Here is a 284,815-nt window from a genome sequence, read left to right as displayed (position 1 = left end):
TAGTTGCTCGCCGGCGGTTACCCAATCTCTTGTTATGACGGTGCGTGATGAAACTGGTCGACTGGATGTTTCACCTTCTTCAAGCAAGTCAACACAATCTGCCATGATTCCCGTAAGCTCCTCATCATCGGAGTCGTCTTTAAACAAACCGGCTCTTGTAAACGAGTTCAAAGATGAAGGAACCGAGAATGACATTATGATTTGAATAAGTAAAATGTTTATCTGCAAGACTATGTGAATATGGGAGATGGATATGTGAAATATAGTGAAATGGTAGTATATATAAGGTTTAGAAAGGTTTATAGCCGTTAGGGACCAAAACTGTCAAAACTGGAAACTTGTATTCAAAAAGGCTAGCCGTTGGAGGGACTAAAGTTGCCAAAACTCAAACTTATTTTTATTACCGTTGGAAAAAAAGAAAACAAAAAAAAAAAACAGAACAAACACTTAAATGGTTCGTGCGTGGGGGGACGAAAGCAGCCGGGACGAACGAGGGGCGAGTCCAACACCAACACCGTGGTGTTGGCTCGTCCCTGAGAGGAGGACGAACGGGAGACGAGGGTATAAGGCAGCTTCTTATAAACAAAGTAAACAAATTAAACCAAATAGGTACTTGATAGATGTATCATCGTGATCACATTGTTATCAACTATTATTCGAATCGAATAATCAATTTCTAACTCTTTCTATTTTGATCTCATGAAATAACAACCTAACCCGATTAAACCGCCCATGAAGATGCCACCCAGCAGGCCTGTTTGAGCATCTGAAGTAAAAAATCACCAAAAAGATAAAGCAAAACTAAAAAAGCGAAACAACAGATTCATTTGTTTAACATAGTTCTTAATAGATAATGTTTATAAAACATAAGACTCTGTAATAAAGATAACACAAAAAAGTAGTAATAAAGTGATCTAAACTTTAAATAATGAAACTCTGGAGTTCTTTCACAAAGTGAAAATGATTATCTCTTGCTGAAGGAACAGTCATTGCAGTAATTTTCGATTTCCTGTGTTGTCTTTCAGGGGTGACAAACGCGATTGCAGTGCTTTTCGATTTCCTTTGTGTTGTCTTTCAGGGGTGACAAACGCGTCCAACTTGGTTCAATCCATGCGTGAGCAGAAAGATGTGTAGTTATGGTGAAGATATCCCCCGGTTTTTCTTGGATGCATTTTCCATTGAACGTATGAAACCTGCAAGTGTCGAGCGAATAGAATACTATCTTCTTGCTTTTAGAACATAACTGTGGAAGGTAGATCTTATTCTCCATTTCAGGCACTTTGGCTTCGACGCAAACACATCTTGTGTCACATATATAAATCATGTGCTTTCCTATGTCATTTATCTTCTCCCATTCTTGGGTACAATCACTCAGCTGAAGTACCTCGACAGGATCTCCCAACCCGCCCATTGCAACTAGTAAAATATGTTTATCACATTTTACCAAATAATAATGTGTAGAAGACATAGAACAACTTCTTGGGGGTTTGTCTATTACATATTTCCAAGAGAAATTCTCTCCACCCAAATCTTTGAATACAATAAGCTCTCCATCTTCACACAACGCATAAAGGTCTTGGCCATAGAATGTTGGAAAGCGAATAAAATGAGGATGTGGATCACCTAGATTTAAGTTTTTCCAGGTTGCTTCCCCGGATACAAAATGGACGTGAATACTACAGGATGAAAATCCAACGACCATACAATCAGTGGAAGTAGGTGGTGCCGAGAAACATACCAACTTAAAACCTAGCATCCGCTTCTGGAAGACTGAGGAAATCATTTGTGAATGGGTTAAAGAACACTGGGCAAAACGGACAGGTCTTAAACAACAACCAACCAAACCTAGAACAATATGTCTCATCACAAATGTTTACCTCCAGATTTTTCATGAAGTAGTTGTCACCCAACATCGGATTCGTGAAAGTGATACTGCCTCCATATTTTCCAGTAACCATCAGCCAAGGTGAAATTAATGAGTAATTCTGTAATTCTGTTTTGTTGCGCCATTGTATCAGAGGTGCTGCTTGATAACAACGTTTGCAAGTAGCACGAAAGTTCATATATTCCACACCAACACAAAATTTCATAATCATTTGCAAAACATCAAACGAAATATCAAGCAAGCGAGATTTACTAAATTCAACCACATGATCCGTAATCAGTGTTACTGCCATCTCATCCTCTTCGTGTTTAGAATCAACTGTGAACTTGGATTCTATATGGTCATCTTCTGACCTGCACAAATGATGTTTTTAAGAAACAACTTTTGCAATAAAACTCATATGATAAATTAATAAATATATATACACATATATATAAAACCATACCAGCATTCCCACAATGACAATTGGCTTGTTAGCAGCACTGGATAAGGTATAGCAGATAGAACAATGGTTTGATAGTTGATGTGGTATGAATAAATAATTTTGTCCAAATTGTCATGAATGTGTATATAACCCCCTATCTCTGAGGCAATTGTAGAGTTGTAAAATATGGACTTATCACGAGCAAGATCCACAAAAAAGATGGCATTTTTAAGGGCCTCCATTTCTTCCCACATTACTCAAGTAATTTCTAAGTCTTTGTAGTCTTCTGGTCCTAGTTGTTGCAGTTCATTGAAATCTATACCATTCTTGTCCCAGTCTTTGAGGCTTTCCAATTCTTCCCAGTTTATATTAGTTGTGTCTAATTTAAACAAACGCACAGTGCTAGGTACTTTCGATGTTTTCTCATGAAATCCAACTATAATGTAAAATAATTCCGTACATGTTCCTTTCAGAAAACAAGTCGAGCAGCCTGAACGAGAGGAAGGTTCACAAGGGCAACTGCCAAACGGCAGTAGTTTTATCACAACTTCTTTGTCCTTGACAACAATTTCAACCTGTATGACAAAACGACCAAGATAACTGTGACTATGTAAGGCATATATTTTACCATTGCAACAGGTCAGGCTATGTACTAAATCACCATTCCAGGTTATTCTCCTGAATTGGTGTAAGTATGACATCTCAATCCATCTAAGCTTCTTTCTTAGCTTTTTTCTTTCACAAGATAGCCGATAAAAGACAAAGGTAGGCTTATTGGTTCTTGTTAACAGGAGAACTGAATTGGGATCATCAGGAGGAGCCGACAAACAACATTGTCCGAGAGATTGATAGTCTTTGTCTTCCAAAACCAATGGCGGGAGAGAGATAACATCAGAATTAGATGATGGGTTCCAAAGAGACCAAATGTCGTTGCGTGGATGACTGGAAAGAACCAACCACCCATGGAAATACCCCCGGATATGCTTCCCAACCAATTCAGGGATTTGACATCGATAATGTAACTGTGGGTCGTGTAGTTTGTAGAAATAATGGTCTCCTATGCCGTCTTCTACTTCTTCGCCTTCCAAGCTCTGAGCAACCAGCCACGGATATTTAGAAGACAAAGGAGGCAATCGGCCTCTCCATACAAAACTATCGCTAGAAATCTGATTCTTCTGCTCCATCATTTAATCTGTGACAGTAGATATAATTCAATTAAATAGTGCGGCAGCAAGCAATATTTGACAAATCAAAACTATGCAGTAATTATGTATCAAGCCATTTTCATTATCCATACTTGACCCGTCTGACTGTCAGAGACTTAAGCTAAATCACCTCTATTTTTATAGACTCTTTTTAACTAAAATGCCCATAGAAAAAATTTGATTTTTAACTAAATCAGCTATTAAAGAAAAGACTTGAGTTTTACCTAAATCATCCACACAGCTTCAATTTTACCTAAATAATCTTTAACTTGACTTTTACCTAAACTATCTACAAAAAGACAACCATCAACTACGCAAGACTAGTGGTACCATGTTCTCGCAAGAGGTCTCAGATTCGAATTAACCAGGTAAACATCTTGCAGGTGGTCAGATAATAAGTTTGGAAATAGTAGGTCAGTATATTTGAGTCATAAATCATAAGTGGCTGTCAACAATACCCAAATTCCACCATGAGCATGTCCAAAAAGGTGAGATGTAGACGGTCTTACCGTCCTTAGACTATCTTCAATGGAAGTGCTTTTGGGTGTCCCTAGTTGTCCATGGATATACCGTGCCATTGAAGCTTGTCTAAAACTAAGGATTTTTTGATGTATATGTCCTTACTTAAAAGGCATGCCCTTAGGCTACCTTCAATACTATTTTTTTGTTTATATATAAATGTAAGTATATGTAAGGATGTTTGTATGATTGGTGGTAAAACTAAAGGATTTTAAGAATGTGTAAGGATTTTAAGTATTTGTAATGATATGATGTGACAGCTGTTTCTAGAACGTCGCAACTCAACTATAAGGATGACTTGAACGTGGAAAATCTCACTTGAAGTTTATTAACAAATCAATAAATAATCAGCTAACTTGGAAGTATAAGATTGTTTATATTTTATTTTTATTTTGCTAAGTCATCTACATTCAAGTTTTATCAAGTCGGAAATCAGTAATAACTTAGAAAAAGGTAACAAATGATATATCAAAATATCGAATTTCTATAAGATAGACATGGATTTCGTACCGCAAAACCTTTACCGAAGTTACTGCCTTGTTTCTTTGTCTTCTCTTCGAAAGGTATGTATGTATAATTAGGGATTCGAAAGACTCCGTGTACTAATTTATATTAGGGTTTTACGGTCGGTTTTTTTATTTGTCGGGGATCATTGAAAAATAAAACATTAATTTTCAAAAAAAAAAAAAAAAAAAACAATTATAATAGGGTTAATGGATAAAAAGTAACAACCAAAATTCTATTTAGGTTTTAATAATTAAAAGAACTTCACTTTCATTAAAAAGAAACTTTAAAGCGATAAATTTTAAGGGTTTTCTTAAACAAAGTTCTCAAAGCTTTCGTTATGGTACATTAATTAGTTGTACACTTAGCATAAAATTCAGATGTATGTTTTTAATATGAAAATGTACAATCTTTTTATGCACGTTAAGTGAAGCCCTAATGGATTTGTTTAATATTTTCAAAATTTTAATCTAGTTCAAGTTTCCCATGAAAAATCCTTATCACTTAAAAGATAAAAATTAAATAGATATAATCATTCTAAATATACCTATAACAAAACTTGAACTTTGAAACATGTTTGGAGGTGTCTTTATGTCTGGACTTATCCTCAAGAGAACTGGTCCTAATTAGCATCACATCAGTAAAAAATCATTCAAGCAATAATCTCCTTAAAACCAACTTTATACCCAGGAATAGTTTTGGACCCACAATTTATTTTATTATACACTCACAAATCAAAAAAAAGAAAAAAAACTTTAAACAACTCGTCACGCGCCCATGGGGGGATGAGTCCAAAGACGAATCCAACCTTATAGTGTTCAACGAAGGATGAGTCTAGAACAAATGCATAAGGCACCTCCTTAGCGGACAAAAATGTCTTCTTACCATATTTGGTCATACTAAAGGTTCAACGTATAAATTTTAGTTTACACTGTGTTATTGGAAAAACATTAACTAACTCTAACCTAAAAAGAAAAAGTCATTAAGGTTATATGATAAACAAATATAAATAAATGTACATATACTATATTACATTGTACATATTATTATTTACATATTTTAGACCGTGATTTTTTAGTTACTCATTTTGATTATCAAAGTTTTTACTTTTTTTTTTTTTTTTTTGCCATCAAATCTACTACAGTCTACTTTTTGACTTTCTTACTTTTACCACCAACTTTCTACTTCACTTATTTTTGCCTCCATATTTACTAAAGTATAGCTTCTTAAATATAAAACACAAGTTCAAGACTTTCAACACATTGGATAGTATTATACTACCTCGTCAAACACATCTATACACATTTTTACCCAATTACCCCTGTATATTCTTTACAATTTCTTAAATGTACATACACAATATATACTATCATGATCATTAAACATCTGCTTGCTTTAAAAAAAAAAGAAAAAAAAGAATTAAAGGTTGATGAAATGTTTTGGTTGTTAATTAACCAAAATTCTTTTTTTATAGGAAGGGCAGAGAAATAATGTTTATGTATCTTCAATTCTTCAAACCTCAGGCACCTCGAATTCTAACATTTCCTTTTCCTCTTTGTTATGATTATTACATTTACTAAATAAAGACCAAAAAAAAATTAAAATGAGAGAGATTAAAGAAAAAAATGACTATGGATAAATAACATTTTTTTTAATGTCCCGATAGGCGATAGCTTAGATTTTTATCTATTCATGTACTACGATCATGATTTTTCGCTCAAACTGTTATTATTTTTTAATTGTAATATAGTCAGACGACACAACCGACATGTATGGTTACTAAACTTTTTACCCTCTCAATTTTTTGCCTCTTTTTGGCCGGAGATCCTTCTGAAAGCAGTCTCTCTACCTTCGTGTAGGTGTAAGGTTGTCTACATTCCTAACTTCCCCAAACATGACTTTTGCCGGATTGGTTACCCGACTTTTGCCGGATTGGGTACCGTTGTTGTTGTATGTAATTTGTTGTCGATACATTATAATTTTTGATATGGAGATAACAATATATTTGTAAAGATGAACATTAATATATAAAATCGATTAGGTGCTAAAAAAAAAGTAAAACTAACTACCACAAATCAATGGTAGATATATAATTAAAAATAAAGAGCTAAAATACGATCGCTCATTTTTTTATATTAATAAGGTTACAAAATTAATATGTAACAAAAGAGATAACCTAAGGCCTAATATGAAAAATAGTATTTTGAAAATAAAGAAAAAATAATTATGACATCATAAAATTGTAGAAAATAGCTTAAGAGAATTAGCTACTTAACGTCATATGAATGTCTCATTGATGAAATAAAATCCTAATCACTTTCTTATAAGAGTGTCAATCGATCCATCGAAACAAACCATCTATCTAAACCAAGTTTAATGGATTGGTTTGGTCCGTCTGAAAAAGTGTTTGGTTAACGGTTAATAGACCAAAGACAAGGACACAAGGTTATAATAATTACACTTTCTAATATATTACTGTAATACTGTATGTAGATTGTAGTATATGAGGATTGCCTATGTATATTATTTTGTATTTTTTAATTCATGATTTTCTATATTTAATTTTGTGTTTATTTATTCTTTTTATTTGTAATTAATAGATAAAATGACATGATAATAAATGAAATGAAATGAAATGATGTATATACTTGAGAAAATCTTTTGTCATAAGATCTTCTGAAAAAGTCTATAAATGGTTTCCAATGAAGTCATAAGATCTTTTGTGTTTTTGATCATTTTATGAATACTTGTCTTTTCAATTTCTAATAGTTTTGAAAATGTTAATACAAATCATAATAAAAACATGTATTATAAATGTTTGTTAAGTATCAATCGTAGTTCCGTTTCATAAAATAGACTCCAAACAAACATAACTCGTTCAAACCGAGTAATCAACCCAAATTGAACCAGTTAAATGTTGGTTTATCTAACAATGCTATAGATGGTTTGGTTTTGTCTTTTTATAAAATAAATTAAGGTTCTTGAATGAAAACTATATTCGTATCAAAATTTTTGATAAATTTGTCAAATTGTACAAGATTAATACTATACAAGTATCTAATGCAATAAATTTATAATAAAGATCTTAGTTTATCTCTCGTTATTCTGTGAACAACATCCACACACAAAACTCACTCTTCTTATTAAATCATTGCACCACTTAAAAGCACGTTGACTTTGTGTACTAAGAGAAAATAACATGAGTACCCAATTTTTTAAAAAAATATACCAATTTAACCACCTTTTTTTTTAATTTCCACAAAATACCCAACAAAATCGCAATAAAAAGTAAAAATCGCAACAAAATTTTGAAAATCGCTATGAGATTTTGAAAATCGCAATGAGATTTTACAAAATCGCATAGAGATTTTGTAAAATCGCATAGAGATTTTCAAAATCTCTATGAGATTTTGACTTTTTTTTTTAACTTTGACTTTTTATTAAGATTTTGAATTTTGAATAGTGTATTTTCAATATAAAAAAAAGTCAAAATCTCAAAAAAATAAAGAGTCACAAAACGTAACGCGGAAGTCAAAATTTCAAAAAAAGTCAAAATAAAAAAAAATCAAAATCTCATAAAGATTTTGAAAAATTCTATGCGATTTTCAAAATCTCTATGCGATTTTGCAAAATCTCTATGCGATTTTCAAAATCTCATTGCGATTTTCACTTGTTATTGCGATTTTGTTGGGTATTTTGTGAAAATCTAAAAAAAGTTGGTTAAATTGATATACTTTTATAAAAATTTGGGTACTCATGTTATTTTCTCGTGTACTAATCATGACTAATATTTTTTTTCTCTCTAAGTTATATACATACATGATCTTATAGTATATTCTTAAATTACTAATTCTCACTAGATTATCATATTAGCTATACATGTACCAACCGAGATAAAATGGTTGAAATCACTACCTCTCAAAGAAAAGTCAAGAGTTTGATCTTTATGCTCGCCAAACCGGATATCTTTTTTATTACATTCAGTAAAACCTGTAAGGCTGCCAATGACTTCTCTGACTTAGGTAGGGATAAAGTTGTCTATGTCTCAACCTCACTAATACATCGTCAAAGACGGTATCAAAACACATAAGCCTTGAAGTACATACTTACGTTAGCTATATATCCATAGCTAGAGCTCAAAATATATTGACTCAACTTGTTAAATAACTATTTTAAGATCGTACAATCTTGATCTGTCAACCAAACAAGTCGAACAAAATTTAGTTTGAGTTGGGTTTTAATTTGTAAACTTTAAAGTGGTTCGTAAATGGTTTTCGGTACAACTATATGATGTTTTGGTATTCAATCTCGTTATTTTATAATCTTAAGTATTGCTTGCTATTTTTTAAGTTTTAATTATTGAGAAATCAAATCATAATACATTTGACCTTAAAAAACTTAAACTGAAAGTGGATAATGATAAATCAACTTAATTTGTATGCCTAATAATCGACCTAACTATAGGATGGTGATATGTGAAAAAATCAGGGGGCAAGATTAGGAAAGAGAATTAGTGGAATCCACATGTTAATTTCTTAAGGTCCTAGGTTGATTTTTAAGCATATGAGTTAGATTGATTAATATTTTTCAAATAAATAATGATAAATCAACCTAATTGGTATAACTAAAGATATGTCTAATCGTAAGATGATGACATATAATAATAGTCAGTCACAAAACTATTCACAAGTTTTTAAGTTTTAAAAAGAGTTCTTTCAAAAAATATTGAAATTTTAAAATTTAAAACTTAAAATAATAATCCTTTTTTAAAATATATTTTTTTTAAATTTATACGAGTACGTGTAATATAATAATCTGCATCATCTCCTTTCCCGGGCCCTGTCCAGAGCCCAACACTACCTTCCCAAGCTGTTAAAATGCAAAAACTTTCCAAAAATGGAAACTTGAGAAAGCTGATTATTGACAGTGAAACAGAAGATGGACCACCTTTATTTGTATTTATTGTTACATAAAAACAAAACCCATTTCTTTGTTTGTATCCGATAATCAGATAAATCCTAAAAGGTAAAAACTTGTTACAAAAAAAAGGGTTAGTTTTTCAAGATTTTCAGGTGAGTTTAGGGAAAAATTTTAACATAAAAATGGGTATGAAATATAACCCAAGAACAGAGTATAAAAAAAAACATGAAATGATGGAATGTAATGTTATGTGGTTTTTATGTTGATTTTAGATGGGATTGGGGAATCTTGTTGTTTAGAAGGGTTTAGGGTTTTTTGATTTTTTTTTTCTTTATTGAAATAGTAAGTGGTCTAAAAAGAGTTTGTGATTTATATGAGTTTATACATGTATAGATAAAATATAGATATAAAATCATATATTATAAAGTCATATAGTCCAAAAATATGTATGTATGCATGTATTGTATTTGTGGCATTGGGGAGGGGGGGATTGAGAAATACAGTAACTCACCCATTAAATGATTTGCCTTAAATCATGTTTTTTGAATTTTGAAATCCTTGATACTAACCTGACAGAATCATAGCTCACTGTAAATATCTCCATGATATCCTCCTATAATTTATGTCATATATATTCTTGTATATGTATATATGTATATATATGTAACGGTTGAAACATACAATTAATAGTCAATACTTGTCCCCCTCTCCTGTCAATCTCTTCTCTGTACTTTGTTGGTTGTGTGCTTTATTATGATTTTCTCAACTATTAAGTATTAACCCACCTTATTGTTGAAGCAGAGTAGTAGATTCGAATACCGATAAAATGTCTTCGGGAATCTCTGTGTCGGAAAAAAGGGAAAAATTTACGGTCTCTTTGCTGATTAGGCTCAAGACAAAGAAGAGGCCGAGATCGAGGAGGAGGAAGAATGAGGGATCATCGGAGGTCGAAAAGGAGGTGAATCCTACAAATGGAAAGATTATTAAAAAGAAAAGACTAACTGCAAAAATGTACAAAAAGTCTTTCCAAAATTCTAAACATAAAACGTTGTTAAATGAAACTGATGATGTCCCCAATGAATCTGGTTCGGGTTCTAAACATAAAAAACAAAGGTATAATCTTGAATCTTGGTAGCTCTCATTCTTGCAGTACTTAGATTTTAATATCATGTATTTTATAGTTCGATTTTTAAGACTAATATAAGTTGTAAGTAGTTTGACTTCTTACTTAGAGGTACCCCATGATTCAATCTGGTTCATTTTCAGGGTTGCTTTAAAAGGAGGAGTTTCACATGGCAATCGAGAAGCTGATCGCAATTCGTCTCATATCTCTGCAGAGGTCTTTTCTTTAGATCTAGTTCAATGTTCATGTAACTTACCATTATTTCTTCTGCTTCGGGTTTGTTTTGGTCCCTGTTGTACTTTAACTAGCACCTTTAATTGGTCATTAATAGAATGTACATTGAAACAAGTTCAATTCTTTATAAACGGGTCAAGTCGCAAGAAGTTCAGTCGGGTTGAAGCAAGTTGGAAGTCTCAAATTTCCCATGTTGTCTAGTGAAGAAAATTAGCTTAAAAGGGAAATGGGTCAAACTTCTTAAATAGGTCAAACAAGTTAATAGGAACCAAAAAGTTTACATTTAATGGCATACACCAATCTCTTTAGTCATCTCATTCAAAGATTTAGATTAGAAATAACATTGTTTATGTTATCAGTACTCTTAGATACATCTTTGAAATGGACAAAAAAATGGCGTGTCAAGCCAACCTCACCTGACCCATTTCTATCTATTTATACGTTTTTTTAATAAACAGTATCCATTTCCACTTGTTAACGTATTAGTTCCCCTATTGTCACCTCTTACAGAGTAACAGTCTGATCATGAGTGTAGAATCGAATCAGCGTGGTAACTTGTGATATTTTTTGTTTTTTACATATAGGATGGTGTGAGTTGCGAGATTGTGCTCAATTCAGATGAAGCTGTTGACGTTGAGCGTAATTTGAGAGGTTTTTGTGCAATATGCATGGCTGATGGAGATCTTTTGTACAATTCTATTACCTATTTTCACCTTGTTCATGATGCATAAAGTCGTAAAGTTGCTTGATTTTTTGGATTATGGATTTGTAGATTATGTTCTAGACAAGGATGCGGAAAGAAGTATCATCGCTCCTGTATAGATCCTTCTTCACCTCTTGTGTCTCTTGAAGCATGGGTTTGTGGCTCTTGTACAAAGAACCAGATAGAATTTGGTGGGCATTATGCTACTTTTGCTTCCAAGTTTGTAGATTAAGTTTGTTTGATTGCTAGTTTCTATATGATTCTTTTTCCTTGACAAAATGAATAAGTACTATCTGCCTAGTTATGTATTTGCTGACACCAGTTAGTGATGCATGCTACAGGGAGTGTTGATCTATCTGCATTTCAATTTAAGGCATCAACCAAAGTACCCAATCATGTACTTCCGTACGTTAATAAACTTCGTGATTATTGGCACCGCGGTCGAAATGCTGTTTGCTTTGATACCCAGGTGAATTCTTAGTTTCTCTATTAGTCAAAATGTATAGTTCTATACCCTATTGTTAGAGATGACAAATTGGCCGGGCAAATAATGGGTCAAACTGGGCTGGGTTGAAATAGACTAGTTTGGGTCAGGCTGGCGCTGGTCCGCTTTTCTTACAAATAGTTAAGGTTTTGATTATGAGTTTATGATTTCAGATTCAATATTATGACAGTAACATTCTGTACCTTTGATAAAAAGTTGTGAATGGCTAAAAATTGTAGTAGTATTATCACCCCCCTTGAATAAAAATGATGTAGGAGGTTGTATCAATAAAAGCAAAACTTGGGCGACTGACAATTCACCATAGTGTATTTCTATTTGACCCGTCTGACCTGTTCAGGATATAGCATAACCCAAATCAAACAATTCATAATTTAATGGGTCATGTCGTCATGATTAACGCCTCTAGTTTAAACTGCAAATTTCTTCTTTTTGAACAAGTGATTACAGAATACAGATCACTGTATTGACTGGACTTTGCAGGACCGACTACTTAAGGTGGTCTTTTTTGTAATATCCTTGCTGGATAACATGAAGAAGCCTATTTTAATCATAGCTGCTTCAAATGCCATTTCCTTGTGGGAAGCCAAATTTTCAAAATGGTCTAAGCTCACTAATGTCGTAACATATAAAGGGAGCGAACATGTGCGGGCAACCATTAGAACATCGAAGTTTTATCATGAAAATGAGTCTATGAAGTTTCAAGTGCTTTTATCTACTCCAGATGTCATTGTTGAGGTACACAATCGTAATCATGTGAATCTAATTTGTATACCTCGGTTGAAGAATATTTACCGTGCATCAATAACATAACTATATAAAAGCAACTGCGGCTAACTTACTCATATATGGGTTGACTCAGGTTATGTTTTATGTGCAAAAACAACCATAAATTAAACGGGTCTAAAGTGACGAAAGTCGTCCAAAGTGTAGTTTTAAAGCACAAAACCCAAGTTATTGTTCAAAACTTTTGGATAACTTTTGAATTATATATCTTTTGTAATCATATATGACTCCTAATAACCTGCAAAAATCTAACTTTTTGGACAGAAAGTGTTTTCGGTTAAGCTGACCCTTTCCGCAGTATTACAGATGTGACTGTTTTGACCCGTTACCCAGTGCGCCCGAACCCCACATTTTTCAACCTGAAATAAATGTTCTTGATGTTGTATTCCAGGACCTGGAAGCGCTTGGTCATATTAAATGGCAATTGATTGTGATAGACCAGTGCCAGCGCCCCTCAATTTCAACACAATGTATGAAAATTAAGAGGCTTGTTTCTGATATGAAGCTACTAACAATTACTGGTGATATAGTGGTAACTTTCTTTATTCACCTCATTTTTCTTTTACTAACTTTCTTTATTCACCTCATTTTTCTTTTACTTTTTCATTAGCTAATTTCAATGATGGTTTCAGGACTACCAAAATATTATTTCATTGCTTGATTCTAAATATGACGAGATACATACAAATGCCGCCAAGAAAACTAGTGAGGACGCTGATGCATTAAAAACTATATTGTCGCCTTTTATCGCATTTGAGTGCAAAGACAACACTTGTGAGCTTGTAGAGTATTGGGTCCCGGCTCATCTTTCTCATATGCAAATTCAACAATATTGCTCATTATTAAATTCCAAGTTGGGGGCACTCTCTTCATCTCGAATACATAACTCATCACTTCATGACATTATCACCCAAACACAAAAGGTCTCTTTCGTTAGCTTTCACTATTATTAATCAAGTGTTTTGCATTCTATATGGGTAACTGTTTTTTAACTAGATTAATTTCTCTAATTTAACAGTGTTGTGACCACCCGTATCTGGTGGATCCTACTTTGCGTAACTCTTCTAAAAGAGATTCTTCAGGTGATACATTGAGTGCTGACATCAATGTTAGCGGCAAACTACAACTTCTTGACAGATTTCTGTTAAAGATTAAACAGAGTGGGTTAAGAGTGCTTGTTCTTTACCAGGTAACAGAATTTCTAAATTTACACTGAAGTTCGAGGGGTATTGTGTCATTCTTTATATAAGGATTATCTTGTGAATGTTAAAGTGGCAAAATGGAAGCATCGGTGAGTCGAGTAGCGGGTCAAGTAAATGATCAAAATGGATTATCTTTTGTAGCAGTCAGGTTCACCCAAAACACATTTTGTCCAGACGTTCATGTTCACCATAAGTAGTTAACATGTCAATATGATTACTACAACTTTATTGATAATCTAGCGTATTTTTATGATGAAAATACATTTGAAGGTTTGTTTCTAGCCAATATTTGTTTTAGCCCATTTACCCTTTAGGGATCAAACATAACCTAAATCATCCAATCCATCAGAGAGTGTAGTCGAATGACTAGTAACGCTTTTTAACATTGCAGTCAGTGGTTAGCTCAGAAAAGATATCCATTGGAGATATTTTGGATGATCTTGTTTATCGAAGATTCGGCCAAGATTTTTATGTACGGGTCCCAGAGAAAGTTATTTTCAGTTCTGCCCGATATAAGAAAAAGGAAGCATTGGAAATGTTCAATCATTTAGAGAGTACAAAGTTTATATGCTTACTTGAATATCGCTCTTGTCATTCAAGCATTACACTTTCACGTGTAGATGTGGTGATACTGTTCAACAGCAATTTGAACCCCTCAAATGATATAAGATCCTTGCAGAAGATTACCTACGAATCACTTCGTCATCCTTTGATTGTTTTCCGCTTATATTCATCATTCACCATCGAAGAAAAGGCACTAATTCTTTCCAAGCAAGGCACCACTCTTGACATCAATGTTAACAATATTAGTTGGATCATTTGCCAACAACTTCTATCCTGGGGTGCCTCCCACTTATGCAGTAAGATCGAAAGGTCCAAAAGCTTTCGAGCTTCATCATCAGAAAGATTCTTCATGGATAAGTTGGTTCGGGAGTTGTCATCTCTGTTGCGGAACAAGAGTGGCAATATAAATCCCTCAAACTACTCAATCATATCGCCTGTAAATCTGGAAGATGGAGCTTATACAAGTAGTATCTTATTGTTAGGTGAGACAGAAGCCCACACATTGGAAAGAGGATTAATTGAGCAAGACTTGATTGCAAGTGGACATATCAATTTTTGGACTAATTTGCTATTACTGAGTCATCAAAGACAGAATAATTTGTGTAGCAGAATATCTCGGAGGGTAAAAAAGTCAACCAAATACAGTCGTGGCGGGTTTCAAAGGTTTGAAGATTCTGCAATTACTATCCCTTCTTTCAAGACAAAGCCTAGAAGTAAGAAAAAGGGACATCATAAAGCCAAGCAAAGTAAACTGCCAGGTATTGTAAAATTTATATATTATTAAATAGGATTCTTACAAAGTTTCCCACTTATTGAAGTAATTGATCATAGTGCCATATGTTTGATCTTTTTGTGTCGTTATTTGCGGTGACGATGCGGGCATTGTACATACAGGGAGCTGTGCACAGGTTGACGTTCATCAATCATCTGAAATGTTACCAGCCCCAGTCCAGGTACTTATGAAAACCACTATTCTTTTAACTGGCTTTAAGGCTGTTTTTACTCATTATATGTATGATAAAATGTTTGTGTTACTTACTCTTTAGTCTTAGAAACTGAATGGGAGGTTGCAGAAGATTTATAGAAAACTAACCCATGTCTTTTATATAAAGGGTGAAATTCAACGAGAATTACCAGAGTGCAATCTGACCAAGTTATCTAGTTGTTCACTTTCACAACCAGATGCACAAGTACCAGTAATACCATCAACAAGTATTTCTGATTCAGCTGCTTTAAATCCGAGAATAAATATTTTTCAACACAATCAATCTACGAATACTTTTAGCTCCACGACGCCTCTTGAAACAGAATTAAAAAGAGTTCAGAAGGAGCTAGAGCAAGTCACCAAGTTACAACAGGAAAAGGTTTTTCCAATGTTACACAACTTTTTCTTTTAGTTATCTTAATCTCTTGAATACATCATGGTAAAGATCTTGTTCATATGTAGAGATTGGTGCTCCTTTCTGAATGTGAAAGAGAGATATTAGAGATACGCAAGAAATATGATGCTTTAGTCGAAGAATCTACAATGAGTTTAATGAATCAAATGAAGAATATTGAGGAATATTACAAGCTTCTATATGCCAATAATCAATTGGCTGAGCTTTGGGCACATGCTTGTGACAATAATCCCGATGGAACTTTTTTGAAGGAAGCAAATAAAGGTATGTACTCATAACTCATTAGCAACACTGGCAAGAGTTGCAGGGCGATGGATAACGGATCAAAACGGGTCTGTGTCGAGTCATTGTCCAAAGTACTATTGGTCCAAAGCTATATATATATATATCTTTTGTACTTAAAAGTTTACATGCATCTCTAATATGTTTTATAGGGTATTTTGTCTAAACAGTGATCTGTTTCTTTTTGATAAAAAGATTCTGGAGGTTCAATGCATTATAGATACATTTTAGGTGACTTTGAGCCTGTTTGTCCCATATCATTGAGTTTAACGTTTGACCCCTTGAAGATAATGCATAACTTTGACCCATCCAGTGAATGGGTCCAATTGGCCAACCGTATTTATTAGGATGTAGGTTCATAACCAAATTTTATGTAGACGTTAACCTTCTTTCGTAAAAAACTTTCACAAGCCTGGACTTCTCTGCTAATTTCTTCATCTTTCACAAGTCCTTGAATAACATTACTTTCTAATTGTTTCTGTTTTTTTTTAAAACTTATTTACAGAAATAAGCTCAGCCAGAGTTCCCGCAACCCCTGCATCTGCACTTGTACGTCCAGCAAACCCATGTTCAACCAGCGGTGCCAACACTTCTTTCTCTGGGCCTAGTCGAGGCAGACTAGAATTACGTCGCGCAGCCCCTCATCTAAGTTCAAACCCATCATTATTTGTATCGCCTCACAGCCTACCGTCGATACCAGAACCTTCTTTTCTTGATCCATTGCCCACTTTATCAACTCCCCAAACGCTGCCATGTATTCAAATAGATTCGAAGAATGGGATTTATCAAGTAGATGCAGGTCTGCCCAAGCTTCCATTGAGTTGAACAGATTTGATGATATTGGTAGTACTAATTTCCCATTCTTGGGCTAAAATTACGCCATTTCTTGAATATGTTAGTAGTATGCACCTGCAGTTTAAAGGAGCTCAGAGTAGCATTTTTGTATAGTGTAGGACTCTATGGATCAAAATATGAAGATAGCTAGACATATATATATATAAGTATTGACTGAATCTATTTCAGACGGACTCACGGACATCAACTTTTGTCGATCTTACATGGTTACATATACATATTAATTATTTAGACACTAATGTATGGTACACTATTATGCTTCGGCATCATTTGCTTTATATGCGAGTCTTGTAGTCCTTCTATTGTTTGTATCTTAGCATATCATCATCATATATCATAAATTGAGATTCATAATAAAAAACTTTACCAACTGGCTTTTGGCTAAGCAGTACCAAGGTATACTTATGGTAAGCCGTAGACAGAATGGTTGCAGGTCAAAGTCTCCAGTCTTAGAGGTAACAAAGTTCAGTAGGAAAAAGACATGAATTCAGACTTTAGAGTAATGTTTGTGTTTAGGTCATACATTCTATTTGTTCAACTTCTTGCTTAGGATGTTTGTGCACATTGACCAAGCACACTTAAAACGGGCAACTTGGCAAGGAATTCGGTCAATTATGTCAATGTTGATTTTTATCTAGCGGTGAGCATGAATCAGTTTTCTACTGTGTTGCATAAAACCAAAACCGACCCAAAAAAATTTCAGATTTTAGCATGTTAAACTTGATTGGGTTTTATTTATTTATACGATTCAATATGTATGTTTTTAAGTTTCTTTTTTCGTTTTCGGGACTAGGCATAAGCCAAACAAGTTCCGAAATAACAAAACATTAACCATGAATTTAAGCTTAAAAATTCACTCATTTATCAAAGTATACTTATTCAAACAAATAAAGTTTGGTTATGGGTTTTGCACTTGGTGCATGAGTTTTGTATAACTGCATTTGGCATTCTACCAAGTTGATTTTCTCATATATATATATATATAAGGGAAGTGAGTATGGGGTTGTTCTTCATTTAAGCTTAGACGGAGAACCCCTCACATTTGGTTTTTATAATCATAAAAATCATGGGGGGCCATGTATTTATTTAAATTTCAAACAAATATTAAAATATTTGTATGTGAGGGGTTCCATATCTAATCTTAGATGGAGAACAACTCCATACTCACTTTTCCCATATATCTAATACTATCTTATAAAGTATTTTGCCCCCCTCCCCCCTTAAAGATAATTTGAACTACCCAGAATACCATTATTCCTTTGTAACACCCCGAGCTAGGGCTCGAAATATTACGGAAATCATATAACACAAGGAGGGATTATCGTAGGCAACTAAATGACATTAATGAATTCGGTGAATCCACAACAAGTCAAATATTCAAACAATGCACAAGGAGCAAATGACCATCAAAGTTTACAAAAGAGAATTCTAGAGATGGCTATCGATCCTAAGCATTAATCCAAAAGTGGGCGTATGAATCCTTGATCCATAAAGTCCATGCCCGAAACCAAAAGCTACACCAGATCATGCATCACATCCTTGAACCACCTGATTACCTGAAAAGTGTTCTACAAGTCAACACGAGGTTGGTGAGTTCGTAGTGGTGGCCCAAGATGAACCACCGACCATAACCACATGTCATGAAAACAAGAACAATTATCACATACAAGTAGTCTTACACGTCATCCAACCAATGCATCACTATATAACAAACGTATAAGAACAATCAATGCAATGTCAATGCCATGATGTGAATGATATGCATGCCAAACCAAAATACATATAATATGTAGGGCCATTATGCCATCTATGCAACGATACTCACAGGTCATCACCATGACCATTGTGGCATCTCAAAAACGTCGGCGAATATACGTCTATAACCCGGATGACCAACACCAGTGTATACGTCTATACCTGGATAAACACATTTGTCTCAACAGACAACCAAATCATCTCAAAGCAACCAACACAATGCAAGCCCAACAATCCATCAATCCAACATCCAATAACCAACAATATGATCAAACTATACATACATACACTTGAGAGGGCTTGCTTTCAAAGAGTCCTCGATGTTTGTATACAGGGTGTACCAGCGGCTAACCCTCCACATCTCAAACCTTTTGAACGCGAAGTCGACTTCCATGTATGTACATCTAATCTAAATATAACCTTTCTCAATACCAACATACACAAAACATTTCAATGATTCATCCATCAATCATCATTCAATCAACAAACAATTAATTCAAACAAATAAACACACAATGTACACTTTTCAGCCCGAATCTCAATAGAGTAGGGAGATACGAACTCACCTTGATTGGCAAAAGAGGCTAATATCGAATTAAGATGAGATTATAGGTGATTATAGTGCTCCACGCGTCCACAACCTAGTAATGTTTACAAGACATGCATTATTCACCAAAGACGATTCTCTAACTAGGTTTTAGCTTTAGTTTATGGCTTTGAAAGACTTTCGGGACCCAACATGGTCGTTAGGGAGGTCATGTAATAGTTTGTAACCAAAATGAAGTCGCCCCAAGGTCGCCTCATTCTCAAACATAAGTTATATGTTTATTTAGTTTATGTTAATGTCTTGAATTAGGTTCCAAAGAGGACACCCAACTTTAAACGACTCGTTTGTCATGTGTAGGGCACCAATAAGGTCATAAGAGTACATTCCGGAAAGGTCGGGACGATCCTAGGATGTTAGAACTAAAGCTAGGAAAAAGTTAAGTGATTTAAGCCCCCAACTGCGCCGCAACTTATCGCTGCGCCGCAGCTGAAAAACAGACTCGTGAAGCTGCGCAGCAGCTTAACTAGCTGCGCAGCAGCTGAAAACAGAATTGTGAAGCTGCGCAGCAGCTTAACTAGCTGCGCAGCAGCTCACCCAGTTCAGCATCAGCAACCCATTTCGACCTAAACACACCAAAACTAACCCATAACTCATTTTTGACACCCAAAATCGATTTGTGAAGCATCAAAACTCAATATGAAGCATAATTAAGCATGTTTACACATGAATAACCCAAACCCACTTCAAAATCTTTCTTCAAAACACCAAACTCAAGTTCAAATTCGGTTTAACCCATTACTAACCCTAGACAAACCCTAATTCGACTTTTGACCCGATTTGTGACCCGAAAATGTTTTGGCACAACTATAGGTACATTTACTAACATGAAGTGAAGGTCATAGAGTAGAATTTACTTACCAAAAGCTTCACAAATCCTCAAACCCGAATTTTGATTCAAATGAGGTCATTTCTTACACTTTGGAACCCAAGTTTTTGATATGAAGTTAAAATGGTGATAAGATTTATTATTCTTGCATTAACTAAGCTTGAATTTCCATGAACTATGAATTAAATTAGAGAGAGAGAGTGAAAGGAGAGTGTGTTCTTGGGAGTAAAGAAGAGAGAGATAAGAAGAATAAGGGAAGGAAAGGATAAGGTGGGTGGGGGTTGGGTTGACTAAGGTGGGTCATGGGTCAAGACTTTGATCCATGGGTTGACCCGTCAACATAACTAATTAGTTCAAAACCCACGACATTACATCTAGCACACCGTCAACCGGCTCATTGAGTATACAATTAGTCATTTAACCACAAGATGGATTTAAAGATATCATTAACTACTATAATTCATAACATGATACTTAAAGTCAACGGGTCAAAATTCATGGATGTTACATCCTTATTCACTAATTTAAACATCTCTACCTAAATCATTTTATTCCTCTAATTCATTTAAAATCTTTTATCTCAAAAACCGTATATTAATAAATTATATAATTTGTATGAGTGTTCTTAAAATTTCATGTTCTTTCATTAGAGATGTCATTTGATATACTTTCGACGAATTTTTAAATCCGATGGCGGAACCCGTACGGCTAAAGCATTTGGCTATCACACTCTATGACTTATCATCTCATATGACCTATCACCCTACCATCTTACCACTGTAACGCACGGACACTATCTGTTATACATAAACAAGGGGTGTCCTTTTTACCCAAACAAAGAAGTTTGGTTTTTATTTTTTTTATTTGAGTTTTAACTTGCACATAATGGCAAAAAAAAAATACTCGTAGTGTTCTTATAATAAAAAAAAAGGTATATGCGAATTAACAATTTTTCTTTCAACCAACAGTCGCTTGATGACTTTAGGTCATTACAACCAAGAGAGCTGGTTCTACACCTTGCCATTGTTAGAAATAATCTTTTTTCATTAGGTTTTTTTTTTTTTTTTTTCTCACTTTTAAAGCAATCTTGGACTATAGAATAATTTCAAAAACTTGACTAAAAGACTTAAACTATTAAAGGAGAAGGGTATGATTCTCAAAGAATCAATTTTTATAAGACAATCACCAATCAAATGATGACACCTAATTTGGTCAGAAACCTAGAATAAACCAAATTTAACCAAAAAGTAGTGGGTGGTGAGGACTGAGGAGCCACAAACCAAATGAACCAACAAACCACTAGTTTTTTTTTAAAGGTGGAAAACTTCGTGTCGCGATTGGACAACAAGAGGTATAGCATACGTTGTCTTAACCGTATCCGTGCTAGAGAGCTCCCTCAAAGTAGAAATACTTATTTCAAATACCTGATGGGGGGAAAACCCCCTACGTATCCGCGCTAGAGAGCTCCCTCGAAGTAAAAAACCTATTGACGAGCAAATTTTTTTGTTTTTGAAAGGTGCAAATCGAAAATCACAATGGATGGTCTAGACTATATTGGATCAACTAATTCCATGCTAGAAAACCCCTCACCCATTTAGTTAAACTTCTTGAGAGGAAAACTGTGACATCCGTCACCAAAACCAGTCATTTATTTTAGTCTGTAACTTACATTCTTAATTTCTTGACTAGTCAATGTGCCTACATAGTATAACAAACGTAGAGATGTGTGATCATTCTAATATGTGACTACTATTATTTTATTTTCCAATAATATGTCATATTCATTTCGAGAAATTCATAAATCTCTATACATTATTTAATGGTGAGTCAAAATTTATAATCATCAAGGTTAATTATAATATAGTAATAATAATAATAATGGTTATATTATACAATTAAATTAGAAGTTAAATAAATAAAACAAATTAAAATTTTCAAATGCAATTTGACTAGTTTATTTTAAATAACAAAACATATCCATCCAACCTTATGAATTGGAATTTACAGCTGAGGAGTCACAATCCCATCCCATTTAAATTATTCTTAATAATAATATAGCCTAATTATATCCAAACTCAAACACTTATCTCTATAACAAATATAAATGAAATATCCTAAATAAAAACTAAAACCCTTTGTTTTTTTTTCTTCTACCATCGAACAACACAAAATAAAATGGAGCACCATCATCAAAATCTTAATTACTCTTTGTCATAGCAATTTTGGTATCTTAAGGAATGATCATCAATCTTGGGGTAAATTACTTATCTTTTCTTTTTTATATATATAACTATATTTTTTATTTATTAATCTTTATTTATGAGTAACCTATTTGATGAATATATATTATGGCATATTTATAATAATGAATGAAATGGTTTTTTTTAGGGTTAAATCAAAAGCTTGAAGTATAAATCATATTAATGTTAAAAGTTTATGTATTTATTGTATCATAATAATTAATGTAATTAGAGAAATTCAATTATGAGGGCATGAAAATCATAATAACAGATGTAAATAGGTGTTGGAAAGATTTGAAAGTTTATATATGAATATTAGTTGTAGTAGTTTTTAAAACAGTAAGTTTGGGTTATTTCGGAATCTGGACAGATTCGGTTTGTTAACTTTTGAAAGGTCGTATCTTGGTCATGGAAGATGGTTAAGTCACGTTTTTGGTGTCTAAAATTAAGTTCAGAAAGTCTACTTTCTGGTGGAAGTAGTTTCGTGTCAAAATATGAAGTTTAAGTTTATCAAACGAATTTTATAAGAAAACTGCGCAAATCTGAGTTTTCCGAACAGATTTGAGTCGATTTCAAATAGTCATATCTTGGTCAATTTTATGAACTGGAAGTTTATTTTTTTCCAGAAACATTTTTAAGATGTTAAGAGTGTACAGTAAAAATTTAGATTTTTTTTGAAGCTTCGAAGGAACTTAACATTTATAAAACTTTTCTGCGCGCAAACAGTGAATTTTCTGACTAATCTGTGATTATGGAATTTTTTAAAAATAGTTAACGTGCGAAATAAATTAAGTAAAAATTCATGTAAGTTTATAACACTCTAAGGTTACAGTAGTTAAGATTTGAAAACTTGAATTATTCGTCTCATCCTAATAAAAAATAAATAAAGTTACCAAAAATTTCAGTGAATAAGAGCTTGTAGAATTAAATCATAAATCATTAAAACAAATACTCTATATTAAGTTATGTGACTTGTAACTTAATAATATATGACAAATCAGTTGGGAATATTTTCAAAGTAGCCATATATATATATATATATATATATCATCAAATACGGGTTACAATGGACGGTTCTTGACCATGTCCATAATTGTAACTTGTTCATATATATGTTGTGTAGATTCTAGCGACCTTGTCCCTTTTCTATGCTGAAGTAATTCAAATAACTATGATAACATGTTTATATTTACACTATTGTCCAAACTTATTTGAATTACTTTAAACCTACGAACTCACCAACATTATGTTGACATTTTCGAGCATTCATTTTCAGGTAATAACAATGCTTAAGGAGACTGAGTATAATGACTTTAGGAAGACTAATAAAGAGATCTTTCATGGACTCCTAGTTGCATTTGAACATTGAATTCTATTTGCTACATCATTTGCTATTCGTTGGGCGTGTTGCCTAGTCTTATCCCGCTTTTGGGAATTACATTTATGTATTTCATTTAGTATAACTCTATTATAAATTCTATGTGCTATGTTATGTCTTTTCGTCATATACTACAATTCCGCCTAAGGTGGGGTGTGACAAAAACCCATCGTTGGCTTAATTAATTACTTGGAAACTATTGTAATAAAAATTATTGACGAGCAAAATTGTTATACACTTATACTCACCATTTATTAGTGTACGTACAAAATTCCTTTTATGGAAAAGATAGTGACATACCTCCATTATTTATTTCTGTTGTATAGATGCCAAAGTCAGTCTTCTCAATCATACAAGAATTATATTCAAAAATGTATCAAAACTAAAAGATCAAATTAATGATATATCGGCACATGTATATTCTTTGTATGTACAATATATATATGTATTTAGATGCTCTATAAGAACCTTAGATGACAATATATATGTTGACTTGGGGAAGTCTAGACTTTGAACATTATGGACGCTCAGTTTCAACAAAAATCAAGTCTAAGATGTAAAACTTCAGCATAGAAAAGGGAATTGAAACTAACTCGATCCGGGTCAGATGCATGCAAAACATCAAGTCTTAGATGTTAGACTTTGAACATCCTGGACGCTCATTATAAATTAAAGTCCTGGACGCTCATTATAAAACTCTGGGTCAGATACATTTTTTAGTATGATGTCTACCCAAAATTTCCATCTGTTTTCATCATAAGCACTCATTCCGGGTCTAAACTGACGTCGCTTGGATCATAACATTTGCACACTTTTCATGGTTGAGAAGGTCTTGTATTCTAGTATGTCAATGGCAGAGAAAAGGGAAAGGCTTATGGTCTTGGTGTTGAGGAGGAGAAACAAGAAGAAGATGAGACCGGAACCATTAAAGTTCAAAAGAGAGGAGAAGAGTAATGCACCAAATGAAATCACGAAAAAGAATAAGTTAAATGCGCAGGCCTACAAAGAGTTGCTGGTTTAAAGATGAAGGTGTCAAATGAAGTTGATGATATATGGTGGCTAATAACTCATTTTTGGGTTCTAAACATAAAAAACGAAGGTAGAGTTGTGTAATGTTGTTTAGCAGAAATGCATACAATTCTTTGATTTGATTCTGTATATATATATTTCCTAATGATGAAGCCGTATCCCTTTTATGCATATGAATTATGAAACATATGTTATGCAATGGCAATGGCAACGGAAGCCAATTTGGCAACAACCGGTTTTGGGGGAGGTATGATGTAAACAGTTTTACCATACACGAATGTAGAGAGACTTCTTCCAGAAGGACCTCCAGTCTATGGCATTACCCTTGAAAAAGTAATCTTGACGGCAAGGTGAAAACTAAGCTCAAAGAGAAAAAATTGGGTCTCAATCTCAAATCTAGATCAGGAGAGAAGAGATGAAAAACACACACTCTCTCTCTAGACTAGAGAGAGAGACCAATAGTAATTGTTTATTTAATATGAAATATATGCTATCTAAATGGCAAATCATTTTTTTATATATGATATGATTTTTTTAAAATCAACAAGATAATATATTATGCAACAAGATGATAGCTACTTCACTTGGTGGTAGTCAAACTGTTAATGCCTTTTCACTTTCGCCATTGTTAACCTTTCTCAGAAAATACACAGCAATAAACATTGCCTTCTTTTTTTTTTCAGGGTCTCCATAGATTTGGATGGAGTGTGCTTCGTCAATCAAAGATCTGCAAGGGTCCAAAAGTCACCCTAAAACTGTTTAGAGGATTTGGAAATGATAAAGGTCCAACTTTCATCTCTTCAATAAAAACAAAGCCTAGAAATAAACGAAAAGTACATGATAAAGCCAAGCGAAGCAAATGGTCAAAGACTACTAACAAGTAACAACTGATACAAGATTTAGGATGGTAGATTATTACCATATGATTGATACCTTTTTGTCACTATTCGAACGACCTTGCAGACATTTCTCTTACAGGGGTGCCTGCACATGCTGGTGGTCATCAATCATCTGAGTCATCACCTATCCCAAACCAGGTACTCATAGAAAATATGATCGGCAATCAACTTCCTTTAAATTTATTTATAATTTTCATGCCAATTCTTTGTATTATTTCTTATCATTTACTCTTAAAGATCGAGTACTACAAAGCTGTGAACTATTTATAGGTGGAATAGGGGTGGACCAAGTGGGTGGGTTGGGCAATAAAAGCAAAATATGTCATTCTAGGCATGGGTTAATTATGACCAAAAAACTTTTGTCCAAAGTGCTTCCAAGTAAATAGTGTGTCAAATGTGATACAATAGCTAATAGTATAACTTTAGTTTGAATTTTACATACTCATTAGAGCCGTTAGAGATAGAACATAAACCATACGACTCGTTCATTAGTAGTGGATCGTAATGCCAAGTCTAAAAATATCCATATCCCTTATACTGCAATATGACTAGCTAGGCCATCCAGTCGTTCTAGTACACAACCGACCGCAAAGATACCAATAGCATCACTAACAAGTGATCCTGTCTTAAATTTAGAAAGAATTCAGAAGGTGAAAGAGCAAGTTACCAAGTTACATCAAGAAAAGGTTTAAGTTTTCAAACATCGTTTTTTCTATTATCTTAATTGTTGCATTGCATCTTGATAATGATCTTGCCTATATGTAGAAATCGATGCTTCTTTCTAAGTGTGAGCAAGAGATATCAAAGATACGCAAGAAGTATGATGCTTTAATTGAGGAAAATGAGATGAGTTTAACGAATCAGATGAAGATTATTCAACATTATTACAACCTTGTGTGTGAAATTAAACATAAAGGTGAGCTCCTTATAAAGAATTGTGACAAGTTTGATTTATTCTTAAACTTTCTCTGTCTTTTAAAACGCCTATTTAACAAATTATCTATACGAGTGTTTCTTCTTAGTTACTGAAACTAGTTCGTTGAGAATTCTTGAAGTCTCTGGATCTGAACGTAGACGACAAATGAACAACTGTTCAACAAGCAGTGCTACTAATTTTTCTGGCCATCATTTAGGTGAGTCGAGACTACAACGTGCCCCAGCACCTCATCTAAGATCGAACCCATCATTGTTTGCATCATTTCGTGACGTCCCAATTCCCTCTATATATGCAAACCGATGAGGGCAAATCAATAAGGAAAGAGCTCAGTCCGATCCCTAACTGAAGGAAATCATGCAACATTTTAAGATATTTGATTGTTAAAGTTTTACAATTATGTCCTTAATATATACTCGTAATTATTAGAGATAATTTACACATTTCTTACCTTAGAGATGGAAGACACCGATGCCAAAAATTTATTATAGTATTAATCGATTTCATATTTGAGGTCATGTAAAAGAAAATTCAATTAAATTTATAGTAATCGATTAGGCCAAACAAGTTCATCCTAATTATCTTTTGAACCCGGTAATATGTTTTTAACTTTGACATCAATTTTTGTGTTGCGATTCTCCTAGCGAGTTAGCTAGTGTACTGGCTAATTATATTATCTTTTCCGAAAAAACATATAAATCGATCAGACATTTTCGTTTTGTCTTCCTCCAAACTTACCCAGCTATTCAAATAATTGAAATACGTGCTTTCAGTGACCCAAGTTATGTTGTGGATATCAGTAACAAAACTGAAGTAGATATTATGTTCAAGTATTCTATATACTGGAATGCAACTTCAAGCGAGTACAAGAACAGAATGAACAAGTATCCATTGTTGCCTACACAACGACATATGCATTGGTTTTCTTTCATTAATAGTGTGGTCATCATCGTGCTTCTAATAGGGCTGCTTATAATGCTGTTTATGTGTCATCTGAAGAATGATTTGAAAAAGTAATATCTTAGGTCCACTGCTTCCTAATAGTAAAATCAAACTTTGTAAACCCATTTACATCTAAGATATATCTAAGATATATATCTAAGATACCTTCTCTCTTCTTTACAGCATTTGCTTGTTATTTGTTTTGGCATCTTTTGGGGTCATTTATCCTAACAGCCGTGGAACTATATCTACTTCTATAGTTTTGTTTTTTATTCTTACTGCCCCGGTGGCTGGATACAGTGCTGCTTCATTTTTCGGTCAGTTTCCCAAGACTGGATGGGTAATTTCTTTTTCTACTGCAAAAAGTATCTGAGTTTATGGTCCTTGCTGCATGTTTTGTTTTATGGTAAAGTGGGCAAACGTTTAACTTCCATAATAGAGATGAAAGCATTTCAAATACTGTCATGGTCATCAATTCTCATTAATAAGTTATTTTATATAATCAACAACCCACTCACATTCTTTCAAACAGATACAGATTGTTACTTTGCAACGGACTTGAATGCTAATGGAACATTCAGAAGTGTGTGTTTTGGGCTGACGGTAGGTCACAATCGTCTTTTAATTAGTTTGGTGACATTATTGTTTTTGACGTGACAAATAAATTAAGCATACCATTTGCTCCATTTGTTGGAGTTAACCACCACAACCAAACTATTCTATTTGGACTTTTGGAGGCGCGTTGTTGAAAAATAAGATCGAGTCAACATTCACATCGTTGTTTGAACATATTTTAACATGTATGCATGATTCCCTGCCCCTTTCAATAATTATCGACCAAGATTTAGCCATGGGAAAAGCAATTGCAAAGATATTTCCCAAAACAAGGCATCGTTATTATGCTTGGCACATTCAAAAAGATGTTTTGGAACATCTTCAACCATTACAACTCAATATGATGATTTTAGGGATACTTATAATACGTGGGTTAAAATCGAAAATATTGAAGATTTTGAAAAAAAGGTGGGAGGAGTTAAAAGGAGAAATATCACATAGATGATAAGAGTTGGTTAGGAAACATATTTAAGTTGCGTCACTTTTGGGTAAAGGCTTATCTAAAAGACACATTTTTTTGACGGCATGACAACTAGTGGAAGAAGTGAGAGCGTTCATTTCATTTTTTGATGGGTATGTAAACTCTAATAAGACCATGTTAAATGATTTTGTTTTACAATATGACAAGGATGTGAGTTCGCAAAGAAATGCCGAAGAGGATGAGGATTTCAGAACTTCAAATACAAAACCTACATTGGACGGTGATCATCCAATTGAAGCAATGGCAGCAACGTGTTATACTCGAAATATTTATGATATTTTCAAGAAAGAATGAAAGGCTACTAGTGATTGTGGTCATGAAAAGTTATGCAAAGATGGTGAAATATCGTTTAGGATTATTGAAAAGCAACAAGGAAAGCTGGAAGACGATTGAATACAGATCTGCTACTTGTTCATGTGCAAGATTCGAGACTTTGTAGGAATTTTTTGCAAGCATATACTTTATATAATGAAGAGAAAACTCATAACCTCTATTCCTGATTACTACATAATACCAAGATGGACAATGAAAACTTATAACGTAGAAAGCACTCGAAGCAGATGGATGGGTTTTTCATGAAAAAGTACAAACTTTTTCATAACCTTTGCATTTTTTCATGAAAAAGTACAAAACTTGTCATTAACAAAATACAAAACACTTTTCATGAAAGGGTGACAAATAGCCAGCATGCATGCATCAGGCCTCCACGGCTCTCCTTTTACTTCCCCAAGCAGCACTTGATTCTTCTACTCCACCTTTCCTTTTAACAGTAACATTCTGTTCCTTGGACTTCAGTTCAAATAAACTGGACACGGCATCAGGAATAGAACCCAATCCAGCTTTTACAATGTGGCTGTTGCGATTGTCATTACCATTGCACCAGTCAACTTAGGCCTCAAGCTCCGTTTTTGGATACGGGGAGTCAGGATAAAGATATCGGGGTGTTACACCTGAATAGAAGTCGATAACATCAATAGCTACACCCCTGGCTCTGAATCGCGTTGCAGCTTGCTTCACACAATGCATAGACAGATATGTAAGCCTGGCAACCAACAAACACATTATTTAATTGGCATATATATAAGATATCAAAACTAGCGAGAAGCTATAGAATACAAGAGAGTGAATAAAACAGCTTTACAAGGGATGATAATTGAAGTTAAATCAAGTCCATTGACCACACTAAATACAGGGCTTAGAATGGTACCAAAACTACTAGACCATTTTAGTATCTAACTTGCACACTAGTCTCCGTTCCAATTGGTAACTTAATTTTAATTTGTACAAAAGTCAAGTACTACTAAACCATCCCAAAACTATAACACATTATTTAATTACACAATAAAGGTACATATGTAAGTAGCTCATCATATTTTTTCTACATATAGTTTTTGTTTTTCTCTTTCAAATGTCGTGATACTATCTTGACAGAAATTTTATAAAAGAATTTGTAGTCCGGTATATCAACACCGCTAAGAAGTGTAATCAAACCTCTAGTATCCAAATCGGTCTAGAAAATAAAAGAACAAGGGATTAAGGGATGTTTGGTTCGTAAATCTCCAGAGGGAAAAAGAAGAAAGCGTATGAAATGGTCACAAAACGGGGCTAAACGAATTGGGCAAAATTCTGGACTGATGTAAGTTTGTGCCGCATTGGAGTTACAGTTCTGGTCTTATGCGCCAAACAAGGTTATTAATGCGCCGCATAGGAGCTAAACTCTAGTCTTAAAATAATAATAATAAAAAGAATTACATACCCTCCAGTGAAAATAACCGCCCTCTTTTGCCTAATTTTATTTTGACTGAAGAACATAGAGTGTCGACTCAAGGGCATAAAGCCAGATGAGAACATGCCTTCAAGGTCCACGTAACCACTGCCGGGATTTATATCTGTGAAACAAGCATGGTCCAGTTTAGTGGTTGAATAATTTAAAACAATCCTACATATATAGCTAACTACTAATTAAACATGAAACCTACATGGGAACTTAGCAATTATTTTGTCAATAGATCCGGTGGGATGAAGGAAATGTTCAGAATCAGTGGAACTCATTTTGTACAAGCCCACAAGAGTTTTTGGATTTTCCTGTAAAAAGAACATAACAAATAAATATAATACTGGTATATGAATTCATATTCATTCCTGTTAGTAAAAGTACCGAGGCAATCATCAGTTGTTATTTATTTAAAAAAAAAAAAAAGTTTCAAGTATAATCAACAAAGGGCGACGCACCTCAAATTTGGCTCTGCAATAGGTTTCAATAGCGTCGCATAGATTCTGCAATATATCAGAGCCCAGGGGCACCGAACGACAATTGTCGACACCGATGACTATAAACTGAAATATATATGTGTATTCATCGAATTAGAGAGTTTGAAATCGATAGCAAAAGAAAGGAGATGAACACCACTCAGATAGAAAGATGGATACCTCTCCAGCATCCTCCTCCATGAAGATGATGATTCTTAAAGGTTAGGTATTAATGGTTCTGCAGATCACCAATAATGATTATCACAATGAGAATGATCTAACACACATAGGGTATGTTTGGCGCAAAAGCTTCGAGCTGTGGCTGTGGTAGGGGCTGGGGATTCTATTTCAACCCTTCTTACGCAAGCTTTTATTTTAAAGACCTCTCGGGGCTTTTAGGAGCTTTTCGGGGCTGGGGCTTTGATTTCATGTACATAACCAAACAGGGCTACTATTTTAATGGGGGTTTATATTTAAAAGCTCGGGGCTTTTAAGCTCCTAAAAGCCCTCACAAGCCCCTTACCAAACAGACTAATAATCAATAATAATGACAATCTAAAAAGAAAAAGATAAATAACTTACAAAAAACATATTAGAATAAGCGATTCAAAAAATCAACGAATTGTTAGATCAGGAAATGTTTGATTTGAATAAACAGTAAGTAGGCCCAGAAATTTATACGAATTTTACCAAAAAATTTTTAACAAATTATACGAAATTACAGAAAACATCAAAGGGATTGAAACCCTAGAAACATATTAATATTATGTACACATATAAAGATTATAGATATAAACATACAGTTACTCAAACCTATATATACATATCAAGAAATCAACAATAATAAAAATATACGAACAATAAATTATAAAACTTGAAATCATAATTGATCTAGACAACAATCAATAAAAGAAACCGTCGCTTGAAACTTACTTACACATGTGTAAGTTACTTACACATGTGTAACTTACACATGTGTACACATGTGTAACTTACACATGTGTAAGTGTATAACTTACACATGATTTTTCTGTGGGCCCTTCGCTTGAAAGTCTTAGTGTTTTTACAAAAAAGTCTTGTATATCATAGTAGATCATGATGGTGGTGTGTAACTTACGAAAATCAATGGTCTTTTTTTGGACTTTTTTTAGTTGGTCTCAAATTATCTTTCCCATATATATATATATATATAGAGAGAGAGAGAGGAGCTTTTACCGAAAATAGCCGACGAACGTTTATGTGTTTTGAGAAAATAAATTTTAGGGTTAGGGGGGAGGGATTATATAGGAAAGGGGGACGGGTGAAAAGTTTTCCGTGGTTGTGACTATGCGGGTTTTCGGGTCGGGTTATACGAGTGGCCAACTAAGCTCAACTATAATGTCGCTATCACAAAGTAAATGCAACTATAATATTCTTCTTTTTGTCGCTATCTTAATCTTAATTCTTAATATATACTACACGACAGTTGAACTAATGACTTATAAACCAATCAAATTGCTCAATTTTATTAAATTGACTTTCGCTTATGTCATCATTTAAATTAACTATAAATTAAAAATCCTAATAATCATTATCCAAACACGTTATTATATTTACACTTTATATAAATTTGTAGAAAAAGTCTCATATATTTACACTTTTTTGTTTTCCATCAATAATTTACACTTTTAACCCTAAATACTTAGATTAGATTTGTTTTTAACCGTCTTTAAAAAAAAAAAATTTAAGTTACAAAAGTATTTATATTTAATTTTTTAAAGTTACAATTGTCATTCAAATCAAGAGTCATAATTGTTATTAAAGAATATAAAAACAATCTTAATTGTTATCTAATTATCATAGGGCAGATGATTGAAATAACCCTATTCGTGTTATGGGCATAATGACCAGGTACATATACTTGAATGTCAAGTACAGGATCACAAGTATATTTATTAATTATCTTTCATAATAATATTACACGAGAGTAAGTACTTGCACGTTGCGGCTGTGAGATGGTGGGGATGATAGCTAGATCATAGAGTTCATAGAGTATGATAGTCAAATGCCTTAGCCGTACGGGCTCCGCCCTCGGATTTAAAAATTCGTCGAAAGTATATCGAATGACATCTCTAATGAAAGAGCATAAAATTTTAAGAACACCCATATAATTTTTATAATTTATCGATGTACGGTTTTTGAGATAAAAGATTTTGAATGAATTGGAAGAAAAAATGATTTATAGAGGAGAAAAAAAAAATGATTGGTTGAGATTTGAGGAGAAAGAAAGGGTATTATAGTTATTTTAGATAAATATAGAATAGATAGAGAGACATTTTTTGAAAGTAAATGTTGAAACTTAAAATGTTAGACATGGACTTTTTGCTTTATAATATAGTATAGATTATGAATATAATTCGTTTCAAAAAACTATATAATAGAGAAATTATTGTAGCATGTTTCTTGTGGAATGACTATGACAAACAATTCCATCAATATGTCTCATCTAATAATCATAATGACGACCTATGATTATTATACTACAACTTGTAAAGTATAACAACTAAAATCGTATATCTCAAAATTATAAGATTGTATGAAGTAAATGTATGAAGATCTAATATTGATAATATCGTAAATCTCGTGTCCAGTGTTGGACACGGGTCTAAAATCTAATATCAAATTAAAAATCACACTCTTTGTGATTATTAGCAATGCGGTTGTCATGGAGGCGACGGTCGATGGTGGAAGAGGCATCGAGTTGTATAAATAATTAATGTAAATGGTTAATTAATATATTTTAAAAGATAAAGAATTGATAGTATAATTTAGTGTATACTAGATTTTAGACCCGTGTCCAACACTGGACACGAGATTTACGATATTATCAATATTAGATCTTCATACTTTTAAGTCATGAAAGCTTATAATTTTGAAGGAATACGGTTCTAAGTGTTATATTTGTAGTACAATAATCATATGTTTGTCACTGTAATGATTAGCCTAGACATATTGATGAAATTGTTTGTCGTAGTCATTCCACAAGCCACATGCTATATATAATAATTTCTTCATTATAGAATATTTTGAAACCAGTTATACTCATATGTAATGTGATATTATTATGAAAGATAATTAAGAGTTAAAATATAAACATATCTGTGATCCTGTACTTGACATTCAAGTATATGTATTTAATCATGATGCACGTCCATAACACGCATAGGTTTATTTTCAATCACTTGTTCTATGATAATATGATAACAATTAGGATTGATTTTATATTCTTTGATAACAATTAGAACTCCTGATTTGAGTGACAACTATAACATTAAACATTAATATGTAAAACTAATATATAAAAAGGAGAAAATTATGTACCTTTTATTTATTTAGAGATAAAATGAATCTTGAATGTAGTTTATATTGATTTGGATTTAGGATTCAAGTAACCCTTTGTTGTAAATCGTGTTTGGGATATGAATCTAGAGTTCACATTGTATTTATATCAAATATTATACTAAATATTAATATTTATAATTATAAAAATCTAATATATTATTTGTTAATAAGTCGTTAGGTTTTAAAATAATTTTTTGTAGAAAATATTTCATATGTTAAAAAAAAAATTTATTTAATTAAATGATTATAAATTTTAAAAAATTCTCTCAAGTTGATAGTGTAATTTAGTGTATATGAAAGTATTTTAAGGGGTGCTAATTTACACTCTAAATCTTTATTTTAACAATTAACATTTTAAGTCATTATTTTTTTCTAAAAATTTCCACTATCACAATTAAATCAACCTACACCACTTGACAACGCCACCCACGAATATTACCATCACCGACAACACTATATCGCCTTCCCAACCATTTCCGCCGCATTGCGCCGGTACCATGCTCGTCAAATTAAAAATCACACTTGACAAGATGTGATTATTAGCAATGCGGGGGCCTAAGTTATTGGTTTAATCCGTATTTCTTATACTAACGTGATTGTCATGAACATACATATAACCACGTGACTAAAAGTCATTTTGACATGAGTACAGAGATTACTATATCTCTACATGTGGTTATAAATATTTATTCAAAAGTAATAACATAACCATACAATTTAAGATATCGTTGCTTAAGGTGAATTAACACTACTCGATAACACAATCTCACAAAATCATTTCAAGGATTTTTCTAAAATGATTAATACAGTTTTCTATTTATGTGATGCATCAAATATATCAAAAACAAAGACAAAAACTAATAATTATATTTAGTTCCATTTCATATATTTTTTTAGTAAACTACATATGTTAAGAAAATACACTAATAGATAGAAAAATTTGGAATTAAAACTATGATGACAGATAGGAATCTCATAAATGAATAAAAAAGCAAAATGAAAGGCTTTTATGATGGGTCATAACCCATAATAGTCTATCTTCCTAATAAAGCAAGGTTCCATAACTCAAAATCTTTTTAAAAAATTGCCAAGTGGTAGCCTTCCCCTTTCTTTTTTCAAAAGTTTTTTTCCGGTCGTCCCTTCAAAAATCATTATTTTACCAAAATACAGTAAACCTTTCTTTTTAAAAAAAACAGAAAAAAAAACTAAACCTATCTATACAACAATATGTTTAGAGTTATATGCTTTATTTTGGTTTTGCATACTTTATTTTACTATCATTTAGAGTTATTATTTTGGTTAAATAGGTTTTTATGTTGCTATTTACGATTAGACTTTTTTCTACTTTATCTTTGAGAAAAGTCACTTGATATACATGAGTAAATAATTAATTTGAGTTTCCAATAATCACTCACACATATTTAAGTTAATTATATGCTTTATTTTGGTTCTGCATACTTTATTTTACTATTGTTTAGAGTTATTATACATATGAAGAAACTATGAATCTATTATTAAGTGACTTTGATTCAATTCTAACGAGCTTTTTAATTGCATTTAGTAGCTTCTATTGGGTGAGAGGTGATGATATGATTTTTCATGTTTAAGAAGTCATGTTTTTAATAGAATAGATTTGATTACATATGATCAACGAATACTTGCTAATAAATATGATGAATAATAAAAAGCACAAGGAATCTCTTGTCAAACTAGTGATAGTAGCAAAATGCACTTCACGTAAAGTTCCTTGATGTACACAAAATGTAACACCCATCATTTAAAAGTATGGATTTTCAAAAAATTTCACCTAACAGTGTCAATGAAAGCGGAACAAACATTTAAAAGTCCAAACCAATAAATTCAATTTGGTTTATTCATTAAAGGGTGTTACTTGCCATATCACTGAAACAAGTCTAAAGGAAAATCCATCGGTTGCCCAACATTAAACAACCGATAACAAAGTCTTTACAAGTCTTAAATAGCAAAAGATAATTCAAATGTTTAAAAGGAGCAGCCACTATGGGTAACCATAGTCATCTTCAAATGTTATCTACCCATGTCTCGCTCTTTATTCATCAACGATCATAAGCTTGCTAAACCTGAGGGAGCAACATATACCAAGAAAACAAGTGTTAGCTAACGAATTAGCTAAGTAAGAATACAAAAGGTTTAGAAAGCATTTGTCCAATTAAAACATTATATAAAAGTCGTATTACATCATTAAGGCACATATCATCACATAACGTCACATCTTTGCATATATCATCTTTCATATAGGATAGATCATCCTAAAGGTGCCTAATCATATTTAGCATCTTCACATATCACATCTAAACATCTTTTAAGTGTGACATAAGTCACACCCGACTAGATGGATTAACCTTACGATTGTCCATCAATGTCGTTAAGGACTGGCAAGCCAATCCAAGAGTAATCCGTATGTTCAATGACAAATGGGGCAGGTCAGACCTCTCGTATTACTCTTCACATCTTTGTATAAACAAAATCTACTATATCATCATTCTAGTTCTGAAAATGGATTTGTATTCATTGAAACTCGAATAAGGAGGTAATTAGCATGATCATATTAATCGACAGTTAGTATGAGTCTCCCTGGTGGTGGCTACTGTCAATATATGATAAGTAGTATGTTTCAAAACCTATTACTCGTATTATTATTATCACGAGCCATGTGAGCCAATTGTGGAAACCTATCTTGATTATCTTTTCAAAAGTGCAAAACATCAATCTTTTGTTTTCTATTAATATCGGGTTCCTCCAAATATACTTTTAAGTGTGACTTGTGACTTGTGTCATTTTTTTCATATTGACTTTGAAATGACTCGAATCCATCAAGTTCATCCCCATTCAAAGAATCACTTGTACAAACATTTGAACTCTCAGCCATGGAAGAATTTCTTACCTTGCTCGAAAGAATCGCATACTCATCATATAACTTATATAGTGCATCAACAATCTCTTCCACTTTTGCTACACGGACATCCATGTCAAGTTTGGAAAAACAATATTCAACAAGCTTGACCTTATACCGAGGATCCATAATAACAGCACAAGACAACACCATACAATAATTTTCCCAACACTTATCAAACTTTGTCTTCGTGTCTTTTGCCACTTTGTTAATCACTTGATCTGAGTTTCTAATCCCATTTCTAATATTACATTGAATTTTTCACACTTGGTGGAAATACAAGTTAGAAGTGTGAGAAGAACTCCCAGAAAACAAAGTTGTGATTTCATAGAAAGGTTTCAAGAATTTTGTGATTACTTTGATCCTTTCCCATTCTTCCATAGATAGACATGTGGGATAATATGGATCCACTAACTCAAAGCATCATAAGCACTCCTGTAAGCTATCGCACAATCAAGCATGAGATATGTAGAGCTCCACCTTGTTGGAACATCTTGATAAATTTGTCTTTCACATTGCAAGTTAAGTTGTTGGATGGTTTCTGCGAAGTTGAACTTTCTTGCACCGATTCCTCTAACATACTTCACCAATTCACGAACCTTCTCGGTGGCTCCTTCAATTGCTTTTAATCCCGCTTGCACGATAAGATTCATTATATGTGCACCACAACGAATGTGAGTGAAATCTTCATCACAAACTAACATTTAAACGTAAATGTCCTTTTAAAGAATCTACCAAATCATCATTATACTTTGCATTATCTAAAATGATGGTGAAAATCTTTTTCTCAATTCCCCAATCTCCTAAAAAGCTAATCAAGCACCCTGCTAATAATAAACCACTATGAGGTAGCGGTATAAATCTGAAGTTTAACACTTTTTTTCTTTACACCCAATTTTCATCAACAGAATGAGCAGTTAATGCCATGTATCCATCTGTTGTAATAGAAGTCCACAAATCTGAAGTCAAACAAATCCGACCACTTAGTTTTTCCAACTGCCCTTTAAGAATTATTTTTTCTCTCTCGTATATTTTTATGACAGTTGGTTTTGCAGTGTTCCTTGTTATTGGCTTTGCATCACGATACAAAAAAGTGTGCACGTCCCTTGTTGCCTCATGCTCAACATAGATAAACGGATAATTATGTTTGATTCTTGAAATCGCTAATTTCTCTTAATACATTTCTTGATCTAAGGGCACACGCTTCTGTGGTGTCCATTCTCATCAACAATAAAACATTTAGGTATATGTCGCTTCATATTTGATGTTCTAGAATTTGGGTTGGCACAATAGGTTTTTCCACAAATAGTGCAACTCACCTTTCGATTACCCGATGGTCCAAATTTTTCAAAGCAGCTCCATACTATAGATCTTTCTTTGTTTGATTTCAATGAAGATACCTCATCTTCAATCTCATCTCTAGTACTTTATTGGTCCGACATGAGATCTATTTTAAACAAGACCCCAATTAAGCAATTTGATCATTACTTACATCATATCTATCTATATCTAATAAATTGAAATTCAACATGACCCATCTATCTAGATCTAATAAATTGAGATTCAACATGACCCATCAATTATATATATATATATATATGTTTTAGCAATAATTAACAATATATATATAACCTTTTAGAAAAATAATTATATATAATAACTATTAAGGGAAAGAATGAAAACCTCAAAAATAGGTTAAACTTAATAAACCGATAGATACATGATATATAAATATAGATACACAAATCAAATCAAGTCAAAAATAAATAGCTTAGGGAAACAAAATTATCAATGTTACAGGACAGAATCAGAGAAGGCAGAAGTGTTACCGGACGTCAGCGGCGGAGGAGGAACCACGGGCGGCGGTGACCGGCTGAAGAGCGTGACGTGTGACCGGAGAGTGAGAGTGAGAGAAAGAGGAGGAGATGGCATGATTGGAGAGTTGGAAACTGGAGTGGGGAATGGAGATGGCGTGATTGAAGTTTTACCCGTTGTATTTGTTGAGCCGCCCAATATGACCCCGTAGAAAGATGAAACAATTTGTTTAGGATCCAATATGACCCGCGTGATAAATATTAATCATCCAATATGGTCCATGTTTTTTTTTTAAAGGCCCAAATTGACCCAAACTTATTCAACTGGGCTAATTTTGCCACCTGTAGCTTTAATGCAGGAGATATGGTTTATTATGTTTTTATGTTGTGTAATATGTTCAACTGGGTTTTTATTTTGTATGTCTTGTTGGATTTGCGCTTAAGTATGCTAGGTGGCATGTGTATTATTATTCTCTACACTTGGATGACAGACTATTTTTTACTCTTTTGGCTGGAGGTCCTTATGGAAGGAGTCTTTTTATCCTGGGTAGAGGCAAGACTGCCTAGGTCTCACCTCCCCCTGTTGGTAGGGATTGGGTTTTGTTGTTGTTGTATTATTCTCCAACATTGTAAGTATAGTATAGTCGATGATAAGTCAATGAAGCAGTAACAGAACTTCACTGGCAAGTGCCAAAAGTTGGAAACATATACTGTAAATGTAGTAGACCATAATGTTATCCATGTCACACAAGCCCATCACAACCATGCTCCTCCAAAGTAGAGTGCGAAATAAGATATCAAAACAAGCTCACTAGCTTATTATTAGCTGATTTTAGATTCACCATCTTCAAGTCATTTCATTAACTAGTAATCAAACCATAAGAATGAACCAAGATGCAAAAAACTACTCAAATTAAGGCTATATTTCATTAGTTAATTGATTGTCAGCTATATTTCGCAGCTAGTCGATTCTAAGAAATCAACTCACTAGCTCGTTCCTGTCCCAAAAATCATCCTCAGCATCATCACCTCTCGTCGAAACATATATCCTTAATATTCAATTCAACCAACTCATCAGATCTGTAGTGCGGATCACTAATCGATTCAACTCGATCGAATCTGTGGTACCACTACTTGAGGTTTAAGATTAACAAACGTCGTGGAGGGACGTCTCAATTTCGACCGATCTGGAAAGTGGTGAAATTCAGCCATTTCTTTTATTCCGTGAACAACATTCTTATCATGATACAGATCCGGAACAGTGATGCGCACACCGTCAAACGAAACCGGCAACCCGACCCAATTGATAGACCTTGCGACGACGGACAAGCGTTGGAAACGAATTCGGACCGTACGGAAGCTTCCGGAGGTCAGAAGCTGTCAACCGATCATTCGGAACGATATGATACCTGACCGTATTTATATAGTCACAAGGAAACGGAGACGCATCAATCGGAACGAAAACCGTCAAGTTTCGGCCGGAAAGTATATCGGAGTGGATTCCTGTGGTGGAGATAGCGTCCGCGAAGAAGTCGTAGTTACGGGAACGGAGAGCAGAGAGTAAGGAGTTGTATTCCGGAAGCGGAATGGCGGTGGTTAGGATTGCGGTGGTTACAAGGAGGAAGAAAACGGTTGAGATTCGTGAAGGTGCCATTTGTGTTGAATTTTCTGATGTGAGACTAGGGATTTAGATTATATAGAGCCTCAAAATATATGCATATACCGACTCTATATATGTATCGATCATATACAATTTTTATCTCTAAGTGACATAACTACGACCAATCATAAAATAATCATTAATATTTCTATTATTATTTGTAAAAAAATCTCATTTATTTATATACTCTATATTTTTTTCATTTAACATCAATATTTTACACTTTTTAACATCAATAAACACTTAATGTATATTTTGTAGTCATCAACTTAACAAGTTTTTTTTTTTAATTTTTCATCATTAACTTAATTTTAAAAAAAAATAACTCAACAAGTTATTTATAACGTTTTTCTTTCATAAAAACATTAGAACTATCTGTCAAATTATATTTTCAACATGTATGTAAATCAACAATATTAAATATGTATATAAAAATATTTCTAAATATTTTAATATAATTATTTTAACCTATCATATGTATATACGATATTAAAATTTCATAAATAAGTTACATAAATAATGATATGTCAAAGTTTACAATTTTTTCATATATAACAATTTAACATGTAATAAGACTTATGTAATCCATGTGAATTCTATGACAAAATATTAATTTTAACTAATATCGATTTTTATTTAATTGTATCTCAAACTCTATCATTTAATTGAATTTCAAATATTGCTTTTTAATCAATATATGTAGTTTTTTAAATTTTGAGCTTTCAGAATTCATTTGTATCCCAACAAATGATAGATTATTTCAAATAAGAAATAAAATGAACAATGTACATGTATATTGTTATGAACTAATTTTTTTATATCAAAAGTTGGTTTGTAGTTTCATTGTCCATATTTAACTACAAACAATATCGCAAGTTACATCGAAAAGTATCTTAGGTTGAAGATAAACAATGCATGTTAGATAAAAAAAAATATATATAAACAAATATTGTCTGCAAAAAAATATTACAAAAAGTGAAATACAATATATATTTGTTTAATGTTTTACAAGTATATTTTTTTAATCGGATTTTACTTATTTTTTTTGTCTATTTGAATTTACATATATAACAATCTATCTTATTTTGAAAATATCGCAAGTTGTGTATTTGATACGGACATAAATCTAGTATACAATTATAATTTTTCAGACATTGAAGTTATTATGCGGTTCAAGACTTGTTTTAAAAGTAACAATTCAAAAGAAGTTAACGAAAATGGTAACTTGCAAATATGACAAGGTATAGACCAACTTTTTTTGTTGTAAAGACATTAAGTCATGTTAAAAGAAAAAATTGTTAATTCTCAAATACAGTATGTTTTTATTTTATTTTTAATTATAACAAAACAATTTATTTTGCATTAAATTCAGGGTTAAAGATGTCATATGAAAATTTTCCAAAAGAAAAAATCAGGGTTTTTGATTCATTTTGGTCAAATAGTCAAAACCCTTTATCCAATAAAAAAAACAAAAAACAGACATCACACCACCCTCACAAACAAAACACACATAGCGAAATGGCGACGGCAGCAGCCGCAGCTCGATCTGTTTTCCGATCAACCTCCATCCGGAACGCGGCGGCGAGGATGGCTTCTCAATCCAAATCTGCTCCTCGCTCACCTTTTTCCATCCCGTCCCGAAACTCTTTATCTCGCCGCTTTTTCCGGTATTTTACTTATATGTATCTATTATATATACACAAACTCTATGACTATTATGCTACATTTTAGGCTCAATTTGATCTGGGTTTTCTTCATTGCTACTAAAGTTTCCAACTTTTTTGAATTTTCATTGGAAAAAAAATTGAATTTTTAATTTTTTTTTTTGCAACTAAATTAAGTATTATCTTAAATGTGTTATAGAAAGTACTAATATGGAATTGGGAACAGTGTGTATCTCTGCAAGTTATTACATAGGAAATATATGTATGAGATTATTACCTATGGATGTAACTCTGACCAAATATCTATGTTATGTAAAAATCTTGTAAAATGTCTATATAATGTAATAAACTTTCAAATCCCAATTATTGGATGTACCTCACCAATCAAAAACTTACATGTAGCAACTTATATGGTTGCCACGTATACCAGGGTACATCCAATAACCAGAATTTGAAAGTTCATTACATTACATAGACATTTTACGAGATCTTATAAAATAGACATTTTTTAATTACATCTACAGGTAATAATCTCTGTATATATATTGTATCACATTTTCGATTACGCTATTGTATGTACCAAGTGACCAGTGGCTCAATCATCTAGTAACCGTTAAATCACTACATAATCATAAACCAGTGTCAGTTTACAAGTTTAAGAGGTTACATAAAATGGCAATAATCGAAAGTTAATATCATAGATTGTTTGTAAGAATTAATAGTTACAATAGGTTGTATGTATGTTTGACACATTTGAAATCATTTAACCGTTGTATATATGGATAATTCGGAATTGTAATTATGGATGTTGTAATGCAGACGTCCGGTGGAAATGAGTGCTTGTTTGGAGTCACTGCAACCCTTTCACACCGTTACGGCTTCGGCTTTAATGACATCAATGCTGACTCTTTCTCAAAATGGTTATGGTTGGCTCCCTGAAGGTAATAATTCACTTCCCGTTTCTTTTTGTGATTGTTTGATGTCCAGTTTATTGAGAATTTAATATCGGTGTTTTTTTTTGCATCTATTTCTGTTATTCATTGATCGGTGCTGCATTGAGGTTTTTTTATGTACGTGGTTTACTACATTAAAATCATTCGTATGCATTTTGTGTGGCTGTAGTTCTTATTGACATGGAAGGCAGCTACATTACATAGAACTTTAATATATGAATGAAACTTGGTAAACATTTATGTTCAGTTGGTAGCTGGTCATTAAGTGTATTATAATGTATTTTTTTAAATGGGATTATAGTGATATGGATTGTTAGATGGTTAAATGTGATTTGTTAGTTTAGTTATCATAGACCTTAATCTGCAATTGACCAATGTGAATGTCATGTCCAAATTCTTGCTAATATACTAGTACCTCTGTACTTTTTTAAAGGGTCCTATTTTTTCCGTCAATACAGTCCATTGACTGGGCTTGTTGCTTTCTGAAAGTCGTAATGTGTACAAATCACATGTTTTTAGCATGTCTCTGTCATGTTTTCCAGAGCCAATTTATGTTAGGAATTAGTCGCACCTCTTGAAAGTTGAAACTTATCCGTTTGATTGTTGAGCTGTAGTAAATACTCTTTTTATCTTTTGTGATTAGGTATTCTTAGCCATGCCAAGTTCTTGCTTTTCCTTCCCTTTGACCTTTATGGCATTGGATCTGCGTTCATTTGGAGCTAGCAATTCATTAGCTTCTCCAAGGTCGTTTTCTAATTGAGTTTCTTTTTATTGATTAGATATCTAACGAAGCGTCATAGGTCCCTCTTTGATGTTCTTTTCTTCATGAGTTTCGGGTAAGTTGGTCTTTTTTTGGATAGTACTCTATATTATGAAAATTCTAGGCTTGAATATACTCTAGGAAACAACATTTTTATGTTTGTATTCTTTTTTTTGGTTTCCCGATATATCTCTTCTTGTCATTTCTTCTACTATTGTAGATGTTCCTTATCATTAACCCGTTCTACACCGCTGTAAAATATGTGTCTTCATAATACAAATTCATTTCTTCTCTTTCTTTTTCTGCTCCTTTCGTTGATAAAGTGGTATGTGCTTCATTTGTAGGCGTTGACAAGACTAGATGAAGATCGTGAATCAAAGATGGAATGACTTGGATTTGTCTATGTTGTGAAGCTTATTATAAATAGGGAATATTTAGGTCCATCTACTATAAATCTTAGTCAATGATGAGATATGAACTTTTGAAATGAGCTTCATGGTCAATGGCCATAATAAAAACACAGTTTTTTTTTTGTGGAATTTCATGATATTGGTTTTGGGTACTCTGTTCCGTGATTGGTTATCCAAGATTCATATCCACTTTTCATTCAAATATAACATTATGGCATGATTTGATCATCCACTTATCAATTGTATCCTTGTTTAATCAGCTTGCAATGATGATGTGTGATGATTGTTGAGAAGTTTGAAGCATTAAAACATCTAGAATTCCTACGATTCATTCCATAGTGCTTGCTTGGTGTTCGGTTAGATGTTTATGTTGTCAAGGAGTTGCTGAAGCCGCCAAATGATCTTTTTTGGTTTATCTGAACTACTAATTGTGTATTCATGGTCCTAATAAACATCTTGGCCTTTTATGATATGTTTTAGTGAAGCAGATCATCAATTGTTTTCTAACTACAAGCTTGAACAAACTGCTAGATTATGATTGTTTAGTTTTGCTGAATGTATCCACTTCTTATGTGTTGCTGAATCACAGATTGTAGTCAATAATATACAATGCATGGTTTCTTTTGGCTCAAAGTTTCTTTCCCAAGTATTGATGAATGAGTTAGATTATGTAAACCCTACACTAATTTGTTACATGTTGACCAGCTTGCAACAATGATGCATGATTCCTGTCTGGTCTGGAGAACTTGTGAAGGTTTTAAACTGAAGTTTGTGTTCCTGAATAGTCCAACCTCAGTAAAGTTTCAAACTTGGATAACCTTGGTTTTTTTATTCTCAATGTGTACAATATAAGTACTATTGATCTAAATATAGCTGCAGTGTACACAGTTACATAGTTGGTTATGCAAATTGTCTATCTTTTGTCTTCGAGACCTTTCAATCATTGATCATGTCTTGATAAATTTTATTCAAGTTGGATTTTCTTCTTATCTAGTTTGGTTTAGTCTTGACAGCTTTCAAGTAGAAACATTTTAGTCATGCCGTTTTGTTTGAAAGGAGGGATTTTTAGTAACCGACAAAGTAATGTTTTTTCATTCCTGTTGACATACATATCCACACACACTTGTATGTCACTTGCATTTTGCTACATACTTTTTGCCGGATGTAGCAGTATCTTTACCCTTTGATAAAGTATAACTGACTACATTTCACGTCCTTCATACCTAGGATATGGGTATCTTGTCTCGTGTGGTTTTCATGAAAGATTTACATATGAAATGTGCAACAAATTCAGTTCATTCATATCTTCCTGTGGAGCTAAAAGCCACATGCTCTCATATAAATATGTTGAGAAACATTGGGATTTTCTTCATTTCGATATAATGGCTATTGTGAGATTCTCAATTTCCTCATGGGGCGAGCTCTATCTTTATCACCCTCATACCAAAAATTCATTAAATGAATTCAAGCCAATCACACCGAGTGGCTCATTGAACAAAATCATCTCCAAAATTCTCCGCAATCTCCTCAACTTGGTTATCAATTCATTCATATCTGAAACACAATCCGGCTTATTATCTAGTGGAAACATAGTGGATGGCCCTCTTATGATTCATGAAATCATCTCAAGATCAAAGAAAAAGAGATCAAAGCTGATGCTTTTCAAGATATATGTCGAGAAATTTTGACAGTATTATGGTGTCAATGGACTTTAAGTATCTTATTAGCATCAAGATCTTCAGTGCTTGTTAATGGCTTTCCAACTTATGAGTTTAGATGTCAAAAAGGTACCAGGCAGGGAGACCCATTATCCCCGTTTCTCTCTATCATTTGGATGGAAGTGCTTTCTTGTACGATTCAAAAAACATGTGACCAAGTTTGTTTCATGGTTTTACAGCTCCAAACCACGGTCCAATAATTTCCCACCTTGTTTGATTCAAAAAACATGTGTTGAAGTTTGTTTCATTGTTTCAAAGCTCCAAACCACAGGCCAAAAAGTTCCCACCTTGTTTACGCGGATGACGCTATCATTATAAGGGACTTGAAATATTAGAATATCACACTCATAAAGCATCTCCTTGGGTATTTTCACATTATCTCCGGTACGAAAATCAAATTTTCAAAATTATTTCTTTATGGAGTCAATGTTTGTGATTGTATTGGAGAAGCAATTCAGAAACAACAAAGTTTTCTTGGGTCACTTGCGAGCAAATAACCAGACCCTAAAATCTGGGTGAGTTTTAGGGATTTTTAACATTGCGTTATTATCTAAATGGTGGTGGAGATACAAGACAAAAGAAAATCGATTATGGAAAAGGTTGATTCACTCGATCCACAATTCGAACAAAAGATGACCAGTTCTCGGCAGGTCTTGAGAACTACTGGTACTTGGCAATAAATCTATGTATCTAATTAAAGGGAAACTTGGTATGGGTAACTCTGAGATTTTGGATTGATACTTGGGCTACATAAAAACCGTTCAAAGAACAACTTCCTGATGTTTACTACCTCGAGCCATGTAAGTCCATTCTTGTTTGTGATTGTTTTTATATGCATGATGAGTTAGTTAAATGGAATTGGAGACGGAAACAGCCAAATTATATCTCTTGAAGAGCAACTTTAATTCAATGAATGCAAATTGTTGTTATCAGACTTTAGGCCTTCACCTAGTGAAACTGTTGGTTGTGGACAGAATCAAGCAAAAGGTTTTTCCGTGAGTTTAATGAGAAGTGAAGACCGTGTTACAAAAATTGGCACTAGCTAACCAAGAATCCACATTCAAATGGGGCAATTGGATCCCAATCAAATAAAATATCTTTGGATGGGGCGATGAAAGAGAGGATTCCTACAAGAAAAGCGTCCACAAGGAGAGGTGTTTATCTTCAATCAAGTTACTGGCCATTATTTCACATCTATGAAGAAGACACAAATCATAATTTCAGTGACTGCGAAATTGCACATCAGATTTGAGCCCAAGTTGCTTCATGGTGTAAAATTGTATATTACAGCCAATATTTGCATTTAGCGCGGAAAACTAGTTGAAAAATCACGAAACAAGTCAAACATTAAGAAGATTAAGAAAGGTGATCAATGCTATTATCCTAACATCTATTTGGAGCTTATTTAAGACAAGAAACGAACTGATTTTCGAATGCAAGCACGTCTCTTTGGTATCATATTTATGGATAAGAACTCGTTATATAAATAGGAATATTTCATGGAATGATTGGGGTAATTTCTCGTTTTTGACTTGTTAGCTTGTATGTCTTATAGCTTCTGGCTAGTTGTGTTTTTTATTTGAAATGAAATTTGCAGTTCAAATATATAAAAAGAAAAAAACTATGTTGAGAAACATGAATGTCCCCAAACATGTATCGAAAGTTCTTAAATTCAACGAATATCAGACTAAACAAAGAAAGACGAGTTTATAACTTCTTTATCAGACTATACAAAAAAAAAAAAAAAAAAAAAAAAAAGACAACTTGGTGTCTTGTCCATTAGTTAACACCTAAATGTATACTCTATGCAATTTGAACAAAAAATGCTTTTAAGTTTTAATCATTCGTAGCAATTCGTTAATATTGACCAAGTTTTTAGACCTCCACTGACCATAAAACAGATGAATATCATCAGATAATATTGTTACAATAAAACGCCTGAATTTTCATCAAGTTATGAGAAAAAGCACATACTCCCTCTTTGGGGTCAATGCCATCATAAAATTTTCAACCTAATATGAACCATCGAATCAAACAACAAATTAAATAATACGAGTAACTACTCGACCATTACTAAAGACTTAAAATTATTTAATCAAAATGGTTTTCGTAGATTAATAATATAAGAAAACACCACTACTACCATAACCAAGCAAAAAAAAAAAGGGAGCAGCAGGAGGAAAAAGGAACTATTTATTTCCAACATTTTTTTTCTGAACTAAATACCAAGTTATCATCAAAAGCTTTTCTGAAATAAGTTAGAAAGAAAAAGATGAGGACGACCTCAAACTCAAAGTGATGATGTTTATTCATAAATTACAAGTAATACCAACCAATAGAAGCATGCCAGCTGCACAAGCTCTCTTTTAAGAAGTATCTTCTCATGGCCCAACTGAAATCACAAAAAAATTCTTGTTGCGGGTCTAATTTCCCCTCTCCCACAACTCCAAATAGTACATGAATGCAAAATTAGTGTTGCGTAAGATAAAAAAAAATCGAATTTTATATGCAATTGCAGCACTTGGTACTCAAAGATTGCCTATAATAGCTTTTGTGAATTCAGTGGTTGTTGAAGAACCACCAAGGTCACCAGTTCGGTATTTGCCTTCTGCAATTGTCTTCAGTACAGCTTCCTGAATCATATCGGCTTTCTCAGTAAGATCCAAATGGTGAAGCATTGACACTGCACTCAGTAGCAACGCAGTTGGGTTTGCCAAATTCTACATGAAGTAACAATATGGTAATCATTAGTGCACGATATTTGTTTAGTTATAGATTGGTTGACATTTGAGGAGAGAGAAAGGGTGTTTGGTAATATAGAATTAGTAAAAGGGGCATTTTGGGAAGTAAATGTTGAAACTTAAAAATGTTAGACAGGGGGAATCTGCTTTATAATATAGTATAGATAATTTATCATAACTTTTCAACTTATTTAACGCTGTTATTATACATTTAATATGACAACATATTTTAAAGCTACCCGAGTATCATTCGGTTTATTTGCAAAACGTCTATCAGTTAACCCGGGTTGAACCCGGGTTGATTAACTAGTAGAATAGTAGAACAGAATTCTTTTAGCTAATGAACAGACAAAACAATCAAGGTAAGTGAATACTTTTATAGACCAACATAATTGATTTTCAGAAGTTAAACCAGCTGAACAATGTTTTCCTACTGATTTTTCATAAAAGTTTGACTCGTTACCCTCTTTTCTTTTCTTTTTTAAAGCAAAGAATTACATATACTACCACCTAATTAAACCAAGTTTTTTACGTGAGAGACTTCAACCCATACCAAATAACGCTAGACCAAAGGCCCTTTGGTCCCTTTTTCCTACTAACTGCCAGGCAATCTCGAGAAGTTAAAAATTTAACATTACACGTGTGGGTATGTTAGTGGTGTTGGACATGAAAAAAAAAGCTACATGGGTGGATTGGGTAAATGATTCAAAAAGGTCAACTTTCGGCATGGCTAAGGTCCCCAGTTGAGGTGACAAGGTACACACCTTGTCCAAACAAACAGATTACCTTTTCAATAGCGCATTAGTGGATAAAATAAGATTAAAAAAAGTTAAATTATTTCCACAAGTGGTGCAAGAACATAATTCGGGTGACTTTCAACCCATTATCTTCTAAACTATTGTTCTTAATTTACCATTTCACCAGCTAAAGAGACTATAATCCGCTCCAACTGTTTCATGTAGTCATGTAGATGCCAACAAGTTGACCTCTAATACAATGTATAGCAATTCTGGTGTGAGGTATTAGCCTTTTAAATCTAGAAACTTAATAAACTACAAAAAGGTTGACCCTAAGCTACATGCCTTTGTTCTTTCAGTTATTTAGCAATGTGGTGGCAGATATATCGTCATATCAATTGGGACCAAACAGAATTCCATGTACACTCTTATAATACTTCATTAATAAAATGTGTCTAATGCTAACCTTTCCAGCAATATCAGGAGCGGAACCATGAACAGCCTCGGCAAGAGCAATACCACCCTCCCCAATGTTTAAGCTGGAGATCATATTGAGTCATATGAGTAAATGGATTTGAAACTCAAAAGGAGAGGGAAAATACAAAAGAAAATACAGATATCCAAAAATAAAAACAATACCTGGGTGTTAAACCCAATCCTCCAATTAGCCCGGCACAAAGATCACTTATGATGTCACCATAAAGGTTAGGCATTACTAAAACATCAAATAGTAATGGGTTCTTCACAAGCTACATATCCATAAGAAAATTAACAAGTCATTTTCTCATTTCAAGTTAAATCTCAACGTGACAAATGGCTGCATTATGCTTTTTAGAGGTAGCAAGATAGGCGGTTCAGGTAGGTTGCGCGACAGATTCAACTTTAAAAACATCATTTTCTAAAACTCGTCAAAACAGACAAATCCTAGTTGGATTTGGCACAAACACTTATTTTTCCACTTTAAAAGAACTCTTTTAATGTATTATCTATTATTACAAAACAAAACTATTAGTCTATTACAACAGTTATCTGAACCTTTGAACAAGTCAAGAGGTTACAGGTAGTAAAAATAGTTTCCAGGAAACTTAGTTCATTTGACCCCTGTTCCACTTTTAGCTTTTTTTATTGTACCTATTTTACCCGTTAAAATGTACAACTGAACAACACACCTCTAAAGATATTGTTGCAGCCATGATGCATTGTAACACTAGTCACAACTCGTATCACGTTTTGAAATTCATAAAGTTCAACACACATAATGCAACTAAAGAAATAAGAGCCCCTACCATCATGCAGCAATTGTCAATGACAACCTCCTCGTACTTTATCTCAGGGTACTTCTCAGCAACTTCACGACAACACTATAAGTGAAAGAAAATATCAGCATAATACATCATAAAAAGAGCTACTTAGATATATAATATTTTCTAAGTAACACCTGCAGAAATAGACCATCAGACATCTGCATGATGTTAGCTTTGTGCACAGCAGATACTCTGTCTCTTCCATGGGTCTTAGCATAATAAAAAGCATATTCCGCCACCCTCAGACTTGCCTGACGGGTAATGATTTTGAGACTTTCAACTACTCCCCGCACCACCTGACGTCAAAAACAGTTATTACACCATTCAACTTATTACTTTATTGTGATATGATCAACCATGCTTACCTGATGTTCAAGACCACTGTATTCTCCCTCCGTGTTTTCACGGATTGTAACTAGATTAACATCGTCGTATCGAGTCTTATAACCAGGTAAACTGTAGCAAGGTCTAACATTTGCATACAGATTCAGCTCTTTCCTTAAGGTAAGGTTCAAAGAACGATGACCTTTTCCAATGGGTGTAGCCATTGGTCCTTTCAGGCCCACCTTATTTCTTCTTACTGATTCTAGACTTTCCCATGTCAGAAAACTTTGAGTTCTAGGATCAACTTCGGTCCCCACAAAATGTTCTTCCCATTCAATTGGAACCTCTGCAGCATTAAATACCTACAAATATCGAAAGAAAAACTAAAATTACTTGAGAGTTGCATTTGAATATTCATACTGTTATGACAAGCAAGATGGAAAAAAAGTAAAATTAACATTACTTACAAGGCAAATCTAAAAATACATATTGGTGTGACTAAGGAAGATAGAAAGAGAAAAAACCAAAGTGAATTCGGTTTAATCTCAAAGATTTACACAAGTCATTTTTATGGTGATGATATCTTATCATACTACGTGTCATCATTCAAAACAATTACACATAAACAATAAATAACCAAGCTTGGGATGAAACTGAAGGTTGCCTCTGAATTATTGTAGAACAGCTAAAGGCAAATGCAACAATTCTGTCATATATCATAACTTTAACCCTATTCCTCACTATCATGTGAACTCATCTTCACCTTTTAACTCATATTATTGGTTTCTATAGGTGTATAATTCTGCCATATGATTCACAGCATGCCCCAACTCATCCAATAAAACTAGCATATATTTAGTGAAACACTACAACTTCTTTTTGCAAGAGTGAAACATTACCACTACGCCCACACACCTGTAGCACAATGCTATTCCCCTATTCCTATTCCATCGACGATATTGCCATATAACTTAAGGGACTTTATTTCTAAAGAGCCCGTAACATCCTCTATCTTATCATCCTAGACTTTCAGTACACAGATACTAATAAAAAATGAACATTTTTATCTCAACCCTTATTCCCATAGTTTCACTGTGTGGCTCATAAGCTTGATAGCCCAATGATCCATAGTTCCATACAACATGAAAAATCCATAGTTCCACATTTCCACTAAGAAAGCAAACACTCTGAATGATAGCTCACATTTTAAAAGAGAACTCCACATTTCATATTTAATCTAAATACTAGCCAGCAGTTGAACAATTCATTAAACAAATTCAATCAAAATACGATAGAAATTTAATCAAACTCATTCCCAGTTTTCGACAAACGAATACGATTCGACATTTATTCGTTTTTCTGGCAAAAATCTACACACATACAAGCCAACAGTTTCATCATATAATTCAACACTAACAATAACTAACATCTCAATTAATTATCACACAATATTTATATATCATTTTTTAAAAAGTCAAAAAAAATTTTATAATAATAACAATAGCTACATACATACATACATACACATATATAAATTAAAAATGATGATACAAATATATATACACAAAATTAATTGAAAACCTAAAAAAAAGTCAAAAACTGAGAAAACAAAAATTAGGAAAAGGTACCTGTTTGACGGATTCAGCGATTTCAGGACCGATACCGTCGCCGGGGAAAAGAGTTGCACGGATCAGGCCCGGTGAGCTGGAAAAGCTCCGGCGGCTGCTAAACAATTCATTGGTGATTGCTGTACGGTTGCGAAGGATTCGTCTAGCGATTTGCGTAGCCATTGATTATTATTAAATTAAAATTATTATAATTATGAAATTTAGGTTTTACAAAATTGATTTGATTGATTATTATGAATTTATGATGATATGAGAAAAAAAGAAGGAATATTATTTACGGAGTATATTTTAATTTTTTATTATTATTAGGCTTTTGCATTATTGAAAAAATGGGAAGTTTGATATATGCGGTTTGTGTGATTGGGTGGGTCCACTAATAGAATTTTCAAAAAGAAATTCCAAAGAAAATTAGAGTGGTTAGGGTCAAAACATATTTTAGTAAGTCAATAAATCAAAAGGCTGTATATTGTTACCAAAGGTTTTTAATCAAATGGTTAATACTAGAATGAAGAGACAAAAATGATATCAGACTTCCTGAAACATTATATTATGAGAATGTTAAATGTAAACAATCATATTTTTTTACAATCTTACCTAAAGTTAAAAGACTAAATTTAAAAAGGATGATTGATGAGTGATACCCACTAAACAAAAATACAAGAAATATAGTATGTTAGTTGTAAACAATCATATTTTTACTAAAATGCTTATTTTGTATAGAACGATTGATGAGTGATAACAACTTAACTAAAATAACAAGAAATGATACAACTTGTTAGGCTATCCGGAGTGAGGCTACTTTTCGAGTAGGCGACTTCCGTCATGTGTTGTCATGTAAGCAAGAAGATTTTTTTAGGAAAATGGGGGAATGGGGCTACTCATGTTGGGTAAGGGAACTTCTAACAAATGACATTAGGTTATTGGTTGATGGTGATAAAGTGTGTGTGTGAGAGAGACAGAGAGTTGGTAGAGAAGCAAGCAACGGATATAAGTCGCCAAAATCGATTTTTTTGGTGGGTTGCCATCTCGGTTTGGTGTTTGGGGCGATGACATAGGCGTTTTTTTTTTTGGTGGGTTGCCCCATTCCAGAAAGCCTTAATTTGTTCAAATTCTCGTGTAAATACACTGCGTCAGGAATAGAACCTGGATGGGAGGCTCATTAATCCAAGGAATTATTACCTGTAAATGTAACTAACTATGATAAAATGTATATGTTATGTAAAGTTCTTGTAAAATGTCTATGTAATGTAACGAATTTTCAAATCCTAGTTATTGAATGTAACCGGGTATACGTGGCAACCATATAAGCTGCCACATATAACTTTTTTATTGGTCAGGTACATCCAATAATCGAGATTTGAAAGTTGATTAAATAACATAGACGTTTTACAAATTTTTATATAACATAGACATTTTATCATAGTTAGTTACATTTACAGATAATAATTAATAATCCTTTAATTCAATTAGTCCCTGATCCAGCTTTTCACCGGTCCCCACCTTTCCTCCCTAATCCCTCCCCCCAAACCCTCAAATTTATTTTCTCAAAATACATAAACGTTCGTCGGCGATCTATATTTTCTAGTAAGTTATTTATTTATTTATTTTATAAATTGTCATTATTATTGATGTGTGTTAGATATGTGATAATGATTATTGGTGATCTGCAGAATCATTAATACCTATTGACGAAAACTCTTGTGGGCTTATACAAAATGAGTTCCGTTGATTTTGAACATTTGGGTAATCCCACCGGATCTATTGACGAAATAGTTGCTAAGTTTCCATGTAGGTTTCATGTTTAATTAGTAGTTAGGATTGTTTTAATTATTCAACCACTAAACTTGGACCATGCTTGTTTCACATATATAAATCCCGGCAGTGGTGACGTGGACCTTGAAGGCATGTTCACATTTGGCTGTATGCCCTTGAGTCGACACTCTATCTTCTTCGGTCAAAATAAAATTAGGAAAAAGAGGGTGGTTATTTTCACTTGGAGGGTATGTAATTCTTGTTATTATTTTTTTAGTGTGTACGTATATCTTTCTCGTTGCAAAGAACTTTTAAGAACGTTTTCTTAGTTAGTAAACGAAGGTTAAAAAAGTCCGTTGTCAACCAATCCCCTCTTCCACGAGGTATATGGGAGAGGTAAGGATCGAACCTCGACCTTTGTTTCACAAGTCAAATCCATCCCTGCTTGTAATAAACAAAGGATAGTTTTATACAATGGCGAATTCTTAGGAAAAGATTATGTTTTAATTTTTCCCCTAAAACATAACATTTAAACATTCCATACATACATATACAAACACATGTGTATGCAAAATGTACCGAGACTCTCCTTTGTGACCGACTCCAACTGTCTATCGTCCTGAAAACAAGGACTTTGCGACGTATTCATTACCCCATGCAGCATATAAGACTAGAGCTTAGCTCCTATGCGGCGCATTCATAACCTTGTATGGCGCATAAGACCAGAACTGTAACTCCAATGCGGCACAAACTTACATCAGTCCAGAATTTTGCCCAATTCGTTTAGCCCCCTTTTGTGACCATTTCATACATTTTCTTCTTTTTCCTTCTGGAGATTTACGAACCAAACACCCCTTAATCCCCTGTTCTTTTATTTTCTAGACGGGTTTGGAGACTAGAGGTTTGATTACACTTCTTAGCGGTGATGATATACCGCACGACATTTGAAAGAGAAAAACAAAAACTATATATGTAGAAAAAATATGATGAGCTACTTACATATGTACCTTTATTGTGTAATTAAATAATATGTTATAGTTTTGGGATGGTTTAGTAGTACTTGACTTTTGTACAAATTAAAACTTAAGTTACCACTTGGAACGGAGACTAGTGTGCAAGTTAGATACTAAAATGGTTTGGTAGTTTTGGTGCCATTTTAAGCCCGGCCTGTATTTAGAGTGGTCAAGGACTTGATTTAATTTCAATTATCATCCCTTGTAAAGCTGTTTTATTCACTCTCTCTTGTATCCTATAGCTTCTCGCTAGTTTTGATATCTTATATATATATGCCAATTAAATAATGTGTTTGTTGGTTGCCAGGCTTACATATCTGTCTATGCAATGTGTAAAGCAAGCTGCAATGGGATTCAGAGCCAGGGGTGTAGCTATTGATGTTATCGACTTCTAAACAGGTGTAACACCCCGATATCCTTTTCCTGACTCCTCATGTCCAAAAACGGAGCTTGAGGCCTTAGTTCACTGATGCAATGGTAATGACAATCGCAACAGCCACATTGTAAAAGCTGGATCAGGTTCCATTCGTGATGCGATGTCCAGTTTATTTGAACTGAAATCCGAGGAACAGACAAACATAAACAACACATCTCTTTTTAGAAAGATGTGTCATTAGTCATTTACTTTCACTCAAAAATGTAGCATGTCCATAACCTACTCGATCAGTCTAAGTTAGTAAGATATCTTGGTTGCTTTTAAAACTTATAATTCTGAAAAGTTCACAACAAAAAGAAATGATAAAAACATCCTGAGATTTACGCCTAACAATCATCCTAGTTCTATGAAAATGACACCTGTTGATTTTTTCTCTCAAAACTAAAATTCAAGCTAATTTATTATTTGTAACTTTTATGATGACTTATCTCTTTCATATCTAAGTAAGAAGAGAAAACATAGATAAGTTAAGATGAAACACACATATGTGATATGTCTAGATTCAACATCGGATAGTCGACTAATTCAAGTGGGTAGAGTGTGTAACAATGGCTCCCATCAACTAAAAGTAAAAGTTGTGAATTTTGACTTCAAACCTTAGTTATTTATTTAAAGAAAGAAAACAAAAATATATATATGTCACGTATAACAATATAACAATTGTATTGTAGAATCTAGAGGGCAATTTTATTACTAGCACAATCAAGTTAGTACATTATTTATGTCAATTTACATGACACAAAAAACATGTCATTATTTTCTTAAGAATATAGGAGCCTTCCTCCAAACATGCTTGATATCCCAAGCCGCAAGAAACTTCATTTTAGAAAAAAACTATTATCTAAGGGCTAGGAGTTATCGATTGAGAAGACTCATCAGCCTTTGGACAAGGCGATGGAGTTGGGGATTGAGTTGGCTATGGAGTGTTTGGACTGCTCGGTGTGGGCGACTCTGGTGGTGGAATTGGCATTGGAGGGCTAGGAGACGGCAAACCAAAATTTGGGATTGGGAAGCTGGGTATAGGGTCATCGGCAAAAACTCTATTGGTGCTAGAAAGTGAGAGTGCAAGCAAGAAAGCCAAGAAGAAGAGCTTGAGTGGTGCCATTTTTGTTATGGTCCAATCTTGTAATCTAATCTTAAAGTGTATGCATGAGTTTGTGTTTGCCTTGTATTGAGAAGGCTTCCATAAGTGTAGCCTATATATAGAAGTGGGTTGGTCTTCATTTTTAATTATTAAGCATACTCTATACTTAATTTATCGTTAATCGTGTTTTTTAATATATATAAATGTGTGTAGTCTAATTAAAACCGTTTTTTGGTCAACACCAAGGTTGAACCTAACGAAATTCTTATATGAGAGTTTTGTAAAGATCTCATGATGTTCGTGTTGAAAAATAATCAAATATGAAGTAGAGTCTTTCATGAAAAGGAAAACGTTTACAAAAATGAAGGCGAAATTGGGTTGGGTGTTTTCTAGCGAATGTGCCAAATTTGTTTGTGGAAAAATACACACGAACTTCAAAGGTAGCTCTTTGTTATTTCTTTCCTTCTATTTCTTTATAAAATAATTATTGACATTTGGTAGTAATTAAAAGTTATTTATACAAACAATCAATCAAACACGTTTCTCTCATTTTTAGGCATTTAGCTTTGAAAATACTTATTTCCAAAACAAACCAAACGCCCCATTACTAATGAGTAATAACAATAATTATCAAGAATTAGAATTAGTTCTAGGATAACAAATATTATGTATAGGCATGTCACTGCGACTACTTGTGTAGAAATGTTGTCATGTTTGAGTTAGTTTAGAATAAGGGGGTTTGAATCAGAAGAAGGTAAAAATTACAATACGGTAACTCGGTAAGAAAACGTTTTAACATATTGTTTCCAGCAAAAAATCAATGCTGCCGAAATGCCTCGAGTGAATGAACGACTTTGCACATGTTTCTAAGAGCAGTTGGTATAGATGAACTCTCACGCTGTGCACAGGCACACATGTGAGTAAGCGATCCAACCCCCATAATGTGAGTGATGGTCACATCACATGTAATGGAGGACAAGTGAAAATGGTAACTTTACAAGAAATCAAGTTATGGAAGAAAAAAACAGCGGTTACGAAGTGAAAAGGTATCAGCTTTTCCATAATGTTGCAGTGATGTTACAGTGCAAGTGCAAGAACCTTGCCATACCTGGGTGCTCTAAGTAAGCAGTTCATCGATCTCAAATGAACTCGCTTATATACTGAATCAGTCCAGTTGAGCATTTTACTCGATATTCCTTGGTTCGACATTCCAAGATGTCAAACCATGAAGTTTCAACCAACTTTTTTTTTTTAAATTCCAACACATTTCTATTGAAATCAGCCATAAAACAACGTATATGCATGCTAAAGATATTATTAATAAAGATTACAAGGAAACATTTTGATTCAGTTTATACTTGTTTCTATGTGGGAAAAAAAAACAACCAACCAAACAAACACGAAAGACCCATCTCATTTCCATAGTAGACCCTCGTGTCGCTAGCATAAAAATATTTACACTACATAACGACCTTGATCCAGATCTACTCAAAAAAAAAGGAGAAAAACATTCTATTATTCTACGCCAAGCATGTCAGTGTGACCACAATCATCGCCGTTCATTCTTCAGTGCATACAGAAGAGCCTGCAACATACCCGATGTACACGTACACAAAACCTAAAACCTCGAAACCAAGAAAGGGTGAAATATCGAGTTGTTCGTGAATTATAAAACAACCCAATGAAGATTTCATTTAAATAGACCAAAGAAGCTTGAGACCTATGGGCTCCGGCTAAGCCCCTCTGCAGTCACTGCTAGCAACCGACGTTTGTACCGTTTAAGCACTGACGCTAGGTTCTTTTTTCCTTCTGGAAATGCCACATCACCAGCTGCAGTACCAGGTCGACCTTTTCTACACGAGATAGCCGTCTCGACATCCTTGACTATGTCCAAGAGACTGGCAGCAGTGGTGGATTTCCCTCTGTTCTGTTTTGCCGGAGGGGGCAAACTACTTAAGGATTTGGGCGGTGATGATCTCTGTTGGTACGAGTCTGGAAGTTGAAGGCAGAAACATGGGCTTGTCGGCACACGGGGTTTTGAAAATGCCGGCTCTATTATTCCCTAAACAGTGAAACAACAATCAATTTATTAATATGAGAACATTATTAAGACCAACATACTAGAGTGGCAAACAAGGCAGTTTGAGTAACGGGTCAGGTCACTTTTTGTTGCAGATGGGATTGATTTGGGTTAACTCAAAAACGCTTTTTTATAAACAGAATTATACATATATAGCGTGTCACATGGGTTGAACATGCCGGCTGTCGTTAAAGTGTAACGGGTCAAAAGGTGCAAATTTTGGTGCAGCTCATGTGGCTTGACACAACATTTTTTATGAGAAAATTTGATCATTAAGTAGCGCATAAGATAACTAGAAATATATTGACATTTCAAAAAAAAATCTAGATAAAACGAGGTTCTATGCATTGAAGATACACTACATAGGCTTTCAACCTTTGTTAACTGTTTCCATTTAGGCCTTTTATTTCTGTTTTAAGTTTTTAACCCAACACGAATCGGCAGATTGAAATACCCCGTGTCAACATGCAAACATAAGTTGAAAATAAAATCTACCTGCAGACGATTAAGAACATATGTATACTTTCCCCAAAGCTCGGGCCTGCTTTCCATGAGTGAAAGTTCGAGAATCCGACGTATACACCATACGCCGAAGCTTTTTATCAACTCGATTCTCCAAACACAACCCTCACCACAATTTGGAACCGAGGTCACTAGATACTTATTGTACTCTGCTTCATCAACCTTAGCTCCACCATGGCCCACACGAGTCACCTCATTGCTCTCAATTTCATAAAGAAATCTCTCACGTGCAGCCACACGGTCAACAAGATCCTCATCTAGACCCCCATTCTGTTTAAACAGCCATTCAGAACCTTCAAGCTTCAAGAGTTTAACAATGCAAAGTCTAAAAGACTTGAGAAGATTTGCTTCAGAATCTACTGCAGGTATGGCTTCTTGGGTGCTCGAATGTGATCGAGGGTTTACCTTTCCGGCTACACCAAATTGTTCAGATGGTTGTTTGGACCACATGGACCATGTATCTGACCCTAAACCAGGGCCATAGCTGGAAACGGGCTGGTAAGCAGCAGCATCCCTGGATAAATTTGAATACAACAACCCACCATAACTGGAAATAGTCCCAGACCGGTACGAAGGGCCAGAATAAACTGATTGCCCGAGAGTCCCGTATCTTGCAGTACCATCCCGTTCAGGTAAAATTTTAGAATCACGATTAGGAAGGAGACCGGAGATATCAGGCATACTGTAATACTTCTTCTCGTGAATATTCTCAACTGGGGCTACTGGCTGAATATTGTAATGAGTTCGCTCAGGTTGCATTGAGTTGTTCCTAGATACAACAGGATCCGGAAAACCTGGTGGCTTTGCCGGCCGTAGCCCGTTTTGTTGGGTTTTTGTCAAGGAAACCGGAGCTTTGTAGTTCGATGAAATGAATGATGGTGATTTCGGAGACACTGGTTCCATGTATTCCGAACTTCTTTGTTTAGTTTGATTGATATAGGACTTGATTTGATACCCGTGAACAGTAGCCGGCTGGTCAACAAATGCACCAGTTACTTGCGGCAAGCGGAGGCTATGGTAACGTTTCTCGGAATCCAGCACACTGAGATTCGGGTTTTGTGCATAAACATCTAGTAATTGTTGATAGCTCGCCAACAAAGAAGACGACCCCCGTTGTACCCCATAAATCGAATCAGATACTCCACTAGATAATCCGCTAGACACAGACGTGTTGTAGCCATTAAACTCGATTTCTGGATTTGCCATTTTGGATATAATTGGGCTGGCCTTCATGGTTACTTTAGAGTCTATCCCGAGCAATTTGTCAAGTTTGTTAGTTTTGGCATCTTGTGTCATCTCCCCATGCAAATCAAAAAGAAGTTTCCAGAAATCATCTAACGTAGTAGCCAATTGGCGTCTGGCAGCCCGACCTAATCCTGCTAGCTTTGAAAGACTTCCAGGCCCACTCCCGAGGTCATCAGTTTTCCCACTAAGACTCCTGAATGACCCGGGACCGTTGAAAATTGGAGATTGATTCGTTGCCGACACCATTTTTGGTGGTTCTTCGGGTTCCCATATGTCTCGTTCATGGTCCTTCACAATACGGGAATTTCCATCTATTACCAATGTCTTTTCAACCAAATCATCATCTTCCTTCTTCAAGACGGTTACTGGGCTCGAGATACTTTCCACTGTTGTCACTGATTCAGCTTGCTGTGACGTAACAACAAGATCAGAAGAACTTTCTTCTATGGGAGTCAAATGAGACCCATTATCGAAGTCTAGTAGTTCATCAGGCAAATTTAAATCACGTGAAGTATCAGATTCACACTCTAACGACTTCTCATGAGATGTTATCGTTTCTTGAATTTCTCTCGGGTCTTCAGTTCTTTCTTTAAACGATGATTCAGGGACAATATCTTGAATATCCCACTTCTGAACATCGAGTCGGGAACTTGCCGATTTCAAAGGAGTTACAACGAGACAAAGCATAAATGAGATGGAAAAAACTGCAGTAACAAGAACTACAATATACGGGGCTGACATGCCAGTCCCCATGGTCCACCTCAAGTTACTCGCCCAATCACTGTTTCCAAACACCATCTCGACCACGAACACTATCTCTAAACCGACCATGCCAATATAAATTGTCCAAACAAGATATTCAACAAACTGAGAGATTCTGTTCACGCCCATAATCGATCTCGATGAAGCTACACGAAAAAGTGGGATCACAGATGATGGGAGCAAAAGCGCCACCACAATCTGGGTAAATGCCATCAGTTGATATGTACCCTCAGCTCCCGAATGCCACGCACATAAAAGAGCTGGAATTAAAGCCATGAATCTGATTGTTGAGTGATGACACCAACCAGGGATGTCGATTTTGAGAAAATTATGAAGAACGGACTGTCCACTGAATTTCCATGTCAACGCTGTTGTATGATATGAAAGAACCAGAAGAAGAACTAGAGCGAATGGTGCCATAAGGCTCCTGAATACCTGCATTAATTAAAAACTAAATTATTCTACAAAACATTCATAAAAATCACGGCTTATTTACAAGGAAGTAAGATATGTTTATAACCTGGTCCATTAGAGACAATGCATCTTGGAAAGTAAGCAAATCAAGGCCGGTAGTATAAAACACATTTGCAGCTGAGTTCATCAGAACGTAATTTACGAGGAAAACACCACTGAAGATACATGCAATGGCGAAAAGATGGTCTTGACATAAAGCTCCCTTAGAAACTTGTGTCAGTCCCTGATTTTGCTGTAGAATACGCACAGATGAATTTCATCAAGAAAGAGAAGGTGCTAAGTCAAAGAAAAAATGTGCCACCAATAACTCATGATAGCTGCTCGAAAAGTCGAATAAAATTTAATAAGCCTTCTGTTTTAAGTTACCAAAATTTATAAGTTCGATTCTTTTATTTTGTCATTGTTGACAATTTATTAGACACACTTACAAGTCAAATGCTTGTATCAATTAGGTGTGTCGAGCTTTAATACTGGATGTGGTTCTACAGAATTCTATTGATTGCCAAATGGAGATCTTCGTTGGATTAAAATTGAATCATACCAAAACCGATAATAGAAAATAAAGTACTGAAAAAACAGACCTACCAGAATCAGTGGGGTTCTAAACCTGGACATAAAGCAGATACAACTTGGTGTCTTTATGTCAAATCCAAAAACCTAAACGATGTCTTTCTAAGTTTAAGTATTCCAGTTCTGAACTGAGACAAACAGAGAACCAATTTCTAAACGAGAACTAGAACTGATGATTAAACCAAATAAAGTTAATTTTGGCCTCTTCCCATTCGGTTCTTTGGCTTTATAAGTTCATACTGAATTTGCCCACTTCTATCATCAAAAACAAAGACTTGCAGTCTCCTATTGACTTTTAACACTCAATGTATAAATTATGGATGGAAATATTTCTTATATTGATCATGTCATTGTCTTACAGATGTGTTGCATGCCCATATACATAAATGCATTTCTACGAGTCCCAATAAGGAAATAACCAAATATCATGCACCCATATCCTTAAACTTATACCCTTTTATTGAATATTTAAATCATAAAGATCAGCAATTATGTTCAAGTAAAGCAATATTGTACATACCTGCACTATAGATGAATGGAGATATATATTATGAGGCATGATGCTTGCACCGAGTAGACTCATTAAAGCAAACACACTTTCCCCGCTTAAATAGGGAAGCATCCCACCTATGGAAAGTGATGTATCCCGTTGACTCGTAAGCACTCCAAAGAAGTAAGAACATAAAGCAACGGTCGCCAACCACATGCATATAAACCTCGCTTTTCCATTCTCCTGAACAATATTACACATCGAATATCGTCGTATCAATCCACATTTGTAGAGAAAAAAGGGTGATAGTAAACAGTCCAGAAAGATACATGATCTAGCTTACCAGATAACTCGAGACAACCGGAAATAAAAAAGCGTCGAGAGAAGTCAAAAGGACACAAGTGAACAGACTGATGCCAAATGTAAGATTAAGTGCATGGGCAGTTCCCAAAATCTTTCAAAATAAGAAAGTTAATACATTAGTAAACAGATTAAGAAAGGGATAAAAGGGTACAACTAAGAGAAACAAAAGCTACCATTGAAAGGTCTAATATGATCATAGAGAGTCCCGCTTGAACTCCCAAGAAAACACATGTGACTGTCCCATACTCCAATCTGCAGATCTGCATCATCATCAAAAAAAATACATTGAAAGCAATTTGGTTTAAAAAAAATAATCTATATCCATCTATAGACCTACAATGACTGTGTGGTTGGATTTGCGTTTTGAAACTGGAATTACCATGACTTTAAGTCACGATGACTTGTTTTGCATGGTTTGCATAAATATGTTTTGCTTATGATTATATAAATATTTTCACAAAATCAGATTGGAATAAGCATTTTCAAATTTCAAAACCAGCTTCAACAATTCGAAAAAGTTCCATTCGGGCCATTCCAGCTACAACAATAATCTAAAGATAAAATTTAGTTATCTCTCTCCTTTTTCACAAATATGTCCTTTTTGGTTATCTTATTATAACAACTTCGTAAAGCAGAAGCCCATCTAAACACTATTTTCGGTAGATTGTTTTATACTTATATTAAATCTAACTATCTCATTCAAAACGCTTAGCACCCCAAAACCGTAAAAAAGTACTGATCATTAAGAAGCACCACCATAAGCAACCAAGTACCTGGGCAAGATTTCTTCCGGTGACCACCGCAATAGAAGCCGAGAGGTACTGACACAGAACAGCAGCCAAACTAAATACAAACATAATAACAATGAGATCATTACCAAAACGTGCTCCTCCTTCAATAGCTGCAACCCATTTTCCAGGATCTACATATGTGAGTGCAATAAATATCACAGGTAAAACAGCCGGAAGCAGCCTGTGTTTCATTCTTGGTTCAGGTTTTGTCATCAAATCCTTGGTCTCCATTTCAAAATTAGTGTAATGATGCTAATATCGAAACAAAATTCCAGTCATACAACTGACCAATCTGCGGCTATGTAAATCTTCAAAGCTGTCTAATTGCTGATATTTGCTCCAGCTGTTTCAATCACATGACAATTGTAGGCATAACAAAACTTTGACACTTGTCGTGGTCACAATCATAACCACCTTCATATCAGTTTGAACTATATATATCCAAACTTGACATGAACATCCCGTACAAAACAAACCGAACGACTGAAAACAAAAACCTGATCCACAAAAACAAAACATAAACAAACAAATGTAACGCAAAACTAAAAAATCACAGGAATACAGTTCAAAAGTATTTATGCAATTTATTGACAAGCATTATTTCCAAACTAAGTTGCACACATACATGGATACAGATATGGATACGTGGATGCTACACCATAAAAAGAAAATTCTTAAACATTTACAATTTAACTATTTAAGGATACATGTATAGCGTGTGTGTTTGTGTACAGGAGATAAGGCATTCGTTATGCACGAGATACTCATAATTCAGCTAACGAAGAGTTGAAAATTACATTCCATAGTAGCCTTCATATAACAATCGAAGGATACCAGGTAAGAGCCAAAGATCAAAGCCACATTAGATTATCACTTCATTCCTAGCTTGTGATTTCAACTCTATTTAGAAATAGCTATTTCATCAACTTGTTAAATCATTACAAAAGAAAATCACCCGAAAACAAATATTAATGTTCCCAATTGCCATTCTTTATTTAAAAACTTTTGAAAAAAGTTAGTTAAGTTGTTGACTTGTTGCTAATCATGTGCAAAATTGTCCAAAAACTGTCTTTTAAATTGCAAAACACTATATTTCCAACAAATATGGAACATAACTTTATATAGCCAAATTTAACCTTTCTCTAATTATTAACTTTTATATAGCCTAATTTGATTATCAGACATCATTAGTACATTCATAAGCAGGTATATCATATTGTCCGCCGATGATAGCTTAGTGGCGAGACATACAACATAAAAGCAGAAGTCAAAAGTTCATATCTCGGACCATGTCCCTTTAAACATAGTGTTACGTTATCCGATATACCTTTTCTCTTGGACTAATATGAGCAATATTAATGGTTCGGTTATCCATTTTTACATCAAATACATATAAAATCAAATTTATTTATGAAAAACAAAAGTTATTTCTATAAAACAAATTACAAATTCATTAAGGCCATGAACTCAATAAGCAACTCAGATCTTCAATCAAAAACCCCAAAACCCCAAATTTAGTCAAACCCCTAAAAATAAGCTAAAGTTTAAACCTTTAAGTACTGGGATCTAACAAGATTCATACATCTATATTCATAATCAAAAACCCAGAAAAATAAAGCAGAAATCTTGAAGGAAAAAAAAAAGGTCAAACTTTGACTTTTTATAGATACTAAGGTTTTGTTGAAAAAAGTGTTACCTTTATTGATTATTGGTGTTCTTGGGGATGTTTTGGTATGTGGGTTTTGATGGAAAGACGAAGAAGATGAAAGATATGTACTTTTTTTCAGAGTTGGATCAGATGGGTGTGTAAAGAAAATGGGAGAGAGAGAGGAGAAATGATAGATACAGAAAGTGTGTGTATATATTGATGAATGAGTAAATAAATAGTGTGTAATAACTAATTATTGTAGCACTGGCTGTGAGAGAAGCTATCTTGGAGTCAGAAAAAGCTAAATGAGATACTACTCAAATCCACTAAAAAAGTTACAGTGGTAAAAGAAAACAAAAAAAAAGGGTTTCTTTTATGTTTCCAGGAGTTGGAGAAAATCAATTTCAGTAAAAAGATTAAAGTTTTCCCTTGCAGAAAAATCAAAGATACTAGTATTATTCAAAAGAAGGTTCGCTAAATATATCTTTTAGACCCGAACCACTTGCACTAAAAATTTCGTTTGGACACTAGAGTCATTTGTACATTTTTAGTTAGTTACATACTCGTATTTACTATATGCAGAATTATAACGTTTTTACAATTTTCAATTAGCTAACAAGGATGTCGTTTTTTTAAAATATACTAATATCACATATATTAAATACTCATTAGATTGATGACAATGAGACACGACATGGGCTAGGTATGCACCATGTCCGGCAACACAATCACCAAGGGTTAGGCATAGGGGAGATATGCGGGAGTTAGACAAATATTGCCGTGGAGGCATGAAAGAGAGAGAAAGAGTGAGATAATAATTGGGGAGGGGAATTGGATAAGAGATAAGAGAGAGTTTGTATGATTGGAAGAAAATAGTGAGACATGTTGAGGAATGAGAGTGACATGGTTGTCATTGGTTAGACGTGATATAGTATGAGAGAGACATGAAATGATATGGCATGATATTATTAGTGAATGATTAGTCATGAGTTGGACATATAGACATGATTATCATTTAAATTACCTATTTGCGAAATCATAATGTTCTTACACTTTTAGTTGTTTTCTAATTTGGAGGTTGGTAAAAACCTTGTCTCTTAAACCGCAGAACGTCTCCCCTCCGTCCGCCGCACTTCCGACGCAGCCACCCTCCCAGACACTACTAGCACGACCTGCGTCCGGGCTCGCGTCGGGGGCTTTCTTCTAATTTCAAACGCATGTTTTGGGGCTTGTGGTGGGTCCCTTTTCCGATTAAAAGCCATTTAAATTAAAAAAAACATTTTTAATCATTGAAAGATATATATATATATATATGATGTTTGTGGAAAGATATATGTATATATGTATATATATGTATCATATATATATGTGCTAAAAAAGAAGACTACAGGAAAGAGACAAAAGTAAATTTAGATTTCAGTTTAGCCCTCCAACTTTTATCAATTTACGATATAATAATTATAGTTTGTTATTTCATAATTATAGTTTAGCCCTCCAACTTTTTTTATTTATGCCTTTTAGTTTAACGTTTAATTTTAAAATAAATGTAATGTGTTTTATGGTTTTTTTTAAGTATTGTAATGTGTTTTTTAATAATAAAATGTGTTTTAATTATAATAAAATGTGTTTGTTTAGTTTTGTGAAAAATAAAAATGAAATAATATAATAATGGATGATAGTGTTAGAAGTGTGTTAAAAGTGGAGGTTATAAGGAGGGGTGTGTCTTGGTGTGTCTAGAAGTGATGAATAGTGTTAGAAACGGGTAGAAGTAGTTCCTTATAAGGAGAGGTCTTAGTATGAAAGTTTAGATTCAAACTTACACATAAATAATATAGTAGAATATTTGTTATACAGTAGATTTGTTTTGTTGTAACAAGAATTTAAAATCTTTACTTATGATTTGTTAGTTAATATATACTTAAGACTAATCATCCCATGAATGTATTAGATGCAACAACTTAAATAATCAAAGAGGGAATTGTGTATATTTATAAGCTAAAAAGTTTAAGGGTAGAGATCCTCTCAAGTTATCCCAATTTGAGGGGTAAAATTTGGAGGATCTTGACCCTTAAATTAAAATCAAGGATTAAAATTCAAAAATAATTATCAAATCTGGACCCTTGATTTTAATTCAAGGGTTGAGATCATCATAACTTGACCCCTCAAGTTGATGACAACTTGAGGGAATCCTCACCCAAAGTTTAATGTGTAATTTTTATCCTAAGGATAATGATCGCGATTGCATATTTCATTTTCCATATATATACTTATATAGTAGTAGTAGTAATAATAATAATAATAATAATAATAATAATAATAGTAATGTCATCTTTATAGAAAGTTAAAAGTAAATTAATTGTATATTAGCATGTGTGGGGCGATTTATAAACAATTCAAGTTTTATGCATATGAAATGCATTTTACCCTTCAAAGTAAGAACTATTTTTAGGAATTGGCTCATACTCGCAAGATAGCAACCCTTTGTGAATTGTGACTATCATTATAGCGAGACTTCTAATGATAACAAAAACTGGTTCAATTCAATAACATAATATACGTTATGTGTCGTTTCCAAATAATCAAGTACACTTGACACTTATAGGCTATATTTTGATGTTCATTTATGATGGTACTTTGTTTTGGTATGGTAAGATATTGATTAAAAATAGTAAGCTATCTAAATTATTATATCGTATAAGACTAGTTGTATACTCGTATACCCACACGATGCGGCATGTGGTGTTGATAGCTACGACGGGTGATGGTGGCAACGATAGGTGGTGTGTGTGTGGGGGGGGGGGGGGTGATGACGTACAGTAGCAGTTTAGTTATTAATATAAAAGTATATGTAAAAAAAGATAATATAGTTATTTTAAGCAATGAAGAGATGCATGTTGTAAATGATTTTATTAAATATATTATTGGTATATTAAGTGAAATTATTCAAATTAGTAAATAAATGTATGAGTAGTTTGGATAGATAAAAAAAAATTTAAAAATAAGGAAGTGTCAAATGCTTTATAATGTAATTAAAAAATATAAATAGATATAGATATAAATACTATTTTTAGATATAAATAATACGAGAGTTCCTGAAAAATATGCCAAATTCGAAGAATGTCAATATAGTACAAAGCAGACATGATATGACTATTCAAATACAGTAAATGATTTTTATATATTGTGTTTAGTCTTTATGTTTAATTTTTAACAATAAATCAAGAATGATAGGCTTATTTTGGTGAAACATGACGTATAATGTGGTTTTTTAATTTGAAAAACAAAAATTTTTAATATTTCTTCTTTTATGCACTATTATATCATCAGTAGTATAACTTTGGATTTTCTGAATCATGTATCAAGTTAGATTTTCACAACTCACGTCTTTGGACGTCTTTTATCCAATGTTTTAAATACCGGTATTTTGGTCGTACCGGTTGCGTGCCCGGTACTGGTATACCGGTCGGTACGTACCGACACGGTAATTTAATTTTTGTATTTTTATTTTATAGAAATCTTACAAAACTTGTTACAATTTAACGAAAATAGTCAAAATACAATCCACTCAAAAATAATACCAAATAAGTATTTCATAACAAAATATAAGTTATAAAGTTTATAAATAACAAAACATAACATTATCAAAAAATAATTTTAAAAAAAATTCAAAAAAAATAATCAAAATACCGGTATTACCATTTCGGTAATACCAGAAAATACCATAAATACCAAAAATACCGGCCGGTATTAAATAGTAAAAATATCGGACAAAATACCGGGATAGCTATACCGGGGTACCACCCGGTATCCAGTATTCCGGGTAATACCGGCCAGTACGTACCGGTATTTAAAACACTGCTTTTATCTTAATAATTCAAAATACCAACTTCTATCAAAACATAATCATAGGGCCGATACATACCGGTATTTAAAACACTTCTTTTATTTTAATAATTCAAAATACCAACTTCTATCAAAACATAATCATAAGTCCTATATTTTTCCTTAATTTTATCTCACTTACGTGGGTCATGACTGAAAGCGAATTAATGCTATATTTTATACTAGTAGTATCATACAAGGAGTCCACTCCAGTAGTCTGGACATTGATGGTATTAATGACTGATGAGGCTTAAGGATCATTTTGTTATAGATTCAAGTTTTTATGAAGAAAGTATTCCTATTTAAGTGGGTTTTTTTCAATTAAACTGGATATGAGCAAAAATTGTTTGTCAGTGTAAAGATAGGAGTGTTTCCAAAATTTAAGTTGGATATATAAAAAGATCGACTACTAAACCCAAATTTATCGTTCAATTAAAAAATAATAATTTTTTAGTCATCAAAAACTTTAACTTCTTAGATTTTTATTTGTTGTATAATATTTTTTGAAAAACTCAATTAGGTCTATTTAATTAAAAAACATAATTAAATATAGAAAAATTATATAAAATTTAGGGTTAGGTAAAAACAAGTTTTCTCCTTAGCCAATGGCATTAGTGGTGAATCAATAAGATCCTTCTAATTAGTGATGGTGATGGTTTATTGAAAAGTAAGATCTAACAAGAAGGTATGATTCCTTTTATAAGAACCTCTTTTTTTCGTTCGATATCAATATGTCATATTATACATTTTTTAAAATTTATTATTTTAAAATGTGTGAATTTCACGTAAATATCGAAAGATCTAACAATCTAGCATAGTATGCTATAAATATATTTTCCTTTTTGAAAAGTGAACTATAAATATTTTTAAAAGTTTTGGATATTAAAAACATATTTCTTAAACTGAAAAAAAACCTGTCATATAATAAATTTATTAACATTTTTACCCATTCAAAATCATGAATTTATTTTTCGGTTGATATATATATATTGGTGAAAATCTCAATTATATTCATGACAATTTTCTCGAAAAATTTATCATATTTAACTTACTTTACCATCCGTATACTTTGATAACTTAAAAAAATTATACGTTAATGATCATCACCCGTTATCATTGTTGGTGGCACCGTCGACGCCACCGCCTCCACACCGCCGTTGTCATTGCCACCACCATTACACCGACATTGATGCCATTATTGCATATTGTATCATACGCAGTGTTATATATATATAATAATATATATAATAAACTTGGTCTCACATAAAATATTGAACTAATTGCATTTTTGGTCCCTGTGCTATCACACTTTTTGCAGGTTTGGTCCAAACTTTTCATTTGTTGCATTTTTGGTCCCAAAAGTATGTATTTTTCGCAAGAATGGTCCAATCTAACGATTCCGTCAAGTATCAACCGTTAATTTGATTATGTGCACCTCATGTGAGGGGCAAATCGTCTTTTTATACAAATAGGACCAATCTTGCAGTTTATATATATATATATATATGTATGTATATATATGTACACACATATACATTACAGTATTGGCCACCACCAATCCAAATCAATCATCACACCCGCCCACCTCCAGTCACCTCCGGCCACCACCAACCCAAATCAATCATCACATTCGGCCACCACCAACATAATTTATAGACAAACAGAGATCCTCTACTGGGCCATGGTCAAGACCATAAGGCTCGGTTAATCACATTCTAACTACATGTATTTATTTCATCAACTAGACATGAGTTTCTCTCTTGATAGAAATCAAGGATACAGAGGTACGAGCCTATGGAACAGATCTTGTTCAAGTAAGGTCGTAACACACTGAGATCTGTAAACACACATACCCACGGATTCACTACCTTCGGCTCACATCAAATTTCCATATATACACGGATCCATAAACACACACGCCCACAGATCTATAAACACAGACACACTCAAATTTCCATATTTTTTTTCTTATTTTTTAGATCTACATCTATTATACATATTTTATAAAAGAAAAGATGGACCGGATGAAAGTGAATGTTTCCAAGGTTGTTGTACAGATAAATTCAGAAAAAGTGGTGGTGGTGGGTGGTTTTTCCTCTTGCTATAAACCTAACAATTCGACTCCTCTTCTTTTTTCTCTTGCCAGAAATCCAATAGTCCGATATGGTGGCGGCTAGGGTTCCAAGTGGTGGTGGTTATGTGCTCTTGGTGGTGTAGGGGAGGACTATCGGTGGTAAGCATGGGGGGCCAAACATTTATAGATATATTAAAAAATTAGTATGTGAGGAGTCCTACACTCAAGCTTGGATGTCTAACAGCCACATACTCCATTTTCTCATATATATATATATACACACACACATTAAATAGAAACAAAAAAGATGATACTGCCCTTCACATGAGGTGCACATGATCAAATTAACGGTTGATAACTAACGGAATCGTTAAATTTGACCATTCTTGCGAAAAATGCATACTTTTGGGACCAAAAATGCAACAAATGAAAAGTTTGGACCAAACCTGCAAAAAGTGTGATAACACAGGGACCAAAAATGCAATTAGTTCTAAAATAATAGGATCCGGTTCACTACTTTTAACATGGAAAAACCTAATTAATATTACTTGAAATATACCAGCATCTTTATTGCGAATATTAATAATTAATCCGCAGTACTTTCTCAATGAACGTGTTTAATAAAAGTGATTATTTCACGTATCATTACAAGATTAAGAAGTTTGATAATGATACCAAAGTTACCAACCACATACTTTTTCATGCATTTTTTTTTCGAATATATGCATTATATCTTACATTTTTATCACGTTTATAGTTTTTTTCATAACTTAACCAAACTATTTAAGATGTTGCCATGATAAACAGTGACATCCACAAAAATTTCACATGGTTGCAAACTACAATTAATAATAATGTTTCACAAACATGTTATATATGAACCCTTTTAAAAGAAAATGCCTTTAAATCGATTGTACAGCTACCTCTCACATGCGATGTACCAAACTACTAACCCCATGTTTTACTAACAAGTGTGTGGCTAGCTAGTGATGGACAACAAGACTTGCGCCAAATTAAGTGTCTACAACTTTATACTCGACTATTCAACATTTCAACTCATGTATATCAGTGACCAGGGTATTTGTTAGCAGTAACAAAGTCAGAAAATAAAAAATATACTGTCGGGGCAATTTTAAAATCGTATGTTATATTTAGGCGGTTGGTCTTGATTTTTTTTTATCTCTAGAATAGGTCACTCGAAAATGCCTCTACTAAATTTTGTAAAACTAGAAGCTCAGTTTCACTTTGTTTCAAAAAATAATAATAATAATAATAATAAAATTAATCTTAAAAAAATTAAGTTAGTAAAATATAAGATGATATTTTAAAAGTCAGTTTTTATTAAAACAATTAACCACAAATTCCCTCATTGATTGGTCTAAATGCGTGGATGATATTACCATGATTATTATTTCATAAAAAGTATTATACAATTAGATTTTTAAGATTTATTCAATAACTAGTTCATACAATGTGAATATCTATAAGAAATTTTTTGACAAATAATGTTTGTTTCGATTAACAATCTTAAAATTATATATTTTATTCCAGAAAATAAAAAAAGTTTAAAGTTTTGTAGTAGTGTTATTACTTTATGAGTATTATTTTTCCTTAAATAAAAAAGCCTACATATAAAATTTATGGGCTAAAAAAATTATCTATAATTTAAAAGGGTAAATATAATCACTTTAATAAAGTTTGAGGATTTTAAAAGAGAAAAAAACTAAAAAGAAGGTTCCTTTTGCAAATGTATTGTCTTCTTCCTTTGACTCCCGTAACAATCAAATATGCCAACCACCATTAAACTAGAAAATCGATTTTTCCATTCTTTTATCCCATTCCTACTTCAAAAATAAGCTTTTAACTATTTAAAACATACTTTCATTATCAATAATTTAGTTTTTCTATTTTTTTTTTGGGCAAAATTAAGTATAATTTAAAATTAAAAAAATTAATTTACATTGTATTAAAAATGGAGTAGGGGCAATTGCCCACACTGCCCCCAAGCTTAATTTGTCCCTAGGGGTTAGTATACGTTTAATGAATTCAAACTTTTTTTAAAATATAAAAATATGCATTAATAATTCATATAAGAAATGATATTTATTAGATTAAGTTAGTGATCATTAAATGTAATCTTTCATAGAAATATGTGTGGTTCAAGTTCCGCATACTTTCCAATTAAATGTCACCGTGGTGTCTCGAATGCTAACTACTAAGTACTAACTCGTTGTTAAAAATTTTTTTTATGAAAGATTGAGTCCATTAAATGCATATTATGAACTTCGGACACTAGTTAACATATCCCTATATATATATATATATATATATATATATATATATTCTTAAGGGGATTGGCTGAACTCTCTATAATTAATCGTACACTAAACATAGTAAGTTAAGTTACGTGTTCATTAAATGATTATATTTCATATAAACATAGTAAAACTCAAAATGAATGTATGGTTGTTTGCGACCAACAAGGTATAATGCTATAACTTACGCATACATCTCTATAACCTGAGAAACTGTAATATATGTTGTAGGTAGAAATGAATACTTGATCAGTAAATATACAGTACACAAATACTAGTACCATAGTATGTAACAAAAAAAACATACGAGTAATAATAATGTATCATAAGATAAAGGCATGATATAAAAAAAAAAAAATTAAACATGAAAAGTTAATACATACACTGATACCCATGATGTAAAAGAGTCGTGAAACTGAAACAGTGAAAACTACACCTTTTTGACCATTTAAAAGCAGGGGGGCAAGCCACAATGTTTCTTTTTTTTTCCCTTAAGTTTAGGTGATAGTGTGATACCGTGATAATCGGTCAATGAAACACTATATGTCATTTTGAATATACGTAGGATGTTAGGGTCCGTTTTGTGTAGAGGCACATCCGCACATGTGCATCACACATATTTAGAAGCCTTGATGATACAACTAACAAATTAGGCTGTACATTAATTCACCCAATTTTTTCTTTCCCAAACACAAAAATTTACATATAGTTAAAAAAAAGGGTGTTTTTGATAGTTCGAAGTCCACCCATCGGCTGTCAATCATTGTTTGTCCATACGTAAGAAATAGTTTAGACAGGTAATTTTTTTTTTTTTTTGCTAGATATAAGAAAATCATGTGATATTGATATGAGACGTTCTAAATCAACCCGATTTTCTAAAAAAATTAGGCTACAATGCTACATAGTGAACACTAAATTATCAAATTGATTAAAATTGGTTAATTAGTCGAGAACCCATCCATGTAAACACATTGTTATGCTTGAAAGAGATGACTGATAATTTAGAATTACCGGTGATGAAATAATGATTCTATCTGGATCTATATCTACATCCACATATATAACGTGAAATATTATTTTCCATTTCGTCTTTAGCTCTAGACTAAAGAAGTAAAGAGAAATCATAGTGATGTCCCTGTATATATTTATTTCTGTTTCGTTTTATATAATGAATGCATGAATTATTCGGAGTAATTCCAATCCGTACATTTTTGGACGCATACATAATACGTAAGAATAATACTAAGGCCAAATCGCAAAAGGCCGAAATAAGGAAATGGCCAAATACTTTTGTTGTGAAAAATACTTTTGTTTCACATTATAGCTAAACTTTATATTTTCCTTAAAATTTTATTTTCATCTTATCCTTCTTTGTTCCATTTTTCTTTAAATTACTGACGGACCATTGGAGTATCATCGTGCCGTTATAGTACCACCCGATCATATTCCCACTAGGTAATAATACCACTACACTAATAAATAATAACAATAAAATAAAAAATTCAAGATGTAAATCCCTTGTGGGAGTCAAACCCGGCCATAACCTTATGGTATCTAGGTTTATCCCACCACTAAGATGCCACTAGGCTATTAAATCATTGGCTTGTTTGTTCTACTTAATTGCTAGATTAGTCTTTCAAGATAAACATCTATAAAAAGTGCATACATTTTATAAGTGATTCGTATATGAAATCTCAAATAATTACACTTTGTTACTAGCATATAAAATTCAGCAGATTGGCAGAGGGTCGTCAAACATTTCTTCGAAATAACACACTTGCTACTTGGTGGTTCACTTGTTGGCCGCTCACGTTTTAATAGTCGATAATACTACAGTAATTACTAAGTTATGTTTTTACTAGGGTGTTTAATGTTGTCGCTTTTTTATTTCATTCCACCTCCTCTTTGCTCGTAACACTAATACCCGATTGAGTTTTCGGTACCATAAAAAAAGAGGAGAAAATAATTTGGAAACACGAACAACACATGGTATTTATTAGTAGTTCTTAATTCGAGCATTTGATGATGAAACAATACATATGTAAAATCCTAAAATTAAAGAGTTTACATAGTTGTGAGCGCATTTAGCCATTCAAGTAAGTTGGGACGAACAATTCTAAATACAATAAGTCATTTTCGTTGCACTTGTTGAAACGAGTGAAAATAAGCATCTCATTTGTAATAAAAATTCAACAACTATTTAATTTACATGTTTGGATTGCAGTTTGGGATAGTGTACGTATATATATATAATTATATATCCTATATATGATATATGATATGATTTAGATTCTAGCAAACAGAATTCATGTGTATTATTGTTAAAAAAATGATAAATTAACTTAACTCATTACCTTATAAGCTTAAAAATCAACCTAAAATCTTGATACATGAATTACACTAAATCTTTTTCATTATCTTATGACCTTATCCGTGATTCTTCCAAATGTAATTATGCTATGTTTGATTTATCATTATCATTATCCTTAACTTTTATATATATCATTATCCATAATCCATAATTTTTATATATATAAAAAAGTTAGCCACTTAGCTAGGTTACAGTTCCATTTCTAATGAACTACAACGTGAAATATCCAAAGCCCAAATAATAGTAGTGGCCAACAAGTCCATTATTAAAGCACTACAAATCCAGTCCATAGTCAAACGAAGAAACACAAGTACACAACACAATATCGACACAACACAAATTAAAAATAGTAAAACACACACTTACACTCTTGATAAGCTATCACTACCAAAAGTTCTAGAAACTTAAAAGAAGCATTATGTTAAATTAAAGTTAAGTTTAACAAATGGTTTTCCTAAATCATGATAAGTACCAAAAAATTTATATCACGATTGGATATGCTGAAATAGATAGGAGTAATAAGGTAAGATTTTTATAAGTGCGACCAATACTGTTTATGGATTATCAAATAATGCTACAAGTGAATATATATTACAATAAGGGGGTTTGGTATTGCAATAACAAAACAATTTTTGCGTTTTCAAAATATATCATGTGTTATATCATGTGTTTTCAAAACTGTGCATGCATGTACATGCTTCTAGGGGCGGTACCACCTAGGGGGAAGGGGGTCTCCTTCGAAATTTAGATTTTGTCATGTAATTTTAAATTTAATTTTTTTTTTTATTTATGGAATTTTAAAAAAAAATTATACTTTTTTAACACTTTGCCCTCTTAAATCTATTATTCATGAAATTTTTAATTTTGACCCTTTGGAGATAGTTTTCAGGTACCGTCTCTACATGCTTTTTCAAAAATGTGTTTTCATAGCAGTTAATCACTTTTTTATACAAACATTTTTTTGAATTATTTGCATTTTACAAATATAATAACCTGATATTCACTTCAAAACGTAATACTACGTGACGTGTAAATTACTTAAAATAGCAAACAATTTTTTCTTTGATGGCCGAGATCTCTATGCCTTACATGAAGATAAACTTCATGTTTTCAAAGATTTGGGCGTAGATGATTACTCTTGGGAGAAAGATGTAGCTGAAGCCCCAAAAAGCTGTTGCACGTCCCCGGCTAAACAGTTCCTTACAAAACAGGATCAGCATCTTTTACTAGTTATCTTGTCTGAAAATTCCGTCGAGGTATTCAAGCTCAATGATAGTACTAAAACATGGGGGAAAGTAGATGGTATAGGACACCACATGATCTATATCTCTGATGAAACATGCCTCTGTGTAGAAGCCAAAACACCAGAAATGGGAAACAAGATCTATTTTCCAGAACTGCATTCCAGGAATGGGAGGATAGTGTTTTATTCACTTGAAACACGCACATATGGTACCTTGGATTGAACCAAGTTGGTCTTAACTGGTTAGACCTGGTTAGTACTTTGATGTATGCCTTAGTGTCTTTACCACATTCATGCATAATAAATATATTATGAGTTTGTTTAGTATTTTTGGTGACTATTTTATGTTTAGTAATTAATATATCTACATGTCCCACGTTTAGCTAGTATGAAGTTAGTTAGTTTTTCAAATTAGTAGCAGTTACTTTCTAAGGCCATATATAGCCGTATTATATGTTTTGTATCATTAGGAATGGAATGAGTTAAGTAAAGTTTTTCTCTATATTTCTTCTTGGTTTCTTGTCTATTTTCTTAGGCCAACAAGTTAAATTGTTGGAACCACATCATGCTTGGAAAGTTATTTTGCTAGTCAGATGTTCATGTGGTGTGTGTATGATTTTAGTTTGTTTTTGTCAAGTATTTCTTGTATTGATTTGTTTCACTGTTCTTGATTGCTTTGTTTTTCGACAAGTAATAATCAAGTTATTTATTCAGACTTATCTTAGTCAATGGCTATTGTATCAATTTGCTCCCTGTTCTTAATAATCCAATTATTTATCTCCTGTATCTTGTATGAGTGTGTCCAGTTGATCAATGCTTATGCGTCAGTCATAGTATAGTATTTAGAATAATGAGGACATGGTTGATGGCTGTTTATTTCATTTTTTATATCAATGTTATTTGTTCTTTAAGCACTGTAACTGGTTATCACTTGCAAATGCATGTTCATAATGCATGCTCCAGCCGCTATGGATGGTTTCTAACAGTATACATGATCATAATACTGTTTATTTTTGTTCGAGTCATTTTCATGTTTTGTAACAACTTAAGAGTAGCAGTGTACTGGTTTTGTAATATGTAATATCTGTGTTGGTACCTATGTAGTTTGTCATGTAAGCACTTATCTTGTGCACTTTGCATGCTTCCTAATATTAACTTATTCCATCTACATACCTGCTCTTTAAAATTATTGACAGCCGGCCGGTTGGTTCAGCCATTTTTCATCTAATTCCGTCTAGCATAGCTTGTATCTTTCTGTCAGGTCTTGCTGCTCGCTGGTCGTTAGATAACTTATGCTTGGCTGCTCCTTGTACTTATAGCTATCACTACCAGATCTGTGTTAGCAGTTGAATACACTGTATACTTTTCTCAAATGTTGTAATACCATATAATATCTTAACTCCTTTACTTTTGGGAAAACATATATTTATGAGATTTTAGCCCTTTAGAATTTTGATTTAAAAAATGGAATTCTTATCAGTAAACATCATTGTTATGCCATAAGTTTTAAGGTCAAAGTTATTTTAACAGAGTAAGATTGTATGAACCAAAAGTTTTAAGGTCAAAGTTATTTTAAGAGAGTAAGATTGTATGAACAAAAAAATTTAGAAGCATAAAAGGAGCATTATGTTAAAGTTAAGTTTAACAAATGGTTTTTTAAATCATGATAAGTGATACTAGTAGAAAAGAAAAACTATATCAAGATTGGATATTGTGAAATAAACAGGAGTATCAGGGTAAGATTTTCATTAGTCACGACCAAAGATATTTATGGATAATTAAATAATACAACTCTACAAGTGAATAAATTACATTTAGAAGTTGGTGCGAATTGGGTTAAAATAGGTAACAATCGATCGGTTAAAAGAAAAAGGGGAATAGGCGTAAAGTTGGGCTTACAAGTCCAATTATAAAACTAAAAATATTAAAAGCCCTCTTTGTTAAAAGCCCAAATACACTTCCTTCAAACATTGAAAAAAGAAAAAACCGAAAAAGAGAAACCACTCAAATGGTCTTTTGGCTCCAAATCGAGTAAACCTCTTCCGTTTGCTCAAGTCCACCATACGCTACCGAATTAGATATTTAGTTGGTGTGTTTAGATAACTTAACCCATTTATATATGTGTCCAAAAGTTGAGCCCAAACCATATTTGCTAAAACGATATGTTAGTTATTTTGACCCGTTTATAACTAATCTTAAATCTAAAAATAAATTATAAGTTGAGAGTGTCATATTTTTAGATCCACATCATATGTATTATGACGTTAAGTATAACTTAAGATAGATATTTTGAAGTAAAACGTTATATATGTCGAGGAAGAAATAAAAGATAGCATAAAAATATATAGATTTTCGGAAGTAAACAAAAGAATTTGTAGTGTACGTGAACAAAATGTTCAGACAACTTTTATGGTGTAGATGATGTTCAATTCCAAGAGTACCACGCTCTGTGTTTGAGATCAGTAGCTATCCGTAATTTGTTCATTGTAAAAGCTGCTTAGATGATGATGATATATACATCAATCCTAATTTGTTTCCCAGTTTGTCGGGGTTAGTAGAGAATTAGGTAATACTTCAAGATACATCCAAAGATGCATTCACTTTTTGTCTATCTAATGAAGAAAGTAAGTTAGAAAGAAAAAAAAGCACATATTTTTTGTTCACATGTCTATGTCTTAAAATGGGCCCTTTTGCAGTTTGCATAATAACCCTTAAAATGGGCCTCTCCAAATATGTTCCATATGAAACAGTCTTCAAAGTTCAAACCATATGGTCCCTTTTGCTTCTATAACTGAGTATTTTGTGCTACTACAATACACACGTGTCGCGACATATATAAAGGAGATCATGAAAGCTTGTTCGAGGATAACAATGTATCGCGGATCCATCGTGGTGAATTCATGGGCCAGTCCCGCGCGCTTTGAGATAATGTACTTATCTTTGAGGCTTTTGTAATCATTGTTGAACTAGTGGACTACTTTTGATATGAGTTATGCCAGCTTCACTTCATGTAGTGGTCTGAGTCATTCGACATATAGATCACTTTGCTATGATTTTTTTGCAGAACATGAAGTGAAATGCGCTCTATACAATGTACTTCCACATGACACAATATGACATTGCACCAGCAAATATAAGTTTGGATAAGAACATAAACAAGGTAAATAGCAAAGTCACTTAATCAAAAGGTAAATAAAACTTTATATTGTCAAATTACACTTTGAAAGTTTGAATCAGTGTTTCAAATTATTAAAAATTTCTGTCATTAGACAATGATTAAGTTGGGAAGCCATGCTTATTAATAACATGGATTTTGGGTAGATGTTAAATGATTTCTAACTGCTTTTTGCAAGTAGTTTGAATTATGGCAATAGACAAAAGTTTTGTGGTCTAAATGATTCTTTTAACCTTTGTTAACTTTGACTTGAAGCCAAAGGGTGGTTATATTATAGTTATTTCATATGTCATGCATTATGCCATGCAGGTCAGACAGAATTGAGTAATAGAGACTTAATCATGGTGCTTGAGTTGAAAAATTCAATCCAATTCCTACTTTTAGTACATGAAAGGAAATTGGTTAAAAACTTAAACTAATCTAAAGAATATTCTTTCTATGCATAGTTTAAAGATCCAATGGTAAGGTGCTTCTTTTTTCCAATTCTTTTAGTTTGACCGTGATAAATGGGTCCCACGGTGTCTTTATTCGTCATCAACAAGCTTTTAGGATTGATTAATCCATGTTACTCTTAGCATTTTCGAAAGATTAGCACGCATTTTTAGGCATTGGTGACTAAAATCATGCTAGATTTGTCTTCCACAATCATTGTTAATGTTCAAAATAACTAACAAAGTAAAAGAGTGTGAAAGAATCAACAAGTACCCCATCTTGAAGGAAGTAGCATAAAAGCCACAATTTTAGTATATGTTCTGTTCTTTAAAGTTTGAACCGTTTTCCCTCCTTCCCTATGACTACTCTATCTCTATATTCTCGTCTCCGCTATAATCACTAGGACCCACGAAATGATACGAAACCATAATATATGCATCTACATATCACAACAAAATTTGACACAAAAATGATTTGCAATCCTACATGACATGAAATCACTTAACAAAATGGTATGTGATTGCTTGTCCTTCCATATTGTAGCAAAATTAGTGGTTTGATGACAGACTTTCCATGGAGAAAATCCAAATTGGACATACTCATGCTTTATTGGTATCCTTTTTCACACTTTTATTCAACAATTCCATCACTTGACATCATAAGCCATCACACTATCACAATATATATGCTAGATTAGTATTTTATTTTTGTGTTCTCAAATTGGAAAAAACAGAACACACTGAATCTTGCATATAAAAGATAAGTTGGACCATGTACTAAAATTTGGAATCCTTTTGTTAATTCAATTGAATTTACAAAATTGCTAGAGATATATCTACTTTGGATTTAAAAATCAGATATAATACAATTAAGTTTGGTTGGTTTGTTGTCTCAAATAGTCAAAAAAGATATACATGGTAGTAGACAGAATATGAGAGGTGAGACATGAAGTAGCTTCTTAAAGAGGGACAAGATCAATAAAAGTGTAGACTTTTTTGGGCCCCAATAGGCTAGTCAGAAAGCACCATATTTCTTTGCAATTGCATCACACCCTCCCAACTTTTGTGTTTGTAAACGTAACTTCTTTGAGTGCTTATCTTGACAATTACTTTTATTGACAGTTTAATCAGAACGTAACTTCTTTTGTGTTTGTTTATCTTGCTAGCCTATGATCCAGCCCAATTGTATCTTGTTTATTTCATCTTGACCAAGTCCAAAACAGTCAAAGAAATCTCAAAGGTACATATATGTATGTAAATATGTATAGCGAGGGATATTATCGAACATTAAGCTATTTGTAACACTAGGAAAAAAAATAAACTTTCGGTGGTGGTGAAGTTTGTAAGTTAGCAAAAGAAGAACCCCACATTGACTACGTTCAAAGACCAAAAATGGCTAAATCTAGAGTAACTTTCAACCAGGGGCGGATCCATAAAATTACGATATGGACGGCAAAACCTCTTGGGTTACGTACAAACATAAGGTATAATGAATCAAAAACATGATAATATACATAGATAAGATATCTTCACACTAAAAGTTTTTCTACCAACGGGGCCGTTGCCCCCCATATGTCTACACTATATCCGCCTATGCTTACGGAAATTTCATTGAGACAACTCAATAATTGCAAGGAGTCCAAGTTTTAATTGAATAAAACACTAACCACAATAAATTAATATTCTGGCCATAATAATCGTACCTGTTAGAAGTTTTGTTTAGGGGTGAGCAAAACCAAATCATAAACCACAAAAAACCAAACCACAAACCGCACCATAATAAAAAACCGAATTTAGTCTTTGTATTTAGAAAAAACCAAATTAATGGTTTGGATTATGGTTACATATAAAAAACCAAACCAAAAAAAACAAACCGAACTGCATTATATATTATCAATAAAATTAAATTAAAAATTTAATATTAGTTTAACTAATATATATTTTTTCAAGATACTGTACCCTAGCCTTTCATACGTATATAATCAACGATTCAAGAGACCATTTGTTTGAAGTTGAACTTGATTTTTTATTATTATTTAAGCATTTGAATTTTGTTATGGATCATTGAAGTAGACTTTGAGTTTTTTACTATCAATATTTGCATGAATAAACCATATAGTTGAATATTTTGTTTTTTAGTTTTTAGTTGATCCGGTGTTTAACAAAACCCAAACCCCACCCATTTGAAACAAAAAAACCAAAAACCAATCCGAAAAACCAAACCGTTATAAACCATTTACAAATGGTTTGAAATCTTAAAAACCCATAATAATGGTTTGGTTTTAACTAACAACCGCACCATACTCACCCCTAGTTTTGTTAAATACGGAGTAACTTGTAATCTCGAAAAAGATATTTTTATATCATTTAAACTCTGAAAGTCTTAGCATGGGCAAATTAGCATACTTTACTCCTGTCGACAATAGTAAAAAGGTAATTTTTATTTTATTTTATTTAAAAAAAAGGTAATCTTTGATATAAAATAATACATCACGTTTCAAGTTGTTTGATGTTAACCTCTTTGTAGTACGAGTTTATAGTATCTTAATTTCTCTTATATTTGAATGCGTTCCCAATACTTCCAGTTAGAGGGTCTCAAATCACTTTGTTATTCACTATTGTGTTACTTTGGGGATTTTTTGGGGGGAATTTTTCTATATGGTTATACGGTAGATACTACTAGACTAGTGATGGGTTTATTATGTATTTGGATTACGGATGTTATAAGGACAAGTAATTGAATAGGTTGTTTTTCATATGTATTGCTGACAGAGACTAGTTATGAGTTAATAATTGGTAATGAAGGGAGCGGATTAGTTATTACTTATGAATCACACAAGATCTTGGTATCGAATTGAAACAACCCCCGAAGTCATCACCGTCGGGTGACTCAGATATGGCTCATATTATAAATAGCCGGCAATTGAGGGTTGGTTTGGGTTGTTAGTTATTGCTATAAAATATTAAGTCAAAGATTTGACTACCGGCCATGCTGCAAGAAAAAAAGTACTTGAACATTGATTTGTTTATTTATTTTGATATTAAGATCACCGAAGAATGAAAAGCATACCCCTTGAAAGTAGGGATAATATTGTATCATGGGATTGCTCCCCAAATAGCTAAAAGCAATTTTGTTCTTTTGTTACGTTTCTTCAACAAAAAGTAAGTTTATAAACATCGGGACAACAATACATAAACATCTATCTATATCAAATAACACCAATCAAATCAAAATATCAAATAAAACGCGTAAGATAACAATGTATAAAATACTTGTACGCTAAACTCTCTAGCTACAATTGGACCCGCCAAAGAAGTCTACCTCTTTGTTTTATTATACAAGTGATTGTTAAGGATGCAATTTAAAGCCACATGTTTAAAGACTGTTATGGTTTTGAACAATTATACTTCCTAGCTCGGGCCCTATGAAGGCGTCTTTGTGAACACGAAAGCTGTAGATCTTTCGATAAACACAATTGATCGAACCGGTCTAAACCAGCCTATGTCATTTTCACCTAATGCAAGAACATGGGTGTAGTTTGAAGGCAACATTGATTCTTTGCACCTTTTGGAAGAAGAAAAAAATTAAAGAATATGCCTTTATTCTACCATTAGAATTCATCTCTACTTTTTGATTATTTAATTTGAGCTTTTCTTTAACATAGAATTGTTTAAAGATATATATTTAGATACATACGTTTATAATAATGTAATATACTTGTGTAGCGGGTTTATATAATTAAGTGCTTTATGCTAAAAGCTATACATGACCGAGACTCTCCATTGTCTCAAATTTTGCGATTTTGTAAGAAGATATCAAAATGTTGGTGAGTTTCACAACATGAGCCATGAGAGGGATATGCTTATTGCAACACTTTCTTGAGATTTATAAAAAAAAACTATTTCTTTTTTTCTTTAAGGAGGGGAAAAAAGCAATCTTTATTATTGTATATATAAACTTAACAATGAGAAAATGATTCGTTAATTAGTTTTTCGGATTTTTGTATCTTAAAGTTTATTAAATATAAATGTAAGATAATGTCACGAAGATAGTTTCCCCATAAACAATATAGAAAATGTTGTACAAACAATCATTACCTTCAAGTTTATTGCTAATTAAGAACAAGATCGATTTAAATAATATATAACAACTAGCAAAATATCTCTGCTATGGTTCTATGTAAGGTACGTATGCAGTGAAATGGTGATGGACTGATGGTACACATTAACATGTCATTTTCGTACGTGAACACTCAGAATATGCTGTCTCGGTTTTTATGTTTTGTATGCGGTTTTTATATATATATATATATATATATATAGGAAATAATTACTAAATAGCATAAATATTCTCCTAATCACGGGATGATGACATGTGAAAAAATCAAGAGGAAAGATTAGGAAAAAGAATTAGTGGATAACACATGTCGCATTCTTATAATTTAAGGAGTATTTTTATGCTATTCTTTAAAATGATTTATCGTTTTTCTATATATATGATTATAAAGTGTGTTTAGTTATAATGATCCCTTCTTGTGTTGGAAATGTATAGAAATTAGGCGCGGTGTGAATGTGGCACCACACATTAACACCGCCACCAACACATATTTTTGTGTCATAGAGTGGACATGAAGGGAAGTTCCTCATGCTCAGATATGGAACCAAATTTTTTTTTGCGATGGGGCAATATTAATAGTTGGTTGTCATACTTATAAGAGTCGTATCCGAGATTGTAAATAAAAATTGGACCCTAGCTCGGGGTTAAAAAAATGGACCCTCAAAATAATTTTGTTCCCCATACCGGGTGTAACACTCATATTTAAAAGGTACCAATTATTTTTAATAAATAAATAGCACGCATGTCGGGCAAGGTCTTATTAATTGAAAGTTTATTCAATCATAATGCAGGAAACCCGAAAGTTTTTATGAAGTAAATAGCTTGTATATATATATATATCTTGGTTTTAGGTAAAATAAAACAAGTATTAAAGTAAAACAAATAAAACAATAGGTTTTTTCAATGAAAATCATCGTGCATCATGAAAATCATCGTGTATCAGTTGCTTCGTGAATCTTCGTGCATCAATTTAACCATGATTCAAGGGTCAAGATCTTATCCTATTTGTTTTATTTTAATACTTGTTTTACAATACCCACCCTCTAAATATCTTTCCTACATACTCTAAGTATTATGATTATTAAAAATTTAAACAAATCAAGTTTTTTATTCTACCAATGGGGTGAGGATGAGCGTGAAACCGAATGTGGCTATGAACCAGTTGTTTGGAGACGACCCAATCAGTAAACCACCGGGTCGTAATGTTAGCCGAAAATGGCGTTGAGCAAGCTTGGTCAAATGATCCTGCTGCAACAAGAGCAGATGAAAAAAATTGATAACGATAGGATGAGAGTAGAAGAGGAGCGGAAGAAAAGAGAGGATGATCGCTTCCGAAAACAAGTCAGGGCGGCGTTTAAGCTTCTGCAGCAGCCAATTCCCACCGGTATAGATGAAGACGAGTTGGAGCAGATCAGGACTATGCGTAAAAACCTTATGGATAAGTACATGCCATATTTTAAGGATATCTAGGTTTAGTTTATATTCTAGTTTAATGTGTTTTAATTTTTAGGTTTAATTTGTAGGTTAATGTGTTTTTGGATTTAATGTTTTATTTCCATGTATTGTAATGTTTGTATTTAATAATAAATTGTGTTTGAAAAAAAAAGGTAATAGAGGGAACCCTAGCTCGGGTACCCATCTACTCACCCCGTATGAGCCATATGATACCGGTACAATACCTTCATCCTAATCCCACATGATTTGGGCACCCCGAAGGATCGAACCCATGTATTTAAGCTTCACATATAGGTCTAGGCTTCATTGGTAATGGGTACTTTAAAGGAATAATTTTTTGCTCCAATTGGGGATCGAACCTGAAACCTTAAGGTCACCAAGTGTTTGTCTTACCACTAGGGTAATTTCTTGTTGGTTAAAATGTGTTTGTTTTAATAATAAAATGTGTTTGTTTTATTTTGTAAAAAAGAAAAAGAAAAAAATATTAAAATGATAGATGAATAGTAAAAGAAGTGGTAGTATAAAGAGAGTGGTGTTTTTGGGGTGTTTTAGAAGAGAGAAAGCTAATGAATAATGTAAGAAGTGAGGAAGAAGTATATAGTATAAAGAGAGTTCTACTTACATTTTATTTTATTTTTTTGTAATAGATAGAAAATAGAAAGTAGCTGGAGTGCCACTAAAAGAAAGAAAGTTTAGTGGTTATCCATCCAAATATAAAATAAGTGAAGAAAATGGAATGACTGGTTGGTGTCAAGAAACTGTAGACGGTTAAAAGTGTGGGGTCGCCGTCATCTTGGACCACCGCAGTCGGCAGAATAATGACCGGACACTGCACCCATAAGGACAACCGAATATACTCATTTAATACTTAAAGTTTACTATTATTTTTAACTATATCACATGAAACAATGACATATTTTATGTTGTATGTATATGTTTACAACTATTTGTGTCTATTTCTACATATATGTGTAAAGGTTCGATGGATGATATTTATATAATTTAAGGTTTTAGGTAACATAAATTAAACAGGTATTAAAGTAAAACAATAAGTTTTTTTGTGCATTATGAAGAACATCATGCATCAAATATATATTTGTACTTCGTGAATTTTTGTGCATTAATTTATCATGATCTAAGAGCTAAAATCTTATCTTATTTGTTTTACTTTAATTACTGTAATATTTATTTTTATTTTTAATTTGTAATTAACGTTTCGGTAACATATTTTTACATGTATGTATCGGTTGGGGCCAATCAGAAGAGAATATCTTTAAAATGAGAACACGATGAGAACACTTAAAAATTTCAATTTGATGCATTAAAAATACATAAAACTGACATGGTGTATAACTAATTATCATTATTCAAGTGTTTAACAACACATTGATATGTCAAAATCGAAAAAATCATGTTTTTGATTTTGTGCATCCATCTTTGATGCATATTCATCAAAATGAACGACAAAACAAAAAAACATGATTTTTTCGATTTTGACAGATCAATGTTGTTAAACACTTGAATAATGATAATTAGTTATACACTATATTAGTTTTATGAACTTTTAATAGATCATAATGATGCATTTAAATATATTCTCACCGTGTTCTCAATTTAAACGATGAAAACAACAACACTCAATTTTTCTTAAAAAGGCTCGAAAACAGATTACTACTAGAGTTAGTGTACAGTCCAGGGCTATAGTTTGCACGTTACTAAAATTTCTATTCTTTTCTCTTATTTTGCTAAATTGTTGTTTTCTCCGTTCTTATGCATGTGATTATGTCAATAATGGGCCTCTTTAATTTTTGTAAGTGTAGGGTCATAAACTAGTTAATCCAAATTTGAAAAGAAGGAAGGAAAAGAGAAAGTAGATGGACTTTTTTTTTTTTTTTTTTTCTCTATATCCTCTGTATTCATGTTTTACTTGTTTGTTATCTCCTTGTTTATTTATACTATCTAATAAAACAAACTATTCAATTTTTTCTTTAAACTTTTTACCTTTGAAAAACCAAAAATACTCTTATCCTTTATTTACTAATTTAAACATTTCCATCTAATATACTTATAATACCCTTAATGAAATAATTTACAGTATAGATCCCTTAATACTTAAAATAACTACAATACCACCTTTAACATAAATTATTTTTACATTCATCCCCATCACGGTCCGGCGGTCCCCATTGCTGCCGCCACCACCGTCACCACCACCACCACCTCCGCCATCACTACCCCACCGCCACCGCATTATGCGAGCATAAATCTAGTGGATACATAATGCACACTAATTTACATATCAGCTTCAACTAGTATTAATACTCGTAGGTTTTTATTTGATGGGTCATCATGATTATATTGGGTTTTTTTAAAGCGACAATGGTCGATTAGGTACTGTCCTCCACCATCCAAAGGTGAGTGTTTTGTTCAGATTAAGGTAATTGGTTGTCTTAACTAAACTACCTATATCCTGGATGAAAGGGGAGGGAGTTGACTGAATATCTTAACATTGACGCCGACAGAAAATTTGGGCACATCCTATCCCCAATTCTTGTTCACCCCGGAATCCCAGATGATCAAGGAAACCCCATCACATAAAGGCCCCCATTGGTTTAATAACGGGTTATTTCGTCACCACTTGCACTAGTATGGATTATTGACACATTATTGATATATAGGTCAGGATTAGTTCAATATCTAACTTGTTATTTAATTAATTCTCTGTTGATTGTTGCTTAGAGGACAAGCTACCTATATTTTAGGCTTCAATTTCTATAGTCGTCGAGCGAAACTTTTGGCATATATATAGTCTTGTTGCTTTTAATTTAATGCGAGCTGAGGGTCAGGTTTGTAAGATTATCTTTCCATTTTTCATCACTTCTTATACTTATCTTATACTCATATTAATTGGATGTGCTGAGATAAATTTTTCAAAGAAACACTAACGCACACCTTCTATAAATGACTCCCAGTCAACTGAGTTTGCTATAGGAAGTTCGAGTTGAAGCTTGATTATAACTAATCAAAATAAACATCTGCTTAATTATAAACCTTAATCGGTATTTGCTTTAGAGGTTTCAATTTTCAAAACGACCAAGATAAATTATCCTAAATCTTGTATTTTGGAACTTAAGATATACGTTTTGGATCGATCATCAGTAACAATCGACAAATGGCATTCCGTATATACTATATATAGATGGAATCTTTCAACTATAATGAAATTATGATATAATCTTGCATCATTTGAACGATGGTCAAGAAGTTGTTTGATGACAATTATTTAAGTTGCCTAATTTCAAAATACCGTAAAGCTAGAAATAATTGTATTGTAACTGAACATTTCTTGCATAAACATTTCTGATTTTCTTCTAAAATGAACCAACTTCACTACTATACTATGTATCAGAAATCTGTAAAAGAGTTATGTCCCGTAAAGTTGGCAAAATTTTGCATTTTACTTTAAGAATAGAAACTAAAAAAAGAACGAAAAATGTAATTCATTCTAGATTATATATTGTAGTCATGTTGCTCACATTTAAGTTAAGATTTAATTAATGTAGCTAGATTAAATTAAGAAAACAAATCCATTATTGGTGTCATCTAGAAGTGTGAATGAATGAAAATAAACATTTAGAGGTATATATTTCAGATACAAACTACCTCTAACGTGACAAAATTAATGGTAAACGTGTTAAACTTTTTTACGAGAAGTAGTATCAAGTTTGAATCTTGCTGGATATAATCTTTGGAGGTGATGGTTAGGACAAAATTCAGAACCTAGCTTCGTAATTAATATATTATGGATAGTCCGCATACATTTGACTCAAAATTAAAATCCGTCTTCCGGCCCTCAAACTAGAATATGACAAACTCTACGAGTTCATCGGTTTATATTTCAAGATACAATGACATGTTATGTACTTATGTGCCTCTAATTACTACAATATATTTGTTAAGTTGTTCAAATTTATTGGTATAATAGTATAAAAATGTGTATGATCCAAGAGTCTTGGTTTTAATGGGATGTATAATGACATGTCATATTTGTGAATATATAATTAACTTGTCTTCTAAAAAAATAATTTAAGACTTTAAAAATAACGACGTAGGTGTACATGATGTAAGAAAGAGGTTTATCAAACATGATCCTTGATGTACGGCTTAATTAATACTTAATGTTAGTTTTTTTACTTATTATGGTATGATATATGTTTTCTTGATCAAAATCATTTCCAAAAATTAAGCGCAAGAAAAAACATACTTAAAAATGAGTTAATCTGAGTCGCTTTCATGCAAATTACATTATTATACTATAGAATAAAACAAAAGTTAGTTTGACTTGTTATAACTGTTTTCAAACATCCTGATTCCAAATAATAACCATAACTTTTGTCGCCATCTCTATGTTTTATTGAATATTAACATATAAAACCATAACTTTTTCTTTTTTTGTTTTGTTATGTCAACTAACATTATAAAATACTTATATATTCGATCTGTTGAGCCATTTATTCTATTTAATAATTTGTTGATAGAAAAATCACAAGATCTCTTCTCGAAAAGCCGAATCCTGAGCCTTCCATCATGACAATATATAGGGGCTAGTCACTAGTCAGGTTCGTAGTAAATAGTTATAGCAGAAAAGTCGCATGCGTATACAAATATACAATCATATTTTATTACAAATACAATGTCCCAATTTATTATGGTCCTAAAGAATATACAATAGCATATTATTAGCCTTTAACCTATTCTCCGAAATACTATTCATACATGATCGTAACATGTTAGGCACATGATCAATTTTTACGATCCATTAGACACCGTTAGTCGTAGGTAGGATCGGCGTGCATATTTGACAACTTTGGATATGATTTGCGTAATTAAATTCTTTTAAATATATTCAGTGAAATTTTGATACCAATTGAGTTATCATTTTTGTAATTTACCTTTAGAGATATAGATTTTATAGAAACAAACACCACACGTCAAAAAACACAATTTCCCCTGATCAATCTTCCTTTAATGGTCCAATCCCATTGATTTAGGCTTTGGAATCTTATTATTGGTGCCCACATTGTACAACATTGCCCCCCTTGACAACGTGGCACATCATTCAAAATTTAGGAGTAAGCAATAAAGTTGCATATAGTATCTTAAAAAAGCTAACATGTATATACGCTTCTATGTCGAAATAATATAATGTGTGAAGTTGTTATAGTATATATATAAATCTACAACTCTAACACTTGTAAGTCATATTCTCATGCGTTGTTCCATATATCAAATCTTGTAAGAGTATTTGGTGTCGTTGGCGGATGTAGTATAGAAAGATCTGGGGCAACCGCTCCGGACGACCCAAAATTTTCTAGTGTATATATATCGTAATTACGTATGTTATCATGTTTTTGTTTCATAATGACCTTAATTTTTCACGTTAAGTTCTTTTTGCCCCGATGATTCAATTTTCTGGATCCGCCTCTCTCGTACACATTATCCTGATAGACTATAATTATATGTCACATTAACGTCACAGTCATTTTTTATTCTAACCATTCATGATATATTACTCATCTTTACCGTAAACTTCCTTCACAAAATACGATACATATAATATGATGCGTGTTGAAAGTTAAAAGAAAAAGATTATAGTCTTCACGTCGAATGGCATGTTAAAACCAGGGAAAATGCACGCACCGTGCGGTAGACATCAGATGACGCCGATCAACAAGGCCAAACTATGTGCCCCAACAATACAAAGCTAGCATATATGTTCTAACAAATGATACTTCTATGTATTTGGTAACTTTACAATTAATCAAACATATATTATTGAATATCAAACTAAATCCAAGTAATAACTAAAATGTGATATTAGTTAGCATCTAAGCATAGTGATTATGAAATAAGAACGTACAACTATTAAAAATATGTCACAAATAAATAAGACAAAATAAACGTAGAAGGTAGTGTTTGTAAATTCATTGCATCTTCTACGATCCGATTCTTAATTTATTCGTTACCGACTTAAAAAGTAAAATCCCATGTCATGTGTGGGGCTAACGTTTCTTTTAATAAGAAAATTAAATAGAGTGCGCTACGTAAATGCATCACATCCATCGTCTATATAGAAACCTTTTGCTAGATCCTGATAAAAGTGCATTTAGCATAAAAATCATACTAGTATAGTAAAAAGATTTGGGAAATGCAAAATACAGTCCTAAGGGCTGTATTTAATGTGCATAAAAAAACTAGTATCTTCCATATTAAAAGCCTGTTCCCTGATTTTCATGATAATGTACAAACAATTTATGCACCTTAAATACAGCCCTAAGAGATGTATTTAGCAAACCCCAAAAGATTTAGTTAGAATTAAATAAACACAAGTAACTATTACATGAGAACCATTTTTCGAAAGGTTTTTTAATTCAACAAGCAATTTTTGGCCTTAGTGTAGCGATCTAGCTTCACTTTACCCGTTACGGATTATAGCTATCCCCTGGCCACCCCAACTTATATCTAGGATACATATTCGAAGCAAAAAGCCTTTTTTTAAAGAAACGAAACTCTTTGTCACTAAATTAACTTTGTGATGATCGATTACTTAAAAAGGAATAAACTTTGTGCCAATTGGCTAAATAAAGGTATACGTGTCATTAACTTCTCTTTTCAAGTAAATATATGGTAATTGCAATTGCCAACGACTGGTTTTGAATTGTTTATTAAAAGTATATGTTATTGTTGGTATAGATAAAGATGAAATAATTATGTCAAATAATTATATAAATGTTCAGTTAACAGAGTACGTGACTCGAGATTCAATCCTTATTGTGTACACTATTTATTTGTTATGTGACACTATGAGCTGACGAGTTTTTACCTCGGCGGGGCTTCCGGAAAAAAAATATACTATGAATTAAAGTATTTAGTGTTACAAAATTATTTTTACACTTTTAGATATGAGCAATTTTCAAATCACCCCTAACTCACTATACACGTTTAAGATAGTCAACATTGTCTTAACTAGACATACAAGACCATATAATGGTTCTCGAATGAAAAACTCATAACATATCACTTTAAGGTTTGAACTCACGGATATATATAATACTCGTATGTATTTATCGATTGATTTGACTTCATTTTTTTTACTTAAATTAATCAACAATATGAACAGTGAAAACGTATCGAGCATATATAGGAGGTGGGGTTGTAAGGGGGGCAAGAGATGACAAGTATCATATAGTAAATCTTTTCTCAAAAAGCTACTAAGATAGGCTTGTATAAGAAGGTGCAGTGGCCAGTGAAGTGTATCTTTCTCATTCGCAACCATATATATATAAAAGTTTTTTTTTTCTAACTATAACACCGAACATTATGATTTAGGTTTTTATTCTCAGCAATCAATCATTAACATTAACTAATTAAGCATTAGCGTTTTTATAATAGTCGTTAACTTCTATGTTATGATGATATGTAAATTTGTTATAAATTGAAAGGTTAAGTGTGCCGAAATGTACTATGTGGGCCCCGGAGGTGAACTTTTCTAAGGTCTTAGGTCCATGAGAAGGGTATTGGAGATCCAGCAAATCGCTAGTTAAAATTATCCCCAGCACGTTTGAATTGAAAATAACTTTACAAAAAAAAAATACTATGATCAAATGTCTATAGTGGGAACCAACTATCAGATTGGATATTGTGTGTTAAGAACTTAGTAAAAATGTTCAAATAATGAGCCGACCAATCAAAAACTTACACGTGACGGCTCATATGGGTTGCCACGTATATCATGTTACATACTTTGGAAAATTTATCTAGTTGTTAACATACAATGTCCAAAACCTTAGTTCGTTCATACTGTAGACATTTGGTTATAATTAGTTACATTTTAAGGTACTAGTTAACCTAAATTAAAGTAAAAAATTAATACTTTATCAAAGAAATGTAACCACTAATATACCAACATAACTTCATATATGTAGAAAAACAAGAAAGAAATGCAATTTGAAATCAATTACCACCACCAAATGCGGCTATATTATTAAAATCTTTTAGTTTTTTTTTTAAAATTTAGTTTCAAACTTTTGGTAAAAAATCATTTTCGAATTTTGCCATGTTATTGGAGGTGGTCAGACTCCAGGGAATGGAGTGAACCCATGCTTGGGTCGCCTGATGCTTCGCCTCCCACACCATCCCGTGCGCCAATCCATCATTTTTGGAGGAGAAAGCGATTGTTTTTTATCGCCAAAAATCACTTTGACCAAAGCATGGGATTCCGGGCAAACGACTACATTTCAGTTTTTTTTTTCTTTCTTCTTTCTATATATATATATATATATAATACACAACACACATTTTAAACAAACATCCATTTTACACATATATATAAACCCAAAACACTTTCATATATAAATCACACACTTCATATATTATGCACTATGATGGAAGCCGCAAGGGAAGAGGAAGAAGAAGAGGGGGACGAACCAGTGGAGCGTGTTCCGGTTTTTAGGAGGAGGGTCGTCTTACATCGTAGGCGGCATGAAACAAACGAACGCTTGATGCGTTTTTACTTTGTTGACGACCCGGTATATCTACCTAGAGAGTTTAGGAGACGTTATTGTATGAGTAAATGTTTATTTTTGCAAATAGCAAGTGATTTGGAGGAGGGGTATACGTATTTCCATCAAAGATATGATTGTCGAGGGAAGTTGGGTTTCACGCCGATTCAAAAGTGTAGGGCCGCGCTTCGTCAATTAGCCTACGGCTCTACCGTCGACTCATTTGACGAAAACTTCGAGATGTCGGCGAGGGTTTTACGGGAGTCACTAGCCAAGTTTTGCAAAGGTACCAATCTAAAACCTTTTTACATTTTATAATTGTATATTATTTACATTTAGTTGTATATTATTTACATTTTATAATTACACTTAGTTATATTGTAGTTACAAAATTTAGTATTATTTGCATTTTATAATTACATTTAGTTATATTGTAGCTACAAAATTTAGTTTACATTTACTTGTATATTGTTTGCATTTTATACTTATATATAATTTACATTTAGTTGTATATTGTTTGCATTTTATAACTTTAGGTGTAATAGACATATATGGGCCGACATTTCTACGTAGACCTACTTCTAGCGATATACAACGACTATATGATGTGTATGAGTAGTTGCATGGTTTCCCGGGGATGATAGGTAGTATTGATTGCATGCATTGAACGTGAGAGATGTGTCCTACCGCTTGGTGCGGTACGCACACGCGAGGGGACATTGGGCGGCCGTCAATGATATTGCAAGCGGTCGCATAAACTGATTTGTTGATTTGGAACACATATTTTGGCCAGCAAGGTTCCAACAATGACATTAACGTCTTTGAGTCGTCACCATCCTTGAAGAAATTATATCCGGTTTGGCGCCTACAGGGTTGTAATACAAATATTGGCAATTCTTATGTTATAAAGTTCAACATTTTAATTATTGTATATTAGCTAACGTGTTAACTTTATTTTTTATGCAAATTATAGCTCCTTTTTATGCAAACGAGAACTACTATAAACCCGGATATTATTTGAGCGATGGGATCTATCCGGAGTATGCTACCTTGGTGAAGACATTTACCGACCCAATTGATGACAAAAGAAAATACTTCAAGAAAAAACAGGAGTCGGCACGAAAGGATATTGAGCGAGCTTTCGGCATGTTGAAAAAGTGTTGGAAAGTTATTAGTTCCCCTTCACGTTTTTTGACCAAGGAGAGGATGCATGACGTGATATATTCTTGTATTATTTTACATAACATGATTTTGCAGGATGAAGACAAAGCTTATTGTCAAGACTTCAACGCGAAGACCCGACTTTAGACGAGGAATATTTGTAACATCCGTGAATTTTGATCCGTTGACTTTAAGTGTAACTTAATGGATTATTGAAATTAATGATATCTTTAGGTCTATCTTGTCATTAAATGACTAACTTTATACTCGTTGGGTCGATTGACGGTGTGCTAGATGATATGTTACGGGTTATGAATTAACTAGTTTTATGTTGATGGGTCAATCCATGGGTAAAAACTAAGACCCAAGACTAAGCAAGTCAACCCATTTTCCCCCACCCACCTTATCACTTTCCCTTTCCCTCATTTTTCTTATCTCTCTCTCTCTACTTTACTCACAAGAACACCCACACACTCTTTTTCCTCTCTCTCTCTAGATTAATTCTTAGTTTATGGTAATTCAAGCTTGGAAATTGCAAGAATAATAAACCTTATCATCATAATAACACCATATCAAAGATTTGGGCTCCAAGGTGCAAGAAAACATCCCATACGGGTCAAGATTCGGGTTTGAGTGCTAGGTGAAGATTTGGTAAGCTAAACTTGTTCCATAACCTTTATTTTATCTTGGTTTACTTGTTTCTAGTTGATGTCGAGTGGATTCGGGTCTTGAATCGAGTCGAAAAGCTTGCAAGTGTCATTTAGGGTTTTAGGAAGTTAATTCAAGAATTTGAGTTTGATTTGAGTTATGGAATGGATTTGTAAGGTGGGTTATGTTTATTTATGTTAAGGTATGTTTAATTATGCTTCAAAATGAGTCTCGAAGCCTCCTAAATCGATTTCTAGGTCAAAAGTTGAGTTTGGGTCGAGTTTGGTTCTTGTTTGGATGATCTGGAACTGAACTGGGCATAGGTGCGTCGCAGCACCTTTTTGGTGCGTCGCACCAGGGTCTGAGTGAGTTTTCTGAACAAAAAATGTGTCGCACCACCCTTCTGGTGCGCTGCACCTGACCCTGAACATCGCAAACTCACTTGTTTCTTAAAATAGTCGTATCTCTCAAACCGTAAGTCCAATCGAGACGTGTGACCTATCGTTGGATTCGTAAAAGAGTCTAGTTTCTTTTAATAACCCTCATTTGGGATGAAACCTCCCGCATTTCTAAAAAGGTCGAGTCTTTTGTGTCTAAGTCCTTACACGGGAGAAGTTACTAACGCTTTGGTACGTGGTAGCCGACTTAAACTTGGTTTAGACCTCACCTAGACTTTCTAACAACTTTATCAAGTTCTGGGAGTCACTTAGAATTGTAATCCTTCTTGATAACCTAGCTAGGATTGTTTTCGTTATGTGTTAGGACGTGAATGAATCGTGTTGATAATCAAATATGATACTAATGATAGGTGGTGGACGTGAAATAAACGCAAGACAACTTTAGTTGGTTTTAATTCGTATTAACCTCTCTTAGCCAATCAAGGTGAGTTCGTATCTCCCTACTCTATTGAGATTCGGGCTGAAAAGTGTACATTGTGTGTTTATTTGTTTGAATTAGTTGTTTGTTGATTGAATGATGATTGATGGATGAATTGAATTGTTTTGTGTATGTTGGTATTGAGAAAGGTTATATTTAGGTTAGATGTACATACATGGAAGTCGACTTCGCTTTCAAAAGGCTTGAAATGTGGAGGGTTAGCCGTTGGTACACCTTGTATACAAACATCGATGACTCTTTGAAAGCAAGCCTTCTCAAGTGTATGTATGTATAGTTTGATCATATTGTTGGTTATTGGATGTTGGATTGATGGATTGTTGGGCTTGCATTGTGTTGGTTGCTTTGAGATGATTTGGTTGTCTGTTGAGACAAATGTGTTTATCCAGGTATAGACGTATACACTGGTGTTGGTCATCCGGGTTTATAGACGTATATTCGCCGATGTTTTTGATATGCCACATTGGTCATGGTGATGACCTGTGAGTATCGTTGCATAGATGGCATGATGGCCACACTTATCACTCGCATTTCGGTTTGGCGTACATATAATTTGCATCATGACATTGACATTGACATTGGCATTGACATTGCATTGGTTATTTTTATACGCTCATTATATTGTGATACATTGATTGGATGACGTGTAAGTCTACTAGTATGCGATGACTGCTCTTGCTTTTATGATATGTGGTTATTGTCGGTGGCTCCTCTAGGACCACCACTACGAACTCACCAACCTCGTGTTGACTTGTAGAACACTTTTCAGGTAATCAGGTGGTTCAAGGATGTGATGCATGATCTGGTGTAGCTTTTGGATTCGGGCATGGACTTTATGGATCAAGGATTCATTCGCCCACTTTTGACTAATGCTTAGGATCGATAGCCATCTCTAGAATTCTCTTTTGTAAACTTTGATGGTCATTTGCTCCTTGTGCATTGTATGAATATTTGACTTGTTGTGGATTCACCGAATTCATTATTTTCATTTAGTTGCCTACGATAATCCCTCCTTGTGCTATATGATTTCCGTAATATTTCGAGCCCTAGCCGGGGTGTTACAATATTGGAAGCAAGAAACACCAATGGAGCAGCGGATTGAAACTCAAATGCGCTTAGGAGCAGAGAAACACATAACACGTTGTTGGCGGATATGGTGGATCATCTATGGGTGAACCACGCAGCGAGAGCAAATGAGGAAGAATACGTGTCGCCTACCGTTGAGTCTTACTTTAGTGACGACGATTAGTTTATGTTGTATTTTATATTTTTATTTGTAGTATGGTATGTAATGAACTTTACTTATGGTGTGTACTAGATTTTTATGTATTCGTATTTTATTCTAATGTGTAATGGATTTTTATGGTGATGTATTTTTATTTATAGAATGATAGTTTTTTTTAAATAAATAGAGTTGAAAAAAATAAAAATAAAAATAAAAACAATCATTGGGGTGTGACACATGTCATAAGTCCCCCCACTCCATGGATAGCCCACTCCCCCATTTTCCTACCAATTTTCTCTTGTTTACATAACGTTACATGGCCGAAGATGCCCCTTTTTTAGATATCCCCACTCCTTTTAGCCTCAGCGACAAAAAAGGTTTAAAATGAACATCCCCTTGTAAAACACATATACCTCATCCAATTATTCCTTTTTTTCTTGATATCCCGTATATAGGAGACCCGTTTCAATAGTAATATTGAATTAACAAATCCAAAGGCGTCGTTTCCAATTTCCATAATAAGTAATGTTGCTTTAAATATTTGGGTTTGACAATTAGCAGCCGGTTCACATAAATTAATCATTTGATCCTTTGAATGATTACTATTAAGAACGGTTTACGACCTTAAACAAAAGCAGGAACAATAAAACAGTTTATCAAAGTCAAACGATTTGACCTAGCTTGTACTGATCGATCACATGCAAAAGACAAAATTGTCGACTATATATCAAGGAAACACTAAGGCATGTTAGAAAATTAAGATTGTCGTTTGAAAGGAAATTGGTAAAATATTTAACTTAAATGTATGTTTTATAATCGTGTAGAATATAGGAGAGTAAAGTTAAAGTGCTTGCTATATTTTTTTGAAAGATGTGAATCATTTGTTTGTAACAGGGGAACTAGCTTACATTGTCTTAACCGGCTCCGCGTTAGAGAACCCCTCACCCTCAGTAGGAGGAGAAACTCTCAACTAAACCATCCGAATGCACAACATTTAATTGGGATAAAACTCTGTCCAACATAGAATGAAAATACTGAAAAAAAGTACTTTTTAAAAAAAATAGATATGTCGTTTGGTACAAAAAATGTAAAAAAATATAAAATTTTAATTAATAACTTTTTTATTATTCTCAACAATTTGTAAAAAGTGAAAATAATGAAAATCATTCTCACTTCTCCCTGATCAATCTCTGATGTAACCAAACAAAAGAAGTCTTTACTATTTTTTTTCTTCCCCTCCATTCCATATTACAAAACACCCTCTTTTAGGTTATTTTGTATAAGATTGTTATCAAAATCTGGTTAAATTTGTGATGTGTTGATCAAGTAATGAAAATGTCAAAACAAAATTGTACGATGTAATTTTTAATAGGTATTTGATAAGTCATAATTAACAAACTTAAAATCAGATGGTAATGTCTTTTCGAGATGCGGTTTGCATACTTGTCTTTTGGTGAGAAATCAGAGTTAAATCTCTCACACTCTACCGGTTTTTATTGAAATATAGATTTTCAAACAAAATGGAAATGTTAAAATAAAAGTTATTCGGAGTTGCTCCAAAAGTAAAATTTCAACACTTTAATGAATATGCGTAATATGAGTAGAAATTAGTAGTAATAATGATGTTACAAGACACTATCGAGCATTATATTCAATGAGATAAACTGTTTGACAATATTGTAGTTAATTTTTCTTTTTAAAACTTTATTATATCTTTTCAGGTTAAATAACGTGTTGTAGTTAATTTAAAAATAAAAATTTTTGTGATGCTATTTGTTAGAAAATTAAAGAATAGATTTGGTTCCAAACGGATTTGAAATAATTGAATATCAGAACTTCTTTAGAAAAATGAATGATACGTACAAATAATTGTTTCAAGTCAAATAAGGCTTGTTATTTAACATGTGTAAAATGTGCCTTTAATGGATTCTAATGTAAGGCTATAAAGCCGCAATCTTAATATGGGTTTTAATTTGTTCATAGAATTTATTTATTTATATTTTTTTTTGAAAGTGAACAAAATAAACATTTATTTTTAGCCAAACGTACAAGGCTTACGAGTTGATCGGTGTAAAAAGATACCAAATAAATTCGAAAAAGTCGCCTATGTGTCTTTCACTTCTTTTTATAAAAAAAAAACAAAAATAGCAGTAGACAATTTTGTAGTAACGTGTTTCGTTCGAAATTCGTCTTTTTCACCAACGGCGTCGACTTTTAAAAATGAACTCTTGTCATGTGCATGTCAATATGTCATATTGTCATGTGAGAATGTTTTAGTCATATCAATATTTATTTTCAGCATTATTTTTCATATATATATTACTCTGCACATAACAATTTTTTAGTTACAATTAATCCATCCATTTCTAGATCAGAACATATCTATACAAATATCAACAATACATAACAAATACAAATTAGGTTATTGTATATTCTTACAACGACGTAAAACATACCATTATTAATTAAGTATATGGTTAAAGTGTGTAAATAGCAGTATCGTAGGTTATACAAATTAAACTGTACCAATAGCTAAAATTAGTATGTAGCAAAGAGTTTCTAAAAATCACATCTTTATTTAATTCATATTCATATTATTTCCAAAGTTTGGCTCGTTTTTTCCATTGTATATATATAATTATATATATACTCACAAGTCCAACTAGTGATAAATAATAATTAATATAGTTGAGCACCAATAGCTAGTCTCATTGTGTGGCACAGTGTACCTTATCTTAATATTGAAATCATATCGAACACACATTTGCTTCAATGTACCACATTCTTTCATTTCATTTTTTGGACAATATTCCGCGTCACAATAGATATTTTGCTTATTACAATAAATGGATTGAATCCTTTCGACCAATTAGTGCTTCCACCACATCTGGACAAGTCGTTTTAGAGTACCTTAATTGTCTTCTATCCTACTACTACATATGCCACTATAAATATTTCTTCCTATATATATCTATCGGATATATATACTTCGAGAAAAGTTGCACGAGCTTACATTCCATACCACGTGGAATAGTAAAAAATAGTGAATTAGATCTAGCTTACGACTTTCCAAAACATTACTGAAATAAGATTATCTATATATGTACGTTTTAATTTTATCCACGACTTTAATCTCTAAAAGGTAAGGGTATCAAAAATGGTTGAATCATCTTACATTCGTAACAAAATTAAACAACTTAAATACAAGAGAAAATTGCATTACATCACCCTGTGGTTTGTCATATTATCAAGTTTCGCCCCAGTGTTTTTTTTTTATCATTACATCACCCTATGGTAACTTTTTGTTAGGGGTGTTCGTGGTTCGGTTTGGACCGGTTTTGACTAAATCTCAAACCAAACCGGCATTTTCGGTTTCAACATATATTAAACAACCAAACCAAGTATGTTGTTTAACCAGACCAAACCAAACCATGTAAACCGGTCCGGTTTATCCGGTTCTACAATTTCAAGATATTTTTTTTATCTCCAAATAAATTATGCATTTTTCTTATTAATAATTTTTTTCATTTTTTTTACACACATATAAAAGTCAGTAACTCTATAATCTTAATAATAATAGAAACATTAATAAAATTACAAATACCTTGTGTTTTATACTTACAAAATATGAAATATTAAAGGTGATGGGGGGACTCAAGGCTTAATATTTTGATCTTTGAGTGAAAACATAATGGAATTGAAGCTGAAAAAATAAAAGGATAAAGTGAAAATAAGAAAGTATGAAAGTAAAAGTAAGCTTATATGACTAAATTAGTGTATATATATACATATATATTTTTGGCCTGGTCCGGTTTTTGACGGTTAACTCTTTGCTCAAATCGTTACTGGACCAAGGAACTCGGTTTTTCAAAACTTAAACTGTCGTACCAGACTTTAACAACTCAATCCAACCAAATCAATCCAAATAACCCGGTTTGGTCCGGTTTTCACGGTTTGATAGTTTCATTAGACACGTCTCCGTCTGTACGTCGTTTGTATCTTTCCGTTAGCCCACTAATATGCATACAACTTGAGGGTATTTAGGTCTCAAAATATCCTTTTAACATCCATTTTACCCATCATTTTCTTCCAAACAGATCAAATCTCTTCCTCATCCATAATATTCTTCTTTCTTTAATATCTATCAAATATCACCTTCATCATCAAAAACCCAGATTTAAATTTTAAAAAAATTAAAAAACTTTAACAATATTGCTTTTTATATCCTTTTCATTCATTTGTATTATTATTAAATTATTTATTGATATAAATCTTCAAACACTGTTTCTTCTTTTCTCATATACGATACACAACACCACACTCTACAATCTATAAACACAAACTCGGTGGCAGCAGGGAACAAAGAAAAAAAAGGCACCATCAGTATCCAACAACTCCATCGATTAATAGAAAAACAAAGAAAGTTGAATCTCCACCGGCATCCTCTTGGATCTTACAAGCAAACAAGTTTTTTGGTAGGATCTCTTCAACCGCGGGTAATGGTGGTGGGTTACTTATTGGGGCCACCGTCGGTTGTTGCCATAGTTCGTAGATTACGGCCATGTTTGAAATATGTGATTCCATATTTAGTTATGGAATGGAAGTTGGTTATAACTCGGTATTACTGAGTATTATTATTATTATTATTAAGAAATGAAAAGGAAAAAGGAAAGAGAGAATAATGGTTTGCAGAGATGTGATGATGATGGGTTGTAGGGGCGTTGAAAATAACCAAACCCTTTTACCCTACCCAATCCTAATGGGTTTGGGTTATATGGGTTGGGTTATTCGGGTTTTGGGTTAGTTATTTGGTTAACTATACCCATATAAACTTAATCGGTTTAGGTTGTGGGTGATAAAACTTTATTTTGGGTTAACCCGAATAAATTGTTCTTATATTTTGTAGAATTGTTATAGTAATAATTATGGCATGGTTACTAGAATACTAACACAAGTTGACAGTTATAATTTTGTTTCTCCATTATATCTTTCAATATATATAAACTTTGTCTAATATTATGTTATTTGTTATTAAAAAATTGGAAACAAAAACCTTTTGTACTTCAAATTTGGAGTGACTGATCCCTATAATATGATATATAAGAATTTAGAGTGACTGTCCACTGTAACAAGATATATAAAAATTTAGAGTGACTGTTCACTGTAACAAGATATATAAGAATTTGATTCGGAAATATAAGAAGAAATATTCTTTTTGACTATAACGCATGTACTATCTTCTAATGATGTACTTCAATACTCATATGTTGGAATTGTTATGTAGCTAAAATACCGTATTGTACGTGTAAATCGCCAACTAACCCTATTTTTCACACTTGAAGTTTTTGTAGTTATTTCAAAACCTTTTCAATCAGTTAATTTGGGTTTAACCCAAAACCCAAATCTTTATTCGGTTCGGTTTATGGGTCACATTTTGTATGGTTCAAACCCGAATAACCCGACCTATATAATCCGAAACCTAAATAACTCGACCCATCAACACTCCTAATGGGTTGGGTGAATCCATAAAAGTAATAAACATATATTTTAATGCAAGTTTTCATTTGAGTAGTTAGATATATAGGATAATATAGAGATCAAGATATTGAATATTTTGGTGTTTTAATTGGGAAAAGAAAAGAAAAAGAAGAAGAGAGTGTTTATCGGTAAAAAGACTATCATATCCTCATGTGCAATGCATATGAGAGACTTAACTGAGACACGTTAATGTCTGTTAAAAAGAGAGGTATCTAATAATATAAAAAGTCATCATAAGGTGATGTAATGATAAAAAAAACATAGGGGCGAAACTTGATAATATAACAAACCACAAAGTAATATAATGTAATTTTCTCTAAATACAAATATACAATAAATTAATAAACTATGTATGCATAGTTAAGACTTGATTTGGAGTCCAACAAAATAAGATAGATATAAAAAAGAAAAAAATATCACTCAACATCAAAAGCTAACCGTAAAGGGCTACAATTGGGGGTGAGTTAATGTTATCCTCTTTCATTATAGAGGTCACTTAATATACATCTCACGAGTTTTTAATTGTTGAGTGTATTTGCACATCAACAAACATACGACTTGCACGTGTTAGAAAAATCGAGTGGCATAAGACCTAGCAAAGAAGGAAGAGAGTCATGTGGTTGAAATTTTTAACCCTCCTAATTCCTATCAATCATCCTCCAAATCATTTTTTCTTTTCAACCATCTCAACTATTTGTTATGACATTCATCATTTTTTTAACTCTTCCAAAAATCTCTCACTTTTCCCACAAAAAGAGGGCCCCACATTCCACACAACACCTTCCACTTTCTAAGAGCTCCTAACCTCAACCCTCTAGGATGGCGACGATGTGCGTTGAAGGGCTAGGCCAACCCGCATGCCAACCCTCCACCCCTCCTTTCTGCATGTTGGTAGTGCCTTTTGAGTGATATAACACTAACCTCAATTAGTCAAACACAGTACACTTACAAAGGTTTATTAACATATATAGTGTACGCACATTATGTGTCGTAGGAGGGATTGTTGTCATACACCCATTCAACTATACTTGAATGACAATTGACATTCTAATAAAAATGATTATCTTCAATTTATCATTATCAAAGATTGACATGAAAGCGATACAAATCAACAAAGTTTTTTTTCTTTCTTGTTTTTCTTCCTTTCCTTTTGAATTTATTTGGTGTTGCATCAATTATATATAAACATTGTTATTTAAACAAAATAATTTTCTTATTAAAATTTACATAACTTTGATGCCATAGTTAGTAAAAGTTAACACTCAAATCTATATCATGTTTTTATGTATACAACGTAATTAAAAAAGGAAATTCTTAATAAGCCATGAAAATATAAATGGAGACGTACACCTTATTCTATTCGTATACGGAGTAAATGAATATTGAATATAAGTTTTACATTGTATAATATATATATAATATTAATTATTAATTAATTTCATTAAAGGTGAGCCTAATGAATAGTGTTCAATTGGTCCACCTACACCTGCGTTGATATTTGGATTTTGTCATATCAGATCTCATTTGGGGATTTTTTCTTTCGGTTTTTCTTGGTTTCTTGCACAAATCTTTTGCTTTCGTGTCACCGTCACGTGGCACTGTTCTATTGGTCCACCTACACCTGCGTTCCTATTCCGATTTTGCCATATCAGATCTCCTTCGAGTTTTTTTTTTTCTTTCGGTTTTTTTTGGTATCTTGCATTATTTTTTCCCTTTCGTATTCTATTTTGTTGGTTCATCTTATACCCCGCCTATTTTATTGGTCCACTTAAACCCGCGTTCGTACTCGGATTGTCATATCAGATTCCGTCCAGAATCTTTTTATTTCCGGATTTTCTTGGTATTTGGTGCTCTCTTTTATTTGTCCATCTTATACCTCGTACCACTATTTAAATTTTTTCAAATCGTATCTCATTTAGAATTTTTTCTTTCAGTTTTTTTCATAATTTTTTAGGTTTTGTGTTCTCAACTAATATATTAAAAACTTTTATTCAACATTTTGTTTTCCTTTGATTTTGATTTTTGATTTTATTGCATAAATTAAATGTATGTATTAGATATTGCAAACTTTTTTATGTTGTTTTCTTTAGATTTATGGCACAACCATTTTTTGTTTTCATCAAGTTATTTCTTGATTTTTTTCACACTTTTTTTTCTTTTGGATTATACTAAGTAGGTTCAACGTAAGTAGATTAGAAAAACGAAACCGTATCAACATGACAATAGGAGCCTCGCAAAAGCGGGACCAAATTCCTTAATAGTTTATATAAAGTAGTAGTAGTTGCAAACATGTCACTAGCAGATTGACCTGTGTTTCTCTGAAAATTGAAAACGCGTCAAAGGTTATAACTAATTACTAAACAGAATAAATAAGTTTGGTGACAAAGTATATGTATATCTTGTCTTTTCTGTTTATATATATGGATATGAGTAGAAGTTCGATAAAATAATCTACCAATAAACTAAAACAGAATAGACATGTTCTTGACATGACACATGGTGTAATCCTTGATTGACACGTGTCTTTTTAATTTATTTGTTTTGTTAAATTAGCTTTTTTTTAGTTGTATATAAATTCAATTTCCTTATTAGACATATAACTAAACTTTAAATCTTGGCTTGTTAATACAAAAGATATTAAAATCTTATTTGATTGATCGTTTTCCCATTAATAAATTATCTCTTATTCTTTCTCAATTGACATGTTCTTGACACGACACGTAGCGTAATTATTGATTGACACGTGTCCTTTTAAGTTATTTATTTTGTTAAATTAGCTTTTTTAGTTGTATATAAATTCAATTTCCTTATTAGACTTAGAACTAAACTCTAAAACTTGGCTTAGTAATACAAAAGATATTATAAACTTATTTGATTAATCGTTTCCCATTAATAAATTGTCTCTTTTTTCTTTTCAATTCTTCAACTTTTATTACTTATATTAATTATAATAAGTTATTAACATGAAAACTTCAAATATTTGAGTTTATGATCCGAAATTACTAGACTATTTGGTTCTAAAAAGTTAAGGTTATCCAAAATTTTAACTAAACATATATTATATTTATCATTTCTGTTTATTATATTTAGCTTCGCTGATCGATTTACTTTAACGACAATTTATTTCATACTTACGTATCATGTATGGGGCATATTGTTTTTTATGATACAATCTATATAGCTACCGTACATCGTACGGACATTAGGATTAGTTATTCTAATAAAAACTTATCGTAGAACCCTTTGTGTTGTTCATAAAACCAATACACTGTCTTTCGAATCGTTTTTTAACTTAATCAACTTAGTTAATTCACTCTTTTTGTCCAAATTTAAATATTTTATTTTAAAATTTAAAAGTCATTCTTTACAAATTTTGATCGTAAATATTTTTATTTACGTTCAAACTTGGTGAATATTATATCAATAAAAAATACATTTAAAACTAAATTCATTCATATATTATCTATCAAGTTTTATATAATACAAAAAAATATTTATGATCAATGTTATAAAAAAAAACCTGAAAAATCAAATTTGAACATTTAATTGTGACACATTGAGTAATAAAAATACTTAACTCATTATGTTAATAAATATGTTTGTTTACTTGACTTAATAAACAAAAAATAACTGTATTGATTTCATCAAAACATACATTTTTATCATTCAGTCACTTTATTTACTCAACATTTAATGGTTATAAAACCAAACAGGCCGTATGTCAATCAAACTTGTCTCGATTTGTTATTATGCTGATTAGCTTTAAAATTTATATTGTGTAGTGAATTTTTATTATTTCATAAATAATTTATTTAATTTGTAACCTCTTATTTTTTTTAGAATAGATAAACTATTATTGAAAAGGAAGACAAACTAGCAAGATACTAGGGGTTAAAATACAAGTATATGTTAGAATATGATCACGTAAAATGAACGTATGTCCGGAAAGTATTTAAGCGTACGGAGTCACACCTCAACGTGAATGTAATTATAATTAATTAATATATTAAATGTAATTTATTAATTAATTAGATCACGAAATAATTAATAAACAATTGTTTAAATATGTTTATTAATTAAAAGAGAAGGACTTAATTGTAAATTAGGAATTAGAGTTGGGCTCTAATTAATCCTAAAAGGGGGGCCGAAAATTCCAAGTCGGTTTTAGGCCTTGACTAAACTTGTCCATCAAGTTTAGAAACCCTAACTAATTGTCCTATATATAGAGGTCATGGGTTAAGAGTTTTGTATGACAATTAGATTTGTAAAAACCCTAAACAATTCTCTTTCTTTCGGTCGAACAAAAACCAAACCAACAAAATTGGTTTTGTTTCATTAGTTCCATTCATGGAACATATAATACACAATATCAATAGATTTGCTTAGATTGTGGGGTTATTTGTTTGACGACAACAAAGCCTTCGTACACAACGGTTTGTGAGTTCGTGATCAAGTACTAGTATACGTACGTTCCAACGTTGTGTGTGCAATCGTAGAGAGGTTAATTTAAACCTTGTTCTTGTTTTAATCTCTCCAATATAAGGTACATATTCTATACTTTGGTTAATTAATTAAACTACATAGTTGTCTTTCATTGCGTGCTTTGTGATTTGTTTGATAATAGTTTTTAAACCAACAGTATACATGTCTAGTATACACTAATTACACAACAAGACACCATGCATCCGTATCTATAACTATTGCTAAGTCCACAAAATAGTTGCAAAAAGAACTTGCGGCAATTATAGTTAACCGAGACACGATAAAGAAACCACTTCAAAAGCCGAACCATCGGTTCTCACCTCAAAAGTTTTTTGGTGCAAACCCATATAAGTTACGGGAACAGTATATCCTCTAGAAAGAATAAAAAAACATTCCATAGTAACAAAGCCTCCATGCGAACACAATCAAGCAGCTGCCATGGTCAACAAGCACTCCAAGATGTTCGTTGGATAGGCTGCTCAATCCAAGCGTCCCATGACAAATTAACCTGCTTATTCCTATTATTAATCCACAAGAAGCCACAACAACTATCGCGTTAAAAATTTCCAAGCAATAACCCACACCATCATCGATCCGTCACCCACATTACTCGTCGTCAGCACCAACATCCGTCACCCACACCACCACTAGCACGGACGTATGACTAGTAGTATATAAACAACATCAAATAGTCTAAATCATAAACAAATAAATTGTCAATTATGTTTTTGATCGATCGAGGAGGATTCATTTTGAACTTTGAAGTCTATATATTATCATATAGCATTATGTTTATATATGATTTTTGATTCAAAAAAAGAAAAACTAAACCGGTCAATTTTCTTTTGTAATAACTACAATATTAATTATTAATTCTTGTTATTTGTTTTGGATCGGTCTGTAAATTCTCTTGTATCAACTAGTCTCTTACTAACAATTTTTTTTTGAAAGGTGAATTTTACAGAAAAATTCAACAGCGAGAGGTATAGCATATGTTGTCTTAACCGGATCTCGAGAGCTCCCTCGAACTATCAATTTTTTTTAATTAATTGAATCTTAATGTTTTTTAAAAAAAATTTAATGATATTGACACCAAAAATGTAATACGCGAGCTTTTTCTACCGGTTAACTTGTGGAAATTGGTAGCTTCGAGCCTTCGAGTAGCAAATGGGGGTGGGGTTAGTCACGTGCCATGAAACCTTATAAATACAAGCATGGCTAGACAAGAGGTACTACCAAAAGCAAAGTGGCCAAGCCATAAAAAAAAGGACTAAACAAAAACACACAAATCTCTTTTTTTCTCTTTCTTTCTTTCCACCTCCCTTTTTGATTTGACACAAATCCATTGGTAGTATTAATATTAATAGTACTATATACACTACTACTATTACATCAAATCCTATATTCCCTTTTGGGCTTTGTGTGTCTAGTGACTAAAATTGTGTATTTCTAACCAAAGAGCAAGTTTTTTGCCCAAGTTTGTTATTACCAAAAGTGGATACAAAAGTTAGTTTTTAAAGTAAGAAAAAATGGAGCTTAATGGTGAAATGAAAGTGTCAAAGTTTAAGAGAATTTGTGTTTTTTGTGGGAGTAGTCAAGGCAAGAAAAGCAGCTATCAAGATGCTGCAATTGAGCTTGGCAAAGAATTGGTATTAACTTTTTAATTTTTTCCCTTTCTTTTTTAAGATTTTGAATCATGGGGTTTGTTTATATTATGTATATTAGCAATGTTCATAATGGGGTTTTATTTTAGAATGTCAAAATCAAGAAAACTTGTGATTTTCCAAGATTTTTGTGGGTTTTGTATTTTCATTTCAAGTTTCAATCTTTAGCCTTGCATGTGTATATTTGGTTGTTAAAATAGATAATAGAGTGAAAACCCATTTCAAATCTGTTCATATAAAAGGATGGTAATCATGACTGAGTTGACTCAGTATTGTGCTTATTAGAAAGTTTTCAAGATTTGTGTGGTTTTGTTTTTTTCATTTCAAGTTTCACTTTTTAACCTTGCATGTACAGAGTATAAACCCAGCTCAAATATGTCCTTAGTCCGTAGTAAAAGCTTTGCTAAAAGGGTGGGTTGAAGGGGGTGTTTGGCTTAGCTTATTTGGTCTTACTTTTTATAGGTCTATTGTTTTGTAGCTTTTTAGTCTTATGAGCTTATTTTGTCATTTTTAAGTCATGATTATCCATATAAGCCAAACCAAAAAAGTGATTTCGGACCGATTAGTAGGGTTTTTTCCCATCGGGTATTTGAAACCCGGTTTAAACAACGTATGCGAATCACTAACATGAAGTTTCCACCAATATTCACCTTAAAAAAAGCCAATAAGCATTTTTTTTTATTAAGGACTGAGTTGACTCAGTAATGATATTTTTTGCAGGTTTCAAGAAACATTGATTTGGTGTATGGAGGAGGTAGCATAGGTTTAATGGGATTGGTTTCACAAGCTGTTCATGATGGTGGTCGCCATGTTATCGGGTAATATACATATATAGACAAAGTGTGTTGTGTGTGTGCGTGTGTGTGTGTGTGTGTATGTGCAAAATCATGGTCTAGAAGTCTTCAAAACAATAAAATTATTGATAAATATGGGATGATTATGGAACAAAATCAGTATGTTTTTTTGGGAATTCTCTTTGATTAAAACTAATACTTTTGTCATGTTATTGTCTTATATTTCTATTGCAGGGTCATTCCCAAGACACTCATGCCTAGAGAGGTATGTCTGCCATTTTTACACATAAAGTTTATAAACTTTTACTTGTATAAAAATAACAAAAGTATAATACAACAAATAGTATATGTTTAATATCCGGGATTTGTGCAACTCACATACCTAAATAATCTTTAAAAAGTGCAAAATATAAATCTTGTAATGTTTGGGAAGTTTCTTGAATATGTTAAAATGCTAAACTAAGAATCTTGCATATTTGGGAAGCTTCTTTGGCTTTAAAGTTGTTCAGATTCTTAGGATTATTTGGGTCTCTTTGTTTTGAACTTGATGAGTAAAGAATGACTTAACTGAAATAGTCTCTTATTATGCTGTTTATTTTTATCTATTGAGTGCTGGCAATTAATGTATTTATTTTTTTACAAAATGACACAGTATTATTCAAGGATAATGGTTTATTTTATGAATGTGATTGGTGATCTTTTATGGGTGAGAGATAAAAATAAAATTGTTCTTGAACTTTGTTTCTTTCTTGGTCCATGTAAACTGTAGCCTTATCCAGATAACATGTTGGGTGGCTTGTCTGCTATATGTTTTTTGTTTCAATATGGCTATTTTGAAACTTTCCTATTCTGATTCAGAAACTGCCAAATTTTCCTATAATGCATGCTATACAAGTAGTCATATAGCACATATGTGTTATGGACCGCAAGCTCTGAATCTGAAAAGTGAAAACTGCAAAAGCTTCCTGAATTAAAGTCCAACATTTCTGTAACACTATCATAACTTGTGTGTCCAAAATTAGTGTGAAAAGAAATTAGGCTTGTTTTAGATAACTTTGGTTTTGTTTTGTGCAGTTAACTGGTGAGACAGTAGGAGAAGTGAAAGCAGTGGCTGATATGCATCAGAGGAAAGCAGAGATGGCTAAGCATTCTGATGCTTTTATTGCTTTGCCAGGTTTGTAATCAGTATAATCCTGCATCATTATTCATTCACATTCTTTCACAAAAATTCATTATGCAAGTTCATCATTACATGAAAGCAGCTCTGGTAGTTAAATTAAAACAAATAATTATAATAACCATTAATCTGAGTTTTGTTACACATTCATCATTATTAGAAAATTCTCATTTTTAACTTTGTTCTGGTCATGCAACATAAAATCGGAGGTCGTGGTTCAAAGTCCGGCCACATGTCCTTTAATCATGGTGTTATGCAATTTATCTCTCTTTATGTTGACCACAAGACTGGTCGGCGGGCCGGGGACGGATTATGGATTGGTTATACATTTATATATATAGAAAGAATATTCCATGTTAGTTAGGATAGTTCTTTTTGTATTCATGTTCCAATTGTCATATACTCGTATATAAAAGCCTTCATTATTGCAAAATTTACATTTTCATAAATAATATGGGTAGCTAACAAAAATATGTTAGTTCTTAAAGTTGAAGATGGTCTACTTATGTGGTTAATAAGTCTTTATGCGAATGAGTGAAATGACTTTGCACCAACACTAATACATATTTATAAAAGGTTAGCTTTCCGTGTCATCATACTTTTAACTTAGTTTGCAAACGAAGTATGTTTTATCCGAAAGAGTGACAATTTTTACAAAGCATGCTTTTGTCTTTTTCGATACACATATATACTTGTAACGTATGGAAAATTTCTGTATATTTATGAAAACTATGATTTGTTTGCAAACTGAAACATAGAAACACAAGTATGATGATGGGAAAAGTTAATGATTTAGTGGTGTAAAGTGGCTCTTACTAGACTTATCATCAAGAAATTGCATGAGAAAGTTGTTTTCCTTATGATGCAAAGTACAAAGTGCTCTTACTAGACTTATCATCAACAAAAGTATTTAAGGGTCATTAAGAGAATGATTATTTCACAAATTACAATAAAGAATCCTTTTTAGGTTCTGTGTCTTACTAATAAAGTACAACTGACAAATGCACAAAGCACAAGTCTTGAAAGCTACATTTGATTTGGCAGAACAGAAGCTAATTGTGCTGTGTTTTTACTTTATGATTACCAATTGAGTATTGATCAAAGTTTGATATCTGTAGTGCCTTGAAAGCAACTTATACCAGAAGCTTTATGGTCAAAGAAAGCTCTGAACTTTTTAACAACCCACATCCCAAGATTCATGATTAAAACATCATGCTTTTAAAGCCTTGACCAATCTGTCAACATCTTAAAATTTGTACTTCTTTTATGAGAAAAAAGAACCTTTTCTTTTAGGATTTAGCTAATCAAGGGTTATGGTTCACACCGAGTAAAATGTTGTACATTAATGACATGTCCCTAAAAATTATTATCAACCGCTATGCACATTATTTTACTTTAACAATTTAGGCTATGGTCAGCAAAGTCCCTTTTATGGGTTAATAAGGAATCTCATGCTTATTTGTGTAATAACATGGAGATTTTGTGTTTCGTATCATATTTAGTTAAATAATTTGAGTAACTACCACTGAAAGATTTATTGGTGGGAATTATCTTATCCAACATGTTCTCGAGTTTTCTTATAATCACCTTATCTTGTATGAGATTTTATTTAGAGGAAAGAAACACTATGTAGGTTGACAATGCTTTGATGATTTAACACAAGTATTAGCTAACCTTGTTTACCTCTTTGAGCATCTAGGTTAGAAAAGTTTATAGCATATATTCTAAATTCTTATGTAACAGGTGGGTATGGCACTCTTGAAGAGCTGCTAGAAGTGATAACCTGGGCTCAACTTGGGATTCATGAGAAGCCGGTAAAATCACTAAATAATCCAATTTCGATTTTTAATTTTTAAGACCATTGGAATTCATAGCATTTGAGATACTGAAAAATATTGCAGGTTGGTTTGCTGAACGTGGATGGATACTACAATTCATTATTGTCATTTATCGACAAAGCAGTGGAAGAAGGTTTTGTTAGCCCAAGTGCACGCCACATCATCGTGTCAGCTCCAACTGCTAAGGTTTTGGTCCGCAAGTTGGAGGTAAGCCACTTTGAATTTTCAGGTCAAACTAATGAATTAACAAACTCAAAACATGATATGAATTTGACAAAATCTGATTATCATTACTTATGATTGTATCATCTGCTATAAATAACCTTGGACATCAAACAATTTTTTAAATAAGTTAAGAGAATTCTTGTGTTTGTAATTTCAAAGTTTAGTGAGTTTGACTGATTGAGATAACCTTTTTAATTGATGAATGACAGGAGTATGTTCCATGCCATGAAGGAGCTGCTCTGAGGTTGAACTGGGAAATGGAGCAACAACTCGAATTCACCGACTATGATATCTCTAGATGATCAAAGCGAAAAATGGGAGATTTTGTTTCAGACAAGTGTTTTATCGTTAAAGAAGTATCAGTGGCAGTCAAAAAAAGGAGCTAACTTTAAAAGGGCTTTTGTTCTAATTAGATTTTTTATGTGAAGGGTATTAATCTTTTCTGATTTTGTAAATTGTTGATGATGGAAATGACCTCAAGAACATGTAGGAAATCTTTCTTTTGTAACCCCCTTCACTTGCAACTCTGGTTTATTACACAGGTTGTAAACATACCATATATATGCATCTTGATGCCACTTATTTAGTTTTTTCCAACCTTTTCACGGTGAAGCAATACTGTTATCGTGACGTTTCTCTTTGTTAAATTTCGACTTTACTTAAAGGCAGATCTTTATGAACTAAGCATGACTTAATAAATTTTGTATAACTTAAAAGTAGAAATAAAATTTTATTATGCTTTAAGTGGAACCCATCCTTTTTATCACATGGAGAGTGAGTGCAGAAACATATATGCTGGAGACATGTTAGAAACAAACAGATATGGGCATATGACATATTATGTTTGTTGTAGGGTTTAAATTGCAGACCAAACAACCATTGATGTAACCTACAAGGGTCTAACTAAAGTTGAGGTAACAAGTAAAGGCTCGAGATTGGTCTAGGGCCACCATCCCCACGATGCCCGGTTAAGATTGGCCCGATCATGAAACCTGTTGGACCCATTAGCTAGTTAGCATATTCCAGTAATACTGATTCAAATTCAGTTAAATTAGTCACTCATTTTGTTTACATTCTTGGTTAAAAAAAAACATAAACTGCTTAACCAAATAAAATTAAGTATACTCAGGAGTCAGGAGGAAACATTCTCATGGTCATACTGAGAAAATTAGTCTTTTCTGGAAACATGAAAAAAGTATGAAGTGACAAGCTATGACAAACAAAACATACTCAAATTCTCTTGATTTTTCGCTTGCAAAAGATGTTCCAACTTCTCTTGAGTTTGACCACTTTCCGTATCTCATACTTCATGCTTTCACACTCTTTCTCGAGCCCAATAACACGTTCCCTCATATCACCCATTCCTGTCCTCCCACCACCTCTTTCCTGTGAACGAACCACACCACCACCTTCATTTTCAGAGACGTAAAACCAACCAGCAATTGATGTTCTGAGGCGTACTTGTTCAAAAAAGAGGACTTGAACGATAACACGAATAGGGAGCCTCTCATTACGAGCTGCATGAGCGCTGGCATCCAGTGAGAGCTTTTGAACATTCATAAGTTTACACATTTGCTCTCGCTCACAGTCTGTAAGCCAAGGATGGGCCTGTATCGTTGAATACAAAGAAAAAAATGCTTAGAAAACCAATAAATTGTAGTTTTTGTAATTTCAAAACATTTCATCTGAAGGAAGTAACCTTAGCACAAACCCGATCAAATAAGCAAACTTTGTACCTTGAAAAATATGTCAATTGCACGGTAAATGCCATCAGAAAATGCGCGAGCATAGTCAGGGACAAAAGCAGCAAGAGACTGAAATTGTGGGAGCTTCAAATTAACATCAGCTGCCACATCTGCAAGAAACGCGTCAACCAGATTGGCGACTGATGTCATAGACTCCAAAGACTGTGGCCCGATCCCACCCTCAGACCCCTCTTCAACTATGGAAGGAGAACATAGCGCACTTGGAGCCTGGTCTATAGACATGAAGTATTCAAGTATTCTTTGAAAACAATCTATGTCATACAAAGTCTCAACTGTATTGAACCCCTGATTTGGTATCAATATGTCTTCTAAAACAGCTGAATCCAACTGGGACCCAACGCGTTTCTCAAGATTTTCTTGACATGATGGACTCACGTGTAGAATCATGGCAGTGCGAAGGAGCCTTAGAAGAAATGCAGTAGCGACAATCCCTTTATGGTATGGAAGTAACTCTACAATATCTTCTAAAAGATTTCGCTGATCTGCTTCAGAGGGAGAAACGGTTTTGATATGGTTTGCATCAGTAAAACCCAACTCACGGTTCAGTAATGGTATACATCTTCTAAGATAACCGACAAGAGACCCGGCTATAGTCTCAGGTTTCATGCCTCGTGATGCAATAGCACGAATAACCCGTTTATAAAGATGTAAACTGAGAAGAGATACATCTTTATACCACCAGTCATCATGTGTTATCTCGGTTTTATTTGAAGTAGAAATCCCATTCCAAACGATTGGGGTTAGTCCATTTTCATGGTTACTACTCATTGCTGCATTGAAAGGCATACATGCTTTTGTTGCTAATGAAGTGATGCATCTTGAGACCAGAAATAGTTCTTCTGCGTCAGGCAGAACTTCCTCGCAGCTTTCAAGAGCTTTCATGGAGTCGGTCCAAGTGCCAAGTACTTCAATAAGAAAGGATTCTGTTAGTGTAATCAGGTTTTCAGCTCCATACTCGTCTGTCATCTCGAGGCACTCTGCAGCACACCGAAGACTGATGACATTGTGGGCTGTGAGCTCAATTTTTACATCATAACAAAATCTTGCTATAAGTTCAAAAGTTTTAGATCCACCCGGTATTTCATCCAGATGCACAATGCTATGCTCATCTTCATTTAAACTATCTCCAATAACCTTTGTTAACAGGCCACTCCTTGAAATCAAAGGAAACTGTAGAAATATATAGATTGTTAACACAACTGATTAGTTTAATCTCATACGAATGTTTACATATACGTCTATTTAGTTTGTATGTGTCTAACCACCATCAATTTGGTTTTTTTAATTAAATTTCTTCAATCTAGACTCTAATAGCTCATTAATTTACATGGCACTAATTATATATATTTCCTTATTAATATGATCATATATATGATTATGCAAATACAAATAGCGCATCGATCATCAAGAGTCACTAAGTGGCCTTTGATCCAATAGCATTACGACAAATAGTTCGTTATATTGACAAGTGTCATTGGATTCTTCTGAACGGCGAGTTAATAGATGTGATATTGCATTCTTGTTCAAGTAATTTTACATATACACATTTTGGTTCAGTTTATCAACCGTTCAAAGAAAATCATCAAATTAATTAAGCTCATGTGTCACATTGCCAAAAAAAATAACAAGACATCAAGATCGAGCTAGATGTAACTTACCTTATGCAGATGGAACGTTGTTTCACCGATCTCAACCGTAACATCACTAGGAAGACCACTTGTACAATGCCTGAATCATAAACAACATTGAATGTTTAGATATAAATTTGCATTTGTCCTATAATTAAACAAATCAGCATATAATTAACACAAATATCAAGTAAACATTAGCTAGCTGATCGATGTAGCCAATTTAATTCAGATTAACACTTAATTAGCGAATATAATTACCAAGTATGTCCTTCAAGTCGAAATGCATCTGTCTTGGTGCCCAGTTTCATACATGCCATAATTAGTATTAGTATTACTGACCAACGTGCATATGGATTAGTTATATGTAGTGTTTTAGTTAAGGAATATAGTGATTATAAGATTTATATAATTTTTATTATTACGTTTTATATATATAGAAATAGAAATGGTGAATTGCACGTCCGAGTCTATGGGTTCAGTTGCTGGGTTTACGCACACGGCCAAAATTCTAAGATTTTAGTACAAATTAAGGGGTTTATATACTAATAAAAAGTACTAAGCTCAATGGTTATAAGCATCCTCTTGCATGAGGTCTTGTGTTCAAGCCTTAAGTAGGACATAGAAAATAAGTCTCATAAAGAGGGCTTGACATGGGTATACTCAGGTTCAATTTTGAGGGGCAGGGTTTACCCTATTAATCGCCGTACCTTCGGGCGGATTAGTAGAGGTTTTTCCCCATCAGGTATTTAAAATAGACATTTCTATTTCGACGGAGTTCTCTAGAGCGGACCTGGTTAAGACAATGTATAATAGACCTCTCGCTATCGAATCGCGACACGAAATTTTCAGCAAAATTCACCTTTCAAAAAATATATACTAAAAATATATACTAATAAAAAGTACTCCGTAAATATTAATAAGAAAATACTACTAAAATGCATATGTAAAGGTTACAATTAAAGTGCATAAAGAAATTATATTTTTATATCAAAAGCTTTTTTTAAAATTTTATAATAAATATATAACTATTTAATGCATCTATTTAACAAAACCGTCATGATATTATTGTACCAGCTCTTTTTTAGTCAAAGGAGAGGGATATCCCGTGCAATGCGGCGACGGTGACAGGTGAATAGTAGCAGGAACGGTGTTGTTATTAATTTAAAAAGTGTTGATGTGAAAGGGGGCAATGTAGTTATTTAAAAGGTTAAGAAATGTATATTGTAAATAATTTTATTAAAAGTATTATAAGTATATTATGTAAAAATATTTAAATTATTTACTCCTTCCGTCCCATTTTAATTGTCCAATTTTGACTAGTCAAAATTGAAGATAAATTTGAATTTAAAATTTAATGATAAATTTAAAGTATTTGATATATTCAAAGACATGTTAGCTATATTTCGAAAATAATGACCACATATGTAACATTTAATAATGTATTTGGGCACATGATTTTTTTTTCCACTTAACAATGGCATATTTGATATTTAAGTGTATTAGGAGTAACATATCTGATATTTAAGTGTATAAAAGTGGCATATATGATATTTTAAAATTAAATTGGGCAAATATTGTATTATGTGACTTATCAATGACATATATGAAATTATCCTTATGTAAAATTATTTAAATTATTTACTCGTATAACATACATCTTTTAACCTACAAAATAACTATATTATTAGCTATTTTTATATTAATCACATTTACATAAATACCCACGCCGCTACCACCATCGCCGCTACCGCGACCACCATCTAAAAAGCGCGGGCATTTATCAAATATAAATTGTGGACTGATTGCCCGGAATGGCTTGAACCTTAAAAGTACTTTTGCTCAATAAAAACATATAAAATCACATCATCCAAATACACTGATAAGTGATAACATATCCTATGTTAATAAGACTAAACATCAATTTTTATTTAATTATTACGGCGTAGATGATAAAATAAAAAAAGAAAAGAAAAACTATTTCAACATTTATATTGGCATATGCAAAATCCATCATCTCGGCATTCACCGCTCAAATAAGCATCTCCTTTCACATTTCGACATCCTTTTACACAATACTCGGGGTCTGCATCAGTAGTACACAGGTGATCGTGTATCCATAAAACTTCACAAGAGGACATTTCTGAATCATTTGTTGTCTCGATGCCTAAAAAATACATATACGATCAGATAATGTACGTCGACTATAAAATAAGTAAATTAATAATCAAACGACCAACCAACACGAACTTGAATTAATTAAACTTTATATATAATATTGTTCTTAGTAATATAATGATAATGATTACCGGCAATCGCGATAATGAGCACAAATAAAGCAACAAGTAGCTTGATTGATACCATACTTATATATCTTTGTTTAGTTTATATATATTAGAGATAGAGAAGAGAAGAGTAAAGATGTATTTATATATCTATAACTAAATGAAAAATGGTCCTAAACATAGCCGCCTCTTTATATAGCAAATTTACACGAGCACTTCACAAATAAGTTCCCATGTCATTAAATGAAATTCATTAACGTAACATTTACAATAAATAATATTGTGTGTAACCCCCATAGTTTCAAATTGATTAAAACTTACGCAATTAAGTACGAGTAAATTAGCAGAAACAACCAAAATGTATCATACGTTGCGATTAATGATAAGAGAAATTACTATTTATTTAGTTTCCTACTAGATTTTAGCCCGTGTATATCCACGGAATATAAAAGTGAACTATATCATCTTATTTATAATTATTATTAAGAATAAATGTAAATATCGTAAAAGGGTTTTATGAATTAGCTTTGTCTTAGAAGATAGCAAGTATTATAAAAGACTTAAATATTATTATTATTTGTTGAGTTCAATATTTTTGTTTTTCAAGTTGATCAAATTATAAATAAAAGTTTTATTGTTATATGATTTGTCATTTATGTATTATATATATTAACCTGGACATATTGATGATTTGAGTGCTTATAATTAAGCTACGAATTAGGTTAAAATTTAACATTAAGAATAACATAAAATTAGAAAGGCAAAGCTCAGTGCTTTTTATCAAAATAACTACTTCATGTCAAAACTTTTGTGTATTTTAAAAGCTTGTGCTGTTGAATAACAAACCCTCACAAAAAATCTATCATTAAGTTAGATAAAAACCCGTTCATATTTGATTTTAACGGAATGATATATATTTTTTTACATCAGGTTTAGGTAATTAAAGATATTGATAAGCAGATAAAGATAATGGGTTAATTTGATATAGTATTTATTTAAATATGCATATCAATGAAACATATCTCTTTTCGACTTTTTCTTTGATTAAATAATCTATTATATATTATTTAAATAAAGTTTTATTAAAATTAAATAATGACATATAAAATCGAGAGTTTTGATTGGTTAATAAGTTATCAGGTCGGTTGTCTTTTAGTATATATACAGATAAAGATAAAGATATATAATCATTTCATAACATATTATATTTTATGTTTAATTAATTATCATATTTTATTTAAAAAAATAAAGATAAAGATAAAGATATATAATCATTTCATAACATATTATATTCTATGTTTAACTAATTATCATATTTTATTTAAAAAAACAATTCAGATTCATCCATATGACAATTTATAATTTTTCAATCGTATTAACACTACAAATCATATTGCATTTGTTCACACTTTTAGGTGAGTGTGAACAAATTAAAAATTTTGTCACGCTTTTTAGTGTATAAAAATATATTGAATTAAAAGTGTGTGGAAATTTCTTCACACTAAAGTGTGTATAAATAAAAGTTCACACTTTTTAGTGTGAACTTTTACCGTAAACAAATGAGGTGTGACAAAATAGAAAGTTCACACTAAAAAGTGTGAACTTTTATTTATACACACTTTTTAGTGTGGAGAAATTTCCATATACTTTTAATTCAATATATTTCTACACACTAAAAAGCGTGACAAACTTTTTAATTTGTTCACACTCACCTAAAAGTGTGAACAAATGCAATATTGTTTGTAGTGTAACTTTTTCTCAGATAATCAAAAATATATTGAATCCTTCTCATTTCTACATGTACAAATCTTTTTTTCTAGAAACCTGATTCTGATATTTATCTTAACAGCACTTTTAACACTGCTCCTGTGTGGTTAACTTTAATTTCAAGTGATTACTGATGCGATCATTTTTTTAGTATAATTGCTTCTAAATCTTATACATGTAATTAAGTGTGTAACTGCAACAATTGTGGCCATGTATTACTTTTTCCAACTGGGCAAATATTGGAAAGCTTAAAAGTAGCTAATTAGATTTCAACCAACAAACATTTACACAACATTGTCGAAATAAGTGTACATTTATATTTTAATTTGTTCAAATATCCATTAAGTTTAACACTCTATTCTTGAGTTTAAAATAATAAAAAAAAAATGATTGGGATTGATAAAATAGGAAAAGAGAAAAAAGTATATATATAAAAAAAACATTCTTGAGTTACAACAAATAGATTGGAAAAGAAAAGATTAAAAAAGAAAATTACTATTATATCCTCATTTTATATATATCATCATTAGAAAAATGTTAGATGTATTCGTCTGAATCTCCATCTCCTCCTCCTTTTCTATTCTTTCTTTTCATTAAGTTATCTCTATAACCCCAAAAAACCCCTTCATTTCATCATTATTTCAATTTCACTTTTTCAAAAACTCATCTCCTCCACAAGAATCTAACTCCTAACTATCTCCACATATGTTGCTATTATCAGATTCGATTGCAGTAGCAGCTGCAGCCGCAACCGAGCATAGATCGGTTGCAGTAGATTCAAGCATAGATCGAGCAACAGCAGATTCGAGGGGTAGATTCGTACTTTTATATTTTGATGTACACTTTTCTCTCCATGTCCGGCCATATATGGCCGAAAAATTGTTGGATAAAAAACCCTTAAGTTTTCCTTTTTTTTCCATTCTTTTCTTTAAAAAAAAACTCAAGAATGAAAAAAAGGAAGTTTTCTCAGCCTTTCTTTTCCTATCTATACTCCTTAATAAAGCAAATCTCTCTCCCCTATTAATTATTTCTGTCTTTGAAATAACTTATTTGCCCTTGAACATTTTTTATTCCCATAATATCCTCTCCACCGTAAAATCAGACACACTCCAACGCTTGTCCCTTTTTTGTAACCCGCAATTTTGTTAACGCTGATATGGAAATTACTACCATCAACCGCTGTCACTTCCGCCCACCTCCCCAATATACCGCTGCTGCATCGCTCGGGTATTCATCTGGTCCCACAAAAGAAAAACTCGTGTAAGTGTCTAATTCCAGAATTGCGCGCATATCAACTTTATCATTAGCCTTTATGGTCTTTTTGACAAAACTATTTTTAGGAGTCCCTGCATAAACACATGGGTATTGTTGTCATCTTACTAGACAACTTTATTGTTAAGCTTGATGGACTTTTTCACAAAACTATTTTTATGTATCTCCTAAAACTTTCTTTTTTTTTTTTTTTTTTTTTTTTTCATGAAGACACTTTTAAGATTGGATTTTATACAAATTTATTTATTTTTTTCCAATAAAAGCATCAAATTTGATACGAACTTTTTAGTATATTTGAAAAGTATAGATTCTAAGTTTAACTTATGTATGAAGCCAAGAATGACTTATAAAATTTGTTTTAATTTCGTTGATATAAACAATATTGGAATCTTAAACTTGGGCTAACAAAAGGTTTAAACTGGGTAGAGGGTATCCTGTATGGGCCGATTTGCTACATAAGCCCATCAAATTGCTGGCATTATCACAATTAAGGCATCAGGGAGCCTGTGATCACATCAATCTTTAAAAACACCATTTTCACAATCCAATGTAGTTTAAACCAACAAGAAGCTCGGTAATCATTGCTTCTATCAAGACAAAAAGCTTTAAAAAAAATGTATAAATGCATAATATTAATCCTGCGGCTGTCTATAAATACTAAGGTCAAAAACAAATAAAACAACTTAAATAACCACAAGCATATATACTAGCCGAAACTCAGTTTTATAGAAATTTCTTTCACTTTTCACTATCAATTAGCGGTTAGCACCAAACACTATCCGGTTACGCCATTATGTGTCATCAAAACATTCAGATTTCAACAGCAAAATAATCTAATTTCAACAGCGCAAAAAGAGAACGATTCAAAACAAATACGAGTATATTATAAAGGCCATGATATTAGTACCATTAGTTTTTCTACATCTACCATATTCATACATCATCAACTTTTATTCATACATCATCAACTTGTACAGTATGCTGTAAGGCTAGTACAGTGCGGTAGAATAATAAAAAAACAATGGTACTAATATCATTTCTCATATTATGACGATCGTACTGTTTATAAAGAAAATTAGTACTAACATATACTTGAAGTGATCGAGCTAGCTTGTTAGGACCAACATGGTTCAATCCATATAGGAGTGTATTCGAGCTGACGGATTCTACAGAAAGTTTCTTTCACAATGTTGTATCTAGCATTGAAGAAGGTGTTGTAGGAGCCTGTTTCAAGTGAATAGAACACTATCTTCCCATTCTCTGAATGCAGTTGCGGTAAATAGATTTTGTTCTCCATTTCTCGTATTTTGGCTTCAATGCAGAGACATGTCGTATCACTTATATAAATCATGTGCCTTCCTATACCATCTATTTTCCGCCATTCCTTTGTATCGTCATCAAGCTTAAATACCTCAATGGATTCGTCAGACACCATGACTAGTAAAATACCCCAATCCCATTTCGTAAGGAAATTATTATAAAGTGCTTTAGCCTTCTTGCACCAACTTGTTAGAGCTTTGGGTAGATCTAGTGTCCAAGAGTATACATCTTTGGATTCGTTGAGCACGTTTTCAATAACATGAACAAGTTCTCGGTTGCGAGACAAGGCATATAGATCATGACCATATGATGTTGGACATTGGAGTTCATCTGGGAAACGATATCTGAAGGTCAGATCATAACGGTTAGTCCATGATCTCCCCCCTAGGACGTCGTGATAATCACAATCATTGCATGTAAGCCTAAAAATTTTACAACGGGGGGATGTAGGTGGTGCTGAGAAGAAGAAGCTGCTTTGGACACTATATTTTATATGTGGATGCTTGCGGATTTCACTTGTGAAGGGATTATATAACACTAGTTTATTGTTATCGGTATAAAGCAACAACCAACCAAATCTGGAGCAACATATCCTAACGATCTGTCGTATCTGTAAGTTTTTTCTCATAAAGTACTTGTCACCGGACAACGGATCTGTAAAAGTGATATTGCCTAGCTTCTTGTCTACCACCATTAGCCATGGTGAGACTAATGAATAATTCTGCAATCTCAGTAATTTTTTTTTATCCCTCTGGCTCCAATGTATCAATGGTGCTGCTCCATGACAATGTTTGCAAGTAGCACGAAAGTTCATGTATTCCACACCAATGCAAAACTTCATGATCATTTCCACAACATCAAACGGAATATCAGGCATCACGGATTCACCAACTTCAATCTCATCATCCGTAAAAGCTCTTATTACGATCTTATCATCCTTATGCTCGTGATCTTGTTTGTAACCATTAGCATTATGATCACCTTCTAACCTACACAATTAAAAACATATAGGCATATTTTGAATTCGAATGCTATGATGATAAATAAACTAAAACTGTACTAATTATAAATAATTAGAGATACCTGCATTCCCACAATGAGAAATGGCTTGTTGGAAGCACTAGAGAAGGCGTGCAAGATACAGAGATTGTTTTATCTTTCAAGTGGTATGAGTGTACAAGTTTGCCCATTTCACCACGAATATGTACATAACCTCCTAACTCCGACGGGCTGTAAAAAATTGAACGATCACGACCAAGATCCAACAAAAAGGTGGCATCTTTGAGGTCTGACAATTCCTTCCACATCTTATTACTTACTATTTCCATGTCTGCAAGATCTTCCCCTTTTACTTCTTCTGGCCTCATATTAGTCATGTCCCATTTTTTCAACCATTCCAATTCTCCCCACTTTATGCTAGTTGTGTCGGATTTAAACAAAGTCACCCCCTTGATTGTTTCATGTGTTTTCTCTTTGGAACCCACGATAATGTAGAATAACTCTGTACCGGATCCTTTCAAAAAGTGACTCCAAAATAAGCCCTCATAAAAGTAACCGTCGGATGGTAAAGGGCATGACCCGAACAACAACAGTTTTATCACAACCTCATTAACCTTAGCCAAAATGTCAACATTTATGACCAAACTACGTAACGAACTGTCTGTGCTTAGAGCATATACTTTACCGTTGCAACAAGTTAGACTATGAACTAAACCACCATCTATACTGATTTTCTTGAGCTGCCTAGCATATGACATTTCAATCCATCTTAGCTTCTTTTTTTTAACGACGCCTATCCGACAAAAAACAAAGGTAGGGTTTTTGGTTCTTGTTAAGAGAAGAACTGAAGTTGGATCATCAGGCGGGGACGACAAACAACATTGGCTAATGATATCGTCTGAATCCTCTTCATCGTTGAAAATATTCAAACGAGGGAGACGTATGACCTTAGAAGTAGATGGGTTCCAAAGAGACCACTTAAGATTGTTGGAAAGAATCACCCAGCCATAGAAAAACCCCCGGATACGTTTCCCAAGCAACTCAGGAATTCGACACCTATAATGAAGCTGCGGGTCGTGCAGAGGATAGAAGATTTGCCCTCCATTGCCGTCGTCTTCGACAAATTGAGAAACCAACCATGGGTAGTTATCACACAGGGGAGGGACTCTGTCACAACTCACTGAAGTACCATTGTCATGCTCCATCTGAAAATAAGAAATATATACTGTTATATCACTAAACTAGATCTTTTACCCGCACGATATGCGGTTATTTAAAAATATAATTAAATTGATGTTGGTAAAGTTTACATTATAGACGTCAATAATTATTAATAAATCGCGGTTGTTTCAATCTTTAAAACCTAGAGTGCCATTAATAATGATTAAAATTATAATGAGCAACATATATAAACTTAATTAAACATATTTCAAGTTCTAGTAATCAAATTTTGTCAGAGTTACTTAATACAAACACATGTAAATATAATTAAATCCTTGTAACAAATTAAGTAACCGAAACAAATTTTGTTTGAATTTTTAGAGGCTATGAAATCGTTCGGATTCTTACTGTTTTAATAATTATATAGATATTAATCTAAATAAAAATATTACTTTTCTTAGAGAAAATATATAATTGACTATTAATTAAATAAAAATTTTATATCACTAAATATTAATCTAAATTCTATTTGTATGACCCGACGATTTCTCATATACGTGCCGCTCACAAATAATTAAGCTTGGTACGTACTGTATTACTTTTTATATATACAAAGTAACAAAGAAAAAGTTTTCATATAAAAAAAAAGAAAGAAACTGCTAAGTGCCGCCTTCCACGGATTTCGAGCCTCAATACCTCGACGGTGTATGGGGAAGTTAAGATGTAGGCAAACCTTACCCCTACCAAGGTAGAGGGGCTGCTTCTAGTTTCTACTTAAATGATAGAAAAGGACCTCCGGCATTTGCATGGATGAGAATTGAACATGGGATGAGGATTGAACCTTTGACCTCTGTCTCCAGGGGTCAGGGTATCAAACAAAGAAAAAGTTTTCATATCTATATCTATATCTATCATAATGTGTTAAATTTTAGAAAAGTTGAAAATCTAAGTTTGCAAAATTAAAAATTTCAAATATTGATCGATTATGTAATTAATTCAGATATAATTTTCAAAGATCTATTAGTTTAGACTATGCCAAATATTATGAAATAATTAAAAAGACCGTGTATATCAGAATATATATGTTTCACAATTACTTGTATATGTTTGATGAAATCAGAACATAGCCGTTCCAGCTAATATAAAAGCAGTGTTATGTCAAAAGAATAAATTAATCAGTAAATAAAAATGAAAACTTACAGAGTGGAGTGAAAATATAAAAGCTATGAAAATCTGTACCTCAAAGGAAGCTAATTCATAGCCGAAACTCCAAACTCACCTCAATTTAAGGTGGTTATTGTTTCATTATGCGAATTGATGTTTGTATTTATAGGGCATATTCCAGCATAAAATAAAAAATTAGGAATTAATTTAGAGATAAATCCTATACAATCAAAAAAATGTTTTTATTAATAATGAGTATTTTGTATACGTGACCATTAAGTTTAAATACTGTTTTACGATTTTAACTACTTACGTCTTTTATCTGTCTAGAAGGATCGAAGGAAGGATATGTTCTGATTTATTTATTATATTATGTTTCAATCTATTCATTTATCAAAGATATATCATTATTCTTATTTTAATGTTGTACAACTATGTTAAAGTTATATATATAAACTGTACCAATATTAATCTTAAACCAATGATCGTTCATGATTGGGTTCATTTAATTTGTTATGTTGCACAACTACAAAAACGACAAACTGTGGATCTAATTAAATATACTTTTAAAATAATCAAATCCAATAAATTTAATTTCTCATTTTTTAAAAAGCAACAAGGTGATATTAATAAGAAACATATTAAAGCTACAAGATATTACTTAATAAGAACAATAAGAGGTCATCGGTGTAAGTCATCAATCTAAGACTAAAAGGAGTGGGAAGAAAGGGAAGGAGATGCGACTTGCGTCATGTGTTATATGGTGTAAGAAGAGTTGTCCTTAAAAAAGGTGGAAATGGGTAGATTTTGGAGAGTGGGACGACTTGTGTCATGTGGCATGTGGGGTAGGGAAGTGTTGTATGTAAAAAAGATAAAAATGGGTGAATTTAGGAGAAATTGGCGAAGGGGCGAGCTGTGAAAGTCGGACAAAACGCAAGTCGGGCAAGAGGCGTGGGGGGGGGGGGGGGGGCGACTTTGGGTGACAAGGGGCAAGAGTCGGCAAGAGTCTTTACCACTCCTTTCAGTCTAACCGATTACTTTAGTGATGGATATTAGACAATTAATTAGTATTTAAGTTCGGCGGCTATAAAATAATTATTTCCATAATACACCAACTAAACAACGAATCTTCTTTGAAAGTTGAGAATATACACCAAAGTACACGTACGGAGTTGATGAGGAATTGGAGTATCTTTTGGGTAGTGAACTTGTTATATATTTTGGGATGTTAAAAAAAAAAAAAAAAAGTTATTTATTTGGGTTGGGCTCCTTTATTAATATTGGGTCATGATCTAAACACGTTCTCTATATAAATCAATATTTAAGGCTCGGTCTCCTTCACTAGTATACTACACCACTGTGTTAGCCAATGGGTTATGGGCACCCGTGGCCTGGTTGAACAAGTGAACCCCTACAAATCTCATAAGTGATTATTCTCTTTTACACATACAAATAGAAAGATGAGTATCTCTATAATTGTTCCAACTTAATTTACTAGTAAATTTAACAGCATTAATTATGATCATCGAATAAAAATTAATTAAGAATTAAAAAATCATTTTTAGATTCTAATTCATCGATCTATCTTTAACTATACTAATAAAGTTAATATCTATCTACCAATATATATATATAACAAGATCTTAAATTCATTCCTAAATAAATAAGAATCCTTAAATGACTTTCATCTTTGATTTAGAACCATTAGATCAAATTTAATTATTTAATCTTTGTTAAATAACAATATTAATATTTATGTTTTGTATGATTTGACAAAATATACCCCTCTTACATATATATTTTAATTTTGATAAATTTACAAAATTATGATTTATTCCTAATATACAACTAGCGTAACATGTTTAGTATCTATATGTGATTTATATTCAATTTTATATTTGAGTTCTTAAAAGACCCGTATGAATTGATAGTGATAATACAATATGTTATTTACGTCCACCACCGTTTTTGTCTATAAATATCTATAATATCAATTGTAACATATTTTGTCCAATATAGTAATGTTAATTTTTATCAAATAAACTTTTGAAACTGTATTATTTGGTATGATCGCATCTTTATAATTCACATTAAACATATTTAAAATAAATTAATGTCAAACACTCATACTGAAAAATAACTAATCTCTTGAAAAATAATTGATTAAAATTATTTTATAAATAATATTTTCGTATCAATATTATATGTAAGTTGTGAAAAACATGTATCATATAAGTGTTTGAAATTCTAGCAGTGACATTCAAGTTGGGTAGTATGTTGAAAGTTGGAATTGATGCACTCTTGCAAAACGTGAGTGATAACACGTACGCTCGCAGGCTCAAGAGGCAAATGCCTAATTAAAAACCATAGGAAATCAATATTCACTCTTGGGTCTCCAAGCCAACATCATTTTCGCCAATTTCTCCAAAGAGGGCCTCAACTGGTCATTTGATTAAAGATCAAGTGGTTTTATTAATCGAAAATCTAACCTCTTTTTTTTTCTTTCAAAAAAACATATTGACCTACCCATACTATTTCTTTCATTTAACTAATTTAAATATCTTTACTTAATATATATCTATAATAATGCATTTAATGAAAATTTTGTAACATATATCAATCAACTCTTAAGATAACTACATCAACCCTTTTACATCAGTTACAAAAATTACAATGTTACTGTCGTCACCGCCACTACCACCACCACCTATCGTCACTGCCACCAACTATCATTGTTGAGGTCGCCACCACCACTATCAGCCATCGCCACTACACCGCCAGGTCATTTATTCTTCGATATATTTATATCCTTTTATTTATATCTTTTTGAGGAATAAACTGATGTCATAAATTAAATAAACTTCCGACTTAATATAGTAACACATAAATCTATTTAGCAAGTAATATATTTGACAAGCTTAAAACTTAGATTTTCATTCTTAAAAGCCCAAGTATTTTTAAATATCTAAATTGAATAAATAAATGAAACTATAAATATACATCCCTTTTTAAAATTATAACCTTAGAGATTTTCATTTGTAATTTACAAAATTTATCTTTTATAACTAATAAATTAGTATAACTTTCAAACATAATAATAATATAAAAATAATAATCTATATATAAATAATAACTTTTAAATTTTGAGATGTTACAAGCAGGTACTCACTATATTTAAGTACAACATTATTAAATCTTTCTTTCTTTATCAAAATTGAAACACCCCATCCTTATAGAAATAGAAATGATAATTGTACAATAGATTTTGTTTATTAAGTCAACAAAGAAACATATTTGAATGACTTAATAAATTAAGGAAATTAATATTAAGTCATGACATTTAATTAAGACATTACTAAACACTACCGAATAGTACTTCCCTTTTAGGGAGTGTTTGGTTGGAATGAATTCCATGGAATTCATTGGAATTGGAATTCAAATTCCTTCCATTTCATATTTGATGGAATTTAAAACATTCCATCAAATTTCCTTAAACATAGAAATTTAAAACATTCCATCTGTGTATGTATGAAATAAACTTTGTTTTGGTTCACTGTATGTAAGTTTGTCTCAAAACTGAACGAATTGTGTAAGTAATCGGCCGGATACTAACGTGGCACCATCAAACATCTGATACGTGGCCCAATGAGAGACTACCACATCAGCATTTAGCGAATTATTTTCACGATTCATTCAGTTTAGCAGGTTACTTACATACAATGAACCATGACAAAGTTTATTTCCTACAATAGTAGATGAAGACAAGTTACATATGCAATAGATTCTTTTCCCTTTAGATTATGCTATAAAAAAGTTAGTTTGGAAATGAGAAAATTGTCTTTAATGAACTCCCAACTGAAAGAGTTATTATAAATTACCTAATTCGTTATTAATGAACTAATTTAAACCCTAAACCAACTACATCAATTGATACTGTCACCACCACCAATATTAACAGCCATTATCACCTGTCGCCAACACCATTTCCGTATTACATGGGTATCGTGTTATAAAGATATATAATAAAAACCTTACTAACCATTTTTGATATAAAAACATTTTTTAAACGATAATATCATAAAATCTTAACATGTTTTATCTATAGGTACTTGATTATGTTATAATGCAAATTTAATATGTTTATCTCGCATATTACGCGAGAAAATAATCTAGTTATTCAATATATCAAACATGAAAAAGAAATCATTGTAACGGGCACTAAAATTGACTCATTGTAACGGGCACTAAAATTTTAATCAGATGTTGGAACAATAAATCAAACACATATCAATGAAATTATTCAATAACATGAAAAAGAAAAAGAAGTTATTATTCAAAAGTTAAAATACATATTCAAAATTGACTCATTGTAATGGGCACTAAAATTGTTTTAATGATGCAATATTTCATATAGACTTCCAGAGAATGAATCTGAAATATCACGAAAATCTACACTATTCTGCAACATCTCCTTTATAGCTTCATTGTAAATCATATCCTCTTCATCAGTTGATCCACCAATATCAACATCCGTAGCGAGTTTACTAAAATCAACCGCTGATCCTAAAAAAAACAAATACACCCCTTTTATTACGTGCCCAGAAACGGGCAGTTCTAACGACCGCGCGTGAAGAACATAACCACTCGGATCTTGTTGAATGATCGTTTCGGCGTTACATTGATCACCCAACTTCCTCGTTTGGGAAATCTGTTCTTCCCCGGCGGTAACGACACCCCTGTTATAGGGGTCCGTGATGGATACCATTTGAAGCAACGGTATCTCATCCTTTATGCAACTTAACATCATTTTATACCTACGAACCGCGTCTTTCAAACACCCCGTAGCTATCGTGTATCTATCCTCAACATCTTCCCAATCTAACTCACCATCATCATTTTCATCTTGAGAATCATCACCGGTTTCATCATTTTGATCTTGGTAATCATCATCATCCTTGGAATCGAAAAACAGAACGACAAAAGAGTCAAATAAATTCCTACTCCTACCAAATGTGATCTTCCACTTGTACAAATCATTATCAGGTTTAGACGGAAGTACGATACGTAGAAACTTCAACGAAGTAAACGTCAGAAGCGACTTCATCGCAAACTCAAACTCAACCTTGCCTTTACAAGAGTAAACTACGGTATCTACTTGGCTTGCAATATCACGAAAACGTTTGCAAGCGCTTTTGAACAAACAAAGTGTTTTCAAATCTAGTACTTTTTTTATGATTTCAGTTTCTATATCAACCGGTAAATTTTTTATTGAGGATGAGGATGAGGATGATTTCTTGATCATCTTCTTCGGCATTTTGATATGATGATCGTAAGAATTAATTGAAGAAGAGAGAAAGGAAGGCCGGGTCGATGAGTATATGATGATGATGATCGATGATAAGAATTATAGTTAGGGTTAATTGTGTACGTGTGTGGCCGGTTCGAGGAGTGTATATATATAGAGATAGAAAGTATGAAAAGAATTGTATTAATCGTATATGTGTGTGTTAATTCATAATTAGAATCACTGCCCATGATTTCAGCGGGTCGTGAGTTATTTTTGTTATATAATATCATAAATTGATCTTCCTATCTTCTTCTTATATATATCTAGCGGCGCCTCTTTGGGAATTTCAAAATTAATTAAATGTAATATACTATACTGGGGTTTGCTAAATACAACCCTTACGGCTGTGTTTAAGGTGCATAAATTGTTTGTACATTTAACATGAAAATCAGGGGGCGGACTTTTAATATGGAAGGTACAAGTTTTTTTATGGACGCTAAATACAGCCCTTGCATTTCCCTATTATGTTTAGTAAGTGTAAAACCTGATTTGAGTCGTATTAGTAGGTATATGACTCGGTAGTCTAGTGATAAATATATTCATTGTATTGTAATCAAGTTAATTAGTTCCATCTAACCAAATGGGTTGGATCAAGTGACTCGAGTCTTTGCTTCTGCAGAGAGAAGTTAAAGGTTCGATGTTCATGCTCAGTAATGTTGGAGATCCTTTTGTTATTTTGCCATAACTTGAAACAGTCTCTCTACTTTAAGCAGGGGTAAGGTTGTTTCTTCTTTTATTTTCTTTCTTTACTTATTTCTGTCTTGTTTATTTGCGTAAGATGTGCAAACTTCGGAAGAAACAAGGAGACTCGTTCTTTGGAATTAAAGTTGTATATAAAAAAAAAACATTACCCCCGACCCTTTACTGATAATTGTTTCAAAAAACTTATCCACTGCAGAGTTTCTACAGAAAAATGTGTTTGTTAATTATTTAGTCGTAATTACATTTTGATGTTTAAAGTATTTTAGTAACGCTATTTCAAAGATCATGGTCTTGCTATTATTCATATCAAAGTATTTCACTACTAAACTATATTTGCATCATCGATTTTTATGTAATTATAATGGGGTTAGTGAAGAATGGTGGACAAATGGGTACTCCTGCTCAAGCCCAGATTTCGAATGTGAATGAGGCATTAGGAATGGTGGTCACAATCTTATCAGATAAAAGTAGGACAAAGCGGCTCAGAAATTGAGTTCAAAGACAGTAGTGACTCATAGGGAAACTTCACACGTCGCTATTTAGGGATTAAGGGTTTAGTTTCAGTCGCCTTATGGGTCTAATAATAATGGATATTGATCAAAATAAGTGCTTTACAAAAGAAATTATCATAAAAATCATCAACTAAACTAATAAACGAGAGACTTTGTAGCCAATTAACAATAAAAAATGTGAGTAATTCGCTCCTCGGCTCGCAAGTGAACAAATCTCAACTACTATATTATAGACCAAAGGCAACAACCAAGTTGGGCGCCTTAACAAGAGCACCGGTTAACCAAGCATGCTGTTGAGCAACTGATATATTGATAATCAAAAACTCATCTCAAATTAACAATTGAAAGTTCGTAAATTAAATAGTTTCTTGTTATGCTATCCTTTTAATCAATATAAAACAATTTTGGAGCTAATGAAACTCTGTTTTTGCATCTTTAAACAAAAGAGGAATAACAAAATCCCTAAAATATCATTATAGATAAGAAGAATGATAATCATATAAACAACTTCACAGAAACAGGCATCACACATCAGTTCTTAAATTCGTAAAACAATGCAACTTGCGAGTAATGAAGTCAGCTAGGAGGACCAACTTGGTTCAATCCATGCATGAGGGTAGTTAATTTGACGTGTTCTGCACAAAGTTTCTTCCACAACATTATATCTGCCATTAAAGAAGGTGTTGTAGGAGCCTGTTTCAAGTGAATAGAACACTATCCTCCCATTCTCTGAATGTAGTTGTGAAAAATAGATTTTGTTAGCCATTTCTCGTATTTTTGCTTCAACACATAGACAACTTGTATCACTGATATAAATCATGTGCCTCCCTATACCATCTATTTTCAGCCATTCTTTTGTATGGTCATCGAGCTTAAATACCTGGACGGATTCATCAGACACCATGACTAGTAACAGACCCTGATCCCATTTCGTAAGAAAGTTCTTAAAAGGTGCTCCAGACTTGCAACAACTTGTTGGAGCTTTGGCTACATTTTTCGTCAAAGAGATTTCTAATTTGTTTTCGACCTTAATAACATGAAGACCTTCTTTTTTTTGAAACAAGCCATAAATATCTTGACCATAAAAGAATGGCAATTGGAAGGCTTCTGGGCTGAAGTAATTACTTCCGGGCCACAGCAACACCAAAATTTCATGCCACAATTGTTCCCCAACGGTGTGAACATAACAATAAATACCTGCAAGCCCAACAACCCTACAACAGCGAGAAGTAGGTGGTGCTGAGAAGCAGAAGCTGCTAGCTTTGACACTATCTTTCATCTTTGGAAGGCAACGGATATCTCTTGTGAAGGGGTTATATAACACCAGTCTATAATAATCGGTATAAAACAACAACCAACCAAATCCGGAACAACATATCCTGTTAATCGGTCATATCCATGAGTCGATTTTCATGAAGTAATTGTCACCAGACAACGGATCTGTAAAAGTGAAGCGGCCTAGATCCTTGTCTACCACCATTAGCCCTGGTGAGACTAATGAATAACTCTGCAATCTCAGTAATTCTTTTTTATCCCACTGGCTCCAATGTATCAACGGTGCTGCTTGATAACAATGTTTGCAAGTAGCACGAAAGTTCATGTATTCCACACCAACGCAAAACTTCATAATAATTTCCACAAGCTCAAACGGAATATCAGGTGTGACGGTATTTTCACTAACTTCTACCTCATTATCCGTAAAAGATTTTATCACGATCTTATCATCCTTATGCTCTTCTTGTCGCTCTTCGGTTTGTGACTTTCCCATATCTTCGTCACTTTTCTTCTTTTTACCACTTTTCTTCATTTTACGTTGTTTTAGAGGCATAATTCTTAAAAAAAAAAACTCGATGAAGTAAGAAATAATAAACTTTAATCAGATCAAACTATTCTATATCAGATTAGGGATGAACAAATAATATTATTCTAAATCATGCATTTTAAATTCTATGACCAAATAATAAGTTCTAATCAAATTCTATAGTATAATAAAGTATCACATTCTAAATCAAATCAGTAGTTTCGATTACCAACTAACAAACAATAAAATTGAAATTAAAATTAAAATAAACTTGGAAACATACCTAAATGAGTACAACTTGAAGATTGCTGATGTTTTTATGGCTTTTGATGAGGTTTTATGGAGGGTGTTCTGGAACTTAAAAAGACAAAACCCTAATTATAAAATCTCAGGAGGGCTTTTTACACCTAAAGAAAGAAAGAAAGAAATTGAGATAAATGCATTTTTAGTCCCTATTGTTTGTATGTTTTTACAATAGAGGGCACTTCAAATTTTGAATTAAGTTGACAAGTTCCTCTAATTTTGAATGCAATTTACTTGATGTAGTCGGTTGATAGATGTTGATACCCAACAACAGATGTTTTTTTTTTTTTATTAACATACCAACGATTAATATTAAATTATGAAATTATTATTATATAAGGCAATTGTTGCTTTGTATATTGTATACGAGCATAATACCCGCACGTTGCGGCGGAATTTTGTCTAAGAATGAGATAGATTCAGGGGTATTTTAGTCCAACTGTAGAGATGGGTATAGAAAGATGTATTAAGGCCGGTGAGGGGCATTTTAGAGTGTAGATAATAATAATAATCATGTCGTATGAGGTTTTCACGAATCCAAACCCTCTAAAGATTAATAATTAATCATTAAATCAAAAGAAAGCAGTGAGCGATCGATCAATCAATCAATCCAAGTTTTGTTTGAGGTATGAATGAATAAATTCTATATCTATCTGTTTTCAAGTTAATATTTATATAATAATTTATTGTATACTCCACCATTTTTTATCGAATCAATGGCTAAAAGGCTACTGTTTCCTCCAACAAGATTAACTGTGATACATATATTAATGTTTTTTAATACATATAAGATTGTTTTTTATTGGATACAAAACGGGTTTTACTTTGGTTGAAAACTACAAAATTTGGTAAAAGTCAGTATTTTTTGGTTCAAAACCATAAGAAATTTTAATATAATGCTAATGAGTCTTTTCTGGTTTGTTTGGTCCAATTTATACAAAGTTTGACAAAATATCGAGTCTTTTTCATCCAAAAATATTAAGTTTTCAGAAAACTTTTGTTGAATGTCTTTTGGTTTGTAAACTATAGTTTTAATTAATATAGTCTATTTGATCCAAAACTGTAACAGTTTGATAATAATAGTAAAAAAAAAAAACGAGCCTTTCTGGCCAAAACTGTAACAGTTCGATAAAAAAAAAACGAGTCTTTCTCGTCCCAAACTATCAAGGTTTGATAATAATCAAGTATCTTCAGTTGGAAAGTGTGCTCTAAAACTATTATAAACAGGGCTTTTGGTTGGAAACGTAAACATGTTAAAAGCAAGTCTTTTTGGTCCTAAACTTCGATAAAGATCGAGTCTTTTGCGCTGGAAACTATAAAGTATAAACATTTGATAAAAGTCGAGTCTTTTGGTTGGAAACAATGAAATTGTTGGTTGGAAAATGGAAACTGAAATTGAGGGTATGGTGCTTCTAAGGCGATTGATTAAGTCAACTGGGCGTAAAACTCTCCTGATTTTGAAATTCAGTTTCTTTAAAAACTTCTACTTGTTCGACCTCAGTAATGGTCTAACTTTGTAACGATCTTTAGAGTCCATGCAAATGTGTTTTTTAAAACAAGTTTCATGCATAGATTCTTCTAATTAGATAAAAATGTAGTCTTCTTTGTATGATGATTCACGGGGCAACATTTTTATATTGCTGTCATGTTCTAGTTGCATATAAGTCATTCAAAAATGTTGGTTTCCGTTAATGTAATTTCAATTATGAAACCTCAATGTTAATGTAATTTGAATTAGGAAACTTCAATGATTTATATCGTGCAACTTCAATTTTGAAAATATTGTTACACTAATTTAATCAGTTTTGAAGGTTTCTTATAAACATCATAGATGGAGCAGAATATTTCTAGTGGATTAATCTGTGATAAATTGCCTCCCTTATTTGCAAAATATCCATGGTTGGTTGTTCAGAACGCCGAAGACAATTTTGGTGACCAGCTTCTCTACACCTTACATGACCCATTGTCTCAATATCCCTGTCGAATCCCTGAGTTGATTGGAAGACATATCCGAGGATGCTTCCATGGCTGGTTGATTCTTTCCAACCATCCACACAATGTTTTGTGGTTTCTTTGGAACCCAGTGACTTCTAAAATCATCCGTCTTCCACCCTTAATGTTAAAAGATGGAGATTATAAATCTATTGGAGAATGTTGTTTGTCGTCCCCTATGGACAATCCCAGTTCAATTTTTCTGTTAACGAGAACTGATAAACCTTCATTTGTGTTTTGCCGGCTAGATCGTAATAGAAAGAAGTTAAGATGGACAGAAATGTCATACGCTAAACAACTCAAGCGAGTAACCTTGAAAGGTCATTTACTTTATAGCATAACTTGTTGTGATGGCAAAGTATATGCCTTAAGTTCCGACGGTTTTACTAATATTGTAGTACAGGTTGATATTCAACTTAAGGATAGAGAAGTTGTAATAAACCTTGTGCTATTTGGGGCATGCCCTTTGCCTACCTACCATCGTTGTGATGACTGGATCCATTTTTTGAAAGGATACACTACAGAACTGTTCTACATTAGATTAGGTTTCCATGAGGAAACTAAGGAAATACCCCGTGATGTGTATTTGTTTAAATTAGACATGACTAGTATAAAATGGGAAGAATTGGAATGCCTAAAAAGCTGGGACATGACGGGTTTGGTATTGGAAGAATTGGAACTAGAAGATTTCAAGGACTTTGAAGTGACTACTGAGATGTGGGAAGAAATGCGTGACCTTAAAGACGCCCTCTTTTTTGTAGATCTTGATCGCGATCGCTCGATATTTTATAACCCTGCAGTTGCCTCCGAGTTAGGGGGTTATATACATATTCGTGGCAAAATGGACAACTCAGTGTATTCGTATCATGTCAACTATAAAACCATAGTCCCATCACCTATGCCTTCTCCAGTGCTCTCAACTAGCCATGTGTCGATAAATTCGGGTATTTTTGTTAATAAATTATATTTGTTTTCCATATCTGTTTTATTTGAGAGAACATGTTTTTAATAAAACTCGTAATTTGTATAGGTTAGAAGCTGATCATGCAGAAGCCACAGCTGATTCTATACAAAAAGAGGATGATGAGGTTAAAACTTGTGAATCTTATCTACTTAATATTCCTATTAACGTTTTGGAGATGATTATGGAGAGTTGTGCTGGAGTGGAATACATGAACTTCCGTGCTACATGCAAACAGTGTTATCTAGCAGCACCTGCAGTACAATGGGGCAATGAGGCAGAGTTAAAGAGATTGCGGGATTATTCATTAGTTTCGCCATGGCTGATGGTTGCAGAAACAAATAGAGACATTTTTACTTTTATAGATCCGATATTGGGTGACAACTACTATATAAAGCATTCGCAAGTATCATCAATTGCTGAGGATATAATACATTGTTCTAGGTTTGGTTGGGTGTTGTTTGAAAATACTGAATATAAATGTGTAGTATTGTTTAACCCCTTCACAAATGATCTGCGTAAGCTTCCAGAGCCGGATTATAATTATTTAGAAGGCTTATGTTTCTCAGCGCCGCCTACTTCCCCTGATTGTATGGTTGTCGGATTTACAACAGCATATGGATCTCCAACACAAGGACAATGGCTTGCTCACATCCACTATGTAGCTCGGGAACAAACATGGTATACGTATAGGCTGGGTGTTGATCTAACATCCATTCGCATTCCAACGTTTTTTGGCAGGGATCTTTATGCCTTGTGCAACTTTGGAGACGTTGTTTATTACAAAAATTTGGGGTCAGAAGATTACTCTTTGAAGATTTTCCAAGCCAAAGCCCCAAGTAATTGTTGCAAATCTGAGGCACGATACTACCTGATGAAATGTGATCAGCATCTTTTACTAGTGATTGTGGATGGGTTTGGAAAATTCGTGGAAGTTTTCAAGCACAATGATTCTGTAGAAGACTACTGGGAGAAGATACATGATCTAGGAAAGCACACAATTTATATACATGGTACATCGTGTATCTGCATTGATGCCCACGTACCAGAAATGGCGAACAAAATATATTTTCCAAATCAGCATTCTACAAACAGGAAAATAGTATTCTATTCCCTCGAAACATGCTTGTTTCACACATTTGATGAAAAAAACATCCAGGAAACTTTGTGGGACTTGTACAGAACTGTACATCAACGCAACCCTCTTGTATGGATTGAGCCAAGCTGGTCTTAGCCAACCTTATTATAGGTATGGTCGTGCATTAGAACACTCTGTGGCATCTTTTTAAACGTGTAACATTCTTTTTATTATTTATTAATACACAGAATTCTAATTTTATAAATTACTATTGGGGAATTTGACTCTCTATTAATCTATTGTTATGGGTTATATGTGTTTATATTGTCTTTCTGAATACCAATAACACATGTTCCTTTGTGGTGAATGATCTGTATACTTTCTTGAATTTCAAGCCTTGGAAAGTCCTGGATTGAGAATGACTAAACCTAGCCCAGGATTGGACCGGCCCGAGCACAACCAGTCCGGGCTTCGCTCCACCTAATTTCCACATTTTGGTCTTGGCCCGATCCAAACCTGGCCGATCTTAGAGAATAGGCTAGTTCGCCCAACCAAAAGACAGGTTTAGTCCCTTGCTTCTAGTATAATTAATCTAACAGTTCCATCTTTTAACTATCTTGAATAAGACATTATTCATGATAACTATTGTATTGCATATGACTACAAAAACGATAACCCATAATCAATCATGATCCGAGTAGGACCAGTTACGAAGTACTTTTGAAATGATTAAATACAAGAACGAACTCATCTCACCAATATGGAATATATGAGGTGAGTAATTTGTAAAGATTCATGCATCTAGAACAGGGAGACCAGAAAACGATCAAATAATTGATGTAATTACTATGTAACCCGCACAATCTAGTGTAGCATAGTGCAAAGCTTATGGTTCTAGTAGCAAGAAATATATTACAAGGTCCAGCAATGACTTGATTTTGAAAAAAAAAAAATAACGCTTCATCATTATGATTAGTTATTTGATAGCTTTATCAACAACCCTTTTAAAGGGTGTTAGTCAACCAGAGTTTGTGAGTTCGAGTCCACCCCATTTTTTACAAATAAAAATAACATAAGAAATGGGGGCTTACTTATATATCGTCCTAATCTAGTCAATACACAACGACAGATATGGTTAGACTTATTAGTAACTGCTCTTTGAAAAGCATAAAGAACTGCAAAAAACTTGAACCAAGTCATTGCTTGTAACTAATTCTTCCAACTTTAGCAGAGAACAAAGGCCTAAAGTACCGGCTGAGTATGCATTGTCCCAATGAGGTGACTGACTTCTAGTACTCATAGTCGGGGACCCACCAGGACTCCAGGAGCCCGACGCATTGGCACAACTAGCTCATCCATTTCAAGATCCCATAACATGACTTGTGTGTCCTGCACATATGTGAACTGGAAGCTAAATCAAAGTCCAATTTATATGATTATGGTTACAGCTCCTTTCATTGAAAATCCAAAACTATTGACTGTAAATATATCCTAGCAACATCGGTCGTAAGTAGAACAACTTTTGCTAGACTACCGTAGATGAAGATGGAAAAAATCAAATCTCACAAACATCATTTATTCAAAAGCGTTTATAAATGAAATATTTCGTTCATTGTCTTTCATGTATATTATAGTCATGTACCTTAACACATTAGATTTTCAACTTGACGAGATTTTCAACTTGACCAATCAAAAACCCAAGTAAAATCATAAAAAAAATTAAGTTCAAGAACAGTTTTTCTAACCACCTACTCATTATAATAAGTGTTGGAATTCATAAAACTGTAATTTTTTTTAACAGGTGCGAATCGTATATCACAACGGAAAATTTAGACTATGTTGTTTTAACCGGGTCATGCTAGAGAGCCCCTCGCCCAATACCTAGTAGGAAGAAATGTATACTTAACTGATTAAATAATGATATATCTTTCTAAAATAGTCTCCTGATAATAACATTAACACACATGGTGAAATCAAAAGATGTGATGATGAGAGAGAATTAATGAACTACATGTGTAACAAGTACGATTTTATGATGATTTGTCAGCCAACCCTCGACACCTTCCTCCCTCTTTCTTACTGTCAAATCATTTTTTCTCTCTCCTAAATCACATCTTTTTCACTCACTACCAACCCTACCTCTTCCTCAAATATATATAATATAATCTATATAAAAGTCACACACACATACATATAATTTATACAAATTTGGACCCACCTCTCCGCGTCCTCACAATTCCTTCCAACGAAGGGCTTTGAGGAAGAGCCTTGGAAGATCTTGTTGCCAATGGTGTCCTCGTCGACACAGTTGAGGAAGAGGCTCACGAAGAGCCGTTGGCCAAGGCCTTAGGAGGATTTATGATTTTTCCTATTGTGATTGATCATACTAAAATTACATAACACATCTATAAAATAACTTGAACCTGAAATTATAGCTCCGCGGTAATGGACATATAATTTAAAGGTGAAAAACACTGAATATATCATGTGTATATAAGCCGTGAAATTAAATGGATTAACGAAGAGTGTTAAAGTATCCGTTATGTTTTTAGCTTTTATGCGATGCCATTCTCAGAAAGTCAGAATAGTCCAATTTGTGTCCGGTGTCGTTTGGCAACCATCCTACTATCCTAGAGTGTTCAGGAGTATCATTCGACCTTGAGACTTGGACACTCAAAATAGTTAGTTATTTTCTTTTTATTCTCACACACATTAAATAAATAAAAATTGGTTGTTCGTTTGGACAATTATAACATGATGATAGAATTGATAACAATGCAATCCTTGAACTATTAGCCAAAATGACGTTGTATCTAAAAAGATATAAAAAACCAAAATTGTGCATTTTAAAAAATACTTACCGATGTAATGTTTTTTAAAAAATTATTACTAAAATGGTGTTTTTGACCTTAAGGTATACCTTCGTTGCTTGAATCTCAACTCTTATATTTGTATAAATTGATTATTATTTATTTTTATTTTTTTGAAAGGAGAAGAGAGGGACGAGTGAGGGGGGTCTTTGAGAGTTTTTATTAGTTTTGTATCATTAGGCTAAAAACTCAACTTCTAAACCACACTTCTCTTTTCTTATTAAATTTTAGTTGATTTTTATAGTTTTTAAATGGTATTTCTCAACAGTACAAAGATATCAGAAAAACAATAATAAAGTCATGAAGTATTGCTATTACTCTTTACTTGAATCCGAAATTTTTATCAACAAGAAAGAAAAATTACAAAAATAATCTAACCCAACGTCTCAAATAAATCTATTATTATAAGGGACAAGAGTGTAATCGGTTCTTTTATATCGGCAAGTATCATCGGCACAATTTGGAACATTGGTTCCATTACCCCCAATTTATTGGCACTTTTTTGTATCGGACACATTTCAAGCAAATCAGCACCATGGGTCGACTGAAGTGAATGTTGGTAGCCATTGGGAAAAAAATGGAGACAGGTATTGACACGTTTGGTTCTTTTGACACTAAAACACCCTACAAATTGATAAGTTTTGGTTCATTTTATTAAGGACATATGACAACATTTTATTGGTTCTACTACATCTTTGCCCACAAAACTCGTATAATCTTGTTCCATTTGATCTCCTAAAAATGATAATAGCTTAATCAATTTGGGAATAGCTATTAAATTATTAAATATCTATACTTACTACTATATAAAAATTATGCATTTCTTGTTAAAAAGTTAGAAAAAGAAGAGATGCAAAATGACTATTATATCCATAATAAAATAATCTATACCATTAGTCCTTTATTTTCTAAAATATTTCAACTACTTCTTTAAATCAATTACTTATACATCAATTACATTTACATCAATCTAGAACACCCGACACCGCCACCAACATCAATAGTCGTTATCACCACCCCAACATCACCAGACCGCCTTAACAACTACCGCCGCATTGCGCGGGTACCGTGCTAGTTATATTTAATTGAAACTTGATTTAATATTATTGTATATCATGTATGGAAAATTTATAATTTGAGTATACATGATATTTAAAAATTTAAGAAAAAGATATATGATAATGCCTTTTTAAAGTACAAATTATATACAGTATTTCAAATTACAACATTTTGGCTAATACCTCAAAATATACATTATTACTCTCATCAAATCTAATTAGCCCAAAAGATATAAAATGTGAAGTGTGAAGAAACGATTGGCTTCCTACCCTGCCTGCTTACGTTTGCATTACACCTCCTCATTTCACGCTTGTCTTTCCATCCATTTTCCCCAAAGTCTCAATCCCAATCCTTCTTTTTTTTTATTTATATAAATAAATTCTTTCTCTTTGTAACGCACCCCATTTTCATCCTTCAATCTGGAATATACCCTTTTCATTATTCTTCATTATATTAAAAAAAGTTAATAAATTAGGTAACTCTTTTCCTTAACCAAACATGGGTTGATCTTCAATTGTTGTTTTATGCTTTTTTTTTATTGTAAGTTTGATGTCATCTTGGATGTTTTTGATCTTTAAATTAATAATCTTGAATTATTATGTTATGTATGTATGTAAATCATGATGATTTTTACATGTTTCCTTTTGGTTTTTATGATCAAGTGTATAATTGTTTTTTGTGGGTGTTGGCTGCAAAACTTTTATTCTTTTACAGTTTATATATTTATTTTATCTTTTGGAGGTTTAATGATATATGCTCAAAATTGTATATATTTTAGCTATGTAATAATTATGCTTTGTGTTGTTTTTGAGGTATATATAAGAGTGATAATTTGCATTGTATGGAAGCAAATATTATTTGTAATGTTTTCATGTGTAGTTGATAAATCAATATGTTTCCATTTCTTTTTTCATCAGATGAATGATATGCCGAAATACTATCGCATGACATAAACCTTCAACTACAATTTTTTGTGGAATAAGGCGGTTTATTTGCTATATGCTTTAGCTATTGATGCTAAAAATGTACTACCTTTTACAAAATGTTTGAAGCTGTTAGGAATTTTGGACTTAAACTGTTTAATATTAAGGATTTATGAACCAGGTAAAGAGGAGTTTGGTTATGACGTTTTGTTTGACGTGTTTAATTTTGGATCATATGGTTTGAGACATTACTGAGTACGTAGCTTGACTTCCGTTAGTTAAAATCTTTTTTCTGTAGTTAGCATTCACATATTTTTAAAGGCAAAACATGGGTCTAGAAAACAAGCTATGTTTAACCATTATATATTCAAGCCCTGTTAGTACATTATATATGCAAGTATCTCCTTACAGAATTGTCATTTGCAAACCTAAACCATCCCATCCCATATGATGAACAATCTAAGGGTATACTTCCATCACGAACTGTGATCAAATTTGGGATATAATGATGCAAGTCATGTCGTATACTCATACTGTCATTTGTACAAAACACCATCCTATAGAAGATATTTGCTGCTTTATTTTCTGTCTAATTTTTCTGAAACCAAGATGTTTTCTTTCATTCTGTGTTGTATTAATTATTTCTACTTTTCAGTTTAAATTGTTCTGCTGAAACAGATTGTTTTCATCATCTTAATTTACGTGTATGGTATATTCTCTGTGCATGTAGTATAACAAGATATCCAAGGCTTAATGTACATTAATATAGTACTGCCATTGAAACTATCATTTTCTCCTTTTTGCTTACTGCTTTCTCACATTCTGAAATCTCGTTGACTGCAGTTGGGAATTAATTATTCTGATTTTCCATTCCCTATAACCATGGGGCATCGACATGTTTTCAGCCCATCCTATATTTTTGAGACTGAGAATGATCAGAGGTGGAACATGACAGAGCATCCTTATGTGCATACGGGTACTCAAAATTATAACCTTTCTAACTTGCACTGACTTCTTTCTTGAATTGTCTTTGGTTGTTTTTGAACTACCTATGTATATCTAGGTTCTTGCATGAATCATAAGTCATTATAGTTTATGTAGGAGAGCTTTAGCCTCATTTTTCTTAGTCATATTTGCTCCATACTCTGCTTCATCATGCATATGCATGTTTGGGTCTTTAAATTACTATCTAAATCCTTGTATAAAAGCTTTAGCCACTAAAGGAATTTTAATGACTTCCTCACCTATCATAGTAACAATTTTTCTAGATGTAGCTCTTTCAACTGGTTTACTTATATATAGGTTAATGTTAGCTGTTTTAACTCAAACAGTTCAACTGATTTAATTACTTAATTACGTATAAAGTGAATGGGTCAAATGTGCAGAACGGGTTGAAAGTCGCCTGAAGTGTATTTTCATTAAACAGAACCTTTCAAACAAACTAATCTAAATTTTTAAAGCAGTTTTGTTGTTGCCACCGTATTTACTCACTTGCTATTTACTTGAAAATGGAGAACGTGTTTTGGGTGAACCTGACTTTACCAAATTGTTTCAACTTTCAACCTGAAACAGCTTTTACTGTTAACCGAACCCGCCTATCTTGCCATTTTTCATTCATTTCTAAGGCCATAGGTCATGTTGAATCTTACTTGCATATGAGTGTCCATAAACATTCTCTTGCACTTTATTGACTTGCTGAGTGTTGGACAAATTGATGACTTGTTCAACTGTACATTACAGCACATAGTGATGCTGTTGAAAGCAGTTCTCATACTTATCCAGAGAATAACATGTCGATAGACGGAGAACAGTATTCTATTCAATGTATTCCCGCTCCCGTGTCAAATTCATATTCTTCATTAGCTCATAATGTCCAAACCCTGCATTATGAACAAGACCGTATTGGCCCATCAAATCTCCTTACAAGTCCTGAAAATAATGGCAATTTTGCATCTTCATCCAACTATAATGAACATCATGTTCATCAGAATGATTCTTCTGATATTAGAGGTAGTAACGGAAGATGGCATTATAAACGTAAAACCCCTTGTGATCCAGCTGATAATCATGTTGGCAGTTCATCTGAAATCTCTATGCGTAGTGACCCGTGGGAGGAAACTTCAAATATGGATTTTCTTCATACCCCTTGGGACTACCCTATCATGAAGGGCGGTCATGGTGGTGAAAGTTCTTTCAGGAATGTGAGAAGCAGGGTTGCGCCCAACAGTCCGTCACATGATTGTACAACCAGTCATTCCATGGATGTTTTTCCTAGTGGGTCAATGAGGGAGTGGAGCCCAACTCATATCTCTTCTTCTATAAACGGTACTCTTTTTTTTTTCTTTTGAAAAAGTTCCCGCATGATCCTTTTTTAATACTTTTCATTCTAAAATGTAGGTCAAGAGTTAAATCCCTTCCATGTTGAAGGCAGTAGCTCTAGCCAGAATGGTCTCATAACCAGAAGCAATCATGTTCAGGGTACCCAACTGCAATCTATTAGAGGAACCCGAAGTAATTATGTACAGAGGTCTGCTCCAACTTTCAGAGCTTCCTCAAGCACCTTGCAGTTGGGGCATTCAGATGAAGGACTGCGGTTAGCTCCCGAGAGTCATTCTTCTCGGCTCTCGAGACCTTTACCCACCATAACCTGGTGCTCCAGTGATCGGAATGCACGAACAAGGATGTCAATCGAGAGATACCGATCATTTTATGAGGTGGCAAATTTTCGTGATCAACCTGCCCCGTCTGAGGTATGTTCACAACTTCACATTTACTAGATGAAGAACCGACCTTTGTAGGTTAGATACCCTACCGTATTTATATTGTGTGATTCTCTTTATTTTATAAACCACTCTTTTTGTTAGGTTTGACTATTTTACCACTTAATCTCCAGAATACGATACCTAGTATGAACTCTGCATACCTTAGCACCAGAGTGTTGTGGGCGTGTAAACATACTTTTGATTGTAGGGTCTAGTGTTTGTTTAGTTGGCTGGAATGGGATGACAAAGGAATAGAACAGACAAGGTAATGGAATCACACAAAATGGAATGAGTTATAAGTTTATATCTGTTTTATATGTTTGTTCAATAAAAGCTATTGATTTTTATGTACAACTTAAACATACTTATATCTCTATAAGATTTTAGTGTAGCTTATTATAGAAAGATATATTTTCTTGTTTTATCTGGAAAATAAACGTTTAGGCTATTGAAAGTTGCATAAAGGAGACTGAGTTACATTGTAAAAAAATTTTATTCATTTCCTTGACGGGAAAGAAATTAAGCCAATTGGAAGGAGTCCAGTTTCTTCATGATTGGCCTATTCCATTCTTAAGAGATACTATTAATAGTTTTATGTAGTTGAATGGAATTGATCTCGTAATACCTTCTCTGATTCCAGCATACCAAACACTACCTTACTTCCAAACTTGGGAATCCAGTCAAAATTTACTTACCCCTCTTGGTTTTTGTATATGAAACTTATTCGTGTAATTGTAGGGTCTTGTGATTATGGATCGATCAGCCTATGTATCTGGAAATCCATTAGATCATCATCAGGACATGAGGCTTGACATAGACGACATGAGCTATGAGGTTAGCAAGTTTACCTATTTTTTTATCAAAAGAATTTGCATATGTTGTCTAATTAAGAAAACACAGGAGCTTCTTGAACTTGGGGAAAGGATTGGAAGTGTCAGCACTGGCCTGTCTGAGGATCTGATCTCGAAATGTTTAAGAGAATCTGTATACTGCTCTTCTGATGAAATACAAGATGAAGGATCATGTGTGATCTGCTTGGTAAAGATTCCATGTAGCATGCATAGTTTCTTTAATCATCTGCATTTGCATATATCTAACCTGACTGGAAAGTGTTATAGGTGGCAAAATATATGGGTTGGGCAGGATATGTAATGAGTCAAACAGTTGGCTTTTGTGACAAGTCAAAATTGGATTGAACCACCTCTACTCTCTTTCTCATTAATTTATCATTTACTACGGGGATAGTAATTTTAAGCCAACTTTTGGTTTATGGTTCATGATTTAATCAAGCATTATAAGGTCCATGCTTACATTTTTCAGCATTATACCATTCATACTTTCATTTATTACTTTTATTATGTCAACCCCTTCTATATACCAAGATAGTGATCTGGGTTTCTTTCAGTATAAGAGGCTGTAAGACTTGTTTAGGGCAACGTCTGAACCATTCAACCGGTTTCTCTTTAGCCAAATTTTCTAGTTACCATGTTTTATGAGGTTAAATTATTTAATGCAAACTTGTTCCAACTACACGTTAGCTACATATAATGTACAGTAGTAAAATATGTTGGAAGTTAGATTTGCTTAGAGTTGTTTGTTCAATTTGATTTTATCTTGTTTGGCGTTGCAGGAAGAGTATGTACACATGGATGATGTTGGGATGCTAAAAGGTTGCAAACATGATTTCCATGTCGGATGCATCAAAAAATGGCTGTCAATGAAGAATTTGTGTCCCATTTGCAAATCAGAACCCATGAAACACAAGTAAACTTATTGTCATTATACTGTAAGTATGTTATTATGTAATTATTAGAAGAAAAAAAACATTCTCAAATGGAGGACGGAGAATGTTGGTGCTGATGAATTTCAATAATCTTATAACATTTTACATTGGCTGCCATTAATAGTTTGTGTTTCATCTTTGCCATCTTATCTGGACTGTTTGTGAATGTATATACACATATATAGCAAAATTGGTGCTAAACCATTGTGAAAGAATCATCACCAAGTCTTCATGAACTCCCGAGTTGCTTAAACATTGAGCTGTAAGGTGGACAATTATTTTACGCAGAAGGAAAATACATTTGGTGGCAGGTGGATACGATCCTTAGTTATAATTAACATGAGATTCCAACTCAGCACCTTTTGAGTGAGATTTTGAGGTACATGCGTAGCCCTTCTAGATGATTTTTTAGTGGTTTTCACTATACCTCTATTATTTTGGTTCTCGGTGATCACTTCACTAGGTATATAAATATTATCTTTATTTATACTATCTTATATACCACATACTCCCTTCAAATTTCTCAAAAAAGAACTTGATAAATCCAAACTACTCCTCTCATTCATTCATTAGTTTAAATATCTTTACTTAATATACCTAAAATATATTTAATGGAATTATCTACAAAATATAAATCTTTCAACCATTAAGAGAAATACATCACCCCCATTTCATCAATTGTTTTACATTAATGATCACACACAGCCACCGCCATCGCCGCCGCCACCAACACCGGTCACTGCCGTCACACCGTCACATGCGGGGACACTTGACTAGTTTGAATTAGTTATATATAGCTTAATAATCATAACTACTGCTGAATAGGTAGAAAAATACTACATTGTATAAGTTGCAAATTAGGCATAAAACAAACTATAGTTAAGAGTTTTGAACATTTAAGGTATAGGGGGTCGGAGCGTTGAGGGATGGAGTGAGGTACCTCGGTAAACACCATTTGTTGAGGGAGGCGCAAGATCCCTCTCTCCCAAGGGTATACCTTGCACAAGGGACAGGTGAGAAGTAGATGAGGGGAGGATATACATTGTAAAATTTTCATTCTATCATGTAAGAGATTGAAGAAAACCTTTATGAGATGCATAAATCAGCCTATTAATGACTAGTTGATCCTTGCTGGAATGACTATAAAAATAGTTAGTCAATGATGATTAGTCCAATTGGTTAGAGACATTCCCAGGTTTTACCCAAGATCTTGAGTTCGATCCTTAGGGATGACAAGTTCTAGAGGTTTTCCTCGGAATACTTGTAACGACCCATAGTCAACATCTTGTTGTCTAAGATACGTGCAAGCCTTCACCATGATACGGTAAGGTTTTTTTAAGGTCGTATCCAACTGAATGTTCAAAAAAAAATATATAGTTATAGCAAATACCGAGTACAAGACTTAGGTAGGCTAAAAGTGTTTTAAATGTTAAACTATCTCCAGTAGGAGTGTTTGTACACGTCCTTTTATATCATTGTTTGTCCTCCCTATACATAAAATTAAAGCACGTCCAACCTTGCACGTCCATAAGATATAAATCCTTATTTAAAGACATGTTCTTAGAAGTTCATCGAACATTTATTGTTTGCTTGTATATAAGGATACGTAAGGTTATGTATAGTTGGAAGTACTTTTGAGATAACATATTGCCAGAAGAATGAACTTGCAAATTACAGACTTACGATGAGCTAATGTAGTATTTGGCCTCGGCATTTTGATGGTAAAGATCAACTATAACATGGCATCCCAAAAAAAGCGATTTATTGTTCAAGAACACCCGATATAGAAGGTTAATACACAGTAGAAAACATGTCCTTTTTTGGTTTAAGAACGATGCAACTGTGATAAAGAAAATGAACAACATTACATGTCAATGGCTAAAGGAAATAAAAATAGCATAATGCGCCTGTCTTTTTATTTCATCAATGACCATCTTCAAAAACTATTTGAAAGAATTCGGCAATCTTGTCCCCTTGATTCTCACATCTGTTGTATCTATTACAAAGATTCGATGTGGGTTACAAAAGGAACAAACAAGAGAGAAAAAGAGACAAGATAAGTCATCCAAACTTGTAGTTGGGGATGCCTATATTAAACACTTGCGATCTTGGAAGATGGTTTTACATATAAGATTGACAAACCATGAGCTCTCAAGTCAATAATAGATCTTGCAAGTATCTGCTTCATTTTTTGTATCTTAGGTTCTCTTGATGCTAAAACTCAAACAAGCAACTTTCAAGTTTTAGGCTTCTTTGGAGGGCCCATATCCCCGGGTCCAGATTTGCGCTTGATACCCAAGAAGTGTTCGACCTGAAGGTAAGAAAAACAAGTGTAAATAATCACAATCTAAAAAAAAAAACAGCACTCAACGAGCAAACTTAAATGGACTATATGATTAAATACGGATACAGAACAGAACAGATACCTTTCTGTCACCAAGCATGGGGGTCAAACTCCCGGGAAAGTCCTCCATGGTTGCAAAACCACTTTTTGGATCACTTGTTTGCCTAAAATACGCACAATAACAATGCAAAATTTAGTGAAATCAACTAACAACAATATATACACATGGAAACTAAAATATCTGCTAGAATTATCGTTCTGACAATTTAACTTATTATTCTCTTTATTGGAAACAAGTATCTAACAAATAGTCATATTAGGGCTTTTTAGAAGACAAGCTAATGCAAAAGAGAACATTTTACAGCAATCACAACAAGTATCTAACAAATAGTCATATAAATTACCTTATCTAAAAGTTTTGATTGCTAATCAAGAAAGTTAACCTAAATTAAATTATGATTAGTTTTTATACTATAATAAACAGAAGCACTAATAAGAAATTAAAAATGCTCAGTCATACCCTGATTTGACGTGACCACTGAGAACAAGGTAAGGTGTCTTCATTTTAGATTGAGCTTCCCTCATCCTCTCGACGGACATCGATGGTGTGTCTGCATTTCTCATTTGCTTCACCTTCAGCTCCTCGTGATATTGGCGCATCCGCTTTTCTTGTTTCATTTTGCCAGGACCCTTTCCGTGGAATTTATGTGAAATCAGCCTAAAGGCTTCCTTGGGAGTCAACTGGATCAACAGAAGGATCTAAGTTATTATTTATTAATAACATTCATAGTTTCTTCACTAAATAGGGTTATAAAAACCATCACAGTATTCATCTAATATTATTTCACTTGGATCAATATGAAAGGCAAGGAGACTAAATCAGGTCATTTAGTAAGAGTCAACATAAACAAGCTTGGGTTCACCCAAAACACTCATAGTACACTTTCTCTAAACTTCTATATAGAAATTGTTTTTTGAGTTATGATTACAAAAACATTTTTAATACAATAATCATCCAAAGCTTTGAATGAAAAAATTAAGAGGTTGTATGTATTATATATATGGACTTTGTGGCCTTCAATTCATTCCCCGTTAAAGTAAACAATTTAGTTTGACCCAACACAACCCAAGTCAACCCACTCATAAGTAAATGGTCAAAACAATCACCTCCAATTATAGCTTCACAGAAACTTGATAGAAATAGTTAAGATTTTAGTGGTTGTAGAGAGTACTTACGATTCGTCCATATTCATCCGTCCTCTCAATACGGATTTCTTTCTTATCATCATTCTCGTTAACAAGGCCGACGAGTTTACTCTTTTTCTTGTCCATATTTCGACCACCCCATTCAACAGTATCTTTAAGAGTTCCGCGTTCTTTAAGTAGCTGAAGTGCACCAGCTAACCCTTTTCCAAGTGAGCTCTCATGAATTGTGTCATCTGGCTTCACATCTTGTAGCTCATCTGCCATCGTTTCATCCTGAATAGTATCTTTCACCTCTTCCCAGACACCATCTTTACCTTTAAGCTCTTGATCAGATGATGGAGGTGCTACATCCTCCTCCATAAAAACATCTTCAGCATCAGGGTTATGAGCTTCTGAAACCATAAAAGAACAGAAACATTAATACATGCATTTTCAAAGCAACTGCACACATATAGGGGTCTGTTTAGTTGAATAAATTGAGCGAGGTAATGCAATGCAACGAGTCATTATATTCCATTATTTAGCATGTTTGTTTCAAGTGTAGCAATGTAGAATGCGGTTATGTTTTACCTCAAGCATGTGAAGAGGGTTAAGCTATAAGTTCAACTAGTAAAACCCATTCAAAGCCTAACCACACCTATACCCCTCTAGCATTTTGCTGATTACAACTATAAGGGTTGTGAATAAGATGTATTTACATCAATAGAATATGGTACACTATCAACAAAATTCAGTATCTTCCATACTTGCAGTCTTACATCACTTTTGCGGTCACATCTATTATTAAAAATTTTAGAAATTAACAACAAATGGAATAGTACTAACCCTCTACCCCCACCCAAAACGTTTTAAACTGCACTAAATACGTGTTTTAAATTGAACCCCTTCTGACCTGAAATCCAACCTGTCCAACCCTATCACTTTGCCACCTCTATTGTATGCACAGTTAAACGTGGGGCAGCCTATATAAAAATATAGCACAATACCTTCATCAAGCTGAAGACCCCATACAAATTCTTCCATCTCTGTAAAAACAACCTTATTTTCTTGAGATTCCTTATTTTCTTGTAACTCTACATTTTCAGCATCTGCTTTGCTGGATGTGGAAGATGCAAGTAGAGCGATTGCCTGGGGCCCAGATGATGTCCCATTCTCTTGCTGCTTAAGAGCAACTTTTCTTGCCCTTTGTAACGATTTACGAAGATCCTCATCATCATCACCAAAAACTAAAGTATCTTCATCCTCATTTTGAACAGCAACAGTTTGCTCCATTCGCAGCGCTTTAGATGCTTCATCTGCCTTGATATATGCAGATTGGAATGCATTGCTTCTCATTTCAGCCTCAGATCTCTCTTGTTTCTCCTTTTGGGCCTGCCTTTGTCCATCAGCCCGTGAACCACGATCTCCAGCACCCAGCCCTGCTGATCGAGCTTCTGCCTCGAGGGCCTCAATATCCAATTTATCCTTTTTCCTCAGTGATTTCTTTTTCTTGGGCTTCTTGAACTTCATCATCTCTTCACTAGTATAATAGTCTGTTGAGACCTTTCCAGTTGATGTAAGATCTTCAAAACGAGTGGTCACAGATACACCATCTATCCGTTTCCGGAGCTGCACAGTAGAAAAAGCCCTTTTTAGCAATCTATCCGTTCAATAATATTATAAACCAAACAGCCAACTGGTAAGTGCAATGGTGCATAAGCATGCAATGTACTTTCAAGCTTTACCGGCGTATGTAACCTACTTTTTTGATCATACTATGTAATGTACTTTCAATCTTTTACCAAACAAAGCATTTTCATAACCTGACCATCACATTACTGGTCAAACATTGTTAATTTAATTAGATTCATGTTGCCAATCTGTAAGCGATTCAGTCACTTAAATAATCCATGACAAGAATGTCACGGATTCATTAACTTTTTTATAGCTTCCAATCCTAGTTTTTCGTAGTGAGATTCTTGTGTTGTAGAACCAACAAACATAAATCTGCTTCTTACATGTGCACTCTAGCTAATTCAAAATAAAGCAATTTTTCCTTCGGTTTAAAGGGGGGTGTTAGCATTAAAAACTAATTTTGAACAATTGTAAAACGAACAGCAAAATTGGTAACAGTTACCTCCTCCAGTTTTTTCTCAGCTTCACCACTAAAGCGCCCACTTTCATCAAGAACTACACCCTGAAAGAATGCATATGTCAAAAGAGATTTTAAAAATTCCAGTGAAAAAAATGAATCAAATGGATATTCACCTCGTTCACAACAGGGTCATCATATTGTGAAAGCATTTTCTTTTCAAATCCAGGGTCTTCATTGAACCTTCAAGGTAAAATAACCAAAAAACAAGATTAGCTAATCAAAGTATTACTAAACATATAGAGATGACAAAATGCGGGTTCTGTACAAAACCGATACATCTTTATTGGGACTAGATTGATATACGGAGCACTTCATGTCCAGAAGCGTTAGTATTTTGTTTATTATAACTGGGCTGAACATACTATATTTTCTATAATAATCTATTAGTTAGTTTAGCACATCTGAATACAATGAATACAATTTAGGTGACTTTTGGCACATCTGATCCTGGCTATGTCATATTTCGTATCTTTTACGTTATCCAACAAATTTGAATCAACTCAGCGTATAAGGGTCGAAATTTCCACCTCTAGAAAACTAAAATAACATCCAACAAATGCACTTACTTGTCATCATCGACTCCAGTTTTCTTTTTAGCAGCCTTATAAGCTTCATTTCTCCGCTTCTGCTCACCAATCTCCACATTTTCAAGCATATCAATCTCTGGTGTATACAATGTAAAGTCACCTTAGGAAATCTGGGTCCAGCAGAAAACCACTATAGATGACGCATAAAGAAGCTGAAGAAAAACTAAAATAGAAAGAAACTAATATACCTTCATTTATGTCACCATCGGCAAGTATGCTCTGATCTTTCAGTGTCAAAACAACTGCACCACCTTCAATCACTTTGTCAAGGCCATCAAGGATTTTGAACCCAGCAAGGTCACCTGCCAACATAAATTCCAGAAAATTTTATGAGGATCTCAGATATACGACCCAAAAGAATAAAAAAAGTCACAACAAGCAATGGACACTCTGTTAGTGAGTGTTATATTTAATCATATGGATTGGATGGTGGTGTCAGACAAGTTCTGAAACAGGTTCAACTGAATCTATAGTAATTTATATGCGTAGAGAAGGAATCATACGAGATGTGTGCTGGCGAGCTAGCGGTTCATCTTCATCGTCTCCTTGATTGTCCTGAATATTCACAAATTTTATTGAGTAAATGCACTATTGAGAAACCAGTAGAATTCTTATATAGAAACATGTCTGAAAAATGTAACAACCTGTTCCTCCAGCATCTTTGAGAATTGCATTGCTTTTTTCTTCTCAAGCTTTCGGCTTTTACTAACCCACGATAATACATCTGAAGGGTCTTCCAACTCCTTTTTCATCCGTTCTTCTTTCATCCTAACAGAAGAGCAAAAATGAAAATCATTACAATATAAACTGAAAAACGTAATGAATTTGCATGCGTATTTTAAAGAGACACACTTCACGATGATTTACAAGAAACAAAGACTGAAGCTTAAAAATTAAAAGGCAGAAAGAACTTAACAGGCACCTAACAGGCTAACACATGCTACAAAATGAGGCGAACAGAAAACAAAGAACTGATGATGTATTTTACTCACCTCTTAATGCGATCTTCGAGTTCAGATGCAGAAGGCTGGGATCCTCCATGATCACCTACAGTTTTGGCTTCATTCTTAAACGTATGATTGTCATCACTGTCACGATGAGACCCAGTACCATGCTTACTTGTATCCTTGTACTGACCCTCCTCGGAATCTGAATCTACAACATCCTTTCCCGAATCTTTAGTTCTATCATGGGACTCGTCATGTTGCTTTCGGGTCACCTTATCTCTTTCCCTCTCCCTAATCCTCTCTCTGTCCCTGTCCTTATCCTTGTCCCCGTGTGTATCTCTATCTTTCTCACGATCTTTTGTTTTCTCTCTCTCCTTTTCTCTTATTTTCTCTTTTCCTTTGTCAGATCCCTTTTCACGATCTTTATCCTTGGCCCGCTCTCTATCACGATACTTTTCCCGATCATTTTCTTTTTCTCTCACCCTATCTCTGGTCCTCTCCCTATCACGATCATCTCTGGTCCGCTCCTTATCACGATCATCTCCATCTTCCTTTCTTCGGTCTCTCCCACCATCTTTCAAAGAGCCTTTAGACTCTCTGTCTCTCTCTTTAGACGCCTCACTAACCTTTGACTTTTCTCGATCTCTACTTCTGTGATCCTTCTCTTCTCTTCGACTACTCCTACTTTTCTCCTTACTACGATGCTTCGATTCTCGTGATTTATCGTTTTCCACATCATCGTATTCCCCCTTCCACCTCTCACCCAATGGAGACTCGTCCTGATCCCTAGTCTCAACACTTCTCCCACGTTGTCTACTGGACCGCTCCATATCCATATTGACTTAGAATATCAAATGCAAAGAATCGTACCCAACAAGACAGTCAACCTACCAATAACAGAGAAAGCATATTATATTAAGAAGATATCAAGCGAGCTATCAAATTGAAGAGCACGTAACAGCTAAAATCTCAAGTTGTTTACAAAATCATTAAAATTCATAAACTAGAGAATCGCCTCGACCAAATAGGGCGCAGGATTATGTACACCACATAACGCATTTTATTTCCTCGAGTCCTTGATACGCTAAACTTACCTAGCAACTTCGAAAGTTTACGCAATAACTAAGGTGTTTAGCAGGTACGCTTTTTCCTACAGTAGTTTAAGGTAATCTCGTTACGGCTTGAAAGCCTCTTACTAATCACTTCACAGCTATGTAAGTTTAAGTTTCTGTATCGCTCATTGACTCGACTAAAATTATGACTAACCATATGTATATGAACAATCTTCAAATATATATATATAAAATTATATAACTAGGTGTAGCAAATTATGATACAAAAACAAAAATTAAACAATTAGTGAGCAATCAGATATATAATATATATTCTAACAATAAATTACACAGATAAAATTTAACTTAATTCGAATGTAAAGAAGATTCGGGGGAAAAACCCTAATTTTTATTGAAAAAAATTATGCAATATAATAGATATAGATATTTGGGGAAAAAGACGAACCGATAAATGAATGAAGATCGAAAATGAGGGATTGTGAAGACTGATTTTGTGTTGGTTAGGGTTCTTCGCGATAAAACCTTGCGAATTATTATTATTATTTTTTAAAATTTTATTTATTTGTCTTTCAAAGGTCCGGAGTGATATATGTTTAGGTGATGGGTATGGCGGTGTGAAAGATTAAACTGGGAGACCCGATGATGTCGTCTTCGGGTTCAAGGGTTGCGGGTTGATATGTTAATGTGTCTACGTGCACAAGTCACCCGACCCGTGATCCAACAAAGCAATTAAATCGACTCCGTGACCCGGCCTGTTATCCTTTCAAACGAGTTGGTTCGGACGTGTCTATCGAGTCACGGGTATTGGGTTGTATGCTCATCCCTATGTTAATGGTTCAATGTTAATTGTTGTGTTTATATAAATTCGTTTAACTCATGTTGAATTAAATATACGTAATTGAAATTATAAATTTGGATTTTTGATAATTTGAATCCACAAGATATGTATAAGACTTATTGTAAATGGACATAAATTATTTTGGTATTGTATAATAAATATTTTAATAAAATATATATATATTGGTTATAGATAAAACAAAATAAGTTTTAAAGTAAAACAATAAGTTTTATTCACTGAAAATCACCGTGTAATAATCAGCCCTATATAAATATGAGAAATCATATTATATAGTTAGATGATTTGAAATTAAGTTTTAATATATGATTTTTATATATAGTTTTTTAGCTGGTTACAAAGATTAAACTAAGCCTAACCTATATTTTAATCATGTTAGACATATTGACCCAATTAGTCCCAACTCAAACTTTATCGTATCGTATCGTGTCATGCATCATGTAATGTATCATATAGGAAGTTGTCACCCCAAAATAGGACCCACCTTGTTATTACTCTAGTTAACTGAATTCGTGTTTGAGTAAGAATCGAATATTTTTGTTATCGTCTAGACACAAACTTGTTGTTTGACTATGTTTTGTTTAGTTAATAGTGTTTTCAATTTAACTTACTCGTATATAAGTTCATGTTTGATTGACTTGTATAACAATTAGATGTGGGCATAAAAACCCATAACTGAATCGATAAAAACTTGAAACTGAACCTAGTCAAACCCGAGTTTGACTAAAACTAGTTTGGGTTTGGAAAATCCGGAGGTTGAAACCGCTTTGGGTACGTATAAACTAATATTAAAATGGAATTGATGTAGACTATCGAATTGTCATTCATGGTTAAACTCATTTGTTACTGGAAATTACAGGTATCTAGACATTAGTTATGATAATGTCATGTTTTTATAATATATTTTAATTAACTTTTAAAATTATATTGTCAATTAGCTAATCGAGATAAAATTACACTACTTGGGTACGATGCAAAACATAAAAATTAATATTTTGTTGATATAATGAAAATTGTGTTATCGATTTACATATTTCACCTGTTAAATTTGTATGACCAAATTGACTTTAAATGGGTGATGTGAATATGAATGTATTTTTTTTGTCTAATCAAAAGTTTATCCATTGTTAGACTCATAAGTCATAACTACATAAAAAACAATGCTAGTTTCTTAGTCTGCTAGTCTGTTTATATTTAGTCACAAGTCACATCAGATCCTTAAGGCTACATGTGCAAACTGCAAAGGAAGTTGTACAATGGTTATTTGGTGTAGGTTGACAATTGTTGTATAGAAAAAATATGAAGTATGTGATTACGTGACACCATAGTAATGAAGTGACTGAAAGTTCGAAGATTAAGAAACAAAAGTTGCATATAATAAGAAACAAACACATTGATAAACGCCTAAATCTTCTAATCTTAAGATATGAAAGTGATAAGTTTTGTGAAGATTAATAGACGATTAGGACGTGTTTATGTTTGTTTAAGTGTTTCAGGTCTTTGGTGACAATTTGAAGTTAAATGGAGATTAAACAAGTCAAGCAAAGTTGAGAATCAAGTGAAGAAAGGTCAAAGCAAGAATTTGGACAAATTGCTATTTCTGGGGCACAGTGCAGGATGCCCAAAGTGACAGTGCGGGACGGCCCTATCTGCACAAAAATTTCGAATTTCATGGAATTTATTATTTTTTAGTTTATATTTTTTTCCCACATGGTTGCAAAGTTATTATTCACATGTTTCACACACTTGGAGCAGTTTTTCATCCTCTCAACACCCCAATTTCATTATCATATCATATTTTCATGGAGATCAAAACCTTAATGGAAGAATCAATTATGAAGATTTTAGGCTAAATTCTCTTTTGATCATTCTCATGTGAACAATTATGTAAGACAATTGTATTCAATCTTTCTTATGTTTAAGTTGGATTAGATGTTTAATTCTTAATTGTGTTTTACATCTAATGTTGTTTGGATTTGAATGAATGATTACTTGTTTATAACTTTGAATGAATTCCAGATATTTTTTGATTTCAAATTCTTGTTAATCAATTATTATTGGAAGAATCTCTTATGAACTTGTAATCCAACCTTATAACGAATCATGTCTATGTGGTTTCCAACGAACATAAGTTAGGTTATACTTTTAAAAACATAATTTGAAGCATGAGAATGATCCCCTTTATTTAATTGAATTATTTTGTTAAGTTTATAATCAACTTTAGTTGTTAATCAAATCAATCAAACAATCGATTTTAAGTTTATGTCTACTTTAATCAATTTTGTAACTTGTTTAAAACTTTCCCATGATTCCCTGAAAATACGATACTCGACTTACCCATACTAGTTATAGGTATTTAGTTTTATTTTTGATCGGTCCTATTACATCAATCACACATCTAAAATTTTAAAATAGACAATGTTAGATATAATTTTTTATAATCTGCGCTACAAGAAATTATTATTACGTCATATTGTAATACTCATATAATTGATTGATTTCACCATTAAAGAGTAAGTGAAAAAGACACAAGTAATAATCACTTTAGAGTTTAGAAAGACGACATGTGTAATGACACGAAGCGCTTATATTGGATTGAACGAAGATAAATATTTTGCTCAAATTAATAGCACTACGACATGGACGTATGGGCCAATTTTTTTTAACAACTTTAGGACATTTTGAAACTTAATAGATAAACTTAGATTGTATTGGGCTTATAACTTTATAAAAGCATCTCCACATCTCCTATGATTGTTTTTAAAAAAAATCTGTCAAAACTTATGTAAGAATGTGTGAAAGGTTTTTTACAGAAAACTTTCCACTCCAATTGAAAAAGCTTTTAAAAGCTTAAAATTGAGCAAAATATATTACTTTAGTGTAAAGATAAATTGAAAACAAGAGCAATAGGTTGATGAATATCAAGTCTTTTGATTTTCTATCTCTGAAAAATTATATTATATCCAACTTTGAGCTTTTGTAAGCTTTTTACCGTTAAGAGTATAAAGGTGTTATAAAGAAACTTATTACACACTCTTACATATTTTTATACCAAACACCAAGAACTTGCAAATTACGGTGAGCTAATAATGTAGTATTTGGCCTTGGCATCGTGATTGTACAGATGAACTAAAATATATGGCATTCCAAAACGGCGATATATTGTTCGAAAAAGGCCGATGTAGAAGGTTAATACACAATTAGAAAACACATCCTCGTTTGCTTCAAGAACGATACAACTGTGATGCATAAAACTGAACCCGTTACATGTCAAGGAATAAAGGGGAAAAAAGCATAATGTGCTTGCCTTACTTTTATCTATACTTCTATACCATATAAAGAGTATACATCCTTGTTAAAAAGTTAGTAAAATGAGAGATGCGATTATATATAGATTAGTTTTTATACTACTCGTATAATATAAAGAAGCACTAACAAGCAATTAAATATGCTCAGTCATACCCTGGTTCGACTTAACTGCTAAGAACAAGATAAGGTGTCTTCATTTTAGATTGAGCTTCCCTCATCCTCTCAACGGACATCGATGGTGTGTCTGCATTTCTCATTTGCTTTACCTTCTGCTCCGCGTCGTATTGGCGCATCCGCTTTTCTTGTTTCTTTTTGCCAGGACCCATGTTGTGGAATTTATGTGAAAACAATCTAAAGGCTTCCTTGTAAGTCAACTGGATAAAACAGAAGAATCTAAGTTATTGATAACATTCAATATTTCTGCATGAAATGGGATTATAAAAACCCTCACAGTATCCACCAATTATTATTTCACTTCGTTCAATATGAAAGGGCAAGCAAAGGAGGCTGAATCAGGTCTTTTAGTAAAGGGTCAAAGTAAACCAGGTGGGGTTCATCCAGCAATACACTCATTGTACACTTTCTCTGAAATTCTATATATAGTTTGTTTTAAATTATGATTACAAAATCATTTTTAATATAATAAATACCCAAATCTTTTTAAATTTTTATTATATATGGACTATGGGTGGCCTTTCAATTCGTTCCACGTGTACACATATTAAAGTAAAACAATTCATTTTGACCAAATTGAAAACACCCCAAATCAACCCACTCAAAAGTAGTTGGTCAAAATAATCACCTCCAATTATAGCTTCACAGAAACTTGATAGAAATAGTTAAGAATTTAGTGATTGTAGTTTGTAGAGGGTACTTACAGTTCTTCCACGTTCATCCGTCCTCTCAATACGGATTTCTTTCTTATCATCATTCTCGGTAACAAGGCCGACGAGTTTACTCTTTTTCTTGTCCATATTCCGACCACCCCATTCAACAGTGTCTTTAAGAGTTCCGCGTTCTTTAAGTAGCTGAAGTGCACCAGCTAACCCTTTTCCAAGTGAGCTCTCATGAATTGTGTCATCTGGCTTCACATCTTGCGGCTCATCTGCCATCTTTTCATCCTGAATAGTATCTTTCACCTCTTCCCAGACACCATCTTTACCTTTAAGCTCTTGATCAGATGATGGAGGTGCTACATCCTCCTCCATAAAAACATCTTCAGCATCAGGGTTATGAGCTTCTGAAACCATAAAAGAACAGAAACGTGAATACATACATTTTCAAAGCAACTGCACACATATCGGGGTCTGTTTAGTTGAATAAATTGAGCGAGGTAATGCAATGCAACAATTCATTTTATTCCATTATCATGTTTGTTTCAAGTGTAGCAGTGTAGAATGCACTTATGTTCTATCTCTAGCAAAGTTCAACAAGTAAAATCCAAACCCACCAATATCCCTTTAGCATTTTGCTGATTACAGCAGTAAATGTTATGAATAAGAATATAAGATGTAATTACATCTATAGAATATGGTACACTATCAACAAAAGTCAGTATCTTTCATACTTACAGTCTTAAATAACTTTTGCGGTCACATCTATTATTAACAATTTTAAAAATTAACAACATATGGAATAGTATTTAACCCTCTACCCTCACCCAAAATGTTTTGGACTGCACTAAAGAGATACGTGTTTTAAATTGAACCCCTTCTGACCTCCAATCCTACCTGTCCAACCCTACCACTTTGCCACCTCTATTGTATGCACAAATAAACGTGGGGCAGCCTATATAAAAATATAACACAATACCTTCATCAAGCTGAAGACCGTATACAAATTCCTCCATCTCTGTAAAAACAACCTTATTTTCTTGAGATTCGTTTTCTTGCAACTCTACATTTTCAGCATCTGCTTTCCTGGATGTAGAAGATGCAAGTAGAGCAATTGCCTGGGGCCCATCATCTTGCTGTTTCAGAGCAACTCTTCTTGCCCTTTGTAATGATTTACAAAGATCCTCATCATCGTCAACAAAAACTAAAGTATCCTCATCCTCATTTTGAACAGCAACAGTTTGCTCCATTTGCAGGGCTCTAGATGCTTCAGCTGCCTTAATATATGCAGATTGGAATGCATTGCTTCTCATTTCAGCCTCAGATCTCTCTTGTTTCTCCTTTTGGGCTTGCCTTTTTCCATCGGCCCGTGAACCACGATCTCCAGCACCCAACCCTGCTGACCGAGCTTCTGCCTCAAGGGCCTCAATATCCAACTTATCCTTTTTCCTCAGTGCTTTCTTTTTCTTGGGCTTCTTGAACTTCATCATCTCTTCGGTAGTATAATAGTCTGTTGAGACCTTTCCAGTTGATGTAAGATCTTCAAAACGGGTGGTCACAGATGCACCATCTATCCTTTTCCGGAGCTGCACAAAAGAAAAATCACTTTTTAGCAATTTATCCCTTCAAAAACATTATGAACCAAACCGCCAACTGTTAAGTGCAATGGTGCGTAAGAATGAAATGGACTTTCAAATTTTATTGAGGTATGTAACCAACTTTTTTGACCAAACAATGTACTACTGTATTTTCAATTTCAATCTTTTACCAGACAAAGCATTTTCATAACCTGAACGGCAAATTTCTGGTCAAACATTTGTTGATTATTAGATTCATGTTGCCACTCATGTAAACAATTCAGCGACTAAAATAATACATGTCAACAATGTCATGGATTTGTTTATTTTTTTTATAAGTTCCGGTCCTAATTTTTCAAGTGAAATTCTTGTGTTCAAGAACAAACAAACTTAAATCTGCTTCTTACATTACATATGCACACTTGCTATTTAAAATAAACCATATTTCTCCCTTCGGGTTGGAAGGGGATTGTTACCAATGAACTATAATAGAACAATTATAAAACGAACAAAATTGGCAAAATTTACCTCCTTCAGTTTTTCCTCAGCTTCACCTCTAAAGCACCCTCTTTCATCAAGAACTACACCCTGAAAAGAAAGTATATGTTAAAAATATATTATATATATTCCAGTGAAAAAAACGAATCAAATCGATTACCTCGTTCGCGACATGGTCATCATATTGTAGGAGCAATTTTTTTTCAAATCCAGGGTCTTCATTGAACCTGCAAGGTAAAATAACCAAAAAAAGCAAGATTAGCTGATGAAAGCATTACTAAACGAATAGACATGACAAAATGGGGAATGGATATATACTTATTGAGACTAGATTGATCTGGAGCACTTTTTGTCCAGAAGCGTTGGTGTTTCAGGGTCAAACATAATTACAAAAGCTGTATACATTAATAATCATCTAATCTATTTCAGTAAGTGGGTTTAATAAGTCCATGCATAATATATACACTTTAGGCGATTGGCACCTGAGCCTAACCATATCACATTTCGTATCCTTTATGTTATCCGTTTGACCTGTTAGATCAAACATAACTTGAATCAACCCATGCATATATGGGTTGAAATTTCCACCTCTAGAAAACCAGAACAATATTCAATAGCTGCACTTACTTGTCATCATAGACTCCAATTTTCTTTTTAGCAGCCTTATAAGCTTCATTTCTCCGCTTCTGCTCACCAATCTCCGCATTTTCAAGCATATCAATCTCTGGTGTATACAATGTAAAGTCACCTTAGGAAATCTGGATCCAGCAGAAAACCACTAAAGATGAAACATAAAGAAGCTGAAGAACAACTAAAATAGAAAAAAACTAATATACCTTCGTTTATGTCGCCATCAGCAAGTATGCTCTGATCTTTCAGTGTCAAAACAACTGCACCACCTTCAATGACTTTGTCAAGGCCATCAAGGACTTTAAACCCAACAAGGTCACCTGCCAACATAAGTTCAAGGAAATTTTATGAGGATCTCAGATATACGACACAAAAGAATAAAAGAAGCATAAGCACACCAATGGACACTCTGTTATCGCGTGTTATATTTGATCAATCGTGTCAGACAATTTCTGAACAGGTTCAAATGAGTAGTTTTCTGTATCTAGCAATCTATATCTATAGTAATTGATATATGTGTAGAGAGGGGATCATACTAGATGTATGCTGGCAAGCTAGCGGTTCATCTTCAACGTCTCCTTGATTGTCCTGAAATTTCACAATATTTAGCAAATAAGAAACTAGTAGAATTCACATACAGAAACATGTCGAAAAAAATACAACAAGCATCTTTGATAATTGTATTACTTTTCTCTTCTCGAGCCTTCGGTTTTTACTAACCCACGCTAATATATATGAAGGGTCTTCTAACTCTTTTTTCATCCGTTCTTCCTTCATCCTAACCAAGGAGCAACATGTATCAACAATCAGAAAACAGAAAACGCCTGAAAACGTAATGACTTTGCATGCGTATTTTAAGACACCCACTTCATGATGATATTCAAGAAACAAAGACTAAAACTAAAGAATTTAAAGGCAAAAAAAATCTAGTAGGCGCCTAACACTGTGACAAAATGAGGTGAACAGAAAATAAAGAATTTATGATGTATTTTTCTCACCTCTTAATGCGGTCTTCGAGTTCAGATGCAGAAGGCTGAGATCCTCCATGTTCACCATCAGTTTTGGCTTCATTCTTAAACGTATTATTGTCATCCCTGTCACGATGAGACCCGGTACCATGCTTACTTGTATCCTTGTACTGACCCTCCTCGAAACTGAATCTACAACATCCTTTCCCGAATCTTTAGTTCCGTCATGAGACTCGACATGTTGCTTTCGGGTCACCTTATCTCTTTCCATCTCTCTATTCCTATCCCCGTTCCCATGTGTATCTCTATCTTTCTCGCGATCATTCGTTTTCTCTCTCTCCTTTTTCCCTATCCTCTCCTTTCCTTTGTCAGATCCCCTTTTACGATACCTTTCCCGATCATTTTCTTTTTCTCTCACCTTATCTCTGCCCCTCTTCTTATCTCGACCATCTCCATCTTCCTTTCTTCGGTCTCTGCCACCATCTTTCACAGAGCCTTTAGACTCTCTGTCTCTCTCTATAAAAGACTCACTAACCTTTGACCTTTTCCGATCTCTACTTCTGTGATCCTTCCCTTCTCTTCGACTACTCCTAGTTTTCTCCTTGCTACGATGCTTCGACTCTCGTAATTTATCGTTTTCCACATCATCATATTCCCCCTCCCACTTCTCACCCAATGGAGACTCGTCCTGATCCCTAGTCTCAACACTTCTACCACGTTTCCTACTGGACCGCTCTCTATCCATATTGACTTAATATATCAAATGCAAAGAAACGTATGTAGCAAGACGGTCGACCTGAAACCAAACATTAACAGAAATAACTAAGGTGTATATCAAGTAGCATTTCCTACAGTAGTCTAAAGTAATCTCGTTACGACTCGTAAGCGTCACACTAATCACTTCACAGTAATATAAGTTAAAGTTTCTGTATCGCTCATCGGTCATCAACTCGACTAAAATTATGACTAACCGCACAAATATGTAAATAAACAAACTTTATTTTAATTCGAATATAAAGCAGAATCAATAATGTATATAAACTATATATGCAAATTCAGAAATCATACAGAAACCCTAATTTTTTTATTAAAAAAAATGAGCAATATAATAGATATATATATTTGGGGAAAAAAAAACGAACCGTGAATCGAGAAATTAGAGGGTGAATGAATGAAGATCTAAAAAAGGAGTTGTGAAGACTGATTGTGTGTCGGTTGGGGTTCTTCGCGATAAAACCTTGCCAACTTTAATTAACTTTTTTTTATTTATTTTATAAATTTGTCTTTCAAAGGTCCGGATTTATATACGTTTGGGTCAGGGGTACATTGGCGGATTTATATACGTTTGTTGCCCTTAAAGAAGACCCGGCTTATTATTACTCCATTTAATTGAATTTTGTTTGAGTTATATTCGGATATTTTGTTATTGTCTAGATACAAATTTGGTGTTTGTTTATGTTTTGCGCAGTTGATTGTTGTTAAAATTTAAATTGCTTCTTTATAAGTTCATGCTTGTTGGACTTGTCACTAAACAGAGAAAATATCGTGTGAAATTGTTGACACGTTTCATCAACCTTTTAATTTGAGTGAAAATAACTTTAGAAAGATGAAATGAGTAATGACACGAAGTATGACCTTATATTCGATTGAATGAAGATAAATATTTTGATCAAATTAATAGCACTAAAGTATTAGGAAGTATAACTTATACTACTTTTATTGTGTATGGGCAGATAAACAACTTTGGACACTTTGAAACTTAAGAAATAAACTCATATGTGTATTGGGCTTATAAAACTCTATGAGATGAAGGTCACATTATGGTCGTATTTATATTTTGTAGAAACAAAATGATATATGACTTTTTTTTTCTTATATAACTGTTGTTAATTTGATTCAAAACATATAAGTATTTGATTCATAGTCTATAATAAGTATTGACAAAGCATAAATATGTTGTCGATCTATTTCACATATATTTTGATAGCTTCGCTTTCTTTTCACCATCAAATTATCATCCGTCAAAATACGAAAATATATGACAAAGACGATATCTCTTATATTAATAAAACAAAATTGTTTTTAGAAGATATTTTTAGAAAAAAACCTATGTGGCAAGCTAACATCCTATTTTTAAGTTACCTTTTAAAAATTTATGACATCGTGTGTTTTTCTTTTTCTTTTTTTATTTTTTAATATTCTACTTATCTTTTCATATTTCAAATATATCTATAATATTTTCATATAATTTTTTTGTTCATAGAAATCTATTGATTAAAAATTGGTAAGGTTTTTTTAATATTTGTTTCATGTTACCTTCATTTATATTATAATAGATTTCATTCATATACAAACTCCGTTCATTGTTATAAATAATAAGAAAAAAAATTATGTTGTTTTTAATTGGCTATAAATGTTCTATTCGAAGTAGTTTATTTTTAATTTTGGGTTTGTTTACTTATTTTAAACGTTAAAATTTTCATTTGAGTTTTGTGTAATTTTAATTTGATTTAATATTTCTAAGACTCACTTGCTATAAGGTTTATCTTTCTCATATAAAAAAAAAGTTATGTTGTTTTTAATTGGCTATAATTGTTCTATTCGAAGTAGTTTATTTTTTTCCTGCGTTTGTTTACTTATTCTAAACATTAAAATTTTCATTTGGGTTTTGTGTAATTTTAATTTGATTTAATATTTCTAAGACTCACTTGTTATAAGGTTTATCTTTCTCATTTAACTTGCTAGATTTGAATGTTTATCCTTCAAAAGTGTTTATAACATTTTCATATAACTTTCTTTTAAAATTATTAGAAAAGATGGTTAATCTCTTAGAGGTGTCATCGGCAACCGATTTACTCAATATTAGGTCTATTTGGATTACACAAACGAATCAAAAAATTATTGACAAAAGTTTTATTGAAATCCCGAGTTGAACCCGAATTGCTTAGCTAGTTATAAATATACAAGACTAAGATATGCATAATGGACTTCACACGTGTATTTTGTGTAATACTCTGTATGTAATTAAGGACTTATGGCTTAAATTTTTATGAATCTTTTCATATTTGACAAACCTATGAACGATATTCTCTCAACGATCTACATTGCTTGTCGTATTATTAAAAAATTGCATGACGTGGAAAGTAATGCACAATAGTCAAACAGACACGAGTAATAAAAAAAATCTCATAGCATGTACCAAGAAATATGACCGTTATGTCTAACACGTGTCTGCCAACTCAGCCACCTATATCCTTCTTGCAATAATCTTTTCATCATCACAATTCTTTCTCTTACCATTTTTCTTTTCCAAACTTTATAATGTCACACATATACATACAGAAGATATAGCTATGCTTTCATCAAATTTCTTTACTTATTTCGTATCATATTTTCTCATATTAACAACTTGTTTCTCCAACAATGTATCCGGGGAAGCAATCTCATTCGACTTCCAATCACTTTCTCTAAACACCTTAAATTTATTAGGTGATGCCCATTTGGTAAATACGAGTATAAAACTAACTCGAGACTTAACTGTCCCGAGTTCTGGTTCCGGGGCGGTCTTATACAAGAAACCTATCAGGTTTAAACGCCCCGAAAGCAGTATTGTAACAAGTTTCACTTGTTTTTTCTCGTTTTCCATCCCCAACTTGAGTCCGGGCTCAGTTGGGGGTGGTTTGTCTTTTGTAATGTCCCCAACGGACGGAACGGTTGGGGACGCTGGTGGGTACCTGGGAATACCCACCGGGGCAGTTGGTATTGAATTTGATACATTAATGGATGTTGAATTTAATGATATTAATGGTAACCATCTGGGTGTGGATTTAAATTCAATGATTTCAAGTCATGTTGCGGATTTGGATATAATTAATGTGGATTTAACAAGTGGTGATCAGGTTAACTCGTGGGTCGAGTTCAACGGGTCAACTCAGCAACTCGATGTTTGGGTTTCGTACTCGAATGCGAAACCGAATTCGCCTGTTTTATCAGTTTCAGTTGATCTTCATAAATACGTAAACGAGTTCATGTTTGTTGGTTTCACCGGGTCGACTCAGGGTAGTACTGAAGTCCACTCGGTTGAATGGTGGACTTTCACTTCATCTTTTGATGACAGTCCACCGAGCTCTCCTCCTCCAACCGTTAATTTAACAAACCCGAACTTTGACTCGGTTGACACGCTGCCACCGTCCATAGCACCGACCGAGTCAACTCGGGCTCGCCCATCTACACAGAAGAGAAGTAAATGTAATAAGTTGTGTAAAGAAGGAGCAGGGGCTGTTGTGGGGGTTGTGACAGCAGGTGCATTTTTTTTAGCATTATGTACAATGTTTTTAATATGGGTTTATACCAGAAAAGTTAAAAAGTCCAAAAAGCCACAACTTTTTGATAGTGAAATTATTAAAACCCCTAAAGAGTTTTCGTACAAAGAGCTAAAACTAGCTACAAAATCTTTTGACCCGACCCGGGTGATCGGGCATGGAGCATTTGGGACTGTTTATAGGGGTGTGTTATCGGTTTCGGGTGAGGTTGTGGCTGTGAAGAGGTGTAGTCATAGTGGTGGGCAAGGAATGGCTGAGTTTTTATCCGAGTTATCGATAATAGGAACGCTTAGACACCGTAATCTAGTGAGGTTGCAAGGTTGGTGTCATGAAAAAGGTGAAATTTTGCTTGTGTATGACTTGATGCCAAATGGGTCACTTGATAAGGCGTTATTTGAGTCGAAAATGGTCTTGCCGTGGGTTCATAGGAGCAAGATTTTGATGGGTGTGGCATCCGCATTGGCATATTTGCATCAAGAATGTGAAAATCAAGTTATTCATAGAGATGTGAAAAGTAGTAATGTCATGTTAGATGAAGGGTTCAATGCGAAATTGGGTGATTTCGGGTTGGCTAGAAAGATTGAGCATGATAAGTCACCAGACGCCACCATGGCGGCTGGGACGATGGGCTACTTAGCACCTGAGTATTTGTTAACGGGCCGGGCTAGTGACAAAACCGATGTTTTTAGCTATGGTGCGGTTGTGCTAGAAGTGGCTAGCGGGCGTCGTCCCATTGAGAAAGAGGCGACTGGGGTCACAAACACGAGGGAGAATCGTAATTTGGTGGAATGGGTATGGGGTTTGCATAAAGAAGAGAAGTTGTTGGCTGCGGCTGACCCGCGGCTGTGTGGGGAGTTTGACGAGGCCGAGATGCTGAAAGTGTTGTTAATCGGGTTGGTGTGTTCACACCCAGACCCGATGGTTCGGCCCACAATGCGAAATGTGGTTCAAATGCTAGTGGGTGAGGCTGAGGTGCCTGTGGTGTCGAGGGCCAAGCCATCAATAAGTTTTAGTACTTCACATTTGCTATTGAAGTTGCAAGATAGTGTGTCTGATTTGAATGGGCTGGTTAACATTTCAACTTCCTCATCAGAACATAGCTTCAATGGTAGTGGGATGGACATGGTTTAACCCTAACCCAAATGGCACAACCCACTCCAAAATCCATGGAATTTGGGTCGGTTTATATTATACAGGATTGTGACTTATTGTATACTTATTTATTGATTCATTATTGGTTGATATATAGTGCAATGTAATTGATTTGATTAGTTGAAATGGACAATAATTGATTAATGTGAAGCCATCGCAGATTTTGCAGAAGTGTACAGGCCAAATATGGGCCAACTGGTCAAGTATATAATTTACACTCTTTACATAATTAAGGAAAGCCAAGTCAAAATGGTTACATACTTCACAATTTACATGTCTAAAATGAAGGCGTATTGAAGGCATTATATGCAAAGTTATAAAAATTGAGTTTGTCAATTTTGGGTTAGCTTAATGATAGGAGATTAAGTATTTGGAGATTACGTATTGAAGGCATTACATACTTTACATCTAACGGGGTGTTTGGTACAATGGAATGGAATGGATGGAAATGGAATGAAAAACACTATTCATGTTTGGTTGTAATAGAGAATGAGAAAGAGAATCGAGAATAGAGAATCGATTCCATTTCCTCAATTCTCTATGAAATGTAGAGAATTGATGGGAATGGAAATTTATTAATTTTTTTTTGTTTTAATGATGTTATATGTATTAAATTTGATTATTATTTAAAAGTTAGTATTTTTTATATATTCATTCTCTACTTGTACCAAACGACGGAATCGATTCTCTTTCCAAATACTCATTCTCTTTCCCACTATATTCATTCTCTATTACATTTCCATTTTCTTTTATTCACTCCTGCCAAACACCCCCTTAAGTTTCTGAATACGTATTTGTAGACAAGACTGAAGCAGCAAAATACCGTGATCAGTTGCAACGAGGAGGTGAAAGGCTATGAATGGGTTGCAGAGGTTGAAGCCTCATCGGTAAGGACAACTTCTTATACCAATTGAAAACAAAGAGTTAATGAAAGTATCTAACGGTAACTAATGGAAGAAAGAAAACATTTGAATATTCATTAAATTATTTATGTGAATAAAGTGCATTCTGAACAGTTTATGTAAATTATGAATTGCAGGTAATTGATATGTGCCAGAAGATGAAGGCATTTGTTGTTTTATTTCGAAGGGGAAGAACACCTGGAGTGATTGAATGGTTTTTCTTAAACGTGGCAAAATTGACATGAAAAACTTTTTGTCTATAGTTTTGGTGTTTTTATCTATAATGAGTACCAAATATAGTCCATCTTACATACTGTCTAAACAAGACCTTTTACTGGGAATTAGACCTATCACCATGGGTGGGTTTGGTAATTCGGTAAAATGGGTTTTGTCAAAAAGGGTATTTTTGTACAGGTAAACTTTTTAAAACTATTTATGAACTCCCCTGTAGTATTGAACGACCAAGAATGCATGCTTTCAAGTCATATTGTTCAACGTTTGGGGTCAAACGACCTAATGTTTTACTTCAGAGTTTTTATTATGTCAAGTTTTCTGTTGAGGTTAAAATAAAATAGACTATCAAGATGGCCACAATGATTCTAAGTTTATAAGTGAATTCCATGGATACCTAAATTTGAAGAGTAGATTGTTTATGTGCATTTCAACTACTCTACTAACATTTGCTGATGTTTTTATAGATGGCTTCTATAAATGTAACTCTGTTATGTTTATATAACATGGCTCAATGATTATGGTTTCTTGGGATGGGGGAGCTTGGGACAGAAGGACTCAGCGGAATTGGACTAATCCTTGAGTTGCTGATGGAACAGTGGTACGGTGGTACCTGACGGTGTACTCTAAATTGATGGAGCAATGGTTGTTAAAGGTTCAATGTTTGTGCACCAGAACGCGCTAGGGTTAAAAAAAAGGGGTTTGAGGGGTTTTGGACTATTCGTTGGTGATTCCCATATGGTAGAGTGTAAGCCTCTTTACGCCAATCAATTATGATTTGATTGTCAGCCGATTAAAATCGTGCCATAATGCTTGTGCTCTGATCTGTTTGATAGAGTTTATGAATGAGTAAGAGTAAATGAATGATGGTTTCGTGAGGTCTTATGAATCTCCTTTTATAGGAGGATGGAAAAAACCTTGTAGGTAGGTTTTCCACGATTTAAGGGGATAGATTTAACTTCCCAAATTAGTAGGAACTGATCGTCCTTATTTTAAGGAAGAAGAAATTTAGGCAATCTCTTCTTTATTTGGGTATTATTTTCAGCTGGGCGCCTTCCCCACGCAGGTTCCTTCGTAACGCTGCTGGTTAGCACTTGTCCGTTTGGCAGGCATTTCGTAGCGTAATATGGATACGCCATCATTCAACTTATAAGCTGGAGTGCTCATATTTGGGAGCAAAATGTGTGGAAATTCTTATGGCCAAGCATGGACTTTGTTCCTTTAGGGTCGGCTGAAATAACCTTAGTTTTTGATGACTTCCATTAATGTTCTTTTTTCTTTTTTTTTTTTAATCTTTTCTATGAAAAATTTGTAGAAACTACTGTGGAAAATGTAGACTTTGAAGGAGCCACATTTCTGTTTTTGGCTCCTAATCTTAACAATTTCAATAGTCAATACTTGTGGTATCTTTCATATCTTATTATAATCTGCGTAATTCTCTTTTCCTTAGGTGCATAATGTAACACCTCAACAAGGCGGAATCATGAGGGTTACACAACCAGCACAACACGACATGGAAATTATGTAGAGCAATCTAAATGCATAAAAGGGATCTAGTAATCCATACGAACCCTTTAATAATGCAAGTAACCAGATCACACATAAGCATAACCCCAAATCAGGAAATGAATCACGGATCCAAGAAGTCCAAGTGTAGCATAAATAAGCAGTCAATCATCCAATACGCCCTTGAGCTAACCTGTCACCTGAAAAGTGTACTAACACGCGTTAACATAAAGTTGGTGAGTTCGTAGGGACAAGTAATAGGAACAAGTGTGTCGGGATAACAACCGTTAACGATATACGAGGATTAGAATACCTAATCGCGTCTAAGGAAACCCTAAAAGGTCTCACGTTATCACAAATCAATACAATCAACATTTAACAACAAAGATTCATATAACGATTAATAACGTTCAATAACGTAGGCTCAACAACCCATAACGTGGATTCAACAATCCATAACGTGAGTTTAACAACCCATAACGTCGATAACGGCACGACTTACATAATGAATAACGCGTCATATAGCGGGGCGACTTACATATATTTCAAATGCGTCATATAACGGGGCGACTTACATATATTTCAAATGCGTCATATCACGGGGCGACTTACATATATTTCAAATGCGTCATATCACGGGGCGACTTACATATATTTCAAATGCGTCATATCACGTTACGATTTAACTAAACATTCATATACAATATACACGTTAAACAATATTGTTAACAACAACGTTATACCACAAATCGTGGACTTATCGTTATGCCCTCAAGATGGACTTGAGCGTTATCACAACCACAAATCTATAATACGTTATAGGGGGAAATATTATCATGTAATGTCCTATGTCTCGTTCCATCAAAACGTTTTCCATCAACCAACAACACAATGCACATACACTTCATACGATTTTACTTTTAAGGAATCTTTGATGCTTATATAGGGTCACCCGCAGCCTTCCGACCACATCTCCAACTCATTAAAAGTAAGATCGTCTTACATGTATGTACAACTAACCAAATCACAACGTATAATCATAATCGAAAGCATAGTTAACCGAGCAACAAGTCATTACGTCAATTGAACAATTAATGAATCAATTAAGCAACAAACAACAAACATGTACACTTTTTAGCCCAAATCTCAATTGAATAAGGAGGGTTTACGAAACTCACCTTTACCGGTTATGAGCAATTTGAGATTGAGTTACAAGTATTCAACAAGCTACAAACGTTCAAAGATCCTCAATGCTCACGACCTATCATTATATTATATGACATGCGTATTAATATGAGTATGTATATTTATTTACATATTAATATGAAGCCATGACATCTTATTATTACATACATACATATATATATATACACATTTTAATATTGGTATTTATGTATATATATAATTCACATAGTTTATACATCGGTTTTTGCTCGTTATTTCTTGATCATGGTGGCGTTTTAAGAAGCCCGACCTTGAACCCATAATCTACTCGATTTGGACAGCCAAGGTACAAGGATTCAGCCCAAATGGAAGCCTAAAGGAAAGCTGGAATGGGCCATTTAAAATGCAGAAAAATAAAAGGGGAAAAGGGACGTAAATACATATATATATATATATATATAAATGCATTCTTCTTGAACAAACCACGATCGGTTTAGGGCTCTTCTCCACACCCTTCCCAGCTGAACATGACACTAACAGAGGCCAAACAGAGCCCCCACACGATCCTGGAACCAAAGCAAGAGGAAGAAAGAAGCTAGGAAGGTTTCTGAGAAAAAAGGAGAATCCCTACCACCGTAAGCTACGGTGGTGGTGGGCGTAGCATACGGTGCAACAGAGAACAGGGAGCGTAATATACGGCTGTAGGGGCGTAATGTACGGTGGGCCAAAGTCTTGGGGGCGTAAGCTGCGGTTATGACCGGCGTAGGTTACGGTTGGCTGGAAACACGAGTTTTAGCGCCTAAAGGGGCGTAAACAGGAGCAAGGAGACGTAAGGTAAAAATCAAAGGAGCAGGAGGGCGTAACCTACGCCACCATGGGCGTAAGCTACGGTGGTGCAAGGGAGGAAGGATCTGGGCAGCCAAGAATAAGAACAAGCTGCAGTTGACTTTTTAGTCAACCTTGACTTTCATGAATAAAACTCCAATTGGTTGCTGAGGGATCGATTTGATGGAAATTCAGAGATGTTTTAGGCTTCATTAATCTATATGGACGTTAACAAAACCAAAGTTCCTTTCAATTTGATCTTGCATCATCATTTTTGCAATTAAACCCGTTTTTGACCTAAAACATATATCAAAAACCCTAATTTTTGATTTAATGAGTTTTAATCCGAATCTTGGCCAAGGATCGAAAGTGTTAGACTAGAAACAAGTTCAAAAACATAACCCACTCAAGAAATTGGTTTATAACATACGCAAACCCGAAATATTAGTTTTTGACCCATTTAATACACAAAACCCCTAATTTGGGTTTTGGCTTGCAATTTGACCCAAGATTACTTTGTTTTACTTAATGATATGATAATAAACATGAAATAAAGATGTAGGAATAATTTGCTTACCAAAAATCTGCCACTAAAAGCTCAAACCCGAAATTGACCCAATTATGATGAATTCTTGCACCAAGGAACCCGAATTTGTGATATGATACTTAGAAGACGTTAATGATGTTATTTCTTATATAAAATTTTGTTCAAAATCATTTAATGATGAGAATTTAATGAGAGAGAGAGATTTGCAAGAATTTGCAAGTCTTGCATTTGATTGAGAGGGAGAAAGAGAGATAAGAGTGAAAGTTGGATGGTGAAATGAATGAATGGGTGAGATGGAATACTTGGATAGGGTGGGTCAATAGTGGTGGTTCATGGGTCATGGGTCGACCCATGAATCACCCGAATACATCTCTAGTTTAATCTAACGTCACATTACGTTACAAAATCGATTAAATATGACTACCAAGTCTCGTCCAGTATCTTTCACGACAACAAATCATCAAATAAAGCATTAATCGTTTTGACTAAATGAATTAGTTAGTCATTTAGTACGTTCGAGTCAACGGGTCGAAGTAGATAAATTACGATTACTTTACGTTTTTAATAAGTCAAACGAGTCAAAAAAAATTACAAATGTTACACATAATTCATTTGTGGTTGCTTTTGCATTCTTACGGATTTATCCTTGCTTCCTTTTTTGTTTTACTTTGTAAGTAGCATTTGGAGTGGAGTCGTACGTTGATATCATTAATGAGATGTGTTGTTAATCTCGATGTATACGTGCGATATGTCGATACATATTAAGAAATGGTCTTGTCAATTTAGGAATAGCTTTTTTACGCATTATTTCAAGTAATAAACTTTTATTCTTCTTCCGCCGTTCAAAAAAAAAAAAACCTTTTATTCTTTTATTTAATATCAATATATCATGGTAGTTTTTACGGATTAACACAAGTGTTTGGTTTGTAATTATCGTCGTTACGGAACCGTTCACCACTTTTTTCTCAACTCTTCTTGTCTAGTCTCATGTTTTGTATTGTGATCATTGTTTAGTCGTTGCATCGCGCGGGCACAAGGCTAGTGAATAAAACAAGAGAACTTATTCATATATTACATTGATATCTTTATGCCAATATTACAACATATACGACGACATATATAAAAAAGCGAGAATTTGCAAGCTTGAATATAATATGCTAAAATGCTTTGATTTATTTATATTGTTCGGTTTTTAACCCGATACATATATAACCAATAAATCACATCCATTTTAGCATATGTTATAAAACTTATAATTAAAGGGTAAACACAAACAAGATAAATTAAGGAGCATATAATAGCGCTCCATATATTAGAAACTTAGTTTTTACTTGAGCCACGCCATCGCACGCATGTATAATTTTCATCCTTTGAGCTTTTTTACCTGAGCAAAAGCATATATGACAATTGATTATTATTTTTTTAAAACGGATATATTTATATACAACGTAGTTGTATGTGTATATTAAGTGAATGCCTCAAGTTATTATCAAAGTAGTTTTGAAAGTGTCAATCAAGAACAAATGTTCCCAATACAGCTAGCAACAATAATTGTTCGCTAACGTACCAACTTTGTCCTTAAAAAGGACTAATGTATAGAACAATTTATTCGATCACAAAGTTTGTACTTGCATGACATGCATATTAGATTTGCAAATTAAATTGTAATTAAATATGCACATATAGCATACTAGTTTAAATTCTATTTGGAATGACATCTATACAATCTATCTATACAATTTATAACATATCAATACTTACTCAATCTCGTCTTCCATGAGATATGATCTATAAATAGTTGTACACCTAAAGATACTACTTATAGAGGATTTCCGGTCATTTTGCAGAAAGTGAAGATCGAAACCTTAACCTCTATTTTCAAAGACATGTTCATTTGAAAAAATGACACATGTAGATGTTGTAATGTGCTAACAGCCTAACACTTAATAAACAATTTCGTTTGTAATGTGTCCAGGGATGGAGCCAGGAAATTTTTTGCAAGGGGGCAAAATTAAAAGTTATTTGTCATATTTATAACAGTCGTATCCGATGAAAAAAAAAAAAAAAAAAAAAAGAGCCCTAGCTTGAAAATAGAAAATGGACCCTCAAAAGAATTTGTTATCTACACCAGGTCTAACACACATATTTAAAAATACTAGTTTTTCTTAATAAATAATGACTACACGTATCAAATAAGATCTTATTAAATGAAAACGTATTCAATCATATAATACAAAAAACTCAAAAAATATACTTCTTTAGATATACTGTAATCAGCTTGTATATATATATATATATATATTCTCTACATTATGATAATTATAATTAATTGTTTGTGATAAATATATATAATAAATTAAAAGAAAATACATTTTCTATAAACAATTCCACTATAATATACTACACATTTACACACCCAAACAACGAAAGTTTTTTCTCTAAACTATACTTCATTCTTTCTATTAAAAATCAAAACAACTCGGGTTTTTTAATCTCTTAATGAAAAAATCTATCTTAAAATTAATGTTTGATGACCAATGACATCAAAATAATAAGTTTATGACAAGTTGACAATGAAGGTGACATTTATATTTATTTCCTACTTATTTTTTCTTACTTTTACAAGGAAATTACAAATATACCATTTAAATTTTAAAAAATTACATTGTACTAAACTTGGAGTGGGGGCAAGTTAGTCCCTGAATGTGTCCACTACAACAAATTAGTCAATTCTACACAATTTTTAAAAAGTGCGTAGAATTTGTTTAATTGTTCATACTAAAAAATATGTACAAATAGTCTACATAAAAATGTACGAAAAAATTTAAAAGTTTCACATCTAAAAGTGTGAAGAAAAAATATACACAATAATAAGTGTGTACAAATTTTATATTTTATGCACTTATAAGTGTGGAGATCATTTCTTCGCAAGTGATTTCTTCGCGCTTGCGTAAAACTCACCCGCGAAGAAATGATTTTTCAGTGCGAAGAAATCATTCGCAAAGAAAATGATCTTTACACTTAAAAGCGCGTATAAATCTAAAATTGTACACACTTATTAGTGTGTAAACAATTTTCTTCACACTTTTAAATGTGAAACTTGTAACATTTTTCGCACTTTTTAATGTAGACTAATTATACACATATTTAAGTGCAAACAACTTAACAAAATTTTACGCATTTTTAAGAAATGCGTAAAAGAAGTGCGTACAAACAACATATTTGTTGTAGTGTTCATATAATGTTGAAAAGATAGCTACTAATATATATATATATATATATATATGATGAATAACAAGGTTTAAGACAACCTTGTTAATTAATTATTCTCTTATTTCAAGTAATTAATATTTGATTCTTACTCGACTATATATGATAAACTATGTATGTACATAATAGATAGAGCTACATATATAGCATTATATTATATTATATGCTATATATTTTTAGAGTTTTATAGAATTTAAAAGAATGTTAGATGGCTATATATGTATATATCTAACCTTCTTTATCGCATTTCGAGTTGGTTGTCTCTTGAATCGTTGGTGCTTCTTGAGATGTCCGCGAGGAACGCCGTTATTAGTATTTCCACGGTTTGGTGGAGGCCTATGTGAATGAGTTTCAGGTCCCCGATAATCAATCTCATATACTTCCGACTCTAGTCTCTCTACACATATCAAAATCATCATGATCAACTTTATTAATTAACCACATACAAAAGTCATGACTAAAAAGAATAATCCATTAAATTCCGATTTCACTTCACATTTAAAAAGTTAAAAAGTGTCAAAAATTTATAAACACATCTAAACAAAACGACACGACAACAACAACACTTAATTAATTCTGTCCAAGATAGAGAGACTGTTTCTTAAAATATATATATGTAAAATTAAAACTTAATTAAGAACAGATATTTAAATTCATTTCTATACATATAAATACTCCTAGCTAGCTTATAACCAAATAAACAAACCTTTGGAAGCAGAGCTAGAAGGTACCGCGAGTAAGAGGAAGAGAAGGACAAGAGTAATCACGCAACTCTTTAGATCCATCGCAATATATTGAACGTACGTACGTGTGTGTGAGAATGATGAGCGAGCAAGTGGTGGGGATATATAGAGGAGGCCAGGTGGCATGGGGAATGGATGGTGGTTAATTTGAATTGAAGCTAGCTAGCTAGTAATATATATATTTGATCAAACAACGGTCACCATCTTCACAGCCTACTAATTGCTTATAGCTAGCTAGCTATTTTGCTACGCTGTTTGTGTACTGGTATGTTCGATCTTCTCTATCATGGACCAGCTTTTATATACTACTACTATAATAAGTGTAGGCCGGTGCACTGTCAATGTTACTAAATCAAGTTGCGCAGTAAATCTGTTTAAACGGATAGTATATATGATTGACAATTATTTATATGATATATGTGTGTTAAGGTTTTCTGATTTACCTTAGTACGTGTCTAGCGTTATTTATTAGTTAGAAAAAAAGCAATGCTACATCAACAAATAACTTACAAACAAAATTATACAAACTTAGATGTCACAAATAAAATATGTAGAGAGAAACATGATAGAAAAAAAAAGAACTAATTTAATTGGTTCATCTCATATGACATGCATGTTAGTTTGTAAATATATATTTGTATTTTGGGAAGATATAAGTTGGTCAAGTGATGAAATTATGCTGGGGTATATTTATGACAAAGGAAATATTATGATCGAGTACATATATCAAATTACAAGTGATGTCTTCAAATTATTTTAAAATAAATAATGATACTTTAGCTGTGATATAAGTAGTGCCTTAACAATAATAAAACCTGACGTTAAATTTATAAAAAGTAGGGTAGTGTAACTAATATTCTAAATAGTAAAAATGATGATAAACTTAGTTGAATATAAAAGTTATTTAATTAGACAATTGAATTATGATATTTTCATGAAGAAAAATAATTCATTTGACATACTAACAATAAAAATGTTATAATTAAGGGGATAGCTAATATGCTGTTAACAGCATTTAGCTAGATGATGTTGCCCTCACATTCAGGAGGGATGATTATTGATTTTATCATGTGATAAACTGAAAGATGTTTGTGAGAGGAAGATGATTGCTATTAACAGCATAGTATATTATCCCTATAATTAATATCTTGGTGGCTTTGTTTCTTTTGAGTGATGTCTAGAGTTTGATTTTTTTTTTTTTTCCTGGAGATTTTCCTCATCGAGGTAATCTTGAGGGTATTTCTTGTTGTGGGTTAGAAAGGTGGGGGAGCATGGCTTCTAGCGCATACGACCCATTTGAATGAATGTGACTGTGAATTCTCTATTCATTCAACAATTAGCCCGTCTTTCAATTTTCAATAGATAATATAATAAAAGAGAAATGATTAATCCTCTTAACAAAATAGCCTAAAAATCATCCTAACTACTTAATGATGACATGTGAAAAATTAAGGGGCAAAATTAAAAAAGAAAATTAGTGATAACATGTGTCAACTTCTTAAAGTTTTAAAAAGATTTTTAGGTTAATCTTTAAGAGTATTTATCGTTTTTTATAATAAATTAATATAATGATAAATGTTCCTAATCAAATAGCCTAATAATCCTCTTAAAACATTAAAATGGTGACATGTGGTATCTACTAAATTCTCTTTTTTAATTTTGCTCCCTGATTTTTTCACATGTATCATCTCATAGTTAAAAAAATTATTAGACTATTTAATTAGGAGGATTAATTATTTTCAATAAAAATAATAAAGTAAATGAATAAAAAATGCATCACCTATCACGTGCCGACTGTCGACCGTATTTTCTTTCACAATTTAGAACTTTTTATTTACTCTAGTAGTGAAAAGTCAACATGTTGAATAAAACTACTATAAAAGTAGTGAAAAACTATAAATGGGCTTTTAATAGTGGGCCCAAAATGTAAAGAAATTGGTTGGGCTGACATAGATGCAAAAAAAGATCGGTCCTTTTTGTATGCACATCCTGAGACCTGGCCTTATTAATAATGGTGGTCCTAAATTTCATCATAGTAATATCGGACTTTAATGATAACTTAAAATAGGAATTTTATCAATTAAAATATATAGCATGATAACGCTATGAGTTAATCGAAATATATTCAGGTTATATGAAGCAGAAGACATTAACTCGTAAAAGCAAAAATAGAATTTCGATATAGCTACGATTTGAAGTGAAACTTTGACAACGACACGACTTAAATAGAAAGATTTTCATTGGTAAATTATAGAAGTCTTGACTATTTAAAGTTGTATGCGAGTCACGACTAGCGTATGAATGGATTCTAGTCTTTTTTTTTCCCCTTCATTGTCATGCTACTAATAATGTATGAAATGTTTGCCGTCCTAAACAAAGGGCTGGACCGACATTTAATCTCCCATATTCAAGGTTTGGACCCATGCCATGAAATTAATTAATACACCTAACAGGGATCATTAACTATACAATTCATAACTACACCTAATTGATATTGTAGACTTGACTTTAAAACTCAGTGGTCAAAGGTATCTTTTAAATCCATTATGTGGGCTCTGGGGGTGAGTTTACCCAAGGTCTCACGTTCGAGTCTTGAGGTTCTCATCTCAAAGAAAATTTCCATGATGAGGGGGTTGGAGCTCCAGAAAATCTCTGGTTAAAATTGGCTCCAACACGTCTGAATCGAAACTCACTTAAAAAAAAGAGAGAAGTTTCTTCTTCGTATATGTGGTCTCTACTCTCTATATTAGCCATCGAGTATTTTAGGTGGTAGTATAGGAGCTTATAAATTCTCGGGTTTCATTCAACATTTTTTTAGGGGCAAATTATTTTACTCATACTACTAAGCTATATATATGTTTAGGATTCAAAATCCCCCAATAATCCATCTCACAAATATAAAAAATGAGACTCGAACCTATATTTGCTATCTCAAGATCAAATATCTTACTAATGAGTCATCATTCCATCAATCTCATTGGTTTATCCTATAAAATCTATCTTTAATTCTTAGTTCTTCGTTTGTGGTCCAAACAAACTAGATTTTGTACCAGTATTCAGCAGATATAAAACATTACATGTGAAAATATTCAAATATACTATATTATTTTAAAGCACATTTGACGATTTATTAAAAAAAATAATGATGTTGTCGTTCAATTGAAGATACATATGTGAGCATCAGAGGTATTTCTTTTCTCGAAATCACTAGTTGTCTACTTTTAAGAAACAACGTTTTCTCTTGGTATTTGTGGACAAATAATGTTCTTGAAATAGCTACCAGAACGTTAGCTTTGTTAAATAAATTTTTTTCCCAAATATTCAGTCGGATACGACATCAGGGAAAAACTCACCGTAAAATGGTGAAACCTTGCACGTACCCTAGACAACGGGATGTTGACTATAGGGCGTTACACGTATTTGAAGAAAAAACCACAAGAGTTGTTATCTTTAAGGATTGAACTCAAGACATTGAGTAAAATATAGGAGTGCTGCTGATCATTTTGTTAATAACACTTCCCAGAAAACCTTTGAATTTTTTGATTAATCCATCATAAGAAAAAAAAATATTTCAATGGTTTTTACTGTTTTAAAACATAGGGTTCCTGGCACCTGGCTGCTAAGTGCTAACGCTTTCAAGTTTAAATGTTTGGCCCATAGGCTCAAATTATTGTTATCTTTTTATCTAAAACCCATTGATATTGCGGCCCATTAATGAATGAAATTACATGTTTAGCTAAAATATTAAAATCCTTTTCCTAAGTCTAAATAATTTAATGTCTTATAAGAAAAAAAGAACTTAAAAAGTAAAAAGGAGAAATATATGACTATTTGATGTTTTCATATTAAAATTTCAAGCTCGAACCATTTTAGGTAACATCTTGACATAACCGGGATAAAAGTTGAGAAATAATCATGGTAAAATACATACTTTAGGTAATCTGATCGAAGATGAAAAACATTATCTATAAATAAAATCAGTAATATTGTACGTATTACTAGTATTATTTAGCAATTTGTGAAGCAAAAAATACAACGACCAATAATCTCTACAATATAAATATGATGTTAGGTTAATTTTACAAATAGGGTGAAGGTAAACAATAGACGTGTTAAGTTGTTCGTTCAATTAGTCTATTGGTTTATAGATAAACTAGGGGGAGACTTGTGAAATAATCGTCCATATGTGATCCATTAATTCCACTAAACATCTATATCTACGTCTGTTAATTATCAATTTCGTCTATTCATACGCACTTATCTATAATTGATCCGAAGGAGCAGATATCCACGGATTAGATTACCATTGTCGTTTCTATCCCCTTCAAATGTTGCTATGATATTTGTTAATGTATAGTTTGGACATATTTGATATTTTGTTATTCATGAGAATTGAGATACATACATGAAATTCTTTCTTAATGTTAGCATTCCATAACATCCTTCAAATTTTTATCACGAGCCACGATAAAAATTAATACTGATTAACAATCTAACATAAACTCCAACGCAAAACACGTCCTTCCATTTATAACAAGTGAAAAGTGTTCACAAGTTAAAAGAGGGTGGTTTACCAGTGCGTTGACCGTTGACCATCGATAAGAATAAACAAATTATATTAAACTAAAAAATAAAAAACCAACATTAACTTTTATGGAGTGAAACTCATAAAAAGCTTATCCCCTGTTCTTGCTGGTTCAGACTTACATCTGTTCAGATTCAGTGGCTTTTCTTTAAATTCTTCTTCTTCTTCAACTCTATTAACAATAATATCTTCTCCATTTTCTTTCCCAATAATATCACCATTTATTATAAAACCTTCATTTACTTCATCTTTAACCCCCACTTTCTCTCCTGTTTCATCATCAATATTTGATTCCCAAATTTTGTTTGCGAAAGCCGAACATCTGAACGGTTCAGATCTAGACCTTGTCAACAAAAACGCATTTTTCGGAACCCTTTCAGTTTCTCCAAAAACATCATTTCCATTTCCAATAACATCTTCAATTTCTCTTACTCGCCATTCATTAATTTCCATCTCATTTTGTCCTCCTTGTACGTTTCTTGATTTTCCACAACACCCCGCAGAACGAAAAAACAAAACACTGTTTTTTCGTAACCACCCCCGGGGTATCTGTAGCCAGTTTGCCCCAGGGGTGGTTTTTTTTGTCTGTTTTCTTTTAATTGAACGCTTCACGCGTACTTGACCCATGCACGTTACTTTAGGAGAAGATGGTTCTTGATTAATTTCATTATTATTGTTTGTATTGGGTTTGCCAACAAACATAGGATTAGTACGTGACCTACTTCCTCTATTGCTCTTGCTTCTTAAAAGCATGTTTTGGAATTGATCATCTATAATTCTACCTGGACTAGATATAGGTTTTGTAAGTATATTTTTCATCTTGTGCGTTTGTAGGTGTGTGGATTTTGGGGGTTTTTAAGTGTGTGTTTAAGAAAGCTTCATGCAAAAGAATGGCCGGGATGGAGGTGGGTGGGTTTTTTTTTTTTTTTTGAGATGGTTAATATTGTGGATGACGTTTATTGTCTATATGTTATTTATGGTTGTTTTGTTTATATTATCATATGTTATTTTCTGGTCCTTTCTCTTTCTATAAAACAACAAAAAAGAATATATATCTTGTTTATTTAGGTTGTTCGTATTACTGGTAATAACTAAGGTAAGTAAGAAGAGTTAAAAGTATTGATTGAGTTTCTTTAAGGTTTAAGAATGATATCAGTAATTTTAATACAAATTTACATTAATTTTTTTTTTTTTGTTAGGCGAATTTCGTTGGAAACTTTGTGTCGTGATTCAACAGCGAGAGGTCTAACATACGTTGTCTTAACCGAGTCCGCGCTACAGAGCTCGAAAACAAATATTCGATGGGGGGAAAACTCTCTACTAATCCGTCCGAAAACACGACGATTAATAGGGGTAAACTCTGTCCCTTCAAACTTGAACATGAGTATAACCAAGTCAAGCCTAATAAATGGACTTCTTATGTCTTTCTAAAGGCTTGAACACAAAACCTTTTAAATAAGATATGATTTTTCGACCATTGAGCTAATGCTCAAAGATATTACATATGTACTACACTGCTACTTAATTACTACTAAATAACTTTTACTCCGTACTTTTAGTTTTTTAAGTGATTTATATATGTATTATAATTATAATTATGATAATCGGGTAACGTATTTTTGTTTTTACATTTGCGCGTTTTAGCAATGCGTTTTAAGTTTTGGTCAATTGATAATTGATGATAGAGTTGAATTATATTTTTGCATCATTACTGTATTTGATAAGTTTAACACACTATTACTAAGAATTTGCCTAAAATAAGATTTTTAGTTTTTTACATTATGCATTGCTTATTTCAAATACCCGATGAGGGATACTAATCCGCCCGAAAACACGACGATTAATAGGGGGTAAACTTTTGCCTCCTTTAAGATTCGAACATGGGATTATCAAGCCTAAACTTCTTTATTGGGAGACTACCTTTGTTACTGAGTTTTCACCTCAATGACATGTATATCATATGTCGGAAATATAATACATTGACTATATATAGCCTTTATGTTTATTTTATAGTACTTAATATAATAACATTAACTTGTACAATATATAATGATAATGATAATAATGACATGAGAAAAGGTTAGCCAAAAAAAACACTGTTCATTCAAATGGACCTATAACATGATAGCCAAATGCAAATTAATCCGACCGCACTTGGTTATGAAAATAATTGTTGTAAGATAAAACTTTCATATATATAATTATGACGAAGTCGACTATAAGATCATATAATGGTCCAAAAACTTTCTACAATGTGAACAAAATATGGGAAAGAAAGCTGGAAATGAAGTGCGTTGACACCTTAACAACTAAATGTTGAAACATCAAATTCCATCTTTCCATTTCAAATAGTTGTCCATGTGTCCATTTTATCTAACAATAAATTTGTCGGGCAATAGAATAATGTAGAGTATTTTCATATCATGTATTTGGTGCTTAATGTTATCAACTATATATCAAGCATCAAATGGTTAATTGATATTGATTTGATTTTGGTCCATATAATATAGGTAGTGAAATTGCGAACCAGATTTTATATTAATGGGCTACTGGAATCATAATTTTGGGGTTAGGAGTGTTAATGAGCTGAGTCAGGTATTAAAAATATTAAGTTTCACTCATTTAATAATTACTCGGCTCGAGCACAACTTGAGCTCGAATAAATTTTCAAAAGTGTGTTTTAAGCACAAATATTTAGTTATTGTTTGAGTTTGAGCAAGATATTCATTAATTTCTAATTTACTTTAGTTCAATGTCTTAAACTCCGATAAACTTATCTACTCATTCGATATCCTCGAATAGTTTTCAACTTTTCATTTTACCATTAATTGCTTTTTTTCGGCAATTTTCTCTTTTCAGTTTTCAGCTTAAAACTATAGTTGAAGCCCAATCCATTTTGTAGCTATGTGTTATGGCCATATGGGCTTTGGTTTTCAGATCACCTTTAAAACCCAATAACAAAGAATCATGAAGTCATGATTGAAGAAAGATGGGTATTGACATGACATGCGATCATGTTATTTACAATTTTTTTTTTGGGGTAAAATGTTATATTTTACAAATTAAAGGATTTAGGGTTTAAAATTTTGACATATGAATTTCACTAATTTTCTTTTCTAATTTTGTTCCTTGATTTTTTCACATGTCATCATCATACTATTAAACATATTTTTAAACATACCAATTAGATTATTTATCATTATCCTTTTCTTAATGATAGTTTTAAAACTATATATATGTGTAGAATAGTATGTACATAAAAATTGAAAATACCCATCCCTTGAAATAATTAACAAACTCCATCTACAACACTTTTGTTTGTATTGAGCATACATAGTTTTTAAGGACTATAGTTAGCAATTCTTTACAATACTTATTATATGAGATTGGTATAATTTTAATGGGACAAAAGTTTCATCTGGATACAACAATTACCGCAGAAGCCTGATCTATATCAACACATGGGACATAACACATCTGGGAAATGGGAACATATATACTAGTTATTTGTATTTGAAACCGTGCCCTAGCTAGCTTGTACCCATATCAAATTTATACATTGTACAAAATACGAGTACATAAATTCGGAGATCATAAACATAACTTCAATTATAGATGAACAGAATTTCATTTACTAATTAGCACTTTAGCAAATAATGACCCATTGTTCAAGTGTTGTACGTGTCATCAAGGTTTTACTGGATGGTGGAAGACATGCCTTAATTCGAAAGTTTCCAATCAAAAGTAAATAAATCAGCACTTGAGCAGTGATGAATCATCAGTAACTTAATTTGGGTCAAAGTTTACTAGCTAGAAGAAATGCTACACGATTCATGAAACATGATGAAATTTCTTGCATTTATCATGTGATAATAAGATTTATCATGAAGAACTAATTAATACTACAGTAATAATTAACAAAATTTGGTTTCAAAAGTAGTACTCTGAATCATACTGAAAGCCAAACAGATCGACTCTTATTATCTCTGATGCAGGATTTAGAATTCTAGTCATTCATCAATCGTCGTCTTCATCACCAGCCATCAATAAAAACCAATTAAATGATTCTCTACCTGTCAGGACCGTTTATAAGAAGGATGTCTTCTTGCAGCTCTAGCATTGTCATACTCAAACTCCAACAAATTCGGTATATGTGAAGTATCCTTGATATAAAACAACCTCCCAATCGAACTCTCTTCAATCACCCGAAAAACTGACCCCTTAATGTAACAATTGACAACCCAAAACCACAAACCACCAAGTAAAAAACCAAGACTAGCACCAGCAAACACTTGGCTAATTGTATGGTACCCCAAATAAACCCGAGAATACATTGTAAGAAATGCTAAAGGCCAAACAGTAACACACGCAACCAACATTTGTCGTCTCAATATAATCCCGTATCTTTTATAAGTCATCAAAGCAAAATATATAGCGAAAAAGAACATATATTGTGAATGGCTAGATGGCCAGCCATGTGAATCACACATTTCTAACAAAATGCATGTTTCGGGCCTGGCTTGTTTTACGTAGAACTTGATTATTTCGCTGATGATATGTGATATTAATAAGCCTAATGCGAAAAACATTCCTTGCAATTCACGACGAAAGATGAAATGTGAGATGAAACCCCCGAAGGTTATGAAAACCGGGATTAGTGAAACCCATGCTAAGAAATGGCCTAGTTTATCTCCTTTTTGGTACCGAACGTGTGTTAGGGTTACTGCTCGTAATTGGTTTGACATTTTTTGAGATTGGAATTAGGGTTTGTTGATAATAAGATTGGAATGTGCGATTTGATGGAAAAAGGGAATATTATATTAATTATTAGTGATTAATTTTAAAAATTGGTATTGCTTTCATTGCCTAACCACCTTGTATCCACAAGTTAACTAACCAATCTATATGTATTTTACGAACCATTCAAATTCAAATTTTTAATCAAATGAAATGTCTCATACTAAAATGTTAATGTTATTGTATTTTTTTCACACCTTTGTCATCAAAAATATCTCATAAAGAGGAGGGTAAAGAAAAATAACTAGGACTAGAAGCCAAAAGACAGAAGAGTGGTAAGGATTCTGTTAAATGTTACGAGTAATTGAGTGGGCGTGCCAATGATAACTAGTCTAACTGGTTAGAAACATCTCAGGTTTTACCTAAGGTCTTGAGTTCGATCCTTAGGGATGACAAGTTTTGGGGTTTTTTCCTCTGAATACTTGTAACGGCCCATGGTCAACATCTCGTTGTCTAGGGTACGTGCAAAGCTTCACCATTATACGGTGAGATTTCCCTGATGTCACATACCGACTGAATGTTCGAAAAAAAAAATTGAGTGGACGTGATATATTGGACCGCTCATTAAATCAAATTGTGGGCTTATATTACTATCTGAACCAGACTAAGGGAGTTCCTATTTATATTCCAAAAATGGTCCTTCAGGAAATTTTGTGGGCTTTTCTTGATTTTGATGGAATGTAGTTTTGATATAACTAGTTACGTTACCGGGGCTTCGCCCCGGGAGGCATAACGTTGTTTTCGAAAACTTTATACACACGGAAGATAGACTCGTTTGTTTTTTTGTTTAAACGCATGTCCGAAAATGTATGATAGTGTACAAATGTAAAATATATATGTTTAATTGAAAAAAAATGTGGCAAAATGGGGGAAAAAAATGAAAACATACTAAAACTATACTATTATATGTGAAATATGAAAAGAAATGGAATATATCATATAAATTAATGTAGAAATTGTACAAAATAGAAAGACACATAAACACGGATACTATATTAACTTTGTACAATATATTGTAAAAAACAAAAAATAACTTAAAGAACGACAACTTTAGTTAAAAGTATAAAGGAAAAGTAAAAACATAAAACAAATAAACAAACTCATTTAAGTAAAATAGACATGATTTGCATTAGCTTTTTGTAACTCCCATCTTACACTAAAATACCATCTAACGATCGTTAACACCCATTTGAGAAAAAAAGACTTAACTCTTACTTAGAAAAAGGACCTCATTTTCATCCGTTATTGTTACCTGTTAGAAACTCAAACAGAAATTAATGGCCGTTAAAAAAGAGGACTACTGTTGCAATATATTAAACGACATGAACTAATAATGCTGAAAAATTCGTTAAAAACTCATACAGAAGGTAACGATCGTTAAAAAATAGGACTATTATTGCAAACTGTTAAACAACAGGGACTGATGTAGCTGAAAAACATGGACGCACGGATTTCAAGTAACGCTATTTTGTCCCCGGGAGACATTACGTAACATGTAAACATGTGCAAAATTATATAAAATGAAATTCTCGTGGCAAAAGTTAAAAAGTGAAAAGTTATGTGATAAAAAAGTAAAGAAAATGAAAAGTTGGTAGCTGAAGTTGAAAAAATAAAAGTATAAAAAGTAAATAAAACAAAACTTTTGTGTAGAAAGTAAAAGAAATAAAAGTGACGTGGCAAAAAGTAAAAGGACAAAACTTCATAAATTTGTGTGATAAAAAAAAGTTAAAAGTTAAAAATTTCCATCATAAAAAGTAAAAAAAAATGAAACTTTCCTGGCAAAAGTTAGAAAAACATATGCTTAAAAATTAAATAAAACAAAAATTTCGTGCTAAAAGTAAAAGAAATTAAAGTTATGTGACAAAAGTTGAAAGGTTAAAGTTATGTGGCAAAGATTAAGAAACCTAAAGTTAAAAGGTTAAAGTTAGCTGATAGGGACCATTGTTGTAACAAATGTAACGATAGGGACTATAATTGCAGTAAAAACTTAACATCCATTAGCTAATGAGGACCATTGCTGCAACACATTTAACGACAAGGACTAGAAGTGTTGAAAATGTGTGACACACGCAAAAAGATGCATGGTTTTTAGTATACATAATTGATGTAATGTGATTGTGATGACGGCGATAAGAATATAAGTTATTGATGTAATGTACTTTTGATGAATTGTTAAAACTTAAAATTCAATGTTAAAACTTAAAATTCAATAACATGAAATTTGTTTTATAATATAATGTAACACACTGGTACGGAAGTTAGGAGCTTATTCATAAACTATGTAAATAGCTTAAGGCCGTCTCTACAAACACACGCCACTACTGCATCGGGCGGGTACCGTTCTGGTATATTATTCATAAACTCGTAACATTTAATAGAATCCTTACCACTCTTCTGTCTTCGGGCTTCTAGGCTTCTAGCCCTTAGTTTTTTTCTTTACCCTCCTTTCTATGAGATATTTTTGGGAGACCCATTAAACCGGAGGTATTATTTGATGCTATTGTATTACGGAGTACTTTTGTTTGGGTCTCACATGCTAGATTGAATTGGTGACCCATCTTTCTCTAACATCTTGCTAGCTAGGTTATCCAATTTCTGTTGTTCATAAAAAAAATAACAAAAAGTATGGTTAATTTAGAGCTAAAGAATCATTTACAAACCTCCAACAAATGTGAAAACTTAGTTATAGATATATCCTAAAACCGCCAGTTCAAATTCAAATTTACCGCTACCCAAGGATAAATAGATTGTTTCCATGAGCAAAAAAAATCAAATTCTAGAGTCTTGAGGTTTATTGTAGATCGATGCTTCATGCACCCTTAGCAAGGCGACCTTTCATTTTGATTGTTTTATTGAAACTGTGTAAAATAGAGGCAGCGACCTTCGATTCTGACGCCTGACACAATTGTTCAATAATTATTAAGGTTTTTCGATTGAACTCATATAAACAAACATAGGTTTGAGTAATGGAGTGGCGGGTCTGAAAAGTTTGACTTTTTACTTTTGTACAGTATGTCCCATGTCTAACTAGAGATTGGGCATGACACTTTTGTTAGTATATGATCACACAAAATGAACGTATGTTCGGAAATGATTTAAGCTTACGGGGTCACACGAAATGACACGGTAACTCTATATTATTAATTAATATATTAAAGTAATATATTAATTAGTTTGATCACGAAATCATTAATTATATTAATTAGTTTGATCACGAAATCATTAATTTAAAATAAATTAGAAGGAGGATTAAATGTGAAAATAGGAAATTAGTGTTGGACCCTAATTTTCCTTGGGGGGGCGTTCTATCAGGGGCTTTTTAAGCCTTGATTAACTTGTTTTCCAAGCTAATAAACCCTATATATAAAGGGCTTAATTCAAGAGTTTTTCATTCAATTCACACAAAGAAAATCTCCTCCTTCTCTCTCTCTTTCTATTCGGCCGAAACCCCCTCTCCAAAAGGTTTTGGTTTTTCGGTTCTAGGCTAGAAAGGGTTTAAACAAGGGTTGTTCGGTTCATGATCAAGGTACTATCATACGATATAAGAGGTGTCTGGTGTGCGATCGTAGAGGGATTTACTTCAAATACATTAAAAGGTAATCCTTAATCCTATTTCAAGGTTAACTATTTGATTACATGGTTTTATTTACTTCCGTTGCGTACTCGTGTTTAAAGATATTTAGTGTTATATTCCAACAACTTTTTTTCACAAATCTAAAATCGTCATGATGTTCATTTCATGTATTAGAAGGATCGATCGTTAGGAGAATTTCGTAAGATACGATAACAGTTATCGTAGATAAGAGTTTTAACCTGATGAATTACAGTAGTATGTAACTTATTTAAAATAAAATAATTTACTATCTTAGTAAACAAAATTTAGAACCAAACCTAAGAATTTAATCAGATCAAACCTCAGATAATAAAAATTCAAGTTCACAACTATATCTTGATAAAGGTTGAACAAACAGAAACTAATTCCACAACAAATGCGATTCATGATCAAGGTGAATTAACATTCTAAAGTTTTGAGGTTTTATTAAAAATGTGAGAGACAGAGGCGGCAACCCATGAACCTGTCGCTTTCCTGAAGGCTTGTTCAATTTTCGAAAAATGAGCTGATTTATGGAAGTAGTCTCTACAAGATGAGTAATTACACAGTTTCTCTAATGTTAACAGAGATGTATCGAGTAGTGACTTCTCTTCGGGTTGGTTGTTTGGGTAGAGTAGACACTTCCCTACCAGAATAATCAAAGCCTGCATGTAAAACCATTCAAGATTTAACAGCTACTTGGACTGTGCATGATATACAGTAGTTGATGGTTAAATGTCAAAAGTAGTATATATCGATGTCATTCAATGTAAAAGGCGTCAACATAATCCAAAAGAAGGCAGGCTACGACATATTCGACATAGGTATATGTGCTATAGATCCATGTTTAAATTTTGGGAATATATTTTCACTCTTGCCAAACAAAAGATAAATGTTTAATATACAGACTACAGTATGCATATAACCTTCAATTATACAGTATTAGCTATGGTTAATGATAGTAATGCTGTCCTAATATAGTATGATACCTTCTAGTACTACTTACAAATTAACTTAATTTATGCTATCTCTTATATTAATAAAATAAAATTGTGATGATGTCATTTTGTTTTAAAAAGAGAACTTCATGGCATGTTAATATAATATCTTGATATTTTTATGACATCATCCATAAAAAAAATTAAAATGGAATAAAAATAAAAACTTATTTAAAGATATTATTATAATTTTAAATAATTTTAATAGATAATCATGGAAGGTGTACAAAAAAGAAAAGAAAACCTATTTAAAGATATTATAAATTTAAATAGTTTTAGTAGATAATCATGGAAGGTTTATATTTTACTTAATCTTTTAAAAATGAAAAAAAAAAAAAAACTAAAATTCAATAATACCAATATAATAAATTAATTAAACTTTTCATAGTATCCTTCTTATATTTAACTAACTACTTTTTCTTTTGTCTCTCGATGTTATGGTAACTAAAGTAAAATGTTAAATGTTCCCAAAAGAGTCAATATGGAAATAGTAAACAATTTGTAAATTAAATATTAACGTGATTTATATATTATGATTTTTAAACGAATTGTAAACTTAACATCAAATTTTATTCAACTACCTGCATAATATGCGGGTTGATTAGTTAGTTATGTGATATTATACGATTGAGGTAAGATACCAACCTCCATTGCCCATTCTTTAATGATATCTTCACAAAGTTTACCGGAATGTTTAACAAGAGCACGCATCAAATGACATGCACTTCTCTTTGTTCTGTATCCAACTTTTTCCGAGAACAACAATTTTGCAAGTTGAGGTATACATCTCCCCAGCTCTTTATATTGCAGCTCATTATGAAGTGCTACATTAGTAATCTATATACAAAGTTACCGGCCCGTTAATTAGTTTTGAAGACAATAAATAAGATATTTCATCAAATTCATTTGTAAACACAAAGGCATCTTACTGCAATGCCAGCATATAAACTAGTGTCTGTGTCCTCATCAGAGTAGCAAGCCACCAAAAGAGAAACTATATTATGCTTTTCCTATTGCAGAAGATTGGATTAAGTAATCAGAAGATTGAGCATCATCAATTGTAAAGTGGTCGGCTGAGGAAAACACACCTCCTTGATGTTTAAATATTGTTGGTGATAGTTTTTAACTGATACTTACCATTAAACTATAAAAGTAAAGATTATGCAGGCACATATTGCTTATAGCACGGCAAGCCTTTGCACGCACATTGGGATCTTCATGTGTAAGAAAGTCAGAGAGGAAAGGAAAGATATCGGCTTCTTTTATGCGCTCATAAAAATCCTGCATTATTTAGAAATAGTATAATTTCACAAATCTATTTTATGTAATTAGTCAACTAGGTAGGCATTGCAATGGCCTAATGCCCCAATGGAACTCCAATCCAATTGACATCATAGTTAAGACTATTAGTCAACTTGAAAAATATATTTGACCAGTGATCCCCTCAGTCTGAGATGCCATATATAAACAAGATAAAAGTTGGAAAAGGCATTCAAATTTAGTCTAAAGGCTATTAATGTATGTACATCTGCAGACAACTTCAAATATTGCTATTGTATGTCTTTGGTTGTACTTTTGCTGACGTGGTTCCCAGATAAGTTGACGCGTGGCATCCATATAAGTTACCACGTCAGCCAAAGTATCACCGTGTACATACAATAACAATGTTTGAAAGTCGAATACACAAAAAAAAAAAAAAAAAAAAAAAAAAAAAACAACAACACTTTAAACTGGATATATACAATAAATTTGGGATAAAAACATTTCCAATTGCTTAACCCAATATAAAACGAACAAAGAATGGAAGGAATATATTAATTATTAAGGATAAGAAGCTATCACAAGGACCAATTGAACTGACCTTGCTCATATAAGCTAAATCTGAAATTATTTTCAGAATGTCCAGGGTGACTTGTCTTGGTGATGAAGTACCAAGTAACCTTTTCATTAAAATTGGATCGAACAGACCTTTTTCAAGGAGTTGATCAATAATTGATCTATCACATGTCATTCTGGCTATAAAGCCAACTGGTCTTGCAACATCTTTTAATTCTACGTGTTCCAAACACTTCACGACTTGCCCGGGAATTCCTACCTGTAGATTCTTATATACACAACATTAGAAAAGATGGACAACTTATTTGTACACCTCTAGCTACACAGAACCATCTTCGTTATATATAAGTGAAGCCATCGTCTAACCCTCGCGTATGACGGTGATTAAGTAACAAGGGCACAACATCGAACTGGGAAAAAAAGGGAGGGGGGGGGGGGGTAGGTATTACCTTTAGAATTAATGGAATATATACTGGTGATTCTGTAAGGCTCTCAAACTGATATTCAAGGAAGTTAATAACAGCATTAACTGTATCTCTGACTCCATTTCCGCCCCCACCAGGTCCACCCCAACGCCGTATACGATTAATATGAACCTCACATATCAAACCAGAAATAAGTTTGACACGTTTCACGTCAAGGAAAAACAACTGTATAATTAGATTATTATCCCTAAGGCAGTGATATAGTGCTAAAACTGTCCATACGACCCCAACAGGTGATAGTCCAAATTCGTTCTGTGATGAATAGTTACTTCCTTCTAACAATTCAAGAAGAGTTAGATAGTAACTACTTGCACAAAACTGCTGAATCGCTGAATGCCCACCCCATTTTAGTCTAGCCTCTAACAACCCAACAGCACCATCCCCGAGGCCGTGCCAGTTTGGAAGCTTGCTTGCATTGACATCTTCTGTTAGAATAGTCCTGAGATAATTACAAAGGGTGGCATCCTGAGGAATTAAGGGTAAAGCTATTTCGGAAATTGATGAAACAGGACTACTTTCAAGAGAAAAGATGGATGCTAGTCCTAGCATCACATACGGCTTAGTATTCTGAAGTCTAGAATAAAGCTGGGCAAGGTCAGAGAGGCGAGACTGCTGATTTTCTGGTGATGAAGTAAGCATCAATTCTGCAGAAGTCCGTCCAACTGATTTTAAGGATTGTGCGACTGTAACAAGTACAAGGCACAAATAGCAAATCTGCTCCGGAACTGTACTTTGTGGATGTCTTGCATACCAAGATAACTTGGAAAAAATCGCTGAAACGATGGTATGATCTCCACCTCCACTAATGACTGTGGTTACCGGTAACAAACTAAAGAAACCACATAAAACAGCACTTACTGAATTATGATACAGGCAGCACCTTAAAATGATCTGTGACAGGAAAACAGTTATGTTACGGACCTCACATATTCAAAGAAAAAGATTCTGAATGTATCATACTGAATTAACAATTAAAAAAAAAAAATCATTAGTCACTCAAGAAAATTTTATAATATGTTCAGGATACATTTGAGACACTCCAGTTGCTCTAATAGCATAAAAAAAAAATCACCTGTATAGCAGAAGACGGTGCACGCTCTGAGGGATGGAAAATACACTTGTTAAAAGCAAACTGTATAGCTTTGAAACGAAGGAATGCTTTTGTCACTGCATGAATAATATTTTTAAAATATGCATCATTCAATGATTTGTCACGTTCATCTCCTTCAACGTTGTGACTATCCATGGTATGGCAATACATAGAGCTAAGTGGATCTGTGAATGCCTTTTCTTTTCTATACTGACTCTCAGATGTACTTAGCCACCACCAAATAGTGTCAAATGCTTTGAAAGCAGCAGGTGAAAAATCTAACATGCCAGATTTGAGGCTGATGCCACAAGTTTTTAAGCACGAGAGCAAATTATTGATTACATGTACACGGGTTTCTTTAACATGATACAGTATCTTTTGTATAACTGTAATGCAACCAATGGCTTCATACATAACTTTTCCAGATGAGGCTTCTGGTCTACAATTAGCAACCTACGTTACATATACCAGAGTTTTGAGTAATAAAAGTAAAAGGTAGCAACTTTTTATATATCCTCAGTTGGGTCATTGGGTGCATTACCTTTTGTAAAAGTTCGACTACGGGTATAATCCAAGTACTTGTATCTGAATCACCAAATTGACCTCCGTACTCAACGAGTAACTTCTTTACAACTACGAAGCACTGCACAACAAAAACCATCGCTATATATAACTTAAAGACGTACCGGTGAATGAACATTATAAAGACACAAAATGAAATACACACAAAGTCAACCCCAAGTTAATCTTTCGAAAAGGCAGTTTCTTTAACAAAACATGCTCTTCTCATATAATAGAGTAATTTTATTATGACTAATTTGATTGATAAATCTGGGGGTGTGCATTTCGATTAACAAGCTAAATAAAAACTCACTGGATAGTAATACCTTTACCAGTAAGTCATTATAATCTGACTTTTCTAAAGAAATAAGATGGTTGTTGAAGCCTATAAGTGCCTCAAAAATCCGTGGCAGCCTTTCTAAATTAACTACACCAGCATCAACTATCTTTGAAATAATCTCCAGGGACTGGTTGACAGTGACAACTTCTTCAACCCTGTGGTCACAAACCTCATAAGCCATAAGATAACAATCATGCGTCTGAGAATACGAATCCAAGAAACCAAGGTGCATGTGGATTGTGGTAATGTTGGAAAAGAACACTCAACCTTAAGCAGAAAAAGGATGTACCCTCTTGTCATAAAATTGAAAAAGAAATGCCTATCTTTCTAACACAAAAAACATCTCTTTGATAATAGGTCAACAGATGACAAGTTAGACGGGGTTTAGATAAGCAAATATACAGTGCAAGTATCAAAAAGAATGATCTGCAAGTATACTATGTGTCATGTATGTGTAGGTGATACAGAGAATTTGGGAGAGAAGATATTTTATCAAATGTGAATTATGTCCATATTTCCACTAATATCGAGTATTTATACAAGGATTAACAACTTTGACCAAACTATGACTCAATAACCGCCTCCAACGGCTATACTGACAAACTTACGGATATCTGACACAAACACCCCCTGACTTATTTGTATATATATTACATATACATAAAGAAACAACTTCCACAAGAATTCTTCATTGTATAGAATCTCAAACACTATCAATGTGTGTCATTCAACATAAAATTTTATCAAACTTCAAAAGAATATTCTACCAGAAGATAAATTATTCCGCATAAATGTGAGCATAACCATTATATATTCATGAAATCGGTAAAATAAACATATTTTTAGCATACACAAGAGAATATTATATCAGTAAATTTTTCAAGTAAAATGTTTTACCTGCAGAACTTATCCTTAAGAGGCTGCAAGACAGTTGAAAGTGCTTTTTCATCTTGGCTGATCAACTCGGGACCTCCAGCCATGCTAGATAAAGTTCCATACCAGTTCAGCTGATGGATTTCTGAAAGAATAACTCAACCAAGGCATGATCAATCTTTACTCGAAATAGAAATTATCCAAAATAATACTTAAGTACTTTGTATGAATATGCATAACATAATGAAATTGTACTATGCTTAATAATTGGTTTGTATTAAACTTCAGAAGGTAGAACTTCCAGTGCCTAATTACTAAATGGGTATGTCTCCCCTCAATGATTTTTCATAGAAGTACCTTCCAGTCTTGCAGAGGTCAGGTCAGTCCTCTGTGTACATGTTTTCTCTTCTCCAGCAGCATCACATACTCTTGCACCAGCAGTGTTGGCACAAAATTCCTTTAAGTTGACCAGCAAACCCTATAGTCAGAGTTTTTTGTGGACAATAGCAGGACTAAATTCAAACAAAGAAAGATAATTACCATGGGCTCAACAAAGCTCGCGGGCCATTCACGACTTCTATTGTCAGGATTCTGCTCTCATGTTTGTCAAACAGTAACCAGATAATACTGCAGTAAGTAAGCAGTATGCTTTAATGCATTAAAAGTAAAAGTATTACCGAAATTGTATCATATACCTTGTCAAGCAGACGCATAACAAGGCTTTCGAGGTCTGGACTGATTTTAGTTGACCATCGAAGCAGAGGCTGAATGCATCATAGAAATGAATTTATAACTATATCATTAAATTATGTTCTCACAACTGAATTTTGATTGAAGTACACATACATAATTCCCACGCCAGTCAGTTTCATGCCAGCGAGTCACACCAGTAGCTCCGCCATGAACGTAACCTGGAAAGTGACCGCCTAATAATTCATACCTGAGTAGAATATATATCAACAGTCATGATTCACGCCTTCATGGATGGTAATTAAGGAAAACTAAATTACACGTCATCACAAATCAGATGTAATCTGATTGAGGTACAAAAGACCAAAAGTCGTTAATCATTTGCAAATCATTTTAGCACCACCATAAAATGGAAGTTAAATTCGTTCTCGGTACTACTGTATGTGTTTGTATCCACAATGTTTAACTAACATAAGCTAATGCTAAGGCATGAGTGTAAAATTATAAGTTTTACAAGAAACTTCTCCTCTAGAAACTCCTGAAACTTACACAATCATGTGTATTGTAATTTGCACAGTACAGATATCTATGAACACTTAACATCGGAGCATAAAACATAGTAAATGTGCCTTTCATTTCCTATATATCGACAAAGAGAATGTTAACATGCAAAGGACAATTTTTAACTCTTCAGGAATGTCATCAAACTTAGAGAAGTTAAACGAGAATTTGTGGCTTGGAAATATTCCTGTAAATAAAGGCCAAGTCTCCATCCGTTTCGAAACAAAAAAATTAAATAAATGTATGAAGCAGTCCATGAAGAGATAACTCACAAAACAATTCCAAGTGACCATAGATCAGCAGGACTGAGGAAATTCTTGGATAGCAATGTTTCTGGAGCCATGTACTTAAAAGTATCTGAGACAAATGAGCATAAACAATTAAAGCATTGAGCTCAAAAAACAGTTAAGTGAAACCCACAGATAGTATGTAACAAAGCTAACTGTACTTGTTCTTTCCTGCAGCTCCTTGTTTGTTTTCCACATAACCTGTGCAAGCCCAAAGTCACAAATCTGTTTCATTTGAAACAGGGATTTGATTATAGATTGTTAATAAAAATTTTTTTATACATATGTAAGCTTCAGCGGGTTCTGTTTCATATGAAAAAGGTGAATGTCAAAATACTTGGGAAAAAGCTACCCAGTTAATATGGATTGTAATACAGGTCCAAAATGGACTTTGGGTCAGGGTTGCCCAACAAAACAACCTTTTGAGAAATACCTGTAGCCAAAGGTTGATAACTAGCAACCCAAACCAGCCCACAATCAGATGCGTCTCCATAATGTGGGTGGCATGCCTGACTCACTCAAACGTTTTGGCTATGGCCCGCCTGGGCTTGAATTGACATTGTGCTATACTGCTATTTATGTCTAGTAGGGAATACTTTTACCCAAATGTTCACTTTTGTACATTAAAAATTCTAAATTGTTTTGGTTTATGTTTATGCATGAGAAGTGAAAATTCAATAATCCACACATAACTTTTTTTTCCCAAGTAATGTGAACAAATGCTTAGCATTATATATGCATTACTAGTCACTAGCAGCCTAAGAGGCAGTATATGTATAAATATTAATCAAATAACTTGTACATTTTGTGTTATCACAAGTCATTAACTCAATATAAGTTTTCAACCAAAATATACCTTAATGACATCCCCATCATAAATCAAAATGTTTCGTGGCTTCAAGTCACCATGAAAAATTCCTTTGTGATGTAAGCAGTTCAACGCTTGAACCTGAAAATATATAGTGGAATATAAAACATGTAAACTATAAACGTAAAACATAAAATCTTATCCGTACTTGACATGTGGGTTTTCCCTTCTCATTGATATTAATTTATAGAATTACAAATTACATTCGGCTTACCTTGATTATTACATATGACTACCTTGAACTATGACATAATCTAAACTAACACCAATATACCATATATACGGTCTAATATACCATATATACGGTCTAAAACACGTGGTAGCCCTTTGGTAAAGATTGTCAGAGAAGTTATGTCGGGGTGGAGCATGGAGAACACGAACTTGACCACGTTGAATTTTCTCTCGAACGAATAGAATATCAATATCGATATGCTTAGTACGTTGACGCTGGACCGGATTTTCAAAAAGATAAATGGCACTAGCATTATCGGTATACACCAAGGAGGCACGACGAAGAGGACAGCCAAGGTCAAGCAATAAATTGAAAATCCAACATAACTCAGAAACAACATTTCCAATGCCCCGATATTCCACCTCGGCACTAGATCGAGAAACAACTTACAGGCATTTAGAGGACCAAGAATAAAAATTATCTTCCAGAAAAACACAATACCTGGATGTAAAACGCCTAGTGTCAGGGCAACCAACCGAGTTAGCTCAGTGTAATCAACAAGTGTAGACAAGGAAGACGGCCACATCCATATACCTATATCAAGAGTCTCTTTGACATAACACAAGATGCGTTTTAATGCAAGAAAGTGATCAATATGAGGAGCATGCATGTGCATGCACACTTGCTAAATGGCATACAAGATATCTGTGCGAGTAAATGTCAGAGATACTGAAGAGCACCGGCCAAACTACGATACAATGTAAGATCATCAAAGGGAACACCGGCTTGAGCACCAACTTTGCCCGCAGAGTCAACAGGAGTGGAGACAAAGTTACAATCTTGCATCATAGCCCGTTGGAGAATGTCAAAGGAGTGATGGTGGTCGAGTCAAGGGGAAGAGTAGGATAGGGGCATGGTGGAATCAACCATTGAGGATGATACATTGTTGCCATTGAGATAAGTAGCCAAAGTTACTAAAGTTGGAATCCCATTATTACCACGACCACGGCCCCCGCGTCGTCCACCCGCTTGGCTGCCACGATAGTCATAACCGCGTCCTTGGATGTTTTGTGGTTGGGGATCGATCGGTAGCTGATAAAACAGATTCTGAACCGGAGTTGGAGGGGCCGGAAGGTTTGGAGCTGGATGGTATGTGGTGGCCGTGAGATTGGCACTTGCTGCTTGACAGGCTTTACGACCTTCTTCGAGAACAAGGCGAGATCTGGTGGATTCAAAAGTGGGAAGGGTGGCTGCTTGTTGAAGAGCAATAGCCACGGTATCATACTCGACGCTGAGGCCCGCAATCAATTGGAGGACTAAGTTCGAATCTGTAGCAGGGAATCAACATTAGAAAGTTGATCAGACACATGTTTCAATTCTTGACAGTATGCCGAAACAAACCGGAAGTCAGATAACTTGGTGTTGCTGATTTTTTGTTGAAGATACACTGCACGGGTCGGTTTGTTGTCGAGAAAAATACGTGCAAGAGCAGCCCAAACTTGTGCCGCAGTGTTATTCGGATCAAGAATGGTTGTCCAAAGATTTGGTGTGATCGTGTTGTAGATCCACTGAAGTACAATGGCATCAAGACGAAGCCATTCCGCATTAGAAGGAGAAGGGGATGCGGTTAAAGAGGATTCTTTTGCAAGAAGAGTAAGGTGATCCAAGACTTTACACGCAGTGCACTGTACCTTAAAAAGAGCCATCCATGAAATATAGTTACTTTCTTCATCAAGGGTGATCGGGATGTGGTTGCGGATGTTGGTGATGGTTGTTGCGGGGTGGAAATGTGAATTTTTTTCCAAAGTAGGCGTATATGCTAGTGGTTTTGCAAAACAAGTTTTCGTGCCTTAAAATTCGCAAAACAAGTATACCCGGCAATCCAAATGCCGGGTTCAACCTTTTCACTTCAACCCGTCAATTTCATTGTCGGCTTAAGCCTATGTGGCTAACCCATGTCGGTGCTGAATTTGTAACATTGTGCCATGTATTAAACCCGACATTTTAGTTGCCGGTTTCTGACAAAAAATATGTACCCGGCATTTTAGTTGTCGGCTTCGCCTTGATTCAACTCTTCAACCTCCTCTGGTATAAATCCCAAATAATCTTGACACATGACAATCCATTGATCAGAATCCATAACAGCCCACGTGCCAGACACAACTGGTCCATCTATCGGTAAACCCCATAGAACCTGCACATCCTGTAATGTGACAGTAGCTTCTCCGATAGGAAAGTGGAAGGTATGCGTCTCTGGACGCCATCTCTCCACCAGTGCTGCAATAAGTTGATGATCAATTTGGTGAATCCCTGCTTTGAATACACCTTCAAAACCGACATTTCTTATGTGTTGGAATACATTTTCATTGATACGTTCATCTGGAAGAGATTTGATATGATTAGTCAAACCCGAATCACATCTTCTTGATTTTAAGGGGTTCTCAACCCCGTGAGTGAATAAATTGTACGATATGTGTTGGTTTTGTGGTGCTTGTAACCATAATAATTCAGGATTTCTTGGGATGCATGTTACATTTATGTTTGCCATTGATAAAGAAATTGTATATATGGTACTGATTACGGAAGTTAGAAAAAGGAGGAGCAAGTTTGAAAGAAAGAAAATGACTAAAAGAAACTATGAGAAAAACAATTTTACGTACAAACTATATATGAGAGATATTCATCATTAAAATGGATGTGGACAGGTAGGCTTAAAGGTGAAGCCGGCAACTAAAATGCCGGGTACATATTTTTTGTCAGAAACCGGTAACTAAAATGCCGGGTTTAATACATGGCACAACGTTACAAATTCAGCACCGACATGGGTTAGCCACATAGGCTTAAGCCGGCAATGAAATTGACGGGTTGAAGTGAAAAGGTTGAACCCGGCATTTGGATTGCCGGGTATACTTGTTTTGCGAATTTTAAGGCACGAAAACTTGTTTTGCAAAACCACTAGCATATACGCCTACTTTGGAAAAAAATTCGTGGAAATGTGTGGTGGCTGCCTGTTTGTCTTTGTCGGAGCTGACCATAATTATAGAAGATTGTGGAGTGGGAAAAAGTAAGTAGGTTTTTGTAATTAACTACTAAATTAAACTGAAAATTGATTGAAAAGATCAATCTATCGAATAAAACTAGTTGGCAGGAGTGTTTTTTTTTTTTTGCCTTTTGACTTTTTGTGAAGCAGCAGCAATTAATAAAAGGTTAATTTATAGAATTACAAATTAGTAACTTAAATTATTACCTTGAACTATGACATGTTGAAATTAAATGTCATAATCTAGGTAGCATGTCAATTTTTATGTTTTGTGTCTTACGTAGTTACTTTGGTAACTTTAGTAATGTTGTTTAGGTTATTTAATTATTTACTATTCTAGTTGGTAATCAAGAAGTGGTCATATGTGTTGACTGAGTAGTAGGGAAGTTAGAGTTTATTTAGGAAGTAGTGGTCTAAGTTGGAGCATTATTAGGAGCAGTGGAGGTTAATGTTAGTGGTCTAATTGTTGCCTATTAATAGGCCTTATTTCGTTTAGTAATATGAAATGCAGTTTTTAGTGTATTCCATTTCCATACTTTTTCATATTATCAAAAGTGAGTGTATAATCGGTGAGTTCATCCACCGTGAGTGTCTCATATTATTTAACATGACATATATAATCTAACCTAACACAATATACCATATACACGGTCTAATAACATGGACATAAACTGATCAAGTAAAGGTACCAACCAACTGCTTTGCATAGTTCCGAATTTTATCTTCAGAAAGGCCTCCTTTCTTTACAAGATCATACAAATTACCCTGATGAGATCCATCAACAATAGGTCAAATAAACACAGATATATAAAATAACTGTTGATTTTCAAGAAATTTATATAATATACTAGCTACATAAAAGGTCAGTCGTTGTTTCTGAAAAATGACAAGGTTAGTTACCTGCGGCGCATATTTAGTGACAATACAAAACCCTCTCCGGCTAAGAAAAGAATCCAGGATTCGAACAATATTATGATGTTTAATCTTTTTCCACTTCTGCATATATTGAAGATATATGACGTACTTAACTTACGTACGGGTAAGATACGTAAGTTGACTTAATGTAGTCAATCAACACTACATACAACAATATATATAACTATGTTCTTATGTAAATGATATATATATATATGCCTTTACACAGCAGCACAAATACACAACCTACATAACAACAGTAAACAAATACTAGAAATTAATAGTGGATAACTTTGCTAAACACTTACCTTAACTAGTTGTCCAAGAATCACTCTTGAGATTTTATCCTCCTTTATAAATTTTAAGGCAACAAGCTATATATTAAACAAGAACACAACAAATCAACAACCAATATTATATAAAATAAAAAAAATATATTATATATATATATTATATACACATTTATATACTCACACGTCCACAAGTCTTTCGTTTGGCCAAGAAAACTTGACCATAAGCTCCTTCCGGTAATAGCTGATCAAGGAGATGATACTTGGCAAGTCCTATGTCTAACCAATCATCAGCCATAACTGTTAAACACTTAAACTGATTGTGAATAAAATGTCATATGTATATATAAGTTAAATCACTAATAAACAACTTGTATATATATATAGTCAGTGTGTGTGTGTGTGTTTGCTTATTTTAATATGTTAATGGAAGGTGAAACGTACGTTGTTCTTCAGGATGAGCTGTTTATGAAAATATTATTTATAAAAACTCAATCATATCACTATTAATTTTTTTTTACAAAGACCATTAATGCAAGGTCTTAATTTAATCTAAAGAGGTTCCTTTACGCGGGAACGTTGACGACGACTTGGTTGTTGCACCAACATTAAATTTAACAATTTTTAACACATTCTCGCTCTTCTACATTATGCACTCTAAGAGTCTAAGTTACGGAGTATTATTTTACTTACTACTTCTAACACCCGTACCATGTACAGCTTTATTAATATATATACGATAAATTTAGAAAAATTAGAAAGCTACATGTATCGTAAACGTATTAATTGAAACATGATAGTATATATATTATTAATATTACGATCTTAAAATCATGATAGTGAAATATGAGTAGCATTATTTTAAAATTTTGCATTTTTTTAAAATTAAATTAAACTTTTTAATTATATGCTTATCTTTATTTAGTCACAAAAATAAGAAAAGTTTGTTAAGATGGTAATAATGAGATACAATAATATAATAATTTGATATCAAATCTTTAATATCACAATATCACTTCGTAAAGTTACATATTATCAAAATATTTTAATAAAAGATATATATTTATAGTAAATTATAATGAAAATACATTAGTATTTGATAGTAATAAGGCAACTTAAAATAAGGAATTAAGATGTGAGACGTGTCAAAGCCAAGTGTCCATTAATAAAAGCCTTAATCATGTTTTAGTATATTGGTAGATTTTAATTTGAAAAACATCATCTTTCGAATTAGACCGATATTATAGACACTTGTACTAATCAGGTACGTTACATATCTAATGCTTAGGCGGTACTCCGGGAAAAAACCCTACAAATTAAGGCTCCAAATTGGGAAATTAAAAAAGTGGCATATTTGCACTCACTATATCGGTTGTTCACCCTTAGAAGTGTAAAAATTAATTTGTAACACCAAATTTCTTCATAAAAGCAATGTGTGAAGCAATTAGGTGTTACAATGTGACTTTCACATTTTTAACTATTACCACCGGATCATTTTTTTTTCAACGACACCTTTAAATTTAACATCAATTACCTTTACATCCTCGTCACGCCACTAATGCTGACACCATGACCGCCATCACAGCCACAACCACTAATAATCACCATCATCACCGCATTTTTCGACCATGTACTTATATAATGTGATTAAACAATATGCTTGGTGGGTATACCATAAAAAAGAAACCCACGAGCCCGTACCATTTGGTTCCATTTGAATAATAAAAGGGACTTCGCCATTTTAGAAGCCATAACTCAAGAAAAAAATGGCAGATGAGAACGCAGTGACACCCACCAGAAACCCCATTAAAATCCCAGGTATATTACCACTATATGCTATCTCTTTTTTACTCACCTTTACAACAAACTCTATATCTTTCTTTTTTCACACTTTCAATACCAATTTTTACCACTATTGACTTTATATATATATATATGTGTGTATGTGTAATTATTTTACAAATCACTATATATCATCTGGGTTTTTGGCAAGGATAATTAAATTGGTAAACTTTTTTGTTTCTTTTTACTGTTCACTAATTTGGATACAGTTAGAGGTAATTTGATATATTGACTGATGATTATTACACCAATTATAAGCTTTTTGATGTAATTAGCAATTACCCAATAATGTATTTTGGGCTAAGTCCGACTAATTTGTCAAGTTTTGCTATCTCTGTATATCCTAGTTTTCTAGTCATTGTTATTTTATGTATTCGGTTGTCATTTCTTCGGGTAATCGGGGAAGCTAGCCATATAAGTTGTTATGTCGTAAAAATGATATCGCGCCAGTAGTTTACAAGTTATATAGTCCAAGTCAAGGCTTCAAACATTGAGTTATTTGAACTTAAACTAAGTCCTGTGTGATATGTACATGTATTCGAGCTAAAATTCCACTTTTTTAGAAGAAAAAAAGTCCCAAGTTTTGAACTTTTTGATTTGGGTTTGCTAAGACGTATAACTGGTATATATATTTATAACTTCGAAAAATATTAATATTAGTCACCATAGGGCTTTGGACGTATTGGTATTTGAGAGGACCCATCAATCAAGAGATTGTGAGTTCATTATAGCAATGATGTAAAATTTTGATATGCATAAAAGATAGTTTGGTAGTTGGATAATGGATACACACGATAGCAAAACGTGGTGAGCTGTATACAACTTGTGTACTTGGCCCATAATTATTGCAGATATATTACGTAGTTGGTTTGGTGGTTACGCTAAAAATGTTGATCTGGTATGACAGTTGGGAATAGTGCTGCACAAAAGCGAAGGCAAAATGCAGTTTCAGTGGGTAAAGAAAGAAGAGAAGCTTTGTTTCGAACCAAACGGCTATGTAGAGTGGCAGTTAGCAGCGAGAGGGATGTTCTTGATGGTGATAGTGACATGTTGATTGAAGAAGAGCAATCCATTTTAGAGGCCCAGACGTCTTCTGCTGTTGAAGAATTGAAACTTGCAGTCGCCTTTCAGTAAGTTAGTCCATTACACGTTTAGTTTAAAGTTTGATGACGTTACACAGCATTGGACTCATTGGTAAATAGTTGGTGTATGTTTAAAATGAATCATGCCCATGGCTAGTTAGTTGCCAAAACCATGTCAAAATGTCTTTTTGCATTGAAATAGTTTGTCGACTTTCGGAGTATGCTTGCACGTGTATGAATAGGTATATGTCCTGTATATAACTACGGATCCAGTTCTTTGCTTTGTTTCATTGTTCAACTTCCAGCCAAGTCACTAGGAAGTTATATTCTATTTCTGGAATCTTTTTATAACCTTTATCAAAAGTAAGGCTTCATTATATTTGACTTTTGTCAGGGGAAAAGGTGCAGTCCAAAAGAGGGTGAATGCTCTACGCGAGTTAAGACGTTTATTGTCCAAATCTGAGTTTCCTCCCATTGAAACTGCTATTAACTCTGGAGCAATATCTTTACTTGCACAATGTCTTTCGTTTGGCTCCCAAGATGAACAGGTAAAGTTAACCTTTATAGCAAGTGGAGTCTTACTTCTTTATTTAGGTCATATCATATGTGAGATATCTGTTGAGAAGAAGCATTGAGATACACATTCATGATTCCCATGTATTGTTTTTAAGGTTTTATTTTCATTCTGGGTTCATAAATCAGTTGCTTGAGGCTGCTTGGTGCCTTACAAACATAGCCGCTGGAAAGCCTGAGGAAACGAGAGCATTGTTGCCGGCATTACCGTTACTTATAGCTCATATTGGAGGTAAGTGTTGGGATTTAAAGCTGAGTGATTATGAGGGGCTGGGGTGGATAAAAAATCATTTTGAAGTTTCTAGGATATCCCATATGACATCATTTTCTGTATATTCAACATTAAATCTAGATTTTTTTTAATATATAAAGAACAAGTTCATGTATCTTTTTTGTGAGTTCTATATTTGTTTACATCAATTGAATAGAGGTGACAATATGAGTTAGTTCGGGATGATGGGTAATGGGTCAAAATAGGTTGTGGTTGAAAGTTGAAACATGTTATTTAAGTACAGGTTAAAACGCGTTAAGCCATTGATGATGATTATAATAAAAATATCATGACAGCAATAATCTAAATATCTGAAAAAAACGATTTTGGAATAAGGAGGTTTTGTCTGTGTGCATATAAAATTATAAATAGACATTCGATGGCTGTCGACTTGCTTGACTCATTCATCTTTGAACTAAATGTTTTGATTTGATTCGTTTGAGATAAAATAACCCGAATTGACTCATTTTCGGTCGAGATATCATACATGATAATATGATATGGAACCTTTTAAACAGAATGGGGCGCTAGTTTCGGACAGAGGAAAAGTAAATTTGTAATCAATTTGATCATTTAGCTTGAAACTATTCATAAAACACTTGATCATTTCATTATTTACCTGTTTTTAATCACGGGAAGATTCACCTGTTGTTCTATAATGTTACTTGCTTACATCAATGTCTAACGTTTCATTTCCAAAATCAAATTATAGAGAAGAGTTCCATGCCTGTTGCCGAGCAGTGTGCATGGGCATTAGGAAATGTTGCTGGTGAAGGGGAAGAGCTTAGACATATTCTTATTTCTCAAGGAGCCTTACTTCCTCTTGCAAAAATGATGTTGCCAAACAAGGGTTCATCAGTTCAAACTGCTGCTTGGGCGTTGTCAAACCTGATCAAGGTTCTTTATTACTTGTATGCTTTGACTAGAGCTGGCAATTTTGACCCATATGAATGGTTCAGCTCGGCTATATTTTCCCCCTAAAGGGAAAATGGGTAACATATATACAAAAAAACTTAGAAGGAAAACAGTTGATTTGGCCAACCAAGTCAAGGTTTCTCAAAGTGCGTTTTTTAAGTATAAAATGGCACCCTAACAAATTATAAAACAAAATGTGTTTCGAATCAACATAACCCGACCCAACCTATTAAATCCTTTCCAAAATGAACTGTTTTGACCGGTTACTCAACCTTTGACCCACCCATTTGGTCATCTCTTGTCTGCAACAAACGTTTCCTTCTATCTTATCTAATTGTATCAGTGAAACTAGGGACCGGACCCAAAAGCTGCAACGGAACTCATAAAAGTCGATGGTCTAGTGGAGGCAATACTAAGACACTTGAGAAAATCGTAAGTTGTTGATCGACCACCATGAAAGATTAAGCACTAATGTAGAGCAATTACAATTTACAATGATTTTTGGTGAATTAAGTAATATATAATCACATATTCCTCTCATCCCAAATGAATTGAATAAAAATGTTGTAAATTAAAGTATCTCCTCAGCTACAACATAAAGTATTTTAGTTAAGGTTATCGGTTGACGGTCATGCATGTGTCCTTATGCATCCCTCATGACATATCACCAGTGTCCCATCACTGTTATTCCAGCTTCTTTTTCTTTTAAAGCTTATCTATAGATAAAAGGGATTTAGAATCTATAAAAGTTGTTAGCTCAACTTTTGGTGGCAGTTAGCTGTTTATATCCTATTTTCAGCTTTATTAGCCTGTGACTAAACTATCTACTCCATTTCTTCCATGGAAGTTTCTACATTTGAATGTGTACACGGTTGAGAAAAGTGTTCCGACTTTCAAGTGTATGCTTCATCAATAATCATCAACTTCCTATATTGTTTATAATCTGAGTTTTTATGCTTTACACTACTGTACAATCTTGACGGCAACCACATACATTTATTCAACCTGCCAATGTAGATGTATGTAGGTGTTCAATCCCATCCATTCATGGCCAATTTTTTCTGCTTTTGCAGCTTTTAATGCATAAATAGCACAATAATTTTTGTTATTCGTATTTTACTATTTATGTCGACTTCTAATTGATAGTTATCTGTTTCATATCACAATGGTAGATAGTATATTATAGAAGTTCCATCAACCTGTCTGCTTATATATAGTTTTCTAATGACTCTTGTTCTCTTCTAATTATTTTGGCATTTGTGTATCTTTAATTGATAATAGGGACGACGAGTTAGCAACTGAAATAGCATGGGTTGTCGTGTATCTCTCAGCTCTTTCAACAATTGCTACTAGCGTGCTTGTGAAGACTGATCTTCTTCATTTACTAATCCAACGGCTGGACTCGTCAAATAGTCTGCAACTACTCATTCCGGTAACGACAATAAAACCACATCCAGTTTTTTTTGTATGTATGTTTTTTTGTGTCTTATGTCCTCGTCCAAAAAGAGTCCAGTTAAAATGACGTTTGGAAAAATATTACATTACACGTGATATAATCAGTAACCTGCATTTTTATGTTGTAAACAACCAGTATTGGAATATCTAAACTTGAGTTAATGCTTAATTTGGGACTCAACTTAGAAGCTTGTCCATGTGTGGAGGTCATGCTGGGAATATTTGCCTCATCCCATGTGGCTACTAACATAATCCACTGTATTTGAAAACTAGATTCGTGGACCCACTGTTGTTTGGCCATTTAGTAGTAGTGAATTGGGTACCGGCATGACTCGTATTAATGAACAACCATATAAGCTGAACCCTTAATATAAATATGATTTGCCAATGAAAATTTCTAAAAGTCAGACTCTTTTTGGGAGAAGATACCTAGTTCTTTTGTTTCCGATTTGGAAGTAACATTTGCATGTTGCTGTTTTATTACCTGCTTTCTCTATTATCATTGAACATTACACCTTTTTTTGCCGCACATTGCTATACTTGATGCAGAAATATTTTCATGTATTTATAGCAATTTATCTCTTTACGCCCACGCATAATTTTGTAGGTGCTACGGAGTTTAGGTAATCTCATTGCAGGTGATGCTTACACTACTAATGCCGTTCTTATTGTCGGACATGAAATCACAGGTTAGTTACTATATTTTCCTGCTGCTTTTGTTAGCTGTCACTTTGTTTTTGGGGTCTTCTAGATGCCCCACTACCCCAAAAATGGTCCAGATCACCTCTTTTATACCAGTAGTTGAAAATATCTATAGTGAAATAAGTTCGTGCATTTGTCCCAAAATAAATGCCATTTTTTTTTCTCAATAGGCAATTAAGTAAGTCTGTTGGACCATTGGCCAAAAAAAAAGGATATTTGCAGACGGTCAATATGAATGTTTTGTGGTGATTACTAATGGAAAAAGTGGAACTTGTCATCTTAGTTGGCTTGTTGGAGTAACTAAAAAGAAATATAAGCTACTGCCATTTCATTTGTTATATAGGACAATATATATGTCAATTGTCACCTCTAGCTTATCTGTTAAATGGGTACAACACATTTTGTAAACTTGGCAGATAATATTATACGGGCATTAAGCAAGTGTCTGAAAAGTGAGCATCGTGTCTTAAAGAAGGTAGCTTTCTCTGTCTCTGTCTCTCACTCTGTCTCTGTCTCTGTCTCTGTCTCTGTCTCTGTCTCTGTCTCTGTCTCTCTGTCTCTCTCTTCTGTCTCTCTCTCTCTCTCTCTCTCTCTCTCACACACACACACACACACACACACATATGCACACAACTTAATCATACAATAATATTAAAAATTTACCATCGCAGGAAGCTGCTTGGGTGTTGTCAAATATAGCAGCAGGGTCTGTGGCTCACAAGCAGTTGATATACAAGAGTGAAGCAGTGCCGTTATTAGTAGAGCTTCTGTCAACAGCGACATTTGACATAAAAAAGGAAGTGGCATATGTTATTGGTAACCTCTGCGTTGCCCCAACCGAAGGTTCTGGAAGGTCAAGTTTGATATTCGATCACTTAGTTTCACTTGTTAGAAGCGGATGCCTTCGGGGTTTCGTTGACCTGGTTAGATCTGCTGATCTTGAAGCCGCGCGACTTGGACTTCAATTCATGGAGCTGGTAACTTTAAGCATCCTTTTTAGAACAGTTGTTTTGCTTATAAAACGGGTTTTTGGAAGTAATAGGCTCTGTACTTTATTCACATTTGTAGGTTAAAAAATTCCAAGTACTGGGCTATACCTTTTTTTCCTTTCTGTTTCTATTTTATTGCTATCAAGATCCGTTAGATAGAAATGGAAATTAAGTTGGTGATTTACTAGTTTTCCAAAAACATGAGGTGGAAAATGGGCATAAAATACAATATGTTACTGCACTTGATCGTTAGAAAATGCTCAATTTGTTGCTTGGAGCATATACGATATACCCAACAGTCGTAATTAGTATCCATCAATCATTTAGGCATTGAATCTCGGTGTTAGAGGTGGAAATACGGCACGTCGAATTGGGTAACAGGTCAAATGGATATATTTTTCTATTGCGGGTCAAATGCATTTTTTTCTATTAGGAGTCGAAATGGGTAGTTTTCTTTCTGCAGGTCAAAATTGGTTGCGTTGGACCAAAAACTGAATGATTTCAGAATAATTTATATTTTGTTTAAAAGGTAAATTAGGAGGTTTTTATCCATCTGGATACACTGTGGATGACATTACACTTGATCCATGTTTATATAGTTACATTCCTACTTGGACATATGTGTGGTAATAATGAGACTATTTTCCTTAAAAAACCTCTTTTGCTTCACAAATAACCCATTCGACTGGTTAAAATTTAGACATAACCCAAATAACAGACAGTTTTTTGTTCATCTGCAGGTATTAAGAGGGATGCCCGATGGTGAGGGGCAAAAGTTGGTTGAAAAAGAGGATGGAATTGATGCCATGGAACGGTTCCAGTTTCACGAAAATGAAGACCTTCGGAACATGGCTAACCAGTTAGTTGACAAGTACTTTGGGGAGGACTATGGGGTAGATCAATAGTGTGGTGTATCTTTGTTGGCCATGTAACATGTAGCTAGGATACCAAGACGTTAACTTTTTAAGGTTGAATACAGTTGTTTTCATGAGTTGGGTATATATGTACGTTTCCTTTGACATTTTTTCCTCCGGAAGACGTAACAAACGTTGACTTAAGCCCCGTGACACCTAGCTGGTCAAACCAAGCTTTAAGGCTGAATAATAGCAGAAACGATTCAGTGGAGCAAAAGTATACAGCTTTGTAGTTAAAACATGAGACTGAATGAAAAAAGATTTCTATTACATACTCGGATAATAGCCTTTTCTGTCCAATGAATGCAAGTTGGCGAGACAATGCAGGTTACAGACAAATGAAAACCAATGTATCTATACTACTTATTAAAGAAAATACCCTTATGTTGAAAGTTATATGAAAAAAGTGTCTAAAATGTTCTCCCATATAATATTTTCACATACACTATTCTTTTAACATTAATAATTAAATTATACTATCAATCATTTATTTTTTAAAATATCTCCATTAACCCTTTGAATCAATTTATTTTAATTATATAAATTATCTACAACACTCGACGCCGCGTCCACCACATACAATTGCCTCCACCATCACACTGTCGCCGACAAAAATCACTGCCGCATCACTCGAGTACAGTGCTAGTATATTCATTAACAAGTGTTTCTTTCAACTAATATTCTCTCAAATTTAATGTTCCATTGTGTCGCCCAAATATTGTATTAAATGTTTAACTAAAAGTTTTTCCATCTTGTTTTAGTTTTCACTACTATTTCTGTTTTTCTCAAAATAATTGTTCACTTTTACACAAACTCTTTAACTAGTCTCGTACCAATCGATCATTAATTAGCCGGTAGTGTTACCATGTGATGAATATTGTAAGGTCACAGGTTCAAACCTTGCCAAAGACATGTAGAGAAATATATCTTGTGATTTATATGTGATGATGATGCTTCACTGGGCATGAGTCTTATGAATGCGCTCTGGGTACTAAGATGGTACATCCTCACCAATTTACTTTTTAGTTAACTAGTCTCGCTTTTACTCATTATGCCCTAATTAGTTACCATTTTATATTTTCAACTCGAATTTGTCTTAGATTTATAATTAGCCGTTTAATTTACTTATCAATGTCAGTAATACATTGTTCACGTTCTAAAAAAAAAATTAAAAACGTAAACATCTTATAAAATAGAAAAGGGTTTTATCAATATGTCAGTAATACATTATTTGCAAAACTAATTAAAAGGTAGGTAATGAAAATAACACATAGTTCAGGGTCATATCTGCACAAAAAAGTTATAAACCCATTTTCTTGTTTCTCAGAAAACATACAGGGTTTTATGTTTCAGTCTTTAAACCCTAAAATTAGAAGCCGTTTAATAAATAAATAAAAAAGGTTTTATTAATTCATTTTCTTGCTGTGAAATTAACAAAACTAAATAATATTACAAATTAATAATAAATTACGAATTAATTATAATTAATATGGATAAAGATCCATATTCTTTTCTTTTCTCAGGAATCACTTTCAATAAGAAAAAATTCCCCCATGATTTTGCCCGCTTCAAGGTAATTCATTATTATTATTATTAATTTATTATATATTAATGTTTGTGAAGTTAAATTGAAGTTTTTTCTTATTTTTGATTAAATATATAATGTAGTAGTTTCTTGTATGTATATATATATATATATTAGGTGTGTTAAGAAATGAAATCACAAATGTTGAAGCTTTCGATGCGGTTTTGCCGGATTTATTAGTAGTCGAAATAAGTGAATGAACTTATAACTGGCCGTAACCGAGTAGTTACTTTTCTTGTATGTCAATCTTGAATTCTGGAAAATTAGTGAGATTTTTCGGCTTTTGGAATTTTATTTTAGGGACATGAAGATTAAAAAGCCCGTGTGATTTTATGTTGTTAGGCGTCAAGAACGAGACCAGCAGTTTGAGTCTCACTGGGTAAACATAAAAAGGAAATGGCTTAGGCAACATACATCTGAGTTAAAGGCTCGACTTTCCTTGAGTAGTATGAACAGGATGTCTTTTCGTTTACCCCTTTGTATGATATTGTTTAATATGCTTAGAGCATGTCACTAGTTAAAGAGCTTGAGAACAGTAGATGAGGTTGTGTGGATCCATTTAGGACTTTGATTAGTTTAAAAAGTTGTGCTTGTGTTCATGATTATTTCGGTATGTTTTATATCGCGTTTAGTGTGATTTAACTTGGTGAAAGTGATGGGATTGGATTAGGATCACGGGGTTGTGGGAGAAGTATGTATATATGTAACTGATTGTTACATTTTTGTGTTTAGGCTAAAAAGGAAAGTAATGACTCAGAAAAGACGATGCTTGAGAACAAAACGCCCGAGGTAGAGGCAGTAGTTGAGCCTGTGAAAAAGAGGAAGAGGAAGTCAGCTGCTTCAGGTAATCTAAGAAATATAGGTTTGATTATTTTTTGAATTTCAGTTTAAGGTGTTAAAAGATTTTTTTGGAGCTGTTTTATGATTATCATTTGATTTCTTGCATTGGTTTTAGATTCTGTAGAAGGATTTAATGTTTTCAAGAGCTCAAAGAAGAAGAAGAAGAAGGCGGTAGTTGAAGAGAATGAAGATGCTGAAACTGTATCTGAAGGGAAGAAGAAATTATATCGACAAATGGAGGTTATTTTTCTTTCTTAAACACGTGCATTTGTTTCATGCACCTAAAGTTAGATATTGTGTTTTATGTAAAAAACGAGGGATAGTTATGCCTTCCCAGAATAAGAAAAGAAAAGAATTTGGGATACTTATATAAGTGTCTAATAGGTGCTTGTTCTGATTTTAACTATTTTGTGCTCAGAGGGATGCGATTTTTCGTAAGCAGCATAATATTCATACATTTGGAAGTAATATTCCATCACCTCTTCAAGATTTTTCAGAGTTGAGATCAAGGTGCTTTTCTTTGTGTTTCTAGTGATTGTAGCAAGCTTATAGATGCTTTTATAAAACTCCAGTGGTTCTTTGAAATATATTTTGTTTCCTGCACGATGAAGTTCACTTAATTGAGACCAACTAACACTACTTTCAAATTTACTGGTTGAGTGCCTTTCTATAGCAGCTTATTATGTTGTCATTATCTACACCAAGCTAAATGAGAGCACATATTAATAGGCTAATAGCTCAAATATATGTATGAAAGAACTTAAGAAATGAACTTTATTGATATTATTTTCTTTTCTTTTCCGTGTTGTTCAAAGGTATGGATGCAAACCATATATATTACGGAATTTGGCAGAACTTGGAATCAAAGAGCCCACACCAATTCAAATGCAGGCTATTCCAATACTCTTATCTGTATGATCTACGTATTAATTTGTCTTATTTTCTTTCAAAAGCTAAGAAATATAATTGGATGGAATTTAACATGCAATTCTAAATCCCTGTTTGTTTCGAACAGCAGGGGGTTGCTTGACAGCTTTTAAATTTATTTTGACTCTCTTTATGTCAATTTTTTTTATAGGGAAGGGAATGCTTTGCTTGTGCTCCAACTGGCTCTGGAAAAACGTTGGCTTTCGTTTGTCCAATGCTTATGAAACTAAAGGTATGTAAAGCATTTCCAGGTCAACCCAACCAGGTGCGACTCATGCATAAAAAAAATAATCTGTTTTGATATGTTACCCGACCTGTTTGGCTTGACTCTCTTTGTCACCTGTAAAATTGGCTATTTGGCTGTGAATGAACAATCTGTTTTTCTGCTAAGTTTTTTATTTGTATTATGGCTATTATCAGCGTGCGTCAAAGGATGGAGTTCGTGCTGTTATCCTTTGCCCTACACGAGAGCTAGCCTCTCAGACATACAGAGAATGTAAGAAATTGTCAAAAGGAAAGAAATTTTACATCAAGATGATGACGAAGCAGCTTTCAAAAAGTGGCGAGTTCTCGAAACTGACGTGTGATGTACTTATATCTACACCACTCCGTTTAAAGTTTGCCATTACCAAAAGGAAGCTTGATCTAAGCAGGTAAGTACATGTTCTTGTATATATATTGCTGTCTAGACACTCCTAACTTTCATGTTTCGTGTTAATAGCAATAAGTTTGGTCATCTTAGAAGAATCTCATTTTTTGAATAGTTTACTTTTTGTTTTAGAAATGGTAATCCGTTGTAACCTTTTTGTAAGCAGAATTTGTCCAACATATTTTATTGGTTTTTGCAGGGTTGAGTACCTTGTTTTGGATGAATCTGATAAGCTTTTCGAGCTTGGTTTACTAGGACAAGTTGATGCAGTTGTCAAAGCATGCTCAAACCCTTCAATTATCCGGTCATTGTTTAGTGCTACTCTACCTGATACAGTCGAAGAACTTGCACGTACAATAATGCATGATGCTGTTCGCGTAATTATTGGCAGGAAGTAAGTAGTAGAGTACTTCTTAGCTGCTACTAGAACATGAGCTTCAAATGATTTTCACAACCTAAAAGTTTTCTTATGTAGACCTATATGCCATCTGTGTTTTCCATACCTGAGTAATAGAGGTGGTAATTTGAGCCCAAATACTTGTGAGGGAGTGCAACTTAAGCATCTGGACTATTAGTGTTGTGATGATGTTATTGTTATCATAATTAACACAATAATTTTATTAAAGACTATTAAGTTCTGGTAAAAAAGTTGAAGATCTGCAGTCCAAATGACCTATTTTGAGTGTACTAAGAAATAATAAATAAATATGTTTGACCATTTACTCAATGCATCCAACATGTCCACTTTACTGAATGGAGAATTGTGGGATTCTCTTTTACAGAGCCTTCCTTTTATGTTTATTTGGCTTATCGCTTATTGCTGAAATGATGATCATTTGGATATAAAACAGGAATTCTGCCTCAGAATCGATCAAACAAAAGTTGGTATTCGTTGGTAGCGAGGAAGGAAAGCTTCTGGCTCTTCGTCAAACCTTCGAAGAGGTACAAGCAGACATGCGTATATTTGATGATTACTTGCTATTTCATTTCTCAATTCTACCAGTTCGTTAATGTCTTACGTTACGTATACAGTCGTCTGGGATTCAGTTCTGTTTTTCTTTTCTCCAAATGTGTCTTCTTTTTAGTTGCATATATACGCTCATTAAATGTAATTCCTTGAGCAGAGTTTGAATCCACCAGTGCTGGTTTTTGTTCAAAATAAAGAACGGGCAAAGGATCTTTACAATGAATTGAAATTTGACGATATTAGAGTTGATGTAATACATTCTGATCTTCTTCAAGTAGAGGTAATTTTCGTATATTTCTGCAAAGTTTGATATTCACTTTTTATGGTAGTTTTCCTGCTAAGAAACTGATGTAGTAGTTATTGATATACTTCTACACTTTCAGCCTTTTTCTTTAATATATGTGGGTCAGGTGGGCTGGCTAATTGGTCAATATGGGTAAACTTTGGTATATGGCAACACACACTCGCATGAATAGATATAAAACATAACCAGAATTGATCCATTCAAGAGTTAATGTGTTGAAATTTCTACTACTACTACTACTACTACTACTACCACCATATAGTTTGATCTTTGAAGAAATTTTAATTTTTAACAAGGCATAAAAGATGTTATTGTTTGTGTTCTTAGTATGTACTGGAATGGTTTCTCACAAATTAAGGGTTTCATATTTTATACCACATTTGGCATCACACTGCATGTAGGGTTGGTTGTGGGGTTTTTGTTTCAATTTTTGCTAAAGTTTACAGGTGAGTTGTCGATAAATTTGTATATTTGATGATTTTGTAATGATTGTTTCAGCGAGAGAGTGCCATTGATAACTTCAGAGCTGGTAAAACATGGGTTTTAATTGCTACTGATGTAATTTCCCGTGGAATGGATTTCAAAGGGGTCAATTGTGTGATCAACTATGACTTTCCTGATTCATCTTCTGCATACATTCACAGGATTGGTATGTACCTTAGACCTTTATTTGGAAGTTTCTCTTAGGCTTGGATCAGTTTTAGATTTTAAGAATGTTGAATGGGCCAAATAAAAAATCGCCCAAAGTCAATTATTGATGTCTGATATTTTCTTATATGCTTTATTATGTAACAATTAGATTAGTATTGTGTTAATATTGTTATTGCAATTATAATCATCCATTTCTCCTTTTATGAAGTAAATTGGACTTTAAGTGTTGGTGAGCCCACCCAGCTTGCTTCGACATTTACCAAAAAATGACGCTCTAAAACCAAAAGCCCTTTTAACCATTACACAACCAATCTCCGTGATCCAGTTCTGAGTTGTTGATAACTGGTTTTTTGTTACTCTATTTAGGTCGGTCTGGAAGAGCAGGTAGGAGCGGTGAGGCAGTTACTTTCTACACAGAAGCCGATGTTAGATATCTGAAAAACATTGCCAATGTGATGAAAGCTTCTGGCTGTGAAGTCCCAGAATGGATATTGTCATTGCCCAAACTCAAGTGGAGGAAACACAGGCCAAAAAGAGAGTCTGTGTCAACAAAACCACAAGATGGAAAAGAATAAGCGTACAAATTTAACTGAAGTCCAATCTGTTATTATTCGGAATCTGCTCAACATAGTTTTGAAACTCCAGTTTCGTGACCTTTGGTTTTGTGAATTATGGAATATCTGTTGTAAACTTGTAACCTAATTTTGCCCGTATTTGGTATCTAAATGCATTCAATGGTACTTTCTATTCTTCGATTCAATAAGCATATGCTGGCCGTGATTTTTCTGTCTTTGTTCAGTTGACTTAGTGAATTTTTATTAACATATGATGAATTATTAGGGTAACCATCGGTGCATGTATATGCATACCAATCTTTTTTTTGAGAATGTAGCCATGACTTGCTTTGATATCTGCTATATCAAGTATTTTGGTGTGGCTAGCAGCTCTACAAAGGCCACAGGAGACCGGGAGGGAATAGTGTTAGTATCAAGTTTTTTGGTGTAGCTTGTTATGGTTCAGTAACACGTCTGTTGTAGATTCCTCTTTGATATATAGTTTGTACACCTCCATTTAGTCACAACATATAATTGTTGCAAGATTAAACACATCCATATAAATACCAAACCTTAACAACTCCATATAAATACCAAACCTAACCCTAAAAGTCCGCATATTAAACGTGAAAAAAACTAACTAATTTTTTAGACATGAGATTTGTTCAGATCCGTAAGAGATCGAATCTACAATGGTGCCTGATTCATCATCATCTTCATCATCTTGTTATGTTTTGATATGTTTTTAAGTTTCAGAGTTGTATCACTTTAGAAAATAACTAACTTTTAGAAAATGATTAATCCTTCTTATCGTTCAAATCTCTTAAAAATCAAGTATACAATAGCATCTCATTCGTCTTCCCCCTCATTCTATTATGTTTAGACATGCTTCTAAAGGTTGAACAATAAGTAAAATTGGTCTTTTAAAAGTTATTATTATTATTATTATTATTATTATTATTATTATTATTATTATTATTATTATTATTATTATTATTATTATTATTATTATTTATCATTGGAGATAATGACTTTTTGAGGTAAAAGTTGAGGATGCTAAAAGATTTTTCTGGTTTAAGAGAGAAAAAAAAAGATTTATAAAACCTTTTCCTTGAAATATATAGCTTTTTGTAAGTTAAAGTTAATGGAGTTTTGAGATGACAAAATAAAAAGCTTTTGAAGATTTTTTTCCATTGTGAATGCTCCAAGTTTCAACTTTCACAAGAACTATCACTTTGAAAAATGATTAATTTTTTGTCCTTATATATATGCTCCTAAAGTTCCTCAATATTTAATTTTTTTTCATTATGTTTATTTCCTTTGTTATTACATGTTGATCAAGTATTATGCTTTTAAATTCAAAATTCATGGGAAGCAGGCTTATCACCAAGGAACTTCTATGATGAAGATCTGATGTGCTAACAGTTGCTGTTGATTTTTTTAGCGGGATTTTTAGTCTTTTTATATTAATGTAATAATAAATATGATGTTTTTGATCAATCCACATGAAACAGATGCGAATCAATCCTTAGCGCATGCAAAGACTTGAGCGTGGACGGTTGTTGATGTATGTTCGCTTGTCGTGTTTATAAGCATAGAAACAAATTGATTTAGATGGTTACATTTGTTTAATTAAACATTTACATTCTTACAAACTTCTGCAACCAACAATGTAATAATTGGGAAGAGTCTACATTATGTGTTGGATGTATAAATTTTTTTAAAAGTGTTAGAAAAGTTTTGTAATATTTCAACTGGCACCCCTTAAAATATTTTTACCGATATTACCACCTTAACGTTAATGATTAAATTACATTATATATCAATTTTTTATCTTTTAAAATATTTTTATTAACTTTTTACATCAATTACTTTTACATAAATTTTTATTATTACGCAGGTATCGCGTTAGTATTCCTGACTAATACTCCGTATTATAATTACAAAAACTAATAAATGGGTAAAGAAAACTTGTGTGTTGGCCAGGCTGACATTTTTAAAACGAAAAGAGTAATAAATATAACTGATCAAGTTCATTGAAAGTGTAGAGTTATGTATATGATAGAAATTATATGAAATTTGTATGCATAGATTCCTTTCATTTGTTTATGACTAAACGATCTAAATCATTATCTAAGGGCGCGTTTGGTTTACATAATGTTTTTGGATGGAATGGAATCTGTTGAAGAAATTGGAATCTGATGAAATTGAATTTGACAGAATGTTTTTCATTTTTTTATGATTTAAGTGAGATTCCATCAAATGAGAGAATGTTGACATTCCAATGGAATGATATTCCTTCATTATTGAGAAATCAAACATACCAAGAAATGAAATTCAATTCTAATTCCATTAAATTCCATCAGAATCTATGAATCAAACGCGACCTAAGTAGTTAATCTTTGCCATTAAAAAAAAGTAGTTAATCTTTATAAAAATTAACTATTACGAGTATGAGTTTATTTTGGGCAATACTTAAATTTCACACCAACTTTAGGTGATGATTTATAAATCTCAACAACTATTTGGTACAAAGTTCTTTCTTCTATTTCAAGGGATGACCTTGTCAAGCGATGCCTCATCTTCCGCTTAAAATTAACTAAATTGTCCATCCGCATTCATTAAACTTAATAAAATTATAATTAAGCAATATATAATAGTAGTCAACTTCTAATTTTATGATTCACAAATCTTTTAGTTTTTTTAAATAAAGTGAGAGGACATTCGAACAACTAACTCTCGAGTATTGGAGTTCACCTGTACCTATCATGATACAACCGGCTACATCTAACTCATTTCTATCAAAATGACTTGTATACCCACATCAACTCTAGGAGGAACATATAAATTTTTCTTATTTCCAAATTATTATCATCCTCAATCCACCCTATAACCTTCAAATTCCCAGGTAAAAACCCATCTTTACCCTTGTCTTTTTCGGGGTTTTACGGGCATGGGTACATCAGAAAGACCAAAGAAAAAAGTTCAACTATGGAAAAAAGCTACAGTCCATTTTGTGTTATGTTTCATCATGGGGTTCTTTACTGGCTTTGCACCAACAAACAAGTCTTCTTTTGCTACTACTACTAATCAAGTTATTTCATCAAATGTTTCGCCAGAGATTTCCCCGCCTCAGAGGAGGGAAATCTCTGACCAACGTTTGGAGCACAAAAATTTTGATAGAAACATGTTAGATGAATCTTTATCAATAAAAACACAACAAAGGGTCGATATTGACCCAATAGTAGAAGAAAAGAGCGAAATTAGTGAAAATGTCCATTTGACGCCTAATAGGCTTGTGATTATTGTTACTCCAACGAGCGATAAAGATGAGCTAAGAGGAGTACTTTTGAGAAAAATGGCGAATACTCTGGCATTAGTACCTCCTCCACTTTTATGGGTCGTTGTGGAATCACAAACCGAGTCAACAGAAGTATCTGATATTTTGCGTAAAACTAATGTTATGTATAGGCATTTGGTGTTCAAGGAGAATTTTACGGATGTGGAAGTTGAAATGGACCATCAAAGAAACGTCGCACTTAAGCATATTGAGTATCATAGGTTAAGTGGTATCGTTCACTTTGCCTCGTTGTATAATGTTTATGATCTAAGCTTCTTCGACGAGATCAGGGCCATCGAGTAAGTTAATTTCTGTTACGGTTTTTTCATTGTTGACTTCAATCTGCAAGTCATTATATATAATTCTAAAATTGGTGTCTACATGCAAAGAAAGAAAGGCTGCTAGCCTGCTAGTAACATACAGGGTAAAAATGGGCCAATATTTTGATGAATTTTGATAAAACATTCTACTACACATGGCTAAAAAAATGTATATACTCCTAATGGCTATTTAAAATAACTTAATTTGTAGGAGTATATACATATCATTATCATTATATATATTAAAGAAGGATTAATACGAGTACCAAACTAGATGATCACTTGACCATTTTAAACGTGTCTTAAAAATGTAGATAGTACGGTTAAAACAGTTTGCCCCAACATAGTTGTCCAATTTGTTATCTATAAGGGTGGGGGGAGGGCTTCCCCACTCCTCCTCTCCCCTCCCTGATTTTTCTTCTCCTCCCCTCCCCTCCCCGAAACCTAGGAGCACTTCACCACCTCTCCCCTCCCCTCCTCACCCTTTTCTATTTAATTTCATTTCTATTTATTTTTAAAACTAAAACATTTTATTTAATAAACTAAAACTAATACAACTTAAAAACACAAATAAAACACATAATCTTATTCAAACATACGAAAACAAGTAAAACATAAAACTTAATCAACATAAACATACAACTAAGGCGCCGGCCATCCGTACTGCTCACAAAGGGCGCGTTTCTGCGCCAAAACCATCTCCAACATCGGCCCGCTGAGGTGATCGTGTGGCCTGATCACGAAGTCCATATCATTCTGTCGCTGATGACTCTGGACCATCCGTGTCATCTCCTCCTCCCGTTTCTTCCTAGCCTCCTCTGCCGCCATATAGCTATCCATCATCGCCTTCTGCATCTGCATCTTCTCCTCCCGAGCTCGTTTTTTATCCTCATTGTCGCATTTCAACTCCGCGACCATCTTCAAGAACTCCTCAGATGTAGTAGAGGCGGAAGGAGCAGCCTGCTTACCCTTAGCTTTACGGCGGGGTGGCACGGGTCTAGTAGGATGTACTGGTGCATCATCCATGTCATTCCCTCCCTCCTCTTCTTGCTCCAACTGGTCCTCATTCAAGTCAATATGGACCGATGCCTCCCCCGATGAACGTACATGGACAGACCCTTCCGTTCTTGCCCTTTTGCTACCCGACTCCTCACAAATCCCCTCCAAAGTAAGAACCTCCGACCATTTCGGTCCTCTACTCAAAACCTGCCACGCCTCTACATGCGGAAACCCGAACTTGTTATTGTATTTCCACATATACAATGCCACGACCGCCTTAAACACATCCTCGTCACTTTGGCCACTCGACATCTTACTTTTCTTCACATTGTAGATACCACAAAAACCCGACACCTTATGCTTCAAATCCTTCCATTTCGACCGACACATTTCCGGGGTACGTCCCGAATCACGTTTCAAGTGTGAGTCCATCTGAAACTTCACCTTCTTCCAAAACGAACCCGCCGTTTGGGCGTTTCCGACGTATGGATCCTCGGAAATGTTTAACCAAGCTTTTGCCAAACACGTTTCTTCATCCTTCCCCCAATTTCGACACTCTCTTTTACCTTTAACCGAGACTTGGGTCTCGGGTATTGCTTCCTCTTCTTCCTCCTCGACCTCTTCTTCTTCTTCTTCTTGAACCTGTTGATTTTCACTCGCGAAGCGTGATGATGAACCACCCGCGAAACCCGAAAACCCGGCTTGATTTTCATTTGCGAAATTCATAAACCCGATATTAATTTGTTGTACGGATTCGAAAAACAATGGCTCCATTCCACTCAAGAAATCATCAACGGGTTGTGGCGTATACACATTTTCGGCCGTGTTTCTTTGCGAAGGAGGTGGCATAACATCGCGATTGTTTGGCGGTGGTGGGTTTCTGCGTTTTTTCAGAAGATTTGAGAAATTAGGTTCTTTTTGTTTCTTCCCCCTATTCATTTTTGATGGTTTAAATTGATGATTTAGATTGAAAAAAAAAATTAAGAAGAAGAAATGGAGATGGCGTGCGCACAGAAAGAAGAAGAAGAAAAAAATGAAAGAAGAAGAAAAGAGAAAGAGAGGAGAAAGAGAGAGAGAGACGTTGGAAGTGGGCCACACCCTTTTTTTTTTTTTCTAACGGTCATTTTGATCGGCACGTAGACCGGCACCGCTGTGCCCAAGTTCCTCCCCACCCAACCGGTACCGGGGGGTCCGCGCGGTGTGCCAACCGGTACCGGCCCGGTACCGGTCCGGTGCCCTGCCCACTCCATCCAACCTAAGTCAAAACCAACAATGTTCAACTAAAAATCTCATTCAAATAAGCTTTTACAAGAAATTTTTTCGTGACAGAACAAAAAATTTTTAAAATTAAAATTACTATAACTAAAACGTTAACATTCATATAATGGTTAAAAACACAATTTTACCAATCGACTTTTCTTGGTTTGTTTATTGTTAGTAAATTACTCGAGCACGAATATAATCAATTGATAATGATAATTACATTTGGGATGTAGGGTGTTTGGTACATGGCCGATGGCATTTTTATCAGCAAATAGACAAAGGGTGAGAGTTGAAGGACCCGTTTGTGACTCATCAGAAGTTATAGGGTGGCATTTGAAAAGTTTGAACAATTCAGCGGATGATGCCACCAGATCACCCTTTCATATCTCCACCGTTGGATTTAACAGCTCGATCCTGTGGGACCCAGAAAGATGGGGCCGGCTTACATCTGCCCAGCACACCTCTCAGGTATGATATTTACATTTTACCCCCTGTTAAGAAATATTTGAAACATCCATTACAGCTAGTAGTGAATAATGGATGACTTTCGGTTATGATAATTGTTATGTGAGTAGTATAAACTACAAACAAGAAAATATTTTGAAGTGAAACACAAAGATTTACCATGGCTATCAACATAAAATTAATATCTCAAAAATTCTCAAATGAATATGATTTTTATGATACATGTGTTGGTTACAAGCTTTAATCATAATATTCAAGACATGTGTTTTGTTTATTTATGTTTTTTCACCAGTAATATTAAGCTTAACGTCATTGTTTTTCAATATACCCAATTTTAATTCCTGGTATAACCTATAATTAAAAATCCTTGTCTTCAGTTCTAGAAACATTTTGGTCACACTAAAATTTAGATCATGACCCAAATCTTAAAAGTCTCTAAGTCACAAGTTATGATAATCATTTATCATGAGCTACTAATATACCATACATGAATATAGGTGATAATCGATAATTTGCATATAACACAACAACAAAGAATGTGTCCATGTAGCCCAAAGTATGTAAAATGTTGCCGAACTTGATGGTATATTTTTCTTTATATCGATTTACATGTTCTACATATATTTTGTAAAATTTGCAGAATTCTATAAAGTTTGTGAAAGAAGAAGTCCTTGAAGAGGAAACGAAATTGAAGGGAATCCCACAAGATGGTTGCTCGAAGATTATGCTTTGGAATCTTCACATTCCAAGAGTAATTAAAGCTTAATTAGGAAGGAGAAAAACCAAAATGTATAATAATTCACTGTTCATTATGATAATATACAATTAGGTTTAGTTGATTCGATAATACTTGTTTTTGTTATTAGCTAATAACTGTAGAGATACTTTTGACTATAAATTTTGTATCTCATTATCAAGCCAAATAATAAGAAAATTCGACCGCTTAAACAAGAAGAGTGAACATTTTAATGCTACTATATGCATATACATGTACTTGTATGTACGTGAATTTCATTTATTAGTATTAAGTATCTTGATCATCCACCAACACATGTTTATGCCATTTGCTTTTGATACTTTCGGTTTACTCGCTCATGAGTCCATTGAGTTACTTGACAGGGTTCAACGGTTTATGCACAGTAACATTGCAATGCCAAAGTCTACGAATGTAGTTTTTAAACGCTTAGGGTTTGCGATACAAAAAGGGTTAGCGGCGCAGCTTGTTGCCCGTTTGCCTTCTAATTTTATGTAAATTACTTTTTTATATTAATACAAATATTTTCATACTTTTTTGAAATAACTATTCAGATATTCCTGTAATTAAATAGAGTTTTTGAACAAGTTGGAAAGTACACAAGAAATAAGCAAATGAAGCAAGACTTGTATAAATACGCTTCGAGCCCCTTGCCCCCTTTCATGAAAGATGCAATTAAATTCATATTCATTCTCACTTAAAAAATTGGACGCTCGATCATTATATTTTCTATCGTGTGTGATAGACCATCAACTTATAGATGGTGCAGTGTCGGCTCAAGCTTTTTGACGGCTTTAAACGAGATTAATTTTGGGGGTCTAGTTTCTTAATATACAAAGTAAAGTAAACGGAAAAAAACATACCTGCTTTTACCTGCTGATGTTGCTAGGCTTTTCTTTTTAACTTTTTAATTCTTTTCAAATTACCACATTCATATTTATGATACATTGACAATTAATAAAGAAAGTTAAAAAGTTAGAAGTTTACTAATTTACAAAATCACATATTCACAGATGAAATTTAAATATAAATAAATCAAAAAGTTTAGATGCACAAATTAGTTAACATAAATAAAAATAAAATTAAAAATTAATTAGATATCAGAAGAAGACGATGACAACATAATAGCATGGAGTATTTAAGAATAGAAAATACAGATTTTTTTCTAAATGAGTTTTTTTTTTACCAAATAGCTTCTTGATTTTTTTTTTAAATATATAAACATCAACTCCTATTATATTTGGGAGCCTTTGAAGATTGGTGGCCCAAAGCATATGCTTGGGTATCAAATATAGTTGGGCCGACTCTGAGAAGGAGCGTTAGTAACATTATACCCATGTAATCCATAGGGAACAAACCCTTTAAGGTGTTCAGTCAAACCGGCATGGACATATCTGTGTGGAGGGTGTCATTTATCCGTTGTTGTCCTTTTTAAAAAAAAGTTATAAGTTATAAGTCGAGGATTCAAATTCTATGGTGTAAATTAACTTTAATTAATTTGTAAGATGTGTGGATTTCGTGAAAAATATATTTGCATATCTTAAAGAAGAAAACTAAACAATTGTAAGATGGGGTGTTTTTAAAATTTAATGCTCTTTCATTAGGGATGTCCTTCGATATTGCATATCCTATTTATTCTATATTTATCTAAAATAACTATAATACCCTCTCTCTCTCCCTCCTCAAATCTTAACCATTCATTTTTTTTCTTTATAAATCATTTTATTACTCTAAGTTATTCAAAATCTTTTATCTCAAAAACCATACATCAATAAGTTATATAAATTATATGAATGTTCTTAAAATTTTATGTTCTTTCGTTAGAAAGGTCATTCGATATACTTTCGACGAATTAAAAAATTGGAGGGCGAAACCCATACGGCTAAGGGCGGAGCCCGTTAGTTAGATCACTCCATCACTCTACCGCCGCTACCGCCATTACATCACCACCCCGCCATCACCTCCATCACAGCTGCAACGTACGGGTACTTTTTTAGCGTATCAAATAAAATTAACAGAATTGTATCTTATATTTTTATTTTATGGATTGACTCACAAGAAAAAAGGTTAACAGATCATGTACACCTCGTGAGTGACTATAAATCTAGTGACATTAATATATCACCTGATAACTTGTTGGTTGTAAATTCAGTCGCGTTAACATACATTTATATCATATCGTAATAATTTACAAAAAGTTTGTAGTTTGGCTGTTGATTAAGCAAATGATCATGTATACCTCCAAACAAAATACTTGATTACCTTAAATATTCTTATGATAGTCAAAGGAATGAAAGGATAAAGAACTACAAAAGATGGTCATTCGCTTTATATAGTGGTAGATGTTATGGAAACATCAAAATAATATGGTTTTTAGTGGTAACACTTTTCTTGGTATAAATATTTTTAAGGACGTTATTTCTTATGAAATTTCTAATGCTATCTATATTCTATATTAAAAAAAATTAATCCATGTTGAAAGTTATATGAAGGGAAATATCTAAAATGCCCTCCTATGTAATATTTTCACTTACAAGGCTATAACCCTTTAAAATATTTTCACATACACTATTCTCTTAACAATAATAATTAAATTACACTATTAATCCTTTATTTTTCTAAAATATCTACATTAACCTTTTAAATCAATTACTTTTACATGAATTATGTACGGTACTCAACGTCGCATCCACCACCAACACTCGCCTTCACCACCACACCGTCGTCGTTACGACCACCGCCGCATCGCGCGGGTACAATGCTAGTAAAACTAAAAGTGATTACCTGGTAAAAGTTATGATGCAAGTATATTTTTTTATTCTATAACTTTTTATTTATTTATTTATATTATTAATCCATTTGATTTGTTTACATAAAAAATTTCATTCTAAACTACTTCCAACTTTTCTCTTTTGGACCATTTGCCTTAAAAGAAGTACAATAACAGAAATCTTCACATACAAGTGAAGTACAGATAATAACCAACATTAAACTGTAGCAAGTAAAAAGACACATGCTTTACTTTTTTATTCCCAAAAAGATAAAACTAATAAATTTCAGTGAAATAAAATAACAATAAATAAACCATTAAAAAATTTAACAAAAGTATTTAATGGACCCACATGCACACCCCTTAGTCAATCAAAGCAAAACCCAGCTCCCATAACTCTCGAATCTCATAAATTTTAAATCTTTGGGCTTATCAAGATCTGATTTTTATCACTTAATATTATTATTATTAGAGCTTATAATCATGAGTATAATGTGATCAAAAAGTGCAAATTACAAGCATTAGAAAGATCTTAAATCAAAGGCAAGTTTTCTTTTTTCTTTCTAATTTTCTTGAAATTTTGAAGTTGTCAGCTTTTTATGTATGAATGAATGAAATTAGCTATATTTTGTATGAAAGTTGTTTAATTTTGATGAATTTGTTGCTTTTGGTGTTAATTTACATCTGGGTTTTGCTTAATTGATTGGATCTTGGTGTTTTCTTGAATCATATAATGTGGATTTAGTTTTCTTAGTATATAGTTTTTGTCATGTTTTAGTATAAATGTATAATATAATGCCTTTGATCCAGACAATTTTTCTTGAAATTTGAAGATTTTTTTAGCTGTTTTATGAAATTTATTTGAGGTTACTACTATGGTAATATATAAGCAGAGTCCTGAGATCAAATCCTGGCTCCATGTCCATTTAACCATAGTGTTTCGCTATTTACTTTTTCTCGTGTGAAATTGGTCGGTACGGGACCGATAATTGATCGGTTATCCTGTTATAATTTGAGACTTCAGCATTTCTCATTAAGTTTCAAACATTGTATCTATGGTTTGACTTTTGAATTCAAATGGCTGGTTACACTTTTTTCACTTAAAATTGGTACTGGTTCTTCACATTACGAGAAAAAACTGCCAAGCGTATTGAAACGTATAATTCTATCCATGAGAGAAACTTAATAATGATGATAAATTGAATTCTCATATCAAAATCTGGACTTGATGAGTGATAAGTTTGACTTAACATGTCAATTGTCAAAGTGCATATTGTATCATGCAATGAAGAATTTTATGTGACAATTTTCTTTTGATACGATTCAGAGAATTTTTCTTGGGGAATGAGACTATAATGGGCAAGAAAGGTGGCTGGTTTTCATCCATTAAAAAGGCTTTAAGTCCTAACTCTAAGGAAAAGAAAAGCCAGGTTTGATATAAGCTATAAGTATATTTTGTCACATGTTACGTTATTGAGGTATCTTTATGTATAAATTACAGTGAGTTCATTCTTTGGTTCCAGAAATTAAAGAAAAAAGGGCTCGGGGATGAAAAACCTTCGGTACCCATTACAGAATCTGTAAACAGATCTCGTTATTCTCCTCCACGTCCACCATCAGAGGAAGTGAAACCGATTGAAGTGGAAAATGTGCCAAACAATCATTCTTATGTGGTTGCAGCTGAGGTGGCTGCCACCTCAAGTCAGGCTACTGCTGATGTTTCTCAACCTGCTGAGTTGATTCAGCATTCTGGAAAATCAAAGGAGGAAACAGCGTCTATCAAGATTCAAACAGCTTTTCGCGGGTACTTGGTATGCTCTTATTGTTTTTTAATTGGGCAGCTGTAAAGATATTTTGAATGCTTGTACTTAAACTTATCAGTTATCAACCCTAGCTGATTTTTAATTATTAAGTAGAGTTCTTTTTAGTTAGAAATGAAGCTTGATTAAGGTTGTACAAGCTCAATTTTTGGTACAGAAAGGTTACTTTGCAGTGGCAAAACGGTTGGCCAGCAGTTCAAGTCAAACCCTATACTTTTTAATGCATATCTAACTATCTGGTCTAGTTGGGCTGACCCAAAGACATGATTGTCAATAAGATAGTAGGACTGTACTAATCTAGATGTTTAAAAGAACCAGCTAACAATCATTTGACTCCGCTAGCATTCATGCACTTTACTGCAAGAAGTACTTCTTGTTGTATATGGATCCTGAAACATACAATGCCTACCTGACTTGTTCTTTAAGGTTTACTCATGCTATGGATTTGGGGTTTCGTTTTTTCAGGCAAGGAGGGCGTTGCGGGCTTTGAGAGGGCTTGTCAGATTGAAAACACTAGTCGATGGACCGGCTGCCAATCGGCAGACAGAAAACACGCTCAAATGCATGCAAAATCTATCTCGTGTGCAGTGCCAAATCAATTCTCGAAGGATCAGGATGTCCGAGGAGAATCAGGCTCGTCAAAGACAAATTCTACAGAAGCAAGCAAAAGAACTTGAGAGTTTGCAGGTTTGTTTTATATGATTTCCTTTATTAAATGCGAGTGGAGGTGACCATTTAGACCCATTTACGTGTGAATGGGTCAATTCAGGTTATGCTTCATCTACACCAGGTGAAATAATTATGAAGCTATAAAGAAATGGTCAAACAGGTAGAGGTCGTCCATAATGTTGAATCAAACCTCTAGATATTTGCACCTGATCCACCCCATTTTTCCAACCCTTAATGCTGGAATCTCCCGCCGTATTTTAAGTAGCGTCAAACCTCATCCTTACCAACTACCAAATATCAACTATGCCTGCCTTCAGTATCAGGCAAATGAAAACATGCTTTCACAGAATCTATTTTTATTAGTGTCCAAGGAGTCTTTGTTTGTGAGGAATTTGTAAGATGATGTTAGCTAATATACCATTGTAGTTGTCTTAACGGAATACATACATCTATTATTACAGATGGGAGAAGAATGGAATGATAGTTTGCAGTCACAGGAACAAATTGAAGCAAAGCTACTTAGCAAGTATGAAGCAACTATGAGACGAGAACGAGCCATGGCTTATTCATTTTCTCATCAGGTACACAACTACTCATTTGTGTTTGGATGGGGAGTTTCAACCCACTTACCTGAAAATGGGTTGATTTGCATTAAACTTATTTGCTAACTAGTCAAATTGATAAAGTTAGCATTAAAAATGTGTTGAACAGCTTAGAAAGTCATTCGTAGCATCCTCAAACTAATTATTTAAAAGTGCAACTAAAACACCCCTTAATAATAGTTTTTAATGACAATTGTCTAATCATAGTTTATATAAGAATAATTAACTCCAAGAAATTGATTCTTTGTTATACATGTCTTCAATCCTAATTTGAAAGTATTTTCAAAACAGCAACCATGGAAGAAATCGGCAAGAACAACAAACTTGCTTTTCATGGACCCAACAAATCCACAATGGGGCTGGAGCTGGTTAGAGAGATACATGGCAGGCAGGCCACTTGATACACGAGGCGAGAAAGATCATGCATCCATTAAAAATGGTATCAACATCACTGGTATCGAAATATCAAAGTCTTATGCCCGTCGGCAACTTAACATCACCCCTTCAACTCCGAAGTCAACAGCAGGTGTTCCGGCAGCATCACGGAAATTCAAACGTGGCCCTAACCCGAGATCCTTTAGGTCCGGCCTTGATGATGACTCAAAAAGTGTTTTTAGCGTACAATCTGAGATGAACAGAAGGCACAGCATTGCAGGGTCATCGGTGAGGGATGACGAGAGCATGGATAGCTCTCTTTCAGTTCCTAGTTACATGGCACAAACAAAATCCGCCAAGGCCAAATCAAAGGGGCAAAGTATATTAGGCCCGGTTGAGAATGGTGGTTGTCAGACCACCATGGAGAAGGAGTTTGGGCCAAAGAAACGACTTTCGTTTCCGGGACCACCAGCTAGACCTAGGCGACATTCGGGCCCACCAAGGGTACAAAGCAGCATTTCCATGGTGATTTGAGCATATCAGGTTATATGTTAACAAGGTGAGATAAAAAGGAAGTGGTGTAGTTCATACTTGATATAGGTCTAAAATAAGATAAGTTTGTTAGGAAAGGGGTTAATTTAAATTGTTTTTAACTTGGTAGTCATTTATTTATTTCATAGTAAAATAATATATAGGGTGTGTTTGTGTGTGTTATAATTGCTGCGTTAATATTAAACATTTAAATGAATGATTAGACTCATTGTTTTGATTGTTGTTATACTGAGAATTGCTATTTGTTTTGATGTTGACAAATTTTGCTTCTGACTAAAGGTTCAGATTCTTTCAAGTTACCTTCTCAAGTTGTGTCAAATTAAAAATTTGTTATAGAAAAAATAGTAGGTCTCTTATAATCGTGTTCAAAATGTCTTAATCTGATTCTAATCTTAAGAAAACTTAGCAATATCATAATTCTATGTAGAATAAGAAAGTCTTGGGGTGTTATTAGGATTAGGGACTAGTGAAATTCCGAAAATACTGAAACCAAACTGGCACAAGTACTGAATGGAATTCGGTATAGCATTCGACTCTTACATTTGATGGTTTTAATATGGGATTAATTTCTTGGATTGTAACTATCTTTGACCGAATGTCTATAGTAAGAAAAAAATTAAAGTTATGTGTATTGTATGTAAGCAACTTGAAAAAATGTTTATTGTATGTATGAAAACATACGTGACAACCATATACAGGTGCCACTTGTCAGATTGTAATTGGTTGAAACGAAATTCTTACATACAATAAACATTATTTCAAAGTTGTTTACATACAATACACACAACTTTAGTTATTTCATACTATAGACATTCGTTCAAAGTTTCTTACATTCGAGGGAACTAATCCCTTTTAATATCGGCCATTTCAGTGTGGTGAATCCCGCCCTACTATTACATGGAATGTGAAAGATCTTTTTAGGCCCATACTAGCTCTCTAATATAAGACGACAACAACAGTACCCAATCCTTGTGCGGGGTATGGGGGAGGTAAGCTGTATACAGTCAATGCCTCTACCTTAAGGTAGATAGACTGTTTCCATAAGGACTTCCGGCCACAAGGATGTAAGAGTCGGGAAGTTTAAAGTGTTTAGATACCATACCTGTCCGCCGAGATCATGCTAAAGAAGATATACCTGTGAGTTAGTCTGACTATCTTGGAGGACAGCAAACATGTGACCTAACACTTTATTGACTAGTATAAGACCTTCCACATTATTAACTAGGCATCAAGAGTGTTATCAATACGGCTATACCATATGTGTCATTGCATTGTTTTAGCATTTGAATTTTTTCTAAACGTATGTATTTATCATGATGATCCCAGTTATGACCGGGAGTTTATCATATATGCAGAATAAGCTAAAATTTGATACTGACACTGAACCAAACTGATACCAATATCATAAATTTGCTTGGTATATATTTAAGGTGTTGTGTAGTACAACGACTTAAAAAATATTTAGTGGTGTATGACTAAGTATTGGTGGTGTACATATCATTGCCCACTAACAAAAGAACTAAAGTCACTCTTCTCTAAAGTCAATGATCATTTGAAACACCCACCTTCGGGCCAACTCCCCAAATAATAATTGCGACCATTTGATTTGATTTGTTTTTTTTAATTATTGAAAGAGTACTATACTAAATAGAAGTATGTGAATTAGGTAAAAGAGTAAATTTGTATGGTACGTTGCTGCAGAAGATGTAGGAAGCGGGTGAATTTGTTGCGATTAATCTTGGTGAGTCTTATGCAGATGATGTTATGTTGATGGGAGAATGGTCTGAGGAAAATCTTTTTAGTTTAAAGGAATTTTTCGATTGTTTCTCTCTAACTTCCGCCCTCCAAAAGATTTAAATCAAACTTGTATGAAATGTGCATTTCTAATTCTGAATGTAAAATGCTGGTGAGCAAAATGGGGTGTAAGTGTTCCAAGATCCCATATTCCCATTTACTTACTTGGGGGTGCTGGTGGCGTGGCCGCGTGGGGGGTGTAAATTAGAGGTGCAAATACCAGTTAACCGGTTCCGGTTATTTTTTTTATTAACCGAAACCGGTTATTTTTTTTAAAAAAAAAAACCGATTTCGGTTAACCTGTACCGGTTAATAACCGGTTTGGGTTCTAAAAAACTATAACCGGTGTAATCAGTTTCGGTTAATAATAACCGGTTAACTGATACCGGTTAACCTATTTGGGTTTTTTTTAACCGGCCCACTATCAATAATTGTTGTTATGGTTTGATTTGTTGACCAAGAGGACCAAGAACCCTGCACTATATTTGTTTTAATTTTACACTCCACCAGACCACCACCAACTACACATTCCTGAGTTCTTCTATCTTCTCCTTTACTTAAAAAACAAACACCAAAATCTTCCTTTCCCTTTCAAATCGGTGACAAGACAACCAAGATATATTTCTTTCTTTTTTCTGATAATAAAAGGCAAAAAAATCACGCTCTTTTTCATTCTTCTTCGTTCCCAGTCGATTCAATCGGTGGTAGGGTTTTGTGTATATTCTTGATTGGTATATATGACAGTTCTATATATGTCCCGATCAATTCAATCAACCATAAGAAAGAAAATGAGAAGAAAAATGTAACTAGTAGAATGCTTCTATATATGTATCCCCTTCTGTGTTTATATATATATATATATATATATATCACTGCCTCGTGTGTGTGGGTATGTTATTAATATAATATATAAATATTATTAATAATATATAGGTTAACCGGTTATAGGTTAATTTTACTAAAAAAAAAACCGGCTATAGGTTAATCGGTTAATAATCGGTTTGTGTTTTGAAATTGGTAATCGATCAGGAACCGACGGTTATTGATAACTTATAATCGGTTTGTACGGAGTTGGTTCCTAACCGGTTAGGTTAACCGGTTTTGCTCTGGGTCGTTTAGGTTAACCGGTTTTTTTGTGCATCTCTAGTGTAAATGTGTAATTGTGTAAATATGTTTGGGTTAGAAACTGGAAGCCATTTGTGGTTGACAGGTTCTAAAAAAGGTCATCAAAGTGGAAGGCCGGCCCAGATGTTGTCGAGTGGGCTTATAAAATTGGCCATTAATTGGTTCGTTGGGGAGTGTAATACAGTATGTATTGTATTATATACTCGTATTTCAAATCATTTATCATTTTTTAACTTTGAACATATTATAATTTTTATGCATGTTGTACTATCAATTAATAAAGCCACTTTTAATACAATGGCTATTTTATATAGTTTTAACTTTTTATTATGATTATTTTATATGGTATTTGATGTATAACTTTTATGTATATACATAAAAACAACATTGACAATATTTCATGTGTTTTAAACGAATATTGAAGCTATTAATAATCGTATTTTTAATGTATTTTTATGGAAAAAACAATATACTTCATACGGGTCTTTATTTAGTTTAATTAATATTATTAAAAACTTATAGTATCATCATTTATCTCTTCGTTAACATTGTTGTAAGTAACATGTGCCAAGATTAACAAAGTCAACTAACAAAGAGATGCATGTTGTGAGATTCACAACCAATAGCCCACCTTAAAAAGCAAAGTACACTTTTCTCACATACAAATAATATTATTTTGATGACATTGTTAACGTGACATGACGGTATAATGACGAAGCTGTCAACGTGGTGATCATTAAATGTAGTATCAACTTGACCCTTAAAAAAAAAAAAGAACGTACGATCGATCGATACGAGTCTTTGTTTAAACTTTGGTGAGATTTGAATCAAATATTATTGAAAGCTTCTGGTATTAATTATCATCATCAATTCATCATGTATATATATCGCAGCGGTAACATGTGGTGTAACAAATTAAGTCAACTAGGTAACAAAGAGAATATAATTAGGGATTTGCTAACTAGTGCCCCTAGTGCACTAGTTAAGAAACATTTAATGAAGTCCAACTTTCTTAAAATATGAAAATATGTATTAATTATATGACTTAAAAATAGAAATTGCTAAGTTGAATTAATACACATTAAATACAATTTTTGATTAATAAAGAAATAACAGGTTCATTAAATGCTCCTTAACTAGTGCACTAAAGGTAATCCCATATAATTATATATATCCTTGGATTCACATAAATTCACCAATAAACAACCTTAATTTAAAAGGCAATTAAAACCCATCATTTTTCTTACATACAATAACATCATTTCAATTTTATCTTATTTAGAATCACATTCACATCAAATAAAAATATATCGAAATATACATGGCATCTCCACTCAGGGAGCTTAGCCACTTACGAATACCACTTGAAGAAATAGAAAACGCCACGAATAACTTTGCCGATGAGAACATCATCGGCAAAGGTGGTTTGGGTAACGTGTACAAAGGGCAGCTCCTGCGCGACGGGAAGCTGCTAAATGTTTCTGCGCGAAGGTTTAATGGTAAAAATTGGCGGAAGGGAATCGTTGAGTTTTTGACTGAGATCTATATGCTTTCTAATTTAAACCATCAAGATCATCATATAGTCTCTATGATTGGGTTTTGTGCGGAGAAAAGGGAAAAGATCATCGTATACCGCTACCAATCCAATCAGGGAAGCCTGGTGATGCATTTAAGCGACCCGGACTCGTTCACATGGCAGCAAAGAATGGAGTTGTCATTGCGAGTTGCCAAAGCAATTATCTACCTCCATGCTGGGACATCAGAGAGGAAGATCCAGGTGTGCAAGTGTCCTGTAGATTATTAATTATCTCTTTAATTTGTACTTTACTTAATTAATAGAAGTCCAAAGAAAAATCATTTTGGGTCCAGTTTATTTTAAGTCCATTGGTTTCTTCTATCTCCTCCAATACCAACCACCTCCTACCACCACCACCATAATTTTCCGGCGACGGCGACCACCACCACCACGACTTACATATGTGTAAGTTAAATTACATATGTGTAAGTTTTACAACTTACTTACACATGTGTAAGTTAAAAATGATTCCGAGAAACGACCAACGCGCGCGGTTCATTTTCTTTTTCCCTTACAACTTACACATAACTTACACATACAGACTCCAAATGGACTCAAAATAATCTGGACTCAAAATAACCTGATCTAATCATTTATCTCTCTTTAAAACAATCTACACGTAGCACTTCTAATGTGACGTAATTATTTTAAAATGAATATAGAAATAAATAAATAATTAATAACATAATTTAGTTGCGATTAACTACTTGAGTGTGTAGTATGTATTATTATTTTTGGGTGGTGATATGTATACTAGTTTTTATTGATAGAATGATAAACTACCAAATATATTTTAATTGAGATTAAGAGCATTAAAATGTAATCAACTAAGCACAAAAAGTAATGTATGCATGAACTATAGACCACCTTTATTGTATGTAATGAACCCGGCTAAAATGTTTGAAGTAGCAGGCAACCGGGTAAATTAATGCTTATATGGAGTCAGTTAAATCCATGTACACTCCAAGTCAGCCCCTCCACCACCATCTTCATGACTTCATTCCTATCGTTGCTGCCTCATTTCTTGCCAAACGACATGCGCAAATTATAGGTTTTTTTCCTTTTAATAAAGGGATGAATATGCCACACAAGCCGACCATATAAGCCGTCAACGTTTAAAAGTCAACATGGTAACAGGTTAATTATAACCGGTCACTTATGCATTCTCTAAAGCTTTTCTTTTAGTTCATTACATACAATAAAGGGGTGGGTGTATAGTTGATTATATTATGATGTACTTAACCCTATATTTTATAGTCTTATACAATATAAAACTATGAAACATATTTGATGCGTTGTACATCCTAAAACTAAACTAATTACGTACAGATTGTTTTTCCTTTAATTATTTTTCTTTTCAAATCGATTTTTCTGCTAGATTTAATTTGTATGTTCCTTTGTGCCAACATTAACTTTTACAAATACATGTACATTTTACATTCTTACAAAATAAGATTCTACAACCTGTGCATTTTTTTAGCTTTTAACACGGGATATAATTATAATATAATATAATATATTAAGGAATTTAAGAAAATTTAAGCTATATAATAAAATTACGTTATTTCAATACTTTCACCGACCATTGAATTGAATACTCGTATGAAATATTGGCTTTATTTATTTATTTATTTATTTCAGGACTCAGAATATCAACGGCATCACCCTGATTTCAAAGAAATCATGCTATTGAATGATAATCTTATCATACATCGTAACATTAACAGCTCCACGATTTTATTAGACGAAAACATGACTCCTAGGTTATCTGGATTTGAATATTCAGTCCAACAACCGGTAGATCAAAAGGACGTCCATATTCACCTTTGTAAAGCTATTGGGACTTACTGGTATATGGATCCAGCGGATGTAGAGAACAAAGGCGTGAGCCACAAGTCAGATGTCTATTCCTTTGGCGTCGTTTTATTTGAAATCTTGTGTGGGAGAAAAGCATACCAAGATAATAAGTCGCTGGCTGAATTAGCCAAATTTCATTATGAACATGGAACATTGGAAGATATAATTCTTCCTGATCTATGGAAACAAATGGACCCGATATCATTCAAGCATTTTTCGGAAGCAGCATATTCTTGCTTAAAAACGGAGTGGACACTACGCCCTGATATAGTGCAAGTTTGGTATAAACTTGGGAGAGCACTAAATCATGTAAGATCCATAATCTTCCATCATTAAACTTTATAAAAGTTCTTCATTCAAACCTCACAATAAAAAAGCATCATATAAAACGTACAAAGTAACTAATTAAAATACAAATCACTTAAAGTGAAAAACTCTCAGAAATATATATGAAGAATTACTTGTTTATTTTAAAACAAAACAATTATCATAGTAAAAAAAAAACAATAGTTTTTTCTTTAATTCAAAGGTCAGTGTTTTGTCTTAATTATTTATTTATCTTATTTTAATATTTGTTTTATAACAACTAACTCATATGAAAAACTTTTATGTTTCTTATTTCATTATTTACTTTTAGAGTTAAAACTTTAAATAACAATAGTATCTTTTAATTAATCTCTACATGCTGGAAAATATTATTTCTTCTATGCTTTATTAAACTAACTAGATTATTTTTTTGCATAACACGTGAGTAATTATTAATAATTAACGACATATTTTTTTAAATGTCTTTGTATCGTATCGTATATACCGACAAATTGCGTAGAGCCGTAGACGACTATTATTAAACCCAAATCATCATCATATAAGTAAACTTGTTATTGATAGAAAAAATTTTCAATTATTTGGTTGTTCTTAATTAAAAGCGCTATTATTGCACTGTTTATTGTAGGATGACATAGAACCCGAGGAGACTTTAAAAGATGTTAAAGTCGCGCTACCCAACTACAACAAGGTAGTTTTATTTACAATGCTTATTATATACTCCGTATAAATTATAATTTATTATTATATCTTTTATTAAATTAAAACACAGTTGTTCTAATAACTTATTGACTAATCACAATTCTCGATTTCTTAATGTTGACTTTTGTTTTCAATTTTGACTTTAATTTACATTTTTTTGTTACCTATCACAAATTTACACTTTTTATCCAATAATTTTAATATAATAAATAAATAATAATGGCTAATATATATCTTATAGAATTAATAATAGCTAATACTTATCCAAAAAAATAATAACAAATTTACACTTTTTTTTGTTTTTCATCACAAATTTACACTTTTTACCTAATAATTTTAATATAATAAATAAATAATAATGGCTAATATATATCCGATATAATAATAGCTAATATTTATCCAATAAAATAATAACTAATATATATCCATATATAATTAATTAATTAAAAATAAATTAAATTTAATGTAAATATATAAAGATTTTAATAGTAATTATTGTCCTATTTTAATTTTAATTTTATTTTAATATATACTAAAATACAGTTGAACTAATAACTTATTAACCAATTATATTGCTCGATTTCATTAAATTGACTCTCACTGATATCATCATTTAGTTTTTTACATAATTTTATTTAATTAATAAAAAACAAATAACTAAAATAATTATTTTTACAATGTTATTAAAATTGGTTTTTATCTATAAAGCTCGGTTTTCACACATGAACAATTGTACATTGGTGTATCTCGAGTTAAGTGGAGAGAGGCTTTAAGGTGTTAATATGTGACAAAGATGAAAAAACAAAAAACACTACAACAACTTTCGTCTATAAAGAAGTCTTTCAAATGATGAAGCAGGGTATATGCTTCCAATATTCTTTTATTACATTTATTTTTCTTCTATTAGCTTAACATTTTTGACATCTGAATTGAACACTTAGTATCTACTTATATCTTTAACTTTGAACTTATAAGCTTTTATGAGTTACAAGTAATAATTCTAATATTAATAATATCGTAAGTCTCATGTACAGTGTTGAACACGGGTCTAAAATCTAGTATATAAATTATATCATATAGGTGGACAATCAAATAAGAACAAACTTAAAATAAGAACATGGTGCGAATACTTAAAAACTACATTTTGATGCGTTAAAAGTCCATAAACTAACATAGTGTATAACTAATTATCATTATTTAAATGTTTAACAACACATTGGTCTGTCAAAATCGAGAAAAATCATGTTTTTTGTTTTATGCCTCCATCTTGGATGCATATTCATCAAAATGATGCATCCAACAAAAAACATGATTTTTTCAATTTTGACCAATTTATTCTCACTGTTCTTATTTTAAGAGTGTTCTCATCGAAACGTCAATCATATCATACATTCATATGTAAGCAGCTTGAAAATAAAGTTGGTAGTACATTTGTAAAATATTCATTTAAGGCATTGGTAAGGTCTACAAGTAGACGTGAAATAGTTTGTCGTCATAAAAAAAATTAAAGTAATAGCACATTAAAAAAGAAGTTCGAGAAAAATATTTATATGTATATAAAATGATGAAAAAAACAATTTGGTGTAAAATGAGTTATTTTATATCAAAAAATTAGTGCATCACATACATTATTAAGTCTCTAGTTTTATTAACATAGAGATAAAGTCCGTGCGTTGCGGCGGTGAGATGGTAGGGGTGATATAGAATATGATAGCCAAATGTCTTAGTCGTACGTACTCTGCCCTCTGATTGTAAAATTCGTCGAAAGTATATCGAATGACATCTCTAATGAAAGAGCATGAGATTTTAAGAACACCTATACAATTTTTATAATTTATCGATATACGGTTTTTGAGATAAAAGATTTTGAATGAATTAGAGGAATAAAATAGTTTATGGAGGAGAGAGAAAAAATGAGTGGTTGAGATTTGAGGAGAGAGGAAAAAATGAATGGTTGAGATTTAAAGGTATTATACGTATATTAGGTAGAGATGTTTATATTAGTGAATAAAGAAGAGAGGTAATTCTATACTTAATTGAGATTTGAAAAAATGACAAAATGCTTTATAAGATATTATTAGATATAAATTACTCGTAAGACAAAATATAATGTAATTGTTTAAATTTAGTCATATCTCATGTTAAATTGTTATAATACATTCGGTGAAGCTAGTTTTTTTTATAAATCTTTGATTAGAATTTAGAGAATAAAGCTGCTACATGGGAAGACAAGTTGAAAATGTGCATTGATAATGCAAACGAACTACATTATCTTCACAAAGAGATGGAGGCCCAAAAGACGTCGCTAATACACGATGATTCAAAAGGTGAAAATATTGTGTTGGATGATATTAACTTAGCAGCAAAGATAGTTAAATATAGAGACTCAATATTTCATAAAGACTTTTATATGGATCCAGAGTTCTTTGAGACAAATGTGCTATGCAAAGAATCAGATGTATTTGGTTTTGGAGTACTTATGTTTGAAATCGTATCCGGGTTTGAGGCGAGTGAGCTATTAACGTTATCGGGTCAAGAAGGGATGATGTCTTTAATTCAAACACGGTACCATAATGATTCAATAAAGAAAAGTTTGCTAGGTGTAATATCGAGAGGAAATGGTGATAGCAAATTATTTCTAAATAAACCACGCAATGAAGATTCTTTGAGCACATTCTTAGATATTGTATGTCAGTGTGTGGGAAAAAAACGCAGCGAGCGCCCAACCATGGAAGTGGTCGTCGAGGAGCTAAAGAAGGCTTTGACCTTTCAAGTAAGTCGATACTTTGAAAGAATACGTACCATATCTCTTTATTTGTTATACTAGATTACACAATTGCCAAAATGTACATGTTAAACCCATGGTATATAATGGATTCTAATTTCCAACATTCACTTGAAATTGAATTTACTTTGGTTATTGATTCCTACGAGTATATATTATTATGCTAATGAGTGTGCTAATTCAATCTCATTTCTTTAAGTGACGTACAATTTTCATTTTCTTTTTGATTAACATCAAAATGGCTAAAATTTTTTTTCAAGAATTTATATCTAGGGAAAAATATATAAAAAAATAACTTATTTACCCAAAATTCCTAATAAGGGTAACCTATTTAGTTCTTTGTCTATTTAAAGAATTCAGTTTTCATAAACTTCTTAATAAGGGAACATCGTTAGTTTTTGTCTCCATACCTCTGTTAAGTGCCACGTCGTCAACTTTGCTTACGTGACATTGACTAAAACAAATAATACATTAAAAAGAGAAAAACATAAATACATAAATCAAAAATACTTATATACGGATATATTATATATATAACACCTTATTTTCCCCTCTCTTTTCACTTTCTCTCTCCACGATTCTTCTTTTCCCCCTTTTCTATTTTTCCCCCAAAACCCATGAAGTGATATACTCAAATGTAAGCTTTATATCCGTATATATGTATTTTCGATTTTTATATATTTTTGTTTTTCCCTTTTTAATGTATTTTCCAGTTTTAGTTAGTGCCATGTAAGCAAAGTTGATGACGTGGCATGGATGACGTGACACTTAACAGAGGTCTGACGTTAAAAACTAACGATATTCCCTTTATTAGGAAATCTACGAAAACTGAATCCTTTAAATAGACGAAAATTAAATAGGTTATCTTTATTAAAATTTTAGATAAATAGGTTAACTTTTTATGTTATATCTACTTAAAAAGCCTAGCAAAATGTAATAAGAATAATTTTAGATATAACACCTAACACAATAGATGTCGCAAATCGTTAATTAGTATGTACTTTTGTCAAAAAGTTTTAGTTGATAGTTTGTGTGGATATTGTGTAATTGTTGTGTATACTAGGTTTGAAAAGTTATTGATTTATGAAAGTACTTAGAAAGCGTTGCAATTTATAAATATATATCATTATTGGTGAATTTATCTATTTGGTATCTTATGATTCACAGGAAAACTACAACAGTAACTTTAGAATATCATTTGAAGTTATTAAATTAGCCACACAAAACTTTAGTCGTGGCAATGTGATTGGAGGAGGAGGTTTTGGATGGGTATATAAAGGAAAACTTGCAGATGAAAATGGTAAGGGATATTATCCTATTGTTGCAAAGAAGTTAAACAAAGCACAAGGTCAAGGAGATAAAGAGTTTTACACTGAGTTACAAATTCTTTGTGAGTATAAGCATGAGAATATCATTGGACTTGTAGGCTATAGCAATGAAACAGATGAGAAAATCATTGTTTATGAGCACGCATCTAAAGGAAGTCTTGATAAGTATTTAAACGATGCTAGTCTTACATGGAGAAATAGACTAAAAATATGCATTGATTTTGCAACCGGGTTGACTTTCCTCCATGAGGCAGAACATGCAGTGATACATAGAGATATTAAATCTTATAACATTCTACTGTTTGATGATTGGAAGGCAAAAGTTGGTGATTTTGGACTTTCAGTGATAAGTGCCACAAACTCTTTTACCATCGATAGTGTTTGTGGCACAACTGGCTATGTGGACCCACTATACTTAAAATGGTACATGCTAACCAAGGAATCTGATATTTATTCATTTGGTGTGGTTTTGTTTGAGATCTTGTGTGGGAAACCTATTAATGATTTCCAAGGATGTAAGAGTGAGCCACTACTAAGTTTCGTTGAACGTAGTATTGAAGAAAGAAAGGAAGATGATTTGGTGTTCAAGGCTATAGATGAAGAAATTGTGCCACGGTCATTAGCTACTTTTCTACGCATCATTTGTCGTTGCTTGCATGATGATATCAACAGACGACCATCGTCAAAGGAAGTGTTACAACATCTTAAAATGGCGTTGAATTTTCAAGTAAGTAATCATACTGTGAGTGAAGTTGGTTACCTTTCCGTGTTTTCTTTTTGAAAAGATAATTAATTAAGAAAACTATTGTGCCGAAACACTAGGAAAGTTCAATAACTGTTCCGAAAAATATATAAGAACCTGATAAGACTAAATTACCCCTAATCTTAATATATATTTACAGACCCATCTATACTAAAATACCCTTACAAAATTCCCTTCACTCTAATCTTCCTGCCCCGTTCTTTATCTTTTTCTCACTATCCGGTTGGACCGTGAATGGGATGGGTCCGGTTTATCTGTTAACTGTCCGGTACTCCGGTCGCTCATGCAAGAATTAGATTTGTTAATGCAAAAACTAATTAAAGTTGTAGCAGCCGCCAGGATTCGAACTCCTGACCACGGCATGAAAGACTGTCCCTTTCCACTTGCACCACATTGCATTTTGTTGTTAGAACTTGAACCATCCAATATATGTAGCTTATTTTTCGAATGTATATGTATTAATTTTAAAAGGAAGACCCGTTCTTCGGTCCAGTCCGGTCCAACCGGTTGGACCATGGACTGCTCATTGAGCCGGTTCAGCGTGTGGTCCGATTCTGAATGCATTGCCTATTATAAGTTCATCTTAATTAAATGACCCTTTTGTGTTTTAGAGTACAAAAATAATGACCCTTTCCTGTTTGTAATTTACAAAGAAAACAAGTTGTGTTGATTTTATTGGTAAAATATCTTCATTTTTTAAATTAGTTAGGATGTCAATTTAACCAACATGGATCTTCTAGAATTTATGCAACAGGTTTGAAATGTAGTGTTGTCTATTATCGTGACTGTCTTAGCGTTGTATCCTTGAAGTTTTTGATCAATTCTTTTCATTTGTGAAGTACATTCTATTTTCAACCTATTTATTAGCTTGCTGATACGGATGAATACAACCGCCTACTGTCCTCCGGGTTCTAGATTCTAAAGCTTTCACGATATAATACTCTATATCTTAACATATGTAAAAGTATGATTTTTTTTTTTACATGTATTAATCTATGTAATGGTATATGCTCTAATTTTCATTAATAGGTGCAATCATGTTTATTCATATTAGTGTGTTCCCTACTATATAAAAGCCATGAGTTAATTCGTATATTCATCTAACAATACGGTACCGTTACACTTAACCACAACTTTGTAAAAGATACCGTTGCAACGCGCGGGTTCCTTCTAGTGTTAATTAAACTTTACAATAGGTTTTGTTATGTTAATATGTGAGGTAGTAACTATCAACTGTTATAGTAAAGTACATGATAACAATATAATTTATAGAGATTAGTATCATTAATAATAGATATTAATAATAGATGGATTCATTTATATAGTGTTTCATGATTGACACATGCAGGGGGGTGATTTCAAACTCGATGACATTAAATTCGCCACACAAAACTTCAGTCCAGCAAATGAGATTCAAAGAGGAAACTTTGGAAGCGTATACAGAGCAGAATTCATAAATGAAGATCGTAACTCCGTTGTTGCAAAGAAGTTCGATACGAGTATCCGTCAAGGGAAAACACGATACTACAATGAGTTTAAAATTGTTTCCGAGTATAGGCATCCTAATATCATCGGCCTTGTAGGACACATTAATGAAATGGATGAAAAAATCTTAGTTTACGAAAATGCACCCAAAGGGAGCCTTGATAAGTATTTGAGTGATGCTAGTCTTACGTGGACGACTAGACTTAAGATATGCATTGATTTTGCAATGGGATTGAGCTTCCTTCATGAAGGTGTTGATGGGAAAGAGGTGGTGCTTCATAGGAACATCAAATCTTCTAACATTTTGTTGTTTGATGATTGGAAGGCAAAAGTTGGCGGATTCAGTGTTTCAAGTAAGATAAGTAAAAAAACAAGCTGTACCATTGATCTCGCACCAGGCTACACAGACCCACAATACTTAACATCTGGTATGTTAACCATAGAATCTGATATATATTCAATTGGTGTGGTTTTATTTGAGATTCTGTGTGGGAAAGTGGTGTATGGAATCCACAAACATGAGAGCGAGTCTTTACTCAATTTCATTAAACACTACTTTGAAAATGGAATTGAGCAAGATCAAGTTGTGTTCAAAGGTATAAAGGAAGAGATTGCGCGGAAATCATTGACTAGATTTCAAAATATTATTTACCAGTGTTTAGATGATGATCCCAAAAAACGGCCATCATCAGAAGAAGTTTTACATCAACTCAAAGGGGCATTAATATTCCAAGTAAGTTAATAAGTTATAATATATAGCTTTGACACGTACTTTGACTAAATTCTTTTAAGATTTTTCTTTTGTCGATCAAAAAATATAATTAGTAAACAAAAAATTGTGTTGAACCTTAGAATGTAGTAGTTATGGTTTCCATGGAATATATGTTAATGTTAATTAAAATACGAATAGGCCGGCTTCATTGCTCTATAATATATGTTAAATGGATCGTAATGTTGAACTAAAATTTCGTTCATGTCGTGACAAATATAACTTACAACTATATATAAAACTATTTTTCTTTCTTTCTTTTTTACTCTATGTTGTTGGTTCCATTCGTATTAATTATGTATCAAATTTTAGTATGGAATAATCATTTGTATACTTTTTCTAACTATTTGATTCTAAACAGGAAGCTTCCCATTGTGGCTGTCATTCTTTTATGTTGTGGTTGCTGAACGACGATATATGAAAGCGTTTCACAAAGAAAAAGAATGGTTCTATAGTTCTATTAAATCTTGTAATAAGACACTATATAAAGCCTTGTTTCAGAATTCGAGAATAAAAGTGTGATTCTAGCTAACATTTGATTCAAAGTGTAGCCTATTCATTTCGATCAGTAACAATCTAAGTCGTGATCATTTTAATAACATTCAATGTGTTAATCTTTTGTGAATCAAGTAAAGCATTCGATCTAAAGATAACCAATCAGATATCGCGAGTATTTATTGGTATGTAAGCAACGACTATAAATTTTTAAAGTCAAAGGAAGTCAAACTAGTTTAAGTAGAGTATTTGAAAGTCAAAGAACTTGAGAGTCTGCAGGTCGTTTTATATGGATCGATCTCCTTTATTAGATGGGGGTACTCTAAAGGTTTGCCATTTAGACCCATTTATTACGTGTGAACGAGTCAATTCGGGTTACGCTTCATCTATAAATAGGAGTAAAATAATACAAGAAAGAAAAATTTGTACGGATGGGACAAAAACTCCCTCTGTTAGTGTAACTAGGAACAAGACCCATATATTTGTAAAACTAGGAAGTCCCTCTGTTAGCGTACAATCTGAGATGAACAGAAGGCACAGCATTGCAGGGTCATCGGTGAGGGATGACGAGAGCATGGATAGCTCTCTTTCAGTTCCTAATTACATGGCACAAACAAAATTCGCCAAGGCCAAATCAAAGGGGCAGAGTATATTAGGCCCGGTTGAGAATGGTGGTTGTCAGGCCACCATGGAAAAGGAATTCGGGCCAAAGAAACGACTTTGGTTTCCGGGACCACCAGCTAGACCTAGGCGACATTCGATTCTTACATTTGATGGTTTTTGGTTTTGATATCGGCCAGTAGTTCAGTGTCGGGAATCCCGACCCTAAAACTATATAGAATGTGAAGGATCTTTTTAGGCCCATCCTAGTTCCTCTACTCATCTAGTATAAGACCTTCCACATTATTGACTAGGCATCAAGAGTGTTATCTATACCATATATGTCATTGCATTGTTATCTATACCATATATGATATATGTCATTGCATTGTTATCTGTACCATATATGTCGGACATTTGATTTATCTTTTTTTAATTACTGAAAGAGTACTATACTAAACAAAAGTATATGAACTAGTCGTTAAACCCGCGCGTTGCCACGGTTATGTTTTTTACGTGATAAAGTTTTGAATACGGACAATATTTTGTAGTATTAGTGTAATACAAATATAATTATGTCAAACACACAAATCCAAGAATAATGTAATAAGATGTATAAAATCATATGACCAAATAATCTTTCTTCTTTGATAAAAAAGAATCCCAATAACAAAGTTCCTTAAAAAGCTAACACGTGGCAACAGGCCACACTTTCTAATGTCAGCTTTCTTAAAACAAAATATTATATGATTTATATCTTTTTTTTTTCTTTTTCTTGTTCCTCATCTATCTCTTCAGCAATTTTTATTAAAAAAAACTTTCGTCTTTAATCCATAGATTCATTATCCAGTTTTACTCCATGATAATTAGATTACAACTTTTTTGATTGAGAGTAACAAGGTTTAAAGAAGAAATGATATATATAGTTGTCTTTTAACTTTTAATTATTGGTTAGTATTGATCCATATTTTTGATTAATTGTTTCCTGTTTGTGATTTATCTTTTACGGGTTAGATTTTTTATATCATAAAATCCACCTATTTCAGTTAAGATATGTATTTTCATTGTGAATGTAGAACAAAATTTTGAAGCACACAAGGTGTTTATCGAAATGTCATTGATAAGTTTACCTTATTTTAGTTCATATTTTTTAAAGTGAAATAGGTATTTTACTTATTGAGCATATGTTAAGCAGTTACGCATCATGGTATTTTACTTAGCAATCTTAAAATAATTAGATATAGCCTTGGAAAATATGTATCACTTAGGCGTCATAAGATGACATGTGCTTTTCAGCGACGTATGATAAAATGTATATTATTCATAGTATTTGAGGCAATGGTTAAGAGAACGTGGCCAAAAAATGCGATTAGGACATGTTGAAATTGAAGTAATTCAATGAATAGAAGTCCATATAGGATCTTCTCATGTCACTGCTTTATAACGTTGTTAGATTAAGGTATACTAACTTGTCAATGGGAAAGGAGTAAATGATTTGCGTATCAAAGTTTACCTTTTTTTTCCTCCCATATAGGTCTTTTTCTGGATAAACATGAGGTGTTTTTGACACCTGCAGATTCTTCTTTGAAATTACTAACGGAAGCAACTAAGCGAGTGACTGGTTGAAAAGGTCTTGAATATAAAGTTGCGGTAATTGTGAAACCACCTGGTGCCAGCTTCCACCCTCCAAACTTGGATAAAATGGTATATCTTTGTTACATATCATACTCGTGTATCTTTCAAGTCACAATCATGTTATACATTCGGCATTATTGAATTTGTGGCGAATGTCATTTTTACCAAACATATCCCCATTATAAATCGGTGATGAGGTATCATATACAAGCACCAATATCACAAATTAAAATTACACCAAGCTTCGTGACAGAAGGCATTTGTCCTATAAAGAATATGGTGTGCCAAAAGAGTCCGCTAACTACAATATAATATGGTGTACCATGGCTTTTTCTCTACAAAAAGAAGGTTTTCAACCATTAAAAACCAGTGCCAATTAACAGAGTAACACTCAATTTGAACCAGAATTAATTGAATACCAAAGAAGGCATTATATAGCGTGAACAACCAACTGTTATCACCACAAACTTTACCAACATCTCTGATGACCTCAAAAAGAAAGGAAACATGACTTGATCTATCCTACCACGAGTCCACGACTCTCATAAAGAAAGACTAAGCCGCCGGTTTATAACCTACCATGCTTGGACAACCAAAACAACTTGGGCCAACTAACCTAAGCCCATCTTCTAGATTATTCAGCTGCCATTTTAACCACACACAATGAGTCAATGACTTGCATACAGTGTCTTGCTTCCCCGAACAGCCCGTGACTTAGTGGCTTCAATAACCGGGTCATGTGGCACTTCATTTTCTAGTGTATGTAGCAGGACTGTCTGAACGGTTGGGCTCATTTAATGGGCGTTTGCTGAATATACATTGTAATTCCTATCATCAAATTTAATCCTCAATTGTGTTGGTATATGAACATAACCAATACAACCAACGACTTTGAAGTGATCTACCTTTGGTTTGACGCCCGACCAGCATTCTTCAGGGACTTTTTCATCAGTACTTCTACTTATGCACCTATTCAGTACATGGAAAGTCCAGCTTGACTACCAGCTTCTTGCCATTGCCCAGTTTGACAATTTGAGAATATTCCTTGTGTAAACCAGACTTCGTATGTGGTTTGAGTAAGCAGAATCAAGGAACCTACTTCCCATTTCACAAAAATCTACCAATGGATAACTGTTTTATAGAAAATTGTCTAATCCCATGACATGCCTTCATCTTCATTTTTGTTTTTCAAGAAAACATGAAAAACAGAAAAACGCGTTCAAATCATAGTTTTCCAAAAATGTTTTCCATGAAAAATAGAACACTGTTTTTTTCTTTTCTATGGAAAATTAGAAAACACATTATTATTGTTTTTCAATTTTCATTTTCCATTTTCTAAATTTTGAAAGTCTCAAATTGTTTTCCATTTTCAAGTTTTGAACGCGTTTTCAAAATTTTCATTTGTTTTCTAAAAATGAAAAACTCCTTTCATTTTCTAGAAAATTAGAAATAGAAAACTAAAAAACATTTTCCACAACTAAACGCGCCTTAGGCGATCCTGACTAGTAGAGCAGAAGCTTTTCATTTACGAATAAAAGATTCAATCTCAACTTTACACAAATCTTCCACGCAAAAGGTCGCTAATAAACAAATGGGAAAATAGCAAACCGATTACGAGGGTAATCGTCAAATTTATGAAGGTACCATCTCTGTGTTTCTGTTGCTGCAAAAACAAGATTTGCCACCTGCATAACGAAATACAGGAGAAATTTTGAATATAATGTTGGAATCAGGGTCCGATTACAAAAAGGAAAATGGAGAAACATACCACAAAAGCAAAAAGTAACCACAATGAGAGATCGGCACCGCCACTGGCCACCAGAAGACCACCGTAAATGACCTTCATAATCAACATCACAGTGAGATGCATAGACATATTGGTTAAGTAGCTGGTTGGGGTCACAAAAAAATTTACAGAAGAGATAACAAGTGAAGTATTTAGTGTATTCTACAATTTCATGAGTTAAAGGTCCTTTCAGAAAATGTATCCAACTGATTTTAAACACTTCTAAAATAGTCACATTAGCTATGACTTTAAACCTTGGGATTCATAAAATGTGACGACCCACATCCTTACATGCAGCCCTTTGTCATTGGCCCAAAATATTATTACTATTACTATAAAGAATATTACATGAGCACATTTTCAATGAAAATTTGGTTTATATTTTTAAATCCCCATTCTCATTGATAAGTGAGTTTGTTAATCTAACATGAGACTTACAATTTCCGCCGAGTAGTGCGGAGACGAGACGTATTCAAACCAATCTCCATAAGGAATAACATACTCCTCCATCTTTTCACTTTTCTCTCGTAAGGAACCCTAATCATTAATTAAAAAAGAATTAAGTTAGCTGATTGGATAATGGAAAAATAAAACAAATAACTATTTCCATGTATTCAATTACCTCTTAGCATAAGAAATGAAATACTATAACATTAAATTCCATCCTAACTCAAGCATAGTACACCATGGTTGCCTCATTCAAAACTAGTAAAGCCATCGTACATTCGTACATGAGGCCTGAGGGTTTACCAAAATGTGAAATCAGAAGAAACTCATTCTGAATCACTACCTTATAACACTTAAAAGTTAGCCTGGAAAAGTGGAGATGGCCATTTTGGCATTCTTGCTAAGAAAGGGTAGACTGGGGTTATAATTTGTATCAAGCAGGGCTCAGCAATATCCACCTTTTTACGGAAGGGACCAAATAGGGTGAGTGGGTCAAAAGTGACCCAAAGTGTATTTTAATGCTCGCAGGCAAATAAAATTCTATACTAAATGACAATGTATCAATACCTCATAGTTAATACATTAACTATCTGTAATGTTCAAAAAATGGAACAAAAGATTGTTCTTAGGTCAATCCAATGTGTTTTGACCGGTCAATACAAGTGACCTTCTGACCAACCCCATTATGAGTTTATGACCCACCGAACCCGCGCAATTTGTCACCTCTATAGAAGAGACCTTCTAATTCAAAACTAATATGGAACATTAGCAAATACTGTAAGTCGCTAAGCAAAAGTGGCGTATCGATTTGGGTTAAAGAAGCTGACCCTTATAAAGATAAGAGAAAGTTTGCAATAAAAAGAGCTCTTTTTATTAACAGTTCAACAAGCAAGAATATGATCAAGTTAGTGGGTCAAAGAAGCTGACCCTTATAAAGATAAGAGAAAGGTTACAATAAAAAAAGCTCTTTTATTACAGTTCAACAAGCAAGAAAATGATCAAGCTCGTCATTATTATTCTTGGTGAGTGGTAAGTACAACAAACCGATGTAACCAATCCCAAAAGAATATAGCTGGACCTAGTCAAACTATATAGCTCAGACTGCAGATAGAACAGTTAAGAGTATCTAGTGGACTTACAAGAATTTCATGACAACGGAACTGATGCATCCAACCCCAAAAGAATATAGCTGCACCTATCCATGTATACCAACGAAGCCTCAAGAAAGGAGTCACAAACATCCATATATTAAACTCAGGCCTGGACATGCGATCCTTTCCCTTCACTATAAACTCCACCAGAAGATTCTTTACAAAGTTGAAAACCTCAGGTGCAAAAGTACAGCAAAGAGACAGCGGAGCTGCCGTATAGAAACTGATATAATAAAAGATCATTTAAATCAGAAAAGAATATTAAAAACTGATACACATAATTTCGAAGATAGAACTTAGACGTAGCAATATTTCATTTACCCAAAGGTCATAGCTAGATGAAAGCTTTAAGAATTAAGATATATCCAAAAAGCTTTAAACTTTACGACTTATGTTTTGACCAATACAATCGCACCACTCAAACTTACCAAAAAGACAATCATGTAACTCATATAATAGTTGCATATATAGAATAAATAATTAAATAAACAACACACTTACAATAGGCCGGCAAAATAACCAAGGATGTGCATTCGAGCAGATGGACTGTAGTTAAATATGTATATTGTCTCATAGAAGCGTCGCAAAACTTGAGCTTCCATTAGCAAAAGCATAAACACAGATAGCCAAACCCTGTATACATATTCTCTTGTTGACAAAGATTTATGAGAGGAGAAGGTATGTGAACCTCCAGTCAAGTGGCTGGTTATAGTAGAAAACAGGTCTTGGTCAATAAGTGATGGTAGGGTCTTAATAGCATAAGCCCACACTGCAACAAGCAAAATTGTCGTCCAGAAAATGGCCACCACATAAAAGTGAGAGAAATATCGCTGAGGCACGGTAAATTTCTGAAATTAACAAAATGAATGAATAAATGGAGTTATACAAAGAGCCATCATCATATAAAAGTTGTAAATCAAGTATCCAGATATTGTGGGCTTAAGTAATATATCTAGAGGCTTTTTCTGTATCCAATAGTCATTTTTTGAGTAGTTTGTAGCTAATCACTTAAATTTAATGTCAGTAGGAAGCCCTATTCTTTTAGAAACGTGGTGTCTTTTCAATCAATTGTATTACACATAAACTGATGACTATAATACTAATATCTACAACGAGACTAGAAGTCTAGAACCCATGGCCAACACGTACAGGACTTGTCGGAGATTGCTTCTTTCAGTACTTGTATAATTCTTATAGCAGATAAGCAATAATATGTAATCTATGATAAAGTACTTAATACTTCTGATACAAAGAAAAACCTGTAAAATAAGCAGGTTAGTACTTTATTTTTTAAGTAACTAATCAATTTACAATAAGAAACCCCGAACACCCCCTAATACCACTGGGCCAAAGGCCTCTCGATAGGATTTAATCAAAACAAACATGAACTTTACAACTTACAGCATTAAATTGACAGATTCGAAGGTGCATATCTAGAATATTGTGCAACTACAATCCATAAATTTTTAAGCCAAGAAGCCTTTGGTTATACCCTACTACAAATTTCCCTTCATCATCTAACGAAGAAGAAGACCATTGTGATTTATCTATTTAAAATACCCACTCATACCTATCCCCCTGGGCTGGCATTTGAATGATCGTAAAAACTTTTTACAATGCACAAACCGATATCGTTTATACTAGAAAAACTTTCAGGACCGCAAATGAACAAAATAGCAACTGCTCTAGTTATCACTTATCATCAATGTACTATATACAAGACTGGTCTCCCTTTCGCTATCATTCTAAATCCAAAACCATTTAATCATATAACTCCCACGTTAACACAATCTCGAACAATGATATAGCATAAAAAGATAACATCTTTCGCAATGCCAATTAATATAAAACATAATAACTAACATTTAAAGAGTTAAGTCCTAAATTCACTTACATTTTTAGATTGTAAAACCTTGCCTCTCTTGGCAAACCCCAACAAAACTTTCCGAAACCAACCAAGCCCTGGAACTGGCAAACAAGCAATCAAAATCGGTAAAGTAGCCGCGATCCACGCGATTCGTATCAACGAAACAAGCCCCAGCTCCAACTCTTCCATTCTTCATACACACCCAGATATAAATGTGGTACTCAATCCATATATAACAATAACAACAATTACATAAAAAGAAACAAAACACACACTCTTTTCGAAACAGGGGAACGTTAATGAAGAGCAATTTGAAGTGTGAAGGTTCAATATTCAATAAAGTTTGTTACTTTTATTTATACACATTATATATATTACATATATTTTTTTATATCTATCTATGCCCTAGATTTATTATGAAAAGAAGAAAAGAAAAGAATATACCTGAGAAATGAAGATTGTAAGATTATCATTGTTGATCATGTTCAAAATTTGAGATTTATGGATGCTGCGATAACCCAACTCCGCCACCACCGCTACGACGGTTTACCACCGTTACTCACAAACACTATATAAATCGACAAAAGTTATATTCTTCCATTCACACAAAAGAAATTTTAATAACAGTTCCTCAAGTATTTCATACATGTCCCTTTTAGTCCTTACTAAACACTTTCTATAATAAGAAAGAAATGCCTAAACTGAGGGTGTTTTTACACTATTCGTCCCAAAATAAAATCATAATAATTTAGTAGTGGATGTGCAAATGGCCCGACCCACGAAAACCCGGCCCGGTCCGCGACCCGCAAGTGCATGAAAATCGGAACCATGACCCGGACCGTGATGGTTCGGGTCGCAGGCGGGTCACGGGTTTTCTTCACTTTTTTCGGTTTTTGGCTTTGACCCGGCCCAGCCCGACCCGCACAACCCGTGACCCGAAAATACAACAAAAGTTTGACCCGTTACCCGGCCTGTTAGCCCTTCGGGCGGGTCGGTTTGGGTCGGGTCACAGGTTTCGGGTTTTTTCTCATCCCTAATAGTAGTATTAGACTCAGGAGCTAGAAAATACATTTAAAAAAAGAACAAGTCAATGCGATGAGTACTTTAGATGAAACAGACTGTACTACTCCACTCCACTTGTATATATGATTTTATAAAATTAATCTAAGATAAAAAGCTTACAAGTGAAAGACGTAATTTGGATTAACCTCTTTGAATCTTCTATAAAGGATGAAATGTTAGACCTGTGAATAAATTAAGACACAGGGTAACACTAACAGAAAACGGTCAACCGACCAGGGCATTAGTGGCGACGTCGCCGCTAATACTGTGACGGCGTTGTCAAATTTACATTACTGACAGGGGGCCCGCTTATTTTCTGCTAGATTTGCCAATATAGACATGGGGGCCCGCAGATACTCCCTGGTGGCGTTACACTTTTTGCCTGGTGGTGTTACACGCCTCGTAAAATATATATATATATATACATTTATGGATATAGAGTGATGTGTATAGTTCTACAATATCAAAATGGAATACAAATTGAAGCAAAGCTACTTAGCAAGTATGAAGCAACCATGAGACGAGAACGTGCCATGGCTTATTCATTTTCTCATCAGGTACACATTCATATCGTTTAGATGGTTTTATTCACCCGCTTATGTGAAAATGGGTCGATCTGCATAACATTTAATTGCTAACGGATCCTGAAACTGATCATTTCACAGTGCAACTAAAACACCCCTACCATAGTTAATGTAAGAATCATGGACTCAAAAAAGTTGCATCGTGTAATACATGCATGTCTTCAAGACTTTAATCCTAATTTGAAAGTATTTTCAAAACAGGAATCAGTGAGAACAACTAACTTGCTTTTCATGGACCCAACGAATCCGCAATGGGGCTGGAGCTAGTTAGAGAGATACATGGCTGGTCGGCCACTTGATGCACGAGCCGAGAAAGATCATGCATCTATTAAAAATGGTATCAACATCACTGGTATCGAAATATCAAAGTCTTACGCCCGTTGGCAACTCAACATTACCCCTTCAACTATTCCAAAGTCAACAGCAGGTGTTCCAGCAGCATCACGGAAATATAAACGTGGCCCTAACTAGAGATCATTCAGGCGCGGCCTTGATGATGACTCAAAAAGTGTTTTTGGCGTGCAATCTGAAATGAACAGAAGGCATAGCATTGCAGGGTCATCGGTGAAAGCATGGATAGCTCTCTTTCAGTTCCTAATTACATGCCACAAACAAAATCCGCCAAGGCCAAATCAAAGGGGCAGAGTATATTAGGCCCAGTTGAGAATGGTGGTCGTCAGACCACCATGGAAAAGGAGTTCGGACCAAAGAAACGACTTTCTTTTCCGGGACCACCAGCTAGACCGAGGCGACATTCGGGCCCACCAAAAGTACAAAGCAGCGTTTCCTTGGTGATTTGAGAATTTCAGGTTATTTGTTAAGAAGGCGAGACAAAAAAGAAGTGTAGTTCATACTTGATAGAGGACTAAAATAAGATATGATTGTTAGGAAAATAGAAATGGGTCAAACTAAATTTATGTTAACTTGGTAGTTATTTATTTATTTCGTTACAAAAATAAAAATAATATATAGGGGTGTGTGTGTGTGTTATAACTAAAATTAATTGAACGATTGTTAGATTCATCATTCGTTTGATTGCTGTCATACTGAGAAGTTCTATTTGTTTTGATGTTCACATATTTTGCTTATGAATAAAGTGTTTAGATTCTTCCTTTCATTTATTTATTTTGTTTTAGAATGGCAGATTCTTTGAAGTTGCCAACTTCTCAAGTTGTATCAAATTAAGACTTTATTATAACCGGGCGTGCCGGATTGGGATTGTAGATAATAAGTTTTGTTGTGTTTAGTTTAGGCGCAAAATGGACATTCGGACGGGTTTGAGTAACAGGTCAAAACGTATACGGGTCGAAACAAAGAGTTCAACCATTACCCAAAATGAAAAATGATTAATTCAAAGATTACTTCATTGACAAGTAGACATTGCTAACAACAACAACAACGTGATCATTAAATTAAATTAAATGTAGTATCAACTTGACCGAGTCCTAAAAAACGATACGAGTTACTGAAAGGTCAGATGTTGTTACAGCTGAACATGGGCCCAATCATAACGAAGTCAACCAACAATTAGATATACGGAGCCAGGTTGCTGAGATCAATAAACATATCTTAGATTCACATTATATTCACCTAAAAATCACATCACAATCATATATTTAATTTTCATATGTAACGTTGTACTCGTAGTAGCTAGTAACAAACCATTAGATAATTTTCACTCTTCATAAATTAGTAGAAATATATATATATATATGGCATCATATACATTCAAGGAGCTTGATCGCTTACGAATGCCACTGGAAGAAATAGTAAAAGTCACGAATAACTTTGCGGATGAAAACATCATCGGGAAAGGTGGTTTGGGTAACGTTTACAAAGGGTGGCTCATGCGCGATGGGGAGTGGCAGAGTGTTTCTGCGCGAAGGTTTGATAGTACGGATGGGCGGCGGGGAGGAGAAAACATTGAGTTCTTGACCGAGATCACTACGCTTTCTAGTCTGCTCAAGCATGAAAATGATCATTTCGTCCCTGTAGTTGGGTTCTGCGAGGAGGGAGGTGAAAAGATCATCGTAAGCCGCTATCAAGCCAACGGAAGTCTAATGATGCATTTAAGCGACCCGGCATCCTTCACATGGTTTAAAAGGGTCGAGTCATCAGTGCAAGTTGCCAAAGCAATATGCTACCTCCATAGTGGGACGTCGGATAGCCGTCACAAGGTGTACACCCTCTATATATATCAATCTATATTTTTACATTACCTAGATAATTTAATGGGGAAAAAAAAAATTGAAAAATTGAGTTGTATGAAAATTATGTTATTTCAATACTACGTCATAAAGTAAATAATGAAATGTTATAGTGTGTAAAAACTATCCAGAATCTGTATTGTATGTACAAACTTAGTAAATGTGTTGGATTGTTCAATCATGTAAGATGGTATATGTGAATATCATATGAGCTGTCACGCGCAAGTTTTTGATTGGTCAACCATAGCTAACTATATGATTTGAACATATTTATTAAATTTGTACATACAATAGATGTTGTGGTTATTAGTTAGTACACATTATAATATTTCGTGTTTAGTTAGTTACTTTATGACGCATAACCCTTTCAATATATATACTTTCACATCATTGAATTTGGAGCGTTGGCTTTATAATTTCAGGACACAATGCGTAGATTCGAAAACGGAATTACGGTGGAATCTTTTAATGCCTACTTAGCCATCAAACCGTCACGGCTTGATACACTTACCATACTGATTAGCCATCCAATCGTCACAGACCCCAACCTGACACAACCTGACCCAGACCCAAGCTGACCAACTGATTATGCTGACCAACCAAGCTGACCCAGACCCAAGTTGATCAGAACTCAGGCTGACCAAGCTGACCAACCAAGCTGATCAGAACCCAAGCTGACCTAGACCTAAGCTGATCGGAACCCAGGTTGATCACTTCAGAAAAGTTTGATTTATTTACCAAAATGCCACCGCGCATTTTTTTCATTTTAACACATGTCGCGTTCTGATTGGTTCATAGGACCTTCTCTCCATAAGACACCTTCTTCCAGGATCTCTACCCTATATATATATATATATTTACTTTTCTTTTTTGAAAATTAACTGTTATTTAAACAATATCCCCAAATTGACACGTGACTTATAATATATTAAAGGGAAAAACAATACTAAATAGACCTAAAAGTTTAAAATTTTGACATATTTTACTAGTTATCTTTTCAAATTTTATCTTTTGAATTTTCTAAATGCCATTATCTTATTCATTGGATGGGCTATATGGTGGCCAAGGGTGACCATGACACTCCACAATATTTAAAATACTTTATATTTTTAATACAAGTTTTATATATTTATGTGGTTTAAAATTAATTGGCAATCCTATACAAATGTAATTTAATTTTATTGTTTAATTTTTACCCTTATTAGTATTATAAAAATTGTTGGGCGACCTCTCCCTTGATTCGATATATATTATGACAAATTATATATCATGTATTCATATGGAAGCAGCTTGACAAATTTTATTTTATTAATAGAAGAATAAAACTGGTACATGGAAAAAAGAACTGAAAATGTGCATTGCTAATGCAAATGAACTCGTTTACCTTCACAATGAGATGGAGGTCAAGAAGACACTAGTACATGATGATGATACAAATAGTGTAAACATTGCGTTGGTAATTGATAATAACTTGGGAGCAAAGATTGTTAAATATAGAGACTCAATATTTCATAATGAGTTCTATATGGATTCAGAGTTCATTGAAACACGTATTCCATGTATAGAATTAGATGTCTATAGTTTTGGATATCTTATGTATGAAACGCTACTTGGGTATGACCTGGGTAGCCTATCGAAAGAAGTGGGTAAAAGCGTGACGCTAGAGTATATGTCGACAACATTGTTGTATATGGATTTAATAAAGGACCGCTTTGCTGATGTACTATTGGGAGGAAATGGTGATAGCAAGTTATCCCTACATTATATAAATCTCACTTTAAAATTTGTTAGTTATTGCTTATGTGGCATGCTTAAAAATACAAGAAAGCCCAAAAATCATTACAATATTGCTCCTTGGAAGGTCTACGGATTAGAAACTTTTATAAGAAGTTCAAATTTTCGAAAATGGATTAGTTATGCTTTCAAGAAGTTCAAATTTTCGAAAATTTGAATATGTAACCGTTCGTATATTATTGCTTGTGGCGGTTACTTCCTTGCATGTCTATGTCTATATAAGGCCACTTCCATTCAGTTTTAAGGCATTTCAAAACGTAAACACATAACAAATCAATTTTAGCATGGCTTCACTAAACCATGTTTCAATTAGAAACTTGCATCCAAATAATAAGCCATGTACGATAACGGTTAGAATTTGCGGCTATGGAAGCAACCTCTATATGGAGATGTTAATAACATAGGTAGTATTGAGATGATCCTGATGGACGAACATGTAAGTATTCATTGTTTGTGAATTTTTCTTTTTTGATTAGATTACTTTTTAACATAACTTTCTTTCGAATTTATAACTAGCTTTTTAACATTCTAATGTATAAACATTTTCATTTTGACAGTTTGATAAAGTGGTTGTTGTTGCAACAATCGGTTTTATTCCAACCGACCAGTTATGGTATTCAATGGAATGTGTGAACTGTTCTCAAGAAGTTAAGTTGACCGATCTCTACATGAATGCAGTCGACATTATTGATGCTTTAAGGGACAACAAAATGTGGATTTGTTGTTCATGTAACAAGGAAGGAGTTCTCATCAATCCTAGGTATATGTTTATATTTCATATTAAAACTCTATAATCATTAAGTTGTGTGGTAAAATTGTATCTCTGTTTTTTTGTTTTTTTTTTGTAGGTTTAATGTGCAAGTTAGGATTGTAGATGTCACTAGTGCTATTGGAGTTAAAATGAATGATCAATAAATTTCAAATTTTATACAAAGAACAGCCTATCAAATTTGTGATGAAAATTATGAGGTATGTTTGGTTTATTTTAGTGCTAAATAAGACTTTTCTATGCATTTTAAGTCATTAATTTTTTTTAAAATGGTCATTAGTTGTAATAGGAGTACATTTACTTCGCTACATGCATGCTTGAACTGGTGTTAAAGAAATTATTTAAGGTTATAGCGCATCCACGTGGGTCTATATATCAAAGTGGGGGAAAATTCATAATACCTATCACATCCAGGTAACCAACATAATCCTTCTTATATGCGCCTACTATGGGCAATCAATTTTATAATTCTCTCCGGCGTGCAATGTACGCGTTTTAAGCCCTCGTGTATCATTAATAAATCCCAAGGTATATCTAGCATTCTTCTTCTTTAAATTAATCAACTCATAAGAATATTTTTATTATGTCCAACTCAGTTATATTTATTCATTGATACAATCTTAAAATAAAGTTTAAGAAAAATTATTTAAGGTTGTCCGTGTATCGCACGGGATCTAAGCACTAGTTTCTAAATAAAGGACCCAATGAAGATTCTTTGAACACATTCTATAGTATTGCACAGGAGTGTACGAGAGAACAACGCAACAAGCGTCCAACCATGAAATGCGTCGTCCAGGAGCTTCAAAAGGCATTAATATTTCAAGTCAGTCAATATATTAAAACAATATCACATATATGTTATATCTTTATTAGGATAATTTTGTGTGCTACACGGCTAACCTTAATATCCCTGGTAAACCCATAGTATATATCGTAATCTTAACAATCACTTGAAACTGTAGTTAATATTGGTTATTAATCCCTGGTATTATGAACTGTGATAGCTACTTCATTCTCATTTTCTTAAAAATATGTACAAATTTGTTTTTCTTTTTAATTAAGATCAAAATAACTAAACATGTTTTTACGAACTTATAATACCCGGTTTAAAAACCTAACAAAGTGTGGAGTATAATCATACTAATACTAATTTTATATATATATAAGTGAACATTCAAAACAATTTTGTTTCATTCTTTTGTCAAAAACTTTTAATCGGTCGTTAATTGGAGGATGTCTTATGACTGATAAGTTTGAAAAGTTATCCATTCACTAATGTAATTAAAAAGTTAGAATTTCCAAGTATGTCATTAGTGGTAGATTCATTTATTAAGTAGTATCTTATGATTCATAGGAAAACGACAAAGATAACATTTAAAATGTCATTTGAAGATATAAAATTAGCAACAGATGACTTCAATCTTACTGATGTGCTTGGAGGAGGAGGTTTTGGGAGGGTATATAAAGGAAAACTTATAGGTAGAGATGGTATAGAGGGATATTATCCTATTGTTGCAAAAAGGTTAGATACAAGATATGGTCAAGGGAATAAAGAATTTTACACTGAGCTAAAAATACTTTGTGAGTATAAACATGAGAATATCATCGGGCTTTTAGGCTATTGCAATGAAAAAGACGAGAAAATCATTGTTTATGAACATACATCCAAAGGAAGCCTTGAGAAGTATCTTAACGATGCTAGTCTTACATGGAGGAACAGACTAAGGATATGCATTGATTTTGCAACCGGGTTAGATTTTCTTCACCAAAAAGATCACGTAGTGATACATAGGGACATAAAATCTGCTTACGTTCTACTATTTGATAATTGGAAGACAAAAGTTGATGATTTTGGGCTTTCAATGATAAGTGCCACGGACTCCTATACCATCAATAGTGTTTGTGGCACACCAGGGTATGTAGACCCAGCATACCTAAATTCAAGGTTGCTAACTAAGGAATCCGATATTTATTTATTTGGTGTGGTTCTATTTGAAATGTTGTGTGGGAAAGCAATTTATGATATCCACATTAATGAGGGTGAGTCTGTACTAAGTTTCTTTATTCGGGGGCTCTAGAAGCAAGAGAAGATTTGGTGTTCGATCCTTTATATGAAGAAATGGCGTTTAAATCACTTATTCCTTTTAAAGGGATTCTTGAACGTTGCTTAGATAATATTAGGGAAAGACGACCATCTTCAAAGGAAGTTGTAGAACATCTTGAAAGGGCGTTACATTTCCAAGTAAGTTATCATACTTTTACTAAAATTGGTTATCTTTGAATGTTTTCTTTTTTGTAAAGATAAATAAGTAAGAAAACTATGGTCTTGAATATTACTCGTAAGAAATATTTCAGAATTACTATTCCAAATGTATATATGCGAGCATAATACCTGTGCGTTACGGTGAAATTTTGTTTTAAGAGTGACAATTTGTTATAATGATAGATATGGCAATGTAGTGTTGTAGTTTGTGGAGGCAATTTGGGAACCATAAATATGTTGAAAAGGGCTTTTTGGGGAAAAAAATATGCTTAATTTCTTAAGAAATACCATAAATATAAACCCAAAATGTTTTATAAAAAATAAAGATATATATATATATAGGGATAAGGGAATATAAGGATGTCTGGCACCTAAGCTTAGGTGTGGAACTTCCCACATACTAATATTTTATTATTTCGTATTTAATGAATAAATGCATGGGCCCCCATGATTTCTATGGATTAAAAAAAACAATATGTGAGTGTTCCACACTTAAGCTTAGATACCCGACAACCTTATATTCTATCCCCATAATAAAGTTTATCATGTTAATATGTTGCCAATGAAGGTCAGTCCAACTGGTCAGAGGCACTCCCGGTTTTACCTAAAAGTCTTGAGTTCGATCTTTAGGGATGACAAAACCTTGAGATTTTTCCCTCTGAATACTTGTAATGGCTCATAGTCAACATCTCATTGTTTAGGGTACATGCAAAGACTTCACCATTATACGGTGAGGTTTCCTCGATGTCGTATACCGACTGAATGTTCGAATTATGTTAATATGTTAGCGAGTAATTATCCACTGCCAAAATACTTGATAACAGTATACTTAATAGGGATTAGTATCATTAATGATGTATCCATTTATATAGTATTCCATGTTTGTAGGAGCAAGAGGGAAATTTTAGAATGTCACTTGATAACATTCTAAGGGGAGGAAATTTTGGGAGTGTATACAAAGGGGAATTTGCAAATGTAGATGGTCAGCGACATTATATTGCTATTGTGAAAAGGTTCGATACAAGGGTTGGTGAAGGGAAGGAACAATACTCGAATGAGTTTTATGCTCTTGGTCGGTGTAAGCATGAGAATATCATCACCCTATTAGGATTCCTTAATGAAATGGATGAAAAAATCTTAGTTTATGAACATGCATCTAAGAGGAGCCTTGACAAGTATTTGACTGATGCTAGTCTTATGTGGACAAACAGACTTAAGATATGCATTGGTCTTGCAATCGGATTAAACTTCCTTCATAATGGTGTCGATGAAAGAAAGACGGTCATCCACAGGGACATCAAATCTTCCAACATTATGTTGTTTGATGATTGGAAGGCAAAGATTGGTGGATTTGGTCTTTCAAGTATAATAAGTGAAAATACAAAGTTAACCATCGATCTTGCTAGCAACACATCAAGCTACGTTGATCCTCTCTACTTAAAATCGGGCATGCTAGCCATAGAATCTGATATTTATTCATTTGGCGTGGTTTTATTTGAGATCTTGTGTGGGAAAGTGGTATATGAAATCGACAAACATGAAAGTGAGTCTCTACTTAGTTTCATTAAACAGAAATTTGAAAAAAGAAAGCAAGATGATGTTGTGTTCAAGGGTATAAAGGAAGAGATTGCGCCAAAATCATTGACCACATATCTAAACATTCTCTACCAATGTTTAGATGATGATCTAAAGAAACGACCATCATCAACAGAGGTTCTACAACAACTCAGACGGGCATTTAAACTCCAAGTAAGTTATCATAGTTGGACTAATTAAATTAAACATGATTTTTCTTTGATCGATCAAAAGATACGTACATACTTAAAAAAAAACATTGTTGATATGATGACAAACATCATCACTTTCATGCTTTAATTAATTAGAATGTGAATAAAAAGTTTTCAAACTAAAGAAAACATTGAAATTTGTTAAAGTTTTTTACGTATAACCATAAAACTATTTTTAAAATAAGCTGATCCAATATTTGGAGGTCTATTTTTGTTTTTGTTGTTGTTATAGGTTCTTATTCATTACGGGCTATATCAAAGTAGAACAATATATAGGCAAGTATCAACATTTTGGACGGAGTATAATTATCTGTAACTGTTTGATTCTACACGGGAAGATTACGATCGTGGATGTTGTCTTTCTTTTGTGATGTGGTTGATGAACCGCGAAATATGAAATCGCTTCACAAAGAAAAAGCATGGTTCTATAAAACGGTAATTGTGATTTATAAATTTTAATGTGGTTATTTAGAGAATTCGGAAAATTCCATATATCCCATTTTAAAGACATAATTACATATATGCCTTAGGGTGCAAGTTTTTAATGCATAGATACAATACTTTTAAAGCATGCTTTAGACATATATATAATTATGTCTTTAAAATGGGACATATATGAAAATCTTCCTTTTATTTTTAAATAGTAGATAAATGCATATTAAGTGGTTTTTTTTAATTTAATCACCATTATGTTCACTCTTTTTTCTTTATATTTTTGCCCTGACATCAAGAAAGTGAAATAATTGAAGCTATAATGTGGCAGTGTTGAATAACTTCATGTGTTGCAATCTACAGGTGTAAGTTTATAGGTACAAGGCTTAAAGTGCACTAAGACAAAGTTTAAAGGATGATATATGTCAACGTTGGAAAACTGTAATACACGCCATATAACCTTCAGATCTTTCTCAATTGAGTTGTCAAGGATGTGTAACAAATGTGTAAAACGCAATCCTTCAATTATTTGACTTCATGGGTATTTTGTGTATTTTCACCATTGTTTTTCAAGTCATTTCGTTAATCCAGCCATTGATCAAGTCAATAGTAATTGATTAATTGGTTGTTTGTTAATTCTCCAAAGTCTTTACAGGTGAGGAATGACGAGAGCATAGATAGTTCTCTTTCAATTCTTAGTTACATGGCACAAACAAAATCTGCCAAGGCCAAATCAAGAGGGCAGAGACTTATTAGGACCGGTTGAGAATGGTGGTCGTCACCATGGAACAGGTTTTTGGCCCCAAAGAAACAATTTTCAGTTCCCGAACCACCAGCTAGACTAAGGCGATAATCGGGCCCACCAAGGGTACAAAGTAGCATTTCCATGGTGATTTGAGCATATATGGTTATTTGTTAACAAAGTTAGATAAAAAAAAAATGGTGTAGTTCATACTTGATAGAGGTCTAAAATAAGATAAGTTGGTTAGCATAGGGGTTAATTTAATTGTTTTTAATTTGGTAGAAATTTATTTATTTTATAAAAAAATAATATATTGGGTGTGTTTTGTTTGTGTTATAATTAAGATAAAAATAAAGAAAGAAACAAACTGTTCACTGTCGTTTTTTGTGGGTTTTAAACCCCTAATACCTCGACGGTGTATGGAGGATATTATGATGTAGACAGATCTTACAGTGTATGGAGGATGTTATGATGTAGACAGATCTTACTTCTATCAAGGTAGAGACTACTTTTAGATTCTACCTAAATGGTAGAAAAGTATCTCCGGCGTTTTCCATGAGATAAGGAGTCCACACTTGACCTGTGTCTCTAGAAATTGCTTCTAGGATACTGTTTTGTTTAGTATGGGGAATCTGGGCCCTAATACAACATGGAATGTGAAATAACATTTTAGGCCCATCCTAGCTCATCTAGTATAATACCTTCCGCATTCTCGAATTTTGACTAGGCATCAAGAGTGTTACCTATATCATATTTGTTGTTTAACTTTTTATTCTTTTCGGTCTTAGTCGGTTTTAGTACTGGAAAAAACTGAGATATTAAACCATAAGTTTGGTATGGTATTCGGTTTTTGGAGTTAGATGGTTTTTAGATTATTAAAATTAGGAAAATGCTAAATGAAGCCTTTAAAGCTTCATTTAACGTGCATAAAAAGATTGTACATTTCCATATTAAAAGTTCACCCTTGAATTTTATGATAAGTGTATAACTATTTAATTCACCTAAACGAAAGCACTTAGAGCTTCGTTTAACAAAACTTTTAAAATTATAGAGAACTAAAGTCAACCATCATTTGTTAGAAAGAGTAATGAATAAAAGTATGTAAATTTGTATGTAAATTTTTGTGAAGAAAACTTTTTACTGTAGCTGGTTATTTTAAGTTACTGTAGCTAGGTACACAAAGTTACTGTATGATCACTTTTTTTTTTTAACAAATAATGTATCATCTTTTGTCTTTTTTACCTTGTTATTATTATTATTTTATGAGTTAATGACATAAATCGTCCATGTGGTTTACCTAAATAGTCACCTTTCATCTTTTAAAATCAAAAACCTCAAGGATAGTCCTTTATAGGAGGATACGGTTCACGTTTGGTCCTTTGACTATTTGACCGTCACTATTTCTTCGTTAAACCCCTCACGTGCCTCCCACGTGAGGGGTATTCTAGTCATTTCCACTCTAAAGGACGATATGTGACTATTTAGGTAAACCACATGGACGATTTATGTCATTAACTCTTTACAAAAACCTGATATTTTTTCATCTTTTTGTTTCAGTTACTTAAAGCCTAGATATTCTAAAATTAAATACATTTATACACATACATAAACACAATAATACATATATCTTTATTTGAAGATCAATCTATCCAATTTCATTCATCAAAGGCAGAAAACACAATAAAAAAAGAATGAATGAAGATGGGGACACCACTTTCCTACCAACCACCGCTGGGCTTTTTCAGGCCATCAGACCGTCGAATCTTTCGGGCCATCTACTATATATATCTAAATGGTGACTACGGAGATGGGGGGCCGTCGTTATGGTGATCAGATTTTATAGATATAGGTATAGATCTGTATATAAAAATCGATCGAAGGTTGGGTGCGGTGGTCGGATTAGATATATACGGATCCAGATATAAATGGTGACTACAGATTTTATAGATTTAGATATAGGCTGGCGGTGTGGTGCCCGACGGATATGCGAGCACAACAACATGTGGGTCTCCGTTTGCGGCTACCAGATGTGGTGTGGAGGGTATAGTGGGAGGGGGTGAATTGTGAGGTGCCAACGGTTTTTGGTGGTGTGGTGATTAGCGGTGGCGGTAGTGTGGGTCTTATATGGCAGGGGGTTTTCTGATGGAGGTGTGAAGTAGGTGTTGTTGATGTTGATGTCTGACGTGTGGTTTTTCGGTGAGGTTGCCGGAAACTCCAAAAACATATTCAAAAAAAGGTACAAACTGTAACTTAGAGAGAAAGAGAATGATAGAGAGAGAGAGGGTAACAGAATGAGATATATGGAAAATTTAAAGATATATGTATAGATTTATACTTAGAAAGAGATAGATGCATAAGAAGATGTGGTTATAAAGGTTTAAAGGGATCCTAGAAAAGAAGAGGATGATTTTTTGTTGTTGTTATTATTAAAAGAATTAATTACATCTTTTGGTTTTTGTAAAGAGTTAATGACATAAATCATCCTTGTGGTTTACCTAAATAGTCACGTATCGTTCTTTAGAGTAGAAATGACTAGAATACCCCTTACGTGGGAGGCACGTGAGGGGTTTAACGGAGAGAAGGTGACGGTCAAATAGTCAAAGGACCAAACGTGAACCTTATCCTCCTATAAAGGACTTTCCTTGAGGTTTTTGATTTTAAAAGACGAAAGGTGACTATTTAGATAAACCACAGGGACGATTTATATCATTAACTCTTATTTTATTTATATTATATCCACCAATATACTAAAACAGAATTGCAACCTTCTTTGATCGACACATGTCGTTATATTAAAGCGACAAGTGTCCTTTAAATCATATTCTTTTTAAAAAAACCTATATAATAAATTCCTTATTTTATTCACGTACATCTAACCGTATTTAAACTAGGATATTTATTTATTAGTTTCCTAACGATCGTACAACTTCTATACGATTATTTTTATAAGTCGTTGTCGTATGATGTAATGTATTATAGTTTCCTAACATCTACAAAACAATGCCTATATATATGTATCACTTTATTGAATCATTGGAACATATAACTTTGATTTAAGCCATCTTTATTTTTTCATAACTCTAAGTCAATCCGTGCATCACGCACGGGTATTGGTACTAGTTATATTATATACTAGTATATAATGAAACTTGGTGACAAAGTTTCCAGGAAAACTTCTAACGTTTCCGACTTGCATATATATAGTTGTTACGAGAAACTCATCGTAGTCAGTCAAAAAGATTTCAATGGAGAACTCAGAATCCTTCTCCGATGTGCAGTAACTTTATTTGATAATCATATCTTACGTATGTGACTTACACAAACAACCCCACATGTATGATGTTTGGTATATATTATCTGTTCTGTAAATATTTGTACAAGGTGTACGGTTAGCAAAATCCTAAATATATAAGAACCCAAAAACTTTTTATACTAGCATAATCGGGTCTAAATGCATGTTGATTAATAAATGTATAGAATTAATAGATGTTTGTAGTTAACTGTATATATATTTTTAAAAAATGGTTTAGCGGCAACTGTTCCTCCAAGAGGTTTTAAGTTCGGGTACTACCTTAGGCATATTTGAGGATGGTTAGATACATTTATTTAATTTCCACCTATAATGGGTCTGAGTGAGTTTTTCCATCTTGGTGAAAGGGATTTTCATTGAGGTGTTCAAATTTGGAATATCTTCGGTTAAGACAATGTATGCTAGATGATGGTGTATCCCTCCTGCGATACGCAGAACGAACCACACGAAGCATTACCATGAGAAACAACAGATTTCAAACGACTGTAAAGTTTACGAATCTTAGCACACGGGCCATCCGCTGGGTTGGAAACTGACACTGCTGTTGTCTTCAACTCAACCTTCTTTTTCTCAGGCTCCTTATCTAGCCATTCATCAATATGTAAATCTATAGAGCTAACACATTCCGTTTCAACAGAGTTAACAACATTAGGTAAAGAAACGGAATATGTGTTCGAGAATGTCACTGACTCATTCCCTGCTCTCAATGTAAGCTTACCACGACCAACCTCAATGTTAGCATCAGCTGTAGCAAGAAATGGTCTTCCTAGGATAAGGGGCACATCTAATGCTTCATCTACATCAATAATGACAAAATCTACAGGAAAAACCAAACCACCCACCTTGACTAACACATCTTTTAAGATCCCCATAGGTTTAATTTCAGATTTATCGGCCAAATGGATTTTCATTTTAATTGGTTTTGGTTCTCCTAAATTCAACTTAGAATAAATCGATGAAGGCATGAGATTAATACTGTAACATCCATGAATTTTGACCCGTTGACTTTAAGTATCATGTTATGAATTATAGTAGTTAATGATATCTTTAAATCCATCTTGTGGTTAAATGACTAATTGTATACTCAATGAGCCGGTTGACGGTGTGCTAGATGTAATGTCGTGGGTTTTGAACTAATTAGTTATGTTGACGGGTCAACCCATGGATCAAAGTCTTGACCCATGACCCACCTTAGTCAACCCAACCCCCACCCACCTTATCCTTTCCTTCCCTTATTCTTCTTATCTCTCTCTTCTTTACTCCCAAGAACACACTCTCCTTTCACTCTCTCTCTCTAATTTAATTCATAGTTCATGGAAATTCAAGCTTAGTTAATGCAAGAATAATAAATCTTATCACCATTTTAACTTCATATCAAAAACTTGGGTTCCAAAGTGTAAGAAATGACCTCATTTGAATCAAAATTCGGGTTTGAGGATTTGTGAAGCTTTTGGTAAGTAAATTCTACTCTATGACCTTCACTTCATGTTAGTAAATGTACCTATAGTTGTGCCAAAACATTTTCGGGTCACAAATCGGGTCAAAAGTCGAATTAGGGTTTGTCTAGGGTTAGTAATGGGTTAAACCGAATTTGAACTTGAGTTTGGTGTTTTGAAGAAAGATTTTGAAGTGGGTTTGGGTTATTCATGTGTAAACATGCTTAATTATGCTTCATATTGAGTTTTGATGCTTCACAAATCGATTTTGGGTGTCAAAAATGAGTTATGGGTTAGTTTTGGTGTGTTTAGGTCGAAATGGGTTGCTGATGCTGAACTGGGTGAGCTGCTGCGCAGCTAGTTAAGCTGCTGCGCAGCTTCACAATTCTGTTTTTCAGCTGCTGCGCAGCTAGTTAAGCTGCTGCGCAGCTTCACGAGTCTGTTTTTCAGCTGCGGCGCAGCGATAAGTTGCGGCGCAGTTGGGGGCTTAAATCACTTAACTTTTTCCTAGCTTTAGTTCTAACATCCTAGGATCGTCCCGACCTTTCCGGAATGTACTCTTATGACCTTATTGGTGCCCTACACATGACAAACGAGTCGTTTAAAGTTAGGTGTCCTCTTTGGAACCTAATTCAAGACATTAACATAAACTAAATAAACATATAACTTATGTTTGAGAATGAGGCGACCTTGGGGCGACTTCATTTTGGTTACAAACTATTACATGACCTCCCTAACGACCATGTTGGGTCCCGAAAGTCTTTCAAAGCCATAAACTAAAGCTAAAACCTAGTTAGAGAATCGTCTTTGGTGAATAATGCATGTCTTGTAAACATTACTAGGTTGTGGACGCGTGGAGCACTATAATCACCTATAATCTCATCTTAATTCGATATTAGCCTCTTTTGCCAATCAAGGTGAGTTCGTATCTCCCTACTCTATTGAGATTCGGGCTGAAAAGTGTACATTGTGTGTTTATTTGTTTGAATTAATTATTTGTTGATTGAATGATGATTGATGGATGAATCATTGAAATGTTTTGTGTATGTTGGTATTGAGAAAGGTTATATTTAGATTAGATGTACATACATGGAAGTCGACTTCGCGTTCAAAAGGTTTGAGATGTGGAGGGTTAGCCGCTGGTACACCCTGTATACAAACATCGAGGACTCTTTGAAAGCAAGCCCTCTCAAGTGTATGTATGTATAGTTTGATCATATTGTTGGTTATTGGATGTTGGATTGATGGATTGTTGGGCTTGCATTGTGTTGGTTGCTTTGAGATGATTTGGTTGTCTGTTGAGACAAATGTGTTTATCCAGGTATAGACGTATACACTGGTGTTGGTCATCCGGGTTATAGACGTATATTCGCCGACGTTTTTGAGATGCCACAATGGTCATGGTGATGACCTGTGAGTATCGTTGCATAGATGGCATAATGGCCCTACATATTATATGTATTTTGGTTTGGCATGCATATCATTCACATCATGGCATTGACATTGCATTGATTGTTCTTATACGTTTGTTATATAGTGATGCATTGGTTGGATGACGTGTAAGACTACTTGTATGTGATAATTGTTCTTGATTTTATGATATGTGGTTATGGTCGGTGGTTCATCATGGGGCCACCACTACGAACTCACCAACCTCGTGTTGACTTGTAGAACACTTTTCAGGTAATCAGGTGGTTCAAGGATGTGATGCATGATCTGGTGTAGCTTTTGGTTTCGGGCATGGACTTTATGGATCAAGGATTCATACGCCCACTTTTGGATTAATGCTTAGGATCGATAGCCATCTCTAGAATTCTCTTTTGTAAACTTTGATGGTCATTTGCTCCTTGTGCATTGTTTGAATATTTGACTTGTTGTGGATTCACCGAATTCATTAATGTCATTTAGTTGCCTACGATAATCCCTCCTTGTGCTATATGATTTCCGTAATATTTCGAGCCCTAGCTCAGGGTGTTACAGAATGGTGGCCCATGCCAGGTCGTAGAGAATTAGGTGGTTTGACCTAGACTACGGCTTAAGTTAAAACTCTTCATATAGCATGCATGGCTAGGAATTTTGTGTGCAACTTGATTTTTGTGAACCCTAGAAAGTGTACATTGGGAGTTCGTAGTTGAGACCAATTATGTGATGAATTGAGTACGATATGGTTTTGGTTTGAGTTTGATTGTGATTGAGATGGATTGTTGTTTGATAATAGTTGTTGATTTAGGGCGAGGTGAAGTTATGGCGTTAACTTGATGTAACATTGTGGCAACCCTAAAAGAGCGTGATCAACTATTTTATGGTCACCCGATGTTATAGCAATTTAATGACATCACGGGTTGCGCACGCTTGGTTTAAAGCATAATAAGGAATCGATATGCTTTTTGGGAAGTTGATTGAGTGGAGGGTTAGCCGCCGGTACACCCTGTACACAAACTCGATCAGTAACTAGAAAGCATATTGGATTCGGATTATACTTTGAACCATCCGTGCTAGATTATAGGATTGTATGATAAATGATTGTAGTGAGCTCAGTATGGTAAGTAATAATTTCTCCCTAGAAATCTATCGCTTTTGCCTTAGCTTAATGGTATGAAATGTGTATGTTATGTCGACTTGAGGGCATTGACAACTTGTGTGACTAACATGTGAGTATTGAGACTAACTTTCGGGTCAACGCCTTGCTTGTTTTATAGAAATGGTAAGACCAAGAAGAGCTGGAACTAACTATAGGGCTAACTCGGAAGAACCTCAACCGGAAGCTCAACCGGAAGTGCAAGGAGGTAGAGGTAGGGGCCGGGGTGGTAGAGGTCGTGGTGGAGGACGAGGTAGGGGCCGAGGTAGGGGTCTTGGTGAGGCTCCCAGGCCTAACTTGGCGGATGTGATTGCTCAAACGGTCTCCAATATCATGCCGACTATTGTTGCCCAAGTCCAAGCAACTCTTGATGGGAACAATGGGGTACAACCTAATGAGCATCAAAATGTTGGAAACCCGGAAAATGTGAATGATGAGGGTGCTCAACCTCATGTTGTAGTAGAAGAAGAAGAAGAAGAAGAACTCGAAAGAGCGGATAACTATAGGGCTAGGTATAACCAACACGGAGTGTACCGCCAAGGTTGTCAATTCAAAGATTTCAAGAATTGTGGGGCACCGGAGTTTGATGGGTTGGGTGGGCCCGTGGAATGTATAAAATGGTTTGAGAGGATTGAAGCGGTGATTGAAAGGAGTCATTGTACTTATGATGACCGAATTTATTATGCCTCCGGTATGTTCAAGGAGGATGCTTTAAGTTGGTGGAACCAAGAGAAGGCCTTGGGTCGGGCCCACAATTTGGAATGGGCCGACTTCAAGAACAAAGTGAAAGAGAAATTTTGCCCACCTTATGAGCTCCAAAACTTGACCATCGAGTTTGTCCATCTCAAAATGGACGGGGCCGACTACAAGGGCTATGTTAGACGATTCCAAGAGTTGTCTACCCTTGTTCCTCACCTAGTGAGCACCGAGTCTCGGGCCATTGAGAAGTTTGTTTTGGGTTTGACTCCACAAGTTCGTTCTCTCATCAATCCGGTCATGCCTACTTCCATGGTCGAGGCTATTAACCGTGCCGGTAGTGTTACCGAAGACTTGTTAAGAAGTGGAGTTTTGAGTAAATCATCGTCATCATCAAAAAGAAAGGAGGTTGGGGAAACAAGTGGTCCAAGGAAGATGGGGAGGTTTGACTCCAAGAATGCTAATCGGGGTAGGGTGATGGCGGCGGTGGAGCCGGTGAAGAAGCCTTATGTGGGGCCCCACCCACATTGTGGAAGATGCAATAGACACCACCCCGCCAATGTTCAATGTGGGGCATGCTTTAATTGTAACCGTTTGGGGCATATGGCGAAAGAATGTAGGGCACCAAGGGGGGGTACGGGTCCGCTCAATGTAGCTCCTATTCAAGCTCTTCCTCCTCAAGGCAATCAAAGAAGAGGCGAATGTTATGTGTGCGGTAGCCCAAATCATTACCGTAACAATTGTCCTCAATGGGTGGGACAACAAGTTCAAGTGGCCGTTCACCCCAATCAACTACAAATTGCCGGGCCTAACCAAAACCGGGGACAACAAGGTCACCAAGTGCAACCCCGTGGCCGAGCCTTTGCGGTCAATGCAAATGAGGCCCGTAATGATCCCAATGTTGTTGCAGGTACCTTTCTTCTTAATGGTCATTATGCAACGGTTTTATTTGATTCTGGAGCCGATTATAGTTTTGTGTCCTCTCGCTTTATTCCTTTGATTGATGTGCATCCGTGTGCCCTAAACTATGTACTCGATATAGAAACGGTAAATGGCACCTTAGCAAAACTTAGTCAAATACTTCGTGATTGTATTTTGACTCTAAACGACATCGAATTCTACATCGACCTTATGCCTTTTGAAATCGGTAGCTTTGACGTTATTGTGGGAATGGATTGGTTAACGGCGGTAAATGCAACTATTGATTGTGGGGAGAGGGTTGTTAAAATACCGTTGTCTAGCGGTAAAATTCTTAGAGTTCAAGGTGAAACTTCCGATTCTCTAAATTCTAAAGTCTTTAGTGCTACCATCTCAAAGGTAGAATTGAAGACTGTTCCTATTGTTTGTGAATTCTCTGATGTTTTTCCGGAAGAATTACCGGGATTACCCCCATCTCGTGAACTTGACTTTCGTATCAATCTTATTCCGGGAGCCGCACCCGTGGCAAAAGCTCCTTATAGACTTGCCCTCACTGAAATGCAAGAACTCGAAGCTCAACTTAAGGAACTTCAAGAGAAAGGTTTCATCCGTCCTAGTCAATCTCCTTGGGGTGCTCCCATTCTCTTTGTCAAGAAGAAAGACGGGTCGTTTAGAATGTGTATAGACTATCGGGAGTTGAATAAGCTTACGGTGAAGAATCGATATCCTCTCCCTCGAATCGATGACCTCTTTGACCGACTTCAAGGTGCCAAGCACTTTTCCAAAATCGATCTCCGCTCGGGTTATCATCAACTCCGGGTTCATGATGATGACATTCATAAAACGGCTTTCCGAACTCGGTATGGGCACTTTGAATTCACCGTTATGCCTTTCGGGTTGACCAATGCACCAGCAGTATTCATGGATTTGATGAACCGGGTGTGTCGCCCTTTCTTGGACAAGTCCGTCATTGTCTTTATTGACGACATACTTGTTTATTCTAAAACGAAGGAAGAACATGCCGAACACTTGCGAGAAGTACTCGAGTTGTTAAGAAAGGAGAAATTGTATGCTAAATTCTCCAAGTGTGAGTTTTGGTTGGAGAAGGTTCACTTCCTTGGTCACATGGTAAGCAAAGACGGTATTCACGTTGACCCAAGTAAGATCGAAGCGGTTAAGAATTGGAGGAGACCCGAAACACCTTCCGAAATCCGTCAATTCCTTGGATTGGCGGGTTACTATAGAAGATTTATCGAAAATTTCTCCCGCATTGCACAACCTCTTACACTCTTGACTCAAAAAGAACGGAAATTCGAATGGGGCAATAGACAAGAACAAGCCTTTCAAACTCTTAAGAACATGTTGTGTGAAGCACCCATTCTAACCCTTCCCGATGGAGTTGAAGATTTTGTAGTATATTGTGATGCTTCGGGGCAAGGATTGGGTTGTGTCCTTATGCAAAGGGGCAAAGTTATTGCATACGCCTCCCGCCAATTGAAGGTGCACGAGAAGAACTATCCGACACACGACTTAGAATTGGGAGCGGTAGTATTTGCTTTGAAGTGTTGGAGGCATTATCTCTATGGCACCAAGTGCGTGATTTATACCGATCACAAAAGTCTACAACACATTTTTAATCAAAGTGAATTGAACATGAGACAAAGACGTTGGCTTGAACTCCTTAGTGACTATGATTGTGACATCCGTTATCATCCGGGTAAGGCCAATGTGGTAGCCGATGCCTTGAGCCGGAAGGAACGAGTTAAACCAAGACGTGCTAGGGTTATGAGCCTCACGGTAGGACCAAACATTCGCGATCAAATCATTGCGGCTCAAGTACAAGCCACTCGACCAGAAAACTTTGGTAATGAGAATTTGGATGGTATGGAGCAACAATTCGATAGGAAGAGTGATAATGGGCTCTATTTAGTTGGAAGGCTCTGGGTTCCCATTTTCGGCAATCTAAGAACTCTTCTCATGCATGAAGCTCATCGATCACCTTATTCGGTCCACCCCGGGTCGGATAAGATGTATTTTGATTTAAGAGATTTCTATTGGTGGCCGGGTATGAAGCGAGATGTGGCTAGGTATGTGAGTGAGTGCCTTACTTGCTTACAAGTGAAAGCCGATCATAAGAAGCCACCCGGATTATTAGTGCAACCCGAGGCCCCCGAATGGAAATGGGAACACATTGCAATGGACTTCATAACGAAGTTACCGAAGACAAGAAGTGGTCGCGATACAATTTGGGTGATAGTTGATCGGTTAACGAAGTCGGCTCATTTCGTGGCCATTCGTGAAACCGATGGTGTTGACACCTTAGCTCGTTTGTACATCAAGGAAGTGGTGTCTAAACATGGAGTTCCGGTTTCTATCATCTCCGATAGAGATTCCCGGTATAACTCGAATTTATGGAGGGCCTTTCATCGTGCAATGGGTACGCGACTAAATATGAGCACGGCGTTTCATCCTCAAACGGATGGGCAAACCGAAAGAACAATACAAACGCTTGAAGATATGTTAAGGGCATGTGCCATTGATTTTAGTGGGAGTTGGGAAGATCACTTGCCTTTGGTGGAATTTTCATACAACAATAGTTATCATGCCACCATCCAAATGGCGCCTTTTAGAGCTTTATATGGTAGGGTTTGCCGATCTCCCTAGCTTGGGCGGAGATCGGTGAAAGCCAACTCATTGGACCGGAGATTGTGGTGGAAACAACAAAGGTGATCTACCAAATCAAGGAGAGATTGCAATTGGCCCGTGAAAGACAAAAGAAGTATGCCGATGTGAGGCGGCGACCGCTAGAGTTTGAAGCGGGGGATTATGTATTGTTGAAGGTGTCGCCATGGAAGGGTGTTATCCGTTTTGTGAAGAGAGGCAAACTCGGGCCAAGGTATATCGGTCCTTTTAAGATTATTGAACGGGTTGGGAAGGTTGCTTATCGGTTGGAATTGCCACAAGAACTTGGGGGAGTACATGATGTCTTCCACATTTGCAACCTACGCAAATGCTTGGCGGACCCGACACAACATGTGCCTATGAATGAAATTCGGGTGGATAAGAATTTAAATTTTGTGGAGGAGCCGGTAGAGATCTTGGACCGTCAAACCAAAAAGCTCAAGAACAAGCGTTATACCATTGTTAAGGTTAGATGGAATGCTAGACGCGGAGCCGAGTTCACTTGGGAGCGTGAGGATCATATGAAGTCCAAGTACCCGGATTTGTTTAATAATTAGTGTTTTATTAGATTTCGGGACGAAATCCTTTTATCGGGGGAATAATGTAACATCCATGAATTTTGACCCGTTGACTTTAAGTATCATGTTATGAATTATAGTAGTTAATGATATCTTTAAATCCATCTTGTGGTTAAATGACTAATTGTATACTCAATGAGCCGGTTGACGGTGTGCTAGATGTAATGTCGTGGGTTTTGAACTAATTAGTTATGTTGACGGGTCAACCCATGGATCAAAGTCTTGACCCATGACCCACCTTAGTCAACCCAACCCCCACCCACCTTATCCTTTCCTTCCCTTATTCTTCTTATCTCTCTCTTCTTTACTCCCAAGAACACACTCTCCTTTCACTCTCTCTCTCTAATTTAATTCATAGTTCATGGAAATTCAAGCTTAGTTAATGCAAGAATAATAAATCTTATCACCATTTTAACTTCATATCAAAAACTTGGGTTCCAAAGTGTAAGAAATGACCTCATTTGAATCAAAATTCGGGTTTGAGGATTTGTGAAGCTTTTGGTAAGTAAATTCTACTCTATGACCTTCACTTCATGTTAGTAAATGTACCTATAGTTGTGCCAAAACATTTTCGGGTCACAAATCGGGTCAAAAGTCGAATTAGGGTTTGTCTAGGGTTAGTAATGGGTTAAACCGAATTTGAACTTGAGTTTGGTGTTTTGAAGAAAGATTTTGAAGTGGGTTTGGGTT

The 284,815-nt window shown here is 33.6% G+C and overlaps 27 protein-coding genes, 3 long non-coding RNA genes, 1 other non-coding gene and 2 pseudogenes across 35 annotated transcripts; 17 read left to right on the top strand and 16 right to left on the bottom strand.

Moving 5' to 3' along the window:
* Positions 1–10,283: 10,283 nt before the first annotated feature.
* On the top strand, positions 10,284–17,078 carry LOC122583638 (chromodomain-helicase-DNA-binding protein 4-like). The gene is made up of 14 exons (XM_043756022.1): positions 10,284–10,570; positions 10,724–10,796; positions 11,399–11,502; positions 11,587–11,708; positions 11,859–11,986; positions 12,503–12,757; positions 13,197–13,337; positions 13,438–13,728; positions 13,824–13,994; positions 14,399–15,329; positions 15,466–15,524; positions 15,684–15,935; positions 16,019–16,235; positions 16,759–17,078. The coding sequence occupies exons 1-14, from the start codon at positions 10,284–10,286 to the stop codon at positions 17,076–17,078; spliced, it is 3,351 nt and encodes a 1,116-aa protein (XP_043611957.1).
* Positions 17,079–29,256: 12,178 nt separating this feature from the next.
* LOC122583980 lies at positions 29,257–31,333 on the bottom strand. The gene is made up of 5 exons (XM_043756348.1): positions 31,245–31,333; positions 31,047–31,151; positions 30,794–30,899; positions 30,571–30,703; positions 29,257–29,856 (listed from the first exon to the last, which is right to left on the bottom strand). The coding sequence occupies exons 1-5, from the start codon at positions 31,263–31,265 to the stop codon at positions 29,703–29,705; spliced, it is 519 nt and encodes a 172-aa protein (XP_043612283.1). The 5' UTR covers positions 31,266–31,333; the 3' UTR covers positions 29,257–29,702.
* Positions 31,334–42,304: 10,971 nt separating this feature from the next.
* LOC122582007 (protein NUCLEAR FUSION DEFECTIVE 6, mitochondrial-like) lies at positions 42,305–45,627 on the top strand. 5 transcript variants are annotated; one of them, XR_006321065.1, is made up of 4 exons: positions 42,306–42,518; positions 43,335–43,456; positions 44,573–44,666; positions 44,899–45,271. XR_006321065.1 is itself a non-coding variant. In XM_043754348.1 (3 exons), the coding sequence occupies exons 1-3, from the start codon at positions 42,370–42,372 to the stop codon at positions 44,189–44,191; spliced, it is 351 nt and encodes a 116-aa protein (XP_043610283.1). In that variant the 5' UTR covers positions 42,305–42,369; the 3' UTR covers positions 44,192–44,225. The 5 variants fall into 5 exon arrangements, 4 of the variants coding, with proteins under 4 accessions (XP_043610283.1, XP_043610285.1, XP_043610286.1 ...); XM_043754348.1 differs by lacking the exons at positions 44,573–44,666; positions 44,899–45,271 and adding an exon at positions 44,112–44,225 and having other exon boundaries at positions 42,305–42,518; XM_043754350.1 differs by lacking the exons at positions 44,573–44,666; positions 44,899–45,271 and adding an exon at positions 45,344–45,627.
* Positions 45,628–48,531: 2,904 nt separating this feature from the next.
* On the bottom strand, positions 48,532–53,389 carry LOC122581052 (isocitrate dehydrogenase [NAD] catalytic subunit 5, mitochondrial). Its single transcript, XM_043753190.1, has 7 exons — positions 53,091–53,389; positions 51,504–51,824; positions 51,273–51,434; positions 51,121–51,195; positions 50,474–50,583; positions 50,301–50,373; positions 48,532–49,076 (listed from the first exon to the last, which is right to left on the bottom strand). Exons 1-7 carry the CDS (start codon positions 53,250–53,252, stop codon positions 48,885–48,887), a joined length of 1,095 nt encoding a protein of 364 aa, XP_043609125.1. The 5' UTR covers positions 53,253–53,389; the 3' UTR covers positions 48,532–48,884.
* Positions 53,390–54,590: 1,201 nt separating this feature from the next.
* On the top strand, positions 54,591–56,557 carry LOC122581053. Its single transcript, XR_006320963.1, has 4 exons — positions 54,591–54,674; positions 54,761–54,878; positions 54,973–55,090; positions 56,163–56,557. It is a non-coding gene; the product is annotated as an uncharacterized LOC122581053 (long non-coding RNA).
* A 2,117-nt stretch (positions 56,558–58,674) lies between these two features.
* LOC122581051 (ethylene-insensitive protein 2-like) lies at positions 58,675–66,516 on the bottom strand. Its single transcript, XM_043753189.1, has 8 exons — positions 66,369–66,516; positions 64,655–65,169; positions 64,055–64,141; positions 63,862–63,972; positions 63,549–63,761; positions 62,505–62,690; positions 59,951–62,419; positions 58,675–59,437 (listed from the first exon to the last, which is right to left on the bottom strand). The coding sequence occupies exons 2-8, from the start codon at positions 64,901–64,903 to the stop codon at positions 59,096–59,098; spliced, it is 3,657 nt and encodes a 1,218-aa protein (XP_043609124.1). The 5' UTR covers positions 64,904–65,169; positions 66,369–66,516; the 3' UTR covers positions 58,675–59,095.
* Positions 66,517–71,817: 5,301 nt separating this feature from the next.
* LOC122584090 lies at positions 71,818–72,026 on the bottom strand. The gene has a single exon (XR_006321441.1). It is a non-coding gene; the product is annotated as a small nucleolar RNA U3 (small nucleolar RNA).
* Positions 72,027–95,827: 23,801 nt separating this feature from the next.
* Positions 95,828–96,563, top strand: LOC122583637. Its single transcript, XM_043756021.1, has 2 exons — positions 95,828–96,230; positions 96,481–96,563. The coding sequence occupies exons 1-2, from the start codon at positions 95,828–95,830 to the stop codon at positions 96,561–96,563; spliced, it is 486 nt and encodes a 161-aa protein (XP_043611956.1).
* A 14,595-nt stretch (positions 96,564–111,158) lies between these two features.
* Positions 111,159–116,187, top strand: LOC122581113 (cytokinin riboside 5'-monophosphate phosphoribohydrolase LOG3-like). Its single transcript, XM_043753265.1, has 7 exons — positions 111,159–111,541; positions 112,277–112,374; positions 112,585–112,615; positions 113,425–113,524; positions 115,271–115,341; positions 115,429–115,572; positions 115,800–116,187. Exons 1-7 carry the CDS (start codon positions 111,422–111,424, stop codon positions 115,890–115,892), a joined length of 657 nt encoding a protein of 218 aa, XP_043609200.1. The 5' UTR covers positions 111,159–111,421; the 3' UTR covers positions 115,893–116,187.
* A 633-nt stretch (positions 116,188–116,820) lies between these two features.
* Positions 116,821–119,304, bottom strand: LOC122583636 (BTB/POZ domain-containing protein At5g03250-like). Its single transcript, XM_043756020.1, has 4 exons — positions 119,246–119,304; positions 119,015–119,084; positions 117,327–118,526; positions 116,821–117,198 (listed from the first exon to the last, which is right to left on the bottom strand). The coding sequence occupies exons 1-4, from the start codon at positions 119,302–119,304 to the stop codon at positions 116,821–116,823; spliced, it is 1,707 nt and encodes a 568-aa protein (XP_043611955.1).
* Positions 119,305–135,964: 16,660 nt separating this feature from the next.
* On the bottom strand, positions 135,965–137,676 carry LOC122582598. Its single transcript, XM_043755010.1, has 2 exons — positions 137,598–137,676; positions 135,965–137,345 (listed from the first exon to the last, which is right to left on the bottom strand). Exon 2 carries the CDS (start codon positions 137,339–137,341, stop codon positions 136,904–136,906), a length of 438 nt encoding a protein of 145 aa, XP_043610945.1. The 5' UTR covers positions 137,342–137,345; positions 137,598–137,676; the 3' UTR covers positions 135,965–136,903.
* Positions 137,677–140,041: 2,365 nt separating this feature from the next.
* On the top strand, positions 140,042–140,659 carry LOC122583854. Its single transcript, XM_043756230.1, has 2 exons — positions 140,042–140,553; positions 140,640–140,659. The coding sequence occupies exons 1-2, from the start codon at positions 140,211–140,213 to the stop codon at positions 140,642–140,644; spliced, it is 348 nt and encodes a 115-aa protein (XP_043612165.1). The 5' UTR covers positions 140,042–140,210; the 3' UTR covers positions 140,645–140,659.
* LOC122583853 (F-box/kelch-repeat protein At1g57790-like) lies at positions 140,653–141,918 on the top strand. Its single transcript, XM_043756229.1, has one exon. It carries the CDS (start codon positions 140,749–140,751, stop codon positions 141,802–141,804), a length of 1,056 nt encoding a protein of 351 aa, XP_043612164.1. The 5' UTR covers positions 140,653–140,748; the 3' UTR covers positions 141,805–141,918.
* A 3,952-nt stretch (positions 141,919–145,870) lies between these two features.
* LOC122583928 (E3 ubiquitin-protein ligase MBR1-like) lies at positions 145,871–151,182 on the top strand. Its single transcript, XM_043756304.1, has 7 exons — positions 145,871–146,052; positions 147,344–147,476; positions 148,241–148,825; positions 148,898–149,250; positions 150,001–150,096; positions 150,163–150,300; positions 150,893–151,182. The coding sequence occupies exons 2-7, from the start codon at positions 147,383–147,385 to the stop codon at positions 151,028–151,030; spliced, it is 1,404 nt and encodes a 467-aa protein (XP_043612239.1). The 5' UTR covers positions 145,871–146,052; positions 147,344–147,382; the 3' UTR covers positions 151,031–151,182.
* Positions 151,183–152,933: 1,751 nt separating this feature from the next.
* On the bottom strand, positions 152,934–159,929 carry LOC122581238 (SART-1 family protein DOT2). Its single transcript, XM_043753415.1, has 13 exons — positions 159,782–159,929; positions 158,309–159,150; positions 157,961–158,084; positions 157,820–157,871; positions 157,505–157,618; positions 157,296–157,392; positions 156,843–156,909; positions 156,712–156,771; positions 155,582–156,203; positions 154,626–154,987; positions 153,910–154,130; positions 153,472–153,553; positions 152,934–153,356 (listed from the first exon to the last, which is right to left on the bottom strand). Exons 2-13 carry the CDS (start codon positions 159,097–159,099, stop codon positions 153,282–153,284), a joined length of 2,667 nt encoding a protein of 888 aa, XP_043609350.1. The 5' UTR covers positions 159,100–159,150; positions 159,782–159,929; the 3' UTR covers positions 152,934–153,281.
* A 3,541-nt stretch (positions 159,930–163,470) lies between these two features.
* On the bottom strand, positions 163,471–169,228 carry LOC122581954 (annotated as a pseudogene).
* Positions 169,229–171,338: 2,110 nt separating this feature from the next.
* Positions 171,339–173,631, top strand: LOC122582733 (L-type lectin-domain containing receptor kinase VIII.1-like). Its single transcript, XM_043755155.1, has one exon. It carries the CDS (start codon positions 171,361–171,363, stop codon positions 173,458–173,460), a length of 2,100 nt encoding a protein of 699 aa, XP_043611090.1. The 5' UTR covers positions 171,339–171,360; the 3' UTR covers positions 173,461–173,631.
* Positions 173,632–176,012: 2,381 nt separating this feature from the next.
* Positions 176,013–178,906, bottom strand: LOC122580830. Its single transcript, XR_006320890.1, has 3 exons — positions 178,687–178,906; positions 177,299–177,381; positions 176,013–176,320 (listed from the first exon to the last, which is right to left on the bottom strand). It is a non-coding gene; the product is annotated as an uncharacterized LOC122580830 (long non-coding RNA).
* A 796-nt stretch (positions 178,907–179,702) lies between these two features.
* Positions 179,703–182,906, bottom strand: LOC122582500. The gene is made up of 3 exons (XM_043754903.1): positions 182,633–182,906; positions 182,160–182,323; positions 179,703–180,040 (listed from the first exon to the last, which is right to left on the bottom strand). Exons 1-3 carry the CDS (start codon positions 182,793–182,795, stop codon positions 180,020–180,022), a joined length of 348 nt encoding a protein of 115 aa, XP_043610838.1. The 5' UTR covers positions 182,796–182,906; the 3' UTR covers positions 179,703–180,019.
* Positions 182,907–187,320: 4,414 nt separating this feature from the next.
* LOC122583635 lies at positions 187,321–188,073 on the bottom strand. The gene has a single exon (XM_043756019.1). The coding sequence runs from the start codon at positions 188,071–188,073 to the stop codon at positions 187,321–187,323; it is 753 nt and encodes a 250-aa protein (XP_043611954.1).
* Positions 188,074–191,330: 3,257 nt separating this feature from the next.
* Positions 191,331–192,019, bottom strand: LOC122580817 (lipid phosphate phosphatase gamma-like). Its single transcript, XM_043752977.1, has one exon. It carries the CDS (start codon positions 191,997–191,999, stop codon positions 191,331–191,333), a length of 669 nt encoding a protein of 222 aa, XP_043608912.1. The 5' UTR covers positions 192,000–192,019.
* A 4,052-nt stretch (positions 192,020–196,071) lies between these two features.
* On the bottom strand, positions 196,072–205,250 carry LOC122583634 (serine/threonine-protein kinase TIO-like). The gene is made up of 20 exons (XM_043756018.1): positions 205,135–205,250; positions 204,614–204,833; positions 204,221–204,313; positions 203,526–203,589; positions 203,350–203,434; positions 202,673–202,766; positions 202,522–202,590; positions 202,367–202,417; positions 202,184–202,304; positions 201,851–201,971; positions 200,940–201,108; positions 200,594–200,695; positions 200,035–200,505; positions 199,884–199,921; positions 198,927–199,791; positions 198,503–198,736; positions 197,779–197,922; positions 197,571–197,651; positions 197,287–197,478; positions 196,072–196,308 (listed from the first exon to the last, which is right to left on the bottom strand). Exons 1-20 carry the CDS (start codon positions 205,248–205,250, stop codon positions 196,072–196,074), a joined length of 3,567 nt encoding a protein of 1,188 aa, XP_043611953.1.
* Positions 205,251–205,292: 42 nt separating this feature from the next.
* Positions 205,293–206,110, bottom strand: LOC122583633. The gene is made up of 2 exons (XM_043756017.1): positions 205,885–206,110; positions 205,293–205,732 (listed from the first exon to the last, which is right to left on the bottom strand). The coding sequence occupies exons 1-2, from the start codon at positions 206,108–206,110 to the stop codon at positions 205,293–205,295; spliced, it is 666 nt and encodes a 221-aa protein (XP_043611952.1).
* Positions 206,111–210,332: 4,222 nt separating this feature from the next.
* LOC122581501 (importin subunit alpha-9-like) lies at positions 210,333–217,499 on the top strand. Its single transcript, XM_043753732.1, has 11 exons — positions 210,333–210,467; positions 211,399–211,621; positions 211,968–212,121; positions 212,276–212,378; positions 213,130–213,314; positions 213,685–213,764; positions 214,614–214,764; positions 215,395–215,476; positions 215,906–215,964; positions 216,161–216,466; positions 217,219–217,499. The coding sequence occupies exons 1-11, from the start codon at positions 210,416–210,418 to the stop codon at positions 217,381–217,383; spliced, it is 1,560 nt and encodes a 519-aa protein (XP_043609667.1). The 5' UTR covers positions 210,333–210,415; the 3' UTR covers positions 217,384–217,499.
* Positions 217,500–218,753: 1,254 nt separating this feature from the next.
* On the top strand, positions 218,754–224,075 carry LOC122581500 (DEAD-box ATP-dependent RNA helicase 57). Its single transcript, XM_043753731.1, has 12 exons — positions 218,754–218,965; positions 219,710–219,821; positions 219,933–220,057; positions 220,236–220,327; positions 220,633–220,729; positions 220,896–220,976; positions 221,165–221,397; positions 221,593–221,787; positions 222,245–222,335; positions 222,518–222,640; positions 223,163–223,313; positions 223,682–224,075. Exons 1-12 carry the CDS (start codon positions 218,882–218,884, stop codon positions 223,888–223,890), a joined length of 1,593 nt encoding a protein of 530 aa, XP_043609666.1. The 5' UTR covers positions 218,754–218,881; the 3' UTR covers positions 223,891–224,075.
* Positions 224,076–226,761: 2,686 nt separating this feature from the next.
* LOC122582698 (beta-1,4-xylosyltransferase IRX9) lies at positions 226,762–231,207 on the top strand. The gene is made up of 3 exons (XM_043755122.1): positions 226,762–227,508; positions 230,025–230,259; positions 230,897–231,207. The coding sequence occupies exons 1-3, from the start codon at positions 226,823–226,825 to the stop codon at positions 231,020–231,022; spliced, it is 1,047 nt and encodes a 348-aa protein (XP_043611057.1). The 5' UTR covers positions 226,762–226,822; the 3' UTR covers positions 231,023–231,207.
* Positions 231,208–234,164: 2,957 nt separating this feature from the next.
* On the top strand, positions 234,165–238,033 carry LOC122581213 (protein IQ-DOMAIN 2-like). The gene is made up of 6 exons (XM_043753387.1): positions 234,165–234,323; positions 235,108–235,210; positions 235,304–235,591; positions 236,066–236,287; positions 236,731–236,850; positions 237,163–238,033. The coding sequence occupies exons 2-6, from the start codon at positions 235,136–235,138 to the stop codon at positions 237,778–237,780; spliced, it is 1,323 nt and encodes a 440-aa protein (XP_043609322.1). The 5' UTR covers positions 234,165–234,323; positions 235,108–235,135; the 3' UTR covers positions 237,781–238,033.
* Positions 238,034–255,427: 17,394 nt separating this feature from the next.
* LOC122581215 lies at positions 255,428–256,285 on the bottom strand. Its single transcript, XR_006320983.1, has 2 exons — positions 255,942–256,285; positions 255,428–255,864 (listed from the first exon to the last, which is right to left on the bottom strand). It is a non-coding gene; the product is annotated as an uncharacterized LOC122581215 (long non-coding RNA).
* A 218-nt stretch (positions 256,286–256,503) lies between these two features.
* LOC122581214 (polyprenol reductase 2-like) lies at positions 256,504–260,850 on the bottom strand. Its single transcript, XM_043753388.1, has 7 exons — positions 260,732–260,850; positions 260,315–260,477; positions 258,922–259,268; positions 258,409–258,643; positions 257,261–257,359; positions 256,805–256,876; positions 256,504–256,721 (listed from the first exon to the last, which is right to left on the bottom strand). The coding sequence occupies exons 1-7, from the start codon at positions 260,758–260,760 to the stop codon at positions 256,617–256,619; spliced, it is 1,050 nt and encodes a 349-aa protein (XP_043609323.1). The 5' UTR covers positions 260,761–260,850; the 3' UTR covers positions 256,504–256,616.
* A 942-nt stretch (positions 260,851–261,792) lies between these two features.
* Positions 261,793–262,733, top strand: LOC122583632 (annotated as a pseudogene).
* A 912-nt stretch (positions 262,734–263,645) lies between these two features.
* Positions 263,646–264,718, top strand: LOC122583631 (probable serine/threonine-protein kinase PBL28). Its single transcript, XM_043756015.1, has 2 exons — positions 263,646–264,110; positions 264,563–264,718. The coding sequence occupies exons 1-2, from the start codon at positions 263,646–263,648 to the stop codon at positions 264,716–264,718; spliced, it is 621 nt and encodes a 206-aa protein (XP_043611950.1).
* Positions 264,719–265,491: 773 nt separating this feature from the next.
* Positions 265,492–268,781, top strand: LOC122583630 (probable receptor-like protein kinase At2g39360). The gene is made up of 2 exons (XM_043756014.1): positions 265,492–265,889; positions 268,058–268,781. Exons 1-2 carry the CDS (start codon positions 265,492–265,494, stop codon positions 268,779–268,781), a joined length of 1,122 nt encoding a protein of 373 aa, XP_043611949.1.
* A 41-nt stretch (positions 268,782–268,822) lies between these two features.
* Positions 268,823–271,951, top strand: LOC122583628 (probable receptor-like serine/threonine-protein kinase At4g34500). The gene is made up of 3 exons (XM_043756013.1): positions 268,823–268,945; positions 269,855–270,715; positions 271,841–271,951. Exons 1-3 carry the CDS (start codon positions 268,823–268,825, stop codon positions 271,949–271,951), a joined length of 1,095 nt encoding a protein of 364 aa, XP_043611948.1.
* Positions 271,952–284,815: the final 12,864 nt, after the last annotated feature.

This window comes from Erigeron canadensis, chromosome 9 (assembly GCF_010389155.1).
Source record: "Erigeron canadensis isolate Cc75 chromosome 9, C_canadensis_v1, whole genome shotgun sequence".
Lineage (NCBI taxonomy): Eukaryota > Viridiplantae > Streptophyta > Magnoliopsida > Asterales > Asteraceae > Erigeron > Erigeron canadensis.
This window is presented reverse-complemented; position numbering and strand designations above follow the sequence as displayed.

What these genes read in the sequence shown, in the direction of transcription:
- LOC122583638 (XM_043756022.1), top strand. Translation starts at nt 10,284, where the DNA reads ATGTCTTCGGGAATCTCTGTGTCGGAAAAAAGGGAAAAATTTACGGTC. An exon ending in ATGGCTGATGGAGATCTTTT is followed by an intron (nt 11,503 to 11,586) that starts GTACAATTCTAT and finishes ATGGATTTGTAG; the next exon opens with ATTATGTTCTAGACAAGGAT. An exon ending in TGTTACCAGCCCCAGTCCAG is followed by an intron (nt 15,525 to 15,683) that starts GTACTTATGAAA and finishes TTTTATATAAAG; the next exon opens with GGTGAAATTCAACGAGAATT.
- LOC122583980 (XM_043756348.1), bottom strand. Translation starts at nt 31,265, where the DNA reads ATGGAGGAGGATGCTGGAGAG. An exon ending in AATAATTGCTAAGTTCCCAT is followed by an intron (nt 30,704 to 30,793) that starts GTAGGTTTCATG and finishes CTTGTTTCACAG; the next exon opens with ATATAAATCCCGGCAGTGGT. An exon ending in GCGGTTATTTTCACTGGAGG is followed by an intron (nt 29,857 to 30,570) that starts GTATGTAATTCT and finishes GTTGGTTGCCAG; the next exon opens with GCTTACATATCTGTCTATGC.
- LOC122582007 (XM_043754348.1), top strand. Translation starts at nt 42,370, where the DNA reads ATGGCGACGGCAGCAGCCGCAGCTCGATCTGTTTTCCGATCAACCTCC. An exon ending in TTATCTCGCCGCTTTTTCCG is followed by an intron (nt 42,519 to 43,334) that starts GTATTTTACTTA and finishes GTTGTAATGCAG; the next exon opens with ACGTCCGGTGGAAATGAGTG. An exon ending in TTATGGTTGGCTCCCTGAAG is followed by an intron (nt 43,457 to 44,111) that starts GTAATAATTCAC and finishes TTTTGTGATTAG; the next exon opens with GTATTCTTAGCCATGCCAAG.
- LOC122581052 (XM_043753190.1), bottom strand. Translation starts at nt 53,252, where the DNA reads ATGGCTACGCAAATCGCTAGACGAATCCTTCGCAACCGTACAGCAATC. An exon ending in ACAGTGGTCTTGAACATCAG is followed by an intron (nt 51,435 to 51,503) that starts GTAAGCATGGTT and finishes TTTTGACGTCAG; the next exon opens with GTGGTGCGGGGAGTAGTTGA. An exon ending in CTGATGGTCTATTTCTGCAG is followed by an intron (nt 51,196 to 51,272) that starts GTGTTACTTAGA and finishes TTTCACTTATAG; the next exon opens with TGTTGTCGTGAAGTTGCTGA.
- LOC122581051 (XM_043753189.1), bottom strand. Translation starts at nt 64,903, where the DNA reads ATGGAGACCAAGGATTTGATGACAAAACCTGAACCAAGAATGAAACAC. An exon ending in TCATATTAGACCTTTCAATG is followed by an intron (nt 63,973 to 64,054) that starts GTAGCTTTTGTT and finishes TTATTTTGAAAG; the next exon opens with ATTTTGGGAACTGCCCATGC. An exon ending in CGGTTGTCTCGAGTTATCTG is followed by an intron (nt 63,762 to 63,861) that starts GTAAGCTAGATC and finishes AATATTGTTCAG; the next exon opens with GAGAATGGAAAAGCGAGGTT.
- LOC122583637 (XM_043756021.1), top strand. Translation starts at nt 95,828, where the DNA reads ATGGAAGCCGCAAGGGAAGAGGAAGAAGAAGAGGGGGACGAACCAGTG. An exon ending in ACTAGCCAAGTTTTGCAAAG is followed by an intron (nt 96,231 to 96,480) that starts GTACCAATCTAA and finishes TTATAACTTTAG; the next exon opens with GTGTAATAGACATATATGGG.
- LOC122581113 (XM_043753265.1), top strand. Translation starts at nt 111,422, where the DNA reads ATGGAGCTTAATGGTGAAATGAAAGTGTCAAAGTTTAAGAGAATTTGT. An exon ending in TTGAGCTTGGCAAAGAATTG is followed by an intron (nt 111,542 to 112,276) that starts GTATTAACTTTT and finishes TATTTTTTGCAG; the next exon opens with GTTTCAAGAAACATTGATTT. An exon ending in TTTTGGTCCGCAAGTTGGAG is followed by an intron (nt 115,573 to 115,799) that starts GTAAGCCACTTT and finishes GATGAATGACAG; the next exon opens with GAGTATGTTCCATGCCATGA.
- LOC122583636 (XM_043756020.1), bottom strand. Translation starts at nt 119,304, where the DNA reads ATGGCATGTATGAAACTGGGCACCAAGACAGATGCATTTCGACTTGAA. An exon ending in CGACTTGAAGGACATACTTG is followed by an intron (nt 119,085 to 119,245) that starts GTAATTATATTC and finishes TTTATGATTCAG; the next exon opens with GCATTGTACAAGTGGTCTTC. An exon ending in CAACGTTCCATCTGCATAAG is followed by an intron (nt 118,527 to 119,014) that starts GTAAGTTACATC and finishes ATATTTCTACAG; the next exon opens with TTTCCTTTGATTTCAAGGAG.
- LOC122582598 (XM_043755010.1), bottom strand. Translation starts at nt 137,341, where the DNA reads ATGCCTCTAAAACAACGTAAAATGAAGAAAAGTGGTAAAAAGAAGAAA.
- LOC122583854 (XM_043756230.1), top strand. Translation starts at nt 140,211, where the DNA reads ATGACTAGTATAAAATGGGAAGAATTGGAATGCCTAAAAAGCTGGGAC.
- LOC122583853 (XM_043756229.1), top strand. Translation starts at nt 140,749, where the DNA reads ATGATTATGGAGAGTTGTGCTGGAGTGGAATACATGAACTTCCGTGCT.
- LOC122583928 (XM_043756304.1), top strand. Translation starts at nt 147,383, where the DNA reads ATGGGGCATCGACATGTTTTCAGCCCATCCTATATTTTTGAGACTGAG. An exon ending in ATCAACCTGCCCCGTCTGAG is followed by an intron (nt 149,251 to 150,000) that starts GTATGTTCACAA and finishes GTGTAATTGTAG; the next exon opens with GGTCTTGTGATTATGGATCG. An exon ending in TAGACGACATGAGCTATGAG is followed by an intron (nt 150,097 to 150,162) that starts GTTAGCAAGTTT and finishes AAGAAAACACAG; the next exon opens with GAGCTTCTTGAACTTGGGGA.
- LOC122581238 (XM_043753415.1), bottom strand. Translation starts at nt 159,099, where the DNA reads ATGGATATGGAGCGGTCCAGTAGACAACGTGGGAGAAGTGTTGAGACT. An exon ending in CTCGAAGATCGCATTAAGAG is followed by an intron (nt 158,085 to 158,308) that starts GTGAGTAAAATA and finishes CTCTTCTGTTAG; the next exon opens with GATGAAAGAAGAACGGATGA. An exon ending in ATGACCCTGTTGTGAACGAG is followed by an intron (nt 156,772 to 156,842) that starts GTGAATATCCAT and finishes GCATTCTTTCAG; the next exon opens with GGTGTAGTTCTTGATGAAAG.
- LOC122582733 (XM_043755155.1), top strand. Translation starts at nt 171,361, where the DNA reads ATGCTTTCATCAAATTTCTTTACTTATTTCGTATCATATTTTCTCATA.
- LOC122582500 (XM_043754903.1), bottom strand. Translation starts at nt 182,795, where the DNA reads ATGCCACCTGGCCTCCTCTATATATCCCCACCACTTGCTCGCTCATCA. An exon ending in TTCTAGCTCTGCTTCCAAAG is followed by an intron (nt 182,324 to 182,632) that starts GTTTGTTTATTT and finishes TGATATGTGTAG; the next exon opens with AGAGACTAGAGTCGGAAGTA. An exon ending in CTCGAAATGCGATAAAGAAG is followed by an intron (nt 180,041 to 182,159) that starts GTTAGATATATA and finishes GCTTTTGCTCAG; the next exon opens with GTAAAAAAGCTCAAAGGATG.
- LOC122583635 (XM_043756019.1), bottom strand. Translation starts at nt 188,073, where the DNA reads ATGAAAAATATACTTACAAAACCTATATCTAGTCCAGGTAGAATTATA.
- LOC122580817 (XM_043752977.1), bottom strand. Translation starts at nt 191,999, where the DNA reads ATGTCAAACCAATTACGAGCAGTAACCCTAACACACGTTCGGTACCAA.
- LOC122583634 (XM_043756018.1), bottom strand. Translation starts at nt 205,250, where the DNA reads ATGCAAGATTGTAACTTTGTCTCCACTCCTGTTGACTCTGCGGGCAAA. An exon ending in TTTTTCTTTGAATATGTGAG is followed by an intron (nt 199,792 to 199,883) that starts GTCCGTAACATA and finishes TGGTTTCTTTAG; the next exon opens with TTTGTTACCGGTAACCACAG. An exon ending in TTAAAGAATGGGCAATGGAG is followed by an intron (nt 196,309 to 197,286) that starts GTTGGTATCTTA and finishes TTTTACATGCAG; the next exon opens with GCTTTGATTATTCTGGTAGG.
- LOC122583633 (XM_043756017.1), bottom strand. Translation starts at nt 206,110, where the DNA reads ATGGCTCTTTTTAAGGTACAGTGCACTGCGTGTAAAGTCTTGGATCAC. An exon ending in AGTTTGGGCTGCTCTTGCAC is followed by an intron (nt 205,733 to 205,884) that starts GTATTTTTCTCG and finishes TCCCTGCTACAG; the next exon opens with ATTCGAACTTAGTCCTCCAA.
- LOC122581501 (XM_043753732.1), top strand. Translation starts at nt 210,416, where the DNA reads ATGGCAGATGAGAACGCAGTGACACCCACCAGAAACCCCATTAAAATC. An exon ending in ACTTATAGCTCATATTGGAG is followed by an intron (nt 212,379 to 213,129) that starts GTAAGTGTTGGG and finishes ATCAAATTATAG; the next exon opens with AGAAGAGTTCCATGCCTGTT. An exon ending in CGTTGTCAAACCTGATCAAG is followed by an intron (nt 213,315 to 213,684) that starts GTTCTTTATTAC and finishes CAGTGAAACTAG; the next exon opens with GGACCGGACCCAAAAGCTGC.
- LOC122581500 (XM_043753731.1), top strand. Translation starts at nt 218,882, where the DNA reads ATGGATAAAGATCCATATTCTTTTCTTTTCTCAGGAATCACTTTCAAT. An exon ending in TTCGTCAAACCTTCGAAGAG is followed by an intron (nt 222,336 to 222,517) that starts GTACAAGCAGAC and finishes TTCCTTGAGCAG; the next exon opens with AGTTTGAATCCACCAGTGCT. An exon ending in TGCATACATTCACAGGATTG is followed by an intron (nt 223,314 to 223,681) that starts GTATGTACCTTA and finishes TACTCTATTTAG; the next exon opens with GTCGGTCTGGAAGAGCAGGT.
- LOC122582698 (XM_043755122.1), top strand. Translation starts at nt 226,823, where the DNA reads ATGGGTACATCAGAAAGACCAAAGAAAAAAGTTCAACTATGGAAAAAA. An exon ending in GACGAGATCAGGGCCATCGA is followed by an intron (nt 227,509 to 230,024) that starts GTAAGTTAATTT and finishes TTTGGGATGTAG; the next exon opens with GGTGTTTGGTACATGGCCGA. An exon ending in CTGCCCAGCACACCTCTCAG is followed by an intron (nt 230,260 to 230,896) that starts GTATGATATTTA and finishes TAAAATTTGCAG; the next exon opens with AATTCTATAAAGTTTGTGAA.
- LOC122581213 (XM_043753387.1), top strand. Translation starts at nt 235,136, where the DNA reads ATGGGCAAGAAAGGTGGCTGGTTTTCATCCATTAAAAAGGCTTTAAGT. An exon ending in CTAAGGAAAAGAAAAGCCAG is followed by an intron (nt 235,211 to 235,303) that starts GTTTGATATAAG and finishes CTTTGGTTCCAG; the next exon opens with AAATTAAAGAAAAAAGGGCT. An exon ending in AAGAACTTGAGAGTTTGCAG is followed by an intron (nt 236,288 to 236,730) that starts GTTTGTTTTATA and finishes CTATTATTACAG; the next exon opens with ATGGGAGAAGAATGGAATGA.
- LOC122581214 (XM_043753388.1), bottom strand. Translation starts at nt 260,760, where the DNA reads ATGATAATCTTACAATCTTCATTTCTCAG. An exon ending in TCCGTTGTCATGAAATTCTT is followed by an intron (nt 257,360 to 258,408) that starts GTAAGTCCACTA and finishes ATTAATGATTAG; the next exon opens with GGTTCCTTACGAGAGAAAAG. An exon ending in CGCACTACTCGGCGGAAATT is followed by an intron (nt 256,877 to 257,260) that starts GTAAGTCTCATG and finishes TTGATTATGAAG; the next exon opens with GTCATTTACGGTGGTCTTCT.
- LOC122583631 (XM_043756015.1), top strand. Translation starts at nt 263,646, where the DNA reads ATGGCATCATATACATTCAAGGAGCTTGATCGCTTACGAATGCCACTG. An exon ending in CGTCGGATAGCCGTCACAAG is followed by an intron (nt 264,111 to 264,562) that starts GTGTACACCCTC and finishes TTATAATTTCAG; the next exon opens with GACACAATGCGTAGATTCGA.
- LOC122583630 (XM_043756014.1), top strand. Translation starts at nt 265,492, where the DNA reads ATGTGCATTGCTAATGCAAATGAACTCGTTTACCTTCACAATGAGATG. An exon ending in GGAGGAAATGGTGATAGCAA is followed by an intron (nt 265,890 to 268,057) that starts GTTATCCCTACA and finishes TATGATTCATAG; the next exon opens with GAAAACGACAAAGATAACAT.
- LOC122583628 (XM_043756013.1), top strand. Translation starts at nt 268,823, where the DNA reads ATGGCGTTTAAATCACTTATTCCTTTTAAAGGGATTCTTGAACGTTGC. An exon ending in AAAGGGCGTTACATTTCCAA is followed by an intron (nt 268,946 to 269,854) that starts GTAAGTTATCAT and finishes CCATGTTTGTAG; the next exon opens with GAGCAAGAGGGAAATTTTAG. An exon ending in GACGGGCATTTAAACTCCAA is followed by an intron (nt 270,716 to 271,840) that starts GTAAGTTATCAT and finishes AAGTCTTTACAG; the next exon opens with GTGAGGAATGACGAGAGCAT.